Here is a 219,981-nt window from a genome sequence, read left to right on the forward strand (position 1 = left end):
ACACGCAAAGCCCGCCCCACACGAGAGAATTTGGACTGGACTGGACGAGCCAGTCAACCACACATTTGGCGTTTAATCAAACGATTCCAGGGATTTGGGATTTATGTGTGGAAAAAAACTGTGGATGAAGTCGTGGGTGAGAATACGGAATCAACTTGGTACGAGTTACGGTTCTAAATAAAAAGGACACGTGCGTCCCATCTCTTAATCCCTCACACTACAGGATAATTCAGCCAGATATTCTGTTCAAAACAGCCTAAAATCAGAAGACACCCACGATTGTCGGAAGGGCCAGATCAGGACCGGATCAGGATTTATACTTTTTATACTGGACGAGCTTTAGTTATGATTCTATGTAACTATTTACTGGAACATAATGTCTCCACCATTGTGCTTAGTGGAAGGTGCCAAAAACTGGGATGGTACAAACACGGTACCCTTCTCCATGTTTGATGTATTAAAAGTGAACTGACTTGCACTGCTTGGTCTACCCTTGGTTCAACTCCAGTGTGAAAACATTTCACTTCATACATTTATTTAGGCAGAATGAGACAGAGAGAGCTCAGTAGATAAAGTGGTTCTTCTGAAAGGAAGGTCATGGGGTTCACGGCATGTCAGTAGAGCAGGGCATCTCAAGTCGACTGCCTGAACTTGCAGCAGTTGCTTTATTTTGAGAGGAGATGTTTATTTTTTTAAATGTTTAAATCCTTGCTTTGCATTTGCTGTGTTTCTGGTCTTTTCAAATCCTGACACGCAGGTAAACGCCTGGCTCGGTCTTTACATGCCGAAGGATTCGTTTTTTTTGCTGACGGTAAGCAGTAAAATGTACAGTTGCTTTTGAAGAGCTGCGTTTCTCTGACAACGGCTGCCAAAGCGGCAAAGATGTGGTGAAAACGGGGAGCTTGAAACTCACTGAAGCTGCATAATGTGAGGGGAGATCAGGGTGACAATTCTCTCTTAGTATGAATGTTGGCGGAATAAGTGAAGGCAACAGTGGAAATTATTTTATTTTTGTCTTTAAAGTGATAGGGGGTGTTTTTTTTGTTTTTAAAGTGTGTATGGGGGGTTCTCATGCATAGACAGTGTGTTACATAAAGTAGACAACATTGCGCATGCAACCTGATTGGAAAACTGGACTGTGATTTTCACTTCACTGACCAGTGATGAGGGGACAGCAGAGAAAAGAAGGTCACGATCAAGTGTAACAGCCTCAGTGTTGTGTCACTTAAGGTTATGCTGTGGTGGGAGCCAAACTTGAACAATATTCCTCTGCTGCATGGCATTCTTCGTGCTTTTCTCCGCCATAATTCCCTTTAATTTCTCCCCAGTCAGCTTACTACATAAGCATCAGACGCTGGATTGTGACGATCCGGCGAGAAAACGGTATTCAATTGCTGGTGGTTGCATCAACCTCCGGTGATACTTGCCAAGACAGTGACAGTGACTGTTCGGGCAAACACAGAAGACATTTGGTGTAGGTGTTTTGACAACACTCATGCTGCTGGTGCACGTTGCCCTTTCCTTTTCGAATTGGAAAGTGTCACTTGACTTCATAGTTTGGAAGTCGCTAAAAGTAAATGTAATCCATTCGCTGAACATAATGTAATAATAATAATAATAATGTAATAAGTGCATAGGATTATTTCCCTGCAGGTGCTATGATGGAGCTTGCACATGCGAGTGTGAGGGAAATAGTTGGTTGGAGTTCTTTTATTGTGGAGTTCTTTGTTTGTGTTCCCACAAAAAAGCAGATAAGGACTGCACATTCAATAAAAATTGAGTTTTTATATTCAACAAACGTAGATAAAAGCCCAACACATACAAGGCAACGACAGACTCATCCAACAAGTAGCCACAATTAATAACAAAACGCACTACAATTATCTTTACTGTTCCACAGACACAACACTGTAACGCAACATTGAGTCGAGCCGATACTAATAATGACTTCATCCCTTCTCATTCCGTCGTTGTATCCACAGGAGAAAATGTATCCTGGCAACTCCAAATCAGCGCAACAAAAGGTCACCACGGACACACACGAGTGACTCACTCCCATAAATTATAAATCAGCCTCAACCAAATAGAGCACACGGGCTATAGTAGACGTCAGGCTAGCGTCCTCTGTCATAATCTTCCTCCATATTAAATAGCACAAGTGCAGTGCAGATGGGGAAAGAGAGGTATTGAGAAAGTCATTCGTGAATCAAGTCATTCAAATGAAAATGATGTAAATCACAGTGTCATTTCTGCAGGTAATTACAAAGATAAGGATATGCCACTTTAAATCCATCCATTACAGTTAAAATTCTAGGTGGAAGATTTCCTAGAGCCATTTAAGACAATTAAAGCAAAACATGCAATAAATCTGCTCTGGATATATACAGTAAATTACTTTTTTTGATTGTCCGCCACAAATCCCAGAGTGAATAATACACTTTTCTATGCCTCCAAACTTGTGATAATATTATGCTAAAGAATATAATCTAAATTCTGATTTGGTGGATGTTTGCTGACCTGAGCAGTCTGAAGTAAATAGCAGTGGATTAAATCTATTTTTTTATTGGCTGTAAAATGGATGTAAACAAGATACTTGGTGGTCCACAAATGAAGTTTCTGCAAAGCGGCGCTCGACCTCTGAGAACTGATTAAGTTGGCAAAGCAAACACACCGAGTTTTTCCTGTGTCTAATTTGGATATTCTTGTTTGCGTTTGCTTTGACAACCTTCCCTTCGTGTGACCCACCTGGCATGCAATCACAGCAACACTGATCGTGTTAACAGTGGGTGTCTGGACACTGCTCTATTCATCATCATGAATGTCTGATGTTCAATATTAACAGCCATAACTAAGGACAAGTCACAAACTAGGTGCCTTTCAAGGTTCCCTTCCTAGATACCACTCTCTCAAGGCTTATTAACTATTATGTATCAGACCTGGCACGCTGTGATGACGCCTCACTGTTCAGATGTCAGGCATTGTCTCAGGTATCCTCGGATCTGAGGCGTCTACAATAAAATCTTTCAACTGAACTCATCGCTGACTCCACAGGGTCCATCATAGGTCATCTCGCCTGATGATCAAAAAGAATCTTTGTAACAGAAAGAGAAAGTACATCCACACTATTTAAAAAACATGCCGTTTCATCATAAGTGACCCCTGTCCATACTGACGGGCATTATCCAGCGCAGAAATGAACTGTTTTTAAACGAGCAAGCAGTAGCATCAGTCTTCTCCGTCTGTCTCAGAAGTAGTCACATGCATTTACAAGGCTGAACGTAATCTCGGTAGTTCCCGCACAGCCATCTTTGGCAAACCAGTCAAATAAAGCCCCATCATTCCTACAGTGGTTGAAGTTCTCTCCTTTATGCCTGGAGAAATGATACAGATACAAAATAAGAAAAAAAAAGTACTTTTTTGTTCTACATATACCATAACTTTGCCTTCACCTGGAGCTATTTCTTAGATTTTGTTGAAGGTTTTGCTTACCGGTGTAATTATACACTATCCGTACAGATCTATGTTTGTTTATTGCGATCAAAACCTCGGGTAAGAAGACCCTGTCAAGTCTTTTTACTTTCTCTTTTTGTTCTTTTTTTTTCCCTCCTACCATGAGCCATGGGGGAGCCTTCTGCCGTGTTATGTCTACGTTCTGTATTCTTTTGTTTGAAAACCGGAAAATAAAGTTTTAAGAAAACAGACCACATCCTCAGCTCTTTTGTGCTGATATCAACACTGACTGAAATTTAAAATGTCATTTCACATTACTGTATGTACAGTATATTGATTTGTTCTTTTTACCTCTTGTTTTATTGTTACTGTGTGCACTTTTTGTGATTTAAAGTGCCATTTAGTAAATTAATATTATTATTATTATTATTATTATTATCACACATCCAAAACATGACTGTTATTACCTTAATGTTTCACACAGATGAGGAAATATGTGACATTTGATCCAATAAGCACGAAGCAGACAATCTAAGAAAGGTCCAAGTCTTTTTTAATCACAGACATGGGTCAACAACGGCAGAACATTTGTGCCGCCTTGGTTTGAACACTGGGAGGTAAAAGAAAAGAGAAGTAGCTATATTTAAGCTCATTATCATGCATCGTACATCTGTTTCCGTCCAGCCGTCTCTAACACCTATTATGAAGTGTATATGAGGGAGTACAAAGTGCCTCCTGATCTAACTATAAACTAACAAAATGTCAAGCAAATAAATATTCCTCCATTTGTTGTCCTTATTAAACAGACACATACAAAGTTTCTCTCCGCCACTAAACCAGGATTAATGAAGCCAACCTTTATCATAAAACACACACTGGCAGACACTAGAAAAGGCTTTAAGTAAACAAAGTCATATTTTATCCGCAATTACCAATGTTGATTTCTGGCGGCTGTGAAATGTGACCATGTTCTATATCTTTAGGATTATCTTTTTTTTCCCATCTGCAATTTCGCCCCATATATGACGCCTATGATCAATCAGTATAGTAATACAGTAGAGTATGCATTAAAAAACATGGTGTGTTACATGTTATTATCTCAATCGCCGTGGGAAGACTTAGGAACTGTCTTGGAAGAGCACAATAACACAGCTGATTCTTATTTTTGTAAATCCTGTTATGAGGCTGGGAAGATGCTGAGAATGCAATCTGGAATCCATCATTCTGACCGGACCAAAGGAGTCGAGTTGGAGGCTGTCACACACACGTATATGAAATTAAATAGAATCCAAAACAAACCTATAAAAGGGGAGTTAACGAAGGGATGCTTGGATCTGATGGTTGAGAGACCAGGTGTTTCCTGTTTTCTGGAAAGCCTAGGATATGAAGACCGGGCGTTTCCGGAACTGGAGCGAGCAATGACCAAAAGTGATCAGATTTTACGGCTAACAAAATAGGACAAATAACATGTATATTGATGTCAGACAGGCTTTAAAATGTGTGGTTATGGGGAAAAACAAGAGCAGCGTTGTTCTAGATTCGGCTGAAACTCTCTCTCTCACTCGGAAGGCCCGGTAAAACGACAGTTATTAAAGCTTTTTTTCTTAAGCTACAACTCTTATCACTTATCTTATCATATTTGTTATGACATCATGTTTTAAATTCATTTAAGGCTTCATTTTTAATAAAAAATCCCAATCCCAATATCAAAAACTGTTTAATGCCTTTGTGGACTTTTTTTTTTCTTTTACCAAAAGCACATCTTCATTGAGCCGCTGTGGAAGTCATGTTAGTCCTTATTGCAAAAAAAAATGTAACCTTTGTAAAAAGGTAGCAAAGCCCCATGTTGAATTTAACTTAACCTTTAAGAGCTATTTCACCATCAGCCTTCTCCCCCTGCAAGTTTCCTCGACACTCCCTCTCTGACATTTTCAAAAAAAAATAACAATAGTGATAATACGCTCTTGTATCCATTTCAGACTTGAACTTCTTACTCAACACATTTCTCATTTTATTTTGTGAGGCCTCAGCTCCGGAGTCAACTGTTCTACAATTTATATCATGCCGTCTTTGAATATATTCCATTAAAACGAGTCGCGACTGCCAGTGGGGGAAAAGTTCCTGTCCCAGTGAGATGCATATTGCATCTAGAGTTCATTATTATCAGATTTCCTCGCTGTAGTTATTTTACATGTGTGATACAAGGACGGTCATTGAAGGACTCACACGATACAACACGGGGAGTAATTGTATTCGTCAGTGGTAAAATACCTGGTGTTGGTCATGTGGATATGTTGTGCAAGGATACATGTGGAGAACATTTAAATTTAGAGAGGTCAAATTAAGTTCTGGTCCTAGAATCAAGGTTATCGGTTATAGACTCTGTATAAAACAATGAAACTGGATAACGAAGTGTCTGAAACCTCACTTCTGTTGAATTACCATGAGGAGGCAACTCACTATTCGGAAAAATAAGTCAGTTTGTGTGTAAGAAATAAGTAAAGTGCTTGATAATTGATCACTTTCATGAGAAGTTTAAAGTTTAAAACACAGCATGTATTGGGACATACTCTATGATTGACAGCTGGTAATGTACATGTATATTTGTGCATGGATGGCGGAAGTGCAGCGGACAAGGTCTTCGAACTCCACAAAATAGAAGTAAAGTCAAGGCTTCAAAATGGAAGTCCCCAAACCTCACTGTAGGTTAACGCTTGATTTTACCGTCTTTTCCGATGTGAAATAAAGTCTGTCCTTAAGGAAACAGCTCACACACACACACACACACGCTGTCAGAAGTGGAATAAATACAAGAAACGGATCACAGCGAACATGGAACGAACTTGACCACGGCAGGGAATAACGTTTCCTTCACGCAATTTATGCATAACATTTGTAATGTTTGATTTGAGTGGACTCACAGGAGAGAATTAAATTGAAATGAATTGAATTATTGTTATTATTACAAGGATGATGATGATGATGATGATGACTATTTCCTGGCTGTAAATGTGTACAGGTTTAGGCATACAAACATGTTTTCCCATGTTTTTTTCTGAAGCAACATTTCACTGGGAGAGCGGCCAGAACACTCTCAGCAGATCTATTATCAATGATGTTTTTTTTTTTTTTTCTTTGACAATGGCTGTGTTTCCATACTCCATTAGTTTCCATGAAAAGAGTTTAAGTGCCACTCTCATCCACCGTATCTGGGATACGTTTCCATTTTTTTGTGTGTCATTTATGTGCATGAATTACTCCGTGCTTCCAGTGGCTTCTTTATCACCCAATGATTATCAGACCAACTCATCTGGAATGAATCTTAAGAAAGAGTGGCACATTCAAGAGTTTTAATGGACGTTCTTCTGTGAGATGGCCTGCAATCTTAAATATGACTGAATTAATTAAACTAACTATTCTTGTACATGAAAGATTTCAATAATTCCCTATGTCATAAGGGAAGTGCAAAAATATAGTCGAAATATAATGAGCACATTGTTATACTGGCTGCATCGCCGAGCATATAAAGTCTTTGTCCTTATCACAGCTAACGTGCTGACTCACCTTTTTTAAACAGGCATTTTAAAAAATACGTTTTATAACAATACATAATCAGGTTTAAAAAAAAAAAAAAATCTGCAAGTCATCTGCAGTAAATTGAAGAGTAACGGCAGCAGAGTTCAAAGAGACTCCGCAAACTAAAGTTTATATTGCTTTGGAAACCGCTCACGTCCTCCTCAGAATTCCATAAAGACATTCAGGAAATATTCATTATTTTGTTACTTCTTGTTTAAAATCCGTCATTCAGATTTTAACTAATTGACACAAACTTTATTACGGCAGCAGTCGGCCAACAGCTTCTGAGTCACTGCCTGTGTCTAAAAAGCGTGAGTGAACCTGTTTCCAATTAAAAAGGGGTAGAATACCTTAAATAAACATATTCCAGAACTATCTATTTGAACAAATACGAGTAATGGGAATTCATTATGGGCCACGTAGAAGACCCAGGTTCCCGATCCAAGGGCCTTTACGTATGGAGTTTGCATGTTCTCACCACGTGTGTGTGGGTTTTCTCCAGGTTCTTCAGGTAGAACCTGGAGAAAACCCACGCACAAACTCCAGGTTCTTCAGGTAGAACCTGGAGACATGCAGATTTGAGGATTAAACAAATTGGACTCTCTCAATTGACCGACGGTGAGAATGTTGCTATGTGGCCCTGTGATGGACTGGCCCACTGTGTACCTATTGCCCTATGTCAGCTGGGATTGGCACCAGCGACCCTCGTGTGAAGAATAAAGTGGTAGAAGATGAGTGAGAGTGAGTGAGTTTACAAATTACCATGAATATCAAAGTTCACCATTGCTCTCACCTAAGAGTTTTTTGCAAAGAAAGAAGACAATACTTCTTCTTGTGATGGACATGGTCAGAGTCTAAATCTACCAAACTAAACTGTGTCAAAATCAAGTATCCACAGTCAACAGCGCATGTCTTCATGCCCCACTTGGTTTTAGGCTTTTAAACTGTCAATTTTCACACAACACTTGGTTCAATGAGAGGAGAGGAAACCTTCAGGGAGCATTCCCACTAAACGCTATTGTTACTCTAGCTTGTAGTCGCATCGACATCTCGCTCGGGATAAACTTCGGATGAACTGACGGACCATCCAACAGGCCCTGCAGTGTGTGTGTGCGTGCGACACACATCTTATTCATATCACTGTGTTATAAAGAAACTAATATATGATAGCATTTCATTTTAAGTCAAGACCAGCTCAACTGTGAAGCCGTGGCGAAATCTGTGAAATTAAATAAATGTCTTCTGTGTTCTCTGTGGTCAGGAGAAATATGTTCCCGCGTGCAGCAACGTTTCTCAAAACCACTGAGGGGGAATATGTGCGATGTGGAGCCAGGTTACAGCCTGCCGTGCTCAAACGGGAGCTGAAATGATTTTCAAATAGCTCTTCATTGCCGTTCTTAGACAGTTCATTTGGCTTTGTCGGACTCTCCTCGACTCGTGCAGATACTCTTCACAACCTTTCAATTTGTGGTAATTAGTCAGGAGGAGGACCAGCAAGTGCTTGCCGGGAACCTTGAAATTCTTTCTTTGTTCACACAACATGAAAGAGAACGGGCACATTTTTATACATAACAGTAACAGATTTTTTTTAAATTATTCAATCATTTCAACATTTGACTTTCTTTATCTAATTTTACTTGTAAAAGAAATGAAACCTTGTTACTGGGTGATTATTAAATCTTACCTCATGGGCAAGAACGACTACAAGCATCAAATGGTATAGTGCACTCAAACCACCAACTCACCAGACATGTATTTGTGCATCTATTTATATGTAACGTCATTCTCCATCACACATCATTCATGCCATTCACACACTGTTCAGGAGGACAAAAGTCAGGGTCCAGACATCCAACTATTACCTCCTGAGCCATACGGTCCCCTTCCGCAGTGGCTTAATCAATATTTTTAATACAGTGTAATGTACATAGGCATCATGAATTACCATCTGTGGAGCATTACTGCACCTTTCCGCTCATTTCTTTGGTTTTATAGCCAGCGATGACAGTCTCATAGCTCTCATTAAACCTTTTCCCCAACAGCAGTGAAAAAGTTCTGCCAAAACCACCGTAGCAACTACCATCCCAGCACAGAACAGAGGAGACAAGTTTAGTATGATGGTGGTAGTATGCACTGCAAGGGAACGCCGGTGCTTCTACTGGATGTGCAAACAGGCAACATGTTCAGAATTGTACACTCAAAAGAAACGAAATACTTAAGAGAGGGGCGGTAACGAGGCACAGGTGGAAACAATTGAGAATGGGTGTGGCAAATCAAGGAACACACACAAGGGCAGGAAGTAAAAGAAGACGTGATCCTTCAAAGTAAAACAGCGGGTAAAGACACACAGTACTATGAAATAAAACTGAATAATGAAGTCAAACCAAGTTCAAACAAAAAGATTTAGAATTGATATGCATGTACGTATGTGTGTGTTTGCATAATATGCAAATATGCAGCTGCTGCTAGGAGATATGAGGAGAAAACATTTTTGACAAATATCTTCCATCATTTCATATTTGTCCATTTTAATCAAAAGTCTTTAAGTTTTGTGTTTTTTTGTCTTGGACACATTATCAGGAAGACTGATAATGGAAGGAGGAAGTCTGTTATAGGTTGGTTATATGATCCTGTGTTATAATATTACTATATACATATTACATAGTGAATTTTATTTCCAACAGTGACTGGCATGAAAATAAAAATAAAAGTCAGCCTCATTGCCGGTGTCATGCATATTTTGTCTCGTTCACATAAATCTTCCCACCTTGTGTTTTAATTGGGAATTTTATGTCACTTGCAGGTGACAGGAGGCTTATTATTCTCCCAAACACCTGTCGTCCATCCAAGGTCACCCCCAATAAGACCCTGCACACAGGATAACAGGGCTACCTGATTTGCATGCATTAAATGCCTTGTCAAAAGAGAACAGTGTGTCCAGGAAAAGAAAATGTGTTCAGTTTCACCGGAACGGCTGTTTATGTTCTAGATATACAGTAAATGTGTGTGTATATCCTGCGAGTTTCGAAGCGGCACCTCCTGGCTCGTAATTTCACTGCGACGCGAGCAGCGGCAGCCTTTTCCTTGGCAGTAAGGGATGACTAGAAGTTGGAGTTTGAATATTAATAAAGGGCTAAACTTTGAACAATATTACTTGAAATATTAAAAGACCACCGTTCCAAGAATTAAATTGAAAGCGTTGTTTGCTCCAGGCAGCATGTGGGAAATGAAGCCTGGTCACTGTGGTGGAGTAGTGCAGGGAATGAAATGCCATTTTAGCCAGTTGAACGTGACACTTTCCTCCATCTGCCTCCCTGTACTTCTCAGAGAGGAAGTCGGAAGCGTGACCTTTTCTACTTTCCTCGAGGCTTTTGCTGGAGCAAAAATGCCCTTCGATATTTTGCGGCGTATCTGAGCTAATTGAATCTAAAAGATTGGGTGTGAACCCAGGGCTGTGGTAATGAGAGCAGAGCTGCCGGCTCACAAAAGGTCTGTAAATTGATAGAAAAGGTGGGCGATCTTTCTGACAGAACACCTCAAACAGAGCCTCCAAAGGGCAGTCTCCCACTCTGCTTGGTCCTCCGCTGAGCCAAAAGGGCACAGTGGGATGAGTGTCAAGTTATAGCCTCTAACCTGCCGATCCACCATCTATACAGCACTTTATCAGTCCGACTCCCTCACTCACACACACCCTCTCTCTCCCCTTTCCACCTGACTCACACTAGAGGTTTTTTCAAATCTGACTTGATAATGGGAGACAACAGCAGACGCCGCAAACTTTGTGACCAATTTTCAACGTTTTAATCGCGAGAAAGCGCAGACTAGACGACGACACACACACAAAAAACAAAAAACAGGCGGAATTAACTTGGCTTGTTACGGTTCTAAACAAAAGTACGCAACATTCCGGTCAACTCGCTCTCATTGGTTATTGCAGGGTTCTGCTCACGTACCGTCGTGTCCGACGATGTTAAGATGGCATCTGTTAACACCCTCACTACAGGATCATTTGGCCAGATCTGTTCAAACCAGACTGAAATAAGAAAGACACCAACAATTGTCGGAACGGCCATAGCGGAATTATCCTCAGGCTCCTACTGGACGATGCACTCATATGTACAAATAATGCATTATCATCAATCTTTGTGAGAAGTATAGGCTCATTATCCAAAAGACTTCCATTTAAGCAGAATTATTTTTGCAACCACTTGAGTCACTCCCTGTTGGCTATTTAATACTTTTCCTTACGTGTTGGCATCCTCGGGCAAACCAGAGGACTACATCCATTTTTAATATACGTCTATGGCAGAAATAGGAACTGTTGGGGGAGTTTTGGACGATGATGTGCAGCAAATAATCCCGTTAGTAATGAATCAGGAAGACGTGTGTGGCACAACTCAAATTTCAAAACTTAAAAATCAGGTCCATTTATTTCTGTTACATTTTAACCATTTCATGTTAACTTTTTTTTTTTTTAATCATAAGAGCATTTATTGTCCAGCACTTTTATTTGTTTTTAAAGGAGATTTATAAATAGTTCCATATACTTCACGATAAATGGCCACTTGGAATATTACATGCTGTCGGCTTTTATCCCTGCAGTGTGTAATGGGTCACTTGAAGAAATGCTGCACACATTTCTGCTCAAACACAGCTAAAAACCTACTCTTTAGCATGTGCTAAATTTACATGCACCATATTAAGAACAGAATTTCCTTTTAAACATGATGCACTGAGGTCTAATCATTTATAACTATGTAGGTAGGCAGTCCATTCATAAGTATAATATATGCTTCCTCTCTCTTTCACTTGGGACTGAGCATTTTCACCAGCACACAACAGTAACCTGTAACACTGACCTCAATAAAGCAGTGCTGCTGATAGTGTCCCTCAGTTATTAGACTTTTTTTCCAGTGACAGTGACATGACAAACAGTTTAAACAGAGCCTACAGCCACTTGCTCCAAAGTGTTTTAACGACACAAAAAGGACAAGGTTATGATACACGGTGGAAGAACATCTGTCCCTCAGGTGCAGTAGGTAAGTAATGAAGTGACTTTGGAGGAGCTGGGGCCCATTCCTGAATGAACACATAAAAAAAGTGCCATTAACAGCTGACTGTACTTACATACAATAAGGTCTGTCATCAGGTGGACCATCAGTGACTTTCAGCAGACCTCAAACTGTTTTCACCCAGAGAGAGAGAGAGAGCGGAAAACACACTATTCTCCATTAGAGCCACCCCCACAACCACCAACTATGTTCCTTTAACTTTTTACATCAAGTACATTAAAAGTCACATTGTGATAGGGAGGTAATTCTATGTTATATAGTACACAGTAATTTAATTTCTAATGCAATTTCACCTTAACACTCTAATGGTGTGGTGATAATATGACAGTAACATCATGTTATTTCCCAAATATCCATGTAGTATTTCACGCAAAGCTATTGCTATACATGAAATTTCACATGAATGATGAAGATTCCCTCACATGCTCCGTTGTTGACCAATCTATTAGTGACGACTCCAGATGTGACGGTATTACCAATTATTGTTAAAAACACCCTCATGTTTGTTATGTCAGAACGTCTTGAGGGAATCCTCTCACATCAGGCATGAACTGGTTAGATTTTAATGGTCAAAGGTCACATATTGTTGGCCTCTTGAAACACATTAAGTTCCTTTTAAGTCAGTATGCACATGTTTTAGCAGTCTGGAAAAAAGAGTATGTAGACTGAAACAGTGGTGCAATACAACCACTGGGTGTAAGTCCTGGCTTTTTTCTTTTCTTTTTTCTTTTTTTGCTCACTATTAATTTGGAACCACATTTAAACCCTAATCTTGTACATTTTATTTAAAAAAAAAGAGACATATTTTAACCTGAAGGTTTGATATGAGCCACAGCTAATTTTCATATTAGAATAAATAAATGAGTAAACCAATGGTTGCCAGGTAAATAAGCTAAAACATGCAAAATACCCTTTAATCTTCCTCCCTCTGAGTGTTATACCTGCTGCTGGTGATTCAACAAGAAGAGAAGCTCCTCACCGCTCCCACCTACACACACACACACTCGCAGGGACAATAAAAGCTAACTGCAGCGACCCTGCTGCTGTCTGGACCAGCCCGGAGAAAGACATTTGAGAGCTGCTCAGAGCTTGTAACCGGCAGCTATGTGAGCAGGCAGCAGTGATTAAAATGACATCAGCACCATGGAAACTGAGCATCGTGCCATTCCCTCAAGGAAAATCACAGGCCTGTTCCCAGCTTTATTTCTCTCTAGATAATTTAGTGTGAATTTTAGTGCCACAATTAAGAGCTGAAATGTGTTCTACTGAAGAGCAAAGGAGAGCTTTTATAGGAAAAAATATTGCAAAACAGAGCAAGAAGGCCACAGGTGGGACTTCTGGGCAGGATTTTCTGCTGCAGTCATTGCGATCAGCGCCAACCTTCACCAACTGACCAGACTACAGAGCCCAAAGAACCATTTGTATCGACAACAAGACAAGAACTTTAGTGTCATTATACGATCGCTCGTGCAACAGGATTGGAATCTCCATTTAGAGACACAAATAAACACAAGTTTAAAGTGCAACATCAATGAAAGTGATGTGATGAGGATAGGAGCCAATAAAGCAGGCAAAGAAAATACTCAAATTATGGTAGAGACAAGGAAAGCTGGCTCTCTGGATCTGATTCAGTTTAATATTTGTGTGCTTATGTTTGCATGATTCACAGCTGTTATGTTATCTATGAGTGTTTATTTGTCCAGGGAGAAATAAACACAAATAAAGGCATAGATCTAGGGGTTCTTTTCTCCTAAGTCTCTGACAACACAAAAAGTAGTTCATTAAACAAAGGAGAATATTTTGGCTACTTGCATCCACTGTGGTCCAGGTGTTACTCATAAAACAAGATGGTGGCCTCTGTAAAGTGAGGCCAAACTTTTTTATTTTAATCATACATATTTATAGGTAGCACACTCAATGTATGCCAATGGAACCTCCTAAATGTGACACACTCCCCTACAACACAATACTTTCCAAATACTTTTTGTTTTGGTTAAAGAGACAATAAAGAAGACGCTTACCATGGAGAGACAGATGACTCATGGCAGGAGCAGAGACGACGAAGACGTCCAATTCAAAATTCAAACGCTTGAATCCAGAGTGCGGGCAAGGTCAGACACAGTAAATCCAGGCAAACAAGTCAGGTATGAGGGCAAACTACAAAAATCCAACAAAAGAGTCGAAGATTCACAGGCAAACACTACGAAAAACACCAAACCAAGACATTATGGTGAATGACGGACTATATATACACAGGTTGACCAGGTGAAAATAACAGGGACAGGAAGTAGGTGTGGTCAGGTAAAACAGGAAGTGCCAAAATAAAACAGGAACTGAAGAAAAAAAAAACACACATGATTAAGGCAGCTCAGCACTGAATTCATCTAAAATGTAACGTGACATTGAGTTCCCATGTGCGGAATGCCAGACTTTTAAGTATAAATGGACCCACAGGCTGGTATATGTACATGTGGAAACACTGAAGTATGACTCAGCCCTAACTCATACACGATATGTCTCCACATATACATCGTCTGCTCAAAAGTCTGATTTATCTACCGTGTTTAGATCTTAGCACAGACACAGCATTGGGACTGACATTTTACATAACGGTAGACTGGGTCTGACTCCGCTCCACATCATCAGATTCAGGCTGCTTCCACTCTACCTTCTACCTGGATCTGCCTGTCGCAACAGGGGAGGGTATCTTGTTTGATTTTAGTTCCGTTTTGTCACCGTAACATCCGCATCAAACCAGCTGACCTGTCATTGTGTTTCCCATCACTGTCAGCAGCATCGCTCCTCTTCACGTCGCCAGCAGAAGCAGCTTGTCCCTGCTGTCACGTCCGCCACACTGACGCTTCCAACGCTTGGGTCAACCCTGGTTGTTTTTAAATGTGCTTTCAAAATAAAGTTGACTGAATCTGTTAAGCATTGTTGTAAATGTCCACTGGGGAAATTATAGTTTGGATATTGATATAGTGTAACTCATTGATCGCTTTGTCTATGTTCTGTGACTTTATCTTTCCTCAGAGAATCACAGCGATAGCCGCGTACACTGACCAGGAGGCAGATACACTCATTATTTCACTTTACAGCTTGTCACAACACTAAGTGCCTCAGGGATCATACCTGACAGTTGTACAGGGAGGGAATCATGTGAGTCGTTTCACAAAAACTAGATTATATCGCTCAGGCTTGGTTTTGGATGACAGTCCGGGGTGATAAAGCAGAAATAGCTAGTATATCCACAGTTTGGCACTTCCTCACAGTGCAATTACAGAAGCTTTACTAAAGCTACTTTAGGAAGAAAAAAAAAAAACACAGTCTGGGAAATAAAGAGCTAGCTGTGAGAGTGGTTGGATGGCTTTCTGATGTCCTGCGCCTGTGTGGAAAGCAGAGTGATTATCCTGGTGGAGAGAAGCATGAAAGTCAGTGAAATACCAATCTGAAGGTCGCAACCTTTGCTGATCTGAGCAGATGGACTGGTTTATGATGTGAACCTTTCAAACGGAGGGTCGATGAGCCTGAGTGATGCTGCGCCGCGTGGCCAGACAAGGGGAATTCAAAGACAGGAAATGTTCCCTGTGTAAAAACAACAGAGTAACAAATAATCCTCATTATCTCATTACACAAGTCAACCTTTGAGAGATTGCATTGACCGATGCTGACCAACACACTGACTCCTGTGAAACCTTTAAAACTGACATGTTTCATCCAAATAGCACAAAAAAAGAGATTTCCATCCATCCATCCATTTTCTAACACTTTATCCTTATAACTTTAAAGAGATATTTGACTTCTATTGTTGTCTCAGTAGAGTTTCATCTTATGTAACACGTTTTTATTTAGAGAAAATGCACAACAATGCTCAGTTCCAGCTCAGTTGTTAATTAATTAATTAATTCTTCCATAAACTTAAGTGTCCACTTTTTAACGTAATGTAGAGGATCAATAAATGTCTCTTTTCAGCTGTTTACGAAAGTTCTTACTACTTTATTTTGAAATTACTTGACTTCACTGATCTTCTGACTTTGTTACCAGGTTTTTTGAAAGAGAGCTATTTTCAGTTTTAATTCTTTACGCTACACATGTCATTTTTTTCCCCCACATGTTCTTCGCCACTCTTTTCTAACATATATGATGTATGAAGACAAAAGAAATGCTGAATTTGCTTCACAGGATGTTTAAAAGGCGCCGGTAAAGTCAATCCAAGGTTGCAGTAAATAGCGGTGATGTGTTGTGTTGCATTACAGTAAACAGTGCAACAAACTGAAGCCAATAAAATGTCTGAGCTACCCCTTTCCCCTGATGGAGTCAGCTCAATGGATCTCATTTCTGCCCATACCATTACATGGTGTCACAGCTCTGACAAAACTTTTAATTGCATTCCTCGGAGCTTTTTCAGATGCCTGTGACAAATTGACTTTGGGGTAGAAGTCAGATGGTATCAGAGATTTTTAGTGCAGTCTCCAGCAAATAATCCTTTGTAAATTTGATCAGCACCCCAACAAATAGCAAGTATAGCACACACAGATGAGCAGATTTACCCTTTCCTTCCCCTGCAGCCCTTTATTTACACCTTTGTATACAGTTTATATGTATATATATATATATATATATACTGTATGTATGTAGTGAAAGACCTGTTTTCAGTTACTTTTTGCCACACAAGGAAATATGTTAACCAGCCTTAATAAGCATGAATGGCAAAAAAAACAGCGGCGCTCAAACAACAAAAACAATTCACGGGAACGTTCAAGGGCGGCAGTAAAAGGGATGAGATTTATAGTCAAAATACTGCATTCAATAAAGACGACAAGTTTTTATAATAAAGCTATTTTTGTTGGAGTTGTTTTTCTCTATACCTTCCCTCTTTTATAGTGGAAGAAAGAACATCACAGTGAACGACTGTCGCTATATCATTTTTAAATGGCATAATTGTGAATAAATCACATGTTGTAGCAGAGTATATATCGTCCACATTTGGAAAAATTGGTTCAACGGGTTGCAAAAGTTCAAGTATTTCAACTTTAAGTGATGGAATTGCTGTAACTCCAATATTCCAATTATCCAATAATAATAATAACCCCAACCATGATGCATTGTTTGTTAAGAGTATACATGCATTTTAATTCAAATACCCTAAGAAACCCTTTTTTTGTGCCAGTAATGAGCCAAAAAAAAATACTATTTACAAACAGGCTGCATTATTAATACTGAGTCAGGTTAAGGACAAAAGAAACTGTTGTTTTTTTGTTTTTTTTTGTGTTTAAAAAGTAATAACATGTAATTTGAATCAACTTTAACTAATAAAAGTATCTAAGGCCAAGGGGCCAGACATAATGAACAAAAACAAAACGCCAAAAGGCCACTGCATCTGCTGTCTTCCCTCTATACCTGCATCCCCAAACACAAACAAAGGCATGGATATAGAACTACTGGACCCATTAAACCTGTAACAAAACATAATTATAACATTTTTCACAACTCCTGGTTCTGCTGCTGCTGCTGGTGCTGGGACTTGAGAAGAGAGAGAGTTCCTGTCCTCGTTTTATCAGTTTCTGCTCCATTAGGCAGAACAGAAACACCAAAACGGAAAAAAAAAAAAAGGAATGCCATGGGATCAGGCTGTATTACCAGCAGGGGGCACAGTGTGGCAGTTCTAAGGTTCAAACAAACATTAACCTCAGCTTTGTAAAAAAGGAATATTTCTGTGAAGGGTGTGGTTCTGGAGCGTAGTTCTGACTGGTGCCCACTGAGGACCCTGAACTAGTCTGTATGAAGGTATTGATTTAACGAGAGAAAATAAACATGTCCTGGATCTGGAATTACCCTGGTGTTTACTGACATGAATCTCTGCGGAGAATGATTTGTGGAGTTTGCTTTGATTGATCAGCTGAACAAAATGGCCTCATGTACCAAGCAAGCGCACACCACATGATGTACTCTACGCTGTTGTCCCAGAACAAGGGTGCTAAAATCTCAGGGCTGTCAGCTTGATAATAATATCATCATAATCAATTAATTCATTTTTTTTGTCATGGTTATTGCAAAATGTGAGTGCAGGTAAATCAAGTGCAGTTTCAGTTTGTGTTGAAATAAAATAAATGTTTGACACTGACACTGAGCTGATCTCGGTCATGTCTCCAGGCAGCTACTTTTCAACTAACAAACACAGGGCAATTATCGAAGTAAACAGGAAAAGATTCAAATAAAAACTCTTAGAACTCGGGATGAAAAATGCATATTTTTCCCTTAAATTATTTCATGACTTGACTGTTAAAGAACTCATCATCAATGTTGTCCAACCCGCAGTGGCATTATCTGCTCATTCAGTCAAGACAGATTCTAGTTTTGTATTATATATGTGTTCTCTTGGGTCCGAGTTTGCCGCATTATATAAGATGTACCAACTGAGATCGGGCACTTTAAAACTTTAATTCTCCAATTTTAGTCCAAAAATGTCCGTGTCATAAAGTATCGCTCAGTGGCAGGAGTTCCATTAGATCCAAGATATTCTTGGGGCTGACATTCTAAGAAGGTTTCCACACTGCTGGACGTACAGCAGCAGAGTGGGTGCTGTGGGTGCTTTCAACACTAAAAGTTAACGTAATGGTGTAAGTGACTCTCTGTAGTCATTCAGCAGGGACAGAATTTAATTGCAGGGACATAATTCATCGTGCGGTATTGGGCTTTCCACGTTTGCCACTGTGACATTCAGATTTAAGTATCACATCCTCGGGGACTTCTAAAATTAAGGAAAAAAGAATGCACATACGGGGTATATCGTAACATCACATTCAAAGTTTTCCCTCTTTGAAGCAATAAAACTATCGGAAAGTTTGTAGTCATGATCCTAAATTACAAAAAAAAAAACCTGGGCAGCATGGAGATGAATGATAGAGCAGTGAATAGAATTATAGTTATTCAATTAAAGTCATGTGGCTCATATTGTTCCGGGAAATGTCCTCCTACTACCCAGTTAAAAATAGAGCGATGCTCTCGTTTACCAGTGTTTGACAACCTGTTGTGACAGTTTATGTCAAATAACACTCTCAAATTACTGTGGAGCATTAAAAAAAAAGGGGGTTCAGTGAAACACTGCGATGACTGACTATTATTCAACTGCCCTCTGAAGGAAGAGAATCTGCTGGTGATTTTTGAGCGATCCACGCAGTATTCATGGGTTCAAAAAATAAAATAAAAAAGACAAATGAAACATTACATGTCATCTGTTGATATTTATTACGCACATCTAAAATGAAATACTTGAATCACGCCTGAATCTTGGCATATACTCACATATTGTCATATATCAAACCAAGAGAATAAATGGTCGCACAGCAAAGTGGTACGAATGGATGGATGATGTGTCACACCACGACTCTTTTAGGTCATTCAAAGCTGGGGACAAGATTGCTTTGCCTGATTTTTACCCACGATTCACAGGTGGTCAGGAGTCAGAGTCCGCGATCGAGAAGTGCGTGCTGATCACTGCCCCAAATCTCGCAAGAGTCTGATGCATTCGGTTGGTTTGACGAATCACGTAGTCTGTGATCGCTCAGCAAGCGCAGTCGTTAAATGTGTGACGGTCTTTCACTCGCCATAAACCAGTCGCTAAGCGTGTCCTCCGAGATTTTCGAAATCGGTAACGACTGTGAAAGTTGTCCCCTGCTTCAGGAAAGGACACCATTTAGTCCTTTACTTCCTTTTTTCCCTGAGGGGAATGCACAAACAACAGGGCATTTATTCTAATCTAAGTCTGATGTTCGCTTATGGGTTTTCAACATCTGAGAAAAGCACATTGGGCTCTCCTGCTACGTGCTCCACCATCACCGGCTATTGTCTTGGCATCTCTTGCTTTTAAACACCCGCAAACGGCAAGTAACTTGATGAATTAACTCAAACATAAAGTCTTTTGCCTGGTGTAAAATGTGCTATTTGAGCTGTATGGGTCTCCAGGCTATAAATCAGTCGTGTTGACAAGGCATGGGCTCAAAAGGCTCGACTGACACACTGTGGTTTGTAAAGGAGGCAGGTTTAAGTACACAAGATTCAGAGGTACACACAGTAAATCTCTAGACAAAGACGGAGTGTCTAAATCCAAGAGACACAAGGAGGAGAGAAGGCTGTGATGGAAGACAAAGACGTTTGACACAAAGTGAAGACGTGAGACAAACATGGATGGAGAGAACACATGTTGTTTCCCAAAAATACACCCATTATTGTTAATTAAGAGAGTGAATACAGCTCCGTTTGAACGAGGTGCAGTAGATGGAACATTTTCAGCTACTTGCATTCCCAGGTGAAGGTGATTTTGCGGTGGAGTCACGGGCAGAGCGAGCAGACCGGCTGAGGCCGTTGACTTTTAGAGACGCAACAAGCTGCCAAGCACGTGTGATTCATCGTAGTCGCTCTCCCAAGTGGAGACGCTCCACTTTGTACTCCACATACTGTCAATGTATTATTCAGCACTTCATGGTGAGTGCCTGCTCTCTGAATGGCACTGGGAGGTCAACGGCTCACGGAGCAGCATTTGCATCTCAACCCAGTGCTGGCTGTGTGTGCATATGTCTGAGACAGAGAGAGGGGGAGAAACACACAAACACAGAGGGAGAGAGAGACACAGAGAGAGACACACACAGAGAGAGAGAGACAGAGACCTTTGCCACAGTCAAATGTAAACATTTTTCAGCTTTTCCAGTGGGAGATTTATTCCATCTCTTGAGTTTCACCTTTATCTACAGTGTAACTCCCTGGAGGACCGCTCTCTTTCCCATGAGTGAAAACAAACACACAAGGTGAAAAAGGCACTCTGTGTTGCTCACAAACAAAATGTAAACAAAACCAAAGGTCTCAAAAAACCACAGCAGCCGCATCGATAGTCCGCATTTTCACTGCATCAAAGTGTTGGACCAGTAGTGTGTGATGTCCTGGGAAACCACACTTGAATACAAACACACGTACGAAGCCTCTAAAAGCGGCTTTGGTAGAAGTTAAAGTCTCAAAATGAGCTGTTGTTGAGAATTCATTGGAAGCATAAATGTAAAACATAAACAAGGTCTTAAAGAGCTTAAAAATACCAAAACCAGTATGTTCCTTCCCTTGTCCATCCTTTTCCTCCTTCCTTCCCTTGCACCCTCCTCTCCCACGTTGTCTTCCTCCTCTCCCATCATGTAGACGCGCTTGGACACATTTACATTTTTAATTGTCAAATGTTGCTCGTTGTCAGCACACGCTGCACAGCTCACGCTCAAACCTAATAGCAAACCAGCAAAAAGGCAGGATTTCCACCTCTAAGAACTGAGAAAGTCTTACAATCGCCACTTGAACAGCTGATATCTCATCCCCAGCAAAACAACCACAAGCTGAAGTGTCACAGCTACTGTATATGAGGAATAACAACAGAGAAGAATCTCATACTACAGCTTTACTGACTGAATCCAATCAGGCATTTACTGCAGCACACGGGACGTTACACTGACTTACTTGTCTTATTTTAATCACACTTACCTAAACCTTAACCCGAAGTGCTTTGCTTGCGATGTCCCCATTAGGATGTAATATTACAGATTTGTCCCCACAACACCAGTAATAACCAGACCACACACACACACACACAAACACCCTGCAGCAGGAAACAGAGATTATCTCCTTTACCAACCACCCACATCAGTACTGACCTCTACAGAGTCCCCGAGGGAGGGTTCTGCCATGCCTGTCATTGATCTCCCAACACACACACACACACACACACACGCCATGGGTGTGATTGCAGGTTAGGGAGGGGACATCCAATCAATACGCCACAGTTATCTGCAGCACACTGATATCACAGCTGATCGTGTGTTGGGAATCGTCAATGTTGAGGTTTAATTATTTGCAGAAAGTTGCTGTGAAATCAACATCAGACGTGATTTTTTTTCCCCTCGATAATAAACTGTTCAAAGGACGAACGATACTATGTATCGTAAGAGCCAGAATTAAAGAGACGGAATGCAGTTTTAACAGTTTATTGATGAATGGGTTTACAGACGAGATGGACTAAAGCAGGAACCAGAGGCGAAGGCAAAGGAAAGTGTCAGTGGCAGCGTGCACGCGGGAGGACGTTCTGAGCACAGCAGAAGACACGAGAGCACTAGAGGACTAGATCTCGTCGTACAGAGTTCTCGAACAACCTGGCGACAAGTGACTAGAGAACCAGGAAATGAAGGGATCGGGTGCAGGTGTGCTTCCGCCGCAGGTGAACTGATTGCATGCAGGGGGAAAAAAAGGAGGAGCTGTAGGCGGAGATGAAGGCGGAGCATGACACTTGTTGTAGACCAAGACAGAAACAGAAGATATTACACTCAGTCAGAACCTCTGCCTGCAAAAAAAATAATGAAAACTACTTTTTGACTTAACACATGAATCAAACTAATTTAAACTTTTAATAGATCAGAAAATAGGGCCCCTTTTTTTAATTTGTATTGTCCAAAAATCATATCCTCATACTGTGATACAAACAGTGGATATGCAGTAAGAGAGATTTCCCTTGCATTACAGTGACGTGTGTCTCGTGTGAAAAGAAAAATGCAGTAAGGTTCCAAAGTCATAATCAGCAAATAAAAAGCCGTAGCTTACTCAAGCACGATAAAACAAAAAAGTTTTTCATCATGCAGCTGTGCATTACACACACACACACACACGCGCGCGCCTTTAGTGTCTCTATTAAGACTAATGACGGTCCAAGCTGCTATCATTTGTAACATCTGAAGTCGCTTGCGTGCGATTAAAAATTATGGCATGCTGCAGGAGTTAATAGACATTAAAATATCTAATATGTGTGACTTTAATGTATTACGGCTCAGTTTAGGCCATATTGCTCAGTAAGACCTCAGTTTTTCTCAGAATCTATTACCTGTCGTATTTGTTACAGCAGGTAACCATAAGCAATTAATAACGACGGCACGCCTCGCGGTGATTAATTGGTGTCGGTGATGGGGAATTGTATTTTGTAGGGGAAAACAATATTTCACAACCTACCAAGAGACGTTCGTTCCTACAGGACCACGAGGAGAAGAGGAAAAACTGGGAAACAGCGAGCTAACCAATGGCAGCATCATACTTTTGTATTATTTTAACTCTACACTAACAACTCGTGTCAGACTTGCACAGCATTGGACTTACATAACTCTAAACAGCCACCGTACAAATAGAGAGATTTGTGTACCCTACACACAGTTTTTGGTCTGTCCTAGATGAAAAGGTCACGGCTGTGAATAATCAAATTTAATGTTGGCTGAGTTCCAATTAGCTTCCTGAGTTTGAATTCTGTCACATTTCCCCCACTCGCATGAGTAACATGAGCCCATCGATGTTTATACTGCGTACGTTTGACTGTTGTCCCCCTAGTGGGCCATGAAGGTATGGCAGTTGCAAAATAAAGTTTGCAACTAAATTCAAAGAATGATGGAATAAGTTATGATAAACGTCAAAAATGACGATCAGAAGTAACAAAACAAAGTTACTGAATATAAAGTGTCTTTCTTTTATCTAACACAGTGTTTTTATACCAAGTCAAATATTGAGATCTTGAAGTAACACAATTATCATCATCATCCTCCTCTTCCTCGCATGTGCTTCAAACACAGGTATAGCAAAAATTTGATGTAGAGAAGGTATTTCTTTTTTCTACACACTCCGTACCGCCAGAGGAAACTCGCGTACCACTGGTGGTACACATGCCACAGTTTGAGAACCGTGGAGCCAACCTATTTCTATGTAGTTTGTTGAGTGTAACACATTGCGACGTTCACAATGGAACATACAGTATCTCTGATGAAAGGCTTTCAGGTGGGGGGAGAAGAAAGGGATTGTGTTGCTGTTAAATAGAGTTGTGTGTTCGGTGTTAAACTGGGCCGTGGCTTTCTGAAGTTTGTTGGGTCCTTCAGGGATAAGATAAGTAAACTTGTGCTGATTCCAAACCCAGATCAAAAGAAAGTGCTCTCCTTCAACACCCGAGTTTGGATGGTCTTCTCCCACTGTGCATTTGTTTGAAGCGAGCAGTTGCCCCCAAGCAAAACTGCATGGACTCAAATCACAGAAACCTATAGTAGATTAGATACAAGCCCAGGTGCCACCTTCAGGGGGGGCATTGGGAAGCAGACTTTCTACTTAAGTTACAGGTAAGAGTGAATTACTGTATGTTCGGCAACGTCTTTGAAAGTTTCTGCCCGTCAACGCTAAAGTGGCGCCCAAGAGTTTTCGAGCTAAAATGGAGCTTTCAAACTCTTCTGTTGTGGAGAGAACATCAGTCTAGTTTACCTTCATGAGTGAGTGTTTGATCCATGTTCTGCCAGATTGAGGTCATGTGTCTGTCATTCATCAGAAATGTCCACAGTAAGGTCAACTTGTCGTGGCCTCAGCTCTGGTCCTGCATATTTCCCCCCAATAATGTATATAGTAAGCCTTTCTACATATTGACAGTATTGTAACATCAGATTAGCTTAATTAGCAGATTAGATACCAAAACACAGGTATACATGTCAACATTTCACTCAAGACTTTTCATGACATATTATTTGTGGAGGCAAAACAAAGCAAATTATGTTGGCCACCAACAGTAACAACCAAGAAGCCAGTTTCTTGGAGTTGTGATATTCTTAGATTGAATCATTTAAATCAATTGTGAGGGTTAAGAACAACAGAATGCATTGTGTTCTGAATGTAAAGTTTTAGTTTAATCTTAAAGTTTTAGTAAAAAAAAAAAACAATTCATCCCCCATTTCTCTGCAGCCATCATATCTCAAATGAACAAGCAGTTGATGGCTGAGCAGTTATGACTCAGTAGAGCCGAGCGCTATTGTTGATTTATTTTTAATGAATTTTCCAATTAGGCATGCAATAATACTCCATTAGAAGTTCTACAAAAGAGGCTGGAGTGGAGCCGACCTGCTCTGTGCAACTTTTCTCCCTTCAGCTGCAGCTCAGCGGGACTTTAATGTTGGATGGAGAAGCTTGACTTAAAAAAATAAAAAATAAATAAATAAAAACAGGATCCAGGTGTATCGTAAAAACACGCGTTGTGTTTTTTTAATAGCACACAATTCTCTTTGTTTCTTCAGTGGGAAAACGAAAAGGAACGCAGCCGAAGCGAAGCTGCATGTGTGTTTGTGTCAGTGGATTCGTGACAGACACATTAATCATTGACCATGAGCAGACGCGGATCAATGTCGAAAGTGTGTGAGCGTGTTGCAGTGACAGGCGCTAAATCAGAGTTTGTTTGTCGGATCAGTGGCAGGTTTTAGCGGCTGTTGGCGACGCCTGATGTCATCGCCGCGTGCACGCCGGGACACAAAAATAAGGTTACACGTGTTTTTTTTCTCTCATTGTTTTGTACATTTTCATTGTGACTGAGTAAAGCAAGATTTTAGAATTTGGATTTTTTGCACACACACACACACCAATTAGTGATAGTGAATTCACCCTGTGAATTTAATTTATCCTTATCACACACCAGTAGTGAACACACACAAACACACACACACACAGACACACAGGAGCAGTGGGTGCCCAGGTAGCAATTGGGGGATTGGGTGCCTTGCTCAGGGGCACCCCAGTCCTTGGCCCCATCTCCCATGATTGAACCGTTGACCTTCCTGTCAATATACGCTATAGAATATTATACTTATTTATTTAACCTTTAATTTAGGGAGTCACAATAAGCTTTATAAGTTATACAAATACTTTAGCACTATTATAGTAGTAGAAGATAAGGTCTTCAGACATATACAGTATATATATATATATATATATATATATATATAGTATTTATAAAATCCTTATTTCTACGTCTACGGCGAGAAGACCCAGAATGTACTGTATACAGTACAAATAAGTAGTATAAGGAGTATGACTTATTTGTAGCACTATAGTAGTACTACTACCGTCTGACCAGTTCAACTTATAGAAACCTCCAAGATACAAGTGATATTCTTTTTTTAATAAAGGAAGCTACATCATAGAGCACTGTTATCTCTGTGATGTGTTGACCCGCTGATACGGTCTCAGCCTCCCTCTTTTCCCCGACAACAAATATTTGTTGATTTCCTATTTTTCATTATTTTTCAGTGTTTGAATACAGAGTCCGGCAGAGGAGCGAGCAAGATCAGCAAAGACAGACGCTGCTATTTTCAATGAGATCTTATTGATTCCGTTTGTTGAGCACATATAGCGCCGCACGTGGGATTCTGCCTGGGGGGGGTGGAAAAATGCACATGCAGAGACGTATGGGGAGAAACAACGAGAGCTTAGATCGTCCAATCATCTACAATCAGACTAATAGCACAGCAGTAACACATGGAGTACTTATTACTATGTAATTGGATATGGGCCTCTCCTGCAGATTAGAGTTATAGTAATTAGTTTCCTTGTGTGGAGTGAAAACAGCCAGTGTCTCTATGTGTTGCACACTCCCCCTTATTAATGCGGCTAAACCCCAACAAACATTCATTCTGCTCACCCTTATGTGGACGTGGCAGTGGAATCACAGGCCACAGGTGTTGGTTGGACAATGGAGGAAATGAAAGGCGGACTTTTGTGCTTTCCAGGTCTGAACTGTTCTCTGTCAGTGGAAGCGTTGTTGTACAGATAAGCCAGTGGCTACTATAGCACTGGCCACCTCCCCCCTGTCTGAAGGCCTTATCTTCTACTACTATAATAACCCAAGGGTGTCAATGTGTGTGTGTGTACTACAAAAAACTCACAGCGGGGACATTCTGTCTGGGCCCCATAACTTTAAAGGGCTTTTTTTAGGCTTAAGACCTGGTTTTAGGGTTAGGGTTAGAATTGGGTTTAGGTTAAGGTAAGGGTGAGGCACTTAGTTGTGATGGTTAAGGTTAAAGTTAGGGTTGTGTGTACTCATTTTTGTTACATCTTTACACCATTTCTGGTACAAAAACTGACTTTTTCCAGACCAGTATGGAGACTAAAGCCTGGTCTTAATGAGGAAGAACATAATGTTAATGCATTAACTGGTTATGGTTAAGGCTTTGGTTCAGCTGTCCAAGTGAATGGAAGTCCAAGGGTTTAGTCAGGGTTAGGGTGTCTTCTCCTCAGTAGGGTAGGAGAAGACACATTACTGTGGTGGAGCTCCACGCAGTTTGAATGATTTAATATTAAGCATTATTTTTTTGTCTAAGCAACCAGGAAGAACCTGCATTGTAAATAAGTCATAAAATTCAACTTTCTAAAAAAAACAGAAAAACAAAACTGTCCTTGGAAAAAAAAAGCGTGACTATACTTCATGAAGCATGTTTCCCCAAGTTCTCCCTCTCTCATCTCATTTTATTCCTTCTTTGGGTGATTTTTCAAACACTGATTTTCCCCCAGTGTTCAACTATCATCAGTTGTGGGCGTGATCTGTGTGTCTTCAATGATCGCGTCACCTTTCCTGTAGTCTACTACTGTAAGAACACTTTGCAGGTAAACATATTCTTTACTGTGCACTTTACGAGGCTGTTGGAGGCTACAGGTGGAGAAACCAGCCAGCCTTAAACTTTAGATTTTGCACTTTACAGTGACACACGAACATATGCCAGCATGTGTCTTTGCTGCGTTTGTACTTCCTCGTGCCGAGTTTCAGAAGTCCCATCTAATCAGTTTGCAGCAGAAGTTGCTCATAACTGCGGAACACGGGACTCGTAAAGTGGAAGCTGCAAAAACAGATGTCCTCATGAATTAGTGAGGCACCCATGAAAAATTAACAGATGACCTAGGATATAAAGCCAGGGGGCATATGCTCGTTTAATTCTTCTTTCAACACGCAACAATGACGCCTCCAGCCATTGTTTTCACTCCCTGTCCCTGTCCAGCTGCAGCACGCCTGGTTTTAGATGTGCCAAATTAATAGTGACGGAAATGTCAAATATAAAACAAAGGCTCTGGGATAAGTGGCTTCATTAGATGTATTACAAATGGCATAAAAAAGAGGGTTTAGAATGTTTTGACACATGATCTTCAAAATTCAAAATCACATCACAAAAAAGCCTCATTGAGAAGGCAGCACAACATGGTCACAGATTACAACAACACAAAGAGGCACATACAACAAAAACACAGCATCCAACCGGCGGAATACAGGATCAAGTTTCTAAGTGCATGATTACTTCTAGGCTCCAAAGTGTTTTAAGTCTAATCTACCTGTGACGTTTTCAACAAGAGACAAAGAGACAAGGCCTAGATTCAACTCAGATAAAGATAAATAAAGAGATAAAGTAATGCTGAGAACCGCACGGCAATTATCAGAGCATTTGTCGCTACAATTCATTTCAAAATGAACGTAAAACCATTACTTTGATAACATTTTACGTAAAAGTAAAAGTGCTGGTCTAAAAATGTACTCGAGTTTAAGTAAAAAAGTAGCTCCGAGTAAAAGTGACTTAGTTACTTTTTTAACAAGGTTGTGGTTCTTTCTTGTGACAAGGGGACACAAATCTCACATTAAAATTAATTAATTAATTCAAGTGCTGACAAAATCAAATATGTAAACACAGTGCATCAGTCAAAATGGGTCAAAGGTCACAAATGTCTCTCACTCAGGGACCTTAATTAGCACTAACTCACCTGTCCTCATCATCCACTGCACAAGTTTCTGGTGTGTAAATTATTATTAGAATTATTTTTTTTTAACATTAACATTTATTTACTCAGTTATTGATGTGTGAAGTACAGTACTTCCAAAAAAAACCCTACTTAAGTATCTGAACAATCTGAAGTTATAACAACCTGTCAGCAAAAATGACTTGAAGTACCTCTAGGATATAACTTCTAGGATATAACATCCATAACTATCAGACTATAACATCCATAACTATCAGACTATAAGAGTTCTAGAGAAAATAATGCAAATGCAAAATGCTAAAAATGTAGAAAAGCTCTTGCTCTGTGTGTCTGACTCTGTTAGGAATAGAAGTCCATCAAAGACGTCAGAGCACTTCCCCGGGAACATGGTGGTGTCATGATGACTGTGCTAAACGCACCCACTCCTGAACTCTTGACTCATGGTGAAATAACCGACTTCACATGATTCTTCTATACCTCAGAGGCTCACATTGGGCCGCGGTGCCGTCAGTGGTGCGGCGATGCAGCGCGAGGGAAGTACTGGACTGTAACATCATCATTATCCATCCAAACACATTAACCTCATGTCATTAATTAGACCATTAACAGGCATTAGCCTCGCTAGTACCAGGTCCCACAAAGGCCTGACAATGGCCGTTAATGGACTGGCACGCTGGCTCCCCATCCTGACACTCGTCTCTGATCTTTACAGCTGTCATCGAGTCTGCTGGTGCTTCTGCAGCTGCAGGCCGAGGAGGAGGCAGAGAAGAGCTGGCTGCTGATGACCAGCAGCTGCTGCACAGTCCTCCAACCTGAACCTTCGCACATGCCGCCACCGTCCAAATGCCAAATGAGCTCTCCGAAGAGGCATTTAAGTGCTTGTAACTTCAGCTGGGTGGACTCTATATTTGATGACTGGCAGATAAAAACGGAACAGTATTTGTGAGGTGTATAAATGCTTCGTTAATTAGGTCAAGTACGTTGAGTCGACGAGGTCAGTTTGATGTCCTTTTATAATACTCGACATTCTACTTAATGGCACGGCTTCGACTAGGTCGCTATTCCTGATGTACTTGCTTTACTATTCATTTAAAAAGCTGCTCCAGGAATAGTTTCTCCGCCAGGAAATCATCCTGCCGCTACATTTGTGACATGAAAGTGAAGAGAGATTTAAATACGACTCAGTCATGTTATCGAGTGGTTTCCCCTACGTTATAGCAGCAAGTGCTTTGTTTTCTGTCTCAACCCAAAACAACGCACAGATGCACGTCATCATCTTACAGCTGCTTCGGATATTTGAGCAAATTTGAATTCATTTGCATCTGGTCAGGAAAACTGTACATCTGTCAATGATCTGCTAGTAAAAGATTCAACATTGTGTTGTCACAATTGGGATCCAGTTGAGAGAGGAAATTAATTACAAGAACATCTTTAATATAATATGGATATTATAAATATATACATATATACATATATATATGTATATATATATATATACATATATATGTATACATATATATGTATATATATATATATATATATATATATATATATATATATATACATACACATACATATTATATACATATAATTAATCAAAGGACTGGGAGCACATGGACTAAATATATGGGCGGAGGCAGGTTTAACGACACACAGGTGAAACACATCAGGGCGGAGCAGACAATTAACAAAGGAATTAACGTGAAACTAACAAGGGTCAAGGTAAACAGAAACCCAATAGCTCAATTAAAACAATCTTGTCTTATTATCCACATCTGGACTTTTGCACAGAACCACTTGTTCTCCTCTTCCTCCTGAAGCCTATTATATTAAGACATGGTTGAGAATTTGGATTCCCTGTTGACCCTCGCTTGTCACGCGTCTATGACAAAACAAAAACTAAATATCAGGAATCACAAATACAAAATGCTCAAGTACTTAAAAACTGAATTCATTCATTCATTGATTCACTGAACTCACCATTTGTGTGATCCATAGCTCATAGCGGAGGAAAGTGATAAACTGCCTGTTATTATTATTATTCCAAGCATCACACACACACACACACACGCTCTTTCTCCCCTGATTTGTGTGTCCAGATGGTGTGCGTCGACATTCATGGAATTTCGTTCCAATCATTTGGACAACTAATGAATAATTAACGCTCAGCTTCCACTATTAAAGAAGATTAATAAAAGCATAATCCCGTTGAAGTCGTATATTATAACGTATATTCCACTCTATGTTGAAGAACCACATTAAAAGCAGGAGAATTAGCAGGGTTTTGATCCAGTGCAGACGACCTCCAGTAACCTATTTAGACCACACGCTTTAAAAGAATGTAGTGTTATGTAGTTTCATTTATTGACCAATGACTTTGACTGCTGTTTACATCAATGGCTGCAACATGTCATCGATTAGGGATTGAGCAATTTGATGAGAAAGGGAATTTCACTTGTTACAGCGGCAAAAAATCATAAAAAATGTATAGAATGAGCAACAAAATAGAACAAAACACGTTTTAAAGCACATATGCAATATAATTGTCTCGCAAATGTGTGACTTACTAGGTGAAATATGTTCCAAATGTAATTTAGAGTGTAATTAAAATGTGAAGGAACCCATAATGTTTCTATTATGGTGTGTTACTAAACGTGGGAAAACAAGGTGGACTGAGGTTTTATTATATAGATATGTTTTTATTAGAAATAAAACACATTCATTTTGTGCTCAGAAAACTGTACATTAACAAAGAGTCAACCCCAATAAGAAAAAAAAAAAGATCTTAGTGAGGAGGAGGAGGAGGAGGTGGGGTGTGTGTCACACATCGGAGGGGTGGGAGTTTTCCAAGGTTGGAGGTCGGAGGGGCCGGAGTAGGCGGGGCTTAGACAAATACAGATCTGAGGGACTGGTGGTCATATCAACACACAGTTACATTGCGATACAGAACACTCTTATAGTCCAGTAACCTGAAGGGACAGGGGTTGTGTGTGTGGGTGTGGGCGGGGTTTGAGTATCAGAATATTTATGTTCATATTTATAATCATGATAACAACTATCCCCAAGCACAGTAAGAAAGATATTTATAGGCTAAAATCCATTCTGTAGAACTCTGAAATAATTACAATGCTGTACATCAGGACTCCAAATGAGCCTTGTGCTTTCTCTGTGTGCAACCACCATCCCTCCCATGAACTCAGCCTTGTACATCATCTTAAATCATCATATTCCATATTTATATTCATAAAATCTAGTCATTTGCGGACAGGTGGACAAATTAAAGGAACAACCTGAAAAAAAGATGTGAGGACACAGGATGACAAGGTCTCTGTCCTCAGGGGCGTGAGGTCTCACTGAATTGTTTGATTATTAAAATGATGTGACTCATATATTACGGACTTATAAGTGATTTATTAAGGCCAATTCCTTATTATTGGGTCAGCCAGTCAAAATGATATAAATATCATTATCCATCTCTGTCTATAACTGCAGACGAGGACAATAAGTGGACGTCCACACGGAATCAGGCGCTCATGCATGGCGCAGACCACCTAAGGAAGTAAGGGGAAGCCAAACATCAATCATCAAAATGGTGTTCCATCTCTCCAGCAGAGATAACAGCAGCACATTTGGACACTCTTTCCACAATAAGTTTTTGTTGGTGTTGTTTTCTTTATCCTTTAATTTGCCACCTGCATGTACATTTTTATTACTCAGCATACATACACACACACACACACACGCACACACACACGCACAGACACACGAGTATCATGGTTTGCCTTTCCTGTTCCAATCCTGCTTATCGAAAACGCACCCAAACGGCATGTTTTTTTGTTGAATGCGGCTCCTTCAGGTTGCACTGATGTCCATGTTGTCCTTCGGTGGTTGACAGAGGTCGAGGTCCAAGGCCAATTAGAGCACAAAACACAGTGGCCTGCTCTCTGGCGTCTCTGAGGTGTCTGTTGATGGATAGGCGACCTGCCATTTTGGCTCAAGATGATGCCTTTGATATATATATATTTTTTTGTTTGTTTGTTTGTTTAACCCCGTTGCTCCAGGGCCATCCTCGGCCCGCAGGGATCAAGGCGATAAAGTTTCCGAGCCAAAAGCATTGGGATGAGTCGTCGGAGAAGAAGGGGGACAAAAGCATTGAGGGGGCACGTAGATGTTTGTTTGGCAGTCTGCCTCCTCAATCCCTTGTTCATTTTCCCTTTTGAGACTGACGTCGACAAAGAAATACATCCAGATGCAACTCGAGCCAAGTACAAGGAAAGCATTCATCAGGAGAGCAGAAGCAACAATACTCTTAACAGTGGAAAAAATGAGACATAATCATGATTATTACATTGTAACCATTTAGTAAACAATACATGATTACCTTTGCTGTGCTGTTTATTACATGATGCAGATATCGCAGCTCAATCAGCCACTTTGGCAATCTGTCTCCCATGTAAGCCAGCATGGTATCTGAGACCATACACAAGAAGATGACGGGTATTTTTTTGGACAAAAACAGAGTCCAAACATCAAATGAAACAGAGGAAAACACTGTGTTCCTGCTCCCTCTCTTTGATTGATTCAATAGTTCTTTTTTTGATATTGTGATGCTTCTCTTCCCTGCGCACTCTCCTCCCCCTCCCCCTCATGTTCTCTCAGTGGACTTAATCGAGCCTTGGTGTATAAGTACAGAGCAGGGCAGTGTATATGGTGTGTCTGCTTGTTTGTCTGAGAAGACTGGAGAAAAAACAACCAAAAGAAAAGAGGTGTACGAATGAGGTCAGTATCTGGGTCACACCTCTGTCTGCAGGTCCATGATCTCCTGGCCCACCAGAGGAATGGTGGCACTGGTCTTCTCCCATTCCACCGTCTGCAGCTCCAGAGGAGAGGCTGCCACTGTCTCCAGGTCCTTCCTCACCCAGGATGGAGGGGAGTGGGTCTTCCGAATACCCTCCCATGCCCTCTTACTTGGGGTCTGCTGCTTGTCCTGATGGAAAACAGAGTCAGAACGCGTGTTTGAATAAGATTATTTCAGTTATTTTAGTGGAGCTTTACAACGTCATGCTGGCTTTCTTAGAAGATAAAAGTCAGTGCATATTCAGTTTCTTGCCAAGAGTAAACAATAATATCACTCCCACTGTGTGTCTTAACAAGGCTGCAGTTTGAGACCTTACTTTAGTATGAAGAATGAAAACAATTGGAAAATAGCCCAACTCTGTTTGGAATTCAAAAAGATACATCTGCAAGTTCTTCTAAAGTGCACTAATTAACACAATACATCTCATTTGTTTAATTTAAAATCAATTGCAAGGTAAAAACTAATGTATTACAGGACTGTATAACACACAGAGACTAACTTTCCTGTTCTGGCTTTAGATGCTTATTTAAAGCTGCTGTGATATACGTGTTATATCACTGTCTCATAGTGTTTGTTCAGTGTTGTTTAGAATACAGCCCAAATCTGATTTTTAAGCATATCCAGAGCATGTATCGAGCTTGTTTTTGTGGCATTCTGAACAGCTAATAAACACATGATTCTTCCAAAGCTGATTCAAACCACATATGGAGTTGTTTTTTTTTTTTTACAGAACTACTTCATTTGAAACGTCTCCGTCGCTCAGATAGGATTTCAAAGTGTCTTCTGCGTCATTCAGTAGTTTAAAAATTGGAAGAAAGTTTGCGCCAAGGCTCCACATAACCATTTGGGACAGACACAGGCACAGATTTCTGTTCTGCGCTTTTCCTCTACACAGATCTAGCACTACTTGGCTCTCTACTCAGTTTGGCGTCGGCCACAAACACACAAACTTATACTGAATCATTACAATCCGTTAATTCAAACGATGAGTTCAGTACTTGCTGCATGGCCGGAGCACAGCAGACTCCACATTCACTGAGCTAAAATACGGCGGAATGTGCTCACGATCACCGCCTTTCAGCAGTGCTGTCGCTAAATATACCAGACTCCTTGCTAAATGTTGGAGATGAACCCACATTTTCAAGATTTATAATCTACAGTTCTACTGTATAATAATCTACTCTCTCTGACCAATCATTGGCCGGCAGTCTGTTTATGTCACATTTTGGAATTGGCACAGCTCCATAGAGTCAAGCCAAGCTGTGCTAAAACTGTATAATGGAAAAGTGCCACCTGTCTTTCCGGGGTGTGGAATACTAGACTGGACAATGTCAATATGGACACACGCCAAATGGGATCTGAATATATAATGTAAACAGTTGGTCAGGAAGATCCGATACTGATCAGATATGCTTACAGATCCGATTAGGGCCTTAGTCTTGAGGATCTAATGGTAAATCTGGAAGACATTTGCAAAGTGGCAGAATTGTTCCTGAATTGATGAAGGGAGGAGAACGTTAAGGGTTAAGAAGGAGGAGCAAGTAAGCTGAAAGACAGCAGCTTTAAATGAACCACCTCTCAATTCCAACTCACTTAACACACAGATGTGTCGTCCAACACTGGGCAAGAAAGTGAATACACACATTTGCAAACCTATACAATGTACACGTGGACTTGTTCATTCAGTCTATAGGCTAGTATAGCCTATGCACAACAAGGTCGCATGCAAATAATGATTGGGATAAAAAATATGATATTGGCTGATGAGCACATGTTCAAAAAGACATCTCGTACTGAGAGTGGAGAAGTCAATCTCTCTGCCTCTTGTATGATTTTTATGTCACATGTTTCTGGCAAGAACGTAATGATGAGTGATTTAAAAAAAAAAAAAAGAAAGAAAGAAAAAAACTATCACAAATATGTGACTGTCTTCTGAAATGTGATGTCAAACAGCTGTAGGCTTGATATGCTGGAGGTGAAGTTGGACTTAAGCCAGAGTAAAGTGAAACAAACGGAGCTCAGGGGGATTCGCAGCAGAAGGAAATAGAAACTGCTGCCATGGGATGACTGCAACTACTAGCCAATATATGCCACCTTGCTGTTGGTAAAATCCAATCCCAGCCGAGTTGTGGGGGAAAATAAGCACAAATCATTGTGTAGGCTAAAAGCCATGCCAAGCCAGAAAAATGCTCATATCCATACTGTTTTAAATGAATATTTAGAGAGGCTCTAACACTGAAGTAAACAAAAAAAAGATCCTAATTAAAATGTTTGACTGTGGCCATAGGACAACCAGTTACTACCTGAATCATGATCATTTGATTGGGACAACCTACTCCACTCGTGTGGTGATTTTTGGTAATACTCAGTGAAAGGGAGAACAATAATAAGTATAAGGGAGGAGGGGAGAACAGAATAAAGTTAAACTCGTTACACTCATGTTGGTCTTGTCACTGCTCGCAGAGGACACACTCCATCTTTTGGCAGCTTTGGCATCAACAGGTGGAGATTCTCTATCCTTGTCTGCATTGTGAATCTTCCTGTTCAGGTCCTGAAACATGTCCTGGTGGCGTTTCCGGGTGTGCATTATTTTCTACACAGGGACATTGGACGTTACGTACAAGGCAAACAGCACAGGCTACCATTAATCCTGTTATGCTATGTCTTTTATCTCAACACTACAGTCACACCCAAAATTTAGAGTGACAAAAATATCGGTCTTAAATGCTCTAGAGGAATCAAAAAATACTAAAATTACCTCGAAGTCAAGCTCTGCATAGCGTGATTTTCGTCTCTGGGGGGGGAGATGAGACAGAGAGATTAAAGACGTGTCTTGATTTCCTTATTTCTTATGTATTTTAGTGTGTGTCTCCACATCAGCCAGTCAAGGAATTGTGTTAGTGAGACTATCTGGGAGGAGAGGAATAAGTCATGTGGGTGGACACAAGGTTTGCTGCTGGTCATTCGGACTCTGCTGGCACCAGTTTGCAGTTAACAGATTGCGACCAAATGACCTTTACGTCCTCTGTCACAGAGTGATGAAGGAAAACCTGACCTTCAAGCTGCTTGGGAGTCTTGTCAGCTGCTGCCTCACATGGCATTATGGGATTTTGTTTTGCCCCGAAGTGAAAAGACACCAGCAGGCAGATGTCCACGCCACTGTGTGTGTCATCTCAACTTGCCGCTGCTGTCTGAGCTTGGTGCTGGGTGAAAACTCTCCTTTTTAAAAGGACAGTTGCGGTCTTTGAATGGGGTCAGGAAATGCTGGGGGTGCTACACATGATGGAGTCATTCTCAGGACAGAGGTAAGCTGGGTTGTTGTTATTATAACTGATTACTATTCACTTTATCAATGGCTCAGCAGACCATCTAGAGCCAAATACTGCTTGTAGCACAATACGAGCCATATACTTCTAGTTGACATGTTTTTACTTGTTAATAGGGGTGTAACGGTACATGAAACGGAAATTTTAGTTATAGGCCGGGTACACACAAATATAGCTGTCATAGTAAAGGGACACACCCACACCCATTTGCAAGTTTAGGGGTTTTACTCCCTCTGTTGTGCCTCACTAATATTTCTCCCTTGAGTATAAGTGTAAAACTGCCTGTAAAGCTTTTATGTTGATGACTTTCACAATGTGTTGGAGTTTTTTGACACCTGACAAAGGAAGAGTGCATGCCCGTAGTTGCTAAGCTAAATGCTAGGCTAGGATTACCACCTCGCAAACAACGCAACACCAGTGAAACAGGAAGTTACACAATATATTGCTGTAGCACGTCATTTCATCAAAGCACCCGTTGTTAACCTAAACTAGTCTGAAGACGAGACAATGTCAAAAATTTGGCGGGACAGGTTTAGCTAAAGTAGCTACAGGATGTTGATGGTTCAACCAGTGCAGATTGTCCAGCAAGCTAGTGCTAAAATGGCGACCGAAGACAAACACTTGACCTTTTCTCTTTACTATTTTGTTAAAGGAGAGCACTTTTGTTTCACTGTCAACTGCAACGATGGCAAACGAATAAAAACTCGTCATACGAAAGCTAATATATGAAACTACAATCAGATATGCAGCCGGTAGCCCATTTAACACTCAAAATGGCTTCTGCTGAACCAAAATCTTACCAAACTGTGACCTGAATATCGAGGTACGTACCAAATCAATACTTTCTGTGTAACGTTACACCCCTTTTTTCTAAAGTTTACTGTATGAATGGCTGTAGTCCATGCAAACTCATAGATGAGAAAAATAAAACCTTAATGTCCCTGCTTTGAGAAGGTGACAATAATGAGACATAATGAGACCTTGTTTTCCACCATGATGCTGCTGTAAATTCTCAAACAAAAGCGAGTTAAAAATGACATAATATATGTTATTATCACCAGTATATGTATTACTTTGGCGTAATGTATTACATTTTATTTTTAAATTTTCCATTCCATTCCATTTTGTTTTCTCTTTGAAGCCTCAAGTTTATTTTGGCCAGTGCCAATTAACAATATTTGAAAGGTGTGATTTGGGCCTGAATAAGAGCTTGTCTTCTATGCAACCACTTGTATGCCCATGTCCCAATATCGTGCATTTGATCTTTAGCTTGATCTTTAACGTACATTAGGCTCAAATGAAGAAGTACTCATTGGCTTCACTTACTATGGTTGTTCTTCCGCTACTGCCAGTTAAACTCACTCTCTGCAGATACTTCACATTCAAAGTTATCCGGGATTAAGCTTGTTACTGACTAAGGCTTTGTAGCTATAGATTAAAAATGTTTTATTAAAAATTAAAAGGTGATTGGAAATAACCAGTAAAAACCATTTGTGTTCAAAAGTAAACCAGAGCAGCAGTGGTCAGTAAGGCCTGTACTGATGTGACTGGTGCTGTATAAATATTATTACATATCAAATTTAACAAGAAAACGAGTTATTCTAACAAATTCTAAAAGCAAATTCTAACAGGAGCAGATCAGAGAACATGGCGATTGCTCAGTTTTTGGGAATGTATGGCAAGTAGTAGCAGTAAAAAACAAAATGTTACATATGCAAATCATATTTTAAACGTGAAGTATGAAGCTGACAATGCATTGTTGTGACAAACGTATTCTAACTAGTTTAGTGGTGACGTACCTCCAATGAGCTCATGGACAGTGTGGAGACGGTCTCACTCTTGGACATCACACCAAAATTTGCAGAGTCTCCTCCATCACACATGCGGTTGACCACCTTGGAGTCTCTGGGCATGTTCTGAAGATTGTGTGCAGGTGAGTCTCTGTCAGAGCATGACACACTGACCTGGTCAGCAGGCAGGGTCTTCAGCCCAAAGCCAGGCACCGGCTCCCCACTGACAGTGTTGGCCAGGTGGATGAGCCTGGTTTGTGGCAGTTGATCGATGCTGATGTTGTATTTGGCTGCCTGCTCGTCTTTCCCCTTGGCTGGCCTCAGAGTGGCAGTGTTGTTGGTTGGTAGAATCACGTATCCCGGACCTTTGCCAGTGCCCTCTGCGCTGCTGCCCTCACCATTCCCTCTCGGCACGTCTCCATCCAGCTGCTTGAAGAGATCGCCGTCGCAGATGTAGATGGATTTGGCACCCGGCAGCTCTGTGCTGATTCCCTTTGTGGCGCCTTTCTCCCTGCGCAGCGTCAGAGTGTGACAGTTGTAGTCAGCCACATTCTGGAGATGCACCTTAGCCATGCTGGCTGGCATGGTGTTAAAGTTAGAACCCTTCTGAAGGGTGAGGGTCCCTGCAGAGGCCTTCTCCTCCCCCTGAAGTGATGAGCGTTTCATGGTGCCTGGCATCAACAGAAGGACAGAAAACCCAGTAGACATCAACAGCTCATACTTTTTCAAATGTTCAGATAAGTATAAATCAACTGATACACAGAGAACACAAGGTTTCAGTTGTCATTTTGGTCTGTGGGGTGCTAAGACTACTTTCGAGCTCTGCCATGGCCTGGTTCACATGTGCAAGCCACAGGTTTTCCCTATTTTGGGATCTGTTGTGTTGACTAATATGTGGGTTAGCTATGAAATGTTCATGACAAGCTCTTTTGCAATTAAAAGCAGATAAGACACTGAGCACGTTAAAAAAATCAACAACATCATCAATGATTCACATTTGTTAAATTAAGTGTCTATCGTTACAATCTTTGCCTTGCATTTCTATTGCAGAAACAATTGTGAGCCACAGCATATTAATAACTCCAAGATCTTCAGAATCAGGGTGTACATTATCCACAAGCAGCCCTCTCTTGATCTAAAGTCATACGTCAAGCACTAGAGGACCACAACTCCCAAGTTTCCTGATACACACATCATTTTAGGCCTAAATGAGCAGTATGAGCTGCAGCCAGTTAGGAATGAAAACCATAATGTTAATTCTGTGACATCACTACAACACCGTAGCATAGCGTAGCACTGTGCCTACTTCCCATGGCATGCATATCCGATACCATGTAGATATACCGGGACTCCTCCTTCTATTGACATAAATGGAAAAAGAACATCAACAAAACAATCATGGTTCTTTGTTCTTTTCTCAATTGGGCCTGTTTGCGTCTCAATAGCTTTTCTGCTCCAGATGCTTTCCTTGATATCCTGTCTCAAGAGATAATCAGATTTTCACTCCCAGCAGATATCAGAGCAGAGCCAGTATCTGATGTGGCACTGTCGGGAGGGACTTAATTATACAGCTGCAGTGTAGTAGCGACTCTGACAGCCCTATTTATCTGCATATAACTGTTCAGCACACGTTCATCCCACTCCCATCAGCCCAGCCTAAACTGTGTTATGTAGCAGTAATGTGCTGTATCTCTTGTCAAAACAACTCCTTGGTGAAAGGAGACTGCTGTGATGCTGATTGTAAGACACAAGTGCAGAACTGAGGGGGAACACGGCTCACATCTGTTACGGCAATGCTGAGGATTCTGAAGCCGTGGAGGTACAGAGATGAGGCACAAAACAGGCGTCTGTAGCGGTTTGAGCTGCGGTCCTGAAAGTCACATCAACTGCATGCACGGGCGACAAATTGAACTCACTCAACCTGGAGCTTACCTGATTTGCAAGCCATGTCGACGTCTTTTTCAAAGTCAGTCTGAGGACAGAGAACGGGAAATATAATATCACCTGTGCACACCCTTCCAAAATGATATGTCTATTACTCTTACATTTCTCTATAATGCTATTAATACGACGTTAAAATAACAAACAAACAAAAGGTATTTCCACACCATGAGCTGAGCATGGCCGTTCTGGAACGATCCTCCTGAATCTCCATTTGTGTCCTCCTGGCGGTCCACAACACGACACTTCACTGCCTCTTGGACCTGCAACAAATCATAGATCCTGAGTACTTGAGCATACAGATAACACAGAGGCCTACAGGTCACTGGGCTAAAACGTTAGTTCTGTGGAAATACAATGATTTTGGCCAGGTTATTAAACTCAAGTCATTTGGAGTCCTGATGGATCAAGTAGCACCATGGCCATCCTCACTCAATATGTTCAGTTGGCCAGATCTCAGACCACATACCACCATCACTTATGAGAGAATGTGAGTATAACTACCAGACAGGTAGGGTTTTGATGTAGAACATCTTCAGAATGTGTAAGAGTTTTGTTCAAAGTAAGGACAAAGTACTGTAATAAATGAGCACATACCTACAACTGGGATTATTAAACAAACAGAAGTTCATAACATTGGGAAAATGAATGTGCTCAAGTAACGCCACAGCCTTGGGAGGTGTTGATAGAGCAGAACTTGCCGACTTTCCAAAACAGAGCAATCATTGTCTAGAAAGGATGAATGTCCTCACTAATAAACATTATATGCTTTTGATCTTGTGATCGAGGGACTCTATTGGCTAATTAGACTTCTGGCAACAAGATAGATAAGGTTTTGCCAAAAAAACAACAGGGTGCTCTTTCTAAGGACATCCTGGGAAATAGCACATCATGACGGCAATTATTAACAGATTATTTGAGTTGTTATTGAAACGTCTAGGGTATACTATAATCCTTAATATCTTCCCATAAGGATTCTACTCTATCTTGTGGACACAACGAACTGTGTCAACTGGTCCATATGGGCATGGGTTTTAAAGTAAACCCAAACAAAATTTCACGACAAAACTGCATTCACAATGTCAAACAAAACCAGGAAGAACAGACTGTAAATGGCCGGTGGTCCCATGTGGTACCTCTCTGCGTAGGATGCAGTGCACCATTACAATGACGAAGCCCTCCAGCGAATCAAAGACGGCAAAGAGGATCTGGAAGAGGGCGGAGCGCCGATCAGTAATTGCCAGGACAGCTGACATCCACGTGAGGGCCAGGAGGGGCAAAACCACACAGGAGCTCCACAGTGACGCCCTGTTGGACGGGAGGGGAATAGCAGTCAAGAAGAGCACAAGCAAACCTTTGTGGACATGACACAGAGGTAAAAATAAAAACACAACTATCCTTTTTAACAATTTATGCTGTGAAATATTTTCCATTTGCGACATTTTCTAACTACAAACTAAAAAATTGACAAAGATAAAACTGAAATAAAACAGATTGTGTTACTATCACATACAAAAACATACATAGAGTATCTGCAGATATAAATATATATATGCTCATAAATCACATATATTACATGCATGTATGTTTAAGATGGTTCAGTCAAACAATAAATGAACAGTGGGGAAAAACAAGTGTAATGAGGCTGAAAAAGAATACACAGACAAACAGAAGAGGCAGAGCAGTGAGGGACAGAGAGAGAGAGAGAAATAATCTGGAGAAATGTCATTCCCCCTGCCCATGTTGTTCTTTTTTAGGCTTTTTTCTCTGACTCATTATATTTTTTCATTTATAACGTGGGAATAAGCTAAAAAAAAAAAGTGACACATTTATGTTTAGATTCTCCTATAAAACCTATTCAAAGGGTGTCAAATTTTATTTCCAGAGGTGGAAAATGTACATAAGGCAAAGTGACATTATATAATAGCACATGGAATGCTGGAAAAATACTTTTTTTATATAGGTTATTGCCATTTGCTTTTTATTTACATCAGCGTAGTGTTAGGCTACTGTAAACCTACTGTTTTGGAAGGAGGGGGGTTTATGGATCTTGAGCTCCTACAATGGTTTTACTGTCAAAGATCAGTGCGTCTTTGTTTTGTGTAAAGTCGTAGGATTCACAAACTGTAACAGAAAGCTGCAAGAAATGAACCAGAATGAAAATGTGCATTGATGTGATGTTTATGTATTAAACAAACACACCTGAAGCTATCAAACAGATACCCACTTTGAATATTTTAGCAACAGATATGTAAATCTGTTTTTCACCCAGAAGCAAAACCACTATCTTTAATTATCTGATATTTAATGTTATAATTATCAATCTCAACTTATTCGGTTACCTTTTTTGCCATTTAAAGCCCTATAGACTCACTTACCCTGTAATAAAGAATGCAAATTACCCTGAATCCTGCATTCATTTTTAAGATATTCACATGGGAAACCTGTCTCTAATTTGTCTCCCTCAATAAAAGATAAATTATTGTATCAGTGTTTCATAACGTTTTAATAACGTTAAAGTGCTGTTCTCTTGCAAATTCACTGCATTCCTGCTACACGGTAATATTTTCTGACCCTGGCTGACGGATGAGAGGCACAAGTTGTCATTCGGACAAATGATTCACTAATGAGGAGTTAATGGTGTGAAATAATTAAAAATCATATCACAAATAACAATTTCTGTTATCAAGATAGTATCTTTGCTGCAAACAGAGATCATAATGTTCCAGAGAGTCCGTCTGATTGTTCTGATCAGACGCTCAATACCTCACATTTTCTCATTTACACGATCTAGTTTGAACAGAATGCATTATTCTGCAAGGTAAAATGTAAAACACGAGATCAATGCAGTGAGCTACAGACGTATTATGCTCCTGCAAAATGTAGTTGATATCCACAAACCGACAGCTGCATTAAAAAGGCCGACGCTGGTGCATTAAAGTACTTGGTTACTCTCCACCTCTGGTAATAAATTGGACAAAAGGCAATTCTACAGCTAATGGGTTTGCTTATGCTGGCTGAATATGTTCCTTGACCTCATTTGAAATTTGATATATTGATATGAATGCTTTGTTTATAGGCTAATGGCCCTGCCCACTCTACAGTGGGCAGCAAGAATAGTTTCAGTGTGTATCTGGTCACAGATGAAGATGCTGATAATCAGCACAGCAAACAACAACCAGCAATGCCAGTTATTTTCAATCTGGGCTTTGTTTTTTTATCATTTATAACCAACTATTTGGCAGTATATCCACAATTGTACACATTTGCAGAGAAAGCACCGCTCTCTAAAAAGAATCCACTGGTGACAGGAAACAACTTAAATCCACAAGCAATCACACGATAATGCTACATGCTAGTGTGAAGTACTAACTAACTATCTATCACACTGTCACTGCTAACTGCTTTCCCTCACCACCACAACAACATAACATGAGGCATGTAACCCCACTGATGTTGACGAGGCTACATAGGACAAACAATTTCATAATGAAAGGAATAGTGTATAGGATTATGTGGCATTTAGGGGTGAAGTTGTATGTTGCAACCACGTGAATACCTTTTGCCTTTGTATGACAAACTATGTCGGTCTTCAGGCAACATAAAAAAAATCAATTTTGGGCTAAGGTATTGGGCAGAAATGAACTTAAAATGTGATATGAAAGTGTTTCCTACTGTATTTAGTATAGGGATGGGCATGTTAAGCAAAATGTATCGAAAAACCTGTTTTCATCATTTCATATTTTGTATTTCTCACTAAACGGTACGAACACGACAGACGCAGCACCACCTTAGTCGGGTTTTTTTTGGCCACCACTTCATTTCATCCAATTCCAGTGTGACCGTCTCTCCTGCGCCTTCAGGAGAGCCTGAGAGGAGAGAGTGCACACCTTTGTCTGCACAGCACTTTTAAATTAATCACAGGTAACGCTCGGGCGTTTGTGCCTCAGAATCAGGAAGAATGCAATGTACGCAACTTCATGTGCGCTGTCGACAGTGGCAGGTGCAAGGCGCTGCTCCAGCTCGAGTGCTTTGAGCTGGAATGAATGTTTTCACCGGGTATGCGATAAGCTGTATGTACGGTTTATTATGCTTATTTGAATTATGGTTGCATTAACTGATGTACTTTTCTATGACCAATAAAACCTATTGGATACTCGAAACATTTTGCACATCCCAAACAGAAAATAAATGAAAATGATGGTATAGGATTAGCAAGTGGCAGAATCAGGCTATGTACGTGTGTGACCAGTATTATCATACCACACAAGCAGCCGGGAACCCCACGTTGCACATTAGGGAAGTCTCTTTGCACAATATGAAGTTAAATTAATAATAAGTGTCAATATAAATATGCATGTGATGTCGTGATGGTGTGAAGAGGCCAACTCCACAATTAACCTCCCATCAGATTACTTTAGTACAATAGCTAGACGTAGAAAATAAAGGCCTGGGCTGAAAATTATGGAAATAATCTCAGAGATTACAGCAACACACACACACACACACACACACACACACACACGCAAAGTCATATTGGCATTATTAAATACATACATTCAGGAATCACATTTTGTTTTATCTTAAGGAGTCTCACATTAAGCAACACAATCCCTGCCAGGGCATGAGAGAGTGAGAGGAAAGAGTGACAGGGAAATAAAAGGACAGAGAACCAATCAAGAAACAGAGAAGGAGGGAGGAGTGTAGTAAAGGAGAGAACAGAGGTAAGAAGAGTTAAGGAAAAATAATTAGCGTGACTAACATGGCGTTACTGGTAGCTGTGGTGGAAACGTCAGCCGAAGAGATAACTCCGCACTTGGCACATTTGAGCGTCATATTGTACAGTGGCACTGTCATCTGACTGCAAAGTCAAATTAACACGCTGTAACATACACAAACAGATACAAATGCACCTATACACAGACTCGCAGAGATGCGTGCGCGCGCTCGCTCGTGAGCTCGCACAGAACAGTCACACAAACACTGAGTCACAGTGGTCTCGCACAATCTCTCTCTCAGGGCTACAGTCCAGCTCCAAGTTTGATATAGTATGTTTTTTGGGTTTGCCTGTGTGAGTGATTCAGGGAACAGGACATAACATAAGGTTAAGATGTGGCCTTTGGTGGATGTTTCATGACAAATGACGTCCGATTCCCTTCACAGATGACCGGTGTCTTGGCCTGACCGTGCTGGGTTTCCTCTATGAGTTGTCACTATTTCATTCACACCATTTATCCACAAGATACACAACATTTTTTTAATCCCTATGCCTTATTCTATAAGATGTAGCTAAAATGCAATGATTTACACACAGTTTCACCCCCTCCCACATTTTTTAAGGTAAGCTGCTGTAAATGATGTTATCTTTTGGCGAACTTCCATTCAATTGCGTCATATTAATTTGATGCAAGCTTCCAGAGTGACAATTGTGGACGATATGAAGCAAATGTGTACAACATGGACTCTTTACAAACTTCCTGAAATCTTCAAATTCTCCAACAGACATCCTTCAATATGTCTTGAAATGATGAAATTGTAGTTTACTCTGCACTCTTCTGCAGTATTGGGTGTATCCAGGTATTTATTTTATTTTTAGAAGCAGCAAATTGTTGCTTGATGTTGATTAAATCTAACTCCAGTTTACCTTAACCCCTAATATTAACCAATTGTACACTTTAAAGTAACCTCAAACCTAATCATTTAAGTTGTCCAAATGTCCTAAGAACATGAACACGTCATCACGAAAGAAAGAGGTTTTAATCTACTGATGAAATGACAATTACTCTGTTTCTGCTGCTACAAATGAAACCCTTCACATTTACCTATTTATTCAATGTAATGCAATTTCATCCACCACTGACTCATTTTAATCTCTATCTCCAAGACAGATTATTTGAAATCTTGCGTCGCTTTTGGCAACATACGAGTAGCGCTGAGCCTCATCAGGGGCATTCCAACCATGGCGTTGTTGTCTCCTGTGTGTAAAAGATGAGCGACTTTAACATAATCAGGAAAATCCCCTCCTTTCCCTACACCGACGTGACATCGCTGCCAAACAACGATGGCTTGGAACCAAAATTTGCCGTCACAAAGATTGCAAAAAGTGGATACACAAACACAGACACACACACACACTCATAGGTTCCGGGAAGAAACAGTAAGTGTTCACCAAAGGAAAAAAATATTCCCAAGTAGTGTAGTTAAAGTGTTACATAACACTACAGCACCGACATTTCTTCTCCCATAGAGCCGGGAAATCTTTTTAGATTAAAACACTTAATCACCCAGTTTATATTCAGCTGCGAGCACTGCTTACAATGAGTGGAAGTTTGGTTCACCATTACATGCTCATTACCTTACAATAACCCTTTGGACGCCGTAGCGCCGGTGTTGAGGTTGATTTGAAACGATCATCGGACACTTTTCTCTAATCATTTTCATGTGTGACTAGGGCATTTGTGTTTTAATTCAATTGGGACTTTGCCATAGAATGAAAAAAAAAAAATCCCCTGAAACTACTACACTTCTCTAACTTTCTCTAACCAAAGTGTGTCCATTTTGAAGATCCGGCTGGTCGTGACGCCAAAATCCGATGTTTGGTATTGATTTTCTGGAACGCTACAACAAAATTCCATTATAGCTTCAGCACCTGCAATATCTCAGTGTGATGCCACAGTATCAGCCCCTGGCCAGTTCTTTTCAAAAACTGACACTCAACTACAAAACTATCACCCTGTGGTAATAGCTGTTGGCTAAAGTAGTCTTTTAAGGATTTTATTGGTTAATATCCAAGATGATCCAAGGTTTGTCCCCCAATCCAAGTCCCAGTATTCCTTCCAACATCCAGTCCTCCCCAAAAATAATTTCCTTCATTCTCTGCTGAATCAACAGTTATAATTCTACATACTCTCAACAGTTTTTGCTCGCAGACGACCGACCACGAGGTGTGAGATAGTGACAAGTAATGAACTAATCTGTTACCGCCTGGCCTCGTGCTCGACAACAACTACAGCCGAAGAGCTGAAGGAATCAATTTTTTTAGCCTCTGGACGCCAGGATTAAAAGAAAAATACATCACATAATAGAAGGAATTCAATTTGAAGTAAAAGGCCAATGCAGCTGCTAAATGTGCACTGTAGGCAATGATATTAAAAAGCAATCAACACTTCGGATGTACAACACTATTTTCTCAAATGTAAAGATCAGGAGGGAAAGGTGGTTAGGTTCTTGGTAGAGGAGTATATAGCTGAATTAATAAATAAATATCTACACCAAACATTGCATCGATCGAAGGTGGACTCTAGATCAAAACAAGCCTTGTTTTGCACAATTTACAATATGTTATAAAAAGCGTTGCAGCAAATGGAATGAAAAGAACTTGATGTATTCAAAGCTAGACGATCATATCAAATCTCAAAGCGTGACGTCTAGTTAACCTATTGTTGCACGACTCGATGATCGAAACTGTTTACAAGTTTGTCACGAAGGAAACAAACTCCAGTGCTGGTTGGAATTACTTATCTCTCTCTCTCTCGACTGTTAAGAGTCTAATGTTGGGAGGGGGGTAAGGAGCAAGCGAGCCTAGTCTCAGGGGTGTGAGCCGAACTGCCTGGTGCAGATGTGGCCGCATTTTAAATTAGGTGTTGAATAAATTGATTAGCGCCATTAGGCGTGTTTTGCATTCGAAACACGGGCAAACCGAGGTGAACGGAATGAGTTTGAGGGGACGTCACCAAAAGAGACACAATTCATTCTTCTTGGTTTTCTTTTTTTTTTTTTACTTTAAGCAGAAACAAAAGCAGCGACACCAGCGCAAGGTCAACACAAGAACAAAACCTAATTTTAAACCAGTGAAATCCCATTAGATAATCAACAAGCACCAAGCCAGAGCCAACCGCAACACATTGCTTCCCCCAATTTGGATTTGCATTCTTAACATGCCATGACCCATATGGAAATGCTTGACAGAGATTGTGGCTCAGTGCAATATTATGTAGAGGGAAATATAAGATCCAAGGTCACAGAGGAGTGGATCTCTAAAAGGTTATACCACGCGTTAGGTGAGGAAAGCACAAATGAATCCATAATGTTTTGATCCTGATGTGTGATCGTCATATTCTTTTTCTTTAAAAGTCTATTCATATTTTACATGGTACATATAGCCGTGTTTCAGTTTGGTACGGTACATATTATTGGCACCCTTTCCTTGGTGTACCAGAGCAAAATGGTACGGTATGGTGTGGGTGGAGCTACAACAGCTCCACCCACGACAGAACTCCCTTGCACTCCCAGCATCATGGGAGTGCAGTGTTAATTATCTTAACTTCACCTTTAAATCTTAAAAGGTGCCATGTGCACAATAATGAAACAAATCCCAGTGTGGTGTTGTCAAGCTTCTGTTTTGGTAAATGGTTTTCCAGACAGAGCAAGTAAGTCATTGTGTGGTAAAGACAGAAATGAGTTCTCAATGTCCATCTGAAGACAGTTTCCTCGTTTTTTCTTCCAAAGAAAGCTCGATGAATGACTTGTTCGATTTTACAGCGTACCGTTCTCCTTGAATATGTCAAATCGAAACCTTGACTGAAAGACAAGTCAATCATTATCATGTTATAAAAGTATTTGTGTCTCCATCTGGTCGCATTGAGGAGTTTCAGTTGACTCAACCTAAGCTGTAGTTCATAAATGTTTACAACTGACGTTGTTTATCAAACACGATAAACCGTTTTATTCCTTCTCACTTAGGGCAGTTACAGCACACGGCCATTAACTGGCCGGCAAGACACGCAGACTAGGGACGGACGGACATCCACTTCACATTACTGTTATTAGTGTTATTAGCTGATGTCACACTGGGAAAGGTGAAGGACCACAAGTTTGTCTCTGTTCTCTGATCTGGAGGTCGATTAGTTCTGCTTCATCCTCTCATTGAAATTGTACGTACGGGGAGTAGTAATATTTGGAGAGCGGCAAAATCAATGTAGTATGCCTCATGGCCTCTTTTTGTCAGAAAAGGTATCGACTGTTCCGTCGTTTCTGTATCTGCTTTTTGTCTGTTGTGTAGTTTCACTTGTGGCGACGCACACACCTTCCTGCTCCTTTTTAATCTAATAACTGACAGGAATCTGTCTCTATGAAGACCAATTCATCTGTATCCACCATTTATACAAATGTAAGTCATCAGAGACACACAGATAGAGTACTGACTACCTATCAACCATGCACACACACACACACACTTCATCCATTCATACTTCCATCTTCTACCGCTTTATCCTCCACATGAGGGATGCTGTGCCAATCTCAGCTGACATACGGCGATAGGCGGGGTCACACCCTGCACATTTTGCCAGTCCATCGCAGGGCCACAAAGGTGACAAACAATCATTCACTCTTACATTTCCACACAATTCAAATGATAAAAAAATATATACTATTACAGCAACTACCATTTGTTAGTGTTAAAAAAAGCTGTTGTTTTTTTGTAAGAGCATACTAGGAATGGAGCGGTTTAATGTGTTATGTCTATCCATCTAACAGGAAGTAGTAAAAACTGCAAGGTCAATAGTGAGATAGTGAGGTAAAGGCAGGAAATAAGAGAAAGCCAATCAGAGGTGATCGCTAAAGCATCGGCAGCTTTGGTGATGGGCAGGGCTGGTAGCCGTACATTAAGAAGAGGGTGGGATGGGCAGGTATTATCATTTTTATTATTATTATAATTTTTGTTTTGTTTTGTTTTTTTACCCAATCACTGATGACATGGGAGGGGGCTTCTGAGACTGATGTTTTCCTGATTGGAGAGCCCTGAGTGAGAGAGAGGGGATTCTGTGCAAAACTCAAACGTGACATTTCAGACAGCAAAAACAAGTACAGTTGAACAGAGAAATCATTGGAGAAAGCAAACATTTTGTTCAGAGAGAGAAGAGATAGAGAAGAGAGAGAGACAGAAAATAACATTTGAATGTACCAACTATGCCGATGGAGACAAAACAGCCCGTAAAGGGTAAAGGGGAGCAGGGTGCACAAGTGTGCTGCATTAACTATTTCTAATGACATTTTTAGGGTTTCACGTCACTATTTAGCAGTGATGATGCCAAAAAATGTCATTACCAAAAATAATAATAGTTATCTAATTGGGTTAAAAAATGTGCAAATAAAACATTTCGCAGCATTGCAGCGATATGCTGGAAAATGTGCTTAATATTACATCACGTCGGAGTAACACACAGCTTTTATCTATGGTGTTGGCCCCATACTGTAATCAGGCATGAGCTCATAACCTGTTTCAATGTATACCACAGTGTTAAAAAGGTTTAGGTATCACATTTTAGGGCTGTAATTGCTTAAGGTTATCATACCATCAGGATCTCATACTGTATTGTCCCATTCCCAATTTTAGAGAGTTATAAGGTGTCTTTGAATTGGGTATACTTTGGCTTGTGTTTGATTTGCTCTGGAAGAGCGAATTAACCACGCAACACGACATCACCAGCTACCACAAGGTATCATTTACACTACATTTAACGCTGTTTCTCCCTTCACCATGTACACTGTCCAGTTTGAATAACCCACAACTTTTACCTCAATCTCCATATCCTGACTCTAAACTCTAAATACAACAGCAATTTCCCTATTGTTGGGTTAAACGGGTCTATCGGTTATGATAGCGCCGCACCGGTTTCCCTTGGATCAGGCTTGAGTCAGGTCTCCTACCCTGCTTCCCTTTACGAGAAACAACCAAACAGGATTTAAAAAAAAGAAAAAGAGACAGATGGATTCACAGAGCTCTACATCGATAGCAACACCTGCAAACAAAGAACAGCAGGAGGAAAATGCAACACATTGGAAACTTAAAAAGAAAGCAATGAGATGAGTCATCTTGCTCAGTCTGTGAAGGACCAATAACCAGACACCCTTCCTCACATATTCTTGCCACCCTTCATTTATCTCTAATTCAGAGGCATCGATCATAGTCTCGGCTATATGACAAAAAACACATTGTCTTTGGGTCTTTTATCTTATTCTTGATTAATTCAGTCACATTCCTCTTTCTTATCTTTTCCTTTTTTTTCTCCCTCTGCTCCTCATCATTCTCCTGGAGTTAGAAATTAAATGTCATCTTTAGCCAATTTGCCAACGTCTAGAATAATGCCTGAGGGTAGTTTCAAGTAATGAGCCAATAACTGCACTTGTTCCTCCCCCCAAGACGTCAGCCTGGTTATAGGTCACTGTGTAAAATGGATGTGCGGTATAAGGCATACCCCGCCCTCTCCTTTAGTTTCATATCAGTAATGCCGTCTTTGGACACCAGTTTGTTAAAAACGAGAATCCCAATAACCATGTTAACCTGCGAAGAAGAGAAGAGGCACAGGATTAAAGCAGAGCAAACAACAGTCTCATTACTTCACAACATGCAAGCGCTACTCTGAGGACGATGGATGATGATGTGCATTCAAGATGATGGACACGTGCGTGTCATCACACGCACTCGCACTGTGGGCTCTGTGCTGCAAATTGTTAGCGTTTATCATCTTAAATGTTTTTGATCAGGCGCTCGATGAAGCGTGAGAAGTATAAATTGGATGAAAAGATGTGTTTCTAACGGAGTACATACATTTTTCAATATAGACAAAATCATTCATAAAATATGAGCTGTGTGGAATCAAAGGCACAGTTTTAGCTCTTTGAGGGTTCTGATGCTGTTGGGCTTCCAACATGGCTGACAACTGAAGAAGTAGCTGTTGGAGGTGGGAGCGGAGCACTGGGACATGAATCATCAAGTTCTGTGGATGGATTTGATTGGGAAACAAGGGCACGGTGTGATTGCAGCGAGGCTCCTGAAGGCACATGCGCCACTGCTTTACCTTTAGATGCAGGTAGAATTGCGAGGGGAGCTGAGGTGGCGATTATACAGCAGTAAGCAAAGGTTTGTTACGTAATTTTTTCAAAATGTTTTCAAAAGCGAGCTTCAAAATGCTGATGCACCGCCGCGTTTTATTTTAAGAACATAAAAAGTGGAAGAGAAACTAAACAGGGGGAGAGGGAAAGGAGAGGTATGAAGGTATATCAACTAGGAAAAGAAGGCAAGAGACAAAGGAACTTTGGAATGAAATAAAGGGAATGGATTGGTGAAGGAAAAGAGGGGATTAAAAGAAAAGAAGCAGGGAAGCAACAGAGGAAGTGAATGAGGAGAGGGGAAGGCAGGGAAGAAGATAGAGAGGTATATGGAAGAAAGAGAAGAGGGATAAATTAACAGAAAAAATAAACCTATTTGTTCAAAGTGTTCAGGCCATTTAAAATGACTATGGACCTTCAAGCGTTCCTTTTTTCCCACTATTATTTGTTGCTTTAAATACTTTTATTATTACCTTTATTAATATAAAGTTGGTGACCTAAAGTTTTACTGTGAATACAGGCACATGCAGATGAGATGTGTTTTCAAGTGGCCGACGTGGCGCCGCTAATTGGTCTGGTTTGGTTTAGTGCAGGTGTTGAAATGACAGATTAAAGATGACAAAAAAGGGGAAATACCAAGACAACAGCTGCAGCAGGTCCAACAAATGCATAAAGAAGACCTCCTTCCAGAGAGAGCCAGCAGCTACAAGAGAGGAGCAAGGGAAATATAGACAGAGTGATATGGGAGAGAGAGAAGATGTTGATGGGAGTTGCAAAGAGGAGGCACAGAATGAGGTGAAAGGTACGGGACCATATGTGTGACAAGAGCGGGGATGTAAAAGATGGATGAGACAAAGAAAGAGAGAGGTTAATTATTCTGCAAACATAAACCCCCATCCATGCATAATAACCCTGCATTAATTCTTAAAGAGGCAGATATATAGAACCTATAGAAAAGCATGCTTACTAGCTTGGTGTTCCATATCCCTTTGCCTTGGTGAAGCCAACCGAGATCGCCACGACAAGTGCAGGCAGACCTGGGATTTTGAATAAAAATCGACGTTAATGCAGGACAAATAAGACAGAGACCATGTGGAGGACACGGGAGACCAGCGGACAGGACACCCACCCCAACCGAGACACAGGAAACGCTTCCGTATGATGCGATTCCTGAGGCGACCCGTCACTGCCATGTACGACTGCCACGCCTCCGTCAGAACCCAGCAGAATGAAGACAGGAAGAAGAAATGGAGGAACGCTGCAATCAGGGTGCACAAGACCTGGAACATAAGAGAGAAAAAAACCACAATAATTAAATGACCATTAAATCAACACTGATCGTACATCTGTGACTCAGATTGGGGCGTACCTTATTCCGCGTCTGTGTCTGTCCGATGAGAATGAGGGCATTGGAGGATATGATGGAGAGGCAGAAGTTGATGAGGATGACTGAGCGCTCGGACCGAATGTACCTGCACAAAAACACAAGAGAAGACCGGAGTGTTACCTGTGGCCAAGATCGGGCTTTCAGTGATAGTATATTTCCTTTGTTTTTCATTTATTTCACATCTTTGTAAATGTTTTAATTATTTACTTTATAATATATATATATGTATATATACATACATATACATACATATACATACATATATATACATATACATATATACACACATATATATATACATATACATATATATATATAATTATGATCATGTAGTATTTTACCACATGATAATTAGATTCTATCTATCTATCTGTTCTATTTTAGCTTAATTGTCTCATTAGCACAGAAATAAACATCTGTTGTGGTTCCAATACTGGAATTTGCAAAAAGAACAAACTCTCACATCAACGATAACAGCTGTCTGTAGATTACGAGCACAAACAGCGCAGACGAGTTAGTGAGCATAGTTTATTTACTTATTTATTTTCTATTTGTATTCTAGTGTTTGCGTGTCACATTCAAAAATGGATAGTCTGCATTTAGTTAAACAGTAACATCTGCGTGTGCCAGTCCCTTCATACCAGGGCTGGATAACCTTTCCCTTTTCAAGTGCAATTCCAATTTTCAATGTGTAGTTGTATTTTTACATACTTTGTATTTAGTGCTTTTTATACCGGTCTGTGCGAATAATTCTAGAAGCATTTACTGATGAATTTGTCACTGCACAGACAGAATACTAAAGGGATGAAACAGGTGTGGGTAAACAAAATCCCTTTAAAGTCCAGAAATACTAAAAGAAAGTCCACAAGGGGAATTTTTCAAAGTCTGCAGCAGATCCTAACACACCTGGCTTTTTAAAAGAGAATGCAACAAGACACACTTTACAGATAACTACACTCACAAAACACATCAATGACTGATTAGGAAACTTGCCAAACCGTCAAAGACGGATTTGAACGTTCCCTGAAAGCCGCTGAAATCATTAAGATAGAGCAGAACGCGGTTTCACGAAAAGCTGCATCTTGGGTGTCAACTTTATCCGCTTGTCCTTGCACCACGCCCGTTTTTATCTGCACCTTTCCAGCTGTAATGATGCCAGTCATCACAACACTACACACACACACACACACAGGCCTGTCATTTACTCAACAAAAAAAAAAAAAAAATCATTTGTCACGAGGGGAATGTGCGACACTGCTGTGATGCTTGTCAACAGTGATACAGAACGGCTACGAGCGTTTCATTTTCCCCTGACTTTGACCTGACAGGCAAACAGGGAGAAGGGACATGTATTTAACCAAATGTTCCTACATCTTTAAATGTACGAGTGTATTTATTTAAATATGAATGCCCTTGCTGGTGGTGGTATACAGCTCTGAGGCTGGCGCTTTATGGGACAGCAGACATAACAGTGATGTCCTTGCAAGTGGTGCACTTTTTTTTATTGTTCGCTTAAATGTTCTGCACATACAGTGTATACCCGAGAAATATAGATGTGTGAATGTGTTCTTTTGTACTTGCCAGGGACAATAAATCCTTTTGTCCACAGTTTTATAACGAGACTATGTGCCTAAAATGGCACCTGCAAAAGAAGAGAATCACAAATCCTTTATTGATATTGGAAATTGGGTAAAAGCTCTTATTAAACTGAAAAGTATGAGCGGACGTGCATTTTCAGCTCCAGCTTCTTATCAGTGGAACGGCTTTCTCACTTAATAGGAGTTCAGCTTACTCCATTGCAGCTTTTTTAATGACTTCTGGAAAACTTTATTTTTCCTCTTGCATTTGTTGAGTCTCATTTGTCATCGTCTCTGATACATCGAACACGGGGGAAGTGTTGTTTTTCTGTCTTATTATCACTATGCACTTCAGCGTAAAGCGATGCAAACGTTCGCTGAAAGCCATTGAATGGTGACATTAAGTTTCATAGAGAATATATTCTTAAGATATATCATATTTAACTAGGCATAGATTATATGTTCAGTGAGAGTGAGCCTCTGTGTCTCAGGGTGGTTCAACCCAACCTAAAAAATAAAAAAATCCCTTTTCCTTTCCCATTTTTGCATATATAGACGGTATCTCATGTGGTCATTTCTGCCTGAAATGTGTATTTGAGCAAATCATTCATCATTGTTTAAAACAGAGAATGCTTCAATGAAAATTTAGAAGCTTCACTGTTACAAAGGTGCACTTGTAAAAGTCAGTGCTTCTCGGCTCGCTGCTCTCCTCTACTCGATTTTTGTTGTTCACAATTGGTGATGAAAAGCACAGGTAAACAAAAACCTTCCGCCGTTTATGACGAGGGAACAAGGCAGAGTCGACGGGCTCAAGTGTGCTCACAACAAGAGGCAAACGTTTTGTCAGGAGTCTGCAACCAAGATTACGCTTCTCATTTTGTGTCCTTGTTAGACGCCAATCTCAAAGCCTCTACGTTTGTATTGCACACTTGCACAAACTGTTCTTGATGAAAACCATTGTGTCTCACCTCCAGACAGACATGTAGATGATGATGAGCAGCAACAGCGTCAGTGAAGACACTCCACAGCCCACGATCAGCGTCACGGAGGGGAGTTGTGTCTTATCCATGTTCTAGAAAAACAAGAAATAGGGAGACAGAGGAAGAATGTGAAAAACGTAATCATGGTCAAAAACATCCAAAACATCATGACGCAGGCAAGGTTCCATCATGAGTTGGGGCCAAACCCAGTTAAGCTATCACAGCATAAACATTAAACCATGCTCAATTTAGAATATCCAATTAACATAACCCAAATCCTTGGATTGTTTTAGGGAGCAGGAGGATGGATTTCTGATTGTTTCAGCTTCTTAAATGTGAATACTGCTCCATTTAACAAAGAAATCATTGAAAGTGAATAATTGTTCTTTGTGGACAAAACAAGACATTTGAGAACATCATCATTTCCAGGTTTGACAAACACTGATCAACGCTTTCTGATATTTTATGGACGATTACTCGATTAATCGTGAAAAGAATCATTTGTTGCAGCTCTAGTCTCGATGTGGTCAAAGTGTTTGTAAGCTCGTGACAGGTAGAGGGACAGAAGTTCTGCTCGTGCAGAAAACACGTTTCAATCATTAGGAAAAAGAAAATGATACAGAGATCAGTATTAATATTGCAGTGGTGGCTGCAAAATAAATAAAACACGAGTGCTGATTAGTGGCAAACTACTGCTGACCAGACGAGGAGGCGGTCTCTAATCTATTCTGAGGATGGATTGTGTTCATGCAGCTCAGCAATGTGGACAAAATGTGTCCTCAAACCAGCTCCCAATGCGGTTTCCATGATTAGTCCACATTAGGACACAGTCGGGAAGCATTGGGACGAGTCAGACCTGCACGTAGCACGATCTGATGACAAATGTCAAGGTCTCGCTCACAGATACACGTGTGCAGACAATGTCAGGCGCTGTCAGCCGATGAATGCAAAACAGTCAAACTCCCTGATGGCCTGATTTGCTGAGGGCTCACCTCGTAACTGGGTCATCTGTGGTTGACACGCAGTGGACTACATTTTCTTCAACATCGTCTCGGTCTCTGCGAAGTCGTCAGTCGTGACCAGGATCCAGCAGATTACAGCTATAGTCTGATAACACTTTCTCCACATTCTAGGTGGAGAAAAGTCATCGAGGCATGATTCTACCGCAGCAGATTTACAAGTGCCCTCACACCACATTGAAAAACCTGGGTTCCTCTGCGCGGCTTCATTACGTGTTCAACGTCTGACCACGGCCAGCGCTGATGAGTGTGAATGGATTTATTTAGAGGTGTGATCGGCTGCACCTGAAATCACACCCAGCACCGGTGTCATGGTGATCTGTTACTCCTCAGAGTTCACATGTTTGTCCCCGCAGCCCAAGTGAGAATAGCTCAGCTGGTACACACTGGACTTCATGCTCATTACGTGTCATCACCTCATGCTTTTATCGTCCTTTCACCAAAGACCATACGTAACGAGTGGACTCGTATTCTTCTGGTTTGCTGGTTAAAGCCAAACAGGAAGTAAGACTATAAATTCTGTTTTACTACACAATAAAGTTCTCATTAGATACTGATTAGCCACCTTTAACTGTTTGTAAAATGGCCTGTGTTTGAATGGGAGTATATGGGAAAATGAACCTATGTCTTACTTGATTTACGACGTTTATGTTCCCAATCATTAGTTTTCAGTCTTCTTCAATAAAACATTTGTGAATTACGATCCCGTTTAGAGGAAAACAGCTGATAAAGCACGGCACGTCAGAGTGACTGACGGCTGGTATTGCAGTTGCCTGAACATTTTGTAAAACCTCAACACGGCACGAGGTATATTATCACAAATCTCACACCTTTAGAGTTTAGATTGGTCGACGTCACTACCAGTGGCCAGTCAACTTCTACAATAAAAATAAAAAAGTAAAAAAAACGTTATATCCCCAGGTCGTAAAACACTAATGCTTTGAAATCAAGGCCGTCTGTACTACACGGAAGCAAAAGAGCTGGCTGTGCATGCTGCGATGCATCTCATGAGTTCAAATCTTATACAAAACTGGTCGTTTCAACATCTATTATGGTGGCTTGATGGTTTGATAGATGTTAGCAGATAGTGAGTTTATACTGTGTATACTGTCTTGAAGACAAGAGTCAAGGCATGGGATGTGCTTGAGATTGACTGCAGTCTTACACACACACACACACAGCATGAATTTTTGAAGTTAGCATTTAGGTATCTGGAATGTCGACAGCTTTTTGGACGTCAGCTGCAGAGCAAGGTGACTTCAAGGTGATTCATGAATAAACTCAAATAAATAGAATTTCACACCTGAACACACACACACACACACACCAAACATGCTGAGGTAGTGATGTGTGTCAAGTCAAGGTCAGGAAGGCGAGCATGCACACGAGACGAGACGGACTTGCTTTCCTATCCTGACAAGCTATCGCAGCTTAGCACCATCCCCAAGCATCGAGCAGCAGACAGTGTCTCGGTTGCCGTGGTAACACGTTATTATGGCCTCAGCAGCTGCAGCAGGGCGCTTGGGTGTTGTGTAAGGCTGTGTGGTTTATGTGTGTGCTGCTTGGGATTTTTTTTTCTTTTCGCCATGACAAATCTACGAAGAAAGGCACAAGAATTCAAGAGGAAGATAATTACGATGATTAGAGGTTGTGGTACTAGTTTTGTCTTATAATGAATGTAGAGTTTGAAAGAAAACATGACGAACTTGCAAGGTGATGCTGAATCAAACCACAATAGGTCACAAATACACTTAAGAGAAGTGAAACAAAAATAATGCACAAAAACATCCCCTGTGCCTACCACCACGGCCTGGACTCTGATTGGCTGGAGCTGTTGCTGACTCAGCTTAATTGAACTGTGACATTTGAGCGAGCCCTTCTATTTGCATCTCTTTTATTGGAGACTGATGATTAACCATTGATTGAGATATCAAGTCAGAAAGTTGCAGAACTTGTGAAGAAAAGTAGTTTTTAAGACTTTAAGGTTGACCATGTGCACGTTGAGCGATTCATACGAGCCAACACAGCACTGTGTCTCTTAATTTATTTTGTCCGTCTTGCTCAAAATACAAACGTAAGTGCAATCGAGCTGCATGTGTTGCATATTGACCACCATTCATTGTCTTAGAGGAAAACAAATATTTAGTCTTTTCAGTCAAGGATCAGCAAATGTAAGTCATTAAACCATCCAAGCTTGGTTTAATAGTTAAAGTACATATAATTACAATAGCTGTACAGAAAAAAAACAAGTTTATTTTCCAACAAAGTAGACACGTTCCTCACCTCAGCAGAGAAACTGAGATGCTTATATCTTCTCAGAAACTACCAACAACTAAATGTCAGTCATCTGTTGCTTTTGCAGTCAATGAAGAACAGACTATTACAAGTCCATTAAAAAAAAAAAAACATTGACCTACATTTTCTCATGTAAAATACTTACTTAGGTTTATAACTAGCGTGTTTGATACAACTCATATTTAATATTCCATAATTCATGTAAACAAATGTCAGACCTGCTTTGCTTTTCAAATTCTTAATGGTTTAATATCCATTTCTCATATCACACCCTGTCTGTTGATCTTCTACACAGCAGAATGAACCTTGACCAGTTTTCCAACCATCCATTCTTAATGCTTTTGGTGTCATGAGCATATGAAGCGAGTTAGGGTGTGGTGAAGGGACAGGGAAAAAATAAGCTACACAGTTGGTTTGGGTGAAAGGTTAGTGGACATAAGGGGGTCCCCCCCCACCCCTCTCCATAGGAGATAATTGGCTGAGTTTATAGCCTGTCTTGTCTCCAGGTTTGATGTGTGCCGGGGCCAAGTTAATTAAATCTCTCTGATTAATCTGCACTGCAGCAAGTTCCTTCTCTTAAAAGCAAAGGAGGAGAAGGGGGGGGATGAGATTAGGTGGGTAGTGGAATGGAAAGACGTCTGCTGAGATGGACAAATTTTTACTTCCTTCTCAGCCAATGACTGGAAGTCTCATGCAGTGTCCAAACAAGAACACCACTATCTAGAATGGAGTGGCCAGACTGCATTATTACACGTGAGTAGAGGCAACAAACGCTCCGTCTACCACCACAGAGGAGGTGCCCAGGATGTCATTTCCTGCAGAGATCTATCACACGACGCCGCAGCCAATATTAGCAGTAAACAAATATGACAACAATCTACAGTGAAATCAGCTATAAACGAGATGAATAGGTGGTAAAAAAAAAAAAAGAACTCATCCAAATAGTAATCAAACACAGTGTCATTTATGTCCACAGTGCGACTCGTGAGCTAATCAGTCAAATACAGCAATAAAAAAAGATAGTAAAACAAATATGAAATATGTGATTGCGCTTTGGGTGTAACTGCTTATTGATAACTCCGTTGTGGAGGATTATCTGATATTAGGGTTGAAATGATCAGTTGATGAATTGATGACAATATACAGATGAATGATTGACCCACTTTCTTGCCGTTGGATTATTTTTTCACTACTATTTCAATTAAAATATCCCACTTATTAATCAGTCATAATGACAATCATCAGAGCAAATAAATGACTTGGCTTACAAGTGGCACCTGCAGATTTGAACCCAGGAACCCATATCTGAAGGACATATTACAGAAACTCCTCATATTTTTATTCATACTTTCTGCAAGTGGGTCAGACTCAGTTTGGCAAATTGAGAAACAAGGAGCCTGGCTCTGCTAGAAGGTCATAAACACATGTACATTTAGAAGTACATCTCTGTACACTACCCCCTAGATAGTTGACTACAACAAGACCCGAGCTTATTTAAGACTGCATGTAGATTAAACTAAGGAAACAGAACACGCCGATGGAGTATATTTCACACTAATCGACTCTCATAGATTTCAGTGGTAGCGTGACTTGATGTGTGGTATAAAAGGGAGTGTAATTGTTTTGAGTTTGCATTAAACATATGACTGGGAATGGGCTGCAAACTGTGTAGAGTAATGGCTGTGTAGAGGTGCTTCTCTTTGGCTTCAGACCAGTGGATAGCCACCCTGGACTCTGGTTTCAAAGCACAACTCCTTACCAGCTGAACTAATGGGGATGACACGTGATCAGGGACGACATTCTGTCCCAGTCCGTCCCTTCTGTCCCAGTCCGTCCCTGTCCATGGCCATAAGTAATACATTATAAAACCAAAGCTGCGGGCCGTACAAAATCTGAGTGTGGGCCATGATCGTGGGCGGACCTTGGACATGCCTGTCCTAAGCTAAGATGACAGCTCATACATACGAGACAGCAGACAAGCATATTTCAGATAACGGTCTCCTGAAGATGGCTGTACTGAATTTCCAAACTCCAGAGTTTCTTAATCAAAGGCAAATGAAACAAAGGGGACACTTACTACAGTTATCTATATTTGGTGCATCTTTAAACATATGCATAACTTTTAAACACATTTACCTAACCCATTTGTTTCTATACCAATGTGGACTCAAAGTTTGTCGATGTGAATTTGTCAAATCCTCACAAAACATTAAAAGCGGTACAAGAACATGCATTCTCTTTTATCTGCTCTGCCTTCAGCAGGCACAGGTGTAGCGGTGACAGCAAAGCTAAGGTTTGTGTGCATGTGTGTGTGTGTGTGTGTGGGGGCTCGCCTTTGCCTGCTGTGTATTTTTCTCCTTTCTCCTGTGAAAAGCCTGCAGCAAAAGTTGGACTGAGCAAAATGGAGGTGGCAGCAAGGGAGTAAATGTAGTCAGAACGAAGGACAGAGGGAGAGCTAAAATATAATGCAGTCTCAGAGCATGAAAAATGGCGTGATGAAATGACTGGGGAACGGGGAACAGAGAGATGGGAGGAGGAGGAGGAGAGGAGGGATCGGGGGAAGATAGGAGGAAAAAGGAGGCTGGGGGTGTTTGTCATGCTGGGGCTGTATGAGGCAGGATGCAGACAGAGCGGTCGAGCTATTTAGAGGCTTCTGTTTGTTGCGGTAGGTGTAATTAGCATGGTAGCCATGGCTGTCTCACGAAATAATGGAATGTGGGGGATGGGATGGCAGCACGAGGACGAGTGAATTGCCTTTTCATCCATTTCTGGCAAAAGAAGCCATCACAATTTAGCTTCCCTCAGGATGCATGGATCTGCCAGGCTGCAACAGTGCTGTGAACAGGCTGTCGCCTGCACAGGTGGAGGACGGCCCACTCAGCCATGTTAGCAGCTATAAAAGGCTTTGAATACCTGCACAACAGTGTTTTAAGCTAAATGCCAATGCTAGCAGCATGCTCACAACCAGTACATTTACATGACATGAGACAAAACATTGTGCTAGTCTGACTAAAACTGTAGTACGCGCGACCTGGTCTGAACAAGGACATGCTCTCCCTGTGTGTGAGTGAGAGTGAATGGTTGTTTGTCTCTATGTGGCCCTGTGATGGACTGGCGACCTGTCCAGGATGAACCCCACCTTTTACCCTATGACAGCTGGGATTGCCACCGCCATGGATGGATGGGCCTAACACAACACCATCATTTTATTGGGAATCGAGCTGCAGACGGTCAGACCAGAGTTGGACTCAGGCTGGCCTGGGCACTTTGCACATATGTCACAGTTCCCATACCAGGCTAACACTTGGAAATAAATAGAAGAAGAAGCTGCTAAACACAAAAATCAAGCAACAGCGATAAAAACATGGAGAAAGTCAATAAAAGCAACATTGTCAACCTGCAGATGGACAACCAAAGTCGCCAAGAGTCATCCTTACAGTTAGATGAGCAAAGATTTATGACAATTCATCCAAGAGCAGTCCAGTCATGTGACCAAAAACAGAAACATCACTTAACATAAAGAGAATAAAATAGGATTCACCCCATGAGGACCATGGATGTCAAAATGACCAGCACTGCCATCCCTAGAGCCAGGCCTCTATGACCTTAGCTGCTGGGACAAAAGGTAGTGTATATGAAGGGCAGTGGAACATGCCCTTAATGTATGGAGTATTTTTGATTAAATGTTTTTGCAGGGTTGCTGCAATAGGCAAGGCAACACATCCCTGTGCACCAAGATTTTCAATATTTATTTCCCATATTTTCTCACGGAATGTAATGATTATGCGGAACGCCAACAATCCAAAACCTATGTGATACAATTGCTGTGTTCTGTCCCTGATGTTGGTGAAGCCGCTGTGACACACTGCCCGGGCCCTGCTGAGGTAACTGGGTTGAGCATCACGTCTGGAATGGAGCGGAGCTATCATGCTTCCATTTTTGATTCATCTCTCTGATTAATCAATAATTCAACAATATGCTACAGCCACAGTAGTGTCTTAAAAAGTCCCACAGTAACAGTTCTAGTTTAAAAACACCAGATACCACTTTACGGAGATCTTAAGCAGCGACATGACTGAACAAACTACGGTCTTGGTTTTTGATTTCTCCGTGAAACACTTCTTCAATAATATGTGAATTGACTGTGAAATGCAAACATCACTCCCATTCTTGTGTCTGTGCACTATGTATGAAGCTGAAGAGAAATAACATGGTTAGCCTAAAATACAATAAAGATGGATAGAGGAGGAGGACGAAGGAAACAGCTGGCTTGGCCTTAAGATACAAAAGTAAACAAAAACTATGACACACCAGCCATTCATTTGCCTCTCCAGCTGAGCCAGAACCAGACCAAAGTTAAAGACCTCGACCTCAAAACCAACGTAAAATCAACGTAAAACCAACGTAAAACCAACGTAAAAACAGTTATTTGTGGTCTCTATGCTGTGGTTCTATGGGTTGCCTACTCGTTGGCACACACAGAGACCGCTATCAAAACCTCTGCACACCAAACAGAGAATTACAGGCAATAATTCCAGCAGAGAAACTCACGCTTACACTGATATGTCTACTTGCACTTGCACTTGAAATGGAGACAGACAAACCCTAGCTTTTGTGCTTCATCGTGCAAAGCATTATGTTGCAGGAATCAGTGAGATGTGTGTATGCAGAGTGTGAACGTGAAGAGACGGAGACTTGCTAGCTCTATTGTATACACTTGGGCCAATCGGCTGAGCACGACCATGTGGCCGAGGCCCTTCCAGCTCCTGCCATGGATGACCTGCACAGACACTCAGGAAGGTCATCACAGTCACAGACCGACGCTCTGTCAGACATTTAATTAACCAATGAACTCCTATTTCAGCACCGAGAGCACAAAGCACAAACGGAACACAACATGGCAGCCGTTCCACGCGACGACTGCTGGTGCCGAGGCCATTAAAACGGAGCAACTCTGAAAACCACAGCTATCGTGAGCAAACAGAATCACAAGGCTCTACTCACAGTTAAAGCATTTCATCAACAGCATCCCCTGGCACAGCCTTCCTTCTAGGCCGTGCAGGCAGCAGGAAGAACAGCCCACTGCTTCCTATGTCTTTAAGAAAACCTCGGTAACCATGCTGTTACCAGGGCAACTGGTGAACAAATTGCTTCCAAGGCAATTTCCAGTCTAATAACTAATCGCACTGAATGAAAATTCCCCACAAAGACACTGCCCTTTTCCTGAAGAAACTGGGGCATGTTTGAGTCACTGGGGTTCTTCTGTGATTAATGTATATAGAAGGAAATTGTCATGCACACACACACACACGCGCACACACACACACCCACACACTGTTGGCTTGCTGTGTCCAGTCGCGGCCACAGCGCATAAAGGAAGTGTGTCCTGTACTCGGATGTGGCACCGAGCCTCCATCGAAACGTGGCGTCCTTTCCCTCTTTCTGTACTGAATCGCCATTCACCATGTTCCCTGTGGGGGGCCTGGTTGCCATGGAGACGCTGGTGACAGTCTAATATGTTAAAATATGCTAATGTGAGCATTAATTGTTGGGTGTTCACAGTGAAATTACGAGAAACGGGGGGTTGGGGAGTGGAGGAGGGGGTTTGCATGCAGGTGACCATCATCGTTTTTACAGCATCATCTTTAAATCCCACTCACAACGGCTTGTGTGAGCTTCACGCACAGGTTAGCAGAGCAGCGGTGTGCTGTCCTTGCTGTGTGCATTGCTGAACATACATGTGTATCTATGTATATATATAGAGAGAGAGAATATACAGTATGAAGCCTGTTATAAGTCTTTAAATCCCATAATAGCTTTTGTCATCATGGTTTTGGCATGTGGAGACAGAAAGAGGAAGAGGGGGGAGGAGGAGAGGGGGAGGATCTGTTGATATGTAATGACAATGACGCCCTATGGAGGAAAAAAAAACAGCTGATGCATTCACGGAGAAAAAAGAGCCTTACCAAAAAAGAAAAGGAAAAAAAAAAAAAGAAACACCCACAACGTCTCGGATACCTTTAACACCAAGTGAAGGGAGGTTTAGTCGCACTTACCATTTCGGGATTTAGCCGTGCTAAAATGGCGAAGGTGGACAGTCTGTCACACACGCATTTGGTTCTGAATGAGTCGACCAGCACGGTTTTGCAGCCCCTGGCAGACCAGGATCCCAGCAGAGAGGAGCTGCACAGGAGGAGACACACACATGCACACACGCGCGCACACGCGCACACACACACACACGCGCGCAGAGAGACACAGACACACACACACACACAGAAGAGGCAATGCGGTGAATAAAGAGACAGTTCCCGGCAACAGAAATACGAAAGCGGGTTCAAATCCCACCGCGTTACACCGGCTATTTCATCCACTTCACATCTCCGCCGGGTGCTGGCGAAAGCGCACGGAGCGAAGTGAACGCGCTGAGGAGGACGAGGCGGCGGCGAGCAGCTACTACCACTGCTGCTGCTGCTGCCGCTGCTGCTGCTGCAGGTTCCTGCCTGGACACACTATATACCAACATTATAGATCATCCCCACTGTATACTAGTTATTATAATAATAATAATTATTATTATTTTATTATTATTATAATACCGAATACCTTCTTCATATTTAATTATTAATTCCCGTAAATGGTTGTATGCTATTGTGCAGTTTTCTTTGAACATACTTTTTTTTTAATAATAATTAAGGCGTTTTTTTCTCTTTTACATAATATAACTCATCCGTCTTAATAATGACAATACAATACAGAGACTCTGTCTTCTTTCTTCCAAACAACACCAGACACAAACTAATATTTAAAAAAAAATAATCAGAGGAAAAGGAGCAGAGTAGTTTCACTTTCAATATCAGAAGTAGCTGTAGAGTTATGAAGAGAAGCGACCACAACAACCATGACTCAGATGAACTGTGTAGCTCATGAAACGTTGCCTGGAAGACACTTATTTATCCATAAAGGGTTGGACATGGTAAACTGGACCAGTGATAATCAGTGTCTCTGCTTCTTTCTTTTAACTGCTATGATATTTCAAAATATCTGCTGGAAGATAAAGAAGTTTCCCTCAGGGACGGGACAATGCAACGCAAAGAGCATTTAAAGGCGATGATGGGAGAACCTCCTCAAGCTGTTGGAGAAAGTCTGTCTGCTCCACGTGCTCTGGTGTTTATGTGCGATGTGTTCCAATACTGTGGAGACTCATTACTAGCCAGAGTCTACACATACAGTACATACAAAGTCATAACTACAAGGCTATGATTATTGTTTTATCATCGTTTCAATAGGAAATACGAAAAGGCAATGAAACTTTTAACACCATAAATATTTAAGAAGCAAAACGTTGCACATGGATGAACTCATAAAGGTCTTTAACTCAACCCCTACAGTGGAAGTCTATACTGCGCCATGAGCAGGGGTGTTTCAAGGGATTTTATGGGCTCCTGGCAGGAGGGAACTTTCATGCCATGACCATGGGACCTTGTAAGGTTGTTTCTGAGCATAGTGCAGTTTCCTGTAGTTGATAATAGAACATACCCATTCTATGTACCTCCTCTCAACTTGGGAGCCGCAGGGAATTGCCCACTTCCCCTGCTCAGTAGCAACACTCCTTCCCCACAGACGTGCCACCTCCACATATGAGTGTGTGTAAATATTGTTGCACAAGCCGTCTCACACAGAGCCGCTGCATCAAACGCCTGGCTCTTTCCGCACATTGCGTGCGAACACTCACAGTCATGCTCATCCACCTCTTGTGAAAAGATAGAGCAAGGTGGAGGCAAATGATCCGCTGTGGCGACCCCTGAAGGGAGAAGCCAAAAGAACAAGATCATGTTCTATTCTATATATCCTTAAATTGACCCTTTTAATCCCCGCAAAGTCATTGGTACGTCTCTGCATGTATCTGGCATGTAACAACACTTCTGCTTTACTGTGCACATAGAAAACCCTGCAGTCCAAACCAGGATGTATAGATGGTTGCATCTAAGCCGCATAGGGCATTGTTCCTGTCGGGGTTTGCTAATTTTACTTCACTGGCAGACTGCAAAACTCCATTTGACTCAGCAACTGACACAAGCTGGCCATGAATTAGTCTGACTCAGTGCACAGAGAAATTAAGCAAATAAGTCAAAGTGATGAAAAAGCAGAAGCACGGTTATGAATTAAAGGACAGGCGGCAGCAGCAAGCGACAGCGCGCTCCTTGCACAAGTTTACATCAACTTGACTGAGCTGAATTTACACGGACTTGATGGAGCCGTGTGCAGGGTTTGACTCAAACTTGCAGTCTGGCCCTGGAATCCAAATTAATTTGTCAGGCACTGACAATAGCAGGCACTTGAGACGTCAATCACGCCACTTTTTGAAAGACGCTCGGGGAAATCTATAGACTTGAATACAGGCCTCACATAAATAAAGGGAGAAGCAAGACGCCAATTATTTATGTAAATGTTGACGCATGGGTCTGAGTTACAGAGCGTTCTCTCGCTTTACTTAAGCAAAATAAAAATCAGGGAGCTTGTTTCGGACAAATTGTGTCGCTCAAGTTCATTCTGAATGGATTAAATCATAATCGTTGTGATGATAATACTTATAACAGATCACTTGATGCTGTTTGCTTATCATTTCCTCGTCTTCACAGGTTTATGATTAGACTGCAATGCATGTGTTATGGAAGTGTGAGTGTAGTTTAACTCAACTATCTGGTGTCTATTTGTTCTTTTAACCAGCATGTTTTGCTCTTATGAGATTACATATAAAGTCATGCAGAGACATGAAATTCACATCTATTTGCATACTATTTCCAACTGATTTGAACTTGAGTGATAACTTGTATCGGGATGTTGGGAAAACTATTCTGGAATGCTATTGTCCATATGTCCCAATGTTGTTATGGAAATAGGGGACAAATGTGATTATGTTCTGACTGGACGTGTGTTACTTGAGGTTGCACTTTACGATGAACGTAGTTAGATGTAATTAAACACAAAATGATCCAGTGCATCACCACAGTCGCTTTGTTTACTTGGAACAGTACGTGCACCTAATTTGTGTCACCGACACGCGGCGACTCCTGGGATTGGGAATCCTTGTCTGCCTTGGAACTGCACGACTCATTACTAGGCCACGTTGGTGGATCCTTTGAAATGGGACAAACTAATCATGTTGCTGTGACACTTCAATCTAAGCCGACAAAGGATCCAGGAACCTGCATAGGGACACCACAGTTCTGTTCTTTTGGCATCAAATTATATTGTACATCACAAATCCAGTTAGCCCCTAAGGTCCAGCAGACACAGGTGTGTCTCTTGTCATAGACACTCGATCGCAGTGATAATCAATGTCAACCTTGACACCAAGAAGAGTATCTTTCAGCGGGTTTATCGCATTTCTCTGCAATTTTTATGGTCGTGGTCTTTGTTTCTAATGGTATCATGAGGGTAAAAGGAGCCATTATTACGCCGTCATTACCGCAACGTTATTAAGACCCTTTTAGAAATGACTGTAGATTAATGAGTCCCCGCCGCACCGCAAGGGTGGGAAAGACAAAACTGAAAGCCAGCATCATGTGTGTCTGTGCATGTGTGTGTGTGTGTTAGCCCCAGGAGGTGACTTGGTGTTGACACTTTAGCACAAATCCAATATAGTAAAACGTGCTGCAGTTTCTCTGTGCGGCTGACGTGATTAGGCCTCTCTGTGAGCCGCACACTGGCCTGCAGACAGACTTGCCCTCACAGTCTAACTAGATCATTTAGGTCGCTGGCGTAGCAGCCCTGCATGGAAGAATGTCCCTTGCCAACAAACAGACCACATGGATGAAAAGGAGTCTGTCAGCACAGATGAAACGCACAACAGGGACCACCTTTTTTTTTAAAGTAAAAAAAAAACAGGTGAAAGAAAATGTCACCCTCAATATCAACATAAGAATTCAAGGAGCACACAGTGTCTTGCTTTGGTCATGACTGCAACTGTCTCACATGTCGAGCTTCAACTTAACAGCTTCATTTTTGAAAATAAAAAGGAAATGACACTCTCCCATCCTTCTTTTAAATAATGAGTCTGTCCAGTCTTGATTAAAATCTGATTGCTTTTCTCTTCTCTGATCACGTCATGGGAAGTTACTTTTCCAACTTCTCGCTGATTACGAGTCTGTTCTTCCTCCTCTCTCGTCTTGGCTGCACCTCACTCGTGGAGTAGAATCATGCCACGACTAGAGAAGCTGTAGACACCAGTTAAAATCCAAACACGCTGTCAAAATGTGGCAACCATCTCACTTATTGATTATAGATTTGAGTCCAGATAGGAAAGTGTCTGGAACCTGATCCAGACCAAGAAACCACCTATTAGTGGCCTCTGCTATGGAGCATTTTTAGCATCATTCAGCTCATTGGTTTGGTTTTCTCATTTGCAGCTTCACTGATTTCACCCCACTACACAAATACACCTTCAAATGAATGATAAAGGGGGTTATGATTTAGGCCTTACTTTGTCCCATGACTTTCTGGCCGGTCCATTGTAGAATTAACACTTTCAGGGGTATTCATTCTCAAATAGCGGGGCAAGAATGGATTAGCATGCTCTGAATATAATCACCTGGGATTTGAGTGCTGCCTGTTCCCTGAGATGCAGCCTCTGTCTGGTCATACGTACTTGTAAACAAACACGACCTCCGCTCACTGACCTTCACCCTCTCTCCCATAACTATATTGCAATAAATGACGACAAGTCCACAGCGGTTCGCTCCAGCACTTTCTGATTAACCCGTGAAGGTCAAATTGAAGGTCCAAAGCAAGACAGGTAAGTCGCCGGTGTCTTATGAAAATAACTTTTTACCTCGCCAAAATCTCTAGTGACCTAGAGAAGATTCCTGCAAGGTCTCATCTCCCGCACCAGCCAGTTGATTTATGCAAACACGGGATATTTAAATCTGTGATCAGGCGTGTTATTGTGAAGAGGCAGTGACCAGGAACATCTGTAGTCCACGTATGGCGAGGGACCTACATTTGCATGTTGTTTGCCATCTGTCTGCCCCCCACCCATTTCCTGTCAAGTCTCTAATAACAGTATCTAATCCCTCTAAAGTTATGATGAAAATTCCGGATAATGAACCACCACATGGACTAATTGCATTTCTTGTAGTGTGTTTTAGACTTATCAGATTCTCCGACACATCACATCGAGTTCATGTATTTATAGTACATCAGTTAAGAGAGACTGCAAACAAAGCTAAGCAATAATGTCAGTGTGAGTGAGAGTGAAGTGGCTGATGGTCATGTTATTGATTCCAGGAGATTGAAGCACAGGCCAATGAACGCTCGGGCTGCTTCACAGCTCTTATCTGCACGACAAGGACGCCTCCTCTGATAACAATTCCTCTCTCAAATATTAACTCATTAATCACAGCTGCTGTCCAAGATGGATTTTAATTTTGCATAGAGCATGTCTCCCCCGCAGCCCCAACCCCCTGGACTTTAACATGCCAAATTAGATTCTTTGTCCTTGCTTTGCCTCGGCCGTCGTCTTCTCCCACTGTGTCTCGTGTCTGTGGACGGTGGTGATGTCCCAGAGGTGACCAAGGTCAGCACACGCTATTTTACCTTTCTGCAAAAGCATGTTGGAAGATTGAATTTATTGAGGACTGTTATGAGGCGATAACAATTTGGAGATAATTTGGAGAAAATAAGTGTGATGCAGTTTGTCTCATGGAGAGGATTCTGCAACTATTTAATCTTCTAGTCCTAACCAGGTTTTTATGCCCAAACCCAACCAGGTTATCCTCACATGAGGGTCGTGGGGTTGCTGGGGCCACAAAATCATCATCATCACCCTCATCTCCATAAGTAAGAGGCTAAAAATGTCTTTAACTTCTAAATTAGTGGAGTATTATTGGTTCAGAAACGTGTCATTGGATTGAACATGTGTTTTATAAACACGTTAAACCTTTCATTCAAGGTCCAGTATGTAACACTTTGGTGAAATTATTTTTTATTTGGCAATAATGTCAAATAAAATAATGACACTTAATCATCTGATTGTATGAATTGTTGTTTATCGTAACCCTAGAATGAGCATTTCATATGTACTGTACATCGGGCTCAATAAAGGTCATGGTTTTGAATCATCATGTGTTTACAGTGGCCCACAATGGACAAACTACATCAGCAAATGTAGCTGAATCTTACACACTGTCCCTGTAAATATCCCCGTACAGAAACCATTGTTCATTTTCCTGACATCACACAGACACTGTAGATAAATTGCTGGATTAAAATGTATTATTCAAATCAAATAATGCCAGCACTTCAGCAGCACTGCGCAAACAAACATAAGCTGTTGGAGTGTGAAACCGCAATGAGTGAGTGAAACTGTGCGAACGACAACAAAGTCCATCAGTGCATCATGAGCTGTGTCCTACTCATCACTCGCCTGCTGCCCAGAAATTTGTTTTCATCATTGTTCTCAGCCACTCATGATTTATAATCACTTTGCAGACTATTATGGCTCTTTTGTTTTCTTGTTTTCATCAGCGTTGACCTTCAGTGGATGAAACCCAATACTTTTCGAGGCTGAACACGGAAATGAGAGATTAATTACAGGGGCGCATTTAAGCTGCCTTTACATGTCAATAGCAAATACGTCCGTTCCAAACAATGCAACTGTCACTGCCCACATACTTCTATTAGACCTTTACACAGACAGTTTAGTTAAGCATAGGATCACAACAACAAACATGATGACGGCAACGGAGGACGCAATAACGTCGTTATTAATAATAATCATTACAAATCATGGCTGTCTCCCTTGAACTTTCAGCTGCACTGCCCCCCTATGATTCCCGGTGGCACTGCTTCTGTTTCATCTGTTTATCTTTAAGCTTTCTAAAAACATGCGAGTGGAAATAAATGCACAGCACAAACAAAAGCCTTGGAGCGTTAACTTTTATGAGTCTCACGGGTGCGTCTGATGAATAAAGGCCCGGTTGTCTCTGACGCTGGATTAAATAAAACCTCTATTCAAGAGTTTATGGTAGTTTTGGATGACACAGAACAGCCCAAGCGGCAATTGCGACTGTCTCGGCTATAATGTTAAGGCCGTTTGTAAAGTTTTATTGTTGGGGAAAGCTGCCGTCTTAACATCCCCTGAATTATTCTATATTTACTCCAGTTTTTTTATTTCCAATTTATTCCTCCATGTTTCACTTGTTGTTGTTGTTGTGCCATAACCTACTTCTGTTCGTCCGTCGACTGAGTCTACGAATGTTCCTCTCTCTGTCTCAGTAACACAAGTGTATGCATCGATCTAAATGCAAATGTCCGTGCCTGCATTGCAATAAGGCAGCAACATGTCTGCACCCCTCTTTCTCTTTCCCCTCACTTCCTGCTCATGCTCTAACTGCTCACACTATATTCTTGTGTGCTAAACAAATGGGGGCACTTAAGAACAATGAGCATACGAGAAGTGCTTTGTATGAGGCCGCAGAAGACGTGTATATATATTTCAGTCTGTCTTTAGCGTGCAGGCTCACTGCGCTCTCTTACTCACTCGGTCTTTTCTCTAACTCAAACCGCTCCCGTACACGTTGATGCTCGCGCGTGGGCCGGTGGAGGGAGGCAAAGCTGTGAGCGACACTTTTAATTTTCCACACGCTGCATCAGTGTCGTATCAATGGTAGCGCGGGGTTAGCGTCGTCCCACAGACGAGAGCTGCCAAGCTGTCCAACATACTCCACAGTGCATCGACTGTGTCAAGATTAAAAAACACTGCAGCGAGTGGGAACATGGCGTCTCTGAAACACCCACTTGGAGTGTAGGGAATTCCCACAACACTACAAGCGGGCTTCCCAGTGTTTGTGCTGTTGATACTGGAGTAAACAATGATTAGGACCACCGGATGTCAGCCAAGCTTGTTGCATTGGTGTATAGTTTGACAGGTCTGTCATGGCTGTGGGTGGAATTGATTTCATGTGATAAAAAGACGCCCTAAAAGTGTTCATAATACGTCTGAATTTCAGTTTGCAATGTTCTTATTAAATACATGACAAAAGGAAATGTGGATCAGTCATTTACAACAGGATTAACACTCCAATTCTCCTGCTAATAAATTGTTCAACCTTTTTTTTTTTTTTTAACCCTTTAACAATGAACGCATTGGCAGCCTGTGGCCAAGTGGAAAGGGAACTTGGCTTGTAACCGGAAGGTCGCCGGTTCAAGTCCCCACCAGGTCGAAAGGGCTGGGGTAACCCTGAGCAAGGTACCTAACCCCCATTGCTTCCCGGGCGCTACTCAGTGTGGCAGCCCACTGCTCCTAATTATAGGATGGGTCAAAATGCAGAGAATAATTTCCCTAAGGGGATTAATAAAGTATCTAAAAATATATATATGTATTGCAGACAACACATTTGCGCAAGCTCACTGTATTACCGTATTTACGCAACGGTCTGTGCTATCGGAAGAATTCTAACGGTTTGTAAAAGCTGAGAAGTTGCAATTTTCTCGCCTGGTTATTATATTATATTATAATTTCACTTCAGTGTCTTTATCCCCAGAGAGGAAAGAGTTGGAAAAACACTTTGCAATTGGACACTGAGACAAAAACTCAACCAAATGTTATTTTAAATGTGTTTTATACTGTTCAGATTTCAAATTTAACACACCTGGTGTTTTTTTTCATTTTAAACTGTTAATACACTATTTTAACATGCAGTAAATTGTAAATAGCTGCCAGATATTGAACGTTATTCTGGAAAAATGTGAAAAAGCACTTACTCACAGGACATTTTTTGGCCCTTTTATGGTTAAAATAAGCAAAAAAAATAAGAAAAATAAAGTCCAGATGGACATTTTGAGGCTTCGGTGTTAAAGGGTTTTAACATTTATTTTTCTCAAATACATTTTGGGGGAAACTTATGTATTTCTCAGAGCTTTGGCAGTAGATAGTGGACTATCCCTGTATAGTGGAAGTGTTAGTTACTGTTAATACTTATATAGTGGTGTGAAAATTAGTTTATCAGTTCATCCTCTGAGAAAATGAGATGCGCTTGGTCTTAAAAGTCTGACCAGTGGTTTCTCACAATATCTTGGTTTGGCCCAAAGTTTTTGACTGAAGAATTGATGGCTGGATTAGTAATGTAGCTTAATATGAGCTTCTGACAGCAATTAAGTATGTAATTAAGTGTAATTTACACCGATATAGATCAGTGGTTGTCAACGTTTTCATACCAAGTACCACCTGGGAAAATACTGAGCTCTCAAAGTAACACCATTATCACCAAAGTTCACATACCCTGATACATACAGTTGAACAGTGTTACTACTTTCTTTTCCTTCAAGTACCACCAGAGTGTACTTGGTGGTATACGTACCACAGTTTGAGAACCATGGACGGACTACAACTCTGTGTATAGTACAACCTCCAAAAAAAAACACTATTTCACATTTTCCTCACCCAGTATACATAAAACACTCACTTTTATTCTGATATCCACAGTTTTAACTGCAACCATAGCATTTCTAGTAGCTTTCAAAGAGTCATATCAGTCCAGTTTTACATATACAAAAATGTAAGGCGTGTGCATAATCAGATGCCACATAAAATGAGCCTTACCTTTCGCTCTCGTCCCAAGATATACATGTCTGGTTGTTGGTTTGCTATAGAGAACAGAGGAAAAGCATACAGTCACCATCAAAGAGTCCAGTACTAAAGCTTCACGTCACAACAGACTGGAATTTTGGTTTAACAAAAAAAAAAAAAAATGTACTTGTCACTTACGTTATACCGGTGAGAGAATTCCACGACAACTGGAGCAGAGAGAGAAGCTGGCGTCGGTTTGATTGTCACTGACAGAACCTTGGAGTTGAGAACTGTGCTGTTCCTGGAGTGGAAAATTAGAAACATCAGTGTCATGTGTGACAAGGACCCTATTTTCCAGAACATGGTGTTAAGGGCTTGAAGACGTCCGGATCATTATGATTTCTGTGAATAATATCCATCCATCAATCCGTCATCCATTATCTCCACTGCTTATCCTCTGCGTGCAGTAACGGGAGCTGGAGCTCAGCCCAGATGACACTGGCTGAGAGTGAATCGGCAGGACGAGGCAATGCAGGGAACCATGATCTTATATTTGTGGTTGGTTAAGATCAATGATCAACAAAATAATTCAAAATAGACTATATGTCTTTCTTTTCCCAGTTTATTTTGTCTAGTGAAATTTGCTTGAAAGTTACAGTTTAACTTTCTTGTTCTTGTTCTAACGTTCGTCTGCTCTATGAAAGTCCAAGTTTAACAAGAGAGACAATAAAAACCCGCTTTCTTGCACGTGTTTAAGTGAAACACGGACGATTCATACATGACTTTGTGATAGTTAGTGTTCATGAACAGTCTCCTTCCAGTAACTCTATAAAGTTATCTCCCCATGCGCTCTGCATTTGAATCACTTGGTTTTATGGGGAAAGTCCCTTTACTTAGTGTTGTTATCCAAAAAGCCTTAAAATCCAACCCTGGTTGAATTACTTTTCTTCTTACTCCGTTCATTCATATTCTACCTTTGGTCATTGGCTTTGATTTAAGTCTTGAGTTTGGGTGATTGTAACATTTTTGGCCCCTGGTTCCTCTTTGTTTTAGATTTTATAGACATTGTGAAAATGTGCTCAAACGGGACACACACACTTTTCTCCTCTGGTTTTACTATTAATAGTGTCGATGTCTCTGAGGATGTCTGACTACAGGGCCATTTTTAACAGGCGCTCCTATAAAGCCCACTTATATTTCACAAATGCATCGACAAAAAAAAGAAGAAAAAAAAAGAAGCAATAACCAAAAGAACAAATATACAAAATCTCTACAGAAAAGCAATTACCAGGAAAGTCATGACAATGCCAGCATTTCAAAAGTTTATCCAACACCCCCGTTACAAACATTCACAGGGTATTTTTAATGCCAACCCCATAACATTCTTCAAGTTTTGAAGACAGGTCTTCAAAATGATCCATTGTAAACACATCTCCATCTTTATCTCTGTACTTGCTATGCCCCGGAATGCCCGCACTTCTACAAATGTATAAATAAATCAAATAACCTTGTGCCCGATGTGAATAAATCATCAAGTGGATGTGCAACCATAAAGTTACTGCGGGATGTTTAACTTTGTGCTGATGCTTCTAAATCTCAGTTCTTGCCAAAAGTAACTTCTCTTCAGTGGCAACCAGTCACTTTAAATTGGATGATAAGATTTTCCTAAGAACTTTATGGTTAAGCGTCCACTGAGAGAGGAGAGGAGACACAGACTGATGGGCAAGGATTTGTCTTTGACTCAACAGGTGACCAGACTTGTGATTTGCACACAACTTCAATAAATCAATCAATCTGTTGACAGAAGGGACAAGAAAGAAGAATTAAAGAAGAACAACTCTGTCCTGCTGCTGTTGCAGACACACGTCCGCCGTGACTAAGACGTCTGATGTTTCTATCGACTGAAATGGTCCGCATTGTTTTTCAACAGCTTTTCTTATATCATTTTTGGGCTTTCTTTACTTTGCATTCATGCCTGCTTAGTATGCATTGCAATTTCCGCGTTTCATAGGCGCCATCAATCATGTGCAATGAGACAATCAGGAGAAAGTGAATCGCTGACAGAAGTACTGGCAACATGTTCAACAGCCCGTGCTCCGCTGTTGCCGTTCCTCGCATCATCACTGTGTCCTCCATGCACAACAGCACTCGCGCCATTTCTAAAGCACAATCAGTCAACTTAAACTTTGGTGTCATCCAGTCTCTTGCCTCAAACTCGTCTCATTTTTTCCGTGAGAGCGGAATCAAATTCGGTAAAAGACAGGAGAGAAGCATGGGAAGGGTGAAACCCCAAACAGTAGCAGTCCTGAGTGGGAGGACTGGAGAGAGTGAGGCTCTGCTTCATTTCCCTGCCTCCATATGCTGCGGTTCATTATGTGCTTTAACAACATTATCATATCGGAGAGCTCCTCACCACTGTAACCACAGCTGTGAATAACAGACTGTTTCTCACAGAAGGGTCCGCGCCTCCCTCTATACATAATACACAGAGCTACACAGTGCTGTGTTCTAATGTATGTCGGTCATCACTTGCTCCAGATTCCCTTTATTCACAAAGATACGAGACCAACCACCGTACGAGGGTGTCTTCTTCCTGCATTTAAATCCTTGTTTTCATTTAGCTGGGAGCATTCAGCCCAGCGTGGATGTAAAATGCCCCGACTGTGCTGTGACGATCCATAAAGAGCGGCAAAGTATTGCGGAGGCTCCTGGAGCTTGGTCCGACTGTTTCTGCAACATTAATTCCGACAGTGCAAAGCTGGTTTAATAAAGGGGCGCCGTCAGTGTTGCAATATTGCATATTCATTGCCGTTAACTCAGGTGATATGACACTCACACGACGACTGGGTGAGTTTTATTATTAAAGAGAAAGTTGGGCTTTCTCGAGGCCCGATGACACGTTATCAACGATGACTTCCAAGCGCGTGCAGTCATTTCCGTGGACCTGCCTTGAGGCTGTTCAGTCGTTCTGGCTGATAACGCGGCTGTCGGCAAAGGCAGCAGGAAGAACAGATTTTAGCCACTTAATAAAGGCTCAACTAATAACATCTATGACATCTTAGTCATATCACTGCCACTTGCTCTCAGACAGAGAAAAAAAAAAAATCTCATTTTAAAGATCACAGATCCACGACTCAGTAAGAGCACATGTGTGCAGGAGAGTGAGTCATCCTCGGTTAGCATGTCTCATCCTATTACTTGCATGATCCTCGTATGCAATTAGAAGTGACACAACTGAAGCTTGTATTTTCAGGGTCGTTTGGTGAGTAGTTGTTGAGATATTTAACGAACGGGGGCTAAGAACACGCCGTGCTCTGTCAAAGCGCCGCCCTGCAGACACACAAGGTATCCTTCCACATCTGAAAGAGACGCACCAGGCTTTCAACTGACTCCACTGTAACCCCCACACATTTAGACACTCAGAGCAGAGAGGGGGTAAAATAAAAGTCAGAGTTTGAGGTAAGGATTATTGGCCAGGATAGGACTTAAGGTTAAGGTGAGGAAGATATCCGAGTTAGACTTAGTGGATATCCACTGTTGGCTCACACGCTGGTCTGAGCGTCTAAATGCCCCGCCTGGTCCGTCTCTTTCAGACGCGGCGGAATACCTTGTGCGTCTGTAAGGCGGCGCTGAGGGACAGTGACAGAGCGGCGTTTATGTAACGCTCTTGGAATGAGAACGGGTTGTTGAACAGCTCTTCAAAACAACAGTGCATACATTTTTCACAATATGACACAAGATCGTACCTTAAAAATAATATACGTTGACAAAGGCAACTGTCAACGGTTACTGAGAGGTTCCTGATGTGACAAAAGGTGTCTTTATGGTAAATAAGTGCAAGAAAATTCATTCTTCACTGACGTAACAATTGATTTAATATTCAACGTAGCTTTTCCTGCTCAGGTATGCCCTAATGCATGGCAATATGAACAAATGAATACATGGATGAAGACCATAAAAATGCAGCTGAGAGCTCCATAAATCTGAGTTTTCATTCAGCCAAAGCGTTTCAATTCAGTGCATTCAGCAATTTGGATTTTCAACTTATCCAACTCCACTCTGTGACTTTCCTCGTGACGTGGTTCTTGTACCGCACCTAATATTTTGGTCATGTTTATGTAAACTTAACGACCTTGACCAGAGCATCTAGTCTGGTCAAGCGGGGGCCGACAGAGGAAAACAAGTGGAAAAAACAACTATCTATAGCCGGTGGTCAATATAAGATATTCATTATGATATTAGACAGAATTGCAAAGTAAAAGTGCTTGTTTTGATATGAAATGATTCACAAATTATGATGCACAAAAACTGAGAATTTTTGAGGATTAAAACAGTTCATGTTGAGTGTAATACATTTAATAAAGCGATTATTACAACCAAATGTCTTATTACTATTATAAAAATATTGCCAGCACATACATTTAGTCTTATATTCTGTCTCTATTCCATCACCTTGCACAGTGGTGGTTGGGCCGCATGTAATCAATTGGAGGGCCACATGTGGCCCCCGGGCCACCAGTTTGACACATGTGTTTTATGACATGAGCTGGCGTCCTTGTGTTAAAATCAACCCCCTTCAGTTGTTGGGTTTTAAAGCAGCGAGGAGTCTTACCTCTGCAGATTCAGGATGTTGCCCAGGTTTCTGTACAGAGCGACGCCGGTCACAAACGTCGACGTGTCGTCTGAATCTACAGGAAGGAGGAAACAGAGACACACACACACACGCAGTGAACAAGGAGGTCAGAGTCACATAAGACAGGAGTGTGTTAGCACAGCGGCCTGCCGCAGGAAAATGCAGGTCAGCCATGCCGTCTGCACTTCCACCGCTCCCAGAGCTCTTTACACTGGAGCTGGCCTACATGACTAGTCAGCTATAAACGCCGTTTCTCACACTGCTTCGTCGTCACACACACACACAGATACACACAAGTGCTCACACTCGCAGCTTCATTCAGCCGCGCGCTGACGGCAACGCGGGCCGATCAAAACGGGCTTTTCATACACACCACTACACACGCACGCGAACCGTCCACGCGTACACACAGCATTGTTTATCATTTCTATCGGTTTTGACACCGCTAATTTCCATAATAATGTCAGATAGTGGCAGCCCGAGCCTGACGCCGTCCTCACACATGGGGGAAAAACAGCAATGTTAACAAAATTTCACTTTGGCACAAAAACACTGGCGCAGCTGAAAAGTGCTGCAGCAACTGCACCGAAGTGCTTCTCAAACTTTGGTACAAATGCATTCCAGGAGTACAGAAGATATATCATTTAAAATGTTCATAATAACCATTTTCTTTATTTTATTTTATTATAGATGTGGAATTTTATCAGATAACTATATCAGAGCAGATATAGTTATCTTGTATGTATGCAGCAATTTATTATACAGCTATATTGGAACAAGTTTCTGCAAATCACAGATCATCCAAATACTCCAAATGTGGTTGCGATGTTCATATCTATATTGAACAAGAGCTGATTTACCAATCAGAAAACAGAAAAGCTGGTATTTATCTATACATGTGGCTGCAGCTCGCCCTGCTGCAGTTAGCGAGGAACAAAGTAAAGTCGGTATGGAAAGGAATTAGTCAAAATTCGACTGCTGGACTACACAGAGGCACAGACAGGCCCGGCCCGAGGAGAAGCCTTCTCTTTTCGACTACCGCGTCAAAGGCAAAAAGAAAAAAAAAAACAAAACACACAAGCCCATCTGCCGGGGCCTTCTGAAAACATCCAGCTCTTCTGCCCCAGCACACCACATGGCTGTCTGAGAGTATGCCAGGCAGCAGGCAGAGGCTGGAGCTCCCGGGCAACAGCTGAGCTCCCATGAGCATCAGGGGGGAACCAAGGATGCAATGTACATGTGTGTGTGTGTGTGTGTGTGTGAGGGCAATGAAGTATTATGCATCCTGATCATCCACTCTTTGGCTGGACCCTCACATATTCTTGCCCAACCTCACTGGCCTGGAGGGACTTTAACCAGTGATTCAATAAGTTACATATGCAGGTGAGAAATGAAGCGCTTCACGGCCAAGCAAATGTCCACAAATGTCTGTGTTTACGTGATGAAACATAATAGAGCACATAATCTGGACTGAATAATAATACACGCAGGCAGATTTGGGGTTTTTTTTACCCACAAAACCTCCATTAGAAACTGGGAAGATACAGAAATGTGACTTTAACATGAGCATACTCCTGTGTTTTAACCCTTTAACACAGACGACACGTTTGCGCAAGCGCATTTTGCACTATCGTAATTATGTGACGGTTTGTGCAATCAGAAAAATTCCAGCGGTTTCTTAAAGCTGAGAAGTTGCAAGTCAAAGACAACATGTGGTTATTACAATTATTATTAGTTGTAGAAAGTGGGAGAATCAGCATCTTTGTCACCAGAGACAAAAGACGGCCTGTTTTTGGACATTGAGACAAAAATGTTATTTTAAATATGTTTTATAATGTTCACATTTAACACCCAAAAGCTGGTGTTTGTGTAAAACTAAGTGTTTTTAAATTTGAAATTGTTAATACACCAATTTTGCATGAGGTCAATTGTAAATAACTGCCAGGTATTGAAAATTATTCTTACTCACAGGACATTTTCTCTCCATTTTACGGTTAAAACTAGCAAAAACATCCAGATGGACATTTTGAGGCTTATGAGTGATGTTAAAACTGGAACTATAGGGAAAATACCATACTGTCCCTAATGAATGTGACTTGCATCATTACATTTTCAATCTTAAAGTATAGTCTGTGAGCTATAAATATTATAAAAAAATAAATCTGTAAGCCAGGTGTTTGTCATTCTCAAGACACAAGATGCACCTATTTAGAAACACTTCAGGTTCAGCAGGTGTTGTGTTTGTGAAAAGAGAGAAAGAGTTAGAAGCTTGGATCCTTTTGTCAAAGTGCATGAGGAAATAGGTGACAGCTCCAACGTGATAACATGGTGCTTCAATGAAAACCAAACCAATGGAGACATGCAGCTTATTCACTGTGTCCCCACCCTTAAACTGGATATGTAGATGGTTTACAATGATGTGATTGAACTGGTTGTCATTAACACATTAAAAGATCTTCCAATGTTTTGAAATTAAAAGATACATTTATCACCTGAGTTTGGAAGAGCCTTTGAAATGGGTCAATCTCCAAAGGATACGGCCCCTGAATGGAGACCCAGCTTGCACACATCTACACATGTGTGCAGATGTGTAGCTGGAGCCTGATGGCTGAATGAACACTAATCGCAAATATGAAAAGTGATTAAATGCGTGGCTGATCACAGCTTTACACAACACCTTAGCTCACGTCAAGTCGTCGTTAAACATCTGACACGAGCATATCGGCAGAAAATAATGTTCTGGTGACAGAATAATGTGCTTCCCCGCCTGCGGTCGTATTGTGCTCTCACTCAGGTGATTTAGCGACGATTTCTCTACACACCACATGTCTCACACACTGGAAAAGACGGTCAGCGAGCATCATGCGCACGCTTGATTTGTCGCTCGTGCTCGGAAAGACGGCGAGATTGTTAACGTCTCGCAAATTGATTAGCGCGTATCAAAAGCAATTGTGCGTTAAATGTGTTGTCGTTTTGAGCACGTGCGCAGATGGCAGCGGCGGATCGAATTCTGCCCGTCGACCACATAAATACAGACATAAACAGACGACACCTGAAAAAAAAAAAAAAAGATTTCTCCCTGTTCTCAGAAAACACAATTTACGCCAAAACAAATGACTCATTCCCACAGATGTGAGAGCTCACCAATCAATCAGAGGAAACAAGACATCAGAGAGCCATTTTAATTCAACGACGCTGGTCCAAGCTGTATGCAGAAAGAAGGCAGGCTGCTGGTGTGACACCACCTCCGTGGAGACAGATCTCCCAGCTGGGGAAGAAATTGTTTCTAATTGCTCCTGATTGGCTCCTGTTGTGTCCCGATCAGGAGTGACAGCGTCATTAGCATTCTAGCAGTACACGGACGTCCTAAATGGCCAAAAAAAAAAAACTCCCAGCCGACAAATTACCACTGTGGTCACACCTGCCTGCAGCGAGCACAACGTGCACCAAGTGACCCGGGAGAGAACTTCACTTTGGGAAAGTCCGGTTCACGGACACGGTTTCAACAACTTTTCACACTGGAAAACAACCAACATAAAGGAAAAAATTATGTACTGTAACACATCAAGCCTTTTCTAATATAAAGAGCTTTCTTTGGGTCTGTCCATGGAGATACGACTCATCAATCTACCTGCCAGTTTTAATACTGATGTTGGATGACGCTGAGAAGTTGCTGACTGGATTTTATGACAATATTTAGTATAAAGAGCCATTAAAATTCCAATACAACGCTGAGAATGGGAGCTGGAGCACTACATTTTAAAGTTAAGCCACAGGGTCATGAACCCCTTATTCCTGCGTCAAAGATAACGTTATTATAATGTCCTGCTCCAACCGCCTCGTCAGTCAAGGCTCCACTCGCATCACACCGCTGAGTCACATGAACGGTGTCGTCCAGCATTATCCGTTTTCCTGACTGAATAACCAAATCATAAATCTATTTTGTAATATTCAGCACGGTCCTGAGATACATCATTAGTCCAACGCAATTGAATAGTAATGGAATCTGATTGCATTGCTCAGAGCACTGAGGATGAATGTCCAAGCCCTTCTCCCAGTAACTTGATGCGTACAGAATCAGACTTCCATGGCTGATTTAATGGTCTGTTTTCCTGTCAACAATTACGCATGTTTTCGCCTGACATTTCACGCTCACTTTTGAATTTGGCACCTTTAGTGATCCTTTTTTTTAAAGGTATATCTTGCCTTTAATTGACAGCACAGGTTAAGCATGAAGGGGGTAAACACACGGCAAAGAGCTGCAAGCCAGAACGGATCCTGGACTGCTACACAGGAGTGCCAGCTTTTCCAGGTAAGCTATCCAGCAACCCAACAAAAAAAATTCAAATTAATAACAAATGCCATTCAGACAAGACTCGAGGCAACACAGTAAAGATGTTATTTTGTCTCACTTGGCAAAGAATAGCCTGGCTGTAGGGACAGTCACACAAACTCTCCCATCTGTTTTACCAAATTGAACGGCCACATTCCAAAACTCAGAGAGCGCTATTAAAATATAATATATTTTATGTTATTAGATTGCATATCTTTCTGTTTTAGCTAGTAGTAACCAGCATTTAGTGGACAGATGTTGAAAAGTTGAAAAGGTGTCTGATAGACGGCAAAATACTGCAGTATGTCAATGTGTGTGCAACCATCAGAGCCGTCACGTTGTGGAAACAGATGGGCGTCATATTAACATTTTATGAAACGTTCTGGTCTTATTGAAGACAACATTCTGCCTTTGTCGTACAGCTGCTGAACAGCGGGTGACGTCAAATTATTTTGTTATTCAGCGCGCTTTTATTTGCAACATTAAATACAGTCGCTTGTGCAAAGCCAGCTCGTCGAAGCGGGACGACTGGGTGTGACGCCGCGCTCACCTGGTTTCCCCATAGACAGGATGTTCTTAGGGATGGTGACTCTGTCCTCAGAGCTGCGGGCCCAGTCCACCATGCCCCTCCAGCCCTTCATTGGGAAATTGATGTCTGCATGACCGGTCACTGGACGTTTGTGGATGCTCAAAACTGGAACAGAAAATGACAGACTCTTAAATACAGACATTATGAAACTGGAGAACATGTCAGCCCAAACTACAGCTCTCATTAATATGCATGATTATGGGATCGCACTTTTCTCTACATAGCCTATTAATTACTTCATATAAAGTCAGAAATGAACATTAAAGCTTTATATAAGGCCTTTAAATACCTATGTTACAAATGGATCATGAATATTTTTCAGTGATTTGTTTTTAATGGCTCCTGTGACCCTCTGTTTCCGTCCACTTCACATAACCGCATATTTAGTATTTTATTAGGAACACATAATCATTCATATCTGTTCCTCTGACAGCATGCGCAGTCATACAAGCAAGGTTCTTGAGTTAGCGGTCACGTCTGACATCAGAACGATCGCTTTGGCTTTCGTCGCAGCAGACTGTCAGAGCCAGATGGGCTGATGTGGAAAAACCGGAGGCTACAGAGAGTGCAAGCTCCCCCAAAACTGGACTTCTGTTCAGGCTGCAGATGGTCAGATCAGAGTCCATGGATCTATGGACCCAACCGGTCCAGACTGGTAGTGGTGGTGGTATAATGGAGTTTGTGTTCCGGCTAATTCCAGTGACTCTCAATATCATTCGCCACGTCACTAAATAAGTGACTAGTAACTAGTGTTCAGGTAGTTCAATTAGTATTATTCCATGTCGCTGACGTCATGTGGGTGACAGTGAGCTGTGCAAGCAAAAGAACTGGTGTTATGTGTCAACAGTTGCAAGCTGCAAATGCCACAGAGGTTGACTCTATAATAATCATTGATGTTTCTGGCCTTACTTTTATATAGTTTTATTTTTACTTTTTGGGGCTGGAGTACGGGTGAATCGTGGTGTTACAGCACAAAGCTTCCTCCCTTTTAGCACTAAGAATGCCAGTAGCTGTTAGTTAGCCAGCAAGTGTTCACTTTACTTTCCTAGATTAATCCAGTGACTGTATTTAAGGTCAATAAAACAATTAAAACATGGCTGCTGGGCCGTCCTCTCGGGCTGTTTAGACCTAATTCCAGTAAAATGGCTCTGGGATGTTGCAGAATGTGAAATTGGCAGCATGAAAAATGCTCATCTGAAATGACAGGTCAGGGGCCAGCAGATGTAAAAGGCCCTGATGATTTTGACATCTTTAAATGAAGTTGATCCTGACAAAACTTGACCCATGGTACTCGGTACACACACAAATAAAAGCAGTAAAATATACATTTATAGAAGATGTGCACAACGACAGCATGGCTGAATGAACTGAGAGCAGCTACTGGGGTCGCATTAAACTCCTATTGTCTCCACTTTCTATGTACAGTTGCTCACTTTCCTCCTTCCTTGCTTCCTTCCTTCAGGTGCAAATGAATACATACTGTATAACCACCCAGCAGCTGAAGTTCAGCTTAGGTGAATCCCCCCCCCCTCCGATTCTATAGAACTTGACTACATCGATGAGCTCGGAGGAACATAGAGAGGAGAGCGAAGTGTTCCTCCTGTGCTCATGTTGGAGGTGAAGGAAGAACGAGGAGGTCAGCCACACCAGCGGAGGTATGTGCTGCCGCTGTGGGCGGCTGTTTGGCACCAGACAGCGAGGTGGCACGGCTATAAACAGGGCCTCTCATCTGGCCTCGATTCCCACGGATTCTTTCATCACTCAACTCAAACAGCGCAGCGTTTCCTATGTGCAGGTCACAGACGGCAGCAGAGCCTCTGTGATGACTACATTATATACTGTATTCCCCTCTTTAAGACAAAGAGCGCTTACAGTTACTAGGCGATGGAAGGATGCCGAGAGTGTTGAACGTATGGATTTAGGATCTCAAGAGACACATCTAAAGACCTGTGGCTCTGCGGGGCATTAGTGTTTTACCATGGGTTTTTCCCGCTGATGTAAAAACAGGGGAATAGAAACAGAGTGCAACACACATATTGTGCCACGCATTGATTCAATAATATTCCCAAATATATGAATATTTTAATAGTATAGGAGATCTGAAAATTCCCAGACATTTCTATCATTACAAATGAACAGAACTGTAAAGGACTGCAAGTAATGAATTTCTTTAATTATTGATTTGCCAAGTATTTACTTGATAAATTGATGTTTTTGGCCCATAAAATGTAAGAAAATTGTTAAAGAAAACCATTCATTTTCCCCCTAAAACAGAAACAGGGAACTTTTTTCTTAAAAAGAAAGAAAAAAACTCAAACTGATGATCGATGTAGGTGTTGATTAGAATTCATTGTAGAATTCAAGCAGCCTTAAATCTTTACTTCCTACTGACATACACTGGGTTTCTATCCAACCTTTCGGGTGCTACTTATTTAGAAAATGAAGAACACAAAATGCCTATTATTTACAATCCAGTGTCATGTCATCCAATAAAAACATTTGCCTTTGAGGCAGGGGCCAGTACGTTGGGGTTTTGTGGTGTACACAGCAGATAAACCATGTTATCTCTTTGATGCCACAAATGTAAATGCCAATGTGTGGAGAGATGAAACGGTTGCTATAGCAACCCAATCCTGACCACCTAATACCTGATAGTGCAGGGAATCGAAGCAGTTCTGGCACATGATTCATGTGCATTTGGGTTCAGCATTTTTAATTGTCCACAGCCACTTTTGAAGAGTTATGGGCCGCGATCGGAGCTTCCGCCGCGCCACGCGCCATTGAGTTATTGACCTCCTTTGTCAACTGCTCCGTGCATTGCCACTGCAGTATATAAACCTGATACTTGAAATGTGGAGTTAATGTGATTATCTTGTGCTTCTGTCCGGGATTTATTTTGCGCGTATTCAAAACTCACATAAATCCAGCCAGGAAAAAACCAATGGTTTACAACAATATTAATAAATAAAGCCACAAACGAGACCTGACATGGATACGAGCTTGTTTGAATTTAAACCCGAGACTAAAGGCACATTAAGTATCTGTTTAACCATCAGGTCACCATTCCTATCCCCATCAGGACAATAATGTTGCTATTGTAGTTGTAAAGGATCAATCTTCAGAGAATGCAATGCTTTGATTACAGGACTGTGCTGATAAGCAGAATAGCTGCGCAGATGTCTGGGATAGAGATAAGACTGACCTAGGTTATCGGTGACTTCATACATGTCTTGGAAGTCTTTCATTCTCAGACCGATGACGTCCACAAAGTCCTCCACCAGACGGAACAGCTCTTTGACGTTTGGCCCCAGCTGAGAAAACAGAGACGTGTGCGGAAGTCGAATGAAGAGAGAATGAGTACGGGCATGAGAGAAACTTTCTGAACAGCTGTGAAAACAAAAGGAGGCATTTTCACACCAACGCTGTGTTTGTGGCAAATAGTGTCACACGATTCCTTGACAATGCGATTCCTTTGTGCTGAAAATCCAGGAAAAACTACACAAAGCAAATCAAGTGTGCCAAACTGGAAGGCACAGTCCTAAACATGGTGTAGTGGTTAGAATTTGTGCCGCCCTTTGTCATTGCTAAATTACCCATCTGTCGCCACCGATGGATGCATTTAGCCGTTTCATATTCCTATAATAATATAAAACGCAAAAAGCCTTAATCTACGTTTGAAATCAGGGCTCATCTACAAGTTGGAGCCTCAAAATTAAATATGATCTCCCTGCAGGGCCTTATCGTTTCAGTTAATAATGAGCTGTAGTGGTGTACAGAGTATTAACAAACAAATATGAGATTAATTAAATCACCACAGGCTGCCGTAATTTCCACATACTTAAGCGAGACTCGGTAGTGCCCAGGTGGCAGCTTTACTTGGTTTCTACTGAATCTTTGGCTCAGTTCTGAAGACTGTGGCGTTCTCTAAAATAACTTTCTTTTTTTTTTTCTCCCCAATTTTACCTTTAAAAAGGAGACACTGTGTCCATTGTGATAAATCCCTTGACCCAACTTTCAAGTGCCTGCAAGTTACTATTGATTTTACCATCAAGTAAATAAAAGGACACCTCTGGCTGCTCAGAAAGCTGTGACATAAACATTCAATAACATAAAACGTTGCAGCCATGCTGGAAACAGTGGACAGTAGCAAGTGAAGTGAATTTTTATAGTAAATTAAGGTCACGTTATCCATGGATAATCCAAAAAAAAGCCTCCACTGATACTTTTAACGACGTATACAACTGGTTGACCTAACATATGGAAATGTAATGTTTCGTGAGGCCACAGTGACCACCCAGATCTAACCAGCTACTCAACTGTGCCAAATTTGAAAGGATTCTCTTGGTACGTTTATCGAGATATCAAAATCCCAACGATGGGATGTACAGACTAATGGAAAACCTGTAAACATAATGCCTCCAATTACAGCTGTCGCTGGCACAGAGGCGTAGAAGACAACAGAAATTACAATCATTATAAGTGATCCTGTCATGGTGGAGTAGCACACATCCACCTTCTTCAATTAAGTTCTTTTTTGTCTCGCTCGTTTAAAAGCCGTTTTATTAAGACGCCTGCACGGTTACAATCCAGAGAACGGGAGGGACGGCTGGATGGAAGCGCGGCAGATGGATGAGTAGGTGTTTGCGTTCACTTGGTTACTCATTAGCTATAGCTATTTCTGTAACGCCGCACCTGCAGCTCCGCTCCGTCTGCCTCCGTCAGTCTGAGGAGACACAGGTGGGCTGTCTGTCCACCTGTGTCTCTGTCACAGCGCCTTGCGTGTCTACTCCCACAGCCTCGGGGTTGTTTTTATTACCGCGCGCTGACAAAAAGATGTCATTACAGTTGTGGCGATGGCGTGAGACGGATTTAAAGAAGACGGCATGACACTAACCAGTTGTGCTTCCTCCCATCGCTCCCTGTTCTCCTCCATCAACAGATTGCTCAGTGACTGCACAAAGTTCTGGAAAATACACAAAATGTCACAGCATTTTAAAGTCTGGTTCCAATGCTATTAAATGATATAGATTTTCTTCTTGTTATATGAAAAAGAGCCGATGCAACTTTTCAGGGCCAGTAACACAGAGACATGTCACAACAGATGCGTCCACTTCAAAAACACTTTGAAATATGCAGAGAAATGCAAAACCTTGAGTGTTATTCAGCATATGGAAACAACAGAAACAACATAGATTCAAACAGATACTGAACTAGTACTGGCTATTATGTTTGGTGAGCCCACAAAAACCCTATCATAAAAAAGCGCCACACAAAATGTTTGTCTCTCTGGCCTCTAAAGATACCACACTCTCAAACTGCGTGTCCAATGTGAGACGCATCATATTATCTTTTTCATAAAGTTCCACTGCTACAAACTCATCTGTGAGTCACAGTGACACAGAGGGCCAAGTGTGGGTGGAAAACAGAAAACAGCAGTGCAAAACACTACAGGCTACAGCTCCACAACAGCACATCAATTCACCCTCATATCGGCACTGCTGGGGCTGTAGTAAGCCCTCCTGAAGATTTCAGTCATGTTTTTCAGCACGTCCACAATCGCCAGCAGGTCCCCGCTGTAGCTGGTCCCGTCACTGGACGTCACCCTCAGCTTGGTCATCACCTCCGAAACGCCATCTCCTACAAGGCCACGTTGTGCTTTGGACAAATGTTCTCGAGTCTGAGGGAGAAAGAGGCAACAACAACAACAACAAAACAAAAGTGATCAAAACATCAACTTTCTTTATGGGGGAGAGTTTGAGATTTGCTTGTAGAATCAGTTGCTCTGTGATACCTGCAAGGTCGCTTACAGTGTCTCACTGCTTCTCCCACGCTTACTCACTGTTATATTCTGTCACAAAACATACCAGCCACACATTTGGAGAAAGAGCCAATCAGGTTGTTGGTTTCCACTTGGTTTTGCTGGAGGAGACCATGTGAATGTGAGTGTTTATGCATTTGAAGTTGTTCTTTCCTCAGTCACTGTAACCTCCATTTGATCTATTCTTTGAACTCAAATCAGGCAGGAAGCTGGACACGCTTTGGAGTAAAAATATATTGCCAATTTTTGTGATCTGTGTCACCGCAATGCAGAGTGACATTTCCGGTGGAGGAGGAGCTTGATGGAGTACTTCGCTTTGCAGAGAGCACTGAAAAACTTACCAGAGAAGAGACATAATGGCCAACAACAACCCCACCCACCTCCTTGAGACTATTATTACATGTAATCCACACAAAATGAAGCAGGAAAAAGCATTTTCTTTCTCCTCACCAGAGTTTGAATACTGCGATAATCATTGGAAATGCATTTCAGATAGGTGGGATTCTCCCAGTAAGCAACGCCCTCTTCGTCCAGTGTGCAGCGGCGCAGGATGAGCCCTGTAGGGGGCCACATGAAACGAGATGTTTCTCAGCCGATGACATTTATGGTAAACAGGCGTATGGAGTGCATATATAATGCGTGAGCTCACCCATGGCATTGGGAGGACAGCGCACTGCTGCCGTGTCCCCAGCTGGAGTCATCTTCCACATGACGTTGGAAAAGTTGTCCTCGCCACATATTTCATGAGGTTCTGTTTGCAGAGAAGTGCCACAGTTAACGACACAATGGTGAAAGAAGGGGGGGTTTGCGATGTCACGCTGCCATGAACTGACCTGGACATTTCTTCTCGTTACAGGTCCGGACCTCCTCTCGTTCTCCGGGACAAGGCTGGCCCCCAAAAAAGGGCCCAAAACAAACCCTGTTTCTCTGCTGGCTCCCCCCTCCACAGGTTTTGGAACATCCCGACCACAAAGACCACGGCTGCCACTTGCCATCCACTGACATGATGAACACAAATAAGATATGTTGTTCGTATAGTATATTTGCTGTAAAATAGCAAGGAAATGATCGTGGGACCATGGTAAATCATTTTGATAAGCCTTTCTTTTTCATACCCGGGCACTCCCCAAGGAAGCAGTCGACAGTCTCGAGCCACTCTCCTCTGCATTCTGAGCCTCCATACGAAGGACCATTACACTCCCGGGTTCTCTGCATGGTCCCATTAGAGCAGGAAGCCGAGCAGGAGCTCCAGCTGGACCACTCGTTCCATACTCCATCCACTGAGGGTGGTCAGGATCCCCAAAAGCAAACGGGAGAACAGTGAGTATTATTCCACTTGGACACACGCACACACAGCTTTTGTAGCACAGAGTGACGGAGTGCTGTGTGCGTCCAGCAGATCTGCAAATATTTGTCAATTGAAGCTTTAAAACGAATGAATGGCGTGAGTTTTAAGCACGAAAAGGCTTTTGATTACATAATCCGGAGCTACAGAGACAGGAACTAGGTGAACGATTTCTTTTATTGCCCATTTTGTGAACCAATGGGCAGAATGCAGAGACAATTGGTATGAGCAGTGCAGGAAATTGGCATTAGTAGCTCACTCATATGAGAAAAACACAGTCATGCATCCTGCTTATGCATCCAGTTTGGCCCGGGTGCCTTAGATATCTTGCCACTATATTTGATAATACACACCTATAAGCAAGGTATTATAGATGGACAGTTCTTAAAATCATCCCTGCTTGCTCACATAGTTTATAGCACAGATACTGCTTCATGCTTTATTTTGTTTATTTTATTTTTCTGCGTGTAATTATCTTACTCACCTGGACAAACGGCTATGTTGCAGAATTTAGTCTGTGACCCCGGGCCGTCGCAGGCATCGCCCCCAAACTGAGGGGGGGCACACGTTCGTGTTCGGGACCTGAAACCTCGGCCACAGGTTGAGGAACACAAACTCCACGGTGACCATTCGTCCCAAGCACCGTGCACTGCAATCAGAGCAGCTAGGGTATGATTTATAGAAAGACAAACACAGGCCCTCTTAACAAACCAGAACAACACATTCACTGAGGCTGAACTGTATCAAGAATTATTAGTCACACTCCTCAATGGTTTTTGCATCAGTACTTTTCCATTCTCCTGTGGTAACATTGTTTTCTAAGATGAGGAGTCTCCCTTCCTGTCTGGATAGCCTCACATCACCATGAAACCTCTCCCATAACAGTCTAAATCATTTAGAAGCTGCAGGCAAAGTCCTTCCTGGAAGGTGAGGGAAGAAATGATCCCTGGAGCCAGAGGAAGTGCCTGAGGAAGGTGGGTGTTTAAATGGGTGGGGCAGGGTCCAGGAGAGGGCTGGGTAAGTGCAGGATGGTGGCACTAGAGGGGTGGAGAGGGGGCTTACCTGGACACACGGCAGAGTTGTTGCACGGTCTCTGCTCTCGCAGTGGCCCACTACATTGGGTGCTGTAAGAGGAGGACACGCAGAAACGAGTGCGACTCTGCCAACCCTCCCCACACGTGGCAGAACACACACTCCACGCTGACCATTCCTCACCTGAGGTTGAATCTACTGAGGAGGAAGGGGTTGGGAAAGGAAAGGTGGATAGGGGGAGAAAGAGGAGGAAAAGGGAAGGAAAGGGCCACAACTAATTACCATGCAGGATGCAGCCACTGTGGCCAAAATGAGGAAGGGTTGCGGTGTGATTTAAGGGGCGGCCTCCTCTATAGACCTAATGTTTTCTAACTGGTAGACTCAGTCCCTTGGCACGGGATCTTCCAAATGTGGCTAATTAGTGAACCAAATCTGTCGGTCCTTTGTTGTCCTCATCGTTCCAATCCACTGCACTCTGTTACTTGAATGCAACGAATGGAACTTAAAGGAAGACCTTAATCCTTGGCCAATTTTATAAAGGAGACTCGGCCCAGCCCTCTGATGCTCTGTCCAAAATAACACAGGGTGTCCATCAGAGAAGGTGGCCCCTAAAATGGACCTCAGCCTCTGTTCTATCTGTCGGGCTATGATGTCATATCCTCGGCATTGACTTCCAGGAAGTGAATGCCACTGGCTTAGGATATGTCAGTCATCGTGTCAGTGGTCAGGACTGCTGAGTCTGTTGACCATTGAGGGAGCAAAGGTTGTCAGAAGAAGACAGGGGGGAGGGGGGGGGACTAAAATAGGACGTGAGGAGTTGAAATTAGCAACTTAAAAGTAATACTTCACCCAAACTCTATTTGTCGTACCAAACTTCCATCCCCTCTTAGCTTGAAAAATGTATACTTTCTTAGGGACATTGGCTGTAGTCACTTTAGATTCATATCAGTGATACAATGAAAAATGTGCATCACCATCATCATGTACGGCTACATGATCGACTTGTCCTTAATCCATCAGTTCACTTTCTATATTCAAACCATGTCCTCTCAATATTACATTTGCTTCATATAAAGACATGAAAAACAGTTTTTCCCCCTCAAAATGTCAACATCCTGTCCGTTGAAACACAGGATTATTCTCAACAGCGACAATCCTCAAAAAATATTGAAGTTTGGTCGCAAACTGGTCTTGGTCTGAATATATCCCTCTCCAAAAAAAACAACTTACAATTGGCTTCAAATAATAAGGATAAGACTAGCATTGCTGTCAGTCATCGCACGTCTAATATTACAAATGATTAAAGAACATGACATGAATCTAGGGTGATCACAGCCTTATGTCTCAGTCAAGAGGCGATTCAAAGGTCACACAGCCACCCTATGAAGTAATAAATCAACATTTTGGGGAATGCACTTGTTCACCTTTTTTCCTAACATGGAAATAAGATCAATAACTTTTATTTTTCTGTTAATTTAGCATGGAGCTGGAGCCAAGTGATGAGTAATAAAAAAATAAAAAAATGCACCTACCAGGTGTATTTTTGGACCTTCGGAACCAGGTTTTTTTTAAGCTTGTTTTTAAGTAAGGCAGAGGTCATCTTGTCAACAGCTCCATACTTGCCATACAGATATGAAACTTTTTTTTTCCAGAGACTTTTGTCAAGTCTGGAAAAATAAAGAAGCAAACAATCATTGTCCCAATTTGTCGAAAAAAAACAAACATTTTCTTTCAGCTTGCAAAGGGTTGAGTGCTTGCTACCACTGGTTCTGGGTGGAGTATCAGTACAACAGAGAGGGAGGACTCCATTAGATATAGTGTTTCCAGACAGGGCACAGTATCCTGTTATGACCTCACATAAAATATGACTTCACTATGTTCGGTCAGCGTCCATGTTGGAATTAGTCCATTGCAGGTACAAGGTACTACACATTGGGAGAGTTTGATAGATGTGTGTGTTAAAATAAGTCATTTTGTTTATATTGCACAAGTGTTGGTGGTCACCCAAGCTATTTCTGTGACTGATGCATGGGATCCCGCTGCGTCCTGTTGTCTTACCTGTCTGAGGGCTCTGCTGTCCGGCCCGGGGCTTGTCTACATCGTCGCGCTTGCGGCTGTCCACCGACCGAAGCGACTGGCTGCGAGAGAGATGGCGACCTTTGCCTAAATGGGGTAAGGCAAGGCCAGGAGGTGTAGGGGTGGGGGGGGTTAGGGGTTGGGGATGGGGGGTTGGGTTAGCAACCAGAGCTCCTTAATTCATTGGTTTATAGTTGGGACACAACCGTGACGTGATTGGTCACCCAAAACAGCATCAGCCAAACTTGGGACTTCTGATGTGCCATCGGTGTTAATGTGCTATACATGTGTCCAGTTTTTGTTGTGTTACTACTGTGAATGTTGACCAGCTTTACGTTTTTACTTAAAAAAAAAAAAACTAGTGACAATCTGTGGTTTGAGATATTTACCAGACCTCGCCTTACAAAAATAGAATGATTTACCCTGTGAAATGTTTTAATGGACGATAGCTTCAACGTTATAGTGTTCAAATGTTGATTTTCTGTGTCCCTTGAGCCATTTGTGGGTGTAATGATTTGGACATATACTGTTCATGCATGGTCTTAAAAATGGCTGACCATGCCATTGTTCTTTATCCATCAATCAAAGTCCCTTTTCCAACATGCACTTTTTAAGTCAGAACACTGACTTACAGAGGATGGATACACAAGCAGATGAATCCGATGTCAGAAAGGAAAGATTAAAGGAACACACGTAGCTGCGTTAACTTGAAAACACACCAACACGCTCAAAGCATAATAAGAGCACTCCGACAGAAATGGATGTATTGTACGCACAAATGCCACCCACCCACGCACGCACACACACACACACACACACACACACACGGAACATGCAGCTCACCAGTGCAGGGCTGCGAGTTGCACGGTCGGCCCTCCTCCACCACACCCTCACACAAGTACGACTCCTCCGGGGGCGATTGGCACGTCCTGGTCCTGGTTTGAATACCGCCCCCGCAATCGCTGCTACACTGTGCCCACAGACCCCACACGTTCCAGCCACCTATGGACACACATGATACATCAGAGTGGGTCAAACCACATGATATCAAGGGGGTTGAGGTGAATAAAAAAGTTCATTTTCATTAACAAAGGAACATAAAGCTCCAAATAAGGTACAACCTATAGAACATGAACAATCTGCCAATGTATTGGTTTCATGAACTCCAGAACAATATTGTTGCATTAGCATTAGACCGTGAGCTGCCAATCAAACTTCCTCACTCACATGTAGATAATCTCAGCCAGCTCCATGTTCTAGCTCTCTGCTTGGTTACATAGCATCTCCTTCTACCTTTATTAGCCAATACTTAAAGAGTTCCTAAAGTTCCCCCCTTTTTTAAAAGGCAATAGCATGGCTGAAAACAGAGAGCAGCTGTTTCTTACAAAAAACTTTTTTTAAAAAAACATGGCATAGGCAAACATGAGAGGGATTCCCACACAGCAGCTACAACCCTGCAGTCAGAGTACAATATAAACAACTCCCACAAAAGTATCTCAGAAAGATAAATAAATTGATAACACAGCTATCAATTTATTTAGCATGGCGTTATTAGTTTTATTTGACCGATTAATACCTTGCAAAATAGTCTTAAAAACTAAACTAAAAATATTCAAATGTGACATTTTTTTCACATCTCTCAACCCCCCAACACTGAAAAAAAAAAAAAAAAGCATGCAAATACTGCTTTAATACAGGAAAAGTTCTTATGGAACAAAATAGTGCCATATACATAAGCACATCACAGGAAGCCAGGGAATGTGTAATTGTATCGCTGTGCACTACGTCTGCACGAATGACAAAAGTCAGCCATGGGAAACACGGACACGCACGTGAAGGCTCTGGTTTGTCATGGAAGACATAGACACAGAAAGTCCCTATTTGCAGATGCACACCAAAACGTACACGACCACACAACTCCTGTATAGCACAACAGGCTGTTTCAAAGAAAGAAAGAAAGAAAGAGGATCTGAGGGGAGATTTATCCTTTAAAACAGGTGTGATGAATGCCACTGTCACTGCCAAAATTCCCTGTTTGACCATTCTGATTTAATGCGCTCCATTAAGATGTGTGCTGATATGAAGAGGAGCGAGTAAAGAGCCGCTCAATGGCTCTTTCTCACTGCATCCTGCACACTCATGAATGTTTAATGGCACAGACAGATGCCTTTCAGCCCCCACAGGCGACGACAAATATGTATTAATCTGCATGAATAGAACATGAAGTTGGCCAACATCCAGACACACACGTCGTTAATTACTCGCAAATCAATTTCCTTTGGGGTGATTGCTGAGATGAGGGAGGGCACTGTCAAGAGGAGTCCACTTAAACGTAGGTAGCCACAGCTTTTACACGGTCCCTATGGAGTGTTCACTGTCGACCTTTTGCACTTCACCCCCCCTCTCTTTTACCCTTTGTTCCTTTTCTAGTGTGGTCTCCTAACTCATGCTTGATCTATCCGGAATTGGAGAGGCAGATGCTGTAAAATAAAATTATTCAACCACATGGTGGTGAAGTGGCATCCATGTTTAAATGTATCCACTATAAGTCTTGCATCTTTATGACAGTGAAAGTTGTCCACTGCCGCTTGTCTGTTTCAACGACACATGGAATTGAATAAATATTAAAAACAAAAACACGACATGGAAGCATGTTCTCCCCACGAGTCTGAGCGTTTCCTCCGTTTCACCGGACGTGTGAATGTGAGAGTGGACAGTTGTTGGTCTCTATGTGAACCTGTGATGGACTGGCCACCTGTCCAGGGTGTACACTGCCTTGTGTCCTATAACAGCTGGGATTGGCACAAGTGTCAGAGGATTAAGCGGTAGTAGATGGATGGACTACAAAAAGGAGACTGAAAAGGTGGATTTTGAACATTCAAAAAATATCTTTTTTTTTCCACTTTTCTCAGATCCTTACGAAGACTACGAAAGAGCTGAACGTCTAATGTTTTTCTTGTGCTTTATGGAGCAAATATAAAAGTGAGGGGTCAGAGATTGTGTGGCCTTCCTTGTTTCTTTTTTTTTCATCCAAACAATGTGAAAGCCAGCACTGCAAACACTGGTGCCATTAGTATGTCGCCTGCCAAGTTTGACGCCCGTCACCTTACCCTTTGGACAGTTACGCGATGGTACCTGTGATATTACGGATGACATTTGTGGGACAAAACAAATAGAGGTTATGTGTTCACATCATATCCTCAGAGCCATTATATTACTTTAGCTGAGTTACACAACTGTGAATGAAAAAAAAAAGCTGTGTCGGAGAAATCCGGATGACTTCTCAGTGCCTCCAGTATCTACCTTGACCTTCAAGTCACACTCTTCTACACAGGCAGTCACTCGGAAGCAAATCAGACACATCTCTTTCTCTCACTTGTCTGTTTTGGGTTCTAAAGTGAACCAGATCCCACAGAATAACCTTCAGCCACTGCTCTGAATCACGCTGGGTTTATTGTGAACAAATATGCTTTTTCTAATACAGAGGCAGATTAACTGCAGTATGGAGCAAAGGACAGAAGCTCCTGTCAAATGAAAGCAGTGGCAAAGGGGGTAGGAAAGAGACGGGGGAGGGTCCATTTACAGATAAGATTCATTCCTCTACAGGGGAAATAAAAGGACTACTTTTTTTTTTTTCCTTTCCTGCCCAATCATCAGACTTAGAGTGGAGGGGAGAAGTGGGAGGAGTGTGACACAGTGTTGTCTTCCTCCCTCTTGCAAGGACATTTCATTATGTTCTCAATAATTCAGCAGGGGGTCTTTTGTCAGAGCACCCTCGGTAGCAGGTTCTGCTGCAGACTTCAAGTCACCTCGGTAATCCTTAAACTCATCATCCCTCTGCACCTTCCAAAATCCCTGATTCACACTGACCTTCACACACACGTAGTCACACTCCTCTTCAATTACTTTGGGTACATGTGAATCTTATTGTATTGTGTGTATGTGTGTGTGTGATTCCAGAAAGTGGAGTTGTAATAGGAGACGCCCATCCACTCAACATGCTGCTCCAAATAAGAGAACAGGCAAAGGTGACTTTCACACACAAACCATTATAGATAGAGTTACTGTAGAATTATTGAATAATAGGAGCTTGAATGCGTGTGTACAGGATCCGAAGTCCTCATGTAGATCAAAAAAAACCTGGTCCTATTGAGGCAGAACCTCACTTCTGAGAAACTGGTTCAGTTTGGGCTAAGATTTGATTTGTGGTTTGGTTAAAGTCAGGGTTAGGCATTAACTGGTTATGGTTCAGGTCAGGGATAACTTCGGTTTGGCCGACCAACTTATTCTGTGTGAACATGTGTGTGTGTGTGTGTGTGGGCGGGGACAGAAATGGGAGTGACTGCCTCATACATGGGCCGTGTATGGCTGAATGAAGGATAAGGCAAGTGCTGACACCCAGAGGACAGAAGCAGTCAACTGCAGAGTGGAGATAACAGGCAGTGAAAAGCGAGAGTGGAGTAAGGGGGAGGAGGAGGACAGAGGCAGATGAAGGGAGACAGAAACAGAAAGAAAAAAATAATGTTGGGTCAGATAAGAGCAGAGTGGAAAATGAAAAGAGCGGTGACAAAACACAGGCTTACGGCAAAGCGTGCATATCGCTCATAAAAGAGAATTGCACTTTTATTTTGTTATTTTCTCATTTTCTTTTCATTTCCACTTGTCCAAGAAAATACTCACAGTGGCATGTTTTGTTTGAATGTGCTGTTGAATACATCCAACAGAAATAAATGCACTGACAATTTACATATTATGCGTTTGCGTTAACTGTACAAATGTAACCTACTCCTCACGGCACGTATTCAGCTCATAGACAGATAAATAGAAAAACAAACAAAGAAATAAGACGGCAGTCCAAAACGACTGCATCGCATTGATCATATTACATATTACAATATTAAAAAAGCATTCAATCAGCATCAGTTTAGCAAACTTTATATTTCCCAAAGGTTTTGTTCAAAAATAATACAGCAAAATCGCAATTCTTAACAAGAAAGTTGTGATCCTCATTTTTCAGTGTCACATTCAAGAAGCTGCATGGTATATGTTTACCTGATCGAATAATTGATTGACTGTTACAACACCACAAAGAACATAGAGTTCTGCTGCCCGGTTTTATGCAGTCCATTACCATTACAGTCCTCTATTTGTTTGCATGCTCTAGAGTCTGCACAATAATCTATAAGTCATTGAGGGAGTCCTCACTTCTCTGGGTCTGCTGCATCCACAGTGACAAGAGTGGTCAAGGACTGCTGTGAGGACTATGGACGGACATCTTTGATCAAAAACTTATTTAAAAAGCTATGAAAATACATATTTAATATATATATGTCTGAGTTGATATTTTCCTCATTGTTTTTTTGTACTTCACAAGGATGGGGGCGCATCCTTGACCATCGAGGCTACATCTATATTATGATGTTTAAAAATAGTCTCCAGACAGTACTCATACGCCTAAAACCATACGTCACATGACCATTTAGGTGAAATGTGAGTGCCTGTGTTGGTACAAACAGGAAGAATTACTCATGAAAACCCACAATAGTGAAGGATCATCTTCAGACTGAAAGTATATGTTATAATGGAGCTAATGCAGTTGAGTCACGACGGTTAAGAACCAATAAAGAACAAACTGAGGGTATCTGCGTCATCTTTTCTAAACGTCTCCGTATCTGCCCGTCTTTACTTACACACAGTTTTCAAACAAAATGTGGAGCGTCAGCATTTGGGTTAGGTTTCTCCGTATTGAGGGCTCCGCAAAAAGCTGGGGTAACGTGGTTGACGGGCATATTCCGTAGGAGTAGGACTGATGCATTTTTAAACATAGCCTGTGCGGACACTTAACATCAAAGTAGCAACGCCACGCTGCCAATGTATTATTACATTTACTGGATATTTGAATCTGTTTGCCAATGCCAAGATTCCTCTGCATGACTCGTTCACTCGTCCTTCTGGACATGCCAAGTGGTTTACATGAGACAAACAATTACAGGAAAACTATGAGTCATCACTTGTTCGCCAACCATCGTGAACAAAACTCAACATAATCAATGCATAAAACCCCACAGACCTTCAGCAGTGCTTTACTGGTGGGAACAAATGATCTATAGAGGCCTGTGCTTGCTTTGGAAGAATGGCAGCCTACTCACATGGTCAATATGACACAGTGATTCTGTGATATCAATACATTAAAAGACAATAATATGAAATCCTTATGTAGCATTTGGCAGGGGAATGTATTGTTTAAATTAACAACTGTGGGAAGTTTCTTTCTCAATTATGTTACATAAGAAAACACATTATCTCGAACAAAACTACATTATTATTTCTATACGTCTACAAAAGGTGCATGTCGGTGCAGTTGTATAGTGTTTTGAAATAAGGAAATGAGGGGGATGATAATCATTTTCCTGGTTATGAATGTAATTAGGATTCGGCACAAAAGGGCAAAGAAAAGATAATTGTTTTCCACGCATAGCATTAACGACCTCTCCATAAAAACGTGTAGTATCGCAGTTTGAAACACAATGGACGTCCTATGGCGACATTTAAAGACGAGGTGTCAAAATCGCAAGTGCATTGTATGACCATAAAGAAACTCGGCAGATGTCTCATCCCACTCAGTTTGCACAAGTCCCGCCTCCATCTCAAAGGCTTGTGATATACACCACTATTACAAGTAGATTCTAGAATTCATTTTAAAATGTGACTTGCATGATTTTAAAAATGATGTCGTTAAGTAATGTCGGATTTTTGTGAGACGGGGCCGCGTTATATTGTAGTATTAATATGGTGTTCCACCCCTAATTATATCTATGCCAAGTATTGAGTAAAACTGTTTAATTTAATTTAATCATCTGCAACAAGTTCCAGTCGAAATCATGTAGCAAAAAAAAAAAAAAAGCTAAATTTAATACACTATAGCAGATTGTGAAAGTGGCGTAATTCTGTCTTTAACCTTATCAGGCATGGCGCACAAACCATTACACCCTTCACCTTCCACAGCAGCACCATCTCTAAAAGTCTGCCTGAATCCATTGTCTATAAATACACATCATGTGGGCAGCTCCTTGGTTTCAGGTGTGGGTCAGCCAACGAGACATTTCAATTCCGAAGATGGATGCGCCATTTCAGAGGGAACGATAAGAGAAGACTCAAAAGGTCTTTTAGCTCAGGAATCAGATGTTTTTCTTACTTTTTTCTCCAGACTGACAGGCAGCTCACCGAAATAAGGATTTTTTTTTTTCCCTCTTTGCTTTGTCCTCCTTGACACTCATCCATCTTCAGTGGGGATGACTTGTTGATACAGCCTGCAAGCTCAGACAGCAATCGTGTGTGTGGCCACACAACTCCAGATGCTTGTTTTTATTGTTAAACAACTCAGTGAAGTTATATTTGAAAGTCTCCCCACACAGGCTGAGAGTTGAGCCTCAGTTTTTCTTTTTTTTGTTTTCCTCTGTTGATTTCCACTGCAGTTACAGAGCCTCAGAGAGCTGCTGAGAAGTACTTTAACTTCAGCTGGATGTTGTTTACAGGTTTACTTCCTCCCGGTGCCCCTGATGTGGGCATCGTGCTGGAATTGTTCCTATGGGAACTGCCGGAGCCTCCGCGTCTATTTCCTCCATGGACTTGAGTGGATTCCCCACCCCCTCACCCTTCTCCCACATGGCTATTAAGTCTGAAAATCGCCCCCGCTGTGCTCTGGTGTGTCCCTAGCTTTCTGCAGCTTCTTCATTCACTCTGTAGCCGCTGAATGCGTCATTGTTTTTCTTCCGAGTTCCTCCAAGTTACTTTGGGAGTGCATTTAACGGCTCCATTTAAACCCATGCACCATGCTAATGCATATGAAATATATTCAGAGGTGCACAGGGATCACTAACCTCAGATCCGTTGGCTCGCATACAAAAAGCGGGCACGCAAACACACACGCACGCACACAGAGATCTCTAAGCAATGTGGTTTACTCTTCCTACGCTTTATAACACTCTCGTACATCAAAAGCCCTTATCTCCCCACACAGTGTGGGATGGTGACTACGTTGTGACTCACGCGGAGACACGGAGTGAGAGAAAGAGAGCAAAGGAGAGGAGGATGTGGAGGGTTTCATCCTCGTCGGCCACGGAGGAAGAGCCTCGTAGGTCAGTGTGGATGAATTACATACAGCTGGATATACGGAGATCAGCGTTCTCTATTCCCACCTCCACTCTGGTGGGCACGTCTATAAATACGCCAGCGAAATTAATTCTGTGCACCGTCAGATATGCATATGGCCACATAGGCGTCCCTGTCCCACAGATGTGGACGGACGACACTGATGTCGCAACGTTGGCAGTTGCTGTATATGAAGGAAACTTCACACAGAGTGGGAACTCTTCTCTTGCATTGCATCTTTGATTTCTCTTTCCTTTGCTTACTTTTCTTACAACCATTTAAATGCTAATGACATTTTACAATTATTATAATTAACATTTTTAACTTCCATCCCGTTGCTGTGCGGCGTTTTATTCGTTCTGAATCATTCTTCACTGACTTTTTCATGTGCTTTGGACTCTTTAAATTTTAATTTGTATGTGCGATTCTTCGCGCTCCTTTATTTCCGTACACCTCGGTTTTAAAATAATGTGCTGGGCCGACGAATTTGCCTTTGCCTTTCCTGCACTTTCACACAGAGGTTGATTGACAAATGAAGTTTAAGTGGAGGCTACAAAATGGAAAACGGTCCCGTCTTTGCTGCAAATGCCTCCTGAGTAACAAGAACATCGTTGGCGCCTGTGAGCTCCACCAACTCGTTCTTGGTCTCAGCTAATTAGAACATGACACACATGTCAGATATGAAAATGCCCCCCCATTCTAAGAAATCAGCTGTCAATGCAGCACAAGGGCATTTTGTGATCCACCTCCACCTCCTAACTGGCCATCTTCATCAACTTCATGCTCCACTTCTCCCCAGTGTCTTCATTTTTGTCTTTATTTGATATGACGGTTGATATGATATGATGGGAACATCGCATCTATATGAATAAAAGAATAGTTATAAATGGAATATGGCGATGTCGCACTTCAGAATCAAAAAAAATAACTTGTGGTTTGGAAAACCTCCAAAATTCTCTTTAATTTATGAGGTGTTGAAATGTCTCGTCAGATTGTACTACAGCTAAAGCCACTGAATTAATGACACCGTTTTAAAAATCAGCAGCCAGAGCCAATATGATTCTGCATATAAAAGCCTACGATGGAATATAATGTGTTTCTGAGTACAGACTAAAAACTGTGAGCTGTGAGAAGAAAGGCCTTTACCTGCATCACAGTATGTAAAACAACCGAGTAAATACATGTTGCTTCGTTTAAAAAGTACATGTATTAGAACATTTTAGTGACCCACCAACACTAAATGGAGAGTGCTTTATAAAATCTGAGAAAAGGAGTTTGATTTTTGTTTGCTGGAAAACAAATGAAGCGTTCCCGAGGACATCACAAACACACAATGGTCTTGTGAGTTTTTTTTGTTTTTTTATTATTATTATTTGATTTCAGGTTCCAATCGTTGAATAAATGGTTTTATTTTTCAGTGACTTAAATAAAATGTCCTTAAACTGAAAATCAAAAAGTATTCCCTGTTTGTCATGTGGAAGGAAATGGGCACGTTTGAGTTTGGCATCAGGCAGAGTGAGTCAACATTGCTTCTGCTCCCTTTTGTCAAAGGTCCTGCAGCTTCGTTGAAAACTAATTATGCAGACAATTAAGGATCAACTCAGAAAATGTTCAGAACTATTTCACCAACAAGTAAACAGTGCTTGCTGTGAGGCAGCAATGTCTCGGGAGCATCAGGTCATCTCATTCTCCTGCACTAAAATCCATAGAGAAAAAAACAGTATTTTCACCTTATGGAGACTAAAATCACAAAATAACCCATTTGAACTTACTTCTGGAGGCAGTGCGAGGAGTGACAAAAACTTCAGTCAAACAAAAACAATATTGGCAATATTTGTACTTCAAGATATTTTCAAATACATAATTCTCTCAACTAAAATGCTGTTGCCGAGTTTAACATTTTTTTCACAATCTGTGCACAGTAAAGCATGTGGTATATAGGATTGTGTCTGATATTCCCCAATTATAGACACAAAAAACTATTAATTATGAAAAAAACCCAAAATCATATTGGTTGATAAATCCAGTGCTCTCGTAAGTCACACAGCCAGACGGCACAGACTCTTGATAACAACCCGCATTAGCTTTCTTGCATAAGTGTCCCTTTTATCTAACTTTAACTCTACAAAGCTTCTCATCCTGCCTTTTCACTTTAAAGGTGTTTTTAAATAAGGCACCGGATAAATCAGGGAAAAGTAATTAGCAATGCCCTTTTGTCTCTTGTTCTGCTGCCGCTTTGCCTGCTTCACTAAAAGGAAACTTGATCTCAGTTCGTCCTCTCAATTACAAAGACACTCACCTACTCTGCTGGACTTTAACATCAGAATGTAACTTGTTAAACCGGCGTTACGGACCTGAATGTGGCTTGTGGCTGAATTAACGTCGCGACAGACGCAGGAAACGGCTCCTTTGTCATGGTCACAATCGCGAACCCTTCTTCAAGGTTATGAAGCAGTCATGGTTAAAATTGTATCTCGTATAATGAGGTCACTCGAGTCCTTGTTTTGCCCCCTGCGTAATTACTATTGCAATTAAGCTCTTTGTCATTTGAACATAAACGTGTCTTTCTGAGACATCTGCACAAGAATTGAAAAGATGTGCGCTCTAAATAAATCAATGGGCATTAGATTAAAAGAATGATGCTGTCAGGCGGCCAATAGTCTTGAATAAACTTGCGCAAATTTTAGTTTTTCTCAACAATTGTAACGGTGTAACTGTTGACAAAACATTGGTATAAATGAGTGTCTGGAATCTACACTGTAGCTCGGCAATTCGAATTCTTTTTCTTCTGCTTCTTCTTTCGGCTTCTCCCTTTAGGGGTCATCAGAGCAGATCATCTTCTTGTCCTATCCCTTGCGTCCTCTTCAGTTACACCAACTGTCCTCATGTGGTCGTCCTCTTGTCTTACTGCCCGGCAGCTCTATCTTCGACATCCTTTGACCATCCCTCCTCTGCACGTGACCAAACCATCTCAACCTTGCCTCTCCTCCTTTATCTCCAAACTGTTCAACTTGAACTGTCCCTCAAAAATAGGCTCATTTATAATCCGGTCCATCCGGGTCACTCCCAATAACACTCTCAGCATCTTCAGCTCTGCCACCTCCTTCTGTCACTCATCTCCACCCACTCCACCCTGTCTGCACTCTTAAATAAATACACAGAAAACGAAGCCTGAAATGCAGGATGATTTTGGTGGATTCAGTGGCATTAACTTCAAAACTTCAGTGGAGTTTTAGTGGAACTAAAAAACCCTGCTGAAATGTTGTTCTTTTCAGTCGAAAATTAAAAAGTAAAAATCAATATTAGCTCTTTTAGTGCTGTGTTCATCCATTTTGTAGAATACAACATTTGTTGACAACTGAATTTGTTGGGCTGCGGGGATCTTTTCTCCACGCACTGCTTTTTCAAACCACAGTGACAAAATGTAGACAAAACCCATTACATGAATGTTGGTATCCACTCTGCTGGATCTAAACTTTTCACCAGTTGTTGACTATGCATGGCTGCACAGAATTGCTACCAATCAGCGTGAAGTCGAAAGCAGAAACAGCAAACAACTAAACAAAAAGGGAACAAAGAAAGGACTTGGTTTAAAGAAAGAAAAAAAAAAGGATGTCAAAAACAGACAAGCAAGGACAGGAAAGTACACTTTCATTTTTATAAGATTGTAAAATACGGACTAAATCTAGTTGCTACCACAATCTTTAGTCTTACATTTTTTAAAGATTGGGCTGCAAGGGCAGCATACTAAGCAGGTTTCTTCAGACGTCCTTGTCCCCTGCCTCGTTTCCCAGCTCGTCCTGGGAGATTCCACGGTGTTCCCAGGGAAGATGAGACATTTATTCCCTCCCGCCAGTTCTGAGTCTACTCCAGAAAAAAATCCAGACCAAATGCATACAGTATACCCTAACTGGCTTCTTTCAATGCACATTTCTGACCTCATCACTCCATCTCTAAGGCTGACCCCAGCCACCCTACAAGGAAAACTCATTTCAGCCACTTGCAACCGTTCTTTCAGTCACAACCCAAAGCTCAAGACCAAAGGTGAGGGTCGAATCACCAATCAGTTTGCTGTCATATATAAGAGCAACTTGCAATCACGTCATTCCAATCAACATGCCAAAGATCACCTGAGATGTTTGCACAGTGCTGTAGCTAAAGAAGAAAGAAAAGATGGACACACACACACACTCACTCGAAGCTCCTGGCATCATCATCATCATCATCCTCCACCAAAGGTAATTCATTGTAATTTGTTGTTTGAGATTAGGTTGGGCCGTACTGTCCTAAGCAGATATGAAAGCAGTGCAAAACATAACAAACACTGAATAATAAACTGTGAAAGAGCACCTCCTTGTGATGCTTTGATTAGAAATATATGAGTAAATAAATTCATCTAAACTGAGCAGAGAAAGAGGGAACCGGCTCCTAGAATTGTATTGCAATGCATTTTATGACAAGTGTTTTTTGTTTTTTGGTTGTTTCTTACTTTCTTAAGCATTTTCATCATGCCGACATTGACATTATAATGTGCGAGTTAAACCTTTATAATCACAAAGCCATTTTTGAAACTATGGTTTCTATTGTGCTATTTTTTGGAGACCAGATTGAAATAAATGGTTAAAACTTGTCTAAAAACAATGCACTGGTAGTGTTTGTTAAATCAGAATGCCTTAAGTGACATCTGCTGATATTGTATAAAAGAATGACTCCTCACAACCTGCCGCAATTTGCCAATTATCTGGAACACAACACGCAACAATGGAGACTTCGGTCGGCAACTACACAACAGATACTATGAGTCGTATTAATGTGATTTAAGGTGATCGGGAGCCTTCAACAGATCACATGACTGCACATTTTCTGACTGACTGTCTCTGTTAGAAGAGTCCATGGATCATATCTGCACTAATGAGTTCTTTTCTAGGACCTGGCAGACTGTGGCTAAGATTGACTCAGTTTATTGTGGGTGTGTATCAGTACTGTGTGTGTGTGTGTGTGTGTGTGTGTGTGTGTGTGTGTGTGTGTGTGTGTGTGTCCTATATCTTGTGTGGGTGTTCTGACAAGGTGTCACCTCTGGGTGTCATTCCAGGTGATATCGCCAAGGAGAGCAGCCTTTACAGCCATCCCACAGAGCTACCTCCTGCTCTTAACAAGGACACCGAAGCATGGAAATGCAACAACACACACACTCATAAACACACACACATAAACAGACACACACTCTTGATCTTACTTTGGCACAGAGCGGCAGTAAACTCGTACATTACAGTGTGACCCGAGGTAATTCATCTCCATTGTCCAAGTCATCAAATCTCAAAGACGACTGTGAGACTTGCATTTAACGTCCTCACAGCCGAGGAAACTGGTCACATGAACACTTCGTCCCCATTTGTGCAATTTCACCCTTCAAAAAGACAACACGGTCTGTTTCTTAAAACAAAAAAAAAAAAAAAAAAAAAAAAAAGAAAAGCAGGAAATATAATTTCAATATTTGTATATAAGTTTGCTTAGTATGTATTTGAGGCACAATTTTCCACCCAATGGTAAAGAGGTCAGTTATGGAGACATTGTGTGTCAAAGTATTTTGGGTTCTACACCAAGAGGCCAAAGTAACTAATACGTATATGCGATTTCATGTCCACAGACTGCAGAAGGAAGCAAAGATGTTTCTGCATGGCAGGAAGTAGACGCCCACTTCCTGTTTGTGTTTCAGATTTTTGGGGTTTTTTTGGACTTAAAGTCTCTCAGTTATTTGGAAAGTATTGGGTTCTAAAGTAACTAATACGTATATGCGATTTCACCTGCTAGCTTGGCTGCTAGCTTCTGCAGAGGAGGTGTCGGAGAAGGGCAGAGGAATGAGTGTCCAACCTCCCATGACTAATAGTAAGAGTGATGATAAATTATGTACACAACCAAACATAACATCATTTATCATTAAATGTATCATTCCTCTGCCCGACACCTCCTCTGCTGAAGCTAGCAGCTAAGCTAAGAGGTGATTATTTATTTGATACTTTGCCCTCTCCGGCGTGGAAACCAAAAATACTTTGACACAGTGCCTTGTTCTGGATCATAAGCATTTGCTCGGGAGGACAGGTTGACTTGCTGGTGTCCTCCATTTTCACAATAAAACGGCATCACTGTCTTGTTGTTGTGACGGCAAAGAGAGAACAAAGAGAAAATGTATCCACGGCTAAAGCTGGGCTCGGAGTGCGCTCTGCAGGACCGTCGGGTGATTACAGTCTGATAATGAACTTCACCCCCAAGGTCAAATGGATGTCCACATATCAGATAAAAAGTGACAGCCCTATTGACCTTTGTGCATAAACCGGAGCCTAATTATAATAACATTCACAACCAGAAAGTGGTTATCATAGCCCACATTTCCTAATCTTTGTCAGAAGCAACAGAAGCAGTTAAATCACATTAATTTGCACCCCTGCAGACATGTAAATAAGTTCTCTACTGTTCTGTTGTGTGTGGTTTGTATCAACATAAAGTACTTTTAGAGTACATTAGAGTACTTTTCTGAGAGGAGAAATAGGATGTCCCCTAAGTTATATCTCATTCCTCAAAAAATAAGCACTTCATATGATGAAATGTAAAGAGAGAGAGAGAGAGAAAAGAAATGACAGAACAGGTAAGCAGTGACAAGCTGGCTGTCACCAAACAGAAGGATTCCTATCCCATTCTCCTGCAGTCACACGTGACTGATGAGGCAGTAGAACAAAAAAAAAAGTTTCACTTGTCTTTTCTCTAATCCTCACACTTTTCTTTATGTCAGAAAATTAATGGCTTTTCATGTAGGACACTTTTTTACACACACACACACTCACGTCTGCCTCGCTATGCTCATCCTGGAGCTGTGCTTTTATCATCACCTGGTAAGTAGCAGCGGTAAAATTGCTTAATTAAAGCATGAATGTTTAATAAACCCTGGGGCTGCATGAGGAGGGACCTGAGATAGGCCTTCCATTTACGGGCAGCCTCTGGGAAGGAGACAGACAATTCCTCAACTTGCTTCACGCCGACTTCAAGTTCAAGTGAGTCCTTGAGAGAACAGGTGGAGCCGATAAAGGCCAGAGAATTCACGAGTGCTGAGGTCACTGCCTTGAACTTTGTTGAAATGCTAAGTTGTTCATTTCTGGAGTAGCTGGGAGTGGCGGCGTCTGAACTAAACTGTGACCTTAACCGCAGGCTCGAGCCGCTTGATTCTCATTCCCTTTTTTCTAAGTCATTACGTGTCTCAGTCAGACCAAGCACATGTTATCATTTCCATAACAAGACGGTACGGCATATGAAAAACCCATTAAATTGCACGTCAGTCATTTACATGATAGCGTGAGAAGCGCTTTAGCGGTAACTCAGATTAGACATGCTGCTCCCTTTGTTGCAACATCTGGGTTTTCATTTAAAAACCGAGTCACGATCTATGCTATGGTTATGTCAGCCATTCATACTACCCCAGAGTGGTGGGGTAGTATGAATGAGATATCAACCTAGAGAAACAGTCTTGTCGGAGTGCTCCGTTTGGACAGTGTACTGTTTGAGCTGATGTGTTGTGATTGGCTGGCGTCAGTATTGTGTATAAGTGACATAGTTTTCAAGTATTTAAGAAAGATAAACTCAAACTAAGTCCAGTAGCCTTTCAGCCAACTACTGAAGATGACTACTGTATAACCCGGCTGCATGAGAACTTTCACAGACATTTTTAGGGCAAAAAGTTTCATCTGGAGGTGGAAAGGTCAGTGGTGTGGACTAAGCGGTAGACCACCAAGGATTTTGACATAATGAGGAATAAATGTTCTTTCACAATGTTTCGAATGAGAGGCGTTCCCGTTGATGACGCTGACCGATTCCGTACGATTTGTCCTTAACCTGAGCTGTTTTGATCCGACTATGATACGGCCATCTAGGTGAATAGGGTGAGTTGACAAGCGTGTACTTGCATCCTACAAGAAAAGGCTCTGTATGAAAAATGAAAACCTCCCAAACAGGCTGCAAGGCTCCCTGCAGGCGGAGCGACCTCTACATCAGCATGAAGCATCTCACTGCTCTCCATCTCTCTCTCACACACGCACTCGGTGTGTGTATTCCTGCTCACATGTCGCCCCCTGTAGTGAACACCACACAACCCACCTTCTCTCTCTCTCTCTTTCTCTCTCTTTCTCCCTCTCACCCTCTCTCTCACTCTTTACATACATACACACAAGCTTGTGCAGCTATTCTTCTTAGGACACTGCACTGACTTCCATTTATTTGGACAGCTTAAACCAGGGGTGTCAAACCTGTTTTAGTTCAGGGGCCACAGACAGTGCAATTTCATCTCAAGTGGGCCGGAGCAGTAAAATACTAACCGATAAATAACAAGATCGGAAATTTCCTGAGAAAAACAAGTGCAATTACAATAATATTGTGCCCAAGTTTATCTTTTACACATTACATTTTACACATTACATTTAATCACAGGTATCTGGAACTGAAAAGTATAGCATATCGCATAATGATTACATTCACAAATTCATCCTGCGGGCCAGATCGGACCCTCTGGTAGACCGCTTCTGGCTTAAACTAAGCATTATCCCTAACCTTAACCATACCCAGTTAAGGCTTAATCCTGACCTGAACCTGACCACAATCCAAATTTAAATCCTAAACTCTACAAGTTCCTCAGAAATGACATTACTCCTTATGAGGACCAGGTTTTGGTCTCCATGAGGATGACTGGTCCTGACAAGGTCAGTGTTTATGCCAAAAAAGTGTCCCAAAGAGGTAACAAATACAAGTACAAGTACAAATACAAGGGTCGAGGTATAAGTTGGAAATCCCTTAGTTTAACAACAATGCGGTCCAGTTACGCAGAGGCTTGCAGGGAGAGACGCTACTCTCACATTCATCTTCCTCATCATGCCGCCGCCAGCTGCCGGCAGCAAGAAAAAACTGCAAGTCAGGCGGGTTTATGAGTATTTCTCCTTTTCACAGCCTGTCTTTTTTTGGACTGCGGGTCCATCTGCTCCTTTGTTTCTTTACCCTTCCATCATAATCAATATGTGAGACAGCTCGGATTAGACTGCGATCAAAGTAATCAAATGATGTATTACAACACTTTTCGGTCATTCTCCTGTGAACAGTGGAGGCACTGTAGCTGAAACTAAAAAGGAGAAGGTCAAAAGAAAAGTGTCTAACTTAGAACTCCTTCGTGGAAACAGTCAAACTTCCTGAGAAAAGGAAATATTAATTAATTAATTATTAGTTATTTTACTCCTTTGAGGGTTGTGGGGAAGCTGTAGCTAATCCCAGGTGAACCCAGTGGGTTCTACGGTTTCCTCCCACAGTCCAGAAACATGCAGATTTGGGGATGAGGCAAAATCACACACTCTAAATTGACCGAGAGTGTTGAGTGAATGGTTGTTTGTCTCTATGTGGCCCTGTGATGGACTGGCGAACTGTCCAGGGCATACCCTGCCTTTCGCCATACGCGACCCTCATGTGGAGGATAAAACGGTAGGAAGAAGGATAATCTTGTAATGTATTGAATCTGAGAAACATTCATGGATACCACATTATCCCTATTTGAGAACAATCATTGAACGTGGCTTTCAATGTTGCACAAACATGTTCATGAGTTTCTTGAATGCAGCAATAGACAACGCAAATAAATGAGCTGCCAGGCATAATAGCAGTTCAGAGCATTCAGCTGATGGTGACCCTCCAGTTTTACTTCCACAGAAAGCCCCGTCTACCTGGTCTTGTAAGTGATGCACATAAAATACTTCATGGTCTATTTTCTTATTGCGATGGCTGACATGCACACATGCTACAATCCCAAAGTTCGGTTTTGCTCTGACTGCTCTCTGTTGTGTTCCAGTGCAGTTCCTCTCCGTGCCATGATGCTTTCAGTCTGTGACACTGTGACCTTGTTTGGTCATTTTCAAAGCATCTCTGCTTTATCGCATATTTCACACCTTAAAATGCGTGTAAACCTGAAAGGGAGAGCGTGTAATACGCAACCAAGGTCACGACTCAGATGATCCCACAGCACTTTGAGCAAGTAAATCTCGCCCTCCTTCTGTTTCCACACTTTGTTGGTCACCTCTGGTGCCTCCTCAAAGCGAACACAGTCGTGTCTCTTTTGCTCAGATTGAGTCATGAGCCTTTTCATCTCCTCACTTCCCTCTGATCCACCCTTTAATCACTCACTGCCTCCCCTGCTGTCCACCTACAGCTCACAAATACAATACTGTCCTGCTCCGTCCCAACACATCATGACAAACTAGGCGCACACCCACACCAACACACAATAACATCTTCTACCAGAATGGATTTCCATGGCCAACATTTCAGAATAATTTGATCTGTTACCTTTTCAGTGTCGGTACATTCCAAACACGGCCTTGAAGTAACCAACGCTGTCAGCTTAGAGGTTACAATAATACTAATAATGAGCTGTATTTATGTTGCACCGTTCCAAGCAATGATACAAAGTGCCTCCTACTAGAAGTAATAAAAACAGGCTGATAAATTGAGACTAAGAAAAGGAACATGGGCAGAGAAAAACAGAATTAAAGATCTTAAAACAGACAGCATAAATATCGGCCAGTGTCAAATGTAAAAGCTTTCCCAAAAACAAACTCTTTAAATGGGGACTTTAGCTCAGCCTAAAGTGTTATTCTGTCTAAATTCAATGGGCACAGAGCTTTATAATGTGAGGGCAAAAGCCTGAACACTCGTCATTACCTCCACCAAGGAGCTTTGTGTTTTCATTGTCATTTGTTTTACGGTCAGGCTGTCGGCACCATTACTCAAAAACTACTGAACCGCTTTTAATGAAATTTTCAGAAAAAGTGGAACATGATGACCCCGGCTAGAACATATTCATTTGTGAAGCAGATCCAGGAATATTTCTCACTTTCTTTAACGGATTTTGTAATCATTTTTGTGTTGGAGCGAACTTAAATATTAAAGCTTAGCATTTTTTTTTTTTTTTTTGAAATATTACCATATTTACACTTCTAGGTTTTTGTTTTACCCGTTTACATGAGGTGAGGAACAGACTTTTAAATCTACTTTTCCTGGACTTATGGAGAGAATGGTAAATGGTCTGTATTCCTAGTCTTGATGACCACCCATTCACACCGCACATCTATGAACAGCACATTTTCTATCACACAACTTTCACACACATTCACACCCTGCCAAGTCTTGTCCAAGAGCACATCAACATGTAGACAAGCAGAGCCAGGAATCAAACCTTCCAATTGAAAGACAACTCGCTCTACCAATGAAGGAAGATGCAGATCAGGCACCATAATGAGGCATAAGATTTAAACAGGTAGATAACACACTTGAGTTTATGGTCAGCAGACGTCTGCTCCTTACCCGATAACTAAGAGTGAGTGTTACCTAGCGACAAATTCTACAAGGGTAGCTTGTGGGTGAGCCAGTCTGTTTTTTGTTTTTCGTTAGCTGTTGCAACAGGGAATAAATCTGGGCTCAGTTGCGTTATCCGAAACATTTCTGCTCGTTTTTCTCCACAGTCCAGTTACACCGCGTCTTTTTAATATTATGTCAGCTCACAATTTCTGCTTTTAAGGGGCACTGAGAACCCACAATGACACAGATAAAAAAAGAAACATGTGATGCATCGTGACAAAAAGGTCACGCCAAAGTCAGTACAGGTTTAGCTGCTTCTCTGGATGAACCTATTGACATTGTGTAGCAGCAGATGACATCTGCATCATCTGCGTCGTGCTAGAAATAACCTGTCCGACAGCGTTCTATTTTATTTTTATAAGAAAAAGGTGATCATTAACCCCGGTTATCAGTTTGTAGGTCAATTTATTCACCTCACTGTGCACGATTTACACACCTGCACTTACGGAGGTGGAGATACTGTAACTGATAAAGACGTGCAGAAATACGGCCAATCAATCTTTGTGCATTGTCAGTAATCTAATTAACGTATTTGTGATTTATACGTTTTCGAAATAAACGGTTAGTCTGTTAATCAATCTTTTTTATGTCTAAAATGGGACCTGGAACTGTGGAGAACTCTGCCCACTGCTTTCTGCAGTGACAATAAATCATCATCGAGCTCCCACCCCCATCAGCTGGACATGATGCTCCAGTTTTGACAGTGATCTGATGCTGGGCCAGATCCTTCAGTCCCTCCACTGAGGGAGAGCCATTATGGCTGGTAGGCAGGTCCAGCAGTGTATTGCCTGATCCATCCAAACAACTATCAGTCCTCATCAAGAGGGTCCACATCCGACAACCCCCTCTCTCCTAGCTCCCATTAGCATCTCCACTCGTCTGCCAATCTGTCTCTCTTGTCTCTGTATCTTCTGGATTTCTTTCATTCGTCACTCACAACCATCACCCCTCTGTTCCCCTCTACAAAGCACAGCAGGTCATAACCATCCAGCTCCCCAACCCATTTCCACAAAGAATCCATTACATCTCCCCAGCCTCAAATCAATTTATCCAGTAATCCATCCAGCCAAATATTCACAGACTGCCTGCCTCCCTCTATTTGAGCTCATCATGGGGTTCCTCAGTCACGAGCTCGCTCTCAACCTGGAATTATCATCAAGAAGACATTTCACCTGTATGTCGCGGGAGAGGGAGAAGAAAACCATAATGCATACTTCATTGGGTGGTATAGTCCTTTTTTTACACCTTATAGCACAATCAGCTCACACCTACCACTGAGTTACGCAAGTGCAATAACAAGAGGAGAGGAGGCTGGGAGAGGGAATAAAAGTCACTCTGGAGACTGGGGGAGGATAAGGCAGGAGGTACCCACTGCAACATGTCTGCTTGGTTGGCTTCCCACGACTGGCTCAGTATCAGCCCACTATCAGCCTGGGAAGGGAACGATTGGGAAGCAGTGATGGTGGCGTGGATGAAGAGGAGGAGGAGGAGGACTGAGAGAATATGACCGCAGGCTGATTAGGGGAAGTGACTGAGAGAAGCAGAGGAATGAGGAGGAGTTCGATGGAAGAAAGATTAGGATGAGAAAGGAGAGCCGAGAAATGTTACATCCCTCTGGCCATAGTCCTGATGGAGTCAGGACAGAGATGTCAGGCCACATCCTGTCTGCCGAGGGAAGGGGTGGGGGGTCGAAATCAAGCAGCAGACAATTAGACTTCAAGCTACAGCCCCCTATATAGCATCTTATTTCTGCCTTTCTTTTGCCGTCTTTCTCTACAGACTCCCCTTACCTCATCACCCGCACTGCTCAGAGAATTCCCAAAGCTATCCAATATCAGCACTTGATTCTCTTCTGTTTCCACAGGCTTCCCGGAAGCTGATTGAGTGTCTCTCCCAGGACCTTAGAGGGACAGAATGTGGTGCCGTCCTCGCAAGGTCACAGATCTCACTTTCATCGGATGAAACTCTAAACCCTCCATTCCCCCAAAACACGCACACACACACACACACACACACAGCAGTCCACTTGCTTTTGCAGCGATGTCACAATTATCTTTACTTCTTCACAAACACTTTCACCAGCTACATCGTCGCTGCTGCATTTCTCTCTCTCATTTTGCTGAGAGGCTACCGAACCTTGAGGTCAGACAAAACTAAATAAATCTGTTAAACCCTTTCAAAGCATGACTTCACTTTCCCTCCTGCTTCAGACAGAAGCAGACCTAATCAATAAACATAGCATTTCAGTGACTTTGAAACTGTGCAGTAGATGTATAAGGGAATGAAGTACACCCCTCTTACAAACAATATTTTACAAGTCAACAAGTCAAAATGTAAAAGCTTTTCAACTCACCGTTTATCTCAGCGTCTCTGCCACTCTCTTTCAAGCTGGGTAAACAGTTTTCCAGGTAAACTCCATTGTGATAACAGCTGTCCCCCTCACTGAGCAGCGGCGGTGGCTCCCAGCACAAACATGGAGTCTGCATGATGCCACAGGGCCTGTTAGACGTGCTGGAGGCCAGGCAGTCCTCCAGCCACTGGCACAGCATCTGACAGGCAGCCATGCTGGGGTTGCGCTTCCCCACTACCAGGTATTCTGTTTTGAAATCCCCTTCACCATCTGTGATGGCAGTGCCCAGCCGAGGAAGTCCCTTCCTCATTTGGAGGAACTGCTTCCCGGCCTCGAGGAAGGCCACTGGTGCAGAGGTATCACACAACCTCACCACCTCGTCAAAGCTCTCCATGCCCAGGTAGGTGCGCGTGGTTTCCAGGAATGACTCGTACTGGAAGGTGCGTAGTTGGGACGGCACGCAGCTCTCTGTGGGTTTGGTCACCTTGATGAATATAGTGTAGCGCCGTGGATCGGGGTTCTGCAAGGTCCAAGAGCAAGGCAGTGTGGGGAACACCGCAGACGACAAGAAGAAGCCAAAGAAGCGGCTCTGGACTAATGTGGAACAGGAGTCCGACTCTGGGCCTGAGGGGGCTGCATGACACCGACCCTCCATCAGCAGCAGAGGTGCAAAATAGAGAAGGATCACCGGAAAAGGCCCGATCACATGGCCATGAATCTGGGAGGCAATTCTTGCCATGGTTCGAAGAGAAAGGGAAGGGGAGAGTGCCGTAGGTTGATTACTATTATCTGCAGGACTCAACTTAAAGTCGGGGGAGGGAGAAAAGGATGCGGTAGAGGAGGGAGGCAAAGGCTTCTCTCAAAGATCTAGTGATCGTCCCATGGCTACATCAGTCGACCTCGAGATTCACTGCAACCTGTAAAAAGGGAAGAGACAAGATATGAATTACACTTTCTATCTGATCAGACGGCAGAATTGGATTAAACAAATTGGATTTATCCTTGCAAAGAGAAATCTCTATCAGCTGTTATTGTTTGTGCCGTAAACTGAGAGCAACTGCAGTGACAGGGGCCCTGGAGAAAAGCAGCAATTCTAATAGAAGCAGATGGAGGGAGGGAGCCAGTGATTTAGTCAAGTTTTTCTTCATTACACAAGTTCATATTGGTCTCTTCCTGAGAGACAACTGCCTTCCTCACACGTCTCCTCACATATTTCATCCGCCAGTTCATTAATTTGTCCAATTAGAACACTATTAATCACAAAATGGCAACACCTGCAGTTATTCATTACTCCATTTATTAGGACGAGCCACGGTCAGTGACGCCACCACCATCACAACACTCGTCTTTTGCTAATTAAAACCAAAACAATTAGCTGATGTTTTTTTTTTCTTCAAACACATTTTCAAAAGATGATAGCGGTGTATTTCACGTTAGGCAAATTGCTTCTATTACACTTCACCTTCCTTGAGTAGCTCTGCTGTTTGAGGTTGTTAAAATCAATTTAGCTTTATTGAAAAGCTATGACATGGAAAATAGTTTCAGGTTGCCAAACAAGCTCCTTCATATACACACTCCGGTGTTGCTCTTTGAGTGTATAGTTTTGCACTTGGCCTGGAGTGATTGCTTAAAGTACAGGTTGCAATGAAACAGAGTGCACAGTTTGAAAGAGAGGCAGACTGCTACGTAATCTTCAGTTATACACGCAATATACAGGACATTAACTGAAACAGGGATTCAAATGGAAAAGACTGTGTTTTCTCCACATATTTTCAAAATATTCTCCATAAAAAAAAAAACAGACTCGAATGTTCACGTAACACACCGACAACCTACAACAAATCTTCCGACACATGCTCTCGATCCCGCATGGCGAATGTCAACAAAACTTTTTATATTTGCCAACCCGTCGCAAACTGTGTTCTGCTGCTTGGCAGACACCTCGCAACACATCACCAATATCCCCATATTTATCCCCACCTCCGGGGGAGGATTTTGTCTAAACATTCAAACGTTGCAGAAAAGTAAAACACCAATGTTTTGTTTCTGTTCTTTTTGTTTACTGGGGAGACCAGGCTGGGCAATGTTCCTCAGCAAGTTGGGACTTTTCATTAAAACTTAATTCAATCCAATTCTATTTCATTAATACCAAAGTACACTCACCAACAAATGTATAGAGATGAGCACTTGCAAACTATATGGTGCAACTATTTATTCTACAAATCCTATAAGTTAGAACTTGTTAAAAAAAATCGATTGTTCTTTAAAATCATCTCAAATTAGTACAAATATCAGCAGTCAAATCTATATGGTAATATAATAAGAAATGCATTGGTATCTAAAGGGAGAAGCTACAGTAACTTCAGCAGCAGAGATGCATGTTGTTGAATTGTAAGCAGCTAGACTTCTGTGACCATTACAGAATATACTTGTTATTGGACAGAGCTTTGTAAAGTTGTCAAGTGGGAGACGGGTCACCCAAAGAGTCCTCCAAATACTCTCAGGGAAGGCTCAGTGCTACGGAAGTGAAATTATACAACTCTAGTATTGAATTAGTCATCAAAGAGAGCTCACACCACAACAGCATATATGCGTTTGATTCACTTAATTAGAATTTCAGTGTTTTTATCACTTTTCACAAGGTCAGAAAATGTTTCTTTTGGCTTTCTTCATGTGAACCAATTTATGTAGTTTTCATTTTGAGCATCTTTGGGATAAAAAAAACCAAACATCACTGTGATCACATAGCCACCCACAAAAAATATGATATATGAAATAAATACTCTTTGGTGGGGCGAGGCAATGATGGAAAAACAAGATCTTCCATAGCAACTGCTATGGACAATAATTCAAATTAATGAGGGATAATAAAGACGTCACTCGCAGTGACTAACTTCTGCCTAACTGAGGCACTGAAATCAGGATCAGATGAAGAAAAGCTTAGACAGAGCTAATGAAAAAAAAGTACTTTAATTTTGAGTTAAACAAATCACTAAAATCAATACAATGTAATTTTTAATTGGAAAAATAAACAGGTAACTGTTTACAATTCCAGCAGACACACCCAATCCATTTCCAAAGGTTGCAATGTCCGTGTTGTGGTTTTTGGTTATTGTTATTTGTAATATTTCAAATACAAGACACTGGGGTTTGCAGAACAACTTAAAACCAAAGGTCTTAATATTTAGACCAAAGGTCAAAATATTTAGCAGTCAATTTCCAGCACTTAACCCAAAAGCTGGAGCTACTCATTCACAGTTGATACAACCTCAGTTCACCAGACTGAAACACACCTGGCAACTAATTCAAATGACATCAAGGCAAATGTACCTTGTATTAACTGTGACAAAAGCGACTACTTGATCCATACCCAGCTGCACCATTATAGATTTCTAATGAAGAAAACCGGATGGCCACAGGGAGCGCTCGGTGTAACTAAGGACACCAGTCTAGTGTTGCCTCGCGCTGATCAATCATAATGATCCGAAAGGGAGTGTGGAATAATAGTGTTTGTGTGTGCGTGCGTGCCTGGGAGGAGGCACAAAGAGGTGGGATGGAGCAAAATATAAATTGGCAGAAAACAATAAAGATAAGTCTTCAGAAGCAATAAAACTGTGTAAATAGGCCTTCAGGGGGAGGTACACTGCGGCATGCTGTACCACAGAATTAAGTTTCCATTTTAAACTTGATTAAGCAAACTTTAATCAAACTGTTCATCTTGTCTTGTAAACAAAAGCATATTTTTTTGACGACAATAAAGGAATCCACTAGACACTATGGCACAAAATTGACAGACAATGTTATGCTTCACTAATTAGTTGAGTTATTTTTTGTATATTAGAATTATGCACTGAAGGACACTTTTAAATTCATGAACATGGTCCGGGAACTTTGTCATTGTCCAAGCAAACAAAAACAAATAAAGTGCCAATTATAAATACTTGCAAATGGAAACATACAAATATGGAAATAAGCTACTTTTATATGATTGAAATATAAATGAATAACGTTTAATTAAGCAGACACAAGTTGAGGTGTTAAAGATGTAAAACGCAGAACAGTGACTGATAAAGGTAATAATGATGGAAAAATATTACTTTTAGGAAAAAGGTGAAATTAAAGATGCTTTATATATTCAAAATCCAGACCAGGACCAGAAAAGCATGAACACCAAAGCTTCTAAAGCACACACACCTAATAACTTTTTCAAATATTTCACAGTCAAAATTCTAAATACTGGAATCAAACCCTTATTAAAATGATATATATACAAACTTGAAGACACTGAAACGTCCCTTCCGCGTGGACAAATGTAACCTCCGGTTGAATTCAGTGGTGTCAGTTCTCGGAAACCCACTTCATATCACTTACCACCAAAAAAAAAGTGTTTCTTCTGGTGCCATGATTCATCGCGTCTCATTTTACTTCAGCGTGGATCACATCTCTTCTGGCCTCCTCCTCCCGCCTCGGCCTGGCAGCTCTCTCTAATCTCACCTCGTTCCAAACAGTACCCAGGGAAAACAACCCGGGCCCTCTTTCACTAGACAAACCTAACAGTAATGAAAGGAAAAATAAGCGGCTGGCCTTTATTGACAGCTCCACCTCATCTATGTCTATGTCCCAAATACACACACACACACACACACGAAAACTAACCAATCCCGCCCTCCTCCTTCTAACCTGCAGGGAGGTCGCGTGATCAACTGAACCGCGGTGCTCTGCTGGAGCTTCCTGTTCATGGCAAGTCTCCCCTCATCATTAACACCAAGCACTGGCCCCTTCCTCCCTATAACTCCAACCCTGGAACACACACACATCCCCACAGTCTACTATCGATCTCTGTGTTTGAGAGAAGAGCAGCTATTAAGACGCTTTCATCTACTTTGCAGCACAGGAGAATAGGATATGGCAGTGAAAGGAGAAATTTGAGCCACAGCAGCACAGCAGCAGTCTGCCAAGTCAAATCTGACCCGAAGATTAAACTTCATGTTCCTTGTCGATTAATCAATGCATCTCTTCTAAACCCGGCTAATGTGCGTTGCGTTATGGGTTTTCAAAGAATATTACAAGCCGAAGGCTACAGTCTCTTTATTTCTTGCATTTTTTTTTTTTTTCCACGTTGAGGAATATAAGTACACATTTGAACGTGTTCATGTGCCGAGTATGTGCTGCTTCTGCTTCAGTCTCGCTTGTTCAGGTGAGTTGAACTTGTTTTATTCAAGGTGTTCTATCTAGTCTAGAGTATGTGGTCAAATTACGAAAAAAAAAAAAACACTGGAACACACACTTCCCATGATGCCATGGATGTCACCCAGTGTGCCAAGTGAATTGTCAGGTATTTAAACCCCATCAATCCAGTCCTTAATCCCAAATTCGATAAAACCCAAAGGACATCATTAGAGTCATTTTCTCACACTACACCATACCCCTCCAGAGGAAAAAGTAGGCACACATTCCTATTGAGGAGCAGAGTGATCATCGTGTCCTGTCTTTTTTATTATTCCACAGAGCCAATAAAAAGCCACACGGCCAGTTTTATTCATATTGACATGAGATAGTTGTGTATAAATCCAAAGAGCACTATACAAAACTCGTGTCCCTTCCTCATCTGGGGCACAAGTGACAGAATCAGTTGTCAACCCACCATGATGTCACCCATTGGTGTGCGAAATACACCTTTGAATCCTCATATTCTGAGATGTTGTCCAGTGCACATCCAACTACACCTGCAACCACGCACCAATACTAGCAGCCAATCCCAGAAGTGTTAAAGGAGACTGAGGTCAGGTGTTTTACTAAATTAGACAGTCCAGTCCACGCAACTCACCAATTCCTCTTCTTCTTCTTCTTCTTCTCCTAATACATTTTGACAGGCCACACAACGAGAGGCTAAATGCTGCCCTCCACAGGTTGAAGCCTTGAATCGCAGTTCTTCCCACACCTTAAAACCTGACTTTTTTCACACTTAATCAGCCAAAACATCTTATAAATCAGATATATTTGAATATATCGAATAGAAAAAAAATAATTTTTTAGTGAGTTTCTTAGGTTTATTTTTTTACTTCATTTTACTTGCTCTTACTTGCTTAAAGCTTTTTTTCTTGCTAATTTCTGTAATGTAAATTCATCAGAAATAAAACCTGTTCATATAATGAATAATGAAGGATGAGTTGAAATCACTTATTAAGTCCCTGTCAATATTAAATGATAAAGCAGCACATTTTATCTGATTATATACTCTTTTATATACAGGCCTGTTACGTTGTTAACAAAAACACGTATTTGTGTCGTGTTGTGAATTCTATCCTTCAAAAACAAACAAAGCATGTGAATCCACACTTGGAGAATGCAGTCTTTGACTATTGAGACACAGCTAGTGTGCATTTTCCCAACGTGGTGCTTTATGGTTTTTATAATAATAACAATAATAATAATAATAATAATAATAATAAATAGAAAGAAGTAACGTTATCTTCTCTCTATCTTCTATTTCCACCTTTTCCACCTTTTCCTACCCACGTCTCCCCCATCCTCTGATTTCTCTAGTCACCTCGACTGTCCCTCCCATCTTAAATCATGTGGCATTCCTCGGTTATAAAGTGCCTTGTAATAAAACCGCTGAACATGAAGCCCACAGGATTACCACAGTCATTCTGCCCTCCCACACATACATTGGAAACAACAAATAGATTCATTTAACCAGATGACTGAGTTAATGATGAATTGGCGGAGAGGGTAAATTGCCTTTTAATAGCAGCCACTTTATTGAAAATGGAAGAGCAATGTGAATATAACCATCTTCATATGCGTCAGGAAACAGCTCTGCCTCTGAGTCACATGTGGCTGCTGTGACGCAAGAGCGTTGACATGATCGGGAAAATACGTCACAAATTAAGTCGATATTATAACCAGGTGCAACAAAACAGGGCGCTGGGTTAGTCACTTATGGACTACATGAAAAATTACGAATAAATATATATAAATCTCAGATTTTTCAGCTTCTTAAATTGCTTTGCTCCATACAACGGAATCAATAAAAACGGATTCATTTTGGTTTGTGGGCAAAACAAGACAATCGAGAACATCACGGTGTCGAGGTTGAGGTTTGGGAAACACCACTTCTGACATTTTATGGACTTCAAGTAGCTCGAGTACTTGATAAATCAAGAAAATAATCGTCAGATTACTCAATTATGGATAAGACGCTCTGCTTCAACAGTGCAAATATCCGCTGAGTTGTTTGCCATCTGCCATCAACAAGGCATTTTTTGCCCAGAGGAGGAAGATGATAGAAAGGCAACAGTAACTCAAATAACCACTGACTGACTCGGGCCAATACTGGTCAAAATCACTGGAAAGTCGGAAACAATCCATAAATCCTATGTATCGTATGCGTCACTATGCACAGACTGTAGAAATGTAAATAACAGCGTTTTAGCTGAGTCATGCTGAAGGAGATGAATATTTGTTACCTTTGAAATGACGACAGCACAGTTTGTGCTGTTAACAGCTTCCTAGTTGAAAGCGTGACTGTATCAGACTGATATCGGTATCTGTGTATATTCGAGTTTGTGTTACCGAAATCGGATAAGAAAAAGTGGTATTATATATTACCATTACACCGAATATTATAACGAAGGTATTCAGAAGACTATCACAATCCACTTTATTAGGCACACATCTATATTCTTCCAAATGTAGATATTATGTCATCAGTATTTTGATAAGGAATATATTGGAATGATATTATATAACAACGTTTCAACGCAGCCAAAACACGAGTCAAGGAAGCTTTCATGGCTGTGGCTCCACTACCTTCGTGTTCCCATGACATGTGGATCATACACCAAACCGCCCCGATGCGTTTTTGTTTTCGGAGAAAGAAGTTCTTCACTGGCTGGGAATTTTAGTATTCTGCCACTGTGAAATAATTCATTCCTTTTAGCCTGTGGCTGGAACAGCAAGCAATTAAAAGAACAAAGGTGTTGCATTAGCCAGCAGCCCAGAAGCATGAATCCATGTAAACATGGCCAACAGGCTGGCTCTGTGAGAGAGTCGGAACAATGGGCCAATCAAAGAGGAGCAACAGTCAGTCAGACAGCCATGTAGAGGAAGGCCGGAAAGATAAAAACAGAGACAAAAAGAGCGTTGATGAGAAAATGATAGAGTTGCGTGGAGCATCTCCTTCTCACATCAGCAGCACAAATTACAGGCTGATTAGGAGAAAAACAACGAGGAGCCGCTGCAAGTTATGAGGCAAAAAGCCAAGAGACTGCAAGTCACCAGTGGATCCCTCTCCTCCCCGAACTACAGATTGTGTAAAAATTGCTCCTCTACATCACGGAATTCTTTCAAATGAGAAATGGTTTGGCGGGGACATCAGTTACAGCAGTTTGTGCCAGCGCCATTGATCATGGTGACTATACTCCAGCCTGCATACGAGAGTCATGGGAGGAGGGTGGAGGTCGAAATGCATGAATTCTTTAGGTTTGAGGCTAATTCAGCGTAAGAACGTGACGTCTATTTATTTTACAAATCATATTAAATTATAAAGGATCACCTGGTCAGTATTAGAAAATCTAATGAACTCAACTGCAGTAGATAATGTACGTGGATGTGAATCTATGGTTTAATTATTCTAAATAATGAACAGGTGAAAACAATCCAATCTAACAAATGCTACTAGGAAATGTCACCTAATGTTTCGATGCTTTCCAGACACTAAAAGTTGTTTTATTTACATTATTTGAATCAATACTTCTACTGAATCCTTTTAATGCACTATTTGAAGGTTAACTTGTTAGTTATACTAATGTTCCATCTACATTTCCTTCTTTTACACCTGTCGGGGTTAAAGGTGCTCATACGTTTGCAGCTTTTCCTCTTTACATTGTTGAGGAGCATATATAAGGAGCAGATATAGCTTCCTATAACTGGATGTCACACTAATGTGGTGCCAGTCACACGGTACAAAACCCCCAGCCCAGTTTAAAAACCATAATGCACTTCCCCACTGTTGATCGTTGCTTGTTACACAGAGAATATAACACCACACATAAGTGCGTTTGTAGTTGTGCTCCTGTTTGACGTTTGAAAAGCGGATAGATTTCCTGTCAAGCGCTCATAAGCACCTTTTAAAGTGGTTAGGAATTGCGTCAAAGTCAGCTCTTTATGCTAAATGCGTCACGGAACTGACTTTCACTCTGTATTACCTTGTTACGAAAATGTGAATGGATTCATGGGTTGTCCTCAAAGAATGTTAATGGAGACACAAAGTTGAAGAAAATGGAGCAGGATCCTTTTTTTCCTTTGTCGACAAATTGCTGCAGTTTGGGTAAACGTCGAGCCCGACGACAGCGACTGCGAGCACTGTGATGTCTTGCCAGGCTGCAAAATTAAACAGATAATCATCTGTCTGTGCTGATGAATGTGTTTACTGTGGCAAGTGTCAAACCTTTCTAATAAGCAGAGGGGAAGGCATTTCTCTCTTTTTCTCTTTCGCTCTCACACAGGACTGAAAAAAACCTGTGCGATCCGGCGACACATTATTGTGTCGTATTGTAGCTGAAGTGAGGAGTGTTAAGCTCCGTGTGTAACTGTGACTAGAAACAAATGTCTGTACAGATGCGTTTACACGATCCTGGTTAAAGCTGTCAGTAAAGTGACGCTGAGATCTTGTGTCTCATGCACCATGGCAACACATCACTTTTACCATAGCAACTTTTTTACAAATTAATCAATCAGCAGATACATTCATGGCTATAGAACTGTGCCAAAATGTTTCGACCATAACAAAACACATGACTCAAGATAATCTAGGGCTGCAGCTAATGATTATTTTTTCATAATCGATTAATCTGGTCTGTAAAATGTCAAAAAATGTTGATCGGTGTTTACCAAACCTGGAAATAATGATGTTCTCGAAAGTCTCGTTTTGTCCACAAACCAAAATTGTTCAGTTTGAATGATTTCTTTATCATATGGAGCAAAGAAACCAGGAAATATTCACATTTAGGAAGCAGAAAATTCAAAAACCGATGAATCTTTTATCAAAACAGTTGACAGGGTTCATTTAGTAATCGATTAATAATTGATTAATCGCATAATCGTTGCAGGACTAATCACATCATTAACAAACATTAAAAAAGGGTTTTTGTAAAGAAATGCAATGAACCGTATTATAGAAAAGCGCAAAGGCATTTTAAAATTGTGATCAACAATGTACATTTCATAAATTGTCTTCAACCTTTATGCACTTTGTTCTTTGTGTCAAGGAACGGCAAATGACCCGTTAGATTTACAATGTTCTTGCGTAAAAGGTGCATCACAAAGGATCATCAAAAACCTCTGAATATCCGCAGTAAATCCCCAGACTGCCTGCTCATTAGTGACTTATCAACAGGTCTCGCTCGAGACTGAAGTGTTAAACAGACAGTGACCGACACATTTCATCCTCATGCTGTGCCGCTAGTGGAAGAAGATAACTGCTGCTGTCAGACTGCATCAGTCAAAGCCCACAGTGCGGGCTGTGGACAGCAAACAGACGTCAGCATTGTTTACAACACTGGTACACTTGAGCCACTAAAGCACCATGAGTGTAATTGAACATGTCTATTATTAGGTTTACTGTGCCGACTGTGTATATACTGTGGGAGCTGAGTGACTCCAGCTGCACGCGCCTCCGTCCTTGTGTAAAATGAAAAAATGCAGACACGGAGCGCAATCATTTCATACACAACAGACAACAGCTGTGTTGAAGTGGATCCAGAGTTAAACACGGCCTTAATTGGATTTCACTGAGTGGAGACTTTATGACATGTATAACCCCAGATTACCGTCTCGCCACACACGCCGCAAAACAGTGCGAGTGGTTTTACAAACACATTAATGAGCTGATAATGATAAACAGATCCTCAGTTTTGTTTTTGGATTCTCACTTCAAACACTGACGCGGTGGAGGCTCCGGCTGAATCACTGCTAATTCACCGAGCTTTACCGGTGCTGTGGTCTTTCCTCAGCCGTGGCTTAAAAACGAATCGCACAGCGTGGAAATGTGATTTCAGCATTGTGCAGACGTAAGGGACTCGCACACCGAAATCAGAACCTAGGAAGCCTTTTGGATGAGAGGCAAAGCGTCTTCGAGAACATAACAGAAGTCCAGATGCCTTTGTTTTTAGCGAGTGTCCAAACAGAGCTTTAGGACACGCCTGTCAGAATCGGAATCATTACACAATCACAATTAATATCTTTATTGCCATTATACTCAACTATAATGAAACTTCGGTGGCTTCAGGCAACTCGAATACTAGTGCACTACCCATTTACATTTATGTGCCTGTTTTTTAGTGATTATCTGTTGCATTTCTACCATTATCTCTTAGACCTCTTAACTAAACAACGTCAAAGTTGGCCCCGGACACACTGGTTCCCTTAGTCCAGGAGTGGGCGAGAGGCTGAGCTCAATTCTGCTTAATATTAATTGTTGTCTCTTTATAAAAAGCAGTAAATTGTATTGTTTTCAGAAGCTGCAACTGGTAAGAATAAACGTTATGATTGGTCAGTTAAAAACACAGCACTTTCTATCTCATGGACACGCAAACACACACACACACACACACACAAACACGTATGTACGGAAATTGAGGGGGACAAAAAGTCAGCTTCAAAATAAAAGCATGCATGACGACTTATTCACATTTATTTTTGAATTTCCAATGACCCTTCCTGATAAGGAATATAGCCCTGGGGCATTATCATGCCCAGGTCAGCCTGTCAGGTGACCTGCTATGATAGTTATATGATTGACATTCATGGATATGCAAGTTAAAAAAAAAAAACAGCTCAACTCAATAAAACAGCATAATTAGTCGAAATGTGATGAATATTCAACGTGTATTCAGGTATTTTACAGACGCAATATTCCTGGTCTCCGTGTGTGTGATGTGTCATGTTTCATTGTCGATTGTGTGTTTGAGTGGCGAGAGAAATGAAGGCCACAGCTCTTGAATAAATGCTGTTCCTCAAAAAAAAGCTGTTTTATCTTGTTTTTGTCAGACATAGTGCACCTAAGTATAGCGGACGCCATCACCATGGCTTTAGCAGCAATAGCAACTGTTGCTACCGAATCATAGCTGCAGGAGAAAAACCTTAAAAATGGGTTAGAACCATGGTTCTCCAACTGGGGTACATGTACCACCAGTGGTACGTGAGCTTCCTCTGTTGGTACTTGGAGGAAAATCAGAAATACTGTTAAACAGTATATACATGTTTTCTCAGGTTACTTGGTATAAAAGGTTTGAGAGCCACTGGTTTAGAGCATGTGCTCAGTTTGGGTTTGTGTGTATGTGTGTATGTGTGTGTGTACACAGCATCTCCTCTTCCGAAAACACATTCCTCTCAGTAGGGCTGTTACTAATAGCAATGCGATAGCCTTTTTCTTTCCACTGTGACCATAAGTCTCCATATAATGGCAGCTTTGTTCTGTGATGTAATCGCATTGATATAAAAGGCAATTTTCTCTGGGTAGCAAATCAAATCAAGCCTGATCACATTTCGATGAAAAAGACACTGGGAATCTTTAACGTGTCATTGCTGGTCCGTTCCATCCAGCTGGAGAAATACATTTTATACACAAAAGTGTGCACATGTCAGCTGGAATAAAGACAGTTCCTTCATTTTTATGCATAAACTTAAAAATATGCATCCACGGAGGCTGCGGATATCAAATTTAAAGAATTTGATTTAGGACTGATTTTTAGAAGAGCCAAGTGCAGATCGGTTTTTCTAACCAGCCTTCGTCCACAGTCCATTACATTAAACCCACCACAGTCTGCAATCTGCTGTCAGTTCACCAAAAAAAATCTTAATGTGAAAGATGCTCCTATTATTGATACATCTGCATTTCTAGCACAGGGATGACATACTGCAGTTATAGTAGACACGCAGGGGACATTTCTGCATAATTAACACGTATGAGGAAAATTAGTGAAGCAACATAATGAATGCAGATAAGTGAATACTGTACCTCTCCAAAGGTGGAAATACAGTATGTACTTATCAGTGCCCAATTAAAGCAAAACAAGAAATGTATGAGATTAAGAAGAGCATGCAGTGTGAACGAGGTAAAGAGATTAAAAAGGTAAACAAAGTAAAAAGATCAAAGACTAAAATAATACAGATAGCATGAATAGAGATATGTGAACTGATAAAACGTATATAAGATACAAGCCTGGTATGACCACAGATTTTTGTAGGACAGTTTTGTTGAAAGAACTTGTCAACAGGAAAGCTGCTTCTCGTTGTCTCACTGTCTAGCCACTCACCAGCGGTCTCACATAGCTGTACTGCACTGTCATGTCAGTTATGGAAGTCACAAACAGGCTCAAGGTTGTGCAATGCCAGCACAAAGTATTATTTATGAAACGCACAAGGTGTTAAACTGACTGAAGTGTATATTTAAAGCTGCTGTATGTAGCTTTTGGTGATGTTATTCTGCCTCTGTTTGGTCATGAACATAAACAATGCAACGTGTTTGTGTAGCTGCTAGTGGCAGCACATAGGAGCATGGGTGCAAGAGGCATTTATTGAGTCCAACTCCAATGGGTTAGTTGTCTCGCTTTACTAGCGCAATGTTGAAGCACAAATTGTTGTCTCTGTCTGCGTGGGAGCTAATTTGCCAATGTTTTGAATCTAATTGACACTTTCAAGAGTTACACATGGCTTTACATTGCATTGTTTGGCTAGCAACAATGTCCCACAACTCAATTATATGGCTACTTTGTTTGTTTGCTAATTTCCAGCAGACAAGTGCATACATTAAGAAATTCAATTATTTCAATGCACAAGGATGTAAATTCTGGACCCAAAAACATCAGAAGGGAGAAGTGTCACAACACACCAGAAACCACGGTGTTTGACATTGAAATGAACACACCTCTGGGTGACTTGCATATACAGACAAAGAGCTATGGGGAAACAAGTTGTCACAGATCATAAGCCTCTGGATCCATGATTTTATACCAGAACAGTGTGAAGACACTTATGAGGTTAATGGTCTGGGCAGAACGTGCACCTGCAAAAAACCACTGGTCACTGCTGACGCCGTGTCAAGCAGACCTGCAAGACGGCGACAACAACACTGAAGCAGATGTTTCCTGTCACGTAAATGCTGCCATTCACAGTTGGCCAATATCAGAACACAAGCCACACATGACACTGTCAGCTACACCGAGGGATGAGCAGCTGTGGCGTGTGAGAACGCTGATCAAAGACGGATGGCCTGAATGGGTGAATATTGTCTCAGCTCCAAAAGAAAAGTGACAAAGACTACCATACAGTGAGTTATTCAATGTCAGCATTAGTACACTAGGCTGTAATGAGACAGGACAAGACTAAAGCCCATACATGATGGACATTATAGTCTTTCAATGTGCACATATCGACCATGGGGAACGTTCTACATGGGACACCTGCTGATACGAAACATCTGCCGTCATATTAGAACATTTTGCACCCAAAAAAAGATTTAATGTAATATTCTGGCAAATTTGAAAATAGCTTGGGTTTGCAAATATTCTAGGCAAAACTGGCAACAGAAGGACGACAGGTTGGTGCTGGTCCACTTAAGACTGTCTAAACAAGACATCTACAGTGCCAAAAGAAAAGCCTGTTGGCAAAGACTGCTTGTAGAACTTCAGTCACCTATTGCCTGAACTTCCAGCTAGGGAAGTTACTACAGTTTACATCATCAATAAGTGAGTCATCAGTCATTGTATTAATACTTTTAAACGGCTTTCAGTGAAACAACTATGTTAAGAGAGGCTTGACGAGAGTATCATGCAGCAAGTATAAAAATGAGGATATTGCGGCTATGATAAACATTGCAAATTTGGGAGAACAACTTGTCTTATGATGACAAGTACAGACAACGATCAATTTCCTCTGGGCATTCCAAGTCCAAATAAAAGTACAGCCGCTCACTTTAAAATCTCTATCCATTTTATTTGCCAAACATGGTTCTACACAATCTGTGCCTGTGAATCTGGTGATTTGAAAGTTCCAAGTGCAATTCCAGATTTCTTTTAATTTAGTAATATAGCCTGTGCGCCGACTACGACGGGCAATTGGACAACTTGCCGAGTTAGATTATGCATGCGGAGGAGAAAATCGATTTATTGGCCGTGTACGTCAGTAGATGGCGCTGTATCTCTCTATGAGCTAGTGTGTATTGAATCTGTTTCCTGTAGACCTTTGTGTCACAAAAGAGCAAACGTGAGATAGATTATCCAGGTATGTTAGTCCGACTAAGACTAGCTTGTTTTTAGTCGCACATGGTTTACATGACATCAAGTCATGAATTATTTACCGATGACTCATTTGGGAGAGTTTATAGCCCATCTAATCAATCTGCCTAACTTTAGGCATGTTTTGCTGCATGCTACAATCCTGGCATCTTCAGTATTGCTATTTTAATTTCATAATATCTTCAAAAAAAAAGGCTCTCCACTTCAGCCAAAACCTTCTCTCTGCTGAAGACATTTTTAGCAGCACTTGCTGCCTCTATTCAGCTTTCCTAATTCAGATGAAAAGCCATTCAGTTTTAGAACCACCCCGCCACATTGTTATAGGTAATGTGTCTCTTTAATGGCTGCTTCCGAATCAATGGAGAGCAGAATCCTGCTCAGCTGCAGGTTAAGTGCTGTTGAGAGGCGCAGCCTGAAAATGATTCCATCGATTACACCATTATTAACAGCATATGCGGGCGATGTATGCAAGATGACCACAAGATAACTCTGTTTGTGCCAAATGCAAATGATTCATAATTTCTGAATGCAAGCATTATGCACAATTACGCCTGTTAGACTCACACACAGGGAGACACAAAGACGCATGTTGTTTGTCTTCAGGTGTACATGACACACACAGAAAAGGGCAGCAGTGACGCAGTGTAATAACTATTTGTGAGAGCGACCTTAAGCGATGACGTGGCCACGCATCATTCACACGATATCAGCGTCTGGCGAACACTTGCTCAGACGACACCACTACAGCATGTCAATATGCAGTTGGACCTCAGTGTTGCACAATTCACATGATATTTTATGTTTTAATTGCTTCTTTTAATTTGTTTTCTAATGTAATGAACATTTTTGGGTAGACTGGAAATCTCTCATTGCCAAAACATAGTGGCAGCATTGAACAGTGTCATACTTTTTGATTGTGGTTAGTTCAGTTGGAGCTTCCCTGCATTGTTCCTGTGGTAACTATGTCGCAGCACCATTGAACTCTGCACCGACCGCATGAAATCCAACTAGTGCTTCCTCATTCCTGCCACAAGGTAATATACTTCATCTCTACTTAATCTGAATGACCAAGCAGCTTTTGATCTCTACACATTTTATAGAATTCAGTGACTGGGCAGTTAAATGAAAGTACTGTCAGGGTTCTGGATATTAAGGCACTGATTTATAACGTTGTTAACCTCTTATTAGACACAGCCTTACTTTAGCTAAGATGACAACCTCTTGGTGATCACTCATTTTAAATGTGATACCTCACATAGTGATTGTATAATCCTGTAGTCATGTTAACTTTTTCAGATGATGTCATAATTATTCCGATGGGATTAGTTTTGCATAGAGAGGTGGGGTTAAGTAATTATTACCAGAGCTTTTCAGTAGTTTTAGTAGTGACGACTTTCACCTTGGGTAAAAGGGGCCAGAAAAATGACCCCACGTAATACTAAACCTGTGCAAATAGACCAAAAGCAGCGATGAAATCTGTGAAACGTCACAGATGAAGTTGGTCTGTGATAGCATGTGATCAACGCATATTGATTTTGTTTTTTTTACTATCTACTATTTAGGAGAAAAATCAGTCTACATGGACCGTGTACAGGATTTTTAGTATAGATTTGAGTGTGTTGCCGACCAGGTTTCGCTGGCACGACACACCCAAAATTAAACCAAACACTGGGTGATTGCGAGCTGGCACTTGATGTTGCTTTTACGTGGCACTTATTCAACTTGAGCAACACTGATGCAGGCTAGCAAATGGATGCAAGCTGTGGTCTAGGGTTCCTCCATCCAGTGTTTCCCAGGAGTTCTCTTCCCTTTAAGACTTCCAAGAACGACCACCTGATTTTGCGACTTGACACACTGAAGTTCTGCCACCAAACGTTGCTTATTACTTTCTCATGACATTCCCCACGAATGCAGAATAAGAACTTCAATCACCAGATGAACACTTAATCCATTTATTACCATCATGATGACAACAGGAGAATACTCTCCTGGTACAGAAACAGTAGAGGGAGTTCATTTTCTTCTTGGATATGAAAATGTTGCTGCTGAAACTGCAGAAAATGTGGGATTTCTGTTTGGTTCCACCCTTAAGGCTGAGTCATGTTTTATGAAACCTCGTGTGTGTGTGTGTGTGAGACGTAAATTTACCTCCTGCCGATTTCTGCTCGGTCTGCACGGACCGAATGTGGATTAGCCCGTGTATACCTACAGTCTGATTCCGCGTGGACTGTACTCACTGACCTCACATGGCCCCTGTAGAACTGCACTTTTTCCAGTTGGTGGTGCACTCTTATTTTAGTCAAAAGAGACAACAAAGAGGGTAACCATGGAAACGTTGTATGAGGGAGTCCCTGTCTACCCACAGATGTACAAGTCAGTGTTCAAAGAATAGGGACAACCATTACTTGGAACCAAATACATCAGAGCCACATGTGGATGTTTCCAGTCCCCAAGTTATAACAAAACAAGCTGGTTCCCTGGCCTTTGACCTTTCCATATATTCTTTTGCTTCCACAGGACTTGTCCGCACATGCAGACATATGCGATACAACTCTCCACGGACACAGGACGTGGTAAGTATGACCAAGCCTTTAGTGGAGCCTAACTGTGGGAATGAAGAGAGAAGCCAGTGAGGCAATACAGACCTGCACTGTCCTGTTGCCATCACTCAGCTGTGTGTGTGCGTGTGTGTGTGGAGGTTTCCCAGGGTTGAAGGGCTCTATTGAAACAGGCTCTCCTCCTCTCCTCTCATTGCCATGCAAAGGGGACCAGCTGCCTACACTCGGCCATGACGGCTGAAATATTTACCACTCTGGTTAGCGGGGACGTCCTGACTGACACGCCCACCCCACCCCAAATGGCTCCTTCTCTTTGCTTAAAACTTTATTTCTCCCCCTCCTCCTCCTCCACCACCCATCCCTCTGTCTTGCCTCCTTATCAGTGCTGCCTCTGAGCGTCTTACACTGGCTGAGTCGATAATAGACTCTTTGAGTGACAGATTTTAATCCTGTCCCATTCTAATGATATTTGCTCCCCCCCCTACTGTGTCACCCGCTATCAAAATGTCACAGGCAGATTTACAAGTGTATGAGCTGCCAAACAAAGCTTATTTTAGTCTGGGGCTTTAGGGTGGTGGGGAAAAAATCCATATATTACAAATCAGTGGGGGGAAATTTACGGCCGGCACCTGTGGACTCAAGATTGCGAAAGGCTCGCATACGCACAAAAGAATAAATGACCTCGACGGATTTGATGTGTGGGTATGACAGTGTGTGTGTGTGTCACTCTCACTCTGTAGTTTGTTATATGTGCAGCAAAAGACAAAGCTGTCATCTCATTTCTCTAGTGATTAACTGGCATGAAAACAAGCCAGAGCCAACAAAGCCCTCTCTGTATGTTGATGTAGAATTTTAACTGTATTTTTATTTGACTTGATCATTTATCTTAGTGAGTGTACACACACACACATATATATATATAAATATATATATATATATATATATAAATAAATATATAAATATATATATATAAATATATATACACACACATATATATATATATATATACATACATATATATATACACATATATACATATATACATATACACATATATATATACACATATATATATACACATATATATATACATATATATATACATATACATATACACATATATATATACACATATATATATATATACATATACATACACATATATATATATATACATATACATATACATACATACACACATATACATATATATATATATATATATATATATATATATATATATATATATATATATATATATATATATATATATATATATATATATATATTGCAATAAACTGGATTGCAATTTATATTTTTTTGGGATTCAACACACAGAAAAAAAATAACTTCGAAGAATTTCCCTTCTATATATATATATTCATAAAAAATAAATCTAATGAATAAATGAAATGAAGTGAAAATCGTTTCCCAGACAAATACATTAACAGAAATTGCTTCTTTTTAGGATGAGATTTTAAGAAAAAAAAAAAGAAGCCAACAGAGTGTATCCACATAAATACTTTTTCGCTCTAGGGTAAACACAGCATTTATGTAATTTTCCCTCAGGCGTGTGTCTTCTTTTGTGCGCCGTTTTAATAAGGCCATGGCACCAAAAGAACACTGTTGACGCCGTGTTAATGCAGATTAGACAGTGGAGTTGCGCAAATTTGTGTTTGCAATTTTGCTCTTTTTTTTGACGTAGTGCGTTATGCAGAAAGGTAAATGTAACGAGCAGACTTCACGCGACAACCTAAAACATGTCAGATTACCACCTGCAACCTTCACTCACTTCTGCATTGGCTGAGCTCACCCTGACGTAACATCTTACACATTCAATATACAGGTGCAGAGCTGCTGGTGCAGAACTGGAAAGGTAAAAGCTCAGGTTGCACATGCCTGGAACGCTTTCATGCTGTCACTTGTCACGCTCTTGATACCTTAATTAATTATCTATATATTTTTTTTTTACAAGACACCGGGATGTTATTTATTTATTTAGTTTTATAAATACTTGCTGCCTATTTTGCTTTAAAAGCCACAAATTGGATTTGTCCAATTGGGTTTGGATTTGTCAGCCACTTAATTGTTTGCTCAACTGTAACCAGCCCCGTAGCTGCTGCCTGTTAAATCTAACACCGACAGCACATTTGGGCTGATGTGCTTTTATACTTGAAGGTGTTGTGTATTTCTTTTGGAACTCTCTGTCGTTTATGGAAATGGAATCCTTTGTCTCTCTGAGACAGCAGGATTTCTCCTTTCCTTGACGCTTTTAAGGGAGGTTGAGCGGAGTTCATGTGATGTCACTTGCGATAGGAGCAGCGGGTATTGCAGGGTATCTCATGATACAATGAGCAATGATAATATCACAATAAATCAGCCGCAATCTTGAAACAATCATAAAATTATTAATAATTTCATCATTCCATTCACATGTTGCCGAGGATCGAACTTCACTGCTCCACATACCCCATCTTATCCATATTTTGCCTACTGTACGGAAGCATCGCATCGCATTTTTCACCCCACAGCAACTTAGAGCTTCAGCTACTAACAGGGGTCACAGCAGTCACACTGCAAAACTGTGACAGGAAATAGGATTAAAAATTTTGAAATGTGCGGAGGAAGTGTGTCCCCAATCCTCAGGTGGAATGTTACATTTCACAGAGCGGGGATCAGAGCCAACAACCCCCACATGTCCTTGTAATTACTGCTACGAGGTTAAAGTGCAGGCCTCCGAGTTTGCAGCTTCACCGTCGCTGTAAATACGGAAAGACACAAGAGTCCTGATATCGTCCTCGTTGCTGTTATCTCTTTCTCTCATCCCTCCGCCCCATCCCTCCCGTCCCCCCACACACAATTCAACCTATACTGCACTTCTTTAAATGCCCGTGGAGTGGGGGTGTTGGTGTGATTCCTCAGCACAAAAGTGGAAAAAGAAAATGACATGCCTTTAGGGCACAATTACCCACTGCCAGCCACTATTACCGTGGTTCCTCCACAATCAATCCCTAAGGAAAGGGGGCACAGAGCCCACACAGCAACACCTCCCTGCACCCCTGAGTAATGGATTTATGATATCCCACTCTCCATATGGAGCCATCGGCCACATATATATAAACAACTCACACATATCCCGTGAGCTTTTTCACTTCGCTGCAGTCACATGCACCTCATGACTCTCTCTCTGTGACTCAAATAACCAAATCTGTCCTAAAGGATATATACATTTGTTTTCTCTATTTGGCATGGCACACAATTTGCACAATTCAGTGAGGGTGGTGAAGAAAAGAGATGAGATGATTACATTCAATTCACTATGATTAGCCCTTATATTTACCATTCATCCATTTTTACCCAGAACTCTTAATAACCAGTGTGTCATATTTAGCGCTGTCGTCACTGCCTCTTGACCCTCGCGTCTGCCGTACAAAGCATATGATGTCATATCAGGCTTTTATGCTTGCAGAGAAGGGGAGAGTCCACAGTGTTTGCGCACAGTGAACCATTTAACTGGCCTAAAGGTACTACTGGCGGAGGTCAGTGAAGTGGCAGACAGTATTATTAACATCTTTATAATTCCAACATTTAAAATGCTTAAATACTTCAGTTTAGACAAAATTTAACTACTTTATTTGGATTTTTTGATTTCTTTTCGGGAGTTTTTCGAGCCTGGTTTGAAATTAAAACGCTAATACAACGTCTGTAGAAATGTAAATTAGTATGTCATTTACGTGTCACAACTAAATGAGACTGGGTTGAATAGTCTTCTTGGTTATAAACACGTGGTCATATGGACAAAAGTATTTGGCCACACTTGATTAGTATTGAATTCAGGCTTTGGGCTCAAAGACATTTTGGACAATACTATGTGGCAACAGTTCGAGGAATTTCTATTCCGACGTGACTGTGCCCCAGCGCACACAGCAAGGACAATAAAGACATGGTTTGACAAGTTTAGTATGGAAGAACTTGACTGGCCTCGCACAGAGCCCTGACCTCAACCCCAGTGAGCACCTTTGGGTTGAACTAGAACAGAGATTGTGAGCCAGGCCTTCTTGTCCAACATCAGTGCATGACCTCATACTCTGCTCTATGAGCATGTATGAGCGAAAGTGAGGCATTAATATGAATGAATGGGCAACAAATTCCCATAGAGACACTTATTGAGGAAAGTCTTCCAAGGAGTGTGGAATCTGTTGCAGCCCTATAACCCAAGTCTATATTAATGTCTATTTGAATGTCATTACAGTCCCTGTTGGTGTAAAAGTCAGGGATCTTGAATACTTTTGTCCATGTATGTCACAGAGATCAGAGGTTCTACTGTATTGCCACCTTCACATCCTGAAAATCTACTTCTTCAGTTGATATGCTCTATTGGATCTTGTGAAATAGATATATGTTTTAAGAACTCAGCAAAAAAAACATTTGCTGTTAAATAGTTAAAATCAATGCTGTTATTCACTGGAGTATAATGACCATAAACATGCCACTTTGCCCATCCAAGCTTTGACCTTTAGAATGTTTTTTTTTTCTTCTCAGGCAACATAAGGCCTTTTGTTGACTGGAGAGGAGGTTTGTACCCTATCATATGGGCTCTGGTTAATGACTGTGCTAAAGAAGAGAAAGAAAAAAAATCTGTAGAGTGCAGTTGTGTAGAGATGACAGCGCCGGTGAGAAATGAAGGGGCTTGTGATAGGCTTGTGTGTGTGTCCCTGGTGGCTTACCACAGTGTGCACGGCAGATTACACACAATGATGGACCTGGTTCCTCACTGTACGCTGCATTTGTGGCGACTACCTGCTCTCCATCCTTCACACGCTTCACTGAGCTTCATCTCAGACGCCACTCCTGAACGTTCCTGGTCTGCATTTGAACACAGCAGATATCTTCGTCCTTCTATTTCCCCTCTACATTAAAGTAATGGGCTGTGGCATTTTTACTGAAATTAATGCTCTCAAACTGATGGAAATTAACGTCTAGCTAGTTCATAAAAGTTTTAGCATTTCTTGTGAGGTCTTCACTGAGGGGGAAAAGAAGCCGTTGGGTATGCAGCAAGTGAGGCATGTTGTTTCCCATTTCTGTAGCAGAAATAGAGGACTTATTTAGCACGATGCCATCTGCAGACATTCAGACTTTATCAACATTAGAAAAATCTAATCTATTTTTCCCAGCACATTCAGAAATAAAGCTTTCCCACTGAGAGAGCAGTGTCTCTCAACAGATAATATCATATCTGTAGAGCCAGGTCTCAATCAAGATACTAAGAAGAATAAATGACTCTCAGGAAGACAAATTCAAATGAGTACTGTACACACATTGAAGATATGGTGGCACAGTACATCTGACTGATAATAGAGTTACTGTGTATTACAGCAACAGCCAAGCCAAAATTATATCCACACATATTATCAAGGATTTCTCAGGATTTTGTTCTCATGCCATCTCAGTGAAGCTATAGGAGCATTTGCTCTGGGGCCTGGATCACACTGGATGTGTTAGTAGTGTGTCTGCATCATGCAACATCTTTCTTTTCCTCCCCCCCGCACCCAAGTTATCAAGTTAGAGCAACCGCACTGTCCATGTGAGTGCCAAGGCTTTTTCAGAATCGGGGGTTTCAACCTTTTGTCTCTGTGTGCCATGCGGAGTTCACAGCCAAAAATATCTTCCTTCACAATTTCAACATCTATATCTGCCAGGCACGAGACAAACTTTGAACACTCTGCACCCTCCATCTCAGTTCCTTCATTTCATTCTGCAATTTAGTCAAGTAAATGGGCACATTTCAGAATCCATTATGGCAATTTTCACAGCGAAACACTACGTAAAACATAGCAGCAGCGCCGCGGCACGCACACACGCTTAGGTGTGAGAAACGGAGGTGTTTGAGACACACCCAGGGCATCACGTGCCGCACATGTATCCAGCGTGGCCCTAACAAGACGAGACAAGGCGGCTCAACAGCTTCTTCACAATGGCAAGCCGGCTTATCATATGAACGGTGTTATATGACCTGTCCAGGGTGTAAGCCGCCTTTTGCCCTATGTCAGCTGGATTGATGAGGATGAATATGATCAAACGACAAAAACTCCAAAACACTCCACTTCATTATGTTAAGTTTCGCTATGATGTTTATTTGCCCGTCCCTCTTTTGACTCGGAGCCAAAGCAAAAACAATGGCTCCGTGTCAAACAGACACACCCGGCAGGAAGCTTGATATCTCACCTGATGGAAAGTCACAGTATCTAAACTTCTACTGCTCTGCTGCCTGGGGAGCTAATGGACCTGACTTTAGCTGAGGTTAACAGCCTGCTGACACCGTGTGTGTCAGCATAATTGTCTAAACCTTTACAGTGCTGCTCCAAATAAAAGGTATTCTTTTGAAATCAAAACATTAGCATTTTACAACATTTACGGCTATGACTATTGAAACGTACCACCTGATTAACCCTGTTTCCAATGTTTAAAAATGGATAACTAAAAAAACACTTAGCCACTTATATTTGGCTTTTGCGGCAATGCAATTCATGCAAAACATTCACTCCCATGTCAAAGGACCGTAATAGACATGATTTTATAGACCCCGACTCTGATCGGCAGTGACTGAATCGTGACATCCTGGTACTGCACACATTTCTTTTTCTATTCTTTTCTTTTGCACCTTTTCAGGCCTGACCTGATGCTACAAGGGGTTAGAAGGAGGATTAGCCCTGAATCATTAATGTCACAAGACTGTGCTGTCCTGAAACAGAGAGGATCACATCATGACAGACAGAACATAGCACTTAGTTCGGTGTCTTCTCGCTTTTCATGGTTGTAAGTCTTTGATTAAATTTTCATTTCCCATTGTAACAATCCACAGACGAAGACGGATACACTCCCCCCTTTGATGATTTTTACATAAAAACACACATTTCTTCTACTTTTAATGTTTGTTTGTACTCAAATTAATGTGCAAATCGTTGTCAAGAGCTGTTGCTTTGAGAAAGAATCCTGCCTCACAATTCTTAAAATCCCCCTCTGTCAGTGACACGGTGCATGGATCAAGTAGCAAAAAAGAATTTCAGGTACCACAAGGGACTTCAGTGAAAGATAGTGACATTCCCACAATCCACACGATGTTTCTTGTTATATGGTTGTGTTTCACGCTTCGGATGTATCGTTTTCTGAATTGTTGAATTTACGGTATGTTTGTGAACATCATTCAAAAAAGGACAAGACTGAAACTCATCTACTGTGCTGTGAAAATGAAAAACAGAATCAAAATATACCCACAAACTTTGCTATGAGAGAAGTTTCAGTGATCTTGGCAACAAGATTAGCAGTTTCACCAGATGTGCTCATGTAAATTAGACAACTGCAATGTCACAGGTCATCACTACTGTATATTTATATAATCATCTTTAGCACTGTTTCTTCCCCTTGTTAGCTCACAACTTCAGCATTCAGTCTTGCTTTCAACAGCAGCATCAGTTTGCTCTTTCCAGACAATAATATGCAGCACATTTGTCCTATTTTTCTAAAATGTTTCAGCATCACCTCACATACCCCGCTGACTGCAAACATCTGGCCTCGCCCCAGCCAGAGGCAAGATGCTGAAGCAGTGAGTCAGTGCGACCTTTCCGCCCCATTACTGACAGTACTTTGAAATGACTCACAAAGTGTAGTTTATACCGACGCGAGGATAAAAATACAACACGGTGACATTGTTGTTACTATTTCATTGACGATGTTAAGACAGTAGCACTGGGTCATTAAACACAGCATCCTTTTTTTTTGTCAAACTGAGTTTATGTTTGGGCTGTCATTGCTGTCCCAATGAATACATTAGGGTTGAGCGATTATGTGACTGGCTGAGTCCGTTTCAGTTGTTCTTAAGCGCGACTCTTGAGAACTGAGCGAACGGTAGCCTATTTCTGTTGCACTGAAGACATGTCTGCATTGCCCACAGACTAAGTGTTATTTGAATTTATATCCATTTCAAAAGTTTGATTTATTTGACTTTGAATTCTCACTAAACGTATATTACCACCTCTAGATACTATTGGATTTGTGGTTTGAAAAGAGAGTCATGTCGGAAAACTGTTATGAAAAAGTGTTACAAGAAGCATTTAACAGAGTCCAACTCAATCTCAGGCTGCACCATTCGTCATTATTAAACCCCCTGTTGCTTCAGGAAGGGAGTAAGCCAGTGACCAAAGAAAAAAAGACTTAAGTCAATGACCTGAGAAGACTGCCGATAAAATTGGGTTGGTGGGAAGAGATAACACTAACTGCCGTGGACTGAGAGCAGTGACCAGGGGCTATCACTGTCAGAGGCTGCACACTGATCCAACACCATCCATCACGGATAGAGGATAGAAGATGGGAGCAGAGGAGAGCTAGAAGATGATGATGAAAGGATAGAAGAGTCAAGTTTAAACACTGCAGCTTAGATGGGATGAAAAAAAAAGAGGACAGAATACGATGGAATTCAAGGAGAGACTGAGGGCAGGGAATCTGAGAAGCAAACAGAAAGATGGGGAAAGAAAAAGACAATGGTGGATGTGAGACAAAGGACAAGAGAGATTTAAGAGAGACAAAAGAGGAAGGAAATGAGATACTCAGGAAAAAGGACTAAGTGTACGCTTCCTATTTAGCATACAAAACAAATGCATATTGGATGTTGGAAATAAAATTGAAGAAATATGAAGCCAGTAAAAAAGAAAAATGAGACACCCTCATCGGGCTGTTAAGTTATTGCAATGCTGCGTTATATCATCATGTCACACCCACCGCAGAATCTAAATTCTGCGATGCAATGCAAAAAAAACCCAACACTTTTACTTAAAAAGAACAAAATGTCCAAAGGGCTGAAAACTGTTCGAGAAAAACATGTTTTTTTTGAGAGGCCACAGTGACTTTTAGCCATCCAAATGTAAACACACTCAAAACAATTATCTCGCAGAATTCTTAAAAAAACATGTTTACAAGGCCAAAAGAAAAGAAAAAAGTTTATGAGGTCACAGTGACTTTGACCACCAAAACAGTACAATTTCACTCTTAAAACTATGCAGGATGTTTACCTTAATGTAACAGCTTTGGAGTAATTGTGATGGTTAAATGGCTTGTTGCAAGGAGATTGGGGGCTGTCTCCACTTTTATCATCATTTTACCGTCGTCAAGGCAGTGATAGCGTTATTTTAGACGTCATCATCAGAGCAGAGAAGTTCAGCAGAGAAGTTCAGCGGAGCTGGCGAAAAAGAGGCAGAGAAAACCGTTGTCAGAGGATGCGAGGAAGAGCAAACGACTCCTGTGCCAGGCGAAGGGAAGAGTTTTTACGACAGTAAGGATAAAGTGGTAGACACAAGGGGGAGCTCCGTAGAGAATAAGGTAAAAAAAACAACCAGGCTTGCAAAGTCCAAGTGAATGTTTGTGCCAAATTTAATTTGGATTCCCTCAAAATATAGGCGATGGACAGCCTGCCAATTATTATCATCATTATATTAAGCTGTTGCTGAGGTTCCTAGAATGGCATTATGTTGATATCATCTGAGGCTTTGCATGCCTTCTGCCTGAGACTCCTCTACATGCAATATCAAAAAGCCTTAAAACAATCTGAATTCAGTTTTGAAGGAAGCACATGGATGTCTTTATTAGAGAGGAGGGAAATCTATTCGCAGTTGCTTGGTTTTCTCATTCTTTTCCTTTTCTCCACCATTAGCACCACATGAAAGACCACAACAGCAAATTAGCAAGTGCTTAAGTAGACGAAATATGCTGAGCATGGCATCCAGCTGCAATGTGGTCTAAGTGGTGAAAAGAACACTGTAGATGTAATGGGGTGGAACATGGAAGGGTCACAAATAAATGCTTCACTTCAGCAGAGCTGTTGTATTACACAGCTGACAATGGCACACTGGAAAGTCAGCGCTTTAAGGCCACATGGTTTCTTTTTGGGGCGACAATGTTTTTTCTCCAAGACATTTTATATAAAATGGAAGAAAAACACTACCAGCAGATGGTAACGTGAGTATACGGCCTCAAGCAAGGAAGATAATCTGAACCTTCTCACACAGTGACAGCCATGCCCTGATCAACACTTCTCATCAGACCCTTGTTCATTTGTTTACTAAAACTCTGGAGCTGTGAACAATATTGTTCAACACATGATGCACTCAGATTGGAGATTAACCTTATTGTGAAGGGTACTTGGGGGTGGGGTGGGGGGGGATTATGCCCTGGAAGAGCTGGATGGAGAGGAGGGAAGTCTGGGCTTCTCTCCTCAATCTGCGTCCCCCACGACCCGACTTCGGATAAAGCGGTAGAAGATGGATGTATGGATGAAGTGAGACATGTGAGATAAACTGATGGACTTAAGAAAAATGACACCCAAAGAGGGATGTTATCAATATTTGGTTTAAAGATATAGCAGTAGATGCCAGCAAGGACACAGGTACTATTTCTTCAGAGCTACGGTTGTGCCAGAATGAGTACTCCTACAAAAGGAACCCCGTTGTGCACGCAATATAAATGCACATTTGTACAATGTTTTTCATGCAGAGCTGCTTATTATGGCACAGCATCAGCTCCTTGGGAAGTTATCAACACAACTTTGGAAATATCAAAAGGGGAAGCGTAAGATCCATAGCAACATATAAAAAAACAAAACTATAGAAAGACGGAAATGGTTTCAAAACAATGAATATGTAATGCATTAACAATGCAATGAATATCATTCAGAAAAGTAAAGCACCATTAGTTGAGGCTGATGCTGAGTTCAAGCAAATAACCTGCATGTAATTTATTATTATGGAATAGCAGGTCTGCACAGCAACATGTGCAAATATTTGACTGGCAGTACACCATCTGGGCAATTTAAGAAGCAGTCTCATGGCATATTATTGTACCGGTGGTGCGTTCCATTGAAATGCCACAGTTTGGTAAATGTCATTGCTTTGTACAAGTGAGCAAAACTAGTGGGGGGGTTGGCTTTGGGGATAGGTTTAGAATAATGCAGCAGGAGAATAAGCAAACAGCCCGTAAATCCAGTCAATATTGTCGACAAGAAGTGTCTCAGTAGACAAGAGAATAAGTGAAAGCAAGACATAGTGGGATATTTACATGGATGGTATTGTTTTTCTATCACAGTTACAAGCAGTTAGCTTTAAGTTTAAGCCACTTGACAATTAATCTTGCTTTGACCTGTTCAGACAGACTTAAAACGTGACTTTAGCCATCCTCTAGCAAATTCCTCACAGACTTGAGAACTGAAATGTCTTAATGACCTACACTTTGACAGACTACACTCCCAGACCTCCTAGTATAAAGAACATTAAGACTTATGGCCTTTTTCACCTGTCTGCTTTAGATGCCATTACCGTGTGAGCAACTCCTGAAAATGGGGTGAAGCAGGGTTTATTAGAAGTAAAATGATCAGCCACACACACATCAGCAGACAGACTGATCATGACATCATCATGGACAAAAGCAGCAGTGAAGCCAGGTCTGCCGCATCTGGAGAAGTATGCCGTTTAGTGGGGAGAGTGGTAACAACCCTGATTAGTTCCAGTGTTGTCGTCTGCATATGGAGCTTCCAGGGGAGAGCTGAATAGAGATGGAAATCAGGCCTCAGCTACGGATGATTATCTAGCCACTCCAGATCAAAGATTTCTCTTGGTCTCATCACAAAGGATAAAGAAAAGACCATTTCATCCTGCACTCAGAAGCTACCAGTGCCTATTGTATTCAAGTATTGTGAAAACAGCAGCAGCAGGGATATTGGCATTTCAACAAATGAGCCTCAAACATGGGGCAGCCTGCAGCTACATATGTACATAAATGAGCACATATGCTCATTTTATATGTGGCTACACAAACGTGACCGCAGACTTGATTTATAAAGCAGAGTTCTCCCCGTCAGACAACGTATGGAGCTATTATTACTTCATGAAATAATTCATGGTGTGTCAGGAGTTTAGAAAAAAAGAAAAGAAAAAGAAAAAAGTTGCAAAATCACACAGCATAATGTGTTAATAAGAACCCACTTTCACCCAAAAGGAGGGTCACGACACCACAGAGAAAGCTGCGGAGGAAGCCAAGGGAACCATCTGTGATTTTCTCAAGCAAGTTGTCTACGTACAGTATGTGCGTGGGGAGAAATGCCATGAACAAGCCTACGTGCATGTGACTAATTCCTGTGGCATTTCTTCAACTCGCAGTATGTCGGTGTGAACGAGATGGAGAGGTTGCGAAGAGGATATTTTGGTCTTCGCCTTTGAAGACAGCATCACTCTCTTATGAGGAGAGGAATACCTTGCCTTGCCAGCAGAAGATGCTCAGAATTTATCTTTTTATTACCACTTGATCAAACCAGACTTTGTTTTGGATCTGAAGAGGAGTTGGGACAGCGAGACATTTTAAAGAGTCAGATAAAGAACAGAGAGTATGGCATTTAAATCAAGGGCCAGAAATTTACATTGTTATAGGGCAGTGCGCACACACTAAACTTAGCACAGTGGCAGTTCTCAATGTGGACATTACTTGGTCTGCAATAATGTGGCTTGCAGCTATTTTAGGAAATGCATGTGCAGATGTATGGAGCCACCCTGGAGTACGCAGAGTGACAGGAGGATCTATATCTAAATGTGTAGAGTTTAGATTTAGAAATCTGTGCACAATCCATGAGCCACACTCTTGGATATATGATTTATGTCAGATTTCAATGGCTTATGCACTTAAACAAGAAGAAAAAAAGTTGATTGTGGTTGATTTTCCATTACTGGGATGAATATGATTGGGAATATAATATTTCATGTAAGCAACTTGAACATGTTGTCTAGCCGAGATGGAGACAGATAATCTGCCGTGACAACCCCTAAGGAGAGAAGCCGGACAAAGGAGAAGGTTCCATAAAAAGCCCATGCTAACTTGATATGTCACAAAAGCAATGTTCAGTTGACACTACACTCAGCAGCTTCAAAGTCAATTGGATGAGAGCAGTTGTCACAGAATTCAAAATGGAAACCTACAGCCACAGAGATGTCTCTATTTATGTTTAAATGTGGACAATTTTCACAGACACAGCTTTGTCATTGTTGAAGATGGAGCAGACATGTTTGTATCTAAACACACTTTCACAATTTCTCAGTACAAAGCACTTATTTCTGGACATTGTTCCTTCATACACACCTAAACTGTGACAGAACCTATGGAACCATATTTTCTGTCTTTTCTATTTTTGGCACGTCGCAGGTATGTAGACGTTAAATGCATCAGTAAAGCTACAGAGTACAGACAGATAAATGGAATACAATAGAATATCTATTGTTGTTGCACAAGATTGTCGCTTCCGTACAGAATAATACATGTTGAATGTAACCAATATAAATATAGAATCTAAATTCACACCATGGGTGACAAAAGTAGCAATGGAATGATACAACTTTTTTTGTGTCCAGTACCAACACCAATATCACAAACTCGAGTATCTACAAATACAGACATTTTAGACCATTTATTTAACTATGAAGCTGTTAACACCACATTTGTGCCAAGTCATTTCAAAGACATAATTCTCCAACTGTATAACAAATATTGTTCTCCCAAACAGAAGAAATAAACAGCCCAAACATGACAAAATATATAGGATTCTTGGATTGTATCAGATTTTACATTTTTTTTCTGTCCGATATACAATCCAGTGATTTTGACCAGTATCAGAACGATGCCGATAGTGGCTGATACCAATTCCCATCTCAAGTAAAAGCTTGACGGAAATGGACACCAAATTTCTACTTGACAACTTCAGCCATTAACATAAATTCAGTCAGGAAACTCCTGTGTTTGAACATTTGGTTGGATTGGAATGACTAATTAAACCCATCTATCATTCCTCTCACACACCCAGTTTATAGCCGTCATTCTGAGGCCATCAATAATCCAGTTAGAACACTGGACTATTCAGAGTCAGGCGTTATTGTTAGTATTATTACATTTTTAAAAAAGAGTTCTCTGGTGAACAATCATCCGTCATGTGCATTGAGTTCAGCAAACAAACCCGTCACTGGGGTAAATAAATATAATTTGATCTTTGATCTTTGAGCTTTATACCAGACGCATGAAGGCATAAACAGACACCATTCACGCCGTGTAATTTGTTGGCTTTCTGGCTCTTTTGTGATTAGAGGCTTCCACAGAAACAGGGTGTGAAGGTGCTTCATCTGTTTCTCTCACACACTTGCTAACATGAAGATAAAAATAGCAGTCAGACGAGAGAATCCTGCTAATTGAAGACCCTGATTCATGGCAACGCAGCTCAGACTCTGTCATGTAAAAATAACTGCTACTATTCAAGGTTTCCTCCCTCTTTTGTCACAGAATATAGGAAATGAAAATGTATTTATTATGAATTAAATGAAAATGAAACCATTTTAAATATCAAATGACACTCATTTGATGAACTATATGACTATATTTAATTAAATTAATCACTGATTTTATGTCTGTCAGTTTTAATTCGACAACTAAAACGTTTCTAAACTACTTGATCTGAACAAGTGTACATTAATTCTAGATCACCACCCCCAATCAAAGTATTGAACCAATGGAAGTCAAATGAAGGCTCCACCTTTGCCAAGTAATTCAATTAAATTAAAAAATATTCAGTTCTAAAACAGATTCCACTCAAATTCCAAATAGAGTTAAGACCTGAATACATAAAACATACTTCCTGACGAGTCTTTTTTGTTTTGTTTTTTCCTTAAACCACCATGTCTACTTGCATTTAAATCAATGCTATAGTTTAATATTAAGCTTTAATGGATATTTGTGTGCTGTCAAATAATTTTTTTCCCCTTTATTTTGAAAACCACAGTGATGTCCAGACAGCTAGCCATAAAGACTCATAAGTAAGACCGAGGTAACCTTTAGTCAGCCTTAAAAATAAATGCCAGCCACTGAACTGAACTTTTAACTTCGCATGTTAAAAGATTGTTTATCTGACAGCATACAAGTCCAAGGCACAGTCAGATCTCAGGCCAACAATCCAAAAAGTAATAAAATAAATAAATCATGCTGAAGTGGAGAATTTACCTTGAAATGTTACAATCAGCCTGTTCTGCGTGTTGCTCTCTGCTGCGAGCAACTCTGACTGAGCCCTGAATGAACTCTTTCAAATTCCAAGAGTAACGGCCTCTAACATCCTCCTGCAATTATCTCTTTCACGATCAGTTCTATTAACATCCAAAATAAATAAAGGACCAAGTGCGGATCCCTGCGGTGCACCTTCACATCACATCGATAATGGAAAACATCACAAATGTATGTCTAATACTAACCTTCAGCAACTATACGTATGATAGATGTGATGTGTGTGGTTTTTTTTCCAGCAAACAGGTGAAGAGAAATAATTCACAAAAAAACCTCCGCAATAAATGTTCAACTTGTGCATAACGGTAGCATGACCTTAAGCAAACATTCTTGGAAAAAAAAAACAACTAATAAAATCAAATTATGTTCTTGACCTTGCCTCAACCTTAGAACATGCAAAGATTTGGCCACAGGTAATTTTCTGTTTCCCCCTTGCACCATTCATGTTCCAATCTCAATGCCAATTCGCCATCAGAATTAGCATCAGACAGAAAAAAATAAAAGTATGGAAACAAGTCCAATTAATACAATAATTATTTTAATGACACTGGAAGACATTGATAAACTGTCCATATCTGCTGATTGTAGCCATGCTTACGCAGTGTGGGAATCAAAATATACAATAAAATAGTCTTTCCAGAAAAACACCTGGAGACAGAGGGCAACCCATTCAATGAAGGTCTCAAATAGACAGATCATCTGAACAGCTCAAAAATGACATAAACCATTTTTCAAGTGTTGCTGTTGCAGTTTTAAATTTTGTTTTGTAATGCCACGGGTGTCACCAGTGACTGGCATACAATGTGATTGGACAGTTTGTTGCCAGGGTAAAAGCTGCCACTTGCTCAGAAGATAGGGCGAGGGGGGGGGACGACGAAACTAAACTGTTAAACTTATTCATTTTACCTCTATTTATTTCTCTGCTCAGTCAAGAATGAAATGACAACATTTTTTTTGTGAGAGCCGCCATTGAGGAAGACACCGTGTGATCACTTAATCATTCCTGTTGCTAAGCTATAAACGCAGGGTGAGGTACTATACGCGGTGCCTTTTGTCTGGAGATAACAGTCGAGACTGCAGCCAAGCATAAAGGAGCTCAACACTGGCTGGTTGACAAACCTATTTATAACCATTAAAATACTAAACCTGTGTAAATCAAATGCTTTGGATCAGATTCTATAAAATGCATCCATACCACCGTCGCTGTATCACTTTTCTTTCATCCCATATCACTGATGAGCAGGTGTTTGGATGTTAAAAGGTCTACGAGGCAGTAAATCCACCAATAAAAAAAAAAACCCAAACATGCAAGAATTGAGCCACCGTCAAAACAATTTATGATGCATTAGTAAATCCTTGTGCTGGCCAAACTGCGAAGTCCCAATGAGGGAGCTGAGCATGCCAAGAAAACAGCTTAGCACAATTACCACAGATTTCAACTTGGTATGTGGTAAAGGAACCATGTTGTGCAAGCACTGATTATTGATTTATCTAATGATATAGCTGATCGTTCCATACTCACAATTAGATATGTTCCCCAAATTCCCCCGGCCATAAAGTAGAGTAAAAATAATCTTGGATGACTTTCCTGGCAATTTAATTTCCCCATGCATACTCCAAGCACCTTCATCTGCATAATATTGCCATGTAAATAATCCATTCTACACAATGACAACATAACACTGCAAATCATAGCCAAGGTGTGACTATAGCCATTGTGGTTTAGCTTTGTAGCTGTTACATGGTTGTCAGCCTAAGTTCTTGTCTAACTGGACAAGCCTCATTAAGCATCTTTCCCAAGCTCCTCGTTTAGACTCTAATTAGGGGAGCCAATGGTTCTGCAGAATCTGGTCAACCTCCAACTTCCTTCCAGCAAAGATACCCCCCACACACAGTGTTGCCGAGATGCCATTAGGGAACTCTCAGAACACAGGATACTGGCATGTTCACCTTTAAAGTGCCCAGGTTTCACAGGTGTGTGTGTGTGCTGCCTGTGCTGACTGCTGTGTATATTTTTTTTCCAAAGCATAGTGAGTGTCGCACACAAAGCTTTCTGTGCATTTTTAGAAGCAGCTAAAAAGCACTGTCTGTCTTTGTCACACAGCCTTGTGTCTACAGTCACTCTCCATCTCATCTTTAATCCATCTTCTATCATACCACTGACTGTCTCCTCATCACCCATCTATTCATCTCCCCTCTTTCAATGACTGCCTCTGTCCCCACCCTCCCTCACTGTCTGCTCTTCTTCCCTCTGATGTCACAAACTCAGATATAAGGTTCTATGATTGCACACAGCCTTCGACACTACACTGCCTTGTTTGGGGGGCTGGACTGATCAGAGGATGAGAAGTTGGAAGAACATCGAGTCAATGGCATGGGGCATTTTCCCAAGCAGCGGGAGGATGTAAGATGCAGAAACAAAGGAGGACATCTAGGTTAAAAAAGCAACATGCATGAATGCCTCTGAAAAGGCCTGTCTTGTGTTGCTGGCTTGCCTCATCCATATGGCTATGAGCCAGTCGTGCCAGTCAGTGCACTACAGTTGAGTCTATTTCTGTTATCTGCTCTCTTTCTAGAGGATAAAACTGCTGACTCCTAATATCCACATACCTGAGGGTAAATGGGGCTTCTCAGACCATAACCTGACAGTGAAGCCAACAAGCTATACATATTTGACTTCCATTAGGTAGGCCTTCCATCAGTTTTAGTGCCAGTTAACCAGCATTTGTGCCACAACACTCTTTATTTTATGGTTCTATGAATTTGGTTTAATCCACAGGATCTTCATGTGGGTCTAATCATCTATAGAGTCTGGATGTGAAGAGGTCAGGAATGATTTCAAACAACTGGGTTAGAACTTCAAATCTATTGGGATTGTTTTTCTTTTCTTTTCTTTCTTGTTTTTTTTTTAAATACAGCCGACACAAGCAGCAATGACATGGATGAAAGGTTATCCAATGAGATTTTGCTGTGATGATGGCTGTGCCATGTGGTGCTACAGCATATCAAATTACTGTGACAGGGGTCATTTGAATATATTTTGATCTTTAAATGCCTAATGTCCACTAACCTATGAATAAATATGAGACACTTAAGTGCTTCAAAGAGCTGTAAATCAAGTAGACTGCATATGCATATTGCTTCCATTAGAGCGTGTTCTCTTGTAAATAAAATATTTTAAAGACATTTTAATGACATTATATCACTGCTGTGACTCTAAGATATCAGGTTTGACTGAAGGCAGTAGAAATATTTGTAAAGTTTACATCACCTTTCACTGGTGGTGAACAAGTCGGTGAATCTTTCAACATTAGAACAAGAAATACGTAGTAATATAAAAACAAATACTGGTCAGTTTAGCGCAGAGGATAATGCACATTACTGTGTTTTATCCAAAGGTGGGGTTATGTGTTTTTATACTGCCCCCACTAGTTCGATCAGGGAATTTGAAAATACAGTGGTTGGAATAATTTTAGTAGAAAAACAGACCACGGAAAAACAAAAACTTTGACTTCAACCTTTTTTTTTAAAAAAAAAAAGCTGAAAATCTAGTCTAATACGAGTTGTTGTTGCCACCCATGTCCAGCTCATCACTATGTGCACACATGCATATAGTGCCAAACACTGGACATGGCACAGTCTCACTGCAGCACAGAGGGGAGTTGAGGGAGGATCCTTGTGACAGAAAGAAGACAGGGGATGACAGTAACCCGTTTTGTGGTGAACTGGTTGGCTGTGGACGGTTTGTGCTAAGGCTGAGTCAAAGTGTGCAACATACAGCACAAGACTCGGAGCGTTTATCTGCCCATTCCACTGAAAAGAGATGAGCTATACTGTGGAAAAGTCCTGCTTTCTCCCCTCCAGTGTCAGTCACTGGGCATGACTTCATCCTGCTTTATCATCAGGGTTCACCAAGACTGTACTCATGCAATTATACAGATATGAAAAAAGATGCTTAAGCTTCCTAAATATAGTGCGTCAAACTGGAAACAAAGGAATATTTAATTTTTAACATAATTTTCTGTCATTCTTCTCACTCACTCACTTAAACCAAAAATGCCAACAATATCAAGATTTAACTGTAGTCTATTAAAAATTCACCACTAAAACAGCCGATATTACACGACTAAAACACCTAACTCCACTAAAAAACAAACACACGCTGCTTTGAAAAAGGCGACTCAGTGACTTGCGCATTATCTAAAACCGCATCACCACACGAGGACTGGACAGCGACAATATTGAGACTGAAACGACCGCTGCAACAATGGATCAGCTGCTTTACAAAAGGTAAATATAAAAGCTTTATGAAGTGGAACAAAAAATTCTGCAACATACGCCGATTGAAAGAACTGCCCTCGCTCGTTCCCAAAAGCGAATTCAATTGATGTTCCACTTAATATTAAACCTTCAGCGAATGAGCAGAGTGTTCAATTTTAAGATTATCAAATGGAGTGTGGCGGCACTGTATCCCCCAGAGTCCTCCACTTATCGTCGGTTGACTCAGTGCTCCAGACGGTCACTGTCCACCACCGGTGCGTCTCCCCGAGCACTGAGCGGCTGCGTGCGTGCGAGAGAGATGCGCCCACAGCCCGACTGTAAGAGCAGAGCACTTTATCACGAAGAAGACGAAAGCCAGAATAATAAATAATAAAATTAAATTTAAATGAAGTGATCTGAGTTCACACTTGATTTTTTGGATAACCGAGCTATAAAATCAGCCAACACTTGACAAAATCCACAACACCTGGCACCAGAACCACATACAACACGAGCAATGATGATATGTGTGAACTTGAAGGGGAGAGAAGTGGAGCCGGGAAAAAAAACACGATTAAAAAATATTACCTTGAGTTTATTACCAGTCCCTTTGATGCATACTGTGGCGAAAACTCGGTGCGTCCACGAGGCATTCACCAATTCCAAAAAGCCAAGAGGATCAGGCCTTCATGGTTAAGTCCACAAAACGCATTCTTGTAAAATAGAAACTTGGACTTTGACAGAGGAAAAGAAAAATGTATGTGTCCAAGAAGAAGCGCAAACTCTGAGAGGAGTTAAGAATGCTGTCCACTAGTTCCGACAGAGGTTCCGGTGTGTGGAACAGGTTCAGAAAATCCCCGAATGTATTCACAGTGTCTTGCTTTCTTTGGCTACATTGTTTCAAAGATAAACACTTTGGACTCCTCCTTTAATATTTGAGTGGGAAATCCTTTCTTTTTTTATAAATAGTTGCCTTGTGTGTTTAATTCCAGTGTCGTAGTGGTACGTCTCAAAAAGTTATTCTCCGAATGTGGAATCCTCTCAGTCTCCAGGTTCCACAGTCCTGCAGGTGAATGTGGAGGTTTCACGGAGCGACAAATCAAAGAGGGCTCGCGCTGCTCCGTGGTAGAAGAAGAGACGTCTTCGGCTCGCGGCTCAAGAGCGTCCTTGTCTGTGTGTGAGAGTGTGTGTGTGTTTGTGTGTGGCTGTGTGTGTCCGCGTGCAGCAACAGCCAGATTCCTTATTTGGAAGCCGGGGGCTCGTGCTGCCATCAAGTGGGTCAAATTGTAACAAAATGACTTCCAGCTACAGCTTTCAAAATAAAAAAAACATAACTGGATAAAGCCTTGTGTTGAGGATCGTTATATTTTATTTTATCTATTCTTAGTCTTGTTTTCTGTATTATTATTCACCCCAGCAGCACTCAATGAAAACAACATTCTGCTTAAGACAATAAATACTAAAATATGTGTTTGCTAATATTTACTAGACAATTTTCTATTATACCTATATTACAAAGTTAGTTTCTAACTCACACATGTCTTCATGGAGGAGTGCTGTCATGTGATGCAGGACAGAACATAACAATATTAAATACAAAAGTAGGAGGAATTCCCCCATGGGAATGCTTTTATTTTGAAAGCAAAATTGTCTTATTTCCTTTTCAGATTCTGCCTTTGTGTTCCAAGCTGAGGGGGGTTTCCTCTCTACAGAAAACCCACCCATCAGCCCCCTCTTCTGGTGTTAAACCCTAGTCAAACAGTGTCAGCTGGATGCTGTGGTAAATAATTTAGTAATATTAATTTAAGCAACCCATTTCACTAAATATCTACAACATGCAACATGGGGGGGTTTAAAGAGGAATTCCAAGAAATGCATTTCTCTTATTTGTTTAAGAGAGAAGAGCAGGCAGATTCTCCAACATCAACACGGCCAAAAATTGCCACAGACACCTCTGTCATGTCGTCAGTAATTGCGATTGCTTTTATCAACCTGTTGATGCCTGTGACGTCACACTTTCACTTACACTCCTGCTGTGGACAGAGAAGAGGCTCAGTAACTATCAACACTGGGAATCACAGATTCAGCACCACAGATTCAGCACCACAGACAGCTCCACGGTGTGCACCGCTTAACATGAGCTTGGGTAATTCATCACATTAAGTCACTAACTGTTGCACAGAATCATAATAGAGCCATTACTGGATTGTTAAAGTTGATCTCCGATGCAGAACAATAATAAATAAGCAAAACTATTAAGTTAAATTACAGAAATGTATTGTGCATTATCAGACAAATATAAAGAGTCTATTTCTTGAAAGTTGTGTTGTTTAAAATCAACCTCTTTAGCTCTGATTTATCACTTGAATAATACTCCAAAAGGAAAATTATACATGATTAGAAGTCCAGTTAATTTGTGGCATTGTATTTGTTTTGTTTTCCATTTCAGTCCCAATTGATTTGTCCACTTGCACATTCCAAGGTTAAATTAAACATTTCACAATGAGTGCGTTCAAGCCGCTCTCACTTGTCCTGCCGTCACGCCTCACTGACTTCCACACCCATCTGCACATCTGTGCCCCATTAGATTTTGGTAGGCAAGGGATGTTCAGACTTATGCTGCTACTGTGGCCAAGAAGAGATCTGCATTTTGTCCCTGTGCTGTTCAACACAAACCATACTTAAACAATGTCATTCTCTATGGCTCCTTTCATACCCTCCTCCTAATGGCCACTATCCAAATCAAACACTCGAGATAAAGAAATTACTTCACTCACCATCAGGTCAAAATGGAACATAAGTTCATCGGTCAACTTCAAGGTAAGAGCACTATCGTCAAACAAGAAAAGGAAAACGCACATGTTTTCCCCTCGAGGGTCATTTACAAAGTGGCCGCTGAGACGGTTCAGTGCAACAACTGGGATTTTTAATCTCCAAAATGTGGCAATACATCTGGAGATGGGATGTCTGGGTTTGGTGAGGTGACCAGGTCTCTGAAATAAAAAACATTTAAATAATGTGGAACACATTTGGATTAACACATTTTGACATGTTATACTGAGGAAGCATCTTGGATGGTGAAATGTCTTCAACTTAACTCAAGAAAGAACGCTTGCCTACAGCGAACTACTTATGATGACAATGACCTGGATGACAGAGAATCTTGACAGACATTTTCTCATGTTTATATGTTGAGTAAATATTAGGCTTTATACAGACATGTGACTGCAACTTAAGGTCTCAGGGATGAACATTTGTGATTATTCTGAATCCTAGAATGTTTTTGTGCATTCTAGGATTCAGAATGGCAGATTGTGCTCAATTCCCTTGTAAGTCGCTTTGGATAAAAGCGTCTGCTAAATGACATGTAATTAAACTAAAGATAATAAAATAACAATAGTTTGATTTGATTTCTTACAGAAAACAGGGTGAACTAAACAAACACCGATGTTAGTCAGCCTGCATCCGTCTCTACTGTCCTGCACCATCTTCCCCATAAACTGCTCATGATATACTGAGGTACTGCCCTCCTTTTACTCACACCCACATGCACTTTTAGCTTTGCCACTGGCCATGGACACACAGCTGGGAAACCCTTCTGATGTGAAACCCACAGAGATCTCTGAAGCTTCCAAAGACAAGAGCACAAACAAATAAATCCTCCATCCTTCACCGACACCGGCTCCACTTCATTTGAATACATAAAAGGCATGTACAAGTGCACATGAGGACTCACACTCATTGTAATCTGTTTCAAGAACACTTGGCGGCATTGCCAAATGTATGTATGTATGTATGAGCAAGCCATTTTGCATATTAATGTTTCCTACTGGATAACTGTGAGACTGGTGCTCTCAAACCCTTTCTCTGGGAAGGAGATGTCTAATTATGTTTGCAGTATTTTAGGTAATTTTCTCATGAAGCTGGAAAATACACCACTGTGTATCCTGAAACACTTGCCAGCATCTCCTCTCTTTGCTGCACCCTCGAAGCAATCAAATCCCTGGCACAATCAAAGTCTCATGCAGCCTCGTCATGAATTGCATTTGCAGGAGGCTGAGGGTGCATTTTCCGAGGCCTTTTGTGTTGGAATTATGTTCCGCTAGAGTCCAAGTGCACAGGGGGAGCAGGGTGATGAGGACGGAAGGAAAGCAGCTGTGTTAGCAGCTGAGCTAATAAAAGAGCATTTAAAAAGAAACACCCCGTTTCCTAATGCCTCACTCTGACACGCAGGAATTAACGATCGCTGTGTTTCCAGGAATTTATAATAACTTGGCATGAATGAATATGGCTGTTCAGCGGAATTTCATATAGCACAAAAACCTGAATGTAAATGTTTCCCATCTTCATATTGTGTTGCTCAAATATATGTAGCTGTAATGTTGGGTACTTTGGCTTTAATTGCCACCATGCTTCAATCTGTGAAAGGATTTTATCATTGTGGGAATGTTTTTAAACTCAAACAGAACCAGATTAGCACCCAGGTACCTTCTTTCCCAGGGAAAAGAAACCAAGTACACATTTATTGAAGCCATCAGTCTCTCTTCACTATGACGATACAGCATTACCCCATTGTAATACCTTCCCATTCAGTTATGAGCAACCTTGTCTCGTAAAATTTACATTCCCACACAACTAACCTGCATTCTCAATCACATTTTGTGCCGGATGTATTGTGTGGAGGTATCTGAACCATCCATCCATCTTCTACCACTAACCTCCACATGAAGGTCATGGTGGGCACTGTGCCAACCTCAGCTCACATAGGGTGATAGGCGGGTTCGCCCTGGACAGTCCATCACAGGGTCACATACTGTACATAGACAAACAACCACCCACTCTCACACCAATGGTCAATTTAGAGTGTCCAATTTACCTAAACCCCATAATGCATGTTTTTGTACTGTGGGAGGAAGCCCACACACACACACACAGGGAGAACATGTAAACTCTATGCAGAAAGGCCCTTGTTTACAGACAGATCTCAGTTTATCCAGAAGAAATTACCATTCCCCTGTTCACTTCTATCCCATAATATTCTGGTCCTGCCTGGACCAACATGGTGGCGAATTTGATGTATGGCTACAATGGGTCAAAGCAGCGTGTCACTTCTATGTACAAACTGTATGTCTAGCTTGTGTGTAGGCTACAAAAGGCTAAACACAACCTGGAGCTATCTAAGTTTTGGATGCACACAAATGAAATTGATATTGATTTTTTTCCCCCATTTTTTGTGTGACCAGGTTTTACAGCAAACAACCATATTTCCTTTAAATGCAGCTAAAACTACACCTTAGGCTTTACTGCTCAGTTCAAGCCATTTTCCATTACAAAAACGACCACACTGAATCCTCGGTTCTTGCTGCTAATGTGGACAAGCAGGTTGCGCTGCTGGGCTCTGGACACTGCTGAGCCCTGTCATCTGCATTGCACACCATTATCAGACATGACTAATTCAGCACATGGCCAAAAGACTCTAAATGTGGAATTAAATATTTAATGAGGCCACAGACTTTCCACCTCACACTCTGCCACTTCTGTGCAGCCTTAATGCAAAACAGCACTGAAAGCTCAGACCACCTAACTTACCTGAACACAGAGGACTTACTCTTGGCCCTCGGTGTGCGTGTCCCTGGTCCAATTTGACAAGTGTCACTTGGGGTTTAATATATGCATATGGACTTTACACAGAAGCACATCACCCTCTGTGTGCACTTGTGATCTTTTTATTTTTCTGTTGTTTTGTTAAAATTGTTTGCTTCGAGTAAATTCTAGCTCCAATCCAATCTCTGGCTGCAGCCCCGTGTCATTTGGATTTGTACAGCTTACACTGTCAGGGACATGACAAGCCTAATTCAAGTGTGACCTTTTTAGCTGTTTTTATTTAAAAGACCAGGATAGGCAGACTCTTGGCTCTTGGTGTGAGCATTTCTTTGTGCATCGGCTCAGTAGCTATTTATATTTATATTTCACCTTAAACTAATACATGTCATCCTGTCTGAAACCCTTACAAACAAATCACCTTTTACGTTCTGTGCAGTACCTTAGCTGTTGCCCTCTTCTGGATAAGTATCTCAGACGTTGCAAGCCACTCTACCGGTTTACCAGCTAGTGCTCCTATCACCACTGGGACCTGCTTGCTGTATATACACATTAGGCTATTACAACTACCAACAGATGCTTGGGACACATCACCAGTTGCATACTTTTTTGTTATGAGGTATTTGTAACCCCTTTATCCCAAGACACCTTCTGCTAAGGCAGGTACACCACTTCAGTCTCACCCAGAGTCTTTAATCACAGAGCTTTTTTTTTCCCCCCAAACTTAGACTTTTATTCAAGGCTTATGTTAAGTACTCCATTGATCCACTCTGCCTGGATATGTTCAGGACTTGTCAAGCCCAGTATGCTTAGCTTGGCTCTGGTTCAGTTCCACTGGGGCTGGGGTGTTAACTGTGGCAGAAGCTATAAGTCTATCCAAGCTAAACAAATCATTGCTGCTAACGTCTTAGTCCTCAGCAATGTTTCCACTGAGAATGGAGGAGAGTTGTGCCAGAGATGTGAAAATGTGTCAGCTTATGAAGCATGCAGTAAATAATGTAACTGTACCAAGAAAAAAAACACCAAGGCTACAATAGAGCTCCAGTAGCTGACGTCACATAACCAAGGATACTACACCGTTAGACCATAAGGGAGAGAATTAGCCAGATTAAACATATCAGGCTAACTCCAAGTAAATAATGGATTCAGTCTAACGGACATACTAGTCTGCGAAGCAATGTCAACATCAATTTTTACATTGCACTCCCCGTTACTAATGCTAACGCAACACTTACCCTTCCATTGACAAAAATGCCATCTTTAGCCAGTAGACCACAAAGCTGAATGTTTGTCACAAAGCCAGACTGCGTTTCATCCAGGCTCTTGTAAACTCAGGAAGTTGGAGATGTTAGGATGCTGCAGGTCCGACATCATAAAACGAATCTAAGAACTCACTAAGAAAACATAAAAGGGAGGGGCAACACATTGAAATCAGGTATGCCAGATAAAAAGAAGATAAAATTAATGCAAAAATAAACATTTTGAGTAATTATACATACATTAAGGGATGACAAACTTATACCTGTTACAGGGGCATTATAAGGATCAGATATATTCACGCCCTCAAGTTTTGCGATGTATCGGTTGATCTCCATGGATTTAAAGTGTGCAGTGAACTCTGACAGGTTGGATCCCATTCATTTGCATGATGCATCCTAGGCTGCCAACATGGCAGTTCCAGAGCTCTATATTGAAAGTAGATTGGTGATCGTAAAGGTTATTAACTCCAACATGAAGGAATCAGTCAAGATAAAACAGTACCATACTGCCATTGCAACATACAGCATTCATGGCACTCGGTGTTAGTGAAAGAAATCCTCCCAGGTATTACCCTCCTGCTCTAGTGGAGACTTTGTGATACGACTTCACTTAACTCTGCTGTACCTAATGCAAAGCAGGATAGTAACCTGTAATATATTGAGCTCACATTGAAGCTTATAGACATTATCAATTTTATGAAATGTGTTCCCTAATCTCGCACATTAATTATTAATTCAGTGACATGTCGGATTGACAGTCAATTAAACTCTGCTTCCACCTAGAGACCCATGCAATCACAATCCAGAGATTGAGCAAAACCTGCATTTTTTCTGCTCAATTTCCACCCTGTCAAAAAGCCCTGAATGATGTGACTGTATTTAACCTGCACAAGTGGTTGAACGAGATTTGTACAGCAACTGCACCAGATGTGACCTCTGGAAATGTAATGGCCTGCAGCTCAACGTAATGATTATCAAGATACTCACTAAAACCATTGTCAAGCATATTGCTTTTAATTTGGTCTTGAATCACTTCTATTAGGATGCTGAATGCTTCCCCACTAACATGATACTTACAGGGTCACATGTGGTTCACAAACTTAGTTCCAACTTCAAAAACATCCACTATCGTTACACAAACGTTATGGGGCATCAGGCTCACCTAAAGCAACTCAGTGTTTATCGAACTTAATGTGAGAATCCGTCATGCTTTTGGTCAATCTTGGTCAAATCTGGTTAGCTTCTTGACAGAACATCTCCCTATTTTCATTCGTTGTAATTTTTAATAACAGCAAAATGCTTCCCTGTCTCTCTTACAGTTTGCACGTTTAAAGTGTCTGAATTTATATTACAACTCACAATAAAGAGGACCCAAATACAGGAGCTAGGCACAGTTAGCTTAACACTTACTAGAGTCAAGGTGTAGCATCAGCGGTACACGGGGTGGTAGAAAAAAAAAACATCCAAAACAGTGAAGATGAAGCAAAAACACACAGAAAGGAAAACATTTAGGAAGATATTGAGCGCAGATTTGCTGACACATGCTGCTGTGAGAAACAACCAGAGACAAAGTGGAGAACATGGACTTGTGAAGGTGAGCTAACAAGACACAGGTGGAAATAATCAAATCAGGGGAAAACACATGGACAGGAAGTAAAACTAAAACAACAGACAGGAAAGACATGCTACCAAATAAAACAGGAAGTTAACTAAACTTGACAGGAGAGAAACTGAAAAGTTGAAATAAAACCCAGTCCAAACTGTACAACCGTAATTGCAAAAATGTTTAAAATGACTGATCATGACAGTTTATACCCTTGACCGTATTCTACCATTCTAAAAATATACAGATAATATTTATTTGGTATATTTTTATGTGTCATGCAGTGACTTTCAATACTCCTCTCTCACTTCCTGCCCACAGTCCATCTATTTCTATCTGAGTGAAACTGCACCCTCTTTGATACATCTAAACCATTTAAAGTCACAACATAAGCAATGATGTCTGCAATTATGCTATAGTGGTCAATTTTAATAGAACATGACAGTCTATACTTGATGACACTGCACTATGCACTGATGTCCGTTTCCCTGACTTCATGACTACACAAGCGATCTAAAGGAGTCACAGAGCGGAAGTGAACAAAAAATCAATACACAACATCTGTAGATATTCTTAAAAGTTTGATGTTGCTCCAACAGCAGGCAAATGAGAGAAGCAAGTTATTCATATTTCCCAAATTTAATTACAAGCATGAGACCTGACCCGAAGGTTTATTCCTTGCGATTAATTCAGTAATCAATCCTACTCCTCGCTGCTGTTTAGTAGCATGCAGTGATGTATGAGAGATGATATCAGACTTCATATCACATCTGTGACCACAGAGCTACACATTGCAACTTAACACTGCTATCATTTACTCAGTTTGAGCAAATGCCATTGTTTGAATTAAAGTAGCTAATCACATACTTAAGTAGATTTACTTGTCAATTAGAAATCAACTCTACTAAATGTAAACAAAGTATTTCACGGCTGATCACACATGCTCCTCCCTTTTCAAATACTAACAGACCACCGGCTCTGTTTCATCTGCCTTAAACTTCAGGATTTTAATGGCCAGCAAATGACAGCAATTCACAGAAATAGTTGATTGGTGCAGTGAACTGTGTGCTTTTATGGCCTATGTTCTCCTGTGACAAATCTGTAAACATTATATTTTATTACATTACATTTACACTAGTATGCAGATGACACCCAGCCTTACTTTATGGTCAGTGTAATGATAGTTATCATTATTTCCCAAGTTTGCTCCATGTCTCATAATGTTGTCCTGCTAAAAGAATCCTAAGTAGCACGGCTACTTTTAAATATAGATATGTATGATATACTTTTCTCTATTCATTTTGTCTCTGTATGAAATTCCATACCTAAGGAACTTAGCAAACTAAGCATCTCATTCCTTGTTCCTTTTTTAATTATTCCAAAGTTTTTATCTATTTATTTTTTGGCTACTGCAACACAACTTTTGAATATATGATGATTTTGAAGGTCCTTTAATGATTTCTTGCAGTGAAAGGAAAATGCTCAACAGCATGTAACAGTGGATTATGATAATACATGTGCATGCCATTACTCAAGGCAACAATTTCTGTTGTTCAGCCAGGTTAGTAACTGGTAAATTATGAATGATTATCAGGAACAATTATATATCCACTGATAAAATTGTATTCTTTTTTCTTTGGGCTTCTCCCTCTCTATGGGTCACCACAGCAGATGATCTGCACATTTGATTTGGCAAAGTTGTTTTTTTTGTGTGTGTGTGTGTGTGTCCCTGAATGTGGATTGGGTACCTTGCAGGCCTTTGACCTGGCTGGGACTAAAACCTGCAACCCTCCGGTCACAAGCCAAACTCCTTTTCCGCTTAGCCATGGGCTGCTCCAACATCATTAAAATCATAAATATGGTAAATAATAATTATAAAATCTTTCTCAGGGAGCATGCAGTCTCAAATGGGCTAGGGCTAGCTGTTACTACATGAAGTATGCACAAATAATTATAAACAGCAGCATTGAGAATAACAGAACTTCTTAACGAAGCAATATTAATAAACAGCCAAGCAATACGAGACCAACTACTGTATACTAAGCTAAGCAAGCCAACAGGAAACCACTTGTGGTAGATGTGCATTTTGAGGGTTAGTAAAAGTCCAGACAGAGCAACAAGATGGAAGACAAGGTCTTCAAAGGGAGAAAATGTGATATGACACATCAAACTGGGTTGCAGTACCATGTTGACTTTGCATGAAGGTTGTTTGTGAACGCACGCTGGTTCTAAGTTGAGTTCAAAAGTGAGTACATGTTAAACATATGTACATTAATGTAACAGTCATTCCCTGTCACTCTGTTTCTTCAAATTTCATATTTTATGTCCCATTCATTTACATCATGATTTTAATGTATGTATGCACTGTCTAACCACAATGGACGAAATGCAAGTTCGTCCAGACTGTATGTGGGCTGCTCTTTTTGCTTCAATGACAAAGCAAAACTGTGTGTTTTTGAATTTAAAGCTCTTGCTGGTTCCTGCCAGAGCTCAAGTTAAGCACAAGGCAGGGGTGGACAAACCAAGTGAGTATTAGTCAAGCTGGGGAAAGCTCATAATCCTGGTGTGGATAGAATGTGCACAGAGGTCAAATTTAACTGCAAATGGAAGCAGTTTTCTTCTCCATTCTCTCACATATATTCGTTAGTTAGTCAGCGGACTCCTGGCTGTGCCCCAATGATGTTTTTTTCCCCTGTAGATTGAAGGGCTCGAACAAGCACTTACCCCCAGCTGTGAAGGTCAAAACACAACATGGGTTAGTCAGTAATGCTGGAGGTAATGCTCACTCACAGATTACATCCTAGGAAAATGCCACATTATGTCGAGAACGAGAGTCGCGATGTAACGATGATAGGACTAACCATCTGGAATGACTCTAGAGTTGGAGCAGTCATCTGTCGATCGGAAAGTTCCTTCCAGACTGTGTCTGGTGCCCTTGAGCAAGACATCAAATTCATAACTGCCCCAGTTGCTGCATCAGCGGTGTTTCTTGAGTGACTGCAGGGGTTATTGGTGTCATCAGGAAGACCTCATTCACTGGTTTACCCCAGAAGGCTCAGTGACAACATATGGTGTCCCAGATGTGACCCTTGGCGTTTATAGGTTCCTATTAGTGAACTCAATTGAGGTCATTTCTCTTTAGCCAAAGCCTAATTTTGCTACGGTCAGCTCCCTCCAGCAGTGATCTAGCGGTTTGACCTGGGGATCAGCCTCAGCTCTCTCTAGTGCTGCAGGCCTGCTTGAGCTGCTTTGTTTCATGTCTTTGTGCATCAGCCAAAAATACTAAACTCAAGGTTTGTGACATGGCATTAATAAACCTGACATCACAGTAGGTTGTCACCAGTTGTCCTTGTAGTACTTGTGGTTGGAAATGTCAGGAGTTACTTTCTGCTGATACTAAGGTAGTGGTGTTGGAGAAACCATTTGTTTTAGGGGACAGGGTGTTGACAACAGTTCTCTTGTCATTTGCAAGAGAAGCTTATTGGTTTTGGAGTCTGGGTGTGCCTTAGAGTCCCTTTTTGTTTGTAGAGTGGACATGATGGATCTTCCCCAACTTTTCTTTTTGTTGACAAGTGTGCAACATAAATAGCTCTCATACTGAAGTTTAGTCGGCCTCTTTGAATCTTTTATGAAGCCTCTCAAGGTGAGTTGTCAGGGCTACAAGCCGTCCTATATAATTGCCCCTAATGGGACAACTTGTCTAAAGACCAACCTAATAATCTTTTTTTCTGTCTGCTAATCAAGATCTTGCATACTCTGTACAGGATCTGCATTATGTTTCAAGAGTTAGCCTCACAGTTTACTCAGGGTTCTGCAAGGGCATCATTGTTAGTTAGTGGTAAATGATCTGAAGACCATGGAATTTTTTTTTCAATATATTTCCTACTGTACATTTCATATGTGTTCGCTGTGCTCTCTTGCTTTCTACAGTGCTTGTCTATGTACATGTATGTACAACATTGAAGAACAGAGCAGCAGGTGCAGTATTGTAACAGGCTTTAAAAAATACACCATTAAAATGTAACAAATAATATTCAAGGTACGTGTGTGTAGGTTGTGGAAAGACAAGAGGGACAAAAATAAAAATGATTAAATCAAAATGACAGCCAGGACTATATGGTTCATGTAAAAGGTAAACAAAAGAAATCAGAACAAGATTGTGCACTCACACGTGGACAATGAGACATCATGATATATATAGATATATGTATGTATATATATCTATATATATATAGAGAGAGAGAGAGAGGGAGGTAAACAAAGGTATGGGTTTCTTCATCTTCTCTCTGCTTATGTGTGTGGGTGATGTACACTCAGTAAATGTATATTTAAAAGCTGACTAGGTGTAGCATTATTTGGATACTTAAATAACTTAAAATACTTAAACGGTGTTGAATGTGTTTGGCATTTGAATGTGGTGTGTTTTTCAATATGTGAGTGTTCAAAAAAGTGGAACTCAACATGACTAAGTTGGAGTGCAGGTGCAATTTAAGTGTCCAATTTTACTGTGGGAGTCAATAGAGATGTCAGATAAGAATGCACACACTATTCCATCATTACATCATTCTCCGTGACAAGAGAATATATAGTGTATAGTGACTGAACCTTTACTGCACACTGCTCCTAAATGGTTAGACTGTGATTTCTGCAGTGAACATTTTCGATCCAGTATATATTATGTACATGACAAACTGAGTTCCCTCGTTGTTTTCAATTACAGCTCATGTTACAGGCTATTAGTCTGTTAATATCAAAATAACCATGCAGATTCAGGTTTCCTAGCCACAACACAGTGAGAAGGACACACAATTAGATTTCAACATAGTGTTTTCTATATCGAGTCGTTTTAAACCTGTTTGTGAGCAACAGGTTATTTAAAACATATGAAATACCACGGCTAACCTTTAAGAACATAGATTAACAGTCTTTGAGAAACAACTGTCCGGTGCAATTCAGTTCAGTCGAATCCGGTTCCGCGTAAGTAATCAGAAGAAAACCCTGATCGGACTAAAAATATGTCATCTAAAAACTCTGTGACGTGTTTCTGTTTCGTAACTCCTGCAAAGAATAATGACAGACACGAAGGAGGAACATTGACGACCAGACATCTGCAGCAGTGAAGATTCTTCTTCTGCTTCTACCTCTGGTGAATCAGACAATACTGCACATGCACAACACATATAAATAATTCATTTCGTTTTATGATTATTCCAATTGGATATTTTGGATATTTTGCCCATGTACAGTAAATTAGCTGCTGTTGCCTCATAGAGAGGTGGAATCCGGATCCAGGAAGTCCAGTGGTGGGCGTTTTCTCCCTCTGACTGGCCACTGATAAACTCCATCACCTCAGAGGCAAACAGTAAACTTTTGCTTTGCTATTGTTTTCCAAATCAAAACATAATCATGCAAGTGATAAATCCGACATAATGAAAATAATATCATGCAAGGTCTCTTGTACGTCTACAACTAATCAAGCTGTTCAACATCACTTTGCCTTTTGTGAAACACACTCTCAGAGCAAAAAGTCTGCACTTCATCCTTGCAGTCATTATTACCTTTCAAATTTCAAGTTGATGGAATATGAATGAGGTGACAGGTCCATTTAGAATGACTGACTTCTTTTAAATTATCCTTCCACTTTTTTGCCTTTGTGGAGGAGCATATATATATTCAACACCATTTTGTCTGTTTCTGTTGCAGGATAATTCAAAATATACCAATGTGCAATCTATCTTATGACCTGAGGAAGAGTCATTAAAATTTTGGCATGGGTTTAATGCAAGCGGCTGTGTGTGAAATGTTTTTGTTTTATATTTATATGGGTCTGTTAATGTATAAACAATAACAAACAATAAGCCAAGGAGAAACCTTTCTAGAACTGCAGGTTCACCACCAGCTTGCAGATATTTATGTGGGTTGGTTAAAGCCACAAACAGATATGCCACATTAGCCCATATATCAGTCTCGGAAAGACCTGCTTTTTTTTGTTGGATTAAAAGTATAACATTTCAACAGGTTTTTTTTTTAACAACAGCCTTTCACAAAGTCTTACTGCTGTCACATGATCAATAAAACCACATCTGTTAAAGAAAATGTGTCAAAGTCATGAATAATGGGGTCAGACATACCACTACAGGCTCCTTCTCTCTTATCTTGCATTGTGACATGATGGGGGGTGTTTTTCAAACAGGAGTTGTTTAATATGGCACAACACCGGCAACAGAGAAATCCTAACTGACGTCTTGCTATTGCTAGATCTTTACAACCTTGACCAAACATGACACCACTGGGAACCAACAGCAAACACAAAAGTCGACTGTTTCCTTTTGCAATTTCCAAACTAAAAAAATGTGTGCACAAAAACAAAAACAAGGAAGTCTGCCTTTTCTCAATTTTTAGTGACCAGGTGCTTCATAACAACCTAAAACTCTTGGCTTACACCTTCTGATCCTTGTGTCTTGCCAAGCCTTTTGCCTTTGGAATAAATCCCAGAGTATAAAGACACTCTCATAATGCACATTGATTCCATTCACCTTGATATGAATACGGCATGAAGCAGCAGAGACCATACATTTGAATGGGTATCCGCCCACTTGTAGATGTTCCTGATGTAACGTTTAGTTCTACCTGTTATGTTGCACCAGAACGACACTTAAGATCTCTGCAAACATCAGAATGTATCGTATCTGGTTGTATTTGTCTTGCCAGCAAATCCTGGCAGAGTATCGCATTTATGCTTTGGCTGGATTAGTGAGCACATTTGGACACAAACCGTTCAGTCTAATCCCCCAGTTAAGTAAATACTCTGGAACTGTCATGTTCATTTCTTGACAGCGCCTACATACCATGGGCTGTTTCAAATCAGAGTATCATAAACCTGGTCCACTGTGTGCATGCATATCCTGCACAAAATACATTTGGTGGTTTATGCATAAAACTGGATGAGAAGCCTTTTAGGGTTGAACTTTAAACTGATTAAACAGTGTAATAATAAGAGGAAAATGACATCATATTTTAGTCCCCCATTACTCTTGCCTCCACTATGTTATTCTCTTAGCCACCGGGACACCGCGAGGTTTGGTGGACAATGGGAAATCAGTTTAATCTAAAAACCGGGTTGTTATTTTGTATTGAAAACTGCAGAGAAGAGCATTCACCTGGTACAGCACTGGCTCTAAAGGAAAGTACATGTGTCCTTAGTGGTGTTACTGTCTTTGTCGATATGTTTTGTCTTCCCAGGAACCACTAGCAATACAAACGTAGTTTAGGATTGGACTAGCACTTCATAGTTTGTTCTACGTGAAGCTCTTACTTACTTCTAGCTCTTATTTGTACCCAAATGTTTAAATGCACTTTTGTAAGTCGCCTTGGATAAAAGCGTCTGCTAAATGACATGTAATGTAATGTAATGTAAAACAGCCAAAGTCCTGCGTGCTGGTGGCTTTAAAGGTCCAGTGTTTAAGACTTAGTGACATCTAATGGTGAGACTGCAAATTACAGCAAAGGGGGGACTCCCCTCTGCCTACCCGTCCCTTTCCCAAGTGTGTTAGGGAAGTACGGTGGCCTTCACATACCAGAAAGGATGCTGTCATTAAACAGCATGTTTAATTTGTCCATAATGTGATATGGTTCCCATCGTTCGGGCAGAGCTGTTCTTTTTTTTTGTTTCATCAAAAAAAGGAACACGCTGCCAGTTTGTCCATTTGTGCCGGTGTAGACTCATGGCGCCTTGTTAAAGCATGACGTTTACTTGCATTTGCAATTTGGGAGGCTGATTCTAAGGCACCAAAAAGTAAACTACTTTAAATTTAAAGTGATGACACACTCACACAAACCCATACTTATGATCAACTTCGGCCAAAAAAAACCAAATCCTAAATACAACTTTTTTTGTGAGAATCCGGTGACGAGACAAAAATATCATTTAATCGATAGCTTTTAGTAGGAATTAATGAGTTAGACGGTATGGATTGTGATGGTATTGATCTGGACCTGGAGGAACCTCTAACAGCAGGAGATCTTCTCCCATCTTATGCCATGGACATCACCTTTATCTTCGGAGGTGTTTTTCTTTCTCCTTCTGTCTCCTCCTTCCTTTCCATGCACTCTCGCTAATCTGCAGGATTTGTTTATTCTGCATCTACCTGTTCCCTTTGATTATTGCTGAAAGCCTGAGTGCTGAAAACTGACTATGATTATTTCTCAGTGGAGTGTCTGGTGTTCACCTCTTAATGGGGCTGGTAGCTGCACACCAGCACGCATTCAAAACCCTTTCATTTATGTCAATGTAATGTTGCGGCCTTCTTAAAAGCAGTTATTACAGAGCTATGGCTTTTATTCCGGCATGTCCACTTCTGGATCAATGTAAGGTCAAATGGCGTTAATACTCGGCATCAACATAAAGAGTTTTGATCGCTTAAAGCAGCGCTGGGGAGGCATTTAGTTGTGCAAACATCAAGGCGAGCATGGTGATGCATCCACACAGACGTTCCAACAGAAGAAATCAGAAATGCTTATTGTGTGACACACAACTCATGTTTGACTGATTGCACTATGTGGTCCCAAACACTGCAGTGTAACTACCCGTTCCAATTTATGTTTCGTATTGAGACATTATCAATCAATTCTGATTGAATTCAAATGCCAGGAGAATAATCAGGTTGCTCCGCCTGCCTGTCAATCACATATAAAGTGGCTCAGAATCAGCATGCTGTGCATTGGTCAGCTGATATAAAAACTTGGAAAATAACATGAAAGATAATGGCAAACATTCATTGACAATCACTGAGGATGTGAATTTGGCAAATGTTTGTTTTTATATGGGGGGTTATAGTTCTCATTTACAGGCCACAAACACAACAGGACAACAGATGAGAGAAAACCAGTATCCAGTATCCAAGCAGATAACAACCTCTGATTCAACCTGCAACAAATAGAGACTCTTAAAAGCATAAAAGTAGAAAACAGCATTTCTTTGCATGAATTAGGAGTTTGAGTTTTATGGTCATTTATGTCACAAGCACTTTTCCAGCATTTGTTTTCCCCCAGAGGAGGTGTGGTCATTCTGTGGAAAGTTGTGTGTGCCTGCCCTCATCAATTGTATGCAACAACATGAGCCAAGACTCTCACTATGTAAGAGTTGTATTTGTTAAGAGCCTGTTCCGTTATGGAATGGAAATTAGGTAGCCCATGGACAAGTGGACAGGGAACTAGGTTTGTATTCTGAGGGTTGCCTGTTCGAATCTCGACATGTCAAGGGCTGGGGGCCCTCTGAGCAAGGTACCCCACCCCCATTGCTTGCCAGGTGGCTTCCCAAATGGAAGGTTGCCCAGGTTCCTAGTAGAGGATGGATTAAATGCAGAGAGGATTTTCCTCAGTGGGTTTAATAAAGTACAAATAAATCAACATTACTTGAAGCTATACAGTATGTCAAGCACCAAGCAGCAAACAGGCAAGGTAAATTGCAAATTGATATTTAGCTAAAGACATGAGACTGTAGTATGGACAGTATTTGCAACTGGAATAAATTCAAAAAGGGTTCTTCTGACTCTGCACATTTGCCTCGTCACCCGATGTAGCTGGTCTTATTTACTTGTTGAGCTACCATAAACTGTCCTTCCTCTGTGGCTACAGGCAGATTTTTAAAACCATATCTCTTCGGGTGGCTGGTTATGATTCAGCCGGCCCGTTTCTGACCACATCCAAACTAAGTTCTATATTTAAAAGGCATCACTTTGACTGTGCTGATGCTTAACCTCCACATACTTCAGAGATTGAGCCCTGAAAACGGAGACTTTTGGCAAACCTTGTTTGAGACTCCAAAACTGCATTTGATAGGAAACCCAATGGAGTGTTTTGGAAAATGAAGATGCAGATGCTTTGTTATTGAGGTCTCACCTGCCATAGCTCAACGACCAACACAAACACCAATAAGCTTATTGTTTACACTAGCACCTGTCTGTCATCATGGACTGCAGCCCTGCCACCTCCAGTTTTTCCACTGTCTTGGCGATGAGAGAACAAACACTGTTTGTTTATGACAAATTCAGTTGGAATTAATGAAGGAATGATGTCATTTCTAATTAATATCTATGATTTAATTGAGTGGTTTTAAATTGCTAGACTGACATGATTGTAATAAGTCTCAATTCCATTTATTTTGTTTTCCCAATCTATTTTAATTTTTTTTTTTTTGTTTTTTTTAAACTTGTTTTCTATATGAATGAAGCGGGTGACTGTGGGAAGAGTGGGCATAATAAAAAAAATCCCTTGATCTTTCTCTCATGTCTATGGTGCAATCTAATCCAAGCGACTTTACAATTACAAAGGTCTATAATTCAATAATCCCAGAGGTGAGAAATCATTTAAGGTGATAATAACAATGGCAACTACGTTGGGGTTAGGGAGAGGTGATGCACACATCTATCGCGTGCTTTCATGTGTGTGTGTGTGTATTGAACGCCACCTCAGCTCCTCAATGGCCTTGATGAAATATAAAGCATAAGTGTTTTTTCCCCCATATCAGCATGCTGGTAATTGCATGCGACAGCAATTGATTCCCTGTCAATCTGGGGCTTTATGAAGAGGACCAGGTCACTTTTTCTTTTCTTTATTTTTTTCTTTATTGTTTTTTTCCTTCTCACGTTTGATTTTCAGCAGAACCAAAGGTGATAAGTTGGCACTTTTATCAGCGGTTGAAACTGACATGACTGAATCAATCCCAGTTCCACAATAGTGCAAAGACCCTTTTTTTTCTGGGTGGGTGGTGGGGGGGGGCCTCACCTTTATGACACATCTATTGTTTTGTGTTATTTTGAGTTTTTCTGTTAGCTACAGCAGGGAATCCTGTTATCACAATCTATTCCTATTTAAGCAACTTGGGATCTTTGGGATCAAAATGGGAGAGAATCATAAAAAATCATTCAAAGCTCCCTTTATCATATTTGTGTAAAGTCATAAGGAATAAACTTTGAAGGACAAGAATATGAACAGGGCCTCTGCTTGCATGTATACACTATTCTTCCAGCCAGCTAATTTCACACACTCAGCCTTCCATGACTGGTTCTGTGTAGGGTTAATTAGGATGGAAACACAGTGAACCATGACTTATTGCTGCCTCGAGAGCAGCTGGGCTTCCTTGGATTAGTTTGTCAGGGTGGAGGAGAAGGGCGGGGGGGGTCTCCCTGATCATCTCGAGCATTGACTTTTTTGCAACTGACATCATTTTAAAGCACATGTCCGATAATGATTATCACTGATCATTTAAAGGCACAATTTTCTCATCAATACAGGCTGTAATTATTCCTACTACACCCCTGACACCTGGAACAAGCTCATTAATCAATGAGCACAGGGGAAAGACAGTATTTCAGTGAGAATGACTCAATGCTCTTGCTCCTGTGACCATCATCACATCCAAGTAAGGTATCCTGACAGGATTAACTATAAAATAAAATCATTTCTTTAGTTTTTTTTTTCTTGTGATCATTGTTTAACTGTAAAGGGAAAAAATCCCCAAAACAAAACAAATGTGGCTACACTGTCTCTGCAGCCTGAAAAGTGCAGTCTCATCAAAATGAATGTGCACTGCTGATACTCGCAGGCTGGCTGGCTGAGCATATATATGGGGCGGTTATTGGATTATAGACATTTGTATTTGTGACATCTCTTTTCACTGCCTGTTCTCCATTGTTTTCAGATTATGTATGGATTTTACCGGGGACATCACGGACTACTCACCGCTCAAACACCATGCATGTTTTTTTTTTAACAGCCCAACTGGAAAATACAGTATACCGGATGTTCCATGTGTTAATGCAACTGCGACACATGGGCGGACTTTAAATTAAGCTATAGAAGTGTAAAAGTGGTTGGTGTTCAAAAAGCATATTCATGCATTATTAAAAAAGCCTGTTAAATGTTATTATAGATTCAAAGTCGCGGATTACTTTAAGTCTTCCTGTCCAATTTAATTAATGATAACATGTATATAGCTTTTATGTCCCAGTAACCTTTAAAATGGAGTCATGGCTCTCTATGTCAGGTCTTAAATTAGTCGAAAATACCTGCACAGAGGCGTTACCAAAATGGCAGCTGGGTGGCAAAACGTTCCGAGTTTTATTTTGACCATATCTGCTTACTACTCATTCAGTTAATGGTTCTATTGATGGCTTGTCAAGCAACTCCTAAGATAGATGTTTGGCTTCATAACCTGGCAACCTTGCAGTGTAGGTCAGCCACCCGTTTTGCAGCAAGGGCGCCCAGCATCCTGGAAGACTCTGGACCAGGGAGACATCAACCCACTTGAACTCTTTCAACCATGGTAGAGTGCAAATCTGACACATTAATGCAGTTGTAGTGAAGCTGTTTCTTTGCTGCAGAGGAGCTGCTGGCCTTTCCCGGGTTCTCTGAAGGATCCCAGGAGAAGTAATGACATTCACTCACACTTCTCCATTCAACAATGCTTAGTTGAGCCAGAGCACCATTCTCAGCAAACGCTGCTTTACTCACTCTCACTGCTGTTGAAGCTGCTCACGGTAAGCCCGGGTATTTTCCAACACGAAAGCTCTTTGAATTGCATTGGATTTATTTAAAAAGTGCTAAAAAGTGACTAAATCTGTCAGAAAAAAAAATCAAACACACTTTAATTCAGCAGTACAAAAATAAATATCATATAGTGTAAATGTGAGGGGAATACAATGTAACATTAAGCCCAGAACTATTCCCTGAAGCTGCAGCTTCACCTGGCTTTCTGAGATCTATATTGAGTTTCAGATCATTGTTTTGGTGCCTGCACGCAGTTGGGTGACAGTGTTACTGCGCAGGTTCATGCCACACTACATGTACAAGGTCCAAGCAGTGACACAGACTTGCATTCTGTGGTGCATCATGGGTCCTAGCACAAACAGAACTTTGACACCTATCACTGTGATGTCCCGAGGCTCACAGTGTCATTTTGACCTGACTCCAGGTTGCGGCTCGATTTAACGCTCACAATCACAGCTAAAATCACGGAGCAAACATGGTTAAGAGGAAGCGCTGCCCCCAAGTGGCCATAAAGACTTTCTTAGACAGACAGACAGACGACTTTATTGATCCCTTTGGGAGGTTCCCTCGGGGAAATTAACAATCTTATTGCACGTGTATATTATCTACATGGGATGAACCTCAAGCCCCAGTCAGGGCAAGACTTTCTTTATATAGTTTATTCACTGTTTTCATGTCTTCTACTGCAATCCAATATGATGTACTGGGACGTGGATTACTAATACTGTTCAATGGATACTGTTCAATGGATGTGGTACATGGCGTAGGTGGGTGTGCAGTGGAAATGTTAAAGGTTATACAGCTCTTCCAAATGTGGCAAGGACTCGTTTCTAAGAGAAACTATAGACAATATAGTAGAGGCTTCATAACAGGAGGTCACAAACCAATGGGTGACACTACAGTGGGCAACCTTTCTGCTAACAATCGTAACACAGGTAACAATTGACTAAACGACCTTGAATTTTGCCAAATCGCATTCATATCACATATTGTATATCACTGTACTTAAGTTAAAGTATTGCACAAAAGGAAATGTAACACAGACTGAGAAAATCAATCAATCAATAAATGAGACCACTTCTGAGTGATCAACTTTTTAGGGATCTACTGTAGTTCCACATGCGAGTTAGAAAAATAAATAAAAAATTGATTGGCACAGTATGTGACAACACAGTAAGCGTTGACTAATCCTCTAAGCGCTCCTCCAAACATTTTAGTAGAAGCCTGTCTCACCTGCGGAAGTGTTGTCACACGGTATTAGAGCTCACTGTATGAGGCAGGTTGACAGTCATTTTGAGGTTACACTTTTTATTATTATATCATTCAACAACAAATTCTCCAGCCCTTATTTTTAATCCCCTAACCAGGCATTGCTCTTAGAAAGTGACATGGTAGAGGTTCAACATGGCTGGTGCAGTCACTAACCGCTGCCACTGCAACAGTAGCTCATCCAAAATGGCAACGTGCTCCTGTGCTGCGATTATTTGTCAACCTCAGGACAGAATTTGGAGATTTGTGCATGATGTAGAGTCCTTCAGTACTAGTGATTTAAAAACGGCATCTTGAGGAATAGAGTTTAATAACTGGAACCATGTAGTAGTCAGAACTCCAGACAAAACATCAGTCAGCTTTGTAACTGTACATAAAAACAGCTTAAGTGCTTGACTTGGAGCCCAGAAGTGAACACTTGTTGCAAGAGAGGCCTCTTAGAAAAATCTGTGTTGGTTTTGCTTTTGATGACAGCTAAAGCAGTTGCTTAATATGTTCATCTCTTTGATTTTTTTGTTGGGTTTTTTTTTATCATCATATTTTGCTCTATTTGTGCTGCTCTGCTGCTGGTATAGACTTACTGATCGCATGCCTTTGCCCTGCAAAGGCACCGAAAACAACAACAACAATTGTTATTTATATTTGCACTTGAATAACTAACTGTATACATTACAGAAAACGCTAAACCTTCATTATTTTTGTTGACAGTTTTGTTGACAGTTGACACAGGGTGACTTGTAGTAGTGCAGTAAATCCAGTGTGTGTATTCTTTTATGTGTAGCGTTGTGAGGACCAAAAAAATAATAAAAGTGAGAACATTTTGGGAAAAGTGAGGACATTTTAGCTGCTCCTCACTTTTTTAAGGAACTAGTTTTAGGGTTAGGGTTAGAATTGAGTTTAGCTGTGGTTAAGGTTAGGGTAAGGGGCTAGGGAGTGCATCATGTCTATGAGAGACCTCATTGTGAATGCTGTGCAACTTCCTGTAGAAACAAGTATAGAAACTAAATGGAAGTGAGTTCCTGTAGGTGTGTGATAACCGATGACTTCCAGGGACAAAAAAGCAAAGCAGGATTATTCTGCTGGGGAACAAACAAACAAGAGTAAACTAAAAAAAACGTGTTGTGTGTCAGGTTATCTGTGCACATGGAGGCACCGCTCTGCTTGTGGGAAGGCCAGAGATGTGTTTATGCATGTATGTATAAGTGCCTTTGTCTCTGTGTTTTAATGTGAAGGTGCTGGCGCTTTGGATTGTTTTAAATAGGAAACTCTGCCTTTCATCAATAATTGACAGAGTCCTTCCTCCTCAACTTTTGTTAAATGTAAGAAAAATTAAAACTTTATGAGCATTTCACGCATGAGAAGCTTGCTAATAATGGATAAGTTAAATGCAAGCGCGGCGTTGTCAACTGTTTTACTTCTGTCTAAGAGGAGCAACTCCTGAACATTAGGTTTTAAACATTAAAGGGATGAAGTGGGGTTTATGGAGGCGCTTTTCTCTCTTTCTAATGTCTTCCGCTTAGTTTAAGGATCGGTTAAGTGCTGGCCAGAGGAGTTTGTGAAGGAGCATAAGCAAATGTGAAAACCTGCGTCTGAGGCTAGAAAAGTGGGTTTACACGGAAATTGTGTACATTTGTTTAATTCAAATTTAATTTGGTTATTTTTAACGTTAGCGTTGCACTAAATTCCCTTCCACAATACAAGCTGGAAAAAGGTGCAAAAACCGGCTTTAATGCACCTTTTTGAACTTACTAAAACAGGCGATTGACTCCTTTCCCAATGGCAGTAAAGTATATGCACTAGACCTTAATCCCAATAATCCATCCATCACAGGGCTGATTAAAGAGCTGGACTATTGCACAGGTAAAACACAGGCAAAGGAAAAAAAATGTGTTCTTTACATGTTGTTGATCAGGTTATTGATAATTGGCAGTGGAATATTGGTCCACTCCTCCTCAATGGCGATGTGAGGATGCTGGACATTGTTGTACACATCAATACAACGCATTAGCCTCGCTTCGATGAGCTTCCCTCTGATTGGTTTCTGACCACCGATGCAGACATTCTGCATCCCGGGAAAACCAAATGTTTGATCAGTTGGATGTACAGCGAAATTCTCTGAATCTACTTTAGCGGCAGTTTATGGTGGTGAGGAGAACATTCATTTGACAGTCAACAGCTCCGGTGGACATCCCTGCTCAATCTACACTCCCTCAAAACACCTGTGACATTGCATCAGCATTTTTGATGTGTATCACCGACCAGGTGAATGCATTATTGTCAGAATCAGAATCAGTGAATACTATGGTGCATTTAAATAACAATAAAAGACTGAGGGTAAACTAGATTTATATAAGCTGCTGCTGTAGGTTCTTAAAGCAGAACATTACCATTTAATACACTTTTTTGATTGAAACTGTTTGATCAATTTGAGCTCATATAATCTCAATTTGCTGTAATAACAAGTCTGAGATAACATTTTTTTTTTGTGGTTGAAGCAACAATGAATAGAGATTAACATTTCACTCTGTGTTGTTTTAGTCAAGGTAACGTCTTAAATTAGAACTACGCACAATTTACTGAAAAGAGACGTTTCTGTTTTAAATTGTCTGGGGTCAGAAATAATGACAATAATAATAATAAAAAAACAGATATGGACAATGAAAAAAAAGAGTTTATGTGAATCGACCAACAATGAATCTGATTCGCAGTTGAATCAGCGATGGAAAAGGGACGGAATTCAGCACAGGCGATCTGTAGCTAAACAGATTGAGATTTGCATTTTAAAATGTGCAGCACATATTTACATACTGTATGTTTTTACACATTATGCCCACACACAGTCACGATGGAACATGTGGGAACATACTTTTTTTCTGGGTCAGTCACCTTCAGAGCAGATGGTATTGTTACAAACATGTAATAACCAATTCATCTATCTTTGATGCATCCATTGCAGTGCATTCACATTGTGCTGTTTCGAAAGCTATTCAGCAGTGAGATTTACTATTTTCGTTTGGGACTATGCTCACTATTTATATCACTCTGGCTCTGGGACGCACCCCTTACTCAGCCAAATCTTTTGGCCAAACCAGAAAAAAAGAGACAAGACCACAGCATATATAGAAAATTAAAGACTTCTTCAGGAGTTTCGCAACTGGACTTGTTTAGAGTTAGACCTTAACGTCACAAATTGATTTGTGAACTGCCTTTGAAGTGACAGTTAAAGCTCGTCCACTGCAATTCCACTTATTACACCTGCAACCAGGCACCTAGGAGATGTCACTCACATGTCTCTGTGACTCCAAATGAAAATTTCAATCGCTGTATTAAAGAAGACCTTAATCTTGGGAAGGACGCCATGAAACCCCCTCAGTAAAACGTTTAGATCTTCCTCATAGACTAACCTACAAACAGGTGGAGTCCCCCTGCTGGCCATTTAAGAGAATACAGGTTTCAGGCACTTCTGCACTGGTTTCACTTTACTACATAATTGGCTATATTCCGTCTACTTGTCAAATGGACCTAACAAGACGATACGCTGACCGAAAATCCTCGAAGCTATCGTTACGTAGTGTCACGGAATTGATTTCTCCAAAGGATCAATAGAGCTATGATTTTCTGTCGGCCTGGCCACGGTGCTGCAAAGAAACCTTGGCTTATTTTTTATTGTCCTCTATTGAGTCGTCTGCTGACTCCGTGTTTGCGGGGGAATCTTTTGATACATGACAACATATAGGATAAAAAACAACAGTTGTAAACTACCGCTCCGAGCTGTTATGTGCTTTGGCACTCTTCTAACTTATTTGTCCCGGGTTTTTGGACTGCCACAGTGTTTAACGACTGTCCCGGCGCGCGCTCTCTCTCTCAACATAAGTTAACTGAGTGTGACTTTTGTGTGTACTGTATGTGTGCTTGTGGTGTGCACTCGTGCGTGGTGTCTTCCTTTACTCACTCAGCTGTGTCTCGGTGAGTTATATTGCCGTCTCATTCCTGCTCGCCTTGCATATTGGGAATTTTACAAGGTGCAACTATGGTTTCCTACTGTGACACGGCAGCAGGCATACTGTATTATTGTTCAATGTTATTGTTGCACACTGACTGCTCATGAGAGGGCCAGGGTGCAGTTTATTTTTATTGTATATGTAAACTGGTGTGTGTGTGTATGCTGTATGGCAGGGGTGTCAAACGTACGGCCCAGGGGCCAGAACCGGCCCGCCAGAGGGTCCAATCCGGCCCACAGGATGAATTTGTTAAAATTTCACACTAATCTAAACGTAATGTGAAATGCTCCAGATACCCGTGACTAAATGTTTGTGCCTTTATAGATTCAGTGTGCTGTGTAAATAGTAAATTTAGCCATGATATTGTTGAAATTACACTTATATTTCTCAAGAAATTTCATGTTTTGTAAAATTATCCTTCATTAAATGTAAAACAAAGGAGAAAAAACAAAGTATTTCTTGTTGTTCATAGGTTATTATTCTATTATTTTGCTATTTTTACTGGTCCGGCCCCCTTGAGATCAAATTGTGCTGTATGTGGCCCCTGAACAAAAATGAGTTTGACACCCCTGCTGTATGTTATCTAGGCTATGCTTTAAAATATAAGGGATATCCTACATATAAATTGCTCAAATGCTACACGTTTCTGTCACAGTGCATCATTTCAAAACACAATTCAACATTTATACTAATTGAAATGTGGTGTTTTAAGTGTCAGTGATGTTTGGTCAGAGAAACATTTTCTCTGCACTTTAAAGCTGGGGCAGGCAATATGTTTTTGGTGCTATTCATCAATAATTCCACAGTGATCTTCATCAATCTTCTTCAAACAATAAAAGACACGTCAGTGTGGGTGGAGCTTTTTCAGACATTGCTTCAGGTGATCTTTCACGTACAAAGCTTGTAACTCTACCAAGTCGATGAGACTTAGGGTGCTGATGCTCCATGATTTGCTCTTATGTGGCAGAAAACAGACGTTGCCCTGCATTAACCAATTAGATGAGCGAGTTTTCATGTTCATTGTCGTCTCGTCTTCTCCTTCAGTAATTCTTGATGCAGCGCCACCTCAGGCGAGGAGGGGAACGCGAGTCCCCAATCGTACCTAGTCTGGTGGACTGTTAGGTAAAAATGAAGTCTTTAATATCACCACATTCTGTCACACACACTTTTCTCTTTCTTTCTTTGCACATATTCCCGCCATTATTCCTCTTCCTCCTACTCAACATTTCTTGCAGCTGCAATGCAATTAGGAAAACTTGTGAGAGCTATTTGTTCTCAAAGACAGTGGAGTGAATAAAAAAGGCCAGTGCAAATATAAATATTTAGAGTGGACACTCTTAATGGGTTATCATCAAGACGGAGATCTTTGTACATGCCAAAAAACCTTGTGAAAAAAAAAGTTTCCTTGTGTGTAGGTATTATTATTCGTCCATCCAGCTTGCTTGTGAAGCTCAAAGCTGTCACGCCATTGTTCTTGACATCCAGTACTTCACCAGCTCGAGACAAAGAACCCACTCTTCTCCGTCTTTCTGTTTTAAATGCCACATGCAAATGCCTTTGGGGTGACTTAAAATCCATTTCCCACTTCACATCCTAGTTCTGAGTCCATTTGTCTTGCCAGGATTCTAGTGTTTTGTGTATCGATTTGCTGCTGCCCGCTGTCATGCACCAGTCGAGAGAAGACTCTGAGAGGAGGGGAGGCCGGTAATGGAGTCGTCTCCCCCTCGTTATCCCCTGCGCCCAAGTAGGAAGGAGGTTAGCCACAAATCTGACCTTCACCTCCTCCTCCCTAAAAACAAGAGATGACAGGCCGGCCTGGCCTGGCTAATACCATGCATTTTAAACCATGAAGGTCATATGGATAGAGAGGTGAGTTTATTGTCTCATTCAGTACAAACAGCACAGCGCAGCAGTTCAGTCTGGCAGTGGCAGAGGCAACTAGATCAAACTCGGGGGCAGGTCTACTGATACATTCACACCCATTTTAGATCTAATTGTGTTGTAACGCATACATGACAACGTGGCACAACAAAGCAAAGGCGTGTGGTTAAGACTGCATGGAGGCAGAGTGCACTTTTCCCACATGCGATCAAAGGAAGGTAAAGAGGAAAGTAGGAGTTTCATGCAAAAACATGTGCGATGCATAATGTATAATATGTGTGTATGTATTATGTATATTCTTGGGTGACACTGCAAGGGTTTTGCTGCGGAAATTCTCCTCCTCCTCCTTTTCAGAACAAATCTAAGCAGGGACACGCAGTCGTCTGTGCAAGACAGGCCAAAGACACGAGGTGATGCCTGGTTTTTAGAGGATGGCAGCTCCATCATTGACAAAGAGACCCACTTTTTTAAAGAATTGAATTTTATTAATCCCCTTAGGGAAAGTATTCCTCTGCATTTGACCCATCCTAGAATTAGGAGCAGTGGGCTGCCACACTAAGTAGCACCCGGGGAGCATTGGGTACCTTGCTCAGGGGTACCCCAGCCCAAATATACCAAAATTATACCTCTGACCGTGATTTTAATCTGTGTATGCTGATTATATGATTAGCTGCAGGGTTAGTTAAGAAAAAGCATTCAAATGTGTGACCTGGCTTTATGCTGTATGTTTATAAGCATCTGTTCCTCGATTTTAATACAACTGCAGTAAAGGCTGAAAGGAGAGGACAAGCATGAGAGAGAATACACGTTTTCTTGCTTTTAGTGCTTTAGTTCACCCACCGTAGGGAGGACAGAGTAGGTGGGCACCTCCTCAGTGTCCCCATTCATGCTCCTACTGACAGACCACTACCCACTAAGTATACATGCAGCCATCTACCTCCCTGCTTGTGAACACTGAGGAATGGCGAAGCATTATAGTTTTATTGTCTAACTTTTAAAAGTGGCATGCACACTGCTTTCCCCCAGCATCACACACAGAGAGAGAGGCAATGGAGGTTTGAAAAGCCCCACTCCTACCTGAGACACCTATATGTCCTAGTTTCTAAGAAGTGGTGGGGAATAAGACTAGCACATGATATGTATGGCTGAACAGACAAACCCCATCACACACATCATGGTCTTTCCACATGCTTACGTCAAGACAGTCCTTTGAATGTATAGATCGAGGAAACTGTATGGAATCCGCAGATCTGTTTGACGCATGTGTCAACCTCCCATTCAATAATCGCAAGGGAATGCATCAGTCCATTTGTCTCCTGTTCACTTACTTGCTGGTGCCATTCTCCTACTGTGAAGACGGCATTCAACCCACTCAGAAAAAACGGGTCTAATGATTTCCAACTCTCATATAGACGACTAACTGTACCTTCCCTTCCTCACAGCGAGAAGCCGGGACGCAAACAGAACTGGTGCGCCAACATATCACACAGCTGGGCTTTGCTGTCAATTTTGTAAAGAGCATGCCACGACTGAGTCAGCAGGCACTGTATCTGGGACTGCACCTGGATGCTGAGATCGTGAATGCTTTTGTCAGATGAATGCATGGCCGCACCGTTACGGCCGGCGCTGCGCGTGGAAACAGCAACGCAACGTTCAGTTATGCACGACTCATCCAATTATGCACCTGGCGAAACGTTGCATCGGACAAGAAGCACCTTCTAGAAGAGGTTCACCTGTCTCAAACTTAACCTGTGACAATAGCTGCATGGTTTGAACGAGCCGCTGACCACATCGACCCGGGGTAGTGGTTAAATTCCACCCACTAAACTAAAAATGGGACACGCGAGAACATGACACGTCATTAGTTGCCTCCGATGAAAGCAAACCCAATGTGTTTTTGCCATAGTTTCAATATGTCAATATAATATAGTGGAGGTACATCAGGAAACATCTTCACCACCTGGTGAACTAGTTCATGGAGTATAGACTGCAAACAAGTTTAAGGGCCAATCAGCCCTTACAATCTACCCTATAGGGAGGAGTAGGGCTAAGTTGTAGGGGCAAGCGATGACATTGGTTTTGGCCCCTTGACGTGGATCGATCACTATCTCTGTCTTGAGGCTCCGTCAGGTGTTGACCATCAATGCTGATGTAACGGTGCTTCCGATGGCCTGTGGCCAAACCGTTGCTTGCACAGATGTCATGCCATTGCACCCTCTGGTTCTTTCAAAGAGTAATAGACGCACCGTCTCTCTGGGAATAGATGCCTTTGTCCAGCGAGTGTGTCCCTGCTCTACGCCCAGTTATCTGCTCCCCTCAGAGAGCTGTGCTCCTGCCGTGCAATAAACATTTTCACTGTGTTATCATGGAACAGCTTGTATTTACTGGAAATCAGCTGGGTTTCTTTTTTTTTTTTTTTTAGGTAGCTCATCTGTTACTGGTGGAGTCAGGAAGCTGCTGTCAGATTCCAGCGTTATTCTCCAAAAGGAGCCATTCCTTGTGCATTATGTATGGAAGATAAAAACATGCTCACATCAGGAAACCGGCATTCTAATGATGGATACAGACAGACTATGCCTGTGTTCGTGCTAAATTGCATGCAGCACTGTACAGACATCTATCATTAAATAAAGTAGAGAATGTATTAGGACCACGAGGCAGGTATATAATCAACACTGTGGCACCTTTTTACTTTACAGCCCTCTCTCTGTGGAGTGGGAGGAACGACAAGTGTGCTCTTCATTCACTAGACAATTTAGGTCCTTATTAGGTTGACTGAGTGCTTCACTTAGCGGTTGGTTTACATTTCCTGTCTTTGCCCGTGCTCTGGTTCTCCAGGTGTCTCCAAGATGATTTACTGTGTGAGTGATTCCTCCGCTCGCTGCCATCTGGGTGGGAGGACGGGAGCGCACAGCCCATCTCACCGCCAGGCAACATACTGAATCACCCAGGAAGCCGTGCATGAGCAGCGAGCGCACAGACATGAAAAGCAGCTGAAAGCGGGACACTGTAAATAACAAGCATGTTGAATAAACACGGCTGGCGTGCTATCGGCATTTACAAGGCACAATTGCAGTTATTTAGTGGTATTTCAAAGTCTTTTACCTCTTATATGAATTTTTTAATGAAGGAGAACATGATACATTGTAAAATCTTAAACGGATAATAAATAAAACAATAGGCTATGGGTCAATGTAACAGGCGCATAATATTTTATTATGGCTAGCAAAAAAAGAAATAAAAGTTGTTCTATTGGTGAAATAAAGACAATGGTAATGTTTCTGAATGAGTATTATTATGGGGATCAGGCCCTGTAGGTTAAACCAGAATACTTCGTCACTCAGAGAGTGACGTTGTTGCATTATTATGCAGATTATGGGTTTGAGGTGGACTAGAGGTTACGTTACACTGCACCACAGTGACATTTAACAGTTTATTATTAGTTATAATTAGGTTGCCTTATACAACAGTGCTGCCCAACCAAGTTGCACAAACAAGATCATGGCCTGCTATTGTGAGCTCGAATTTTTCATATTCAAAAAGTCAGAAATTCAGTCCAGTGGAGACTGATCATAATGTCATTATCTCTTACCCTCTTGTGCGCGCTGCTGCTGTTTTGTAATTCATAGTATTTTGCAAAGTCATTATTCAGACATTTGGCTGTTGTGATGGGCACTTGCAGCTCATCTGTTATGCAACTTTAATAGCTAATGGCTATTCTTTATTTATTTTTTTCCATGTTTCTGATAATTGGACATTTCAAACCGCCACTCTCTTAGAGACTGGACAACGCTGGACCTCTGTGCAATCATCCACTGGCTCAGTCTCAAGAGCTTTTCACCCAAGGAGTTTTCTGAGGACATTGTGGTCACACTTACGGTCCGTCTTCTGACAGAGTGAGGAAGAAGTGAGCAGCTGAATTCAAAAATGGCAGCGACAGTGTGGTCGACCTTCTGCAGATGATGTCCTGATGTCGAATTCTGGAGATCTGTGTCTCCCTCTGCAGCTGCTGACCGAGGTGAGGGTATGTAGCCGGGGGACTTCTACCTCAGGTCACAAACTTACTAGTCCCTCTTAATACATGTCATGTTTTCTGCCTTTATTCCTCAGGCAAATTTTCTCTGGCCAGGAACTGAACCAGCAACCTACGCTAAATGAAAAGAAATGTCATCTAAAGCCTCAAATGACAGCAAATGTAAAATATGTGAGTGGTCCATTAAAGTACAATGTAGTGTATGTGGTTACTGAGGAGCACTTCTGGGAACAGATGCAGGCTTCACGTTTGCTCTCAAGTCAGTGAACCAGAGTGAAGCGAATGGCAGAGTTAACCTGAGGGACGGTGTCTGCTATAGACGAACTATAGGAAGTTCATGAGTGAAGCATGTGTGTGTGTGTGTGTTGACGCTGAGGAGGCCTGACAGTCCCCGTCCTCTGTCAGCAGATGGAAGCATGCATAATTCAATCTGCAGTTTCATGCTGTTTCCCTTCCTGTCTAATCACACTTCCAAAAAGACAGACAAAGCCTGGATTTGGCCACAAAAGATATAAGCAAAGGCTACATGTCACACTCTCTCGCTCTCTCTGTGGCCCAGCAGTTGTCTGTTTGTCTGTCACTCGCCCTCCCGCATTCACCCTCACACAAAGAAGAAACCCTCACAGGAAGAGAAGTTCAAATTGTAGGTAGAAGCAACAACAGATGTTTCTTATTGTGTGTTTACGGTCACTATAAAACACGACAGCTGTCACTTTCTTCCGTTGAATACAAAGGTTTTAATATGAGTTGTCTTCACGTTGGCCTCTCACCAGCATATTAATCATAATTGGTTCACAGACTTTACGGTGTAATTACTGTGTAATACATTTACTCATTTGTTTATCTAATTAAATGCATTCTTGTCCCAAGGGTCACATTTCAGAATCAGAACCAGAAATACTTAATTAAACCCAACAAATAATAATAATAAAAATAATGATGACAACACTGAAAAGTGAACATAATGTCAAAAAGTCTAAGTCAGGGGTGTCAAACTCATTTTTGTTCAGGGGCCACATACAGCGCAATTTGATCTCAAGGGGGCCGGACCAGTAAAAATAGTAAAATAATAGCATAATAGCCTATGAACAACAAGAACCCCTTTGTTTTTCTCCTTTGTTTTACATTTAATGAAGGATAATTTTACAAAACATGAAATTTCTTGAGAAATATAAGTGCAATTTCAACAATATCATGCCTAAATTTACTATTTACACAGCACCCTGGATCTATAAAGACACAAACATTTAGTCACGGGTATCTGGAGCATTTGACATTACGTTTAGATTCATCCTGAAATTCATCCTGTGGGCCGGAATGGACTCTCTGGCGGGCCGGTTCTGGCCCCCGGGCCGTATGTTTGACACCCCTGGTCTAAGTGTTTTAACATTAAAATCATTAAATATAAAACTTGGAATGTATACTGTAATAATAAAAGCACCACTACATGTGATCACACTTTTCTGAGCCAAAATCACATTACTCATTTACATGTTCACATATGTGCATCTCATTATGAGAGTATTCTTCCCTGGTACTATATCACTTTGGAAGTTAATATAACATGTAACATTTACACTTTCAAATGTAATATTTCCTCATGTAATGTTTCCTATGAAAAGTAAAAGAGCTTTCTTTTTTTTTTACAATCCTTGTATCAACTAAGAAAGGTCATTTTCTTCACAGTATGAAATAATTTACACACACACACACACACACACACACAAGATTATGGGAGTCATGTGATTGAACATCTCTCCTCCGTAGCCTCACACATGATGTTTCATGGGACTTGATTGGTCCCAGGCAAGGCAAACAGACCCCCCCTCCCCCCACTCAAGAAACACACAATACCAAACTATCCAACAACATCTGCTGTTAATTGAGACTGAAGCTAGTCTACTGACAAATTACCTGTTGTTAAATAGGTAATTTGTAGGGGGGATTTTACAAAATTGTTGTTGCTGTGGATTAATACCTCTCTATTTTCTCTCTGCAGATGACAACACCCTGAGTTCCCTCTTCCTTGAAGGCATGTGTGGAATTTTCAGTAGCTAAAGGTTGTAGGTTTTTTTCTTCTTTTACACGTCCAGAAGGAACAAGAGAACGATGAATGAGATGAGGAAGAGGCATCAGTATGAGAGGATAGGGACACATTCAGCCCAGAGTACAATGTGTCATCTTCAGAAGAAGAAGAAAAAAAGTCCTCCAAGAGGATTGAAAGAGAGACATTTTTGTCAAAAGAACAAGGAAAATAACATGGTTCTCGTCACCAAGAGACAGCCCAACTCTCAGAAAGATGACAACGATGGACTCCAGATGCCTTGCCAAAGAGAAGCCAATGGTTGCCAATGCATTGCAGAGGTCAGGGTAATATATGTGTTCAATAATTTAATATGGGCCTCTAAGGATATTATAAAAGGATAAGAAAAATGTGTGGCACATCTGTTTTATCGGTGTAATCCCGGTGAGTCATCTTTGACTTTGAAATATTACTCAGCTATGCACTGGATATGAATAAAAGGATTTACAACTGGACAACATGTAGGTGTAAAATATTCACTTAACAGTCATTTGAGCAACGTAGGGGGAAAAAAAATGGATTTTACATTCACACCAAATGCATTCACACAAATGTAGTCAATGCCAACATTCACACTGGGAGACGCAAATCCCAGGAGGGAGCGACATTTTCAAAATTGCATTAAACAATCTCATAAATGCTGGATGGAGAGAGAGAGGGGGCCACTTTGTCTTGTACACACATGCAATATGGATAACTTATAATTATTGGAATCAAGCATCATGCAGCGCCAAGTCAACATTTCAAAATGTCAGTACTGCAATTCTTAGACAACGAATGGCAAAGTAATGATATTATCATCAAATGCAAATGTGCTAAGAAGCTAAAACGAGATTCAACGTCCTAGAAATGTTGCTTTGGCTCTCAAGTCATAGGGAAAAAACATTGTGACATCTTCAACTGTCCACCACTGAACTGTTAGAGCAAAAGCACATATTTCTCTGAGTATAAACAGCTTAGTGATGACTTACAAATACTGTGCTTTGTGCTCTTGGTAAGGTCTCGGCACAAATCTCGTCTTGATCTTGTTAGCGTGGTCTTCACAGCAGCACTTCCAACTTACAGAACTTACAGTGATGTTACAATTTTCACTGTCTCTGCAAACCAGCTGTTAAGGAGGGATAGTGCTGTCAGACTCATCTATGCCTCTTTTTTCCCTTTTGCCACACTCTACAAAAAGGATTGATTAGATAGACCTTTGATTTGAAGAACCCAGCCTGCAAACCCATCTCCTATGAATTGCATTTATGTGCAGCTAATGTGAAACAGCAAATAGGTTTTGAAGGAATGCAATTTATGCCAGATTTCACCTCACTAATGAATAAAAAAGTAACCTACATTATCATATTTGACAAGCTGCAAGAGCATCAGTAAAATGTTCATTGACACTTTAATATTTTTTGAGACAATATTGATTGGAAGCTGCTCGAAGTCTCATTAAACTGTGTTATGGTTCTTAACAGCCTGGCAGCACTTTGCTATGTGAAAGTTTGTAGTTTGGTTTAATGCAGAAAAAGTTCCAGTCATGCTTTATATATATATATATATATATATATATATATATATATATATATATATATATATATATATATACATACATATACATATACATATACATATATATATACATATAAATATAAATATGTATACATATTTATATATATGTATATAAGCAGCATTAAAGACATCTATACATCTGATATTATAATATTGTAGGGCAGCAGCCATATTACTTTAAAATGTGTTTCCTTGTGCAAATAAATTCAGAATGGAAAGGCGTTTGTGTAAAAGCATTATTTGCGTTGTGTTGAATTATTTGCACCTGACAACAGTGTCAGCCGCTCCTGTGGCGCGCCTCGTGCGTCCTCTGTTGACGCGCCGAGCATCTGTCCTGTTAAATGTCCGTCTGTTCCAGTCTGCGCTGCCACTCCTTCACTGCTGCTCATGCAATTTGTGTTTGGCACATGCTCTCATTATGCTCCACACTCTTCTCCTCCGTGGTGTTCAGCAACCGTGCAGAAAGTATGCAAGTGTCAGTGAACAGACCTGGCTTAATTCAGTTGACGGAGCCAGATTAACTGCTCTCCCCGGCGTCCCGTCGCTTGTGCTTGAGCAGCTGCAGTAGGCAGGTGATGCTAGCGAGCAGGATATCATGAGGTCTCGAGGAAATATGATGAGAAACACAATATTTATGCTTCAGGAAAGTTGTACACCGTACCATATGAAGGTATCAATCCATCAAACACTGTATTTATGAAGCAAGGCCACACATACAATCTTATGTTCCCAATGCCCATTGTGGACCTGACATCCTACATCTCCTGGGTCAGACTGGCATCATATTCTCTGCCCTACAAATGTGTGGTCAGAGCACTCCGTTTGTTATAGGCCAAGCTAACCAGCTGTTGCTCATCTATCTTTTGTACAAACATGAGAGTGGTATCCCTAAACAGGATTAACAAAACACTCTCAATAGGTCAAACAATCAGCCAGATACTGCTGTTGATGTTTCTGTGTTGGGTGTCTATATACATCGCCCAGTTTGACAACAATTAGGTATACTAATTATGATTTCATGATCATTCTGGAGCATAAGACTCTCCCACTGCTCGCTGTACACCTGTGTGGAAAGGGTTAAATTGTGCACAGATCATGACACAATGACAAAGCCTCTGTCACCAAGAAGTCTTAAAAATAACCCATGCAGAGTCCGGGAACTACAGTTACACGGCAGAATTTGTACGAGGCAGGGAGAAGGGACGGCTTGTTTCGCAAACTGACAGTGAGAAGATTGAGTAAAAACAAAAGGATCCTCCATCATCACAGACTCCCTGACTGGCTCACATCCAAAGATGTCATCAATAGCTTGATAACCACATATATCAGTCTCGCTGTGGAGAGGACACCTCACGACCGTCCGTGTGGATTTTCCTCACCATCAGCGCTACTCTGATCAGACGGGGGTGTGGGGGGTGCTGTGAAGGTCACTGTGGGTGTCAGCGAGGCAGATGTTCGCCGTGACGCCGCCACGGAGAGAGATTCAGGGTTTGTGGGTAAATGAGTAGGCAGCAGTCGGAGCACAACAGAGGTCAACTGCACAGCACAGGGCAGCACATGCAGCGGTGAGGGGAATTGGAACACCAGGCAGGAAGCAAGAATGACGCTTCCTCTCCATCCTTTCAAAATAAGTGTTTGGAACACATTTTTACAGGTCATTTCAATCTGTATTTTTAAATTCATATCCTTAAAACATTCTTAAGATAAGGCATTGATTGTATTAGGTGAGCCTTTTGTTAAGTAGCAAAAATGTGCTCCTCATTGAGTCCCATGGTTTAGGTTTAGGTTTCTCCGAACCAGAACCTGGTCAGGCGTCGTGAAAAGCCACACACTCACACGTAAAAGCACAAACAAATCCACACTTTTGTATTGAATTGAGTAACTAAGTCATTTGTTCTGTCCACAGTTCTTGAAGTGAACATTGGCAACATGTGCAGCCCCATGTTGTCAATGTAATTGCTTTATTTGCCTTATTGTGGCAGCTGCAGGGGTCCAGCTCGTGGCTATACCTCCTCTGATTGTCTTGGTTTTCTTTGTACACAGCAAGCTGCCACCACCCTACTTTATACATATGAGTGGGCAGACTGTATGACTGTAGTTTGCAGTTTACTGGCAGTATAGATTTCCAAGTGAAATCGGAAAGCGTTTCAGAAGCTCCACATGGCTGCTGTCGACCAGGCATGGTTCCACAGAGCAGATCCACAGGGAGCAGAAAGGGAGTGGCTCAGGTCTGCTGTGAGAGTGGTCAGATTTGGCTCAGACATGCTGTCCCACTGGGATCCCTGTAAGTCTCAAGCTCCTGCATTTGTCCTCAGTGGTGAGACCTTTCAACCAATCTGGTTCTTTTCTCTACGTTGTCATCCAGCATTTTCATGACCTGCGACGCTGCTGTGAGATATAGACATATTCCTACTTCAGCCACTGCGTCTCTTTTATTCGGCACTAACACCTAAGTCAGGGGTGTCTGTTGAGCTGACTCTCAGAATGGGTCTGAAAACTACACTTCCCAGAGTTCACCAGCAGCAGCAAACTGACTGCCTGTCACCTGATCAGTCATTGTCACTTATTTGGAGCACCTGTGAAGACACTGAGGGACTCAGCCATTCAGTCAAACAAACTTCAGAGAGAAGACCTCAAGTTCACTCATAGGTTCAGTCCGAAGACGCCAATGGTCGGTGAAACCTTTTATTTACTTTCATGGTGTTTGAAATGCTGCTTCAAATGTTTAAGTTTGTTTCACTTTGTAGATTGCCTGAAAAACACACTGAAGCATTGGCTGCATTGATTTAAGTTAAATAGATTTGTGATAAAACAGTATTTCATTTTTGAGTTTGGAAAATTAACGGTGAAGATACAAAAGGATAGTTAATGTTAAAACTTTATTAAAAAATGTGGAAAATGGATGAAATTCGAGTTTCTTTATTTTATGTAAAAGGCTTTAATCCATTTAAAATGTTTAATTAATGTTTACATTTATTTAAAATGCATTAAAAAATGTTTAATTAAAATGTTTAATTAAAATTGTAACTTTTGTTTCTGTCTTTCAAGGTTTACAACCTAATTTACCGTCCAGACCAATCAACTGATAAAGCCAAAAGGAAAATAAAAGTGATTGAGTTGGAAATTTGAGTTGTCCTGTGTCCTTTGGATTTTGAACAAGAGGAGGACTTGACAGTTGTAAACCACGCAGAGCAGCCTGGCCCTGAGGATAAACGGCTTCAGATCCAGTAAAAGCTGCTGACGCAGAAGTCAAGATGGCAGAAGAGATCCTGGGGAAGTCGGTCCAGCAGCTCAAAAAGGAGAGGACCATTGCAAAAAGCAGCTTCACAAGACAGGCCAACTTCATTTCAAGAGGAGCAAGCAGCATGCTTCAAGTGGAGTTAAAGGAGGAGTTCATTAAACTTTCAGACTGCTTCAGAAAGATGCTCGATGCCAATGAGGACTACAGGATTGGATTGGAGGCTGACATTAAGACTGAAGACGAGGACGCAGGTCTTGATGTACAGCAAGAAGCCGACATTGATAAATCTGTAAAAGAAGGTGAAACAAAGTTGAAAGAAATAAGAGACATTGTTCAAACAAACCTGTGGTCAAAGTATGGAGGAAGTGAACTTCCTGTGGCAATCCTGGAAGCAGAAAAAGCCAATGACAAAGCGGCTGATGTACCTGTGGAGAGTGCCAATTTAGAGGGCTATGAAGTGCACCTCGTTCTCTTGGACAAGAGAATAAAGGAAGCCATCTCAGCAATGTCAACATGGGAGAGATGGATCCCTGTGGAATTAAAGGATGAATTAGGTGGAAGAGTCAAGGACCTAAGAGCATCCTACTACAGGCTTGAATTAAGGAAAGCTGAATTTGCCACTGCGCGGACGATCAATGAGCAAGGCACAGGAGTGAAACTACTACCCCAACCAGCAACATTCACACCAATAGTGAGAATCAAGCCAACCACTCTACCTATCTTCAATGGAAGCAAGAGGGAATATCACAGATGGAGGAAAGACTGGGAGAGTCTGCAAAAGCAGGGAGAGCCATCCGGATCAACTGAAGTTAAGAAAATTCAACTTTTGGAAAGTGTGGATGACAAAATCTCAAAGGACCTCAGGCTTTCAACCTACACAAATGCCAATGACTTGTTCAGAGTCCTGGAAAACAGATATGGCAACAAGTCAACCATCACTGTGGAAATACTTGAAGAGCTGGAGAAGATGCCACAAGTGAAGGGGAACCAGCCCAGAAAGGTCATTGACCTCATTCAGTCAGTGGAGAAGGCCCTAGCGGATCTCACAGAGTTAGGAAACTCTGGAGCCATAAATAACCCACTGGTAATTAAATCAATTGAAAGTAAGTTGCCTGACTTTATTAAAAGAGACTGGTTGATGTTCATGTTTGAACCCAGAAACAATGTCACATCAGACAACCACTTTGACATGCTCTTGAAGTTCCTGAAAAGTCAAGAAGAAATACTAGAGAGACTTGAACAGCTCAGAACTGTGGAGAAGATGGAGAAATCAGATCTTCCAGACAAGAAGTATGACAGGAAGATTGCTTCAACAAAAACCACAAAGAAAGAAGAGCTTGATGAGGTATGTGGTATCTGTGGTGATAGTGGGCACAACAACAAAATCTTCTTCTGTAGAAAGTTCAAAAAACTTAAGCTACCAGAAAAGAAAGCTGTATTGAGAAAGCTGGGAGCATGCAGAAGATGTCTTGGAAACCATGATGAAGAAGGATACTGCAGAGACACTTTCCTATGCAGAAATAAAGACTGTAAAAGGGAAGGTGGTGCCCCAGACCACCATTTTTTCCTCTGCCCAAAAGGAGAAGTCAAAAGAGGGGAAGAGAGAAAAAGTGGAAAGGACTGCAAAGGTGAAAGCAAGCTAACGGAGGAACAAGAGAAGATCTTATCAGAACTTTCCCCAGAAATGGCAGATCGATGCAGAAAGGCTTTCACCAACACAAACAAAAACACAGTGACACTCGACGCTTCAGGCCAATCTGAGCTACTGCAGAGAAATGGGATCTCTGAACTTCCTGTCATCATGATGTTGATGCAAGTCACTGCAAACGCAGGGCAGAGGATTGGGACTTTAATTGATCTTGCTTCAGATACAAACTACATTACCCATAAGGCTGCTGAAAGACTGAGGTTAAGAAGTGAGAAGATAACTTTAGTTGTGCATGGAGTTGGTGGAATGACCATGAAGGTGAACACACGAAGGTATCTCCTCAAAGTCAGAGTCAAGACTCCAAAAGGGACGGAAAGAGCTCATGAAATGGTCTGCTACGGCTTGGATGAAATCGCCAGAGTGCATCAAAAAATTGAACCTGAGAAGCTGAAAAAATTCTTCCCAGAAGTCAAACTTAAAGAATTGGAAAGGCCAGAAGAGGTCGAACTTCTCATAAGCCACCGAGAGGGAAGACTGGCTCCCCAGAGGGTAAAAATAATCGGAGACCTCGTCTTGTGGGAGAGTCCATTAGGGAAGACAGTGGCTGGAGCACATCCCGACTTGTTTGAAGAAGTGGAGGTTGCAGCATATGAGTCCAAAACACACTTTGCTCGCTCCATGAGGGCAGCAGCTGCCAAATATCAAGAAATCACAAGTCCAAGAACTGACACAGCCCAGCTACAGCAGAAGGATGTTGCTCAGACCAAATTTACAGCTGCCAGCAACCGTGAGTTCCTTGAGTGGTGGCACTGGGACAGCATTGGAGCCGCATGTGAGCCAAAATGTGGAGGATGCCGATGTGGAAACTGTCCACCAGGAGGAAAAGAAATGACCCTGGCAGAGGAGAGGGAGCTTGAGATCATTAAAGGAGGCCTCACCTACAAGAAGGGGGATGCTCACACAGCAGCTCCACATTGGGATGCAAAGTATCCTTGGACGGTAGATCCTGCCTCTCTCCCAAACAACAAAGGTGCCGTCCCGGCTTGTTTCTTAAGGATGAAACAGCAACTAAGTAGAGAGCCAGACTGGAAAGTCGCATATGCTACCCAGATTAACGAAATGGTTGAACGGGGCGCAGCCATGAAACTCTCCAACAAAATCATGGACAAGTGGAACGGACCAGTGTGGTACGTAAGCCACCTGGTGGCGCCAAACCCTCATTCAGTGACGACACCAGTTCGATTTGTTGAATCAAAAGCCAAGCTGACACCTCTGGATCAGAAGGGAGAAGCTGTAAAAGCTGAGCTCTGTGGTGCTGTCTTTGCAGCCAGGATCAGGAAGTATGTGGAAAAGCATGCTCGAATGAAGATTGAGAGATGGTTCCATCTACTCGACAGTCAAACAGTCTTGGGAGCCATACAAAGAGTCAGTTATGGGTACAAAACCTTCTTTGCAAATAGAGTGGGTGAAATCCAGAAGGCAGGACTAATGCAAGACTGGTGGTGGATCCCTGGAGATCTAAACATAGCTGACATCATAACAAGAGGGGGCGCTCCTGAAGATTTGAAGGAGAATTCCACATGGCAAAATGGACCAGAGTTCCTGAAGTGGCCATTGGAGGAGTGGCCTATAAAATCCGCTGGAGAGGTTGCAGCTCATGCTAGAGAGAGTGCAAACAAACTCCAGAGGAAGGCATTCTCAGGTGCATTGACAAGAGCTCAAGCAAGGAGGAGTCAGCAGAAAGTAGACCCACAAGCCATCCAGGAAATTCCAAAGATTGAGACTCAAGAGGAAAATCCTGTGGTAAACCCACCTCTTCTAAGAAGGAAGCCCACTGGCTGGGTTAAAGATCTTGTAGAAGTAAGAAGATTCAGTAGCCTGTCCAAACTGGTGAGAGTGATTGCCTGGGTTTGTCTAGCTGCCAAGCAGTGGCTGAAGAGGAAGTGCCGGGCCCCTAAACTGTCAAAGTGGGAGGTAACATCACCCAAGCAAGCTATGCTGACTGTCAAAGAACATGAAGATGCACTCAAGGACCTCTTTCTCGCAGCTCAAGAAGGTATATCTTTTTCAGACACAACTCTAAGCAGACTGGCAGTATACAAAGATGTGAACTCTGGACTGCTAGTTTGTGGAGGCAGAATTCAGACGTTCAACGAAGATAAGACAGCAGTGCCAGTTTTACCATTTGAAGCATGGGTATCTACATTGCTGGCACGAGAATCCCACAAAGCAAACCACGAAGGAGTGGCAGGAACCCTTCTCCGGATGAGGAAGAAAGCATGGATAATAAAAGGCCGTAGACTTGCCAAGAAAATGGTTGACAGCTGTGTGGTCTGCAGGAAAAACAAGGCAAAACAGTGTCAACAAATCATGGCTGACCTGCCTCTAGAGCGAACAGGCCCAGCTTCACCTTTTGAATTCACCACCATGGATCTGTTCGGCCCTTATGAAGTTAAAGATGAGGTCAAGAAGAGAGCTAGACTCAGAGTATGGGGGATAGTTTTCTGCTGCATGGCTTCTCGAGCCATACACACTGAAGTGGTGAGTGACATGTCATCTGAAGGATTCCTGCTAGCCTATCAAAGATTCACTTCACTGAGAGGACACCCCAGGAAACTCTGGTCAGACCCTGGCACTAACTTTGTGGGAGCCAGACCTGCTCTGGAGAAGCTTCACAAATTCCTGGACCGACTGAACAGGTCTGAACTTGAAGATACAGCTGCCAAGCATGGTACAGAATGGTCGTGGAAAATCCATCCTGCAGACTCTCCCCATAGGAATGGTGCAGCAGAGGCAGCTGTCAAAGTAGTGAAGCGGGCGTTGAGCAACCTTGGTGGAGATGGCGTTTTCACATGGGGAGAATTCCAAACATTTCTCTTCATGGCAGCCAACCTTGCAAATGAGAGACCCATCGATGCAAGAACTCAAAGCAGAGAAGATTGTGTAGAGTATATCACCCCGAATTCTCTGCTTTTAGGACGTGCCAATCCAAAGGGAGACCCTGGAGATTTCCAGTTTGACGGGTACCCTTACAAAAGACTTAAACATATTCAAGCAGAGTTAAGCCATTTCTGGAAGAAGTGGAGCCAATTGGCTGGACCAAATCTGTTCATAAGAAACAAATGGCACACCAAAAAGCGAAATGTTGCTGTTGGAGATGTGGTCTGGTTGGCTGACCAAAATGCCCTAAGAGGACAGTACAAGCTGGCTAGAGTGGTCAGTGTGAATGCTGACAGCAAAGCATTGTAAGAGATGTGCTTGTGAAGACTTTTCCCAGCTATCCTGTTCACATCAAAAAGGCAAAAGGCAAAGAAGGGCCCACGAGAGGAAATGGTGAAAAAACCAGGAGGCTTCAAAACAAAATCCCAGCCACAATTCTTCATAGAGATGTCAGACGCCTTATCATTCTACTTCCCGCTGAAGAACAAGCAAATGAAGGGCTTGTGTGACCTCTGGATTTGGAAAAACCAGGAGCTCAAGTGGGAGGTGTTGAGCTGACTCTCAGAATGGGTCTGAAAACTACACTTCCCAGAGTTCACCAGCAGCAGCAAACTGACTGCCTGTCACCTGATCAGTCATTGTCACTTATTTGGAGCACCTGTGAAGACACTGAGGGACTCAGCCATTCAGTCAAACAAACTTCAGAGAGAAGACCTCAAGTTCACTCATAGGTTCAGTCCGAAGACGCCAATGGTCGGTGAAACATTTTATTTACTTTCATGGTGTTTGAAATGCTGCTTCAAATGTTTAAGTTTGTTTTACTTTGTAGATTGCCTGAAAAACACACTGAAGCATTGGCTGCATTGATTTAAGTTAAATAGATTTGTGATAAAACAGTATTTCATTTTTGAGTTTGGAAAATTAACGGTGAAGATACAAAAGGATAGTTAATGTTAAAACTTTATTAAAAAATGTGGAAAATGGATGAAATTCGAGTTTCTTTATTTTATGTAAAAGGCTTTAATCCATTTAAAATGTTTAATTAATGTTTACATTTATTTAAAATGCATTAAAAAATGTTTAATTAAAATGTTTAATTAAAATTGTAACTTTTGTTTCTGTCTTTCAAGGTTTACAACCTAATTTACCGTCCAGACCAATCAACTGATAAAGCCAAAAGGAAAATAAAAGTGATTGAGTTGGAAATTTGAGTTGTCCTGTGTCCTTTGGATTTTGAACAAGAGGAGGACTTGACAGTGTCAAACTCATTTTTGTTCAGGGGCCACATACAGCGCAATTTGATCTCAAGGGGGCCGGACCAGTAAAAATAGTAACATAATAGCATAATAGTCTATGAACAACAAGAACCCCTTTGTTTTTTCTCCTTTGTTTTACATTTAATGAGGGATAATTTTACAAAACATGACATTTCTTGAGAAATATAAGTGCAATTTCAACAATATCATGCCTAAATTTACTTTTTACACAGCACACTGGATCTATAAAGGCACAAACATTTAGTCACGGGTATCTGGAGCATTTGACATTACGTTTAGATTAGTGTGAAATTTTAACAAATTCATCCTGTGGGCCGGATTGGACCCTCTGGCGGGCCCCCGGGCCGTATGTTTGACACCCCTGACCTAAGTGGTGGAGGCTTCAACTGAAATACTGCTGATCCACTTTGAATGAGTCACATGTGGATCTGTTGCGTTGCTTTTGCATAACTACATTTTCAAAATGCCAGCAGATCAGTATGCATATAAGCTCAAACAATACACCAACCAAACAGAGATATTGAAAATCCCCCATTTGCAGCACTTTTTGTCAGAAAGAGTGCACTCAACAGTAACAGTGTATCTATCACTTTAGCGAAACAAAAAAAAAAACCCAACACGACTGTGCCAATTTCTAAAAGCCAACCCTCAGCATCGGGTGTCAGGCACATCATCCATCAACCGTGAACACATGTATGTGGGTGTAGTGTTGAAACGTATAGAGCTTCTCACATTTGAAACACCACGCCATGAGAAACGAGCTTGTGGCCTGTAAAAATAAAACACACACTTATATTAATACATACACTAATATTTTACTTAATATTACACATAAGTAGTGTGTAATCTATGGGTGGGAATCACAGGGTACATGATATGTAATACCAATGATATCATAGTACAACAATTCTATGATAATTGATGCATCACAAGAAAACAAAACATCCGTGAAAAGTTCAAAATGCAGGATTTCTCTATTTATTCACAACAAAGAGAACAAAGTGAATACAGTCTATGTATTGAACATGGATGGAGTATTACTCTCTCTTCTTCTGCCAGGTATTACTTGTTTCTGCCCATGTTTCTTTCTTCATCTGAGTTGCACCGCCACGAGGAAAGACATGAAGGATGCCCAGCGAGTGAAACCGGCAGGGACTGTTTACTTTAGAGCGCCTTCATTTGTTAATTAAAATATGGATATTTGTATCGATTATATATTGTATTGCATGAGAAAGGAAAACGATAATAATGTCACCAAATCGATTTTTTGACATTTTTATTTATTTGATTATTTATTACATATTTCATATGTGAATATAATAAATATCATTGTTAGAATGAGCAATATTACAATATGAATACTATCTGTAATTCTTACAATCGCTTAACACACTCCATACCATAGAACACACACACACACACACACATATTCCATTTTAGCCAGCCTGACAACTACAATTCCCAGAGATCCTTGCCAGAGCCTAATCTGGTCATATGACCAGGCAGCTAGTGGCAGGTGGCTCATGATCATGTGATGTTGTTAGCTGAGAAGCAGCATCCTCTGAGCGGCTGAATCACAGCCTCATACCTCTCCCTGCGTTGAAAGGTAAAGCTGGAGGGATCCCTCCTTTTCACCCTGTGTGGTTTTTTTTTTCTTTTTGTGCCTTTTGTGACAGATGCTGCTGTCTCACACAGACAGAGGGCAGGGAGGAGGGGTGGGAAGAAAGGGGATGGGAGGCAGGGATGAGTGGAGTGGGTAGCCATTAGTGATTCCTCTCCGTTGCTTTCAGTGGACAACAAGGAAGCACATATGTTTGCACTGTGTAAATGTGAACGTGTGCAATTCAGTAGCTCGTGTGTGGGAGGATTGATTGTTATTGGATGGATCACATATTATTGGATATGAGAAAGACAAAGGAGGGATGTACAGTATGTAGCGTGGTTTGCTTCAAGGAGTGGAATATAACAGGCATTATGTTGTTCTGGCAGGAAGAACATTCCACTTTTCTCCTCTCTGTGCAACTCAAGCTTTCTGATATGGCCATAGTGTTTAAAATGGACGTAGGCCTTTTACTACATACAGCTAAAATAGAGTAGGTTATTACTGACTGTCACATATTCAATGACATAAATAAAATAAAAGAATAACTCAATAAGGGACATTACATACTGTATATTACACAAAGACGTAGGCAAACCACCATTAGTGCAGTGGTGTTTTACTATACTTTGATTGCAACCTCTTATGAATATACCGTTTCTACTTTAACCTGACCATGAAATATTTCTTATACTCAAAACCTTTCCCGTGTCTTTCTAAGAATGCACACTTTACACTTCTGTATGATCAAATCAGCACTTTAGAATCATGGTAATTTCATTTTAAACCCACTGTGCTGCAGTACAGTCAGCTGAGTCCTGTGTTTTTATAACAGTGACCAAATAATAAGGCATCGGTAGCCACTATGGCCGGGGAAATTGTTTCTTTTGCCTCTTTAAATGCCACAATATGTTGTTTCAAACATGAAAATGACCTATTACACAACAGCATCCTGTGTACACGCAGCTGGAAAACTAAAGTAGAAGCTTTAGCCAAACAGTCCATGTAAACATCATGTTACTCACCATTGATGATTTGGATTGCTGCCACACAAGCAGTAATGGAGGGACTGCACTGGGAAAAAGAGGGATCCTGGAGGTTAAACTCCTGAATTAGGAGCTGATACATTTCAACTATGGTCACAAGCTTTGGCGTGGAACCAAACGCTTGAGATTACGAGTGGCTGAAATGAGATTCCTTTGTGCTGCAAATATCCACTACACTGGAGGTTTAAGATGCTCTGTCTGGCCTTGGGATGCCTTTAGATCTCCCAAGAGAAGCTGCAGCTGATGTGGCTATGGATGAGGAGGTCTGGGCTATCTTGAATCTGCTGCCACCACAATGATTACATGGGCATATGTTGGATAGTCACAATTCAGAAAATGTATGTATTTCTATTCAATTTAGATTGTTGGGCCATCACAGTGTGATTCTTGATCCAATACATGGCTAGATTTTATTCTAGACTACTATTTCCCTGTAGTCTACTCAAAATACAGCGATGCATAGAGAGTACGTTAAATAACAATTCTGTTTTTTTGAAGTGTGGTTATATGAGATACTGACATACAGTGCAGTCAGCACAGACTCCACGTCGCATGTCCTAACTGGAACCAGCTTGTTATATGGACAAAAACATGGATGCTAGGGAGTTAATAAAGTAATAAAAATAAAGTTAATAATATAAAATAAGTCTATAATATCTAAAGAATACAGTATGTTAGACAGCCTTTGCCTGGAAACTGAAGTGCGCACTCAGCGTTTTCCATTGCAAGGACACTGGGAGCCCCTTTTCCTTGTATCCCCACTGATAGCCATGCTCTCGGGAGGCATGTGTGTCCGTGTCTCAACCTGGTTCCTGGTGAAGAGGACACGCTTAGCTCAGTCAGTGCAGAGGTGACTATGCATGAATACCTCAAACATCCATGCTTCAGAAACCTTAACCTGTTCCTTTACACCATCCTGGCTAAGTGCTGTCGATGCAGGATCCTTTCCCTCCATGTATGATGTTTTTCCCTCTTTGGCTCAATCCCATTTCACTCCTTGGCCCCACCACTTAGCCCTACCCTTCCATTTTCATATGTAGTCATAGCTTGCCCCAATATGTGGTGGGAGGGCTATGAGACATTTGCACCAAGGAAACTAATATTAAGATCAGATAAGATGGCTGGCATGTTGTGAATGGGGGAGGGGCAAGGGGTAGAGGTAAAAAAATGGTATTGGGCCTTGTGAGCTTCACCACTCCCAGCTTGTTCCGAGGAAGGAAGAAGAGTGTGTGTTGCGGTGGAAAATAATCCTTTTATTTTGTCAGTCAGTCATCATCTACCACTTTATCCTCCACCAGAGGGTCGCGGGGGTGCTGTGCCAATCTCAGCTACATCGGGCGATAGGCGGGGTACACCCTGGACAGTTTGCCAGTCCATCGCAGGGCCACACACAACTAGAGACAAACAACCATTCACTCTCACACTCACTCCTACGGTCAATTTAGAGTGTCCAATTTACCTAATCCCCACATTGCATGTTTTTGGACTGTGGGAGGAAACCGGAGAACCCGGAGAGAACCCACGCACACATGGGGAGAACATGCAAACTCCATGCAGAAAGGCCCTTGTTCCAACCGGGGCTTCTCACTGCAAGGTGAGAGTGCTAACCACTACATCACCGTGTGGTCCCCTTTTATTTTGTATTCAACAGAAAAGAGTCCACCAAAAATAATGTTAACAAAACACACGCTGTCTCGCTGTCGCTGTCGCTCTCTTTCTCGCTCCTACTCCCACCCTCTGAACCCAACCTACTGCAAGAGACCAGAACCAGGTTGCAAGTGTGCTTGTATAGCCGACTGATTACCTGATTCTGTCCAGCTGTCTGATCACCGGCTGAGCCACTCCTCTCTCTCCTCCAGCAGCCGCCACTCTAACCACACCCCACTGCCACAGGCCTTACTTAATTTTCTTGTCTTTAACGGGGAGTATAAAGGATACCATACCACTCCTTTTACTATAAGACATTATTTTGAATCAGAATTGTCAATTATGCGATATTCTTTTACCCCCTTGGATGACTGACAAAGAATTACTTGAGTTGTCTGAAACACCAGCAACTAATTTAGAGACATGATCTTGTGCGTAAAATGTCACCACACACTTTCGACCTAGATAGATATAACAACGTTTTGCACTGGCACACAATAAAATTGTGTCTTTGTTGTTGAGATACATTTTCTCCTGCTGACTGGTTCTGATTGCGCTGTCAAAGTAAAGATGAGGTGCCCCAACATCAAAATGCTGCATCACAAAGAGAGAGAGAATAGGCCTGTATGCTTTCATTGGTGCATTGTGTGAAATACAACTGGGTTTCTTAACTTGTCTCCTCACAGGAGTTCAATCAATCAATCAATCACCTCGCTTGACTGGCTGCAGAGTGTGTTAAACTAGAAGTTTATGGTGCTGTACATACAGATCCTGCAAAACCTATAGAAAACAGTGTCGTGGATAACCACAGGGTGCATATTTTTGTATGTATCAGAAGTAATCTGTCTTCATACTGCCACAGCTGAAACGACACATGACTTGTAAGATAAAAAACACCTGTTTGGCAATAGTTTATTCTATTCCTAGCTTCCTGATGATTTGATTTGGATTTTTCTGGAATCAACCCTTCTTTACACCCTTAGTCTTGTTATGACACAAACAGTGCCGTTGATAACGCAGAAAAGGAGTCTTGTAGCTCATCCAATGGCTCAAGTAAGTGCCTTGAATGCTGGATGATAACTCTTCTCTGCATTGTAATTGTGGATTTAGGGAAACAAGAGGCCCCGCTGTCATAAATAACGAGGCCATGCTCTCCGACGTGACAATAATGGCTGGACAGAGGTCTAGACATCATTAGAATAATCATTCCTGATGTGGACGGACATGCATGAAAATATAGGAGAGGACTGCACTGATGACTGATTGTGTTCTAATAAAGATGCTAATGGTGCAACGCTATGGCGTCAGATTTATGTTAAAAGCCGAGAGGGACAATAACGTGTACGCGCGAGGAAATGTCATCATTTCGTGCGCGCAGACATAATATGCACCCATGCACGCGTCACATACACTTGGGGGCAGAGACCAAGAAAAAACTCTCCTGATTGGTCATTTTCACACACCATAAGAACTTGCACTTTGATTGACAGTTCTTGAAAGTGACCAATGGATTAGGAGATCAGAGGCGACGACCTGCCAACCCTCTGTCTTTGATTGGTATTGGCCAAGACGCCATTCTTCGTTAAGTGTGAGTTTGGCCAAGTGCTGTTTGACGACACAGGCTTCACCATAAGCGAAGATGAAAGTCCAAGTTGAAGACATATAGAAAATGTTAGTGTTGCACTCTAGAGCCCTGATTCCTAAATTAAACACCCATCTTTACTTTATTCATTACAGTTCCATTTGTTCTTGCGTGAATTGTCTTCCTTTGTGGTGAAACCTTAACCGACAGATTTACTTGAGCAGCGAGTGAGTGTACCAGGTGTACATTTCCTTCTTAAAAGATATTATTTGAAATGTATCATGGCATTAATAGTGAAATGTGGGGAACAACACTCAACAAGAAGATGTGGGTCACAAGTGAAAGTCTGCAGAAGGCACCTAAGATAGCCTAGTTTTAGAGCATGTTTCAAAAAATAAATAAAAATAATAATAATTAAACCTGCTAAAAAGTGCCAATAGCAGGAGAAAAAGAGGTTTTCATTCTTTTTTTTAAGGGACCAGAGAACAACAGAAGAACCTAACATGGAGACCAATGTTAGAGTATATCTTCCACTCCAGTCCCTCTTTAAATTCTAAACAGTTTGAGAGAGTTTCTTAAATGATGTGCATTGGGCTGGAGAAGCGATTACACCCTGACTCCCAAAATAAAGTTGAAGAAGAAGAAATGAGTGCATCCACCTTTGGTGTCATGTTTACGAAACATCACTGCCAATTACAGCCAGACCCGATAACAACCTGGGGTCTTTTGCAGAATCACACTGTCGACAAAGACTAGATGTTGGTTGTATTTCCGTGTGTCCTCTTCTGATTCAAAACACTTTACCTGCTGGGAACAGCTCATTGCTGCTGGATAGGATTCACCCTGTTTGAGGTTTTAACGTATTCCACTTCCCATCATGCTGTCAGCTGGATTGGAAACCCCATTGATCATATCAGAATGGTTAGGTAATTGATTGCTACTGGTTATTAACCTCTCAGAACTTTGGACCTGCTTGCCAGCCACTGAGAGCAGCCTGTAATCAGTCACAAGTGGCAGCCACTAATGAAATTAGTTCCTGGTTCTGCCTCACAACTTTGTTTGTTCCACAAAGTGTTGGCAAGGGCAAGGGAAATGCCATGGCTTACTCTCTCCAGAGAATGGAGTGATAGAACAACAAGATGCAAATAATGAGCTGTTTTCTCTTTCTGTGTCTGACCAAAATGTAAAAATGACAACAGGAGAAGTAACAATGAATGTATTTATTGTCAAATGTGAGTGTGTGCTGCTCAGGCTCATTCAGAATAATGTGGTTCATGTTTCCACTCCTGTCCGCCCAGTATTACGACACAATGTGTTTTAAACCCATCTTACAGTTGCAATAATAAGTCATTAATAAACAGTTGATAAAGTAAGTAAATTGTTTATCAACACACTGAAAAAACACATTTAATTACGCTTATTGACTTAAATGACTGTTTTAGCTTGGATGGTTATTGCCACTTCTATAACAGCAAGCTTTCAGCCAAAGGGCTGTACAGACACATTGACTAGCCAATAGGAGACCAGCGTTCTCTTTCTAAACTGCCCTCTGATTGATCGATTGATCACTGTCTCCCATCGCAGTTCAGTGCAAAAGTGGCCTGCAAAGCTAATTTTGAAATTATAATTTTGGTTTTTCTTCTTTCATGCACTGTACTTGTGCTCCACAATGTGTTACTATTTCATTGGAGGTCCTCCACAGATTATTCTGGTTCTCTGAGTTTATCAGTCAGCCAAAGCAGCGCGACTGTCTCTGAATGCATGACCACATGAGTGCTCTGCAGTGTTTTTGGAAATGCCTCTGATTATCTTGTCACAACCAGAGAGTGAAATCCTTTCCAGTCTGCTTTTTGTTGAGGCTTGACTGAGACTCATCTAATTATCTACTTGAATAGTTTGGCTTTATGACACAGAATCTGAATATTAAGGAAAATGAAGATAAAGTCGTTGTCGTTACACACAGTCCAGCATTAAAGGGATGTGTCAGGCTGATAAAGGGACACCTGGCAGGGACTCTGGAATGCCTCTCATGTGGTGATTTAGGACTTCAAATGGATTCGAATGGCTTTCTGTGTGCGTTTGTGTGTATATCTGCTTGCAATTCGGTATTTGTTGGGGCCAATTTACCAAGAGTTTAAAAGGTCCAGAGCAACAGCACTGGTCAATTCTTTAAGTACACCTGTTCCCCAATGACAATTGCAGCAACCCAATGGCATGAACATGGCATTGTTGTTGGTTCTGGACAGGCTGGTCTACGTACTTCAGAAACCGCCTCTAAGGTTCACCACAGATGGTTGCAAAAATGAGATAACAACCAGTGAGTGGTAGTTCTCTTGGCAAAAATGCCTTATTGATGGCAGAGGTCAGAGGAGAATGGTCAGGTTGTTTTGAAATGATAACAGAAGTAATACACCAAGGTACACTGAAGACCAAACCTGCAGCAGCACTAGACCTTACTTGACACTTTGTTAGACTAAAAGAATAATACTGAAAGAAGTGGTTTTTGTCAGGCATTTAGTTGAGATTGGTGTTGTTAGGGTACGAAGCTTGGGAACGCATTATGCGAATATGTGTGTCTTTTTGTGTTAGTGAGTGCATGCATGCATTCTGAGGTCTGTTCACCACAATTTGGATGGTGTAGCCACAGCGATGGCCGAGAGGGCCTGTGAGAAAGTCATCTCCAGGAAGTCATAGCCGCGGGGTGAAGCATATGCGGCATGAGGATGGCACCAGACGGACGCGTCATGGATGTCCAGTTGGCCATCTGTTGTAATCCAGCAGCCAGAGTCAGGAAGCCCCACAGAAACCACACAGGAAGAATGGCATTTCCAAAATGCCAAGACCCGGGACAGTGTTTGCTTCCCCCAGGAGCTCTTCGACACTTCCCAGACACTGAACTTCAGATGCTCTCAGTGTCACCGCAAGAAAACGTCTTTGGATAGAGTGACAAATCCGTGCGGTGCATTTGTTGGTTGGCAGAATGAGATCACCAGAGTGGAAGAAAGCCACAGCAGGGCTCACACATCGGCCAAAGATCATTACTCTTCCTTATCTTGGGCCAAATCCTCGGGCAACTCCACTGCTCTCCAAACACAGAGCCCATTACCAGATCGTGTCACTGTAGGCCTGCCTACAGGGCCTGAGGAGACTCATTGGCATTCCACTGCTGGTGTGGCGTTATAGCGGGGACATATCTGCACTTGTGTTAGTTCATTCAGTGTGCTGCTGGATTTGGTGTGACACGTTATGGGCGGAGTCATGTTACAGACCCAGTCCAATTGATGGAATCAAACACACGACAGAGCAATAGAGATGGAAACAACATACAGGAATAATACAACTATTTTTTGATACTTCTTGTGTGCTTATAACATTATATTCACTGTAGCTTCAAGAGGGCTCCTTAACATTTACCTTTATTCAAGGTAATAGGTGGTTATAGCAGCGCATTACACACAATTAGAAGTTACTGTTTTCTTAGTGTGAACTAAAAGTAACTCCCTATATTATAAAGAAACATTGTTTGGGCAATAATGAGCTCAAACTTGCTTTGGCCTCACGTAAAGAAATGCGATATTTTATTTTCTGTTGTATTTTTATGGATTGTTTGGGCACATTTGCGTAGATGTAGATGCAGTGGAACAAACTGATTCAAGGAATATTCTTTTTAGATGACACATTTGTGCCTTAAAGCTTTTTTTTTTCCTGTATGGGGCAATCATTTTCACATTTTTTGTAAGATAACAATTGCTGGTGAAACAAAAAAGAGCTGGCCAGCACCAGTTGTTCATTCGTTATGTTATGTCTTCTTCTGTTGACAAATATGTGTCCGTATGACATACGAGTTGTAAGCCTTACGGAAAACCAAACATAAATCTGTTTTCTCTTTCAAGGACCATTATTCTAAAAATACTCCGAGCTGAGGAAGATGTTGAATAGCTTGACTTGAGGTATTATTGTAGGTATGTGGGAGCTCGTTACACAACCCCCTGGTACCATAATAGCTACTTTTTAAAGGTCAGATAAAAAGGAGGCCAGATGAAATCTCCTTCATGCAAGACTGTCCTTTAGAGAAAGGCCACAGCCAGGTTGGGAATGAGCGGGAGAGAGGCCACTGAAAGCAGAAAAGTCCTCAAACACAGATTAGTTAGAGTATCTTGTGCAATAACCAACCGTTTCCCCTCAGGACTGTCACCTGCTCGGCGCCACATTCGTATGCACGGCCGCAGCGTCCAAAAAAACTCTCATCCTGCCACCGACAATCCAATCAAATGAGTGCAGAGAGGACAACCTTTTTGGCCCTTTCAAAGAAATGAAAGCTGCATAGTGTTGTAGCCATCTGACTCAAGGTCACCTTTCATTAGAGCATTCCCGTCTCACTGTGGGATGTTTAAGCTCTCCGGCTTCTCCAAAGTGTAACTGATAATCATCTGGCTGAACTGGACACACACCTCGCTAATAAAGATACAGTTGATTCCTTTATGGAACAAGTGCTCACAAATCCCACTAATGCTCGCACACTTCTGGGTTATTACATTGTTTTTGTAGTTGTAACTGTTATTTATCTCAGTGTTGGTAACATTTTGCTCCCTCTAAGGTCATTGCTGAGCTCTGTGAGCAGTGATATCATGGCTTGACTCAGACTTGCTTCCACACTCTCCCTCCTTAAAGCTGTCTTATTATTATTAAAGGCAATAACAGTTAAAAATAGCTCTGAAGACGTCTGACAGGTGATGAAATATTACCAGTCAAATGTTCAGACAGGTTATAAATAACGCTTGGGCTTGGTGAAATGCTTCTGTTTACAGATCAGACAGATTGATTGCCTACTGTCTTGCACATGAGTAAAATATTATCATTCGTTTTACTTGTAGCAACATTAGCCGCCGCGGTGGCACAGTTAACGCCAGGACTGATGATCATGACGCTCAGAATAGTTCTACAAAATGGGAAGTTACCCAAGGTTTTAGTTTGTGTTAGCCGCAGTTATAGAAAACCCAAGCTTCAAAGGTTAAACCAGGGGTGTCAAACTCATTTTTGTTCAGGGGCCACATACAGCACAATTTGATCTCAAGGGGGCCGGACCAGTAAAAATAGCAAAATAATAGAATAATAACCTATGAACAACAAGAACTCCTTTGTTTTTTTCTCCTTTGTTTTACATTTAATGAAGGATAATTTTACAAAACATGACATTTCTTGAGAAATATAAGTGTAATTTCAACAATATCATGCCTAGATTTACTATTTACACAGCACACTGGATCTATAAAGGCACAAACATTTAGTCACGGGTATCTGGAGCATTTGACATTACGTTTAGATTAGTGTGAAATTTTAACAAATTCATCCTGTGGACCAGATTGGACCCTCTGGTGGGCTGATTCTGGCCCCCGGGCCGTATGTTTGACACCCCTGGGTTAAACTATCTTGTATGAGAAATTTGGCAGGGATGGGTACAACACATTTATTATTACACAGCAATAATCTGGTGTAATCTTGGTGGGGGCCTTGCAGAAAAGGTTTGGTAACCACTGTGTTTTTACTATTTGTTACTGCCAGTGAATCACAACTTTGTGTTTCATAGGCAAAAGTGGTCGTTCCAGTCTTTTCATCTCTGACATACTGTATTTGCATTCCCCAGACCCAACTAGACATGATCAGAGGCAGAGATATGGTCATGCCATGGAGATGACATTTTTCTTTTTTGTGCCACTCTCTCTCTCTCTCTCTCTCGCTTTCCTAATCACCATCATGCTTTCCTAAGATAAGTTACTGTGAGTGAAAAACAAGATAAAAAAAAAGAAAGAGATGAAAAACAGACATGTTTCAACTGATAGAATCTGACTTGTTTAAAATTAGATTTGCTCAGTCTTTGGCTGAATCTAACTTTACGACTCCAGCGTCTTGAGTAAATATTGTTTTTCAGCCACTTTACTGAACAAGGGGAGATTTCATCTACTCTTAAAAAAGGCGTTTTATTTTTAGAGCCGGTGTCAACCCAATTTGAGAGACTCACGTCAATCATGTACGAGTGCACGTGATTTGGATGCACACAGCCGCTGGATTCAGTCTCAAAGCGACCAGTGAATTTCTCCGGATAACTTCAACATCCATGTTTCCAGGAGATAGGTTTCATTAAGGTTTAATTTCATGTAGAAACTTTTTTCTAAAGAAGAAAATTCAGTCGATATAAGTGAACATTAAGATTAAACGCTTACGATAAACAGTAATTACATTAAATTGATTCATTACTGACACACTAAACAAAACAATACGCTACCTTTAAACTTGTGTTGTTAGGTTACTGACCTGCTATAGCGCTTGAATGTGTCAAAGGTATTTTGGCAGTAACTGGACTTTTTTTTTCTCCTTTAGGTCATTGTCTCTTTTAGCACATGGGTCATTACCATGGTTTCCAAACTCAATTAAAGAGACTGTTCCAAGTGGAGATTGGAGACAGCTCTCTGAAAGGTGCCAGAGCGATGGGTTGCTAGAGAAATAGCTGATTGTTGAGTTTTGTCCACAAATTGCAAAGAAATAAACCTTTGGTGTTGCAGCTCTCTGTCCTGGTCTTCTCTTTTTGGATTAATGCAGACAAACACATGTTGTCTGAAAGAAACAGATTGTTCACACTGTTTGTCACGATGAGTTCAAACACCTTTCGCCGGGAGGAGCCCTGACTAGTTCCATGTCTAGGTTGACTGCTGACTATGAGCGCCGTCATTTTTCTTTTTTAAATATTGTATTTCTCTCTGATGAACTGGTATTGTATTCCTGTTTGGGTTTCATATGCTGTCCCCAGGGCTTGTTTGATTGGTTGGGCTGGATGGAGCAGTTACAGGCTTGTATCATATTTCCAGCATGCTGGTAATGAGATCATAGAGCGTGCAATGTGCGGGGAAGGTGTTAGCATGTATCCGACAGTCTCATCTCTGACTCCTTCAGACTTGATGAGTGCTAACTGCTAATGGAGTGCCAATCAGTGGTGATCATCCACACATCAGAAAACTTGTTGGCAGGAGCATGATCGGGCTGTAAATACTGTAGTGAGAATTAGGCGTCACTGGTCATTGGTCACTTGGTTTTCCTCAGTGTGGAACTTTGCAAGTCTGGATGGTGTTTCACTTTGTTCTCTATGGCGCTTGTGTGCCTTGTGTCTACCGCTTTGTCCCTCACTGTCGCACAAACTCACCGCTGACGCTCCCACCCTCCCTTCTCCTCTCCATGTGCATTTGTTTTCCACGGAACTGGTGAATACGAGCCAGAGAAAAGAGAGTTTAATCCAAAGATACATAAAAGTACAACAGCAAAAAAACGCCAGGTTGGCATTCATTTTTTATACCTCAAGCCGGTCCGATGTTTAATTGTGTGGCCCTTCGCTCGGTCACACCTTATCTCCGCCTCTTTTTCGCTGGCTCTGCCATGATAAAATAAAATACAATAAATAACTTGCTACTTGTCAGATCACTCGATTTCCATTTAGCTTGAAAGCTTATAGTGCACTTACTGCCTTAAAGGTGACTTAGTTAGTTATGGAGGTCTACTTACATATATTAACTTGTTTTCATGGTTAAAAACCTCCTAATCGCTGCAAACGAGCTAATCAAAATATCTCCTCACTGACGCTCTCGTCAGCCGCGCTGTTTCAGACCAAAACCACACCCCCAGAACGTGGACTGTGTTGTGATTGGCCAGCCAACGAGAGCTTTCCCACTGTCCTGTGATTGGCCAGGTACCTGAAAGTGACGTAATAGATAGGCCAGCTCTCAGATACACAGCTCCCCCTCTGGCACGGTGGATGCTCTGCATCTCAGCAGCTACAACGAGAGTAGTTCTTCTTCTTCTGCGGTTGAACGTACGCAACCGGATGTGCCCGGACTAGTGCCCGCACCAGGAGGCGCTACGGTGATGAGGTTTTCTGATGACGACATCAAATTAAGGGAAGTGCCGATCCGCTTCGCAGAGCCCAGGAAAACAATACAACACTATTTTCTCAGCAGTGGCTGAACTGTTTGTTCTGAAACTTTAGGGTTTCATGAACGAGGTAATGACGCAGATACACACACAAACGCAGCGTTAATTGGAGCTTCTGGTCTATGTTAAATTCTCAGAGTCTTTAGAGTCGTCCGTGTTTTACTATGTCTACATGTTTAGACAAAGACTGCAAATACATGTTAAAATGTTTGTAAGGTTTGTTCTCGTATGATACTCGACCTGGACTGTGAGCCAAGTGCAATCAATGTGGCCCACTAACAAATCCTTCCACATGCATGTGTTCCACCTCCTTATGCTGGTGCTATGTATTGAGCCAGACTGTTGTTGGTGTATGCCCTCCTAAGGCCAGAGCTGTGACAAACAACAAACACAGATAGCGCATCCTTTTGTGTTCCATCAAAACCTCCCCTCTAACCGTTCACTTCATCCCTGCCAATCCACACATGAGGCTGGAAAAATAAAAGAACAAGAAGAAAGTCTGTCATACAAAGACCAGATCTTGTTTGTTGGTGACATAAACCGCTCTGCTGTGCCAGGAGGCTGCAGTCTGGCTCTGACATTATTACTGTATGTTATCATTAGCAAGTTTGCTTTGGAGCAGCCGTGGCGTTGTTGTTGTTTTTGTTATCTCTCTGAAACACGCAAACGTTTCGCCGGCTTCTCGGAGACATCCAGGCTCCGACGCGACATTAGCGGCATCGACGGATGAGAGCAGTGATATTAGTACATCTCATAAAACGAGGCAATCGGCATGTTGTGTGTTTCCTTTTTTGTCGTCGGGGGGGATTGCAACGCTGCCGTGAAGTGCGTTGATTTCACAAATGTTGTATTCTTACATTTAGTGTCTAATCTGTGTCATGTTCTGGCCCTGAAATGGAACTTTCTGAACCTGTTTGTTTGGACTTTCCTTATATTTCCTGATGTATTTCCAAGTTAATTACTTTTGTGCGTCTCATTTTAATTCCTAGCTTTGTGTCACTGCTGTTATTGTGTTTCTCACCTCCGCCCTGATATACTTGTCTCCTGTGTGTGTATTTAGCCTGTGTGCGCCCCACTCAGTCCTACGATGGTCCCAGTCAGTCTTGCTGCGTGCTTCTCTTTTGTTCTGTACCATTTCTGTTTTAATTGTCTCTCTGGTTCTACTCCCCAGTGAGACCCACACGTCTCCACTTTGTCCTTTCCGAGTTATTCGGGCTCTCTGTTTATCTTCTTGCCAGAGACGATGAGATTTTTTTGTATTGTCACTGCAACCAACCTTTTTTTTACCAAAACACCTACCATCTATGGCATCACGTTGTCACGGCAACCCAACAAGAGGCAGCATTGAGTCATCCTGCAGTCTGAAGGGTGCATGTGATTGCTCAGAGTGGATGGCAGGTGCCACTAGGAAAGTAAGCTGAGGCAGAGTTTAGTTATGGAATAGAATGGGGTGATTTATCTCAATAATGACGCCTTTTTGTGTGGCAAGGCAATTTCACTGCCCAGAGGTGTTTTTCCCCTCTCTCTCTCTCTTTCTCTCTCTCTCCTTCTTTGCAGGCCGAAGGTTGTTCTTCAAAAGGAGGCAATGCTGATGAATGGTCTATGATCAGAACGAGGGATGAGGGAGTAAACACACATGAACAATCCTTAAGTTTGGCTGTGTCAGCTGAGTAGTTGATAATAAAAGTGAGGACAAGGGAGAACCAGGCAAAGAAGAGAGAAAGAGAGAGAGAGAGAGGGGGGTAAAGGGAGTTCATCTTTATTTTCTTCTCTGAAGTATAGTTACTGTTAATGGCCGTGCCTCAAAACGCACTGCCGTTTGATTTCCATGTTCCTCGTGATCCTTTCATACAAATCTGCCATGTGCCCGCATGTCTTTGCTGCTGTGAGTGTGTGCACATCAAAAAGCAATCAAACCAGCAATACCGCCTCAATTTAATCTCACGGTGTTGGCATCAGCGTCCACTGTGAGCGGCATTGTCGGAATTTCAGGACGTACTGCTGTTGTTATACTTCGAGTGTGCGCAAATCTCACTTTATGTCCAATTGAAAAATGTGTGAAAGAAGCATGGCATTCTCACTAATTGTTCCATTGCTACTATTTATAACCACTATTATACTGTTTTATGTATTTATTTACTAATTTACTTCCCGTCCCCCAAGTGCATTGTGCACAATGGTGACAGTAATCCCACAAGAATGCAAATGCTTTAGCGTTGTTGAGTTGAGGGCGGTAAATGAACCATAGCTAAATATGAGGAGGATAAATGAAATATCTATATTCTGACAATGATTTGTTTTTTTTTTAAATTCTACCAGCAACTACAACGAAATCCCACACAAAATGTTTTGTTGTTTTAATGGCGAGGCTCGTTTGTGAAGCATGAGAAACAAACACAGGAACAGGATCATGCTGAACAGAACAGATGAAAGGATGAAAAAGAGTGGGGAGACTAATCACACTGGGGTGGCAGGGATACGGAACCACAGGTGAGACACCTCGGGGTGGCAGAGCTGATGTGAAGTGTGACTGTTTTTTTTTTTTTACAGTTTATTTCAAGGGCTGAATCAATGTCCAAACCACAAGACTTTATGAGGTAAACCACAAACACGACCTTTAGCGTCTCTACAGGAAGTGAGACGATGATTAAAATCATTAGGATTTATCATGGGAAATACTACTTCTGCCTACAAAACAAAAACAAGGCAACTAATACATCTAATAAAAGTTTAGGGGAAACTTTGAATCCTGGTCCTGGGAACCCACTCCCCTGCATGTTTTAGATGTCTTCCTGCTCCAACACACCTGATCCAAATGCTCAGTTCCTCATCAAGCTCTGCAAAACCCCTTCATTTGAATCAGGTGTGTTGGAGCAGGGAAACATCTAAAACCTGCAGCACAGTGGGTCTCCAGGACCAGGATTGAGGAGCACTCGGCTAAGCCCAGACTATCTCCGAATATGAGTGATCACAGTGAGTAATTCACATGTGCTTCCCAGTCGTGACTTGATCCCCAAGACATGTTAATGCAAATGTCTTTGTCTTACTGTTGGAGGTGTTTATGTGTCTCAGCACCAACACAATTGTCCTCTCATTGGCAGTGTGTCATTTCTTGACATAATATTGTAAATACTTGGCTTTTTCTTTTTCAGAGCATCTGACTTGCCAGAGGCTACAAATGAACATTAGGGTTAAATGAGAACCATTACAGCACACTTTGGAATATGGAATGATTCCAACAGACATTTCTGGCTTGGTAAATGAATCATATCTTATGCATTTATAAATCCATTGACCTAATAGAGTAACTTAATCGAATTGTGTGTGAGAAATAATCAGACGGGGAGGTTCCATTAGAGCTCTGAATGCCCTTGATGTCAGAATCAGCATGATTGGGCAAACGGAGCTGAGCCGATTCGGTCCGGAAGAGACAATATCAAGTGTTAATGGTCAGCATGTCTCATTGCCTTGATTCCAGACCACGGAAAATGATGTGGAAGCAGTCAAATGTTTCTGATATTCCTCTTTTGGTTTTTCAAAGTACTGATATACAGCTACACTAACAGTAGGTATGGGTGTAATAGATTTTCCATTGTCTTGGTGAAAATTCAATGTAAAAACTATTCAATAAATGTAGTTATTTGGAACTTAAAGTAATACCTTAAGGTGTGGATTAGTGTTTGTGCTGCTTGCAATCAGTGGCAGGCTCCATTACAATGGAATGATATCTGCACCAGCTATGGTCTTTTATCAAATATCATAAATATTCCCTGGTCACTGTCCTTTCCTGTGTGAAAGCTGTCGTATATGTGTGTGTCAAAAAGAGTTTTCCCTGATCAGAAAACTGGTCCTTCACTCTTCCTTAATTAAAACACTCAATTGGCTTGTCGACGCGTTTTAAAGTGATTTTATACCTCTCAAGAAGCCATTAAGTTTGGTTCATTTGGAAAGAGCTGGGCAATAAATCTAAGGTTTAACAAAGACAAACATTATAAATCTTTCAGCCGTCTAATTTAAGTCCCGGTGATATGTTGTGTGAATTATAGGCTGGCTGCCATCTGTATCTCATCCCTTTGATGAACACATCAACAGACTGCATTTAGCCCAAAGTAGCAGCTCCTCACTCCTCAGCTTGGGCTTGATTCTTTTGTGTGGGTTTAGTCAGTTTCAAAGTAGAGTTTCAGATAGAGAGAAAAACACTTAAAGGTTGGGGAATTCAACACAAGTTGCATTGGTGCAGATGAGGATGTGCTGGGGCAGATGCTTGAATCAGTAAATACTAAAGACAGAGAACCATAAACCCAAAATATTACTATTATTGTGGGGATGTGACTTGAATCGACTTGAGATTAGGGGTGGGAATCTCCACCCAGCTAACTTCCTCCCAAGTTTCCCCTCATTCATTTGAGCAGCGCCACCGTGAGGAGACATCAAGTAGCGACACCCGACGAGTGAAACTGGCAGGGACTGTGTACTTTAGAGCGCATTGATTATCGTATTGGACGTGGAAGGAGAACGATATTTCACCAAACCTACAACCTTTAATGTCACTCAAGAAGGAAAAAAGCAAATGCCTTTCCTAAGAGAACATATTCCAGATGCTGCAGTCCATCCATCATACAAGCACTTACTCTCATATATAAACGCAGCACTGATGAAATTACATTCTCGAAAAGCACATATTTGGAGTGTATTTGTATTTCTCTGGACTAAGTGTGAAACTGTTCAGGCCTCACGACTTGTAGTAACTTTGGGTTACTGGGAGAGTTTCTGAACCGTGAATAGTGGATCCAACATTGTGCAATAATAGGATGTTAATTTCTTAAATGTTTTCATGTAACATAGATTTTTGAACTCGTATTTTGATAGGCCTGACACCTCATGACCCCATCTGTTTTTTTATGTGATCGTAATTTCAAGGATATTCTTAAAACTCAAATACACCAAGGGTAGTTATTAGCTCTGCCATTTTTGTTTCTCTCCCTCTTATCACTGTAATTACAACATAATTGCTGAGTTCTCTGCAGGAACCCTTCTTGAAAAAAAAAAAAACCCAAAATCATACTTTGGCACGGATAATGATGTGCCTCGATTTGAATAGAATATTGAAAAACAGAGAAAGTGAAGGTTTACAGAGAGGATTATTAGAATATTTCGTCAAACATCGTGTACATGTTTTTATAGGTGGGACGAATTAATAATGAAACATCTTTCTGGATTCATTTAATAAATGGATCCGTTAATAAAGTCTATGTTACTTTTTTTCTATTAAGATGATATTAATGCGATGTCTTTTATGCTTTTCATTTAGTTATTTGCTGCTGTCTCGTAAATCACAGTTAAGTTAATTGTTCGTTACAGAGATGTTATGTTCCGTGTTGCGGTGGCTTGTCGGAATGAGCAATGGCACGAATGGTATGACCCTGGCGACCGTTGCAGACAAACTTGCACCCCTCCAATCGAAATTAAATTACTTTTTTCAGTGCTATATATAAAGCACCTCTCTAAAACTACATACTACTAAACCAAACACTATAGCTACTGCTAACGGTGATGCATTCACTGCCAGTTTGTTGACATGTCCATAGTTATTTACAATGAGTTGTGAATATTGTTGGCGTCAGACATTCCTGATGGCTTTTTAGACTTTGATTGAGTTAAAGTATTGTGACTGCCTATTCCCCTTCAGCTTCATTTAACTATGGTTTAAATCATGCGATGTGAAAGCTGCACGGCCACTTTGAAATGTTGCATGACCCAAGTCAGAGAGAGAGAGTGGCTTGCGTTTTCTACCCTGTGCCTCTCATTCTGATGACATCTCGTGTATGAATCAGTTCATTTGCTGTGGGACGATCGGACTGTGGACTTGTAGCGCATTCTTCGCTCAGTAGAGCACTGACAGCACATCTCCCAGCAATGCTGCTGTCACTGAACCATGCCGTGGCAAACCCCCACTCAGAGGCTTGTGGGTGACACACTTGATACATGTCTAAACACCAACTCCCATCATTTTCTACAAAAGCCTGCAAAGGTGGTGTCCCGGCTGGCACACGTCACACGAAAAGAGTTCATGCTGGAACGTCAACAGGTGACAGGTGTTGAGAGGGAGGTAACACCGGTGATAATAATCAGGGCGGGGCAGCTAATCAGACAGACGAGAAGGGAACAAGGCAAGGCAAGGATAGCTAGCCACCACGATAGATTGAAGATACGCAAAGTTAAGCAGGCCATTTTCTTACATATTCAGGAAAAAAGAAACACTGAAACGTGAGACAAGAATATTATCAATCACACAGATGTTAAAGTCATGATATCAACTTTCATAACAATAATAATAATAATAACAATAATAATTATAATACTTTAATAAATAGAAATCCATATCATCCAAGCATTGTCACAAAAATACACACACACACACACACACACACTCACAACCCCCCCTGCTTGTTTGAGATAAATGCAGCATTTGTGTCCAGGGTATGGGCTTATTTCTGCTCACTTGCCTGTTCTGGCTAAGCTAAGCCTTGTGTTGCTGATAATGACACCTGTGAAAGGAGTAGGGGATTGAATGGAAAGCAGTGGGGGTGGTGAGAAGCTGTGCATCCAGTCACTCAACCCTGCCAGGCCAGTATTTACCATTCCTCCGTGTCCTGCAGTGTCTCACAGCAGTTCTTGCTGCTCTGCCTCGCTTGTCGTCTGTTTACCAGTATAACGGCCTATTCTTCTCTATAGGCATACATTGTCTTCATTTAGAAGTGGCATTTCACGTGCCAGAAGAAAATGTTTCACCAGCCGTGTGCTGTGAAATTGCTTCAAAAATGTTCTGCTGCGAA

The 219,981-nt window shown here is 41.3% G+C and overlaps 1 protein-coding gene across 11 annotated transcripts; it reads right to left on the minus strand.

Moving 5' to 3' along the window:
• Positions 1-31,691: 31,691 nt before the first annotated feature.
• On the minus strand, positions 31,692-155,558 carry adgrb1a (adhesion G protein-coupled receptor B1a). Of its 11 annotated transcripts, none has more exons than XM_044033797.1 (32): positions 154,940-155,558; positions 117,106-118,019; positions 96,009-96,167; positions 95,148-95,252; positions 93,120-93,287; positions 92,542-92,706; positions 91,828-91,992; positions 91,546-91,710; positions 91,362-91,463; positions 91,163-91,269; positions 90,377-90,571; positions 89,789-89,857; positions 88,097-88,205; positions 84,856-84,999; positions 79,952-80,027; positions 75,538-75,640; positions 75,373-75,416; positions 65,825-65,951; positions 56,443-56,546; positions 53,880-53,982; positions 53,640-53,790; positions 53,478-53,547; positions 53,147-53,213; positions 51,877-51,962; positions 50,360-50,419; positions 41,755-41,926; positions 40,786-40,881; positions 40,610-40,649; positions 38,687-39,348; positions 36,320-36,355; positions 35,996-36,154; positions 31,692-33,690 (listed from the first exon to the last, which is right to left on the minus strand). In XM_044033797.1, the coding sequence occupies exons 2-32, from the start codon at positions 117,839-117,841 to the stop codon at positions 33,496-33,498; spliced, it is 4,740 nt and encodes a 1,579-aa protein (XP_043889732.1). In that variant the 5' UTR covers positions 117,842-118,019; positions 154,940-155,558; the 3' UTR covers positions 31,692-33,495. The 11 variants fall into 11 exon arrangements, with proteins under 11 accessions (XP_043889732.1, XP_043889731.1, XP_043889729.1 ...); XM_044033796.1 differs by having other exon boundaries at positions 92,542-92,721; XM_044033794.1 differs by lacking the exon at positions 50,360-50,419 and adding an exon at positions 45,381-45,479 and having other exon boundaries at positions 93,120-93,284; positions 154,940-155,557.
• Positions 155,559-219,981: the final 64,423 nt, after the last annotated feature.

The sequence above is a fragment of the Solea senegalensis genome, linkage group LG9, assembly GCF_019176455.1.
Source record: "Solea senegalensis isolate Sse05_10M linkage group LG9, IFAPA_SoseM_1, whole genome shotgun sequence".
NCBI lineage: Eukaryota > Metazoa > Chordata > Actinopteri > Pleuronectiformes > Soleidae > Solea > Solea senegalensis.

Excerpts from the sequence above, each read along its gene's own strand:
- adgrb1a (XM_044033791.1), bottom strand. The coding sequence starts at position 117,841 with ATGGCAAGAATTGCCTCCCAGATTCATGGCCATGTGATCGGGCCTTTT. Across the intron at positions 92,722-93,119 it reads CAACTCTGCCGTGTGTCCAG|CTGCTCTGATTGCAGTGCAC; the intron begins GTAAGCCCCCTC and ends ATCATACCCTAG. Across the intron at positions 33,691-35,995 it reads GTGACAAGACCAACATGAGT|GACAAGCAGCAGACCCCAAG; the intron begins GTAACGAGTTTA and ends GTTTTCCATCAG.